Here is a 218,588-nt window from a genome sequence, read left to right as displayed (position 1 = left end):
AAGAATAATTTAAATAATTAAGAAATATTAGTTGTATTTTTAAGTCCTATTTGATTATAATGCGATTTCTGTTTTCTTTATACTGTTAGTAGCGATTGTAAAATCAAATTTAATAATCCCTGATAGAAATTGCGTTATAATAAAATAGAATTTGATAGTGATTCGATGTGATTGATATTTATTACACATTCTTGATTTTAACACGTGGATAGTTTAACAAGATTTTATGAAACATGACAAAATTTCTTATGTTAAGGTATGATGATCATAGAGGTATACCTGGCATGGTAATTATCGATAATGCTTTCAAAGAATCCAAATTTTTCAGGATAAATATTATTTGTATTTTCAGGAAACAGTTTTCTTTATATTATTCAATCACAGAAGGGCAGAATGCGCACATGGAAGTTTTCATGAAAGTCTTGACTCTCGTGGAGCAGGAAGTGTCGAGAAGGTCTTATAAGGGGAGGACGCGACCTTTTGAACACCGATTTTAAAAAAATTTTAATTACGTATAGTACTCGACTAAAAAAGTATTTGAGGAAAGCGGGAGAATGCAATGCTCAGCCGTTTTTGAGAAAAACCAACTTAAAAAACCTATCATTATCATTATCACTATCATTATCATGAACATCTTGTGAATAAAAGTTTTAATAATATTTTTCGCAATTTCATATTAAATTAAAATTATATTTAAATAGTGTAATTATTTAATTTATTTTTTTTCATTAATATCGGGTAGAATATATAAAATTGTAAGGTTTTATGAAATTGAATATAAATTAACGACGTATCGTGAATAAATTAAATTGTCTTTCGTAATGCGAATAAAAAACAAAATTATTGATTAAATTAACCTTATTTTAGAAAAATATTGCAGGTTTCATTAGAAAAAAAATGAAAAATAAATGGGCCGCGTCCTCTCCTTGTCAAAGGCAGTGGTCATGGTAGAGACAGAGAACGTGGACATGGACATGGAAAAGAAGATAGCAAGGAATGGATTGTTGTTATGAAGCTTGGCTACAGATTGCAAAATCAAATGACTCTAGCACATCTATATATTTCTTCTTACTCATCAAGTATGAAATCATTGACAAGTTTCTCGGTCCAGATCTGAAGGATAAAGTTCTGAAAATCATGCCTGTACAGAAGCAGACTCGAGCCGATCAACGCTTGTGTTTCAAGGTAAAACTAAATTAAGGTGTCTTTTTTACTAATGTTTTTTTTACCGATCAAAGTTGACAAAAAGACATAGAATACAAAAATGTAGAAATATTGGTAAGAATATTAAAAATGTACGTTGTATCTGTAGGAATATTACTTCAGAATTTGAAATTCTTATATGCTATGCTGAATTTTAATGATATGATTGCATTTTCTCGAGATAAATTGTGCAATGCGGTTTCTGTAGGCCTTGTTTCAACATTTTAATCTCACTTTCACCTATTGTTTGAATGTTAAAATGTGTGTATCTAATTGTTTTTTATGGATGGGGCACATACTGTAAGCAAATATCCTTATGCCAGGACTGTAAAGAAAATAGATTTAAGATTAAAAGAAGTTATTAATAAAATTTAATGTGTGTTTATTATTTTATTCATAAAGTCTAAGTCTAATATTGATGTACTATTGTACTATTAATTTACCATTTAAGAAAGTGCAGTTCCTAAAATACGTTTCTCGTCGACGAGAATGAAAGTCCCGTATGTTTCATTATATTGTTTCACTGATGATTGTATATATTGAAAAAATACAATGTCTCGACAAGTTTTTATCGGTTCTGTGATCCATGCAGATGAAATGGAAGTGAATTTTAAAGAGAGCGTTGCAATACTCGAGAATGGCAAGGTATTTAATATATTCTATATATTACTTTTACTATTTTTATTAGTATTTTCATCAGGTTTATTAATAATTCATCTAATGTAGATAAAACAATAACAATGTCTTTATTAACATTTGTATTAGTATATATCTATTACAATATCCAGATTATTGATGTTACAGAAAATCCAATAGGTAGATGATTTTCATGCAAACTGAGTTAATAATTTATCACTAGGACAATTTATAATGCTTGGATTTACCGATTGCCATACTCATGCAGTGCAATTTCCAAATCTTAAATTGAGTTACGATAAAACTTTCTTAGATTGACTGGAAACCTATACTTATCCATTGGAGAGGCAGTATAGTGATCAACAATTTACAGAACAAGTGTTTAAAGTAATTGTATGTAAAACAAATCTTTCAGCATAAAATTATCTAACAATAAGAACAATACTTTTATAGTAATTTAAAATAATACCATTAATGATGTATAAAGTAATATTATAAAATAATAATTATGTTTGACCCATACATATAAAATATTCTTATCTTTTCATTATTATTTTATTGTTATTGTAAAAATGAACTATACAAACTGATACAACAGCATATTATTTTGCATCTTTGTATATCGAGGTATCTGCGATTCTCGCGAAGATGGTTTGGTCAATCATCAGGCTTTCATTGGAAAAGTAAACATGAACGCTCCACAGGACGATGGATATTATGAAAGCGGAAAAATCAATTGACGTTACCATAGCCTTTATAGAAGTTGGAAATATAATCACAAAGAAGTGACTTGAAAACGCGAAAATTTTAACTTTCAGAAATTGGAAAATTATCATAAGAATATCATTGGCAAAGAGGTAGCACAAAAATTTAAAAAATTTTACTATTTCTATATTATCCATCTTCAGTAATTATTAACTGTCTATAATTACCGATTATCTACGACTATTAAAGAAATAAAATTTTTGGTACTAATTTTGTAGTTTGAAAAAAAAATTTTATTTCAAAAATTAAAAATATATGAGGATATAATCAGCAAAATTGAAGAACAGAATTAAAATTCGGTGATTATTTTATTGTGTCTGATACCCGATATACTGTAACGTGCATTCTTTTGGTCATTCGTTACAGGAACGAAAGGCACAATCGTGGTAGGATTTTTTAAAGATTTGCGTCCTTCGAGGGAGGAATGGCCTTACGTTTGCGCCTTGAGTATTTGCGAATTTTCCTGTAGTTTTTGCATTTTAGCGAATATTAATGCTTTGAAATCCTAGAAAATGCCTGACGAACGATTATCCCATGTCATGGAAAAGAGAGAGGTGGAGCGAGAGGCGTGTGTTGTCGAAATTTCACTCACGAGCGACTCAAAGTCTGAAGGATCTAAACATAACCGTGAAAACAAACAGTGACATGCGAGGCACGCGTGATAACAGAACCCTGTGCCAATCAGGATTCACCACGCGAAGAAATGGATAGATCACCGACGTGTCTCCTGTTGTTTTGTTTCCTAAAGGTCTTTCGCTCCTCAGTATTCGACGAGCGCGAGTTCAAGAAGGACGCAGAGCCTCTTCCGTGCCTCGATAAGGAATTTTCCTAAGTTGGGGAGACGATCATTTTTCTTGATCATTTGTCTAACAATAAGACCACCGATTTCGCGTTGCACTCTAGTGGATCGCGATTAATGTCCTGCGTATTCGTGTGTCTGTGTGTGTAATTCTGTCATATTTTTTTTTATATTTATATTCGCGTGAAAACTCGCGTTAGTGTTATTATTAATCTCGCATATTTATATAGCTCTTAATCATACACGTTACATGTTATATAGCTCTTAATCCGAATATTTCGCAAATTCTTGCGCTCGACTTTTATATACAGGGTGATTCTAAACAAACATTTGTCTTTAAAATATCGAATTCTTGAGTGAATTCTAAGGCGGTTTTTCCTTTTGCAAAATCTTGCCCGGAGCATAGTTTTTAAACTATAAGGGAAAATAGTTAACTAATTATGGAACGATTTACTCACTCACTTAATCACTCAAGATCGATAAAATTTACTAACGAATTTATAAACGATTAACGCACTCAATTACTAATCACACACTCGATATAAATTAATTACGAAAACGACTTAAAGAAAGAAACGCGTTAACAGTGTACCGCGCACGTTAAGTGCGTGAGTAAATTCGTAAATAACGATAGAGGAAAAGAAAAAACTTCGCTTTCGTCTGACACGGTGTGTCAGAGTGTATGTGTATGTATTAGGAAAACGTGTCATTGTTATCAACGTGTAACAATTATTTATCAGCAATATGAAGAATCTGTACAGGGTAAGAATAAATAATAAGTGAGTGAGTGAGAATGAGGGGGTGAGAGGGAGAGGGAGGGAGGGAGGGAGGGAGAGAGAGAGGGAGAGAGAGGGAGAGAGAGGGAGAGATTGATTGATTGATTGATTGATTGACCTTTATTAGCTTTCTCAGCTATTTGTAGTATACAATTTTAAATACATTAAATAACATTAAATAATATATATTCCTTTAACATTCGCTTAAATGGTTCGATCCTATCACAATGTTTCATTTCGGCTGGTAAATCATTATACAGGGTGAGCCATTTTAATTAACGCACGCAATTATTTCGGAAACAAAGCATTTTAGAAAAAAATGTTTCAGACAAAAGCTTTATGGTTTCGAGGGGGCCATAAGATGATATCATTGGTTTGACCTTGAAGAGTTATTTGAAGGTCACATGAAGGTCACCTTCAATTTCTTAAATGGAACCTACTATTTGTCATTGCATATTCTTGTAGCTTATCTCGAGAGCTTTCCAAAACACTATAATTAAGTACCTTTTTGTTAAGTACTTTTTGAGTTATGAGGCTTGAAATAATTTCTTAATTTTACATAAATCGTAAAATATCTTGTAAAATATTCATTTTTCGATTATCTTACCTTAATACTTTTACGTACAAAATAATGAGAGGAATCAATTGGTGTAAAAAAAACACATAGTTGTTTTTAAGAAAAAATATGGAATTGTTAATTGCAAATTATATATTTTTTCTTCAAAACAACTATGTGTTTTCTTTACACCAATTGATTCCTCTCATTATTTTGTACGTAAAAGTATTAAGGTAAGATAATCGAAAAATGAATATTTTACAAGATATTTTACGGTTTATGTAAAATTACGAAATTATTTCAAGCCTCATAACTCAAAAAGTACTTAACGAAAAGGTACTTAATTATAGTGTTTTGGAAAGCTCTCGAGATAAGATACAAGAATATGCAATGACAAATAGTAGATTCCATTTAAGAAATTGAAGGTGACCTTCATGTGACCTTCATATAACTCTTCAAGGTCAAACCAATGATACCATCTTATGGCCCCCTCGAAACCAGAAAACTTTTGTCTGAAACATTTTTCTCTAAAATGCTTTGTTTCCGATATAATTGCGTGCGTTAATTAAAATGGCTCACCCTGTATATAATAAAATATGGAATTGTTAATTGCAAATTACATATTTTTTCTTCAAAACAACTATGTGTTTTCTTTACACCAGTTGATTCCTCTCATTATTTTGTACGTAAAAGTATTAAGGTAAGATAATCGAAAAATGAATATTTTACAAGATATTTTACGGTTTATGTAAAATTAAGAAATTATTTCAAGCCTCATAACTCAAAAAGTACTTAACGAAAAGGTACTTAATTATAGTGTTTTGGAAAGCTCTCGAGATAAGCTACAAGAGTGTGCAAAAATATATAGGGTGTTCCATTTAAAAAAATTGAAGTGACCTTCACGTGACTTTCAAATGACTCTTCAGTGTCAAACCAATGATACCATCTTATGGCCCCCTCGAAACCATAAAACTTTTGTCTGAAACATTTTTCTCTAAAATGCTTTGTTTCCGAAATAATTGCGTGCGTTAATTAAAATGGCTCACCCTGTATATGATATACAGGGTGATTCAAAATAACCCCTGTGTCCCTGAAATGACATATTCTTGAATCAATTCTAAGACGATTTTTCCTTCGGCAAAATTTCGTCCGAAGCTTAGTTTTTGAATTATTAAAGGAAGTAGTTAACGTATGACGGGTCGAATACAAGAGGCAGGCAAGGGTGGCGCGATTCACCGTCAGACGCGGGAGCTTACGCGGGGCGCCTGCTGCGATCAGCTGATCGCTATACACATACAGACACACATGCGAACACATACATTCTCTCTCTCTCTGTCTGTCTGTCTGTCTGTCTGTCTGTCTCTCTCTCTCTCTCTCTCTCTCTCTCTCTCTCTCTCTCTCTCTCTCTCTCTCTCTCTCTCCCTCTCTCTCTCATTCGCTCACTCACCTGTAAATTTTTTTTTTTTTTTTACGAGAGAGGGGAAAATGCATTTTATGCATACCCACCGGTCGATCCAGTGAGTTATGTGGGACTCGAGTACCAAGTCGAATTACCAACTCGGTACTCCCTACCCACTAAAAACCCCTCTCTTTTCACGAATTTCCTTTAACACACTGTCCCTCTGACTTCCCGAGATCTGTTTTCACATAACGTCAAAAAATAGTTATTATTACCTTGTTCGATGACTTTTGATGTATTGCTGTAATTGCTTGAAGGAGAAATGAATTTTCCGATAGATCGTACGTTCTCAAATTTAACGTAGATATCACGTTGCAAAAGACAAGAAATCCACACTAAATTATTAACTGAAAGTTTTTCTTCTTTCATGAACTGTATTCTTTTATAAACTTTAACGTAATCACATTTATTTACTCACTCGATGAGACGAGAAATTTACTAATGACTCTATCACTAATCACTATTAATCACTGTCGAATAATAACTGTTGGCGATTAAAAATCACTCGATGAAAGAAACACGCGCGGACACGTTACTACACGACACGACGACGCGACAATGCGACGATAATTACTCGGCGACTGCAAGCAGTTTTTTGTCATGGTAGGTTGCGGTAGGTTAAGGTACTACTGGCGCTATCGAACGCGATCATGTGTTCGATTGAAGAATGCGGTAAACATAATAAACATTTAACATATTAATATTATTATTATCATGAATGTATGTGATATCCATACATCGTATGATATCTACTTAAAAATTAATTAGATTAAATAAGTGTTTTTAAAATATTTATTACTTTTACTATTATCATATAAAATATTAATATTAATATTAAATATTTATTTAAGATAATAGTAAAAGTAATAAATATTTTAAAAACACTTATTTAATCTAATTAATTTTTAAATAGATATCATACGATGTATGGATATCACACACATTCATGATAATAATAATATTAATATGTTAAATGTTTATTATGTTTACCGCATTCTTCAATCGAACACATGATCGCGTTCGATAGCGCCAGTAGTACCTTAACCTACCGCAACCTACCATGACAAAAAACTGCTTGCAGTCGCCGAATAATTATCGTCGCATTGTCGCGTCGTCGCGTCGTGTAGTAACGTGTCCGCGCGTGTTTCTTTCATCGAGTGATTTTTAATCGCCAACAGTTATTATTCGACAGTGATTAATAGTGATCAGTGATAGAGTCATTAGTAAATTTCTCGTCTCTTCGAGTGAGTAAATAAATGTGATTACGTTAAAGTTTATAAAAGAATACAGTTCATGAAAGAAGAAAAACTTTCAGTTAATAATTTAGTGTGGATTTCTTGTCTTTTGCAACGTGATATCTACGTTAAATTTGAGAACGTACGATCTATCGGAAAATTCATTTCTCCTTCAAGCAATTACAGCAATACATCAAAAGTCATCGAACAAGGTAATAATAACTATTTTTTGACGTTATGTGAAAACAGATCTCGGGAAGTCAGAGGGACAGTGTGTCAAAGGAAATTCGTGAAAAGAGAGAGGTTTTTAGTGGGTAGGGAGTACCGAGTTGGTAATTCGACTTGGTACTCGAGTCCCACATAACTCACTGGATCGACCGGTGGGTATGCATAAAATGCATTTTCCCCTCTCTCGTAAAAAAAAAAAAAAATTTACAGGTGAGTGAGCGAATGAGAAAGAGAGAGAGAGAGAGAGAGAGAGAGAGAGAGAGGGAGAGAGAGGGAGGGAGGGGGGGAGAGAGAGCGAGCGAGAGAGAGAGAGAGAGAGAGAGAGAGAGAGAGAGAGAGAGAGAGAGAGAGAGAGAGAGAGAGAGAGAGAGAGAGAGAGAGAGAGAGAGAGAGAGAGACAGACAGACAGACAGACAGACAGACAGACAGACAGACAGACAGACAGACAGACAGACAGACAGACAGATAGAGAGAGAATGTATGTGTTCGCATGTGTGTCTGTATGTGTATAGCGATCAGCTGATCGCAGCAGGCGCCCCGCGTAAGCTCCCGCGTCTGACGGTGAATCGCGCCACCCTTGCCTGCCTCTTGTATTCGACCCGTCATACGTTAACTACTTCCTTTAATAATTCAAAAACTAAGCTTCGGACGAAATTTTGCCGAAGGAAAAATCGTCTTAGAATTGATTCAAGAATATGTCATTTCAGGGACACAGGGGTTATTTTGAATCACCCTGTATATATATATAAAATTTTTCTTTTTTTGTGTCGATGACATTCTGTCACTTTTGTATATTCACTTATGATTTTTAAAAAGAGGTTACTCAAACAAACGCGTATCGCTGTTTTAATCAATATTTTAAATCTCAAGACAAATTTCATGTGAGTAATCATTCCATTTTTAAATTGAATACAGTCTCAAGTGATCTTTAATCAAAATGTAACTATTGAACCGTTCGTATCTCAAGACACAAAACTCGAATCTGAGTATCTCACCTGATATGTTCTTGAGACGAGATTTGAGAAACGACTAAAAATATGGGCTTTAAATACATAAATGCAACGAAATTTTTTCATCCCCTTCGTCGGGATAGCTAATCCCTTCAAAAATCTTTCTCAGAATTTATTTATTTGTCATTTATTATAACAAATATCAAAATGTTCTCCATTGTTTTCTAAACAATAATATAAACGATTCTCAAATTTTTGCTTGTATTATAGTTTAGAAAACAATGGACCATTTTAAACATTTGTTGTAATAAATGACAAATAAGTTCTACTCCAAAATGTATCTTTTATGTGAAACTTTTCTGCCATCTAAAACTTCCAAGTATGATTTCTCGAAAAATATTCACTTAAATAAAAAAAAGAACGAGAGAGAATCATGTACAGAGAATCAAAAAACCTTTAAAATGATATACCATTTAACTTCTATTACCATTTAAGATTTTTTCCTCCTCGAAATTGACGTCTTTCGGCATTTTTTCCAAAAAATAATCAATCGTGAAATAAACGGATGAAAAGTTTTAAAGTGAACACTCTGTATAACATAATAATAGTGTTTACATAAATATAAAATAACACTATAATATATGAAATAATGCTATAAATAATATTATTTTTGCAGAAGCGAACTATGCAAACTGGAACAACAGCATGTTATTTTGTATTTCTATATACCGAGGTATTTACGCTTCTCGCGGAGATAGTTTCACAATGTGATCAACGGGCTTTCATCGGGAAAAAAGAACATGGACGTTCTATGGGATGATGGATATTATGGAAACATTGCAAAATCAATTGAGAGTAGCATTGACTTTATAGAAGCTGTCGAACAAATAGGAGTAAGTAAAAAATTGTCAACTTATATCTAGAACCCTGTAATAATATAATAGTTTTCTAGTTATAGAAAATTTTACATTAATATATAATCATGTAAAAAATATATGTTATATTATTCAAAACTTCTTATAGGATCCTTTTGTGATACCGATTATTACACCAAGACGTAAAAAAAATACGTCATGTTATTCAAAACATCTTGTAGGATCCTCTTGTGATATCGATTATTACACCAAGATGTGCATTGAGTTGGGACACGGAATTAATGTTAGATCTGGCAACGAAAAACTGCTAAAGAAAATGATTTACATGTACACATGTATATTACACTTATGTAATATTCATCACACATTAGTATCAGTTTAACTTGTTTTTCATTCTTTGTAGAGTCTCATCGCCGAAACTGAACACGACATAAAAGCAATGAAAGAAAAATTCAGAGAATTGACATACATACTTAGATGTTTACGAAACTGCTGGTCTTCTTACCAACAAGATAAGATTTAATTTTGCTTTGTCAACCTATGAAGTAAGTTATATATAACGGAAATAAGCTGTTGAATAAATTATAATAAAATAATGCTTCTATTTTTGTATGTTATAAACAAACTTATAAATAGTATTTTGTAATGATTAAATAACTTTGAAGATTAAAATTAAATAAATGCATTAATTCTTCGTTTTCCTCTTTATAATTTTATTAATGAGTATAATAAAATAGAAAATTAATAATCATCTTAATTAATATAAGATATTGAATATCCTTTACAAACAAAATTGCATGCTTATTATTATGTTAGCGATCGAGTTTAGCTAATTTTAAGATACATATATTCTTTTAAAAATGTTCTTGCTGTTGACAAAATAAAGAATAGATACGCGCTTTTTTTTGATATCCTCTATCGTTAAATACCGAGTTAATTACCATCTCAATTCCCACCGAACTCGCTTCTCTGTCTCTATCTTTAATCAGTGTCTACATTATTTGCGTATTTTTGTGTGGTGCGATTCCTGTCGTTCAATAATCTTGTAATTGTCACGATTATCTTTCGGAGATGTGTCGTAAAAGGTCGAAAAAAATACATAATCACAATGCATGTATATGTCAGATACTGGATATAATCAACTGCAATATGATTTTTCCAGATCAAATCAGCTGTTTTGCAACGTTATCGTTTTCCATATCGCCAATAATCTCTGCCGCAGTAATCACATGGTACGATAACGAACATATTATAAATATCTCGTTAATAAATTCGTTATTAAAAGATTAAAGGACCTTATAACTGAGTTATTTGTGAAAGAAGTCATATTGTATTTAATATTATATATATGAAGATATCGGGAATTTTTACTTGTATTTAAATTACATATATGTACGTTCTTTTATATAAAATTAAAATTATTTGTATAATTATTTTTTTTCTGTTATTTTAATAGAGTACACAATGATAAGTACATAATGATAATATAAGAATAAATGCCTTATTTATAATTTTCTTTTTGAAAAATTAATTTTACCGTAGTAGTACTAGAAAGATTATAGATACAAAGAGAAACATTTTCAGAAATTTTAAAGCTTTCGCAGATGACAATGTACATGTTTTATTGTATTGTTTCAGTGGTGATTATATATATTTAAAAAATACTGCGCACAATGGTTCGACAAGTTTTTACTGGTTCTATGGTTCATGCAGATGAAAATGGAGAAGTGATATTTAAGGAGAGTGTTACGATACTTGTCGAGGATGGCAAGGTATTTAATATATTCCATTAATTACTTTTACTATTTTTTTACTTTATTAGTAACTTATCTAATATAAATAAAATATAAAACAATGTATATAACAACATCTTTATTAACATCTGTAATACAATATCCAGATTGTTGATGTTACGGAAAATCCAGATCAACAGAAGATAGATGATTTTCACGCAGATGAAGTTAATAATTTATCACCAGGACAATTTATAATTCCTGGATTTATCGATGGCCATATACATGCGGTGCAGTTTCCGAATCTTGGATTGGGTTTAGATAAAACTCTCTTCGACTGGCTGGAAGCCTCTACTTTTCCATTGGAGAGGCAGTATACTGATCAACAATTTGCAGAAAAAGTGTTTGATATAGTTGTGGTATGTAAAACAAATCTTGAAACATAATATTATCTAAAAGGAATACTTATATAGTAATTTAAAATAATACTATAATAGAATAATGTTATAATTAATATATAAAGTATATTGCTATAAAATAATAATTCTATTTGACCTAAAAGATTCTTATCTTTTCATTATTATTTTAATTGGTATTGCAGAGACGATGTATACAAACTGGAACAACAACAGCATGTTATTTTGCAGGTTTGTATACCGACGCATCTGTGATTCTCGCAGAGAAGTGTTCACAGTTTGGTCAACGAGCTTTCGTCGGAAAAGTAAACATAAACGTTCCACGGGATGATGGATATTACGAAAGCACGGAAAAATCAATCGAGACTACTAAGGCCTTTATAAAAGCTGTCGAAGAAATAGGAGTAAATGCAAATTTATATCTTATTTTCTGCACATTATGATGAGATATTAGTTTTCTAGTTATATATACGTATAGATAAAAAATTTTACATTGAAACATAATCATGCAAACAAAAAATATGTCATATTATTCAAATCTTTTTGTAGAATCCCCTTATAAGACCAATTATCACGCCATGTCAGGCATTGAAGTGCGACATGGAATTAATGCAAGAGCTGGCAAAGATTGCTAAAGAAAAAGATTTACATATACAGGTATATTACACTTGTCTAATATTCACCACACATTAGTATCAATTCAACTTGTTTTTCATTCTGTAGAGTCACATTAATGAAACTAAAGATGAGGTAAAAAAAATAAAAGAAGTATTTGGAGGCACCACATGCACTGCAGTTTATGATTCCGCTGGTCTTCTTACCAACAAGGTAAGACTTAACTTTGTTTTGTCAATCTATTAAATCAATCTATTAAATAGGTTGTGAAAGAATCGATATTATACATATTATTCTTATACATAATAGTGTTCCAATTAAATATATGTTTATAATATACATTTAATATTTTTTTTGCAGACAATATTAGCACACGGAATCTACTTTGAGGATAGTGAACTTAACACGCTTGCGAAACGAGGAACAGCTATAATTCACTGTCCGTCTTCGAATATAAATTTGAAAAGCGGTCTTTGCGATGTGCGGAGATTAAAAGCTAATAATATCGATGTTGGCCTTGGAACAGGTACTGCAAATATTTTACCTTGCAAAAATTTCATATTAATAATGACATTTTTTTATATAAAATTCAATGTAACAACTAATCGACATAATGGTCATCATTACGTTAATAATGAATGTATCTCCTCTCAGATGTTTCTGCTGGATCAAGTTACAGCATCTTGGATGAAATGGGATCGGTTTTGCAGGTATCAAATTCTCTATCTCTAACGGGACATGATAATGTACCATTTGATTACAAAGATGCCTTCTTTATGGCAACATTAGGAGGTGCTAAAGGTAAAGTTTGAGTATTGCCATATAGAAACGATAATTATCGTGTAAAATATATCTTTTTATATAACAATATATACTATAATTTTCAATCTAACTAATTGTATATTGACTGTGTTTAGCGCTTTCGATTGAAGACAAAATTGGTAATTTCATGCCAGGCAAAGAATTTGATGCTCTTGTCATAGATTTGAATGCAGAAAACAGTTTGTTGGACAACTTCACAGATTACACGCTCGAGGAAAATCTCCAAAGATTTATATATTCGGGGAATGATCGTAATATAGTATCAGTTTATGTAAAAGGTAGAAAAGTTAAATAAAAAGATTTTATTTTGTAAGATGTTACTTTTGCACTGTTACAATTAAACATCAGTTAAGTAATATAAATAAGCTGTTGAATAAATTATAAAATGATTTTATTGTTGTATTTTATAAACAAATTTATAAATATTCTGTAACAATATTTTGAAGATTAAAATTAAATGAATGCATTCATTCTTCATTTTTCTTTTAATAATTTTATTAATAAGTATCTTAATAATCACCTTAATATATTGAATAACTTTTACGGTTGAAGTTGCATGTCCCTTATTATGTTAGCGATCGAGTACAATTATTCTTAAGATCCTTGTAATATTCTATTAAAAATATACTTACTGTTGTAGGAGATTTTGGTGTAAGGATGTAAAATGGAATAGAATACTTTTTAGAGCAAATGACTGTTATTTATTCGTTGGATTACAAGATTAATACGAACAAAGAGATACGCTCGTCTAACGTACGTCTTCGCGCTCTCGCAACGACACAGAGACTACTCGTATCGCGGACCGAAAAATGCTCGAGCGACCTATCTGTTTATACCTAACTCAAGTGCTCGGGTGGTCTATCTGTTTATTTCTAGGAAATTACTCAAGCACTTGGGCAGCCTTACGGACTCACTCTCCTTCACTCGGCCGTCCTGCTCATACATTTGTCCCGAATGTCTCCGTCATCACTGTCTTCACTTTCCGATGAATTAGTGTTGACCCATAGCTTTATATTGTCGGCCGATGTTGACGTTCGTTGGGGACCTTCTCCATCGCCGACTCTCTGTACCACAAATCGTTGATTACGCAGAACTCGAATGATCTCGTAAGGACCAAGATACTTGTGAGCGACTTTTAATCTCGGACCTTGTTGAGTGCGTTTGATGGCGACCAAATCTCCTTCACGATAACTTGAAGCCTGTCGCCTTTTCTTGTTATAAGTGTGTTTATTCTCACGCTGGATTTTTGCTATATTCTCGCTCGCTTGGGCTCGCAATTCGTCACGCTTGTCTTGGAATGACTCAACCCATTCCTTTTCGAGCCAGTCTCTGATATCTGGAAAATCTTTAAGCCGTGGACGTATTCCCAAAAGAAGTTTGAACGGCGACATGCCAATGCTTCGATGTATAGTTGCGTTTAGACATTGCTGAGCAGCATCCAAATATTTATACTACTCATCAGATTTTGGTGCAGCTAATTTTGTCAATAATGGTATGCGTCCGGTTGAGGCGCTCAACTTGTCCGTTAGCTCTGGGAACTCCCGTCGTTATTAAAGAATGCTCTATATTTTCGTCACGACAATACTCTCTAAATTTATTCGACGTGAACGCTGTACCTCTGTCGGAAATAATCCGTCGTGGATTGCAGAAAATTACAGCTTGTTTTTTAAGGCGTACAATAACTTCAGCTGTGCCTGTAGATGGTAGCATACAGCCATGTGAATTTTGAAAAAGCGTCAATCACAGCAAATATATATTGATATGACTTCTTAGTCGAGGGTAGAAGTCTTAAGTGGTCGATATGCAACGTATCTAAAGGAACAATTCCTTTCTCGATCGGATTTAATAAGCCTTCTTATTTTCCATGTTTTCTCTCCGCCAGAATATATGCAACGCAATTTCGTATAACCTTTTCAACTCGTTGTCGCAAATTCGGGATCCAGTAATCAGTGCGCACAAGGGCTTCAGTCTTTCTAGCTGAAAAATGTCCGCGCTCGTGAGCTCGTCGTATGAGCTGTGTCTGCATTCTCTTCGGTACTACAAGTTGGACATCACCGCCGGATTCTCTATAAACTAGATCACTCGTATTATGTAATCTTTCGTTTTGTTCTGCATTATTAGATCTCGGAGCTTTCTCACGCTGTCGTCCTCCTCTTGAGCCTTTCGCAAACGAGCCGTCAAACCAGCTTCCGACTCATCGATCACAAAGCAGACCGGAAGTGGATTCCGACTGAGTGCGTCGACGTGTATCATTCTTTTTCCTGGCCGATGCTCTATACGATAATTAAACTCTCCCAAAAGTAACGCCCATCGAGCGACACGCACGCAAAGATCTTTCTTATTCATAGTGAGAGCGAACGCGCGACAATCAGTAACAATCGTAAAAGCGATACCTAATAAGTAAACGCGAAATTTCTTCAACGCCTTTATTATCGCTAAGACTTCCAGTTCGTAATTATCATATTTCGACTCCGCAGGAGTAGTTTTACCGCTAGAGTAATAAACGGGATGAAAGTTTTGATCTTCGCTACTTCGTTGCAATAAAATCGCACCGTACCCTAGCGCAGAAGCATCCGTGTGCAACTCCGTCTCCGCTCCACTTCGATACAAATATAACACCGGTTTTTCACTCATTATATTTTTAAGCCGCACGAACGCATTTTTCTCAGCTTCTCCAAAATAAAATTTAGTGTTTGTTCGCAGCAGGTTCGTCAAGGGTCGCGCAATAGTAGAATACCCAGGGATAAATTTACGAAAGTACCCACTTAACCCAAGAAAACTCTGTACCTGCTTGGCATTCGTAAGATTCGGAAATCGCCGAACCGCTTCTGTTTTACGATCTGAAGGACGGACGCAACCGTTGCTAATTACGTGGCCCAAAAACTCGACTGTAGTTTGCATGAAGCAACATTTTTTCCAATTAATTATAAGACCCGCTTCTCTAGCTGTCGCTAAAACTTTTTTAAGATTCTTTATGCCGTTCTCAATGTCGTCAGACGGAACAATTAAGTCATCCGGCATGGGTGACCCTACCGGTAACTACCATCGGTATTCATGGTTTCATATTTAAGATCATAAATAAAATTTGGAAATGTTATACTACTATTTGTCAAACATAATCTTAAGACGCGATCTAAGATATTTAATATGATTAAATATAAGAATAGACACTGTATGAATACCAGCTTATGTTACCGCCGGCATAGCTCTCCGGATCATTAAAGTACTCAAACCTCCTCACCCGGCAAATGCCTTCGTTAAGGTGGAGATACATCGAGGAGGAAAAATTTTTTTTATTTTTTTATTTTATTTTTATTTTCTTTTAATACAGTTTTCAAACAGAAAATATAGTACATATATAAAATATATATTACATAATTATATATAATATATATATATATATATATTGTAATATATATATATAATATATACAACGTAAATTACAATTAATTTGCAATTGCATAAAAAACACATTACAAAATATTAAATTATTAACTAACATAAAAAATATTAACATAAACATACTAACATAAACATATTAAATTATTAATTAGCATAAAAATAATTACATTACAAATATATATATTACAAAATATATGACAAAATATAATACAAATTTAATATAAAATATAATTCGAAATTTAATACAAAATAATTTATTACATGGAATAATTTATTACACGAAAATGTCCAAAATATACGTATAATATAAACTTTACTAAAAATTTTTACATAGTCCAGACGATACTGATCAGCGAAGATTAATTACGCGACATTTATTATTAATAATAGATATGAAATAATAGAATTTAATAAGTTTTATATAACGTAAATAATCGCGATCAAAAGAGTCATTAATAAAATTATTAATCGCTTCTTCGATTGTAAAAGGAGTATTTGCATTACTGGCGCATTTTGTATAGATTATCAAAGGAAATATTCAAAATGAAAAGATAGAATAAACTTCGAAATCGATAATTAAATTACTAAATAAATCGCGATTTAAAATTTGCGAGAAAACGCGACGAATAAATAAATCGACATATTCGGAATATTCGCGCGCGCGATTGCGAGATACGCATAATTTTTATAATATTATAATCGAAACCATCAATAGACATGCGTGCGATATAATTATTATCACACAAATGATGACAGACGAAGATATTTTGGCAAACATTTGTGATCCGTATTGTTTATGAACATAAAATTCACTGTCCGATTTATTTACGATTAATACGCGACTTTATACGAATTTCACGATTGAGAATAAAATACATATCCTATTTCGCGCATAGTTAGCTGAATAAGATGAAATAAGCTCTATAAGCTTTAAAATATAATTAAAAATCGCGTTGTGATCACGTTTAATAGAAAATAACGGAACGAGTGATTTCCAAATTATGTTTAGATTGTCAAGTAAAATGGTAAAGTAACACGGATGAAATATATTTGACTTTAAGTATTAAAATAATAATTATTGCCCGTAAAGATCGCAATAATTTGGATTATGGGGGGAACACGAAATAAAACAATCGAATTATAAATGCAAATAATTAGCATAACGAAAGACTTTATGATGAATAGTTTAATAAATAATCAATTAATCTTAATCAATAAATTAAAATACTTCCATAATTTAATATTCCGCGAGCGAATATTTCATATTACAGAAAATATTTCGGCAACGAAAGAATTATCAATAACACCGTGTTCGACCTTGATAAACAGTATCGCGCTATTGTTAATATGTTACACGGCTTTATTATCATTCGCACAGTGACCTTGAGTAATGACGTGAGAGACGTTTCACATATTATCAAATTCTTTCCTTACATAGTCAACCTTGGCGATATAAACAGTACCGCGGTAATGTTTCTGACTTACGATCATTCGCTCAGTGGCTCTTGAGCAGTGAAGTAGTGATGTGAGACGTATCATATATTATCAAATTCTTTCTCTAAACACAATTACAAGTGCAACGAGGAACTTTTCGTGAATGAGTGTAAGTGCAACGAGGAATTCAAATGAGTGTAACGAGGATTGAAGTGCCACGAGGAAAAAGCGAAGAAAGCAAAAGAAAAAAGAAGATTTTGGAAGTGGATGGATCAATAAGATATGATGTAAGTCATTAATATAAATTATTTATCACATTCATTATTTATTATATTGTTGCGTCCCCGCGTCCCGTCCCGCTGAATGTATTCCTCACCCATTGAATTTTTTCGAAGAAGATCGTTTCCACGCGCGTTGTCAAGATATTGTTATAAACAACGACTGTCAGAGAGTCTGAGCCCAGCTGTCAAGCTGTGCGGACGCGCGTCTATCTGTGATCCGTTTTACGATTATTCTGAATTCTTATATGTTACTCGTGGTTTATTAAAGTTCTTATACCTTAAACCGCGTTATTATTTACTGCGCGAACGTTAGCGTGTGCCGATCGATTGTGTCGTGCGCGTTCGATATATATCGTTCCGCGAACTCAATAATATATAAATTATTTATCAATAGTATATATTGTTGTAACAACGATGGTCAGCTGAGTCGAAGAATAACTATCAAGCTATCCGGACGCGTTTTACATTACGGATCGTTATCGCGAGATTTCCACTGTTATTATTTGTTGTTTGTGTATTCTGTGTTTCTAATTAAAGTTCTTAATTTCCGTTAAGAGTGTCTTATTTTACGCGGTCCGCGAGTATCCCATTGTGTTGAACGCGCTTCGATATCTCGAAGTTGCTGCCGCGGACGTAACAATATATTCAAAATATATACATATTTCTCGTTTCGTTTTATTTCTTTGATTGTGATTCAATAGTGATTTTAAATTGTGTAACATATATAATACATATAAATACTTATAAAAAATATTCCATTTTATTTTAAAATAATTAAAACATTTATAAAATGTTTATTAATTTATATTTTCAAATACTTCTTATATTTTGCAAAATATTTCATATTAATATATTTATTTAAATACTTCATATATTAAAAAATAGAAATTTTTTATTTATCATATTTTTAAAAGTTTATATTTCAGAAATATAAATTATTTTGTAATTACGCAATTTATAACATTAAAATATATCTATTTAAAAGTAAAAATGTAAAAATTAATTGCGCGCAATAATTAGTTTTAAAATCAATTATTTTGAACATTGCTTTATATAATAGATTTTCTCTTATCTTTTATATTTTTATTTATCGTTTATATTTGCGAATTAAAATTTATATAGTATATTACAAAATAAATTATATATTGCCGCACGGTGACGGCATCGACGACGCGAAAGGGTACTTAGCTTCCCAATCAGGCACCTTAAGATTTATCATAAATAGAAAAATTTAAGATAAACCTCAAGGCACCATTCAAGTACTAAGCCCTCCCACCGCGACAAGGTGTACCCCATGGGAGGGTTATATTATATATATTATATTATATAAAATTATATATAATATAACCCTCCCATGGGGTACACCTTGTCGCGATGGGAGGGCTTAGTACTTGGATGGTGCCTTGAGGTTTATCTTAAATTTTTCTATTTATGATAAGGTGCCTGAATGGGAAGTTAAGTACCCTTTCGCGTCGTCGATGCCGTCACCGTGCCGCGGACGACAAGCGCTTCGTTATCGCGTTTTCGCGTTGTAGTATTCTCGCGTCGTAGCGTTTTCGCAGAACTTTTGGACTTTTTCATATAAAATCCCAATTTCGTTTATTGTCACGAGTCTCTACTTCCGATGCCAATTAACTGGGATGTTCGAGTTTGCACACGTTGCTCTGCAACGTACACTCGCGCTTCGTGCTTCGTCAAGTGATTCGGCCCGAATTAGTTAGAACTCGATCGATTGCTCGGAATGGTCGTCAATGGGTCCCTTCTCTTTGTTCGTCTACAGCCACACGCACTTCGTGTGTTAACCCTGTCGAGGAGTCGAGTGGATTCCCCTAGGCACGATTTTCGCTCGGTAAAAGGGTTGCCTCCCCATTTTCTAAATTGCTGAATGTTAGCATTTAAAAAATGTGGGTATCCTCTTCTTTTGCCGTCTACTAGCCTGGTGTAGCATATAGCAACCGCGAGAGGCATAATATGTCCGGGCGGAGCACCTGAAATCGTGCTTAGCGGGTCCAGGTTCGATACGAGATAGGATAATTATGCGCGAAAAAGAGCTGGTGAACTTCATTTTCCTCTATTTCCGTCAATCGTTTCGTCTTCTTTCCGGTTTGGACTTAATCAGTAGGTATACAAGGCGGGTTCTAACTCAGGTCCTCTCAGGGGGGGTGAGGCGCGAGGGGATCTCAGCGGCGCGGGGGAATGACGTCACGCGGGACGGAGGGGATTTCGTAGCCGCGGGGGCTGCGGGGCAGGGCGGGGGACGCTTGTGTTGGATGTTTTATGACAAGTATAAACAATCATAAACCGATGTTTGACTGCTTTGTACCCTTGCCGCGCGTGTGAGAGAGAACGATAATATCGCGTACGAGAGAGAACGATAGCGAGACTTCTAATTAATGCGAGAGCACGCAAAGGATTGGAGCGCAAGGAAAAGGCGTGTAAATAATTGCAATTTTTTTGAAATATAAATTTATTTAAAAATGTGTATGAGTATTACAAATTGTGTGTGTGTGTGTGTGTGTGTGTGTGTGTGTGTACTTAATAGTAAAATTATGTAAAATTTAAGAAATTAATAAAATATAGAAATAAAAAAAAGAAAAAAAAATGAATATAAAATAATGCGGACGGTGCGCCGGGCTGTAAGGGGGAGGCAGCTCCTGAAACAGGAAAAACGCTACATTAATTTTATCTTAATTAAAATAAAAAAAATAATAATTTATTTTAAGATACTTTTGATATATAATAAATTGTAAGTTACTTACAATGTTATCCATGATCCATTTATTTAATTTGTGCAAATAGGGCACATGTTGCAGGCCAATATTTGATTCAAACATTTTCTGCACCCTGTGCATGACATACTCGAATTTTCCAAATGAACATAAGCTATGGTTCTATGTTCTCGAACAGCACTAGTTTCTTCAAACTGATACGGTACACTTAGAAAGCATTCGATACAATATTTCGATCCATTTTCCATGTAGTAATAGGAAATGCAACATATCTTTGTTGCTTCGTTGTATGTCATTATTTCAGGTATGCTTAAATCTCGCTGTTTCTTTTGTAACCGTTCATCAAGAATATCGACACTATTGTCACTATCATAATCACTGTCCTTCGCCAAGGGTTCTATATCAGATTCATCATCTTCCATCTCTCTCCTCTCTCTCTCCTCTCTCTCTATCTCCATCCTCTCCGCCACAGCTGGATCCATCCAATCATCGTAATCATCATCCGTATCGTCGTCGATGATAATTACGTTTTCTTCAGCCATTGCACAAGACCACCGAAACACAGAAGAGCAACGAAAGAAATGACACTCTAGTGCAGCAGACTCCTCTTCATTATATATATTTTTTAACATAAACAATATAAACGCGGGGGAATGACGTCACGCGGGACGGAGGGGATTTCGTAGGCGCGGGGGCTGCGGGGCGGGGCGGGGGACGCTTGGGGATGTGTTGGATGTTTTATGACGAGTATAAACAATCATAAACCGATGTCCAGATGGTAAACAGCGGTATTTGAAGAGGATTGAATATTAGGGCCAGAATTATTTTCCATATTTTTTCTAGGAAGAATTGCAACGTATCAGCGCCGATATTCGGCTGCTTTGTGCCCTTGCCGCGCGTGTGAGAGAGAACGAATTCTTTCTGAGACGTAAATAAATGATTATTATGATACACCACTTATTTATTTTACACAAAGATGAAAAGGTTTAGACGAAATACAGGGAGGATTGAAGCGCATCAAGTCACAGTACATGATTTGAACGCGCATCGACACGTCGCGTCGGTATAGTAAAAGTATAGTCAAAAAGTATAGTGTTCTGTCAGTGTTGTGTGATAATATATATATATATATATAAAAATGGAAGACGAAGATCACGCGTTGTCATCTGACAGTGACTGCATTAGTGACTGCAGTGAGAACTCCACGGAATTCAGAGAGAAAATAGTGTCTGTTGCGGAAATTAATGCTTTAAACGCACGTAGTACAAAATTTTGTATCATATACAGTTATTATTCCACGGGTGGTGCTCTAGCTGTATGTCCTTCGTGTATGATTGCATTGCAAGGCGTGGATAGCCAAATGATGTATGCTATTAGAAAACATAAAATTGAGACACTTAATGCGATGGATGGCCGATTTTGTTCAAGGTGTAGCGAGCCGTTGTATATAAGATTTCCATGCAATATGTGCCCAATTTGCACTCAGTGAAAAAAAAAATGGAAAATATCGAACAGACTGAACGCGACCTGGTGGAGCGATCCAACCAAATTGCCACCTTGGGCGAATATTTTGCATGGCTACAACGATGCAACGAGTACATCGAGTCGCTGGAAGAGCTAAGTCGGATCAAACGACTACGATTATCGATCGGGAATCGACAATCATTGATTGCTCGGATCGCGCGACTCGAAGGTGCAAAGACTCGATTGCAGAGACAGTTTATGCCCAGTGGTGGTAATTACAGTGGCGACAATAACGCGGGTGCCGGATGTAGCGCGCATCAAAATGAACTTGTGTGGCGCGAGATTGATACCGCGTTCGATAACCGTATTCTGACCGGTGCTGTGATTAACGCAAACCATATCGAACCTCGTCAATTTCTCGATGACGCCAAAGACATTGTGATAGAACATGTGCAGGACGTTATAAGAAGACACTACAGTGTAAAAGTGAACACTATATTCAATGGTGAATTTGTGTCGGGTGATAAGCGCGCAAATAAAAGTACCAATACGAGAAACTGTGAACTCTTTCACACATCCGATTTACACGAGTGGTACGAGCGTCGCGTTATCGAACCCACTCTAGCATCGCTGGAAGAATTTCAGGAACGCGATAGCGGGTGGGCATTGTCGCGAATATTGAATTTGACTGTAAATATAAATAAGTATAATCCTATGCGCGCGGGATGTCATATAAAATTGCCGCGGGAGATTGTGATGAAGAGAGCGGTGATTAACGTACAATCAAAAGACAATGCGTGTTTCGCGTGGGCAGTGGTCGCCGCTCTATATCCCGCCGAAAGGAATGCGGAACGGGAATCATCGTACCCGCATTACGCGACAGTGCTGAATCTCCGGGACATTGAGTTTCCAGTGACTGTCAATCAGATTAAAAAATTTGAACTTGTCAACGATATTTCGATCAACGTGTACAGCATCGAAGAGAAGAACGGCATTGTTCCGATACGTCTTTCGCAGCAGAAGCGGGACAAGCATGTGAATCTGCTATACGTGGAAGACGGCAACAATGTCGGACATTTCGCATGGATCAAAAATTTATCCCGGCTCGTGAGCTCGCAACTGAGCAAACACAAGAATCAAAAATATATCTGCGATCGGTGTGTATAATTTAAATAATTATAAGTTATGTAGCAAATTGTATATAAATCTTTAATTTTTAAAAAATTTTTATTTTCTTTTATAGATGCTTGCATTACTTTGGTTCGGACGACAAGTTGCAGTTACATACGGTAGACTGCGGAAAGATGAACGACTGCGCTATCCGGTTACCGAGCGATAAGGACAAGTGGTTATCGTTCAACAATTACAACAGGAAAGAGCAGCTTCCATTCATCGTGTACGCCGACTTGGAATGCGTTCTGGCCAAGATGGAGGAAGAGAAGAATATGTGCCAGCACCATCAAGTATTTAGCATAGCATATTATATACATTGCTCGTACGACGACTCATTATCAGCATATCATTCGCGTCGCAGTACCGATTGTATAGCATGGTTCGTCGAGCAACTTAAAATGTTAGCATTTCGTGTAAAAAATATTTTAACTACTAATGTCCCTATGGTAGATTTAACATTCGAAGAGTGTGAAAAATTTAATAGCGCTACTCAATGTCATATATGCGAAAAACCGTTCGCGCAAGACGATACACGCGTACGCGATCATTGCCATTTGACTGGACGGTACAGAGGTCCCGCGCATTCAAATTGTAATTTAAATTATAAAGAGTCTTTCTGTATTCCGATAGTGTTTCATAATTTATCCGGTTATGATTCGCATTTCATTATCGAGGAAATAGCCACAGCGTTCGAAGGGAGAGTCGAGTTACTTCCAATAACGAAAGAGAAATATATATCGTTTACCAAAAATGTCGATCTTAAGGAAGAAAAACCAAAAAATCAAGTAAAATTACGCTTCATCGATTCATTCAAATTTCTTACGGCAAGTCTCGACAAATTAGCATCTTATCTAGATAAAGATAAACTAGATATTTTAAAATCAGAATTTCAAAACTTATCGAGTGAAAACTTCAAATTATTAACACGAAAAGGTGTGTTTCCATACGAATACATCGATTCCGTTGACAAGTTGCAAGATACATGTTTACCACCGCGCGAATCATTTTACAGTTCCTTAACCGGTGAAACTATATCCGAGAGCGATTATGCGCACGCCGAGACCATCTGGACGCGATTCTCCATTCGAACGCTAGGCGAATATAGCGATTTATATCTTAAAATCGATGTCTTGTTATTAGCCGATATTTTTGAAAACTTTCGCAACAAATGTATCGAAAGTTACGGACTCGACCCTGCGTATTACTATACTCTCCCCGGATACACGTGGGACGCCATGTTGAAGCATACCAAGATTACGTTTGAATTGCTTACCGACATCGACATGGTTATGTTTATCGAACGCGGTATACGTGGTGGTCTGAGTCAGTGTTCCAACAGATACGCGCGTGCTAATAACAAGTACATGGAGTCATACGATCCATCGAAACCATCATCATACTTGATGTACTTTGATGTAAATAATTTGTACGGATGGGCAATGTGTCAACCGTTGCCTTACGCCGATTTTCGATGGGTCGACGACGTGTCGAATTTTGACGTAGCATCGATCGCGCTAGATTCGCCTACAGGCTATATCCTCGAAGTCGATCTCGAGTATCCGCAACATCTTCACGATGCGCACACTGACCTACCGTTTTGCCCGACACGCGACAAACCACCTGGCAAGCGGGAATTCAAACTGCTTGCAACGCTATACGATAAAAAGCGTTACGTGATACACTACCGCAACCTGCAGCAGTGTACGTGTCACGGTCTTCGCGTTACAAAAATACATAGAATTTTACAGTTTTCTCAATCTCCCTGGCTTCGAAATTACATAGAACTCAATACACATTTTAGAACATTGGCTAAAAACGATTTTGAAAAAAATTTATACAAATTAATGAACAATGCGGTGTTTGGCAAAACGATGGAAAATGTGCGCAATCGCGTTGATGTAAAATTACTAACTCACTGGGACGGGCGGTACGGTGCAGAGGCAATGATCGCTAAACCAAATTTCCACAGCAGAAGCGTCTTTTCGGAAAATTTAATAGCTGTGGAATTGCGCAAACTCGAGGTGAAATTCTACAAACCAATCTACGTGGGTATGTGTATACTCGACATATCCAAGACATGTTTGTACGAGTTTCATCATGAGTATATGTCTCCCCTGTATCGCGACAAATGTAAGGTCATGTACACCGATACCGATAGTCTCATATATCACATTGAGTGCGAAGACATGTACAAAAATATGAAGCGCGACGTCAGCAGATTCGACACTAGCGATTATGCTGCAAACAATGCGTACGGTATGCCGCTCGTAAATAAAAAGGTACCGGGTCTAATGAAGGATGAAAATAACGGTGCCATAATGACCGAATTTGCCGGGCTCAGAGCAAAAATGTACGCATTACGAGTCGATGGGAAAAAGGATACGAAGAAAGTTAAAGGCGTCAAGAGCAACGTTGTCGCGAGAACGATAACGTTTGACGATTACACACGGTGTTTGAAAGAAGAAATTAAAATGACGCGCCAGCAGTCGTGTATACGATCGAAATTGCACCAAGTATACACAATCCGCGAGACAAAAATTGCTCTGAGTCCGTACGACGACAAGCGGTATATCGTACCCGAAACCACCGATACGCTACCGTGGGGGCATTATAAGATACCATTGTAAAATGTGTGTGTGTGTGAAAGATATATTAATAAAGATTTTTGTATTTTTATATTTCATATATTTTTGTAATGCATATCTCATACATCTTATATTAAAAAATACATGTACTATCGCAAGGAATATTGATAAGGATTTTTATGTATATTTTCATTTTTCAAATATTATATATGTTATACATATATATTTTTTCCAGAAAATTAAAAATAAACACTGTATGAATTAAATCACATTGTCTTTATGTATCCAAGAATTGTGCGAATTGTCAAATCCCAACCATTTCACGTAAACCTCGTCACCCCTCCTACGCAGTACTTTCTCCACGAGATACACGTCCGGATAATTCGCGCGATGCAACTCGTGCTCGTAGAACGCTCCAGCGATAGGTTTTTTACGATAATCCTCAAGTAGATAGCTTACGGGATTAGTATGCTGCACTTTTACAATTTTAAACACTTCGGTTGTCCAATTTGGCGTGTAACCTTTCTCAAAAATTGTCTTGTACTTGCTAACGCGTACCGAGTCACCTACTTTGAATTTTGCCGGACCCGCGATATTTACACGGTTATACACAGTAGCCAAGAGTCTTTCAGCGACCGCGGGGGTAACGTCGACGGGTCGCATACCGATCGTTCGATGCTTGCGCGCGTTGTAATCCGATACGAGTCGCGGCAACGCGCTGATCCACTTGTAAGATCCGTTCAGCGTAAACATCTTCCACATGTCGTTTTTCAGCGTGCAATTGAATCGCTCAACGATCGATGCCTTCAATACTGAATATGTAGAATAATGATTGATGTCATGTTTCCGCATGAGCCGTTGCACGTCAGCGTTATAAAATTCCTTCCCCATATCAGTCTGTAAGTTTTTCGGACATCTTTTGCTATTTCGAATTATCTCAGCGATAGCGTCAGCTGTCTCGCTTCCGCCTTTACTCTTGAGTGGTGCGGCCCACGCGTGCTTGCTCAACGCATCGATGACTGTGAGTATGTAGTGGTAACCTCTGTTGAAACGAGAGTACGGACGCATCTCGACAATGTCAGCTTGCCACAAGTCATCGTATCCCCGCACTATGACATGTCTTCGGGGAAAATTTTTTCTCGCCGGCGCGTGCAATTCGTTCACCAACTGTTGTTTCTCTAAACTATGTTGTTTCTTCGCTTCCTCGGTTATTCCCGATCGCCGATCCATCGTTGTTTCGATTCGTCGATCAAACGATGTGTGCCCCGAGTATCACCGTGCGTTTTATCATTCGTTACTGTTCGATAACCGTTCCTGCCCCGTTCGATAGCCGTTTCTGACCCGTTCAATAGCCGTTCGTTACCGTTCCTACCCCGTTAGTTGTCGTTCCTGCCCCGTTCGATAGCCGTTTCTGACCCGTTCGATAGCCGTTCGTTAGCCGTTTCTGACCCGTTCGATAGCCGTTTCTGACCCGTTCAATAGCCGTTCGTTACCGTTCCTACCCCGTTAGTTGTCGTTCCTGCCCCGTTCGATAGCCGTTTCTGACCCGTTCGATAGTCGTTCCTTACACGTTTGATAGTCGTTTCTGAGCCGTTCACTGCCGTTCTTGACCCGTTTGTTGCCGTGATTGATCCTGTTGGTAGTCGCTTCTAAGTAGTCCGTAGCCTCGTTCACAGTCGTTTCTGACCCGTTCGCAGCCTCGTTGGCAATCGTTTCTGACTCGTTCGTAGCCGTTCCAGAGTTGTATGCCGCCTCGTATGTAGCCGTTCCTGACGTGTTCATAGCCTTGTTCGCAGCCGTTCCTGAGGTGTTCATAACCTCGTTCGCAACTGTTCTTGAATTGTTCGTAGCCTCGTTCACAGCCGTTTCCTCTTCGATCACTGCCACTCATTGTAGTTCGATAAGCCTTTGTAGATGTTCAATAATTGTACAATAGCCGCTGTTTAGCCGCTCGTAGCTGTTTCTGAATTAGTGTTAATCGCACGCTGAAGCTCATTTATCGCAGTCTGCAAAGCTCGCACGTCCTTCTCGAACGCAGTCAACTTCTCGTCTGATTCTTTCTGCTGATTCTTCAACGTTTTAACGCATTGTTCCACCTACAGTTTGTTGACTGCATCGGTATCAGCCTCAGGTTGCGCTACACGGCGAATCTTGCGCGACCTCGCGTCATAGTACGTAGCGACGCGACACAGAGCGTTTTGACGCAAGTAACTTGTCACCGATTTATCCCAATGATCGCTTGTTCTAATTGCTTCATTTCTCTGTTCGAATAATCCAAATTTGTTGATGGGCATTTTTTTTTCTCGATGCGAGTGACGTCGATCGACTGATCAGTTTCGTTGAGACACCGTTTAATTTATAATAAGGCCGACTTCGCGAAGTTCCTCTATAATCGACAGGATCTCGTTGTCGTGAGCGTTGTGGCCAGCTCGGCGCGAAGCATCGAGCAATCGTAGACGATCCACTAGCTCGTTGGGATCGTCCCAGTGCACGTAATCGATCTTATTGTCGGTTAGCGTCATCGCGCGAGGCATGGATACTCCCGTACCGCATTTTTTCTTTTTCGATTCGATCGACATCAACGGTGCAATTATGTGTTTATACTTGTATCCCCTGTTGCTCTTTAATTGACCTTGCGCATCATATTGGCGTTTATGCGCACTCGTCGCCATTAATATGCTCTTATATTTTTGCATATCCTCCTCAGTGTATATGTCATCATCGGGAATTCTCTTGAAGATCAACTCGTATAATCCAGGTGTACCAATGAATCTCACTTTGTCTATGATTATAGAGTCATCTGCGTCGATGTCGAATCGTTTGTTACCGAGCCACATTTCATTCTCGTTGAAATAGACACCGTACACGTGATCGATCTGATTTTTTTCGTCGCCACTAAGGAAAGCGCTCATGTACTTTTGTGGCAGTGGCCCGAAGTACTCTCGTAACATTTTTTGACCTTCCAACGTTTGTAACATGTTTCGAACAGATGGTGATTCGAGCGGGTTGCCCGTGGTTTCGAAAACATTTTCGATTGCGAGTGATTCGGGTATCGTGGGTTGTACGATTCTCGTTGTCGCGGACGGTGTGAAGGTTATCAGCGGTTCATCCGATTTATGCGATGTCGATAAACGATTCGCCTTCAATCGTTGTCTTTTTTTCGGTGTCGTATGCTCATCCTCCTCCTCCTTCTCCTCTTCTTCCTTGTACCGCTTGATGGGTAACGTTTTAATTATAGCGTTACTCTCCGGCTCGTTTTTCACCGCTATTAAGCTAGAGTTGTCGACGATTTTTTGTAGTGGCTCGATAATAGGTCTAAAATGGGTCTTGACCGCGATATCGTCGTCGATCTTACCGGTCTTCAAAGCGCGATGTTTCTTGCGGATCGATTCGCTCGTTTTCTCAATCTCCCTCGCAATCTTTTCACGCTCGCGAATATTATCGCTTTCAGCCATGTCGACAGAGTGTCGGCAGCGACTAATCGTTTTGCGGTATCGCGAACACGTTAAATCCTTTTCTGTATCGCCCGTTCGTAAATGAGCTGTCCTTATCTATCACTAGAAATCCATACTTTTGTTGCCAACAAGTACGACATAATTCACTGAAATCCCCGTACGACATGTCGGTATTCACGTGATCGTTGTACACGTGTTTCAAGTTGGTACCGTCCTGTTTAAACAAGATCAGCAGGTTCGCGTTGTCGCGTATAAGATGTTTTGGTATTCTCGCGTACGTCTGACAGAGATAGAAGCAGTCGACGTTCGAGTGACGACCCATTGAGAAGTACTCTCTTATCGTATTTTGCTTGTCGCACGCCACGTCATCGAAGACGAAAATCGAGTTTGGACGTGCCTCGCTCGGTGGAATGACGTCACTGTTATTGGAGAACGTAAAATAGCCGATTTCGTCAATCGGCGTCAACAAATTCTCCAGATATCGATATTTCGGCTGTTGCAGCGACTTCGAGTACACGTACACGTTCTCGAAACGTACACCGTGCGGGCTTTCCAGTAGACTTATCAGAACGTTGGTTTTACCACAATTCGAGGGGCCGCAAACGATCGCGCGTATAGTAGTCGGTAGCATCGTACCGTGCCTGCGCATCTCTGCGTTGTCCTCCATTGATCGTAATCTGTCGTCGCAATTCGTCACGCGTATCGTCAAAGGTTGTCGCACGAATCTCATTTTTTCAACACTACCGATTGGATCGAACGCCTGCCTATTTATAGGTGCGCGAAATCACGAGTCGCTCAGTAGAGAAAAAATGTTCGTTCTGCTATCAAGTCCTTCCGACATTCGCGATTTGAGCGTCGAACAACTACAATTTGTGTCAAAAGCTGTTCTGTTGCGAATGTGCGGTGATCACGTCCACTACGTGTGGGACAAACTTCCGGAACGCATAAAAGCGGATCCGGAGGTTCAGACGTATCGTCGCTGTTACGAACACTACAATCAGCCGTGGCAGAAAACACACATCGACGGTCCGGCACCATTGATAAAGAATTGCAGCGAATGTCAACGAAAATAGGTAGAGGCCTATTAAATCACGCGATAAACACACTTCCGATCGAATTCCATATTCCCGGCTATCAGTTTTGCGGGCCAGGCACACGGTTGGAGAAGCGATTAGTCAGAGGCGATCGAGGTATAAATCCATTGGACGCGGCGTGTCGCGAACACGATATAGCATACTCTCGGAGCAACGATCTCACCGAGAGACACGCGGCGGATAAGATACTCGCTGAGAGAGCGCGGAATCGCATCGTTGCGAGAGATTCGACTCTCGGTGAGAGAGCCGCCGCCACAGCTGTCTGGACAGCGATGAAAGCCAAGACGAAGCTCGGTATGGGTCTGAAGACGAAGACGAAGAAAAAAACGGCGAAGAAACGGATACTTCCGGTAGCGAAATGCGGCGGTGTATTGCCGATTCTACCAATGTTGGGTGCGCTCGGATCCCTGATCGGTGGAGCGGCTGGTGTAGCGAAGGTGGTGAACGACGGAAAAGCCGCGCAACGTCAGTTGCAAGAGATGCTACGTCACAATCGCGCTATGGAAGGTCACGGATTATATCTCGCTCCTTACAAATACGGACGAGGAGCCTCAACGAGAAAAAAAAAACGTCAAAGAGACGCTAAAAATGCCGCAGGGCGCAACTACCAACATACAATTGCTACAACTGGCAAAACGTATGCACATTCCATATTTTAGAGGTGTTTTCATGCGCAACTCGTTACCGATCGGTGGTATATATCAAAACGAGAGCGGCATTGTAAATTTGGATAGCGTCGAAGGACCAGGTACTCATTGGGTAGCGTATGCAAAGAGGGGGAATCGCGCTATATATTTCGACAGTTTCGGCAATCTTCGACCACCGAATGAATTGGTGCGATATCTCGGACGAAACGTAACGAAGATACAGTACAATTACACACCTGTTCAAACTTACGATCAGAGCATCTGCGGACAATTGTGCTTGCAGTTTCTTCGAACGGTCGATGCATGTGAATTTAAAGACAGATATTGCGCTATTTAACTCAGTATTCGTTAAACAGTTTCGTCGACATGTCTATGACGTTCACATTGACTGGGAAGAGTAGCGTTCTCACGGCAAACTTCTTTCCCACCATAGATTTGAGCGACGGCGAATACGAGCTCGGTCTAACGGATTTTGAGACTTATCACACGATACCGAATGTGAATTCCTCGAATAATAAATTTTACTTTGGCAAAGACGACGAGGAAATTACGATTCCCGAGGGATCGTATGAGTTGCAAAATATACATGAATTTTTGAAACAAGCAATTTCACGGAAACATCGCGATAAGAAACACATTGACTATGAAGATGATGAATATCCGATAGTGCTCCGCGCTAATTACAATACAATGAGGAGCGAGATCAAATGTGCCTACAGAATAAACTTTACCAAACCCGACAACATTGGATCGCTGCTAGGATTTTCGAATCGTATTCTCGAGCCGCGAAAATGGTACGAATCAAACATGCCGATTAACATTCTCAACGTGAATATTATCCGTATAGAGTGTAACGTGACCGCGGGTGCGTACAACAACGGCATACTCGTTCATACGATACATGAATTTTCACCGAGGGTACCACCGGGATATAAGATATCGGAAACGCCTGCACAGATCATTTACCTGCCGATCATCGCGCGGAGCATTACGGATTTAACGTTACGCGTTGTCGACCAGAACGGACGATTGCTCGATTTTCGAGGAGAAGAGATCACCGTAAGATTGCACGTATGTATGCGACGTATGAGATGCTCGTATTGAACGGATCGAAAGACGTGAGAGATAACGCAATCTTTACGAGACCAGCAACACCACCGACAACAACAACAACAACAACGTCGACGTTCGCTAATATCAAATCATCCAAGAAAAAGAAACTCAGCGCATCGAACGTTGCGTTTTTACAATCTTTGGGATTTGCGGTGCGAAACAGCTGAACGATGACCGACATTCTCAACATCGGTGATGAACCGATCTTTGACAATCGTATCATCAAGATCGAGACTCACACGTACAACCCGTTCGCCAATACAACGTTCGGACACAGTGATGAAATAAGAATACCCATACAACAACAGGATCTGTATACATTGCCGTATGAGAGTTTCCTATACATCGAGGGACAACTAACGAAAACCAAACCAGCTGAAGGAAGTGATGTGGAACTGGCAAATAATTGCGCCGCATTCATGTTCGATGAGATTCGATACGAACTCGATGGCGTTGAGATTGATCGCAATAGAAACGTAGGAATAACTACTACGCTCAAAAACTATGTAACGGTATCATCCGATAGAAACGTGATTATGAAAAACGCTGGCTGGGATCCGTGGACCTATGAGAATGGACATTTCAATTTTTGCGTACCGCTCCACATGTTATTGGGATTTTGCGAGGATTATAAACGAGTGGTGATTAACGCTCGTCACGAATTGATCTTAATACGATCGCGCAACAATAATAATTGTCTGTTTGGAGATTCGACACTGGAACCTGTGATCAACATATTCAAGATACAATGGCGAATGCCACACGTGCTGTTGAGCGAGATCGAAAAACTGTCGATGCTGCGTGCTCTGGAAAGCGGACGATATCTCAGCATGGGTTTTCGCTCGTGGGATCTATACGAGTTTCCGCTATTGCAGCTTACAACCAAGCATTCGTGGGCCATTAAGACCGCGACTCAACTGGAGAAACCACGATACGTTGTCTTCGCTCTGCAGACAAACCGGAAAAATATCATGTCTGAGGATACGAGTCGATTCGACCACTGCAAATTAATCAACGTGAAACTCTATCTGAATTCGGAATGTTATCCGTACGACGATATGAATCTGGATTTCGAAAAAGGCAGATGTGCCATTCTCTACGACACGTACGCGCGCTTCTGCAAGATCTATTACGGATACGAGTATCTCGAGCCGAGTCTCTCCATCTTACAGTTTCAACGTCATGGTCCGTTCGTGATTATCGATTGTTCTCGACAAAACGAATCGGTCAAGAGCGCAACCGTGGATGTGAGATTGGAATTCGAATGTAAGGAGAACGTGCCGGCGAATACCACTGCGTACTGTCTCATCATACACGATCGTGTGATCCAGTACAATCCGTTGACCAACGTTGTACGCAAAATCACCTAAGCGATAACATCGACACAAGAGAGAGAGGGGAGGAGAAGCAGGATATAAATCAAAGTGCTGCGAGATGATTTTAGAGTTTTGTCATTCATCTCGACTAACGTATCGAAGAGAGAGATCTCGTCATGTCCGTACCAACGTTTGTGGATCTGCAAGGATTTATTGTCGGGAGAAATTTTGTCGTGAAGGAAGCTGCGGTTCTGAGAAAGGGATATGTTCTCTCGCATTACTTTTTCGCAAGTCCCGTACCGTGGAACGTGCTTACAAAATCTGAGCGATGTCAAGTCTCATGGGTGATTAGAAATCATCATGGATTACAATGGGAAGACGGAAACGTTCCGTATGGCTTGGCTCAGCGTGTAATTACAACAGCTGTCGTTGGTACGATACACGAAGAAGAAGAAGAAGAATCGTCTGTCGTGTACGTTAAAGGACTTGAAAAGCGAAAATGGCTGACCGATATACTAGACGATGCGGGAAACGGCTATATTATTGAAACCTTGGATGCAGACTATGAAGATATTGATTCTCTAAATAAATTAGATATTACCAATAGTATGCGATGTGGAAAACATGTTAAGAATTGCGCATTACAAAATGTATTCAAAATATTTAACTGGTGGTCGCAACGCCAGAAAGAATTGCAAGAAAATAAAATATGTAAACATTAATATGTTTTATCTCTTATTTCCCCTTCCTAGACCTTTCTATGCGTTTCTAAGAATTTTTTGTCTGAGCGTTATCCCTCCTCCTAAAATTCAAAGCATTGATCCCCCCACCACATTATACTTTTGGAAGATGAGCGTCATGTATACTCGGTTATTTCTTATACGATCAGTGTCGCGTTAACACCGCTCTCGTGGTTCACTTTTCATAACTCCCAGAGAAATGTATTACGTCGAAAGAAACGGAAACAGCGGCATCGGAGGACGTGTGAATAATTACGTACCGAGTCGTGATAAAACTCCATCGTTTGAGAACAAATGTGACAAGTAAGTTTCATTTAACTTCTTTCTATTTTTTATATATTTTTTTTTACAAATTGTATTATTACTATTATTTTAATTTTAATTTTTCTGTAGCATTTCGTTGGAACATCGTGCGGTTCGTATACTAGGTAGACGATACGCATTGACAGCTACGGAATTCAAATTCCTCGAAATTGGTATCAACGTGGGTCCACCGAGTTACGTGGAGATTGCCATAGGAGATCATCGAGGAAAGGTATAATCTAAAAGGATATTATCTCTCGAAACGTGGAAGGGACTCTACGAGCAACGTCGCAATATTCAAAAATTACTTTGGAACAACTCTAAAGATGACTACAATTTCATAAGCGTTGGACCGCTAACAGTGAGAGTTCGTACGATTAACGACGTCAAACTCATAAGTCTCGAATCTTCAAACGTATGCTTGATGATGGTCGAATCGACATTACATCGTATGTTCGATCTCGATCAATGCATAGATGTAACTTTTGATCGATTGGGTAAAATTATCGAAACAGTTGATGTCAAGTTTACGCAATTCTCCAATATCGCGTCTACTGTAATAAATCCAAAAGAAAGATCTAATGTAATACGCGCGAGTGACGCTTTCAACAAGCATCAGCTCGTCGATTGTGAGCTGGCAGCTTTAGTTTTTAGTTCATAGTACGTAAGAAAAAAAAAATATATATATATATATATATATATACATAAAACATAAATAAAGTTTTAAGTCTAAATCATGACGTAATTTCTTCGCACGCATTTCCATCCACCCAATCCTCTTCAAAGGAATACCGCTTATATTGTTTAATTCGAAAAAAAATCTAGAATTACTTATATTGTGGGAGAGGGGGTGTATCACAACAGCACAAAACTATTTTGTTTGCGAAAACATGTCCCGACGCGTTAGTCAGCCTTAAGACCCAATCCTCTTCAAAGGAATACCGCTTATATTGTTTAATTCGAAAAAAAATCTAGAATTACTTATATTGTGGGGAGAGGGGGAGGGTACCGCGAGAGCCATTTTGTTTGCGAAAAACATGTCCCGACACGTTAGTCTCGGCCCGAAGACCCAATCCTCTTCAAATACCGCTGTTTATCAATCGGTTTATGATTGTTTATACTTGTCATAAAACATCCAACACAAGCGTCCCCCGCCCCGCCCCGCAGCCCCCGCGCCTACGAAATCCCCTTCATCCCGCGTGACGTCATTCCCCCGCGCCACCGAAAACCCCCTCCATCCTGCGTGACGTCATTCCCCCGCGCCGCTGAGATCCCCTCGCGCCTCACCCCCCCTGAGAGGACCTGAGTTAGAACCCGCCTTGTATACCTACTTTAATCCTTGCTCGTTGTATCGTTGCATTCCCGACCTGTTGACTCGAAGCTGATTCTCGTAAGTGAAATGGGATTTTCGCTCGTACCGAAACCGGGAGTGCCGTTCAAAGTATATACATATTAAGTATATACATCGCGCGATATCAAATATAAAATTTTTAATCGCATCGAAATAGTGCGGAAATCGTTAAGTATCGCGAGTATAATAGCGAAAATAGCGATATAAAAATATCGCTCGTGAGTACGGGAGTGCCGTTGAAAGTATCGCGCGTCAACAACATGAGAGGAGGAGGAGGCCTGGGAGAGGCATCAGGCACCTGTGAAGCAACTCTATGGTAAATAAATTATCGCTTATATATAATTATTTATTAATTGCGTACGCGCGATTTAAATTAAGTAATTAATAGCGTAATTTGATTTTTTATTTACATGACTTAAACAAGAGAAAAAGAGAGAAATTTTTACATAAAAACTGTAATTTAAAAGTTTCTACGTTCGAATAGCTTTTAATAGAATTATTAAATTATTACTTATTAGTAGAATTTTTTTCAAAATTTATAAAATTGTTTATCTGCTTATTATTTAGGTGCGTCGGATATAAAATTAAATGCATATAATAATAATTTTTTGACCGTGACTACAATTTGAATCTTCTTTGTATGTTACAGACCAACAAACTATTGTCAGAGGAGGAAGTGGCCTGGGGGAGGTATCTTGCATCGGCGAAGCAACCTGATGGTGAATATTTATTATTTGTATGTTAATTGTTATCAATCGTACGCATAATAATTCGTTCTTTTAATTTAAAGGAATTAGAGAGAAAGAATTTTATAAATATAAAAATTTCTATTTAAAAAATAATTTCAAAATATATAAAATCTTCCCATACGTGTTTATATCTGCTTATTATTTTACATAACGGATATGAAATTCCGCACAATAATAATTTTTTGAAATATTGATTGTATTTTGAACTTTGTTATAAATGAATTTTAGATTTGTATGTTACAGACGTAGTTTTAACGACAACGTAGTTTCGATAACAACAACTCCGCTGCTGCACATCAATGCCACGGTGAGTGACAAAAACTTTTATTTAATTTTATGGCAACGGTAGAGATTGTAGATAAATCCGTTGCCTTAAAATGGATGAGCTAGGATAAATTAAAAAACTTTTAATAAATTCGTTCGAAATGTATTGCATCCATCGCGAAAATATATTGCAGTATTTTAATTATAAAGAAAGAAGATCGAGAAAAGATCATTTTTGTATAAATTTTATCTAATTTATTGAAAAGAACATTAAAAATTTTATCAATTACATCTTATGCTAATTTATTCTTATAACGCGTATTTATCTTATTCACTTATCTTATTCTAATATCTTATTCTTATAGCTCATCCATTATAGAATTTGTTGTAGATATTGTTTTTAAACTTAATGTAAAGCCAAATGATTAATTAATGAAATAACTTGTAATATGATAAGTGTTATACACATATTAATTTTATATTATATTATAAATTATGCATTACTATAAAAATTTATTAATTATATATATTATTATAATATCAATCAATTTTTATTGATAATCTGTACAGAAAACTTTTATATTATAAAAATTTTATATATTATACTAGGCTGCTAACAACTAAAGTCAGGATAACCATTTACAATTGGGCAGGATACATATACAGATTAGATTAATATATACATATTGTGTCATTTCATTTTGCTGGCATTTATTAAAATAAATATAAACTGCAACGAGATAAAAATAAATAATATAAGCAGTTATAAAATATTAAAATATAGTATTAAAATAAATATACAAGCAATAATTATATAAATTACAATTGCATCTTTCGAGAATGACAGTGTTACGTTAAATTCTGTGATACCCGGCATAAATTCTGCCTAATTATAAATGGTTGCTTTTGTTTTATATTTTACCATATGAAATATGGCCGTGTTAGCACTCTAATACAATATATAGAAATTTGTAATTTGGCTTTATTTCAGTTTAAAAAATGAAATTGAATTTATTTTTAAAAATGCTTTAAAAATAAAATCTAAATTATTAAAATTATTCTTTTCAGGAATATTAAGAAAATTGTACATATATAATTATTAGTGTTTAAGAAATATCATGAATACATTCTTATGCAAATTACACCAAAAATTACATAATAATAATACACGAAAAATTATCCAAAGTATACGTATAATGCTTATATAATAGTAATTCATTAAATTAACATATTTGATTCTATAGTATATATTTTTGAAATATTCATTAAAAGAGTAACTGTTTGTATTTTAATATCAAAGAGTCATTAATAAATTCGAAATCTATTTATAAATTCTATCGCGCGGAACTGAATATTCATGAAATAAATTATGATTACGAAAATACCGTGCTTTTTCCGCGTTCTTTTCGCGTTTTCAGACGAGATTGCCATTTTAATAAAGGATCTTATTGCCGTCCCTCTCAAATAATATTCTCAAATATTGCTAATTAAAAGTAAAAAAATATCGAATAAGAGTATAAAGAGTTGATGTTAAGTTAGCGATTAAGTATTAGCTTCACAAAATTTAACGATCGCCTTCGATGTTATGAAATTGCGAGTCAATTATTATACGGATTTAATGATTTACTTTCTATTCGATTTCTGTATTTACGAATTTCGTATCCGAAATAAATATTCGTAAAATTAATAAATTACGGAAACATATCATATTTATTTCCGCATTCTTTACCTATTCTTAAACGAAATTGCCATTTTAATAAAGGATCTTACCGCTGTCCCTCTCGTGAAATAATATTCCTGAATATTGCGCTAATTAAATATAAAAAAATATGGAATAAGAGTGTGAAAATTCGATGTGTTAAGTCAACGATTAAATATTAGCTTTATAAAATTAAACGATCACCTTCGATATTATAGAATCGCGAGTTAATTATTATCAATTTAATAATTTGTTTCTTCGGTTATATTTGTGTATTTACGAATTTTGTATCGGAAAATATTCATAAATAAATTAATAAATTACGGTTGCGAAAACACCGTGTATTTTCCGCGTTCTTTTCGCGTTCTTTTACGAGATTATCATTTTAATAAAAGAGTTATCGTTGTTCCTTTCGTTAGATAAACGGTAATGAAAGTTGCGTGGCTCGTACCGCCGAGGAGTCGAAACGATTTTCATCATGGAGAATTATTTTTCATCGGTTCTTGTAAGATCCATTCGCGACGTCTAGTTCGGTGCCCTGTTAAAAATTGGAAATTTTTATTGTAAGAATGGAATTAATCCCAGGTTTTCCTGGCAATTTCCGACAGCAATGATTTCGGTAGTCATTCAACGACGAACGCCATGCGCTTCTTTAAAGTCGAATTAATTTAAGTAATATACAGGGTGACCCATTTTAACTTAGGCAGCCAAATAACTCGAAAAATAAGCAAGATAGAGAAAAATGTTTTAGACAAAAGTTGTATGGTTTCGAGGGGGCCATAAGATGGTATCAGATGGTTTGACCTTGAAGAGTCATTTGAAGGTCACGTGAAGGTCACTTCAATTTTTTTAAATGGAACATCCTATATATTTTTGTACATTCTTGTAGCTCATCTCGAGAGCTTTCCAAAACACTATAATTAAGTACATTTTCGTTAAGTACTTTTTGAGTTATGAGGCTTGAAATCATTTCTTAATTTTATATAAACCATAAAATATCTAGTAAAATATTTATTTTTCGATTATCTTACCTTAATACTTTTATGTACAAAATAATGAGAGGAATCAATTGGTGTAAAGAAAACACATAGTTGTTTCGAAGAAAAAATATGTAATTTGCAATTAACAATTCCATATTTTTTCTTAAAAACAACTATGTGTTTTCTTTACACCAATTGATTCCTCTCATTATTTTGTACATAAAAGTATTAAGGTAAGATAATCGAAAAATGAATATTTTACAAGATATTTTACGGTTTATGTAAAATTAAGAAATTATTTCAAGCATCATAACTCAAAAAGTACTTAACGGAAAGGTACTTAATTATAGTGTTTTGGAAAGCTCTCGAAATAAGCTACAAGAATGTACAAAAATATATAGGGTATTCCATTTAAAAAAATTGAAGTGACCTTCACGTGACCTTCAAATGACTCTTCAAGGTCAAACCAATGATACCATCTTATGGCCCCCTCGAAACCATACAACTTTTGTCTAAAACATTTTTCTCTATCTTGCTTATTTTTCGAGTTATTTGGCTGCCTAAGTTAAAATGGGTCACCCTGTATATTTAGATGTGAGAGAAATGCATCTATTCTTTTCTTCGTTAAATATGTTCTGTCATTATTAAGATTAGAATTATTATTGTCTAATGCCAGAAAGGTTTAATAGTAGATTAAATATGGATATAGCATTGTGTATAAATTTCTATTTTTCAAGTAATTTCATATTATAATTAGTTTTTTATTAACTTTTTGATAAAAATGATTACGAACGAATATATTTCATTAATTATTAATTAATTATCTCATTTGAAAAATTATTTCTACGTACTGGGGATATTAATATTAGTTTTTAGTTTCTTTTAAGAAACTATTTGCAGGTATTGGACATCCATCACCAATTTAGAATATTAGTTTTTAGATATATACCATTTTATATATATGTATAATACATATGTATATATGTATATGTATATGTATATGTATATGTATATGTATATAATACATATGTATATATGTAAAATACATGTGCACAAATTAACGTATCCAAAATATTTTTATAATTTTTATTAATATGATATATTATATATACGCGAAATTATATATGAATGTTACATAAAATGTGCGAATACTTAAAAATCTAGAGACGAATCGAATGGGTACCCCTATATCAGTAAAATATTGATTAAAAGAAAAAAAATTATTAATTTAAACGTTATAAGAATAAGAATAATCTAGAGAATTAATCTAGAATTAATTATATATTTAAAATTATTTCATTTATTTTATTTTGCACACTATTCGAATTGAAATTTTTTAAATCTTGCTGTTATCGGGTTCGATTCGTCTCGCGCGCGCAAACGGTACACCAAATTATGTGTTCGCACATTTAACACAAACTCCAATGATGCATGTATTTTATTATTTATAAATATTATCGTTCGTAATCACATTTCTATAAAAAAAAATCGTTACATCCATTTAATTTTCAATGAAGAAATATATTTCTTAGTAATGGAAGAACATGTTTTCTGACGTGCATATCAATTTCGTGAACTGAACATAATGATGAGGGATAATTGTCGTCGATTTATTACTGAAATCATTGCTATTGGGAACTGTCCGGAAGATCCGGGATTCGTTCCCTCCTACAGTGAAGTTCCCGACGTTCACTTAACTTTTCTTCGCAGATTGATCTTGCGAAATCTGATGTAGAAACAAGATGTTAATATCGTTCTCCATTTTTAAGGTCGCTCCTCTTTTTATCGGATATTACCGGTATGTCACTCGCGTATCTGCATTTGAATATTTTGAATATTATCGATTTATTTATTCGTCGTGTTTTATCGCGAATTTTAAATCGCGATTTATCTTATAAAAATTCGCAAATTTATCGATCGATGAATTGTATATTCGCAAACATTACAGACCTCAAATGTTTGTCGAAACATCTTCGATTTTCTATATTTACGTGACAATAATTATATCGCGCTCGTATCTATTGAGAGCTTCGATTATTATATTATGAAAATTATAGGTATCGCGATCAAATATTCCGCATATTATCGATTTATTTATTCGTCGCGTTTTCTCGTGAATTCGAATCGCGATTTATCTTGTAAAGATTCGTAAATGACAGTGAGTACTATATTCGTAAATATTACAGACATCAAATTGTCTGTCGAAATATCTTTACATTTATGTGATAATAATTATATCGCGCGCGATTATAATGTCTATTAAAGCTTCGATTATTATATTATAAAAATTATACATATCGCAATCGAATATTCCGAATATTATCGATTTATTTAATCGTCGCGTTTTCTCGGGAATTTTAAATCGCCCTTATAATTTAACGTTATCTTATAATTTAATCGTTGACTTATTCATCGAAGCTTTGTCTCTCTTTCCATGTCTTTGAATATTGTCTTTAATAAGTCCGCGCAAAATGCGCCAGTAATGCAAATACTTTCTTCTACAATCGTAGAAATGATCAATAATTTTATTAATGACTTTCGATCACGATTATTTACGTTACATATAATTACGTTACATTAAATTCTATTATTGCATATCTATTATTAATAATAAATGTCGCGTAATTAATCATCGCTAATCAGTCTCGTCTGGACTATGTAAAAATGTTTAGTAAATTTTATATTATACGTATATTTTGGACATTTTCGTGTAATAAATTATTCCATGTAATAAATTATTTTGTATTAAATTTCGAATTATATTTTATATTAAATTTGTATTATATATATATATTTTGTCATATATTTTGTAATATATATATATTTGTAATGTAATTATTTTTATGCTAATTAATAATTTAATATGTTTATGTTAGTATGTTCATGTTAATATTTTTTATGTTAATTAATAATTTAATATTTTGTAATGTGTTTTTTATGCAATTGCAAATTAATTGTAATTTACATATATATTATAATTATGTAATATATATTTTATAAATGTATTATATTTTCTGTTTGAAAACTCTGTATTAAAAGAAAATAAAAATAAAATAAAAAAATAAAAAAAATTTTTCCTCCTTGATGTATCTCCACCTTAACGAAGGCATTTGCCGGGTGAGGAGGTTTGAGTACTTTAATGATCCGGAGAGCTATGCGGCGGTAACACAAGCTGGTATTCGTACAGTGTCTATTCTTATATTTAATCATATTAAATATCTTAGATCGCGTCTTAAGATTATGTTCGACAAATAGTAGTATAACATTTCCAAATTTTATTTATGATCTTAAATATAAAACCATGAATACCGGTGGTAGTTATCGGTAGGGTCACCCATGCCGGACAGGTAGAAGGGGAAGAGTTAGACTAAGAGAGATACACAAAAATACATATATATTATATATAATATTTTTAAATAAATCAGAAGTAAAAGAAATAGCAATTGAGAGAGTAGAAAAAAGAAAATTTTGTGCGATTTGAACACTTTTTAAGAATTCCTAACTATAAATGGCTAGAAGATATTAATCACCACGATAAACATCATAAGAAGGAAGAAACACGACAAGTGCCTATGATCTAGAGAATGCAACAATCCATGACAATCTAAAGATTCGAAAAAGAGGATGCGTTGGATAAAAATGCACAGTAAGAATGAAAAAACAGCTTGCAATTATATACGATCCGTTAATAATAATATTTTTTAATTATGTTACATTTTATAATTTAGTAATATTTTGCTATTATAAAAACTATAGTAAAATATAATAAAATATGTTTCCCTGGCGAAAATAAATATCGGAGCGTAAGTCGAATGTAAAGAAAGAGTAACAGAAGTGTAAACGAAGCTTCTAGGAGGCGTAAATTGAAACAACGAAACGTAAACGAAGTATTAACGCTTCGTTTACGTTTCGTTGTTTCAATTTACGCCTCTTAGAAGCTTCGTTTACACTACTGTTACTCTTTCTTTACATTCGACTTACGCTCCGATATTTATTTTCCGCCAGGGTTGCTATATGAAGAGTTCAACTTTCAAAAACATATCTTATATAAAGAAAAAAGCATTTGAGATATTTTGTAGTGTCTGTATTTTTGGAGTATTTTTGGAGCTTTATATACTGATACCTCAGAAGAATCATTTTGACAAATTCTATATATGCATTACTAATTAAAATCTAATTACTTAAAAAAATTGATGAACATCAAAGCTCAATTTACGGCTAAGTATTGTTAGTAATTGATATTATATAATACAGTACTTAAAATTATTTTAATATATAATTCTCTCTTCCTCTCTCTCTCTCTCCCTTAAAAAATTCATTTTAATCTTTTATCTATATAATAATTAAGACATATATTATACACAGAAAACAAATTATTAATCAAAAATTATTAACTTGATTAAATGCTTTATTTTGTTATCGTTTCTTTAGCCTGACAGTGAAATCGCATGATCGAGTGATTAACAAATGATTTGTGATACAATCGTATAATAAATTAATAATTTAAAATACTTCTCTACATTAGTTTCATATATCGAGTAGATATATATGTCATAATATATAAAATATTTTTGCAACAAATTAATAATAATACCGCGTTCGATCTTTGCAACATATAACGCATTGATATGTAAAAGTGTTATGGTTCTCATCATTCGCGCAATGATACTTGAGCAGAAAAATGACACGAGAAGCTCCGTCGAATTCCTTTTCTAAACGCGATTGATTTGATAAGTACATTGAGAAATAATTTGATATGGTTAATACTTAATTTCATATATGTTAAATAATACGTAAAATTACGTTGCGACGATAGATCTCGAAATGCATATTTCACGATGTATACAATTTAATCGAGAATCGATTAAGTAATACAAATCCAAAATATCAAATAATCATTTCGATTATGTTTAGATTGTCAAGTAAAATGGTAAAGTAACACGGATGAAATATATTTGACTTTAAGTATTAAAATAATAATTATTGCCCGTAAAGATCGCAATAATCGAAATAATTATTTGATATTTTGGATTTGTATCACTTAATCGATTCTTGATTAAATTGTATACATCGTGAAATATGCATTTCGAGATCTATCGTCGCAACGTAATTTTACGTATTATTTAACATATATGAAATTAAGTATTAACCATATCAAATTATTTCTCAATGTACTTATCAAATCAATCGCGTTTAGAAAAGGAATTCGACGGAGCTTCTCGTGTCATTTTTCTGCTCAAGTATCATTGCGCGAATGATGAGAACCATAACACTTTTACATATCAATGCGTTATATGTTGCAAAGATCGAACGCGGTATTATTATTAATTTGTTGCAAAAATATTTTATATATTATGACATATATATCTACTCGATATATGAAACTAATGTAGAGAAGTATTTTAAATTATTAATTTATTATACGATTGATGCATCACAAATCTTTTTGTTAATCACTCGATCATGCGATTTCACTGTCAGGCTAAAGAAACGATAACAAAATAAATGCATTTAGTCAAGTTAATAATTTTTGATTAATAATTTGTTTTCTGTGTATAATATATGTCTTCATTATTATATAAATAAAAGATTAAAATGAATTTTTTTGAGGGAGAGAGAGAGAGAGAGAGAGAGAGAGAGAGAGAGAAAGAGAGAGAGAGAGAGGAAGAGAGAATTATATATTAAAATAATTTTAAGTACTGTATTATATAATATCAATTACTAACAATACTTAGCCGTAAATTGAGCTTTGATGTTCATCAATTTTTTTAAGTAATTAGATTTTAATTAGTAATGCATATATAGAATTTGTCAAAATGATTCTTCTGAGGTATCAGTATATAAAGCTTTAAAAATGCTCCAAAAATACAGACATTGCAAAATATCTCAAATTTGTTCACTTTTTCCTTTATATAAGATATGTTTTCGAAAGTTGAATTCTTCATGTAGCAAACATATTTTATAATATTTTACTATAGTTTTTATAATAGCAAAATATTACTAAATTATAAAATGTGACATAATTAAAAAATATTATTATTAACGGATCGTATATAATTGCAAGCTGTTTTTTCGTTCTTACTGTGCATTTTTATCCAACGCATCCTCTTTTTCGAATCTTTAGATTGTCATGGATTGTTGCATTCTCAAGATCATAGGCACTTGTCGTGTTTTTTCCTTCTTATGATGTTTATCGTGATGATTAATATCTTCTAGCCATTTATAGTTAGGAATTCTTAAAAAGTGTTCAAATCGCACAAAATCTTTTTTCTACTCTCTCAGTTGCTATTTCTTTTACTTCTGATTTATTTAAAAATATTATATATAATATATATGTATTTTTGTATATCTCTCTTAGTCTGACTCTTCCCCTTCATATAAGCTAAAACTATTTTTTCTCGTATAAGATTTCTAAATATCGTGTTAACGAATCGCTGAAATACTGCCGACGAATTGCAAAAACCGAAAGGAACTCGCAAGAATTCGTAATGACCGTCCGGTACAATAAACGCAGTATATTTTTGACTCGACTTGTCCATCCGCACATGGAAAAATCCATTTTTGAGGTCGAGTGTACTAAAGATACGAGCGTCCTGCAATAAATCTAACTGGTCCTCGATCAACGGCAACGGATATCTATCTTTAACAATTTTCTTATTCACCATCCGATAGTCAACGCATAATCTATAAGTCATCTTTTTTTCGAACGAGTACCACTGGACTAGCATAGTCAGAGGTAGATGGCTGAACAATTCCATCCGTAATCTATTGATCAATCTGCATATTAACTATCTCTTTTTCAGATGCGGATAAACGTCTCGCGGATTGATATACGGGTTCTTCATCTTTAAGTACAAGTTTCATCGTTATGTCCGGCTCACGCGTCTTATTCGGCCTGTAATTATTTACGAGATTTTCTATCGCTAAACGTTGATCGGAATTTTTAACGTGCGATACGTCTATGAGATCCGCTCGATGCACCTCGTTGTTAGTTACATCAATCTTTAATACCTCGGGTACGCTATCTTCGCATCCCGCGTTTGCATACGTCGCTTCCGATAACGGACTAATAGTTACTTCTTCGACGCCTTTAAGATTAACATTAGTCATATTTAAAAAGCTCGTTCCTATCAATAGCTTATACCGGAGCATATTATTTGAAACTACATGTACGCAAATCGGATATGAATGCCCGTCTACAATGATTTCTGTTTGAAACCCTCCTAACGTCACATTATTGCTCGAACCCACGCCGTCGAAATATATTTCGCCTAAACTTAATCGAGGAGATAGAAGCTTAACATGTTCATCCGCGCGAATTAAGGTAACATCGTTTGCTGAATCTATCACCGCCTCAATCTCCCAACCGTTAAGCAGAACATTTTTAAAATATTTACAAGGCGAAACCCCCGTCACCGCGCAATTTTCTTTATTCGCGTTCGTCTTCTCGGAGCATTTCGACGCGATATGCCCACGCTCGCCACATTTAAAGCATTTAGCGCCTCGCTCTTTTGTCGGACAGTTTGCACTTACATGATCGCGCTCGCTGCAATTAAAACAACGTACAACTTTAGTCGAATGCTTTTTGTTTCCTCCATCGTTAACAGTCTCTTTTCGCTCGCTTTTATTTTGATTACCATTTCGTTTGTTCGATGTCGATGATCCTGGTGTGTCTGCTCGGTCTCGAAGAGTTACCTTCTCAAATCCTTCTAGCAATCCATCTGTTGTCGTAAATCGTTGTATACGCGCTTGGTTTTGAAGTGCCTCGTCTGGAATGCCTTCAATCACGTACTCAAGTATCTCGCTGTCGTCGATCGGTACTCGGTTGCTCATAATGATTTTCTCATGGAAATATTCGTGGAAAGTCTCGTCTTTCTTCCACATACGTTCTTCAAATTTTTTCCGAATTGCCACCTTGCTCTGTCAACGATGAAACATAGCTCTCAGCTCGTCCAGAAGACGATCAAATGTCATCGCAATGTATTCCGGTTTGGAATGTAGCCACTCGAGTGCTTTCCCTTTAAGCCGCATGCCCACAAGTATTTTCGCAGTATCGTCTTCCAATTTATATGTCGCTTGAGTAGCTTGAGTAGCTTGAGTAGCTTTTCCCAAATCTCATAATCACTAGATTGACTGCTGAAATTACTGAGCAAATCCGCTATTGCCGTAATATTTGCTCGCGGCTGACCGGCCAAAACATTGTTGTTCGCGGCAGCAATGCTATGCGTCGATTGTTGTCGACTTTCGTCTTCTGCAACTGGCTCGGTATATACTCCTCGTCGCATTGCTTCTATTTCAAGACTTGCCAATGCTAACTCACGCTCTAACAACTCTCTCTCTCTTCTATATAAATCGATCTCTCGTTGCTGTGGATTAATCGTTGGCTGCGCATTTGATGTGCCAGCTCCTTGTAAAGAATCCCCGACATCTTCATCATCTTCTCTTCTATCGTCCAACCACGCTTCCGATGGATCAGCTTCCATTATGCGCGAGATTAATTCGGTTTTCGTGTCGAAACTGGACCACGCGCTGATAGCAACTCTTTTAAGGCAGCTACCGTGAGTTTATTCAGATCTCTCATCTCTACACTACTCGAACACCTTCTCGTCCTCTATATTTCTCTCTTCTACACAACACAATGCGATATCCCGCGGACACACTACGGAACCTTCTTGAAGACGATCGAATGCTCGAATATTCTTGCTCGAAATCTCTCTCTTCTCTCTTGCACACTATTCGAAGATCTCTCGTCCTCTGTCTCTCTCTTTCACACAACTCACAACACTGCTCGCGGAAACTTCTCGAAAATGCCCGATTAAATGTTCAAATATTCCATTGACTCGTTATTATCCCGTTATGCACCGTTATTATCCCGTTATTATCCGTTATCATCCCGGACGAGCTCCCAAATTGTAGGAGATTTTGGTGTAAGGATGTAAAATAGAATAGAATACTTTTTAGGGCAAATGACTGTTATTTATTCGTTGGATTACAAGATTAATACGAACAAAGAGATACGCTCATCTAACATACGTCTTCGCGCTCTCGCAACGACACAGAGACTACTCGTATTGCGAACCGAAAAATGCTCGAGCGACCTATCTGTTTATACCTAACTCAAGTGCTCGGGTGGTCTATCTGTTTATTTCTAGGAAAATACTCAAGCACTTGGGCAGCCCTACGGACTCACTCTCCTTCATTGTTAACAAAATAAAGAAAAGATACGCGTCCTTTTTGGAAACATCGGACGTAATGTTTTTGCATAAGAAGCACGATCAAAATCTTCTTCCGTGACTTTACAAGAGATAGAAGTAAGTACATATTTGAGAAATTTTTTGTCCTTTCACATACATTATAATAACAAAATAATATTTAAATAACTATAAGAAATTAGGCTTTGTATATTAAACATAAACTTAAATTTAAACGGGCAGTAAGAGCCAAACGCGGATGGTAGTGCGTAAGTTCAACGAGAATTAAGTTTCCGTTGAAACTTATTTGTGTGCACAGGGCACAAATTTTCTTGGTACGATACCAAGCAAATTTAAAATAATTCTCAATTCGAGACTTTATTTTAATTATTATCCCTCTTTTCCCCTCCCCTGTAATGTTGTAGGCGAGAAAAATATCGGGCCGAAAGTCGCTGAATCGGAAATCGAACCCGAGTCTTTCGCTTGCCGGGCGACTGCTCTTACCACTGAGCTATTCAGACCCTTCAACTCGATACTTCTCGGTCGCCTACAAATATATATTAAATTGATTCGAAAGTTCAACGAGAATATTCACGGCCCGATATTTTTCTCGCCTACAACATTACAGGGGGGGAAAAGAGGGATAATAATTAAAATAAAGTCTCGAATTGAGAATTATTTTAAATTTGCTTGGTATCGTACCAAGAAAATTTGTGCCCTGTGCACACAAATAAGTTTCAACGGAAACTTAATTCTCGTTGAACTTACGCACTACCATCCGCGTTTGGCTCTTACTGCCCGTTTAAATTTAAGTTTATGTTTAATATACAGAGCCTAATTTCTTATAGTTATTTAAATTTCACGCCGGCGGAAGATGGCGTTATTCTTCAATTTAATATATATTTGTAGGCGACCGAGAAGTATCGAGTTGAAGGGTTTGAATAGCTCAGTGGTAAGAGCAGTCGCCCGGCAAGCGAAAGACTCGAGTTCGATTCCCGATTCAGCGACTTTCGGCCCGATATTTTTCTCGCCTACAACATTACAGGGGGGGGGGGAAAGAGGGATAATAATTAAAATAAAGTCTCGAATTGAGAATTATTTTAAATTTGCTTCAAAATAATATTGTTTGTCATATTTCTTTTTATATTTATATTCGCGTGAAAACTCGCGTTAGTATTATTACTAATCTCGCGCAATTATATAGCTCTTAATCATACACAGAGAAAAATGTATACTATATTCAAGTAAATTTTATTTATTTTAAGTATATCATAAGTTTGTATATCCGCAAATATGTCATAAGTTTACCACAAGCATTAAATTTAATTGAATATATTCTGAATTTTAGTAAGTGCAGTATTTTAATCAAGAATATTAAATTAAAACAAAAATTTGGTTTGCTTACTACATAGAGTTGGCGTAAAGTAAGTTTGATTTTGCTTTGATACAACTTTACAATGTTCTTGAAGAGAAAATAAATTCTTTTTTTGAGTACATGATAATGAAATTTTCAAACACTTGTGATGAGCATATTTTAAAATTATTATCAAGAATATATTTTTTGTTAAAGAAAACTATTACTTAAAAAAAAGAAAAATAAACTGAGTAATCGCTTTTCTTGGCAGTAGAATGATATTTTTCTCTGTGTTATACACGTTACATGTTATATAGCTCTTAATCCAAATATTTCGCGACTTCTTCCGCTCGATTTATATATATTATATCGAGTAGACAATTATCGACATCATTGTATCACGATCTTTTATTGTGTGGCATCTTTTTAAGTCCCGCTACAAATGTCACATAGATTCGCGATTTATCGAATGTTGTCACGTAGATCGAGAGAGAAATTATCTATGAAAAATTAGATCGAAAACGTTATGGAAGGTGTCTTTTATTAAACCGAAAGTGTCTTATGATTTTGTCTCGTTTTCTCTCGTTCGAACGAGCGCGTAAAGTTCGAGTCGTTTTGATCCAATAATATACAATTGCACTAATCACACCGATTGCACATTATTGTTCTTATTATTTATACAGTGGGTGAGTCTGCTAAAAAGTTATTTTTTTCTCGAAAACAGTTGGAGATAGAAAAAGGTATCTATTTTCAAAATTGTAAGAAACACAAATATAGGGGCACATATTATTGTGTCTTTGAAGGATCTTTAGTGTCCTTGGTTTCTATATTATTATAATTTTCATTTCCAATGTTTCCAAACAAATGAATAGATATAGATAGCCCTGCATAATTCTTGTAAGATTACCCAGATTCAAATTTTGATTTTTAATTTTGTATATATCTTGACAACGATTGACTTTTCGAAGGCTTTGATATAACAATTATTAAGTTCACTATCGATGGAGTGATTCAAAAATACATCTTCTTTAAAAAAGAGAAATTTTATATACATGTATGTTCTTTTATGTAGAAGTAAAATTATTTGCACAATTATCTATTTTTTTATTATTATAAAGTATATAATGATGAATGATAATATAAGAAAAAATCCGTTATTTATAGTTTTTTTATTGAAAAATTAATTTTATTATATAGTCGTATTAGAAAGATTATATAGAGATAAAGAGAAATATTTTCAAGCTTCTGCTAATAATAACATATTTCATTATATTGTTTCAGTAGTGATTGTATAAATTAAAAAAATACTGCTCAATGTTGCGACAAGTTTTTGCCGGTTCTATGATTTATCTAGAAAATGAGGAGAGAAATGATTTTTAAGGAGTGGGTTGCAATACTTGTCGAGGATAGCAAGGTATTTAATATATTCCATATATTACTTTTACTATTTTTATTAGTTAGTTTTATTAATAGTTATAAGAAATTTATTAATAGTATTTTAATAATTTTAGTCTTACTAGTAATTTATCTAATGTAGATAAAATAAAACAATAATTATATTTTTATTAACATCTGTATTGTACAATAATAAAAATAATAGTATTTTAATAATTTTAGTTTTACTAGTAATTCATCTAATGTAGATAAAATAAAATAATAATTATATTTTTATTAACATCTGTATTGTACAATCATAAAAATATATAAAAATATAATAATGAAAATATCAAGATTAATGATATTAAGGAAAATCCAAAGACAGATCAACAAAAGATAGATGATTTTCACGCACACGTCATTAGTGATTTATTACTAGGAGAATTTATAATACCTGGATTTATAGATTGCCATACACACGCAATGCAAATTCCGAATCTTGGATTGAGCTACGATAAAACTCTCTTAGGTTGGCTGGAAACTTATATTTTTCTATTCGAGAGGCAGTATACTGATGAAGAACTTGCAGAAAAAGTGTTTGAAATACTTGTAGTATATAAAACAAATCTTAAAATATAATATTATCTAAGAGCAATACTTATATAGTAATTTAAAATAATACTAAAATAAAAAATTAAAATTAAAATTAAACAATACTAAATAATATATAAATAATAGTGTATAAAAATAATATAAATTAATATTGTAATATGTAAAATAATGCTATAAATAATATATAAAGTATATTATTATAAAATAATAATTATATTTTACTTATATTATTACGTATTCATTTAGAATCTCGATTCAGTAGTGATACTCAGAGGAAGTTTGTCTTGAGTTGCAGCTTGAGCTGTGTTCATTTCTGTATTGCATTTCAATAATTGTTACTTCAGAAAAAATTATACATATTAATAGTCTTTGGATTTCGTATCAGCTAAGATTTGAGTCGGGAAAAATTGCGTATCATTCAAGTGTGATTCGAAGGTGACTTGAGGAAAAGTTGATAGAATTAATAGGATAATTTACACAGATTAATCAATTGGTACATAGAAGTACGTTTATATTGCAATTTAATAATATGTAGATGTACTTAATAATAAAAAAGGTAATATTTAATACTTTTATATGCAAAATAATGAGAGGAATCAATTGGTGTAAAAAAAAAACAGTTGTTTTCAAGAAAAAATATGTAATTGTTAATTGCAAATTACATTTTTTTTTTTAAAAACAACTATGTTTCTTCTTTACACCAATTGATTCCTCTCATTGTTTTGTATAAAAGTATTAAGGTAAGATAATCGAAAAATGAATATTTTACTAGATATTTTATGGTTTATGTAAAATTAAGAAATTATTTCAAGTCTCATAACTCGAAAAGTACTCAATGAAGAAATACTTTATTATAGTGTTTTGGAAAGCTCTCGAGATAAGCTATAAGAATACATAATAAAAAATAGGGGGTTCCATTAAAAAAATTAAAGGTAACCTTCATGTAACATTTTTGCTTATTACTTAATAATTATTGCGAATTTTGCAAAATGGTAGAGGACTTTTCTTCTTAGTTTGACCCAATATATCATCACTTTTCGTTTGGTCCCTCACGAATCGGACACCCTGTATATGTAAATTTTCTTTTTTTGTGTCGATGTATATTCACTTATGATATTTAAAAAAAGGTTACTCAACAAGCGCGTATCGCTGCTTTAATCAATATTTTAAATCTCAAGACGAATTTCATGTGAGTAATCATTCCATTTTTCAATTGAATACAGTCTCAAGTGATCTTTAATCAAAATATAACTATTGAACCGTTCGTATCTCAAGACACAAAACTCCAATCTGAGTATCTCATCTGATACGTTCTTGAGACGAGTTTTGAGAAACGACTATAAATACGGGCCTTAAATACATAAATGCAACGAAATTTTTTCATCCTCTTCGTCGGAATAGCTAACCCCTTCAAAAATCTTTTTTCAGAATTTATTTATTTGTCATTTATTATAACAAATATCAAAATGTTCTCCATTGTTTTCTAAACAATAATATAAACGATTCTCAAATTTTTGCTTGTATTATAGTTTAGAAAACAATGGACCATTTTAAATATTTGTTGTAATAAATGACAAATAAGTTCTACTTCAAAATGTATCTTTTATGTGAAACTTTTCTGCCATCTAAAACTTCCAAGTACGATTTCTCGAAAAATATTCACTTAAATAAAAAAAGAAAGAGAGTTATACAGAGAATCAAAAGACCTTTAAAATGATATACCATTTGACTTCTATTGCCGTTTAAGATTTTTCCCACTCGAAAACAAAATTGACGTCTTTCGGCATTTTTTCCAAAAAATAGTCAATCGTGAAATAAACGGATTAAAAGTTTTAAAATGAACACCTTCTATAACATAATAATAGTGTTTACATAATATAAAATAACACTATAATATATGAAATAATGCTAAAAATAATATTTTAATTACAGAAGCGAACTATACAAACTGCATGTTATTTCGCATCTCTATATACCGAAGTATCTACGCTTCTCGCGGAGATAGTTTCACAATGTGATCAACGGGCTTTCATCGGGGAAAAAAAACATTCTATGGGACGATGGATATTATGGAAGCATGGCAAAATCAATTGAGAGTACCATTGACTTTATAGAAGCTGTCGAATAAATAGGAATAAGTAAAAGATTATCAACTTATATCTAGAACCCTGTAATAATATAATAGTTTTCTAGTTATAGAAAATTTTACATTAATATATAATCATGTAAAAAATATATGTTATATTATTCAAAACTTCTTATAGGATCCTTTTGTGATACCGATTATTACACCAAGACGTAAAAAAAATACGTCATGTTATTCAAAACATCTTGTAGGATCCTCTTGTGATATCGATTATTACACCAAGATGTGCATTGAGTTGGGACACGAAATTAATGTAAGAGCTGGCAACGACTGCTAAAGAAAATGATTTACATATATACAGGTATATTACACTTATGTAATATTCATCACACATTAGTATCAATTTAACTTGTTTTTCATTCTTTGTACAGTCTCATCGCCGAAACTAAACACGATATAAAAGCAATGAAAGAAAAATTCAGAGAACTGACATACATACTTAGATGTTTACGAAACCGCTGGTTTTCTTACCAACAAGATAAGATTTAATTTTGCTTTGTCAACCTATGAAGTAAGTTATATATAACGGAAATAAGCTGTTGAATGAATTATAATAAAATAATGCTTCTATTTTTTGTATGTTATAAACAAACTTATAAATAATATTTTGTAATGATTAAATAATTTTGAAGATTAAAATTAAATAAATGTATTAATTCTTCGTTTTTCTCTTTATAATTTTATTAATGAGTATAATAAAATATAAAATTAATAATCATCTTAATTAATATAAGATATTGAATATCTTTCACAAAATTGCATGCTTATTATTATGTTAGCGATCGAGTTTAGCTATTTTTAAGATACATATATTCTTTTAAAAATGTTCTTGCTGTTGACAAAATAAAGAATAGATACGCGCTTTTTTTTTGATATCCTCTATCATTAAATACCGAGGTAATTATCACCTCAATTCCCATCGAACTCACTTCTCTGTCTCTATCTTTAAGTAGTGTCTACATTATTTGCGTATTTTTATGTGTGATGCGATTCCTGGCGTTCAATAATCTTATAATTGTCACGATTATTTTTCGGATGGAGATCGCGGATCGCGCGAAGATGTGTCGTACGCCGCTGTAGGTGTCGTGTTACACCGTAAAAGGTCGAAAAAGATACATAATCACAATACGTGTATCAGATACTGGATATAATCAAGTGCAATATGGTTTTTCCAGATCAAATAAGCTGTTTTGCAACGTTATCGTTTTCCATATCACCAATAATCTCTGCCGCAGTAATCACATGCTACGATAACGAACATATTATAAATATCTCGTTAATAAATTCGTTATTAAAAGATTAAAGCACCTTATAACTGAGTTGTTTGTGAAAGAAGTCATATTGTATTTAATATTATATATATATATATATATATATATATATATATATATATATGAAGATATTGGGAATTTTTACTTGTATCTAAATTACACATATATATGTACGTCCTTTTATATAGAATTAAAATTATTTGCACAATTATCTTTTTTCTGTTATTTTGATAGAGTACACAATGATAAGTACATAATGATAATATAAGAAGAAATGCGTTATTTATGATTTTCTTATTGAAAAATTAATTTTACCGTAGTCGTACTAGAAAGATTATAGATACAAAGAGAAACATTTTCAGAAATTTTAAAGCTTTCGCAGATGACAATGTACATGTTATATTGTATTGTTTCAGTGGTGATTGTATATATTTAAAAAATACTGCGCACAATGGTTCGACAAGTTTTTACTGGTTCTATGATTCATGCAGATGAAAATGGAGAAGTGATTTTTAAGGAGAGTGTTACGATACTTGTCGAGGATGGCAAGGTATTTAATATATTCCATAAATTACTTTTACTAATTTTTTATTTTATTAGTAACTTATCTAATATAAATAAAATATAAAACAATGTATATAACAACATTTTTATTAACATCTGTAATACAATATCCAGATTGTTGATGTTACGGAAAATCCAGATCAACAGAAGATAGATGATTTTCACGCAGATGAAGTTAATAATTTATCACCAGGACAATTTATAATTCCTGGATTTATCGATGGCCATATACACGCGGTGCAGTTTCCGAATCTTGGATTGGGCTACGATAAAACTCTCTTAGATTGGCTGGAAACCTATACTTTTCCATTGGAGAGGCAGTATACTGATCAAGAACTTGCAGAAAAAGTATTTGAAATAGTTGTGGTATGTAAAACAAATCTTAAAACATAATATTATCTAGGAGCAATACTTACATAATAATTTAAAATAATACTATAAATAATATATAATAATATAAATATAATAATATATAATAATATATAAATAATAGTGTATAAAAATAATATAAAATAATATTGTAATATGTAAAATAATGCTATAAATAATATATATAAAGTATATTATTATAAAATAATAATTATATTTTACTTAAAATATCCTTATCTTTTCATTATTATGTTAATTGTTATTGCAGAAACAAACTATACAAACTGGAACAACAACAGCATGTTATTTTGCATCTCTGTATACCGAGGCATCTGCAATTCTCGGGCAAAAATGTTCACAGTTTGGTCAACGGGCTTTCATCGGAAAAGTAAACATGAATGACCCACGGGAAGATGGATATTACGAAACTACGGAAAAATCAATCGAGACTACTAAGGCCTTTATAGAAGCTATCGACAAAATAGGAGTAAATGCAAATTTATATTTCATTTCTTGCATATTGTGATAAGATAACAGTTTTCTAGTTATATATAAATAGAAAATCTTAAATTAATAATATAATCACATAAATTGAAAATATATATGTTATATTACTCAAACCTTTTTGTAGAATCCCCTTGTGAGACCGATTATTACACCAAGATTTGCATTGAGCTGTGACCTGGAATTAATGCAACAGTTGGCAGAGATTGCTAAAGAAAAAGATTTACACATACAGGTATCATAATGTATCCGCATAATATTCATCATGCTAGTGTCAATTTTACATGTTTTTCATTTTCTGTAGAGTCACGTTTCTGAAAATGAAGACGAGATAAAAGCCGTGAAAGAAAAATTCGGATTGGCGACATACACAGATGTTTACGAAACCGCTGGTCTTCTTACCAACAAGGTAAGACTTAACTTTGTTTTGTCAATCTATTAAATAGGTTGGGAAAGAATCGATATTACACATATTATTCTCATACATAATGGGGATGTTTCAATTAAATGTATGTTTATAATATATATTTAATATTATTTTTACAGACAATATTAGCACACGGAATCTACCTAGAAGATAGTGAACTTAACACACTTGCAAAAACAGGAACAGCTATAATTCACTGTCCAACTTCGAATTTAAATCTGAAAAGCGGTCTTTGCGATGTGCGGAGATTAAAAGCTAATAATATCGATGTTGGCCTTGGAACAGGTACTGCAAATATTTTACCTTGCAAAAATTTTATATTAATAATGACATTTTTTTATATAAAATTCAATGTAACAACTAATCGACATAATGTTCATTATTACGTTAATAATGAATGTATCTCCTCTCAGATGTTTCCGGTGGATCAAGTTACAACATCTTGGATGAAATAAGATCGGTTTTACATGTATCAAATGCTGTATCTTTTTCCTTAACGGGAGATTATGTGCCACTTGATTACAAAGATGTCTTCACTATAGCAACATTAGGAGGTGCTAAAGGTAAAGTTCGAGTATTGTACATTAGAAACGATAATTAACATGCAAAATATGTCTTTTTATATAATAATATGTACTATAATTTTCAATCTAACTAAGTGTATATTGACTGTGTTTAGCGCTTTCGATTGAGGACAAAGTCGGTAATTTCATGCCAGGCAAAGAATTTGATGCTCTCATCATAGATTCGAACGCAGAAAACAGTTTATTGGACAACTTCACAGATTACACACTCGAGGAAAATCTCCAAAGATTTATATATTCAGGCAATGATCGTAATGTAGTATCAGTTTATGTAAAAGGCAGAAAAGTTAAATAAAAAAGATTTTATTTTATAAGATGTTACTTTTGCACTGTTATAATTGTTAAATGTAAATTCAGTAATGTAAATAAGCTGTTGAATAAATTATAAAATTCTTCTATTTTTGTATTTTATAAACAAATTTAAAAATATTCTATAATAATATTTTGAAGATTAAAATTAAATGAATGCAATTCTTCGTTTTTCTTTTAATAATTTTATGTTTGTCTATAATTATCGACTGTTAACAATTGAAAAAAGAAATCTTACTGATTTTAGTACTAATTTTGTAGTTTGAAAATAAATTTAATTTTAAAAATTCAAAAAACTATTAAGAGGATATAATCAGGAAAATTGAAAAGCAAAATTAAAATTTGGTGATTATTTTATTGTGTCTAATACTCGATATATTGTATGTACGTGCGTTTTCTTGGCCATTCGTTACAAGAACGAAAGACCTAATCGTGGTAAGATTTTTTAAGGTCTGCGTCGTCCCTTTGCGGGGGAGGAATGGCCCTATATTTGCGCCTCGAGTATTTGCGAATTTTCGTGCAGTTTTCGTATTTTAGCGAATATTTTAATGCTTTCCGAGGAAATGCCTGACAAACAGTTGTCCCATGTCATGGAAAAGAGCGAGTCGGAGCGAGAGACGTCTGTTGTCGAAATTTTATTTACGAGCTGTTGAAAATCCGAAGGATCTAAACACGACGTGAAAACAAATAATGACACGCGAAGGACGCGTAACACTATTTGGACATGTAACAGAACTCTGTGCCAATCAAGATTCGCCACGTGAGAAAGGGATAAATCGACGTATCTCCCGTCGTCCTGTCTCCTACAGGCCTTTCGCTCCTCACTATTCGGCGAGCGCGTGTCCAGGAAGGACGAAGAACCTCTTCTGTGCCTCGGTAAAGGATTTTTCTAGGTTGGTGAGACGATTATTTTTTTCATAAGGCTTCCGATTTTACATCGTATTCTGGTGGATCGCGATTAATATTCTGCGTATTTGTGTGTCTATGTAATTGTTCTGTCATATTTCTTTTTATATTTTTACATTTATTATATTTCGCGTGAAAACCTGCGTTAGTATTATTGCTAATCTCGCGCATTTATATAGTTCCTAATCATACACGATCCAACGAATATTTCGCGAATTTTTGCGCTCGATTTTCGTATCCGAGTAGATGATTATCAACATAGCTATATCACGATCTTTTAATGAAATTCGAGTTGTTTTGATCCAATAGTATACAATTGCGCCAATATAATTACATCAATCACACACGCATTATTATTTTCGCTATTTATATATTATTTATAGGTGAGTCTTATACAAAGATCACATATTTTTCTCCAAAACAGTTGGAGATAGAGAAAGGATAAAATATTTATTTTCAAAATTGTAAGACAAATAACGGCATATTATACCTAGTGAGCTTGAAGGATTTTAAATATTCTTGGTTCCTATATTATTATAATTTTCATTTCTAATGCTTTCAAACAAATGAATAGATAGAGGTAGCCTTGCATTATCCCTGCGAGATCATTCCGATTCAAATTTTGATTTTTAATTGCACATATCTTAAGAATGATTGTCTTTTTGAAAAAAGATCTGATATAAAAGTTATTAAACTCACTATCGATGTAGTAATTCAAATTTATATGTATATATATATATATATATATATATATATATATATATGTGTGTGTGTGTGTGTGTGGGTGTTCCTTTATATAAAAGTAAAATCATTTGCACAATTATCTATTTTTTATTATTATTATGATAGAGTACATAATGATGAATGGTAATATAGGAAAAAATGTGCTATTTATAGTTTCCTTATTGAGAAATTAATTTTATGGTAGTCGTACTAGAAAGATTATAGATTCATAGAGATGAAAAAAAATATTTTAAAAATATTTTAAATTTGCTTTTACAAATGACCATGTACATGTTTCATTATATTATTTCAGTGGTGATTGTATATAATTAAAAAAATACTGCACAATGGTTCGATAAGCTTTTACTGGTTCTCTGATTCATGCAGATGAAAATGGAGAACTGATTTTTAAGAAGAAGATTGCCATATTTGTCGAGGATGGCAAAGTATTTAACATATTCCATATATTACTTTTACTATTTTTATGTTTTATTAATAACTTATCTAATATAGATAAAATTTAAAACAATAACAATATCTTCATTAACATCTGTATTATATAATAGATCCAGATCATTGATGTTACGAAAAATCCAAATCAACAGAAGATAGATGACTTTCACGCACACGTCATTAGTGATTTATTACCAGGACAATTTATAATACCTGGATTTATTGATTGCCATATCAATCCAGTATAGTTTCCAAATTTTGGATTGGATTACAATAAAAATCTTTTAGAACGGCTGGAGACCTATACTTTTCCATTGGAGAGGAAGTATAGTGATGAGCAATTTGCAGAAAAAGTATTTGATGAAGTTGTGATATGTAAAACAAATCTTGAAGCGTAATATTATGTAAGAGCAATACTTATATAATAATATAAAATAATACTATAAATAATATATGAAATAATAATGGTTAGATAAATAATACTGTAAAATAATATAAAATAATACTGTAATATGTAAAATAATTCTGTAAATAATATATAAAGTATATTATTATATGATAATAATTGTGTTTGATCTAAAATATTCTTATCTTTCTACTATTATTTTGTTATTGCAGGAACAAACTGTTATATATACACCGGTACAATAACAGCATGTTATGTTGCATTTCTGTATACGTATCTGCGATTCTTGCAAAGAAGTGTTCACAATTTGGTCAACCGGCTTTCGTCGGAAAAGTAAACATGAACGCTCCATGGCACGATGGACATTACGAAAGCATGGAAAAATCAATTAAAACTACTAAGGCCTTTATAGAAACTATTGAAAAAATAAGAGTAAGTGCAAATTTATATCTTACTTCCTGTACATTGTGATAAGATAACAGTTTTCTAGTTATATCTATATATATATATATATATATATATATATATATATATAATGTCGCCATAATGAAGACATCTTTGTAATCAAGTGGTAGATAATCTTTTCTGGTTAGCGAGAGAGAGAAATTGATACATGTAAAGCCAATCTAATTTCATCTAAGAAACTGTAATTTGATCCACCTGAAACATCTGAGAGAAGACACATTTATTATTAACGTAATAATGAACATTATGTCGATTAGTTATTACAATTTTGAATTTTATCTAAAAATATGTCATTATTAATATTAAATTTTTGCAAGGTAAAATATTTGCTGTTTCAAGACCAACATCGATATTATTTTCCTTTAGTCTCCACATATCGCAAAAAAAAATGTATATATATATATATATTTCATTATTACGTTAATAATAAATGTGTCTTTTTTCAGATGTTTCAGGTGGATCAAATTACAGCTTCTTAGATGAAATTAGATTGGCTTTACATGTATCAATTTCTCTCTCTCTAATGAGAAAATATTATCTACCACTTGATTACAAAGATGTCTTCATTATGGCAACATTAGGAGGTGCTAAAGGTAAAGTTCGAGTATTGTATATTAGAAATGATAATTATCGTGTGAAATATGTCTTTTTATATAATAATATGTACTATAATTTTTAATTTAATTAGTGTATATTGACTATAATAATATGTACTATAATTTTCAATCTAATTGGTGTATATTGTACTTTTAGCGCTTTCGATTAAGAACAAAGTCGGTAACCTGTTGCCAGGCAAAGAATTTGATGCATCATAGATTTAAACGCAAATAGGCGCTTCGTATGTAACAACAGAAAACACACACTCGAGGAAAAACTCCGAGAATTTATACATTCCTGCACTTTTCATAATATAATATCAGTTTATAAAGGGTCGAAAAGTTAAGTAAATTGAGAAAGCTTTTATTTTATAAGATGTTATTTTATTGCACTGTTATAATTGTTAAATATCCGTAATGGAAATGAGCTGTTGAATGAATTATAAAATGTTTCTATTTTTATACATTATAAACAAATTTATAAATAATATTTTGTAATGGTATTTTGAAGGTTGAAATTAAATGAATGCATTAATTTTTCGTTTTTCCTTTTTATAATTCTATTAATAAATATCTTAATAATCGCCTTAATGTGATATATTGAATATCTTATATGAATGAAATTGCATGTTTATTATTACGTTAGCGATCGAGTTCAATTATTCTTAAGATCCATGTAATATTCTTTTACAAGTGTACTTAGTGTTAACAAAAATAAAGAAAAGATACGCGCCCTTTTTTGATCATCAGACATGACGTTTGCATAAGAAGCACGATCAGAATCTTCTTCCGTGATTTCACGTGCAAGACAGGTTGAATAAAGTAATGTAATTTAATTAATATGTGAAAAATGTTTCGTCCTTTCACGTATTAGAATAACAACTTTTTCTTTGGCATGCATATAAATTTGATTTCTTTGTATATTGATTGATAATGTTTTTACCATTGATAAATTAGGGCGAAATTATATTTAATTATCAATTGAAAGACTGAAAAAAATTTACATACTAATTGTAGACTATTTATATTAATTTATAAATATTAATAGTTTATTAAATTTTACCATAGTAATTGTGCAGAAATATAATTCTATTTATATCATCCAAGACAAAAACAAATTATAAAATATTTAGCTATGGGACGCTAGACTATTCAATTCCATTACTTTAATAACTCGTAAATTATTATTATCGTTATTATTATCGTTATTATTATTATTATTATTACTATTAGTAGTAATAGTAGTAGGATATCAGCGAAACATAATAGTGTAGGTTGATATATTTTATATTTGTTGTAAATGATTAAAAATTTTGTTCAATCTTTTATTGTTATGTCTTCTTTTCGAAGAAGAAAAAATAAGAGATAAATTGAGAAAGAAAATCTCCAGAAATATGATAAACAACAAATATCAGCAATATACTTTATAAATTTTTCTATTTAATAAAGAAATATATATAAATTTGTGTAATCAAATTGTAATTATCATAATAATAATGATTAACAATCTGCATACATATGTACAATGTGATGCATTAGCTGCGATAATCTCGCACTATTTAAATTTGTTATATCATGTTTAAATTTGATGTCAAGTGGAAAATAATTGTATAGATATGTTTAGATTCTACGCATGTATCATTAAAGTAATAATAAAAACTGATGGAAAATTTTAGACTAAAATAATATTTAATCTTTACAATCTTTAAATAGATAAAATTGATTGTACTATAAAATTGTAAAAATCATAAAATTTTAATAAAAAAATCCAAAAACAAAATACGGTCATATTATGAGTCATATTATGCGAAAATATATAATTATTTATGAAAATTAATTAGAATATTATATAATTAAATCTTGAGATTTAAAACTCATGAAACAAGTAAAGTGAGATCTAAAATATTCTTGAATATACTCTACAAGTGAATATAAAAGAAGAATCTTTATGAACATTATTATAGATAAATTTATCAATAATCGCATTTTTACAAGTTTTAAAATTAAAACATGAAAAATCGTGGCAGCACGTTCATTTAGTCTTATTTTATGTTTTATACACTATAAAATACAGTTCTTTTTAATTACATAATTGAAATAATTTTAAAATATTAAAAAATCTATTAAACATAGATTTATTTTTACATCTATATATTTAATAATTTAAAATAATCCATGTCAAAATACATTTTTTAGCTTGCTATAACTAAGACAATAATAAAATAAGGGAATAACACTTATTCTTATGATTTATAACAATAATAAAATCTATGGAAGAAAAAAGAAATTATAATGTATGATAATAATGAGTCATGTGTTTCGAATAATAGTAAACTATATTTATCAATAATTTATCTTTATTAACAAGTAGTTTAGAAATAATTGATAAATCTTGTTGTAAATCTCCAGACGTAGAGATTTCGGCTTTACTTTCTGTATAATTCGATGTTAAATTTTGATACATTACTACGATCATATTAATGTAACAAAAATTTAATATGCAATGAATAGTCACAATATAAATTAACAAAATAATAATATAATAAATTGAACATTACTTTTTCACTATTGTTTTTACGGAGATTCATTGAGCGGGGAAAACCGACTAAATATATACTTTATAATAATTTATAATATATTATTTATAATAATAATTTTATATCAATAAAGTATTATTACACAAAAATATTAAAATGTTATTTTATTGTATTTTTTATTAATAGATTTAAAAATCACAGCAGGAGTAGCATCCTTTAAGGGTGTTTACGACAACTAATCTGATCGGATTGAGCAGTGGTACTCAACAATAAACTTCCTAAATTTCTCTAGACTAATCCGGATCAATGATCATGTCTCTGGAGTAATCGAATAAGATTAATAGTTATCGAAAGAAATTAAGGAATTCGAGTTTTCTATATTTCTATATTTATTTTTTGCGTATATATTGTAAGTATAATACTTCAGAAAGAAATGTAGATCTTTTAAGTGAATAATTATAAAAGAAGCTATATATCATCGATAATATAAATTGCTGGAAAAATTATTACATGCGACAATAATTAAATATGTAATAAATGATTCAATTTTTTAGGTTGAAAATTGTTAATATTCATATTTGATTTTTCAAGTCTCATTAATATATTTTACTCTTGTAGGCAAGCTAGCACAGCCACTCGTCCGAGTCGATTTTTCTAAGTCAAACGTTGAGCAACAAATTCGATATTACATATTTAGAGAGCAACAAATTAGAGGAACATTTTAAGACCGAAATAATAGCAGCAGTTAATCGCATTAATATACGTTACTCTTGTAGGCAAGCTAGCACAGTCACTCGTTCGGGTCGGTTTTTCTAAGTCAAACGTTGAACAACAAATTTGATATTACATATTTTGAGAGCAACAAATTAGGGGAACATTTTAAGACCGAAATAATAGCAACAGTTAATCGCATTAATATACTTTACTCTTGTAGGCAAACTAGCACAGCCACTCGTCCGAGTCGACTTTTCTAAGACAAACATGGAGCAATAAAATCAGATTCATTAAAAATGACGAGCAACGAAATCATTGAAACGTCATCCATCGAGATATTTGATTAATTCTCAATTTCATAATACTTTTTTAATATGGGATAACTTTAGAAGTGGTTTTCGGAGTTTAAAAGTGATGCAAAAAATCGGGAATAGAGCAACTAATTAACAACAAATTAGAACTAAAGAAATATATCGGTTTCTTTTGTTTTTAAATCATTTTTGTGGCTGTGCTAACTTTAATCTCAAGTTTAAGCACAGCCACTATTTTCTCCGAATCGGCTGAAGCAATAAAATCGGGAATAGAGCAACAAATTAGCAACAAAAGAGCATTAAATTTATATATAAGTTTTATTTGATTGTGCTAAAGTGGCTGTGTGCCAGCTTAATATACGTCAAAATAATTAATGCGTAATGCTCGTAATACGCATTAAATAGCATTGTAAAATTCGTGACTAATGCACTAAATAAAATATATTACGGGGCATTTATAAAAGCACGACATAAATAAATGCTTAAGCGTTACGTACAGTGATTAAGTAAAAACCATCAAACTCGATTAAAGCGCCCGAGTTCGTCAAATGTAACAAAAATTTCGCCCCTTCAATATGGGATATTATTAGTCATAAATCAATATTATTATTATCTATGGGATATTATTATTCATAATAATACGCACGACAAACGGGAAAAAAAAAGTTTCTCTAATCACATTATTATACAGGGTGTTTCATTTTAATCCGACCAGTCGAATATCTCGAAAACCAAGCCCGGGAGAGAAAAATATTTCAGACAAAAGTTGTTTGGTTTCGAGGGGGCCATAAGATGGTGACAATGATTTGACCTTGAACAGTCATTTGAAGGTTACATAAAGATCACCTTAAATTTCTTAAATGGAATACCCTATATATTTTTGCACATTCTTGTAGCTGACATCGAGAGCTTTCCAAAACACTATAATTAAGTACCTTTTCTTTAAGTACTTTTTGAGTTATGAGGCTTGAAATAATTTCTTAATTCTACATAAACCGTAAAATATCTAGTAAAATATTCATTTTTCGATTATCTTACTTTAATACTTTTACGTACAAAATAATGAGAGGAATCAATTGGTGTAAAGAAAACACATAGTTGTTTTGAAGAAAAAATATGTAATTTGCAATTAACAATTCCATATTTTTTCTTAAAAACAACTATGTGTTTTTTTTTACACCAATTGATTCCTCTCATTATTTTGTACATAAAAGTATTAAGGTAAGATAATCGAAAAGTGAATATTTTACAAGATATTTTACGGTTTATGTAAAATTAAGAAATTATTTCAACCCTCATAACTCAAAAAGTACTTAACGAAAAGGTACTTAATTATAGTGTTTTGGAAAGCTCTCGAGATAAGCTACAAGAGTGTGCGAAAATATATAGGGTGTTTTATTTAAAAAAATTGAAGTGACCTTCACGTGACCTTCAAATGACTCTCCAAGGTCAAACCAATGATACCATCTTATGGCCCCCTCGAAACCAAACAACTTTTGTCTGAAATATTTTTCTCTCCCGGTCTTGGTTTTCGAGATATTCGACTGGTCGGATTAAAATGAAACACCCTGTATGTATGTATATATATATATATATATATATATATATATATATATATATATATACAGGGCGATCCTGAAAAACGTTATGTCTTTAAAATGACGTATTTCTGACACCATTCTAAGACAATTTTTCCTTTACCAAAATTTGATTTGAAGCGTAGTTTTTGAATTATGAGCAAAAATAGTTAGTAAATCACGCGTCGGGTACAGAAGGCAGGCAGGAGCGGCGCGGCGTGCCGCGAGCGCGGGCGCAGCTGACCGCCCGACGGGTGATTATCACCGCATGAGTCGCTAACTATTTTATCTTATAACATAAAATTATGCTTTAAATAAAATTTTGGTAAAGAAGAAAATGTTTTAGAATTACGTCAGAAATACGTGTTCCTTAAAATAACGTTATTTTAATAATGAAAAGTTGTTCCGGATCGCCGGCCGTCCGACGTTGCAATCAGCTGATTGCTACACGCGATGTGTGTATGGCGGAGTGTGTGCGTAAGAGAGAGAGAGAGAGAGAGAGAGAGAGAGAGAGAGAGAGAGAGAGAGAGAGAGAAAGAGAGAGAGAGAGAGAGGGAGGGTAGGAGGGACAGACATTCATACACACGCACGCACTTTTTTTCTCGCTCTCTTTCTCTCTTTTACGCAACACTCTCTCATTCAGTCTCTCACTCACACTCTCTCGGTCACTCACTCACTCACTCACCTTGTAGCAGCGTAGCGAATCTTCATGCTATGTATTGTTGTTATCTGCTGCACGGTTATGATTGCTAGAGATGCGCGACACATCGAAATTTTTTCGATTATTAGTCTCACACTCGATTGACACAATACAGATTACACGATAACGAGTTTACTGTTTATTCACTCACTATTGATTTATCGATACCAAAAATTACTTTCAAAGAAACGCGAATGCAAACAGCACATGACTCGACGCGAAGCGACGGACCGCGGAGACTGCGCGACCACAAGAGTTATGTTGCCAGAAACGCGACACGCGACATCTAACAAACGACTTGCGCGTGGCGCGTGATTGACGCGAGATAAGACGAACGATCGGCTAAAACCTTCGCATTGCGAATGCGGTAGAAAACATGAAACGTATAATGACATACTTAAAAAATTAATTATTTATTATAAATAATAACTATTTCTAATTATAATAAATAATTATTATTTTAAAAAGCATGTGTTGTACGTTATTACGTTTTCGAAATTATTGCATTCACGATGCGAAGATTTAAGTCAATCGCAAGAATAATGTAAGTAAAATTACATTTGGAAAAATTAATTTTTATTCTGCTCACAATGAAATGTTCCAACGTGAAAATGTATTGGTCGCTCTGAAAAGAGCGGATTGACTAAAAAAAATTTTAAAGCAGATGCTCAAAATGCCCGCCATCCATCCTAATGCAAGCTCTCATGCGTTTTAATAAGTTTCTTTCGACGTTTTCCATTATTTCTTCGTCAATATTCCAAATAGCGAATCGTAATATTGTTTCCAGATCTTCAATATCTTCGGGAAGCGTTTTATAAATTACTTCCTTGCAGTATCCCCATAAGAAAAAATCTAGAGGATTGAGATCCGGAGATCTTGCGAGCCAACGTATCGGGCCGTACCGACCCATCCAGCGTCTGGGAAAATTCTCGTTTAAGTAATTCGTAACGATCCTGGCGTTGTGTGGTCCAGCACCGTCTTGTTGGAAGATATTATCGTTTCTTTCAAATAATGGCACATCTTCTAAGAAATGTGGTAGATTTTCTGTTAATAAATCGACGTAGGTTCTTCCAGTTAAAATATCTGGAAGAATAACTGGACCAAGTATTTCAGTGCCCATTATTCCAGCCCACACATTAATCTTCCAACGAGTTTGAAAATTTCGAAATCGCGTGACTCTGGGATTTTCTTCGCTCCAAAAGTGCATATTATGCACATTAAAAATTCCTTCTTGTGTGAATAGCGATTCATCGCTGAATATCACACGAGAGGAATATCTGGGATCTCGATCGACGTTTTGCGAAAATTTTCTGCGATATGTATACATATATGAACTCATATATGTATACATATATGAGTTCAGATATACAGGGTGATCCAGAACAAACGTTGGTCTTTAAAAAAATAAATTGTCGAGTCTATTCTAAGACGATTTTCCCTTTACCAAAATTGTCTACGAGGCTTAGTTTTTAAATTATTAAATAAAATAGTTTGCCAATTACGGAACGAGTACAAGAGGTAGACAGGGACGGCGCAACTCACCGTCCGATACAGGCGATCATGTGGGGCGCTCGACGCGATCAGCTGATTGCTGCACACGATGAGTGTAACAATCAGTGTGTGTGTTTGTGTGTGTGTGTGTGTGCGTGCGCGCGCGCGCGCGTGTGTGTGGGTGTGGTGTATTTATGCACGCGTATCCACACATGCACCGTACTCTCTCTCTTTCTCTCTCTCTCTCTCTCCCTCTTTCTTTCTCACTCACTCACTCACTTATTCTTACCTTAATAATGAGATTCTTCATACTGCTGATAAATAGCAGTGCCCAGTGTGTTGCACGATAATAATCGTCGTCGACGAGACGTCGTTTCTTCAACATGCAGTCTGACATCGTCAAATAAGCGAAGTTTTTTCTTTCATCACTTTCGACACTTACAAATTTACTCGCGCATTTAATCACTCACGATTGATAAAAGGAGGAATTTACCAACGGTTACGGTACGAATTTAATAAACGGTTAACGTTAATTATTAATTACACACTCGATTAAAGAAACGCGTTAACAGAACGCGATACTCGATGCAAAGCGCGCGATGCGACGACCGACGACAAGCAGGTCAGGTTAGTACTAGCGCCTCTAGCGCTGCCAAACATAAACGTGTAGCATTACGCGCTACCGTAACCGTTGGTAAATTCCTTCTTTTATCAATCGTGAGTGATTAAGTGCGCGAGTAAATTTGTAAGTGTCGAAAGTGATGAAAGAAAAAACTTCGCTTATTTGACGATGTGTCAGACTGCGTGTTGAAGAAACGACGTCTCGTCGACGACGATTATTATCGTGCAACACACTGGGCACTGCTATTTATCAGCAGTATGAAGAATCTCATTATTAAGGTAAGAATAAGTGAGTGAGTGAGTGAGTGAGAGAGAAAGAGGGAGAGAGAGAGAGAGAGAGAGAGAAAGAGAGAGAGAGAGAGTACGGTGCATGTGTGGATACGCGTGCATAAATACACCACACACACACACACACACTGATTGTTACACTCATCGTGTGCAGCAATCAGCTGATCGCGTCGAGCGCCCCACATGATCGCCTGTATCGGACGGTGAGTTGCGCCGTCCCTGTCTACCTCTTGTACTCTCGTTCCGTAATTCGCAAACTATTTTATTTAATAATTTAAAAACTAAGCCTCGTAGACAATTTTGGTAAAGGGAAAATCGTCTTAGAATAGACTCGACAATTTATTTTTTTAAAGACAAACGTTTGTTCTGGATCACCCTGTATATATGTATATAAAGTTTATAAAAAGTATTAGAAGAGTAAAAAAAAGATAAGTATTAAAAAAGAAAAGTATTAAAAGAGTAAAAGTATTAAAAGTATAAAAAGTATTAAAAGAGAGATAGTAAAAGAGGGATATTAGTATAAATGTTTTATTTATTTAAAGTCAAAGAAGAATAAGCATAAAAAGCGAGAAAAAAGAGAAAGAGATAGAGAGAAGATAAAGGAAAGATAGAATAGAGAGAGAATATAAAGAAAGAGAGAGAGAGAGAAAGAGAGAGCAAAAAGAAGGAATATAATATTAGGTAACTATATATTTATTACACAATTTATTTATATGACTACATTATTTACATATCTTATATATTTTGTTAAATATAATTAATAAGGATTTTTAAATATTTCTTTTATTTGTTATTTATATTTTTTTTATTTGAAGTATTTGTTTGAGTTTTTATCATCGATAATCATAATATATAATTAATGTAAATGTTTTATTTAAGGATGTTTTGTACCTATTTTCAAAATATTGAGAATTTAATGAAAATTATACAGAATGTCCTTACATATGTTTCGAATCTTCAGTACAATTTTTAAATCGATTCACTAAAGCGTTCACAAGTTATAAGGATTTTTATTTGCACCGAATTAACATGTGTTCTTATGGGAAACGTATAACCACGTCGATTCAAATGACAAAAACACATGGAAATAATATTCAGAATTTGTTTAAAATTTGCAAAAGTGTAGTTTAGATACAGAGGAAATATTTGGTCAAATAATATTATACAAGTACTAACTGGTTAAAAAGATATTAAATATAATTCAATGAAATTAGCCATATATCTGACAAAAGGCGAAATTCTCTGCCAAAAGTTAATCATTTCGATTAACAAAATTCGGAATATTTCAGTAAAAACGCAATAAATATTAAAAAATACATCTCTGCACTGTAGCTAAGATCAAACTGTAATATTCCACGCAATTTCTCATACTCAAAATACACCAAAAGTGGATATATTCGTCAATATTGATTTTCAGCTACTATTTGCTGGGATTGTACATATAAAGCATCCTTAAAGTTATAAAATCGACGAAAAAACAGAGTGAGAGAGAGAGAGAGAAAGAAGCTTTAGTAAAATGAAAGAAGAGCAAAATTAAGTAAAAAAGAAGCAGAGAAAAAGATAAAAAGATATAGAAAGATAGAAAGAAAGAGAAAAGGAGGAATATAATATAAAAAGGTAATAATACTGTTCCATATTATTAAATAAAGTAAAATAAATAAAATAATATAAATAAAATAAAATAAAATATTATTAGTTGAAATAAGATTGCAAATTGTAGGTAAAGGAGCTATGTGCATTACATGCATTAAACAATTTGAGGTAGAAGTGTAATAAATTATATAGGGATAGTATAAGTTTAAATACAATGAGATATTTTACGACATTTCACGATATTTACGGGCGTAGAGTAAGCTCCCAAATATCGCAAAATATCGCAATATGAATAATCCTATACCAAAAGAAACAGAATATTAATCTACGCCCATAAAAATCGCAAAATATCGTATAATAAAGCAATGTATTTAAACTTATACTATTCTTATATAATTAATATTACACTGTGCACCCAAAATATCGCAATATATCGCAATTTGAATATACCTAAACCAATAGATAAAGAATAATAATCTACGCCCGTAAATATCGCATAATATCGTAAAATTTCCCATTATATTTAAACTTATACTATCCCTATATAATTAATATTACACTGAGCCCCCAAATATCGCAAAATATCGCATTGCATTTAAACTTATATACTATCCCTAGATAAATATTATTACACTGTGCCCCTAAATATCGCAAAATATCGAAATATGAATAATCCTAAACTAACCAATAATATTACACTGTGTTCGAAAACCATAAAAAGTATTCCGGTTCGAAAATTCGCATAAAAAAATCAGCATTTTTATAATACGAGATTCAAAATTAACGGGCGTCGAGAAACTTCTCGAGATCTCTATTTATAAGAAAAAACTCGACCGTTCCCGTTATCTCGCGTTTTTTCATCGCTCACGAGACGCTGGCCATAAACATTTACAATAACATTAGCAACCGTCGACAAAATCAGGGAGACGTACGGGCATGCGCGCCCATACGTCACGATCAGCTGATTGCCAATCAGCTGATAGAAAAAGGGTGCGCGCATGACAATTAAAGAATTGTCTACGTCAGATCTCATCGGCGGCCAATTGTACGTGGCGCCCTGAGGTCACCGCTAAAGTACAAAATTTATTGGGCCACGTCGCAACGGGCCTAAAATTCCGCTTGCCTTATAACGGGCACCGCACGTGAGCAAGTCGAAGTCTCGCACTTTTCGCCAAACCGCTTTTGTTAAACCGCTTCGCTTTAGAAAAACCGCTGATTAACCGCTTATAACGACCGCTTATTCATCTGGACAACCGCTTTATCTTCGTTTTGATAATACGCTAATTGAACTGTTTTATACGAACGCCTACGAATTCGGAAAACGCTCTTGTTTCGCTACACCGCTCGCGATACCGCTCGCGAAAACCGCGCTCACTGTGTTGCACCGCTGTTTCGCTAATCGAAATCACTGCACTAAACACTTGTCTTTTAATTTTGACTTTAATAAACGTCAGTCTTTTTTGTGTGAACGAGGCGCATTTTTCTTCGCTAAAAGACCTTTCGTTCCTATCGTCGCACTGTCGGATTCCGCTCGCGAACATTTTTGGTCCTTCGAGCCGGAGTTATCATCCTCATCCGCAATTTCGTGGGTGACATCCACAGTGCCGTGCAGTGTCGTGTAGTGCAGTTTCCTGTAAAGACAAGAAATCAGTTACAATGAGTGCCGATCTGAAGGCTTTGTTGGAGGCTCAAACCGACATCCACGGACGAATATCTCGCTCCGTGGGCAATCTCCGCAAGATGGGGGTCACCAACATCACCCTCGGCGCCATCCAAGCTCGTCTCACCATCCTCGATAACCTGTGGGGAAAAATCGAGGCTCAGCACGAGCTCATTCAAGTGGCTCTGAAAGAAAGGTACCATGAGAGTGAGTACGCCAAATCTGATTTTATTGATGTCGCGGAGAATACATACGTGACGCAACGCAGCACGTTAACCGGCTATGCCGAAAAACTAAGGAGCGAAGCGCCCACCGCATCCAAAAGCGAACCGAGTCCGGAGCAGACTCCAAGAACCTCGTTGCCGCGCATCAAACTCTATACGTTCTCGGGCGCGTACGAGGATTGGCCCGCGTTCCGCGACTTGTTCCTGTCGATAATCGGCAACAACTCGTCTATATCCGCAGTGGAAAAGCTCCACTATCTCCGCTCCTGCCTCCAAGGACCTGCGGAAAAGTTGATTCGTCCGTTATCAGTCACGGGAGATAATTACGAGCGAGCTTGGACACTTCTAAGCAAACACTATGAAAATAAGCGAGAACTTATCCGCTCCAACTTCGCCGCGTTCACCGCCGTGCCGAGGATGAAGTCCGAGACCGCCGAGGAGTTGAACCGTATCTACAACGCCGTCACCATCGCTGTCAACGTGCAGGAAAGCATCGACAGGCCCATCGCCTCTCACGGGATGGACCTATTCAACCATTTAGTTGTCGAGCTATTCGATCCGCGCACTCGACTCGAATAGGAATCCTCCACGTGCGATTCCTTCGATCCGCCGGACCATGACGCCCTGCTAAACTTTATCGCTAAAAGGACATTCACCTTGAATGCCGCCAAGCCAAGGTCCGCCGCGAAGGCCGAAGATGCCGCACGGTCAGCGAAGTCGCACTTCGCAAGGCACACGTCCGACGCCTCTAAGTGCGTCGTGTGCAAGGGAGAGCACTCACTCATGCAGTGCTCACAATTCAAGGCGAAGTCCGCGAGCGACAGGAAGTCCTTCGTAGAAGCCAACCGATTGTGCTTCAACTGCCTCGGCACTTATTTTATGGCGCAATGTCAGTCGATCAAGACGTGCGCCTTGTGCCAATCTCGGCACCACACTCTGCTGCATGATGCGTACCAGTCATCAACGTCCGCCGAGGTCAGTTCACTCTCCGCCGCGCTTCCAAAATCAGACCGCAAGGCGATCCTCCTCGCCACCGCACGTGTGACCATCGCCGATCACAAGGGGAGACCTCAAGCTGTCCGCGTCTTGGTCGACCAGGGATCCGAAGTCTCTCTCGTCTCGGAAGCTCTGGCACAACGGCTAAGTTTGCCGCGAACTCACTCCTCGTTGACGATCATGGGGATCGGAGAAGCATCAACGGGAACCACTCGCGGCAAAATTCCACTGAGCCTCTCCTCTGAGACAACCGGAACTATTCTCTCCGTCGTCGCGCACATTCTGCCGCGCCTCTCCTCGTATTCCGGGCCGACGGTGCAAAACATGTCCACCTGGCCTCATATCCGTGGACTCCCGCTGGCAGATCCACGGCCTTTCGACCAGGATCCAATCTATCTTCTGCTCGGCGCCGACGTCTACTCAGCCATCCTTCAGGATGGACTCCGCAAGGGCCGTGCGGACGAGCCAATCGCCCAGAAAACGGCTCTGGGCTGGATCCTGTCAGGAGGCAGCAGGACCACGCTCCGCTACCTCAACAGCTCCGACAACCGCAAGCTGAACGAGCCAGTTCAGCGACCCCGTGAGCAGGAGAAGGAACCCTCCACTCTTGCCGCTCTCTCAAAGAAAGAAGAGGAACTGCGCAGCCCGTGCACGGCGGGCGGGTTCCCTCTCACAAAGCGGGCCGCCAACGATGACAGCATCCTGGCTGGAGTCCCGCAGGAGAAGCGATCAACAAAATGGTCAAACCGCACTCCATTGATTGACTGCCAAGGGCAAGGTCGCCCCGGCGAAGCCAAGACCGCTGCCGCGATTCGAACTGTGCACGGCCGCGTTCGCAACGAATCTCATTGTTCTAATCCGCACTTTTCTAGGTCTATCCGCAGTGCTCAACGACCGAATCAGCCATCCGCTGCGATGGACAAGACCAGCCTGGTTCCTGCAGGACGAAGCATTCTGGCCACACGACAGCCGCGACGTGCCCGACGGAGAGCTACCCGAGCATCGAGCCGTCGGATCGCTCAACGCTGTCGGCCAACCGATCGCCGAGCCCAAGACGCTCCTCCGCATCTCTTGACCGCACCGGCTCTTGCGTGCCACTGCAGGATGTCACCGACTGCGATACAAATCCACAGTAGCCCGCTTCCTGGGGCTCACAATACGACGCAGCCGTCACCTCCGGACACGCGAGAACGCCGAAACTTCCGACTTTCTTTATCCCGCGTTGCTATATTGTAACAAATTGTATATATAACATCTATCCGTCATATCCTTTCCGCGTTTCTTTTCACATGTATTGCGCCGCTTTATTATAAACTTTCACTTGTCGCGTGATTTTACTATCATTTTCATTGATACCACGCATTTCCAATCAATGTAAAAATTAATCGCCGAACTCTTGTTACACCGCACACGATTAATTTCGATAATCATTTACTCTGCAATCACTCGCAAGATTATTTACGACAATCTTGGTTACGCGCACAATCAACGCACTGTTAGCACTTCACCACACTCACGCGATCATGTTCGTTCACCGTCGCGAAACACTCGCGAAATTACTCACAAAATCACTCTGTACATTTCACATAATTCACCGCTGTATATATTTCATCACATTCACGCGTTACTTATTCTCGCGAAAGACTCGAATGAAATGAGCAACACGTGTCTTTGTACTACGTCACTATCACATTCCATTCATTGATCGCGATTAACAGCTCATCGATGGAACCGTTCGCGACACCTGTCCGTACACGAACACATTCACAAATTTCGTCATGTACTGACGAGGCGGGCGGGATGTTCGAAAACCATAAAAAGTATTCCGGTTCGAAAATTCGCATAGAAAAATCAGCATTTTTATAATACGAGATTCAAAATTAACGGGCGTCGAGAAACTTCTCGAGATCTCTATTTATAAGAAAAAACTCGACCGTTCCCGTTATCTCGCGTTTTTTCATCGCTCACAAGACGCTGGCCATAAACATTTACAATGACATTAGCAACCGTCGACAAAATCAGGGAGACGTACGGGCATGCGCGCCCATACGTCACGATCAGCTGATTGCCAATCAGCTGATAGAAAAAGGCTGTGCGCATGACAATTGAAGAATTGTCTACGTCAGACCTCATCGGCGGCCAATTGTAGGCCCTGAGGTCACCGCTAAAGTACAAAATTTATTGGGCTACGTCGCAACGAGCCCAAAATTCCGCTCGCCTTATAACGAGCACCGCACGCGAGCAAGTCGAAGTCTCGCACTTTTCGCCAAACCGCTTTTGTTAAACCGCTTCGCTTTAGAAAAACCGCTGATTAACCGCTTATAACGACCGCTTATTCATCTGGACAACCGCTTTATCTTCGTTTTGATAATACGATAATTGAACTGTTTTATACGACCGCCTAGGAATTCGGAAAACGCTCTTGTTTCGCTACACCGCTCGCGATACCGCTCGCGAAAACCGCGCTCACTGTGTTGCACCGCTGTTTCGCTAATCGAAATCACTGCACTAAACACTTGTCTTTTAATTTTGACTTTAATAAACGTCAGTCTCTTTTGTGTGAACGAGGCGCATTTTTCATCGCTGAAAGACCTTCCGTTCCTATCGTCGCACTGTCGGATTCCACTCGCGAACACACTGTGCTCCTAAATATCGCAAAATATCGAAATATGAATAATCCTAAACTAACCAATACATACAGAATATTACTCTACGCCCGTAAATATCGCAAAATAACGCAAAATATCGCATTGTATTTAAACTTATACTATCCCTATATAATTAATATTACACTTTCCCCCAAATATCGCAAAATATCGCAATATGAATAATCCTAAACCAAAAGAAACAGAATATTTATCTACGCCCATAAAAATCGCAAAATATCGTATAATAAAGCAATGTATTTAAACTTATATTATCCCTAGATAATTAATATTACACTGTGCAACCAAATATTGCAAAATATCGCATTGTATTTAAACTTATACTATTCTTATATAATTAATATTACACTGTTCACCCAAAATATCGCAATATATCGCAATTTGTATATACCTAAACCAATAGATAAAGAATAATAATCTACGCCCGTAAATATCGCATAATATCGTAAAATTTCCCATTGTATTTAAACTTATATTATCCCTATATAATTAATATTACACTGAGCCCCCAAATATCGCAAAATATCGCATTGTATTTAAATTTATACTATGTCTATATAATTAATATTACTGTCACTGTGCCATCAAATATCGCAAAATATCGCATTGTATTTAAACTTATACTATCACTAGATAATTAATGTTAAACTGTGTCCCCAAATATCGCAAAATATCGCATTGTATTTATAGTTATGCTACGCCTCGAAAATTAATATTACACTGTGCCCCCAAATATCGGAAAATATCGAAATTTATAAACTTAAACCAATAGATACAGAATACTAATCTACACCCGTATTGACGGCATTGACGCGTATCCTGTGGAGTGAGCATTCACACATTTTTCAGCCTAACGAATAATCGCTAGAAAACAATATTCGCAGACTAGAAAAATATGTGAGGCGGAAGTGGCTGGATCGGGAATCGAACCCGAGTCTTTCGCTTTTCGGGCAACTGCTCTAGACCACTGAGCTATCCAGATCTCACACCTAATGCTGCTTTTTAACACAGTGATATGCAACTCCAGAGCGATGTTGGTATCTCACTCGATGAATGCAATGCCGATTGCCACGGACGATCCCTGAAAGGTCGCTCGTTGACCAAATAAGTGCCGGTGGAGGTATTCGCGTGCATGCTGGCTTCCGACTGGCCTTCCGTATGAACGGCACCGACGAGCACAACGCCGTAGAGTGACCACATCCCCCAAGATCCCTCTAGTATATACTAAAATCCCCACTGTACCAAATAGCAGTGGCGGATGGACCCTAAGATAGGGCCGGGGCAGACTTCCAGAAAACCTAACTGCTTTAACGTATACAAAAAAAAGTACAATAAGATTCGAACCAGAGACACGCAGCATACTAACCTTATATAATAATATAATAGAGTCTATAAATATATAAATACAAGAAAAAAATTGAATTTTAATTCGCATGAAATCTCTCGAAATACAGTTTCGAAATTTCAAGATTCTCTATTATTTGAACATTTAAAACTTATGTCGATGCTATGAAAAGTTAAAAATACGAATAAATAAAGAGCTATATGAAACAATTTACAATTCATCTAGAATTAATCTCAATATTAAGTTTAAACCTGCAATATATGTATTATACCTCAATCATGTCTTATAACAAATACAATTAGAATTACCTTTAACCGGAAACTCTACTATAAATATAAGAAAATGGATGTCTTCATTTGGTAATTATATTTGTAGCTACTGACGAGGTCAAAATAACATCTTTATTTTTACCAGAGAGAAGACTGAGGCCGGTATTCATAGTTCGATCTTATATTTAAGATTGTCTTGAGTCTGGTCCGAGGTTGACTTAAGACCTCATTCAACCAATCAAATGGCTACGTAGCATTTCAAGCTCGAACTTAAGACAATCTCAAATATAAGATCGGACTATGAATACCGGCCTGAGAGATGTCATGGCCTGCTTTTAGGTGATCCCTGAAAGCGATACTCCTTCTATGGACATTGAAAACGTGGACATGAACTACAAAGTCAATGTCCATGAATGTCCATGAATGTTTTCAGAGGGTAATATATAATGTGCACAATTTCTGGTTTTGTTCCGTGCTATGTGCACAAAATGCCGGTAGCACACCAGTGCTGTATAACAAGATACTTATGTATGTAAATTGATAGTAAATAAATTATTCAATCGCGAAAGATACTGTAATATTCAAAGATGAAATAAATATTTTTCTATATTCATTGTCATATTTATATCTTCTTATTTACAAAACACAAAATGCCTGCTGCGGTATAAAAACATTTTTAACCGTATTTCTTTAAATCTTCTTAATTAGCAGTAAACTGATCTTTGAAATTTATCAATCATTTTTTTAATTACTTAAAAATTTAATTATTAATACATGTATAGAATTTGTCAAATTAATCACTGATTCTTCTGAAGTTTTTATAATTAAGACTCGAAAAATATAGATGCTGCAAAATATTTTAAGTCTTCCTTTTTATAAAATATAAAGAATTCATGTTCTATTTTAATATAGCGAACATTATTTTTATATATTTTAATTATAATTTTCATACCAACATAATATTTTCATGCTTAATATAATATTTTTATGCATAATACACTACTCAAAAGAATCTAGGGAACACTTTTCATACCCTAAAAATTGGGCTATTTTCAAACCGCTGAAACTCGTCGGAAAATCATCGTAGAAAAAAAATTAAAAAAGCATTTTGAAGCATGAAGTTTCAACTTTAACGCGCTATCGGTGGTTTTTTAAAAATCTTTTATCTTCCTTATTCTGCGCTTTAAAAAGTAACACACTGTTTAGTTCCTTAAAATTATGTATTTTTAACACGCTACAACTTGATGAAAGAAATTTTTCTCGACAAATTCAACTCAAGCTCTATAAATTACAACATTTTCTCTGTAAAATGCTTTTTAAAAAATCTTTCTACGATTTTTGTTGACCGAGTAATGCGATTTTGAAAATAAACCAGTATTTTCTAAATATGATATCGATATTCGGTGAAAAATCATCGTAGATGAAAAATAAAAAAAGCATTTTGAAGCTTCAACTTTAACGCGCTATCGTTAGATATTTTAAATTTTTTATCTTCTTTTTTCTGCGCTTTAGAAAAAAACATTGTGTTTTTCCTTAAAATTACGTTTTTTTAACACTGTGCAGTTCGATAAAAAAATTTTTCTCAAAAAATTCAACTCAAGATCCATAAACTACAACATTTTACCTACAAAACGCTTTTTCAAAAACTTTCCTACGATTTTTTTTGACCGAGCTACATAACTTCGAAACCAATATGTAAAATGATGTATACCGCCGGCATTAGCGTTATCCAATGTGCACCACGTGGAGGTTGCCGATCGGATTTTGCACATCATGTGTAGTGTGTGTGTGTGTGTGTGTGTTACATAGCAGAGATAAGGACCCCGCAGTTCGTCACTCCTGCAGTATTCAATGACTCCAAACCCTCTCTGCTCTCTGAGTTTGGCGCCAAATTCCGCAAGAACTAATACGAAGATGCATAAACATGCAAGAGCGTCTGCAAGCGGTAATTGATCAGAGAGGAGGTAACACACGCTATTAAACACATATGTACTCACGCGCGCGCGTGCTGGCGCACACACACACACACACACACACACACACACACACACACACACACACACACAGAGAGAGAGAGAGAGAGAGAGAGAGAGAGAGAGAGAGAGAGAGAGAGAGAGAGAGAGAGAGAGAGAGAGAGAGAGAGAGAGAGAGAGAGAGAGAGAGAGAGAGAGAGAGCAGAGAGGGTTTGGAGTCATTAAATACTGCAGGAGTGACGAACTGCGGGGTCCTTATCTCTGCTATGTAACACACACACATACACACACACACTACACATGATGTGCAAAATCCGATCGGCAACCTCCACGTGGTGCACATTGGATAACGCTAATGCCGGCGGTATACATCATTTTACATATTGGTTTCGAAGTTATGTAGCTCGGTCAAAAAAAAACGTAGGAAAGTTTTTAAAAAAGCGTTTTGTAGGTAAAATGTTGTAGTTTATGGATCTTGAGTTGAATTTTTTGAGAAAAATTTTTTTATCGAACTGCAAAGTGTTAAAGAAACGTAATTTTAAGGAAAAACACAATGTTCTTTTCTAAAGCGCAGAAAAAAGAAGATAAAAAATTTAAAAAATCTAACGATAGCGCGTTAAAGTTGAAGTTTCAAGCTTCAAAATGCTTTTTTTATTTTTCATCTACGATGATTTTTCACCGAATATCGATATCATATCTAAAAAATACTGGTTTATTTTCAAAATCGCATTACTCGGTCAACAAAAATCGTAGAAAGATTTTTAGAAAAGCATTTTACAGAGAAAATGTTGTAATTTATAGAGCTTGAGTTGAATTTCTCGAGAAAAATTTCTTTCATCAAGTTGCAGCGTGTTAAAAATACATAATTTTAAGGAACTAAACAGTGTGTTCCTTTTTAAAGCGCAGAATAAGGAAGATAAAAAATTTTTGAAAAACCACCGATAGCACGTTAAAGTTGAAATTTCATGCTTCAAAATGCTTTTTTAATTTTTTTTTCTACGATGATTTTTCGACGAGTTTCAGCGGTTTGAAAATAGTCCAATTTTTAGAGTATGAAAAGTGTTCCCTAGATTCTTTTGAGTAGTGTATTTTTATGCTAAATACATATTACAAAATATATGACAAAATATAATACAAATTTAATATAAAATATAATTCGAAATTTAATACAAAATAATTTATTACATGGAATAATTTATTACACGAAAATGTGCAAAATATAAAATTTACTAAAAATTTTTACATAGTCCAGACGAGACTGATCGGCGAAGATTAATTACGCGACATTTATTATTAAAAATACATATGCAATAATAGAATTTAATAAGTTTTATATAACGTAAATAATCGTGATCAAAAGAGTCATTAATAAAATTATTGATCGTTTCTTCGATTGTAAAAGAAAGTATTTGCATTACTGGCGCATTTTGTATAGATTATCAAAGGAAATATTCAAAATGAAAAGATAGAATAAACTTCGAAGTCAACAATTAAATTACTAAATAAATCGCGATTTAAAATTCGCGAGAAAACGCGACGAATAAATAAATCGACAATAATCGGAATATTCGCGATTGCGAGATACGCATAATTTTTATAATATGATAATCGAAACCATCAATAGACACGCGTGCGATTTAATTATTATCATACAAATGATGACAGACGAAGATATTGTAGCAAACATTTGTGATCCGTATTGTTTATGAACATAATTCACTGTCCGATTTATTTGCGATTAATACGCGACTTTATACGAATTTCATTGATTGAGAATAAAATACATATCCTATTTCGCGCATGATTAGCTGAATAAGATGAAATAAGCGCTATTAGTTTTAAAATATAATTAAAAATCGCATTGTGGCCACGTTCAATAGAAAATAACGGAACGAATGATTTTCAAAGTCCCTCTAATAATTGATGTAATTGTAGAGTTTAATAAAATTTAAATAATGTAAAGAATCGCGTTTAAAACAGTCATTAATAAAGTTATTGATTGCCTTTTAAATTATAGAAAAAAATATTTGCACTATCAACATTTTGCACGAACTATTAAAAACAATATTCAAAGACGTGGAAAGATAAACAAAGCTTCAATGTATTAGTCAACGATAAAATTATAAGATAAATCGCGATTTAAAATTCCCGCGAAAACGCGACGAATAAATAAATCAATAATATTCGGAATATCCGATTATGATATGTATACCTTTTATAATATAATAATCGAAGCTCCTCAATAGACATTATAATCGCGCGCGATGTAATTATCACATAAATGCGAAGATATTTTGACAGACAATTTGATGACTGTAATATTTACGAATACAGTACTCACTGTCCGAGTCAACTGCGAATCTTTATAAGATAAATCGCGACTCGAATTCACGAGAAAACGCGACGAATAAATAAGTCGATATATGCGGAATATTTGATCGCGATACGTATAATTTTTATAATATAATAATCGAAGCTCTCAATAGACACGTGCGCGATATAATTATTATCACATAAATATAAAAAATCGAAAATATTTCGACAAACACTTGAGGTCTGTAATGTTTGTGAATATGCAATTCACCGACCGATTAACGGTAATTATGCATAAAAAGGGCCCACCTTCGCACAAATGTGTCATTGACATATGTTGTCAAGGTCATATCTCTAATTAATATTCTGAAAGTTTCAGCCGGCAGTCGTTGTTTATTAAAAAGTTATTAACAAACGAATTTCACAATTTTAATGCTTTTTATCTCCGAAAATATTGATTTGAGAAAAAAAATTTTAAGCAAAAAATATAGCAGCTGAGAAACTTTACAAAAAAGGTTATATGCATTGTTTTCATAAACCTACTATTTTAGCTGTTATATGAAAAAATAATAATTTTAAATACATTTAATACAATTTAAATTTATATAGAATTTAATACAATTTAATACAATTAAAAAATATCACAAATATATGTGTACACACACACACACACACACGCGGGGAGTGCAAAGGGGGCCTTCGGCCCCCCTCCCGCAACCGCCCCGCCGGTAGGCAAGGTGGACCTCGCTTTACAACTTACAGTATATATCCATTGTGATTGAACTCTTCGCAATGCGTCTCTACCGGCGGGGTGGTTGCGGGAGGGGGGGCCGAAGGCCTCCCTTGCACCCCCCGCGTGTGTGTGTGTACACATACATTTGTGATATTTTTTAATTGTATTAAATTGTATTAAATTCTATATAAATTTAAATTGTTTACCTTTTTTTTATTTACCTTTAATTTACCTTTTTTCTTCGACTTGCGAGTTCGACCACTATTTTTAAGTTTCATATTCGTGTTCAGGAGGTAAAAATACGTAGAAATTGGGTATTCTTACCCATTATTTCATATAGGTAGGTTTTCCGAAGGTTTTCGGAAGGTTTACCTTATTTTTGTATTTATTATTTTTATCCTTTTTCAGCCTATATCTCCAAAACTATTTGAGTCCGACCCTTATTTATATATACGAAATTACTCGGGAAAATCTTCCCTATAACATATTTAAAAATAAAGCAAATCGGTGAACAAATAAAGCAGAATCTTTATGTCAATATTTCTCACATTTATTTGTTAATAACTTTTGAATAAAGAACGACCGCCGGCTAAAACCTTCAGAATGTTAATCAGGGATAACATCTTCACAACATACGTCAATAACACATTTGTGCGAAGGTGGGCCCTTTTTATGCATAATTACCCGATTTACTTGCGAATTTTTATAAGATAAATCGCGATTTAAAATTTGCGATAAAACGCGACGAATAAATAAATCGATAATATTCAGAACATTCAATCGCAGATACGCGAATGACATACCGGTAATCCGATAAAAAGAGGAGCGATCTTAAAAATGGAAAACGATTAACATCTTATTTCTACATCAGATTTCGCAAGATCAATCTGCGAAGAAAAGTTAAGTGATCCATTGAACGACGGGAACTACACTGTAAGAGGGAACGAATCCTGGATCTTCCGGACTATTCCCGATAGCAATGATTTCAGTAATAAATCAACGACAATTATCCCTCGTCATTATCTTCAATTCACGAAATTGATATACACGTCAGAAAACATGTTCTTCCATTATTAAGAAATATATTTGTTACGTCCAGTCCCTTAAAAGATCGGGCCGTCTGGAAGGACGCAACCTACTTACCCGGTGACACACTTTTCGGGCGTGTGTATAGATTGGGTCGAGCGCACTGTCAGGGGCCTGGCACAGGTCAGTGACCAGAATGGTCCCTTTAACTCTGTGAGTGTCCTAGGCCGTTACGCTCGTCGGTCCCTTTTCGGTAAGAGAATCGAATCTCTTTTACTCGGGACGGGACCCTGTGCGATTTCGGACTTCAAGGAATGAGAACGGGTAGCAAAATTAAATGAAGATTTTATTATAAATTATCATTTATTCAATAATTAGTCGTTTGAGCGATATGAAATATGTTTACATAAAGATCTTTTCTAAAAATACAAAATATAGTTGAAAATTTTATATGTGTGTTGTTTGTATGTGTGAGGGAATTTCCGCGGGTGTTACATTGGTTCGGAGGACGTCAGCCAGGAATAAAAGTGGTAAATCTAATCTTAAGTATTAACCCTGGCTGGAGATTATTACAATTTTGTTACTTTTAATTTAAAATTTGCTATCTAAACAGGTATCGAGTTTATTACTGTCTATACTAGTGGTCGAACGATTTACTGGACCGCCGATAGCCTGAGCCAGCCCTTCTCTTAACCGTTTGTTCCGGCGATTCCGCCAACGCCTATTGTTTGACCGCGAATTATGAGGCGACACTAGTAAAATTTAAGATACGCGATTTAAATACGGTAATTATTGATGAAGATAGATGATCGATCAGGTATATTAGGTCTCTATCAAGGAACGATCTTCAAGGTTTATTTATCGTTCAATCCTTTCATTTGAAATATATCCGATCACAATTTGAAGAAGTAATTATATATATATATATATATATATATATATTTATATCGAGAAGAAAATTAAAGAGAACTAATGGGATAGATTGCTGTAAAGAATCTTTGGAGAGTGGGGAAGTATTCGTGAATTCCAATTCTGAAATCTGCAACGAATAGATAGGAGGAATATTCGTGAATTCCAATTCTGAAATCCGCAACGAATAGATAGGAGGAGTATTCGTGAATCCCAATTCTGAAATCCGCAACGAATAGATAGGAGGAATATTCGTGTGTTGTTTGTATGTGTGAGGGAATTTCCGCGGGTGTTATATTGGTTCGGAGGACGTCAGCCAGGAATAAAAGTGGTAAATCTAATCTTAAGTATTAACCCTGGCTGGAGATTATTACAATTTTGTTTCTTTTAATTTAAAATTTGCTATCTAAACAGGTATATTATAGGTGGGAATGAAAAAAAGGGGGGGGGGCACAAAAGGTCAAGGATTTTCAAATTGGATAGTGGACGGAGGGAATTTCTTCCACAGGGCTTGTATAGGAACTTCTAATGAAAGGTGGGAGCCAGGGAGATGCCAAGCAATTATAGCATCGGGAGGGGCAGTGGTAAGGTAGTGAAGGAACTCCTCGTGATCAACAGGACCGGGGCCCACACGGAAAGTTCCTTCGGGAATGGGGAAGTCGATGAGGGGAAACTGTGATAGGAAATAACTTAGAGGGTGAGGAGGGAGAGGTTCGGGAGTTTCAGGGGCGTCGGGATGTTCCGACGGGGAATCGGGAGGGAAGTCGAAATCGGGGGAATCTTGTTCAAGGTCGGGAAGATCTCTCGCGAAATCTTCCAGAGTCTCGCTGAACTCAGAAAACTCCGAGGAGGTGGAAGGGGAAGGAGGGTCTGAGTCGAGGGTGATGACAGGTATGGGAGGGGTACGCTCCCGGACAGGAGGTGAGGGGGAACGAGGGGGTTCGGGAGAAGGCAAAGGAGAGGGTTCGAATACAAGGGTTGATGAAGTAGCTGGGGAAGGAGAAAATTCTGGTGGGGTCGGGGTAGGAGATCTGGGGGGTGAACCAGACGACGGCGCGGGGCCTGGAACAGGTGTACCGGGGGAGGTCGAGGAATGCCCTGGGGATGAGATTGGAGAATAATTCGGAATACGGGGTGAGGAAGAGGGTTAGGTGTGTGTGTGTTAGTGTCGAGTTTATTACTGCTAACGGGCGCGTCAATATTATCTAAGGTATCGCCATTAATAGGTTTAGGTAAAGATTGAGCCTGTATCCGTCTGTTCAGCCGATTCCGCCACCGCAACGCTGCCCGCCATTTACCGGTGGGAGGCACTAATAATAATTTTGACGCTGAATATCTTACTGATTTGATGTGAGATTAGCTATTATAAAATATATCACTGTTGTCATTGGGAAAAGATGGATAAGCTTTAGGCAAAATGATAATTCGTTCCGAAAGATTTTACTCTTAAGTTTAAATTGGTCATACAAATAAAGAGATAGTTAAGTAATAAACAGAAGGAAATGAATCGAAAATGGTTTCAAATAAAGGTTTGAAATTTAGGAGAAATTCGGATTAGGATTGTTCGCGAATCGCCTTGCGGAGATTCCTGGCGAACGAGGAATTGTTCGCGAATCGGCTTGCGGAGATTCCCGGCGAACGAGGAATTGTTCACGAATCGGCTTGCGGAGATTCCCGGCGAACGAGGGATTGTTCGCGAATCGCCTTTCGGAGATTCCCGGCGAACGAGGGATTGTTCGCGAATCGCCTTGCGGAGATTCCCGGCGAACAGGGAATTGTTCGCGAATCGCCTTGCGGAGATTCCCGGCGAACGAGGGATTGTTCGCGAATCGCCTTGCGGAGATTCCCGGCGAACGAGAGATTGTTCGCGAATCGCCTTTCGGAGATTCCCGGCGAACGAGGGATTGTTCGCGAATCGCCTTGCGGAGATTCCAGGCGAACGAGGGATTATGATGGGTGGATTAGAAAGGCGAGTGGGACAAGGAAAAGTAAAAATGATTATTGACTAAAATAAAAAAAAAACTTATTTCTTAAAGCTGGATGTAGAATATTTCTTTCGTTTACCTATTGGTCTAGGATCATTCCCAACGACAATCATTTACAAAGTTAACACGAGAGGGGGAAGACAATAAAATTAAATTAGACTTACTAATTATAGCGAGCGTTGAAATATGTAAACAAAATTCAGCTCGGCCGGGCTTGGAGCCGCAAGTGTCCAATTGCTGGCAGCTGGTGAGGAAGGGCTCGGTTAATCCGCAGTGTACCTCACTCACTTCACTTAATTTATTGTGAGATTCAGCCGCACGTGAACAGTTTGTTTAGAGATCGCACTTTTAGAATATATATATATATATATATATATATATATATATATATATATATATATATATTCTTTGTTTTATTGTATGTGAACTGGAAAAAAAAGTATAACCGGCGAGAGAATCTTTCTAGTAAGACCGTGAGTAAAGACTCTGAACTTGCACGGAAGAGCTGGCGTGATAATTTTTAAAGAATGAACTGTGTACTATGAACTGTGAACTGAAGTGAGTCCGCGTCTTCGGCTCGCGAGTTTTAAGGATTTTACTCCTCCTCCCTTCTGGATGGTGGGGAATCTTTTTAGGCGAATGAAATGATTTCTATTACTCCCTTCCTAAGGTCAAGGAGCTTGATTTTTTAAAAGGAGAGGGGTCTCTTAAGATTTTAATTGGTTAAGCCCTTTGGCTCGAGACTTAGCTCCATCCAGTAGAGAGTGGGAGTGAGCTGATTATCTTATCTCTTGATGATTTGGCGATTCGGAGAACGCTTGAGGGTGGCCTGTCGAACGAGCGCACGTGCACTATCAATTTCGAAAGGTTTTGTCTTACGTTTATTATTTGTCAATCTTCCGAGGACCAGATCTTTATTTTGAAAATTCTTTGGATAGAGAGGCTTGGAACATAAAGCCGTATCAATAGATACGGGACAGTTAGAATTTCTCATAACAACTTTTCATCATATAACTCGTAAATTTATTTAGAGTTTCGTTGACGCTATCTCGACTGGCCATTCTCAGTATTAGATTTGTTAAAGTTTAATGACGATACCCGCGGGTGAGGTTGCGTTGTTCTAAGTGCTATCTTTATTTCTAAGAAGAATCGCTTTGCATTCCGAATGCAAGTCGATTCTTGATTTCCTTCTTCCACGAAATCGTTTCGAGGAAAGAAAAGAATCGTGGAGTCCACCGGACGTAACACCCCCCGCCTTAGACAAATGTTGGGGGTACACGACATTTGCAAATAATAAGAATATTAGATTCTTTTCTTTTTGAGAAACGGAAAAAGGAAATTTATACGCATTATTATTATATATTTAAAGTAATATGTAAGAGTATAGTATAAGTGTGTTATAAATTTTAAAGAAGGAGGAAAGAAAAGGCGACCTCCATAACCCCTTCCTTTTATTCTTTCGTCCTTCTTGTACATGATTTCTTCTTACATATGTTTTTTTTTTTTTTTTTGATTAAAATATAATATGATTAAAGATTATACAAAGGCAACTTAACATAAGAAGAATATAAGGATAGTTTAATAAAAATTATTGATAATTGATATTTTAACGCAGTTATATAGTTGCGTAAAAGAGAAGACTGGAGCGGAGAAAGGATAGTAAGGACAAGAGAGAGATGTGGACATTTTGTCTTTGTCAGAGTCGATACCAGATGTGCGTATGAGAGAGAAAGACAAGGCTCCTTCTTTGTCTTTTGATCTTACTCTTCTCTCCTTAAGGGAAAGACTGGTATTCCCCACCCTCGATTCAGGTCAGTCTCGTCAGTCTTCCAAAATGTTTCAATACAGTTTACACATTCGTTTGCAGGTCTGATTCTCATCATGGTTTGATTGCATTGCGTGCAATTTCTTAGAGGTTCAGTAAGGTCTGTATGAATTAGCATGTGTGGCAACACCATTAAGTATTTACGTCGGTGGCTTTTTGGCACTGTAAGGTAGCAGTGGGTGCAAATTTTTTGATGATTTGTGAGGTGTTGGAAAATATAGTTTCTTGATTGCCTGACACACCTGAGTTCTAATAGGTAATCTGGTGTTCCGGAATGATCTTGTGGTTTTGTTCCTCTGGTAGATCTATGAAATTCTTCTCCATGCGTGTCGGGGTTCCAGGAAAGCCATTGTCTTTCTGCCATTTTGTGCTGTGGTTGATGGTTAATTATTCAAGAATTAACTGTAAATACTTGGAATGCGAACTTATATATATATACAGGGCGATCCTGAAAAACGTTATGTCTTTAAAATGACGTATTCCTGACACCATTCTAAGACAATTTTTCCTTTACCAAAATTTGATTTGAAGCGTAGTTTTTGAATTATGAGCAAAAATAGTTAGTAAATCATGCGTCGGGTACAGAAGGCAGGCAGGAGCGGCGCGGCGTGCCGCGAGCGCGGGCGCAGCTGACCGCCCGACGGGTGATTATCACCGCATGAGTCGCTAACTATTTTATCTTATAACATAAAATTATGCTTTAAATAAAATTTTGGTAAAGAAGAAAATGTCTTAGAATTACGTCAGAAATACGTGTTCCTTAAAATAACGTTATTTTAATAATGAAAAGTTGTTCCGGATCGCCGGCCGTCCGACGTTGCAATCAGCTGATTGCTACACGCGATGTGTGTATGGCGGAGTGTGTGCGTAAGAGAGAGAGAGAGAGAGAGAAAGAGAGAGAGAGGGAGGGTAGGAGGGACAGACATTCATACACACGCACGCACTTTTTTTCTCGCTCTCTTTCTCTCTTTTACGCAACACTCATACACTCTCTTATTCAGTCTCTCACTCACACTCTCTCGGTCACTCACTCACTCACTCACCTGCTTACTCACTTGCTCACTCACCTTGTAGCAGCGTAGCGAATCTTCATGCTATGTATTGTTATCTGCTGCACGGTTATGATTGCTAGAGATGCGCGACACATCGAAATTTTTTCGATTATTAGTCTCACACTCGATTGACACAATACAGATTACACGATAACGAGTTTACTGTTTATTCACTCACTATTGATTTATCGATACCAAAAATTACTTTCAAAGAAACGCGAATGCAAACAGCACATGACTCGACGCGAAGCGACGGACCGCGGAGACTGCGCGACCACAAGAATTATGTTGCCAGAAACGCGACATCTAACAAACGACTTGCGCGTGGCGCGTGATTGACGCGAGATAAGACGAATGTAATTAAAATTACATTATACTTGCGATTGACTTAAATCTTCGCATCGTGAATGCAATAATTTCGAAAACGTAATAACGTACAACACATGCTTTTTAAAATAATAATTATTTATTATAATTAGAAATAGTTATTATTTATAATAAATAATTAATTTTTTAAGTATGTTATTATACGTTTCATGTTTTCTACCGCATTCGCAATGCGAAGGTTTTAGCCGATCGTTCGTCTTATCTCGCGTCAATCACGCGCCACGCGCAAGTCGTTTGTTAGATGTCGCGTGTCGCGTTTCTCATCAACGCAACATAACTCTTGTGGTCGCGCAGTCTCCGCGGTCCGTCGCTTCGCGTCGAGTCATGTGCTGTTTGCATTCGCGTTTCTTTGAAAGTAATTTTTGGTATCGATAAATCAATAGTGAGTGAATAAACAGTAAACTCGTTATCGTGTAATCTGTATTGTGTCAATCGAGTGTGAGACTAATAATCGAAAAAATTTCGATGTGTCGCGCATCTCTAGCAATCATAATCGTGCAGCAGATAACAACAATACATAGCATGAAGATTCGCTACGCTGCTACAAGGTGAGTGAGCAAGTGAGTAAGCAGGTGAGTGAGTGAGTGAGTGACCGAGAGAGTGTGAGTGAGAGACTGAATGAGAGAGTGTATGAGTGTTGCGTAAAAGAGAGAAAGAGAGCGAGAAAAAAAGTGCGTGCGTGTGTATGAATGTCTGTCCCTCCTACCCTCCCTCTCTCTCTCTCTTTCTCTCTCTCTCTCTCTCTCTCTCACGCACACACTCCGCCATACACACATCGCGTGTAGCAATCAGCTGATTGCAACGTCGGACGGCCGGCGATCCGGAACAACTTTTCATTATTATAATAACGTTATTTTAAGGAACACGTATTTCTGACGTAATTCTAAGACATTTTCTTCTTTACCAAAATTTTATTTAAAGCATAATTTTATGTTATAAGATAAAATAGTTAGCGACTCATGCGGTGATAATCACCCGTCGGGCGGTCAGCTGCGCCCGCGCTCGCGGCACGCCGCGCCGCTCCTGCCTGCCTTCTGTACCCGACGCGTGATTTACTAACTATTTTTGCTCATAATTCAAAAACTACGCTTCAAATCAAATTTTGGTAAAGGAAAAATTGTCTTAGAATGGTGTCAGGAATACGTCATTTTAAAGACATAACGTTTTTCAGGATCGCCCTGTATATATATATATATATATATATATATATATATATATATATATATATATATATCTTATATTCTTGGTTTTTTATTATATATTTCTAGTATTATTTTTCTTCTCTTATTATTATTATTATTATTATTATTATTATTTTCTTTTTTTTTTGTTGAGGAAAAGTAGTGAATAATATAGAGACAAACAAGGGCATGTGGTTATGGTTACAGAGTCAGGATTTGATGGTGAGAGTGCGAGGGGGAAAAAGGGGAAAAAGGTTTCTCTTTTCACTGTTATGTTTCTTCCCATCGGGCGAAGACAGGCGCTCCCCATCCTTCGCTAAGATATGCTTTATCGGTGTTCAAGTATTTTTCGATGCATCCTTTGCACTCTTCAGCTGGTCTAATTTTTATTATTATCTTATAGCATTGTGTGCATCTGGTTTGATTTTCTACTGATGTTCTATGTACTAAATTATGTGGTGCCACTACAGCGTATTCTTGCTGATAGTCTTCCGGAACTTTAAAGAAACAAACTGCAGATTTTATAGCAGTCTGAAATACGTTGATAAATTTCGCCCTCGAGTGAAACAATACATCGAAGTTCAAATAGGTAGCTGTAGGTTTCAGGGTGATCGCTTGGTTTTACGCCGTCAATCAGTTCATCGTCTTCTTCCTGATTTTCAACGGATAAGTAATGGTGTCCCGGCATTTCTACGCTGTAAGCGATTATCAAGTGTTCAAGGGTGACTCTCGTTGTATATATATATAAAAGAAATTAGAATAAATAGCTTTTGCGCTATATAGTTGTTATCCTATGTGTTTATATATTTTGCATATATTCATTATATATATATTTTTATTATTATTATTTTTTTTATTATTATTTTTGTTATTTTTTTTCTTTTTATTTTATTATTATTGTTATTGTGGCTTTTTTTTTTACACTGCGGGGGAAACATGCTCCATAATGTTTTTGCTGTGACGAGCTATTCCTAATTTAATTAGTGCTTCTTTAAAATCGTATGACGCATCGAAATTTACAGATTGTAGTCGAAGATTAACTAAAGCAGCTCCTTTCCAAAGAGGTTGTACTATGTTTATCCATCCTTTATTACCCTCAGCGACTATGCGAGCTAGATTTTTATTAACCTCTGGCCAGGTGGGAGTGGGGGGTTCTGATCCTGTGTGAGCTAAAGCACAAGCGATGGCACGCCACGGTAATTTTCTGAACTCATCGTCAAGTTCGTACAGTTCATTATGAGACAGACATATTTTCCGGCCAATGTCCTTTAGAAAGATTTCGGCTGCTCCTATTAGTCTGCTGACTCTGGTTATTATACCTCTATGCCAGTGCTTGTTGTGCATTACGCTGACGGCTTGATCTTCATGTATATTTGTCATGAGTTTCTTATTAGCGGCCATTTTTATTTGTAATTTATTTTGCAGTTTTTCGTAGGCTTTTTCATCATTTCGGAGTTGTACCCAGAAGAGTAACGGTGATTCCACGCATACAACTCTTACTTCTTGATGCCCTGAGCGCAAATGTGTGGTGTCGATGGATTCGATTTCCATTTTCTATAAAGAGCGATAATGTCGATGGTATTATCGAAAAGATATTTCCTCCAGTGTTTTTATCAAAAGATGGAAACCGTGCGATTATTTTAATTGTTATCATTATTATTACTATTATTGTCATTACTACTATTGACATTTTATCAGGGAATATAATATATATATATATATATATATATATATGTGTGTGTATAAATTTAGGGCAGTACAAAGTACAAATGATAAAGAAATAGTGTATAGGTACAATGAGGGAAGGGGGGGAAGGAAGAAAAGGAGAAGAGTAAATTTGCTGATTTAGTACTTAATGTGAGTGTATTGTATAATTTTTCTTACATAGATTAATTCGTTCAATGTATGCGTATTTTAACGCTGAATGGATTGTTATGATGCTAATATCCTACGGTGTTAGTATATATATATATATATTACCTTATAAATTAATGTAAAAGGTGTGTGCTATGGTATTAGAAGTATATGTATGTATATACTAATGAATATATATATACATATATATATATATATGTAACTGAGTAGTTTTAATATACGTAATAATAACATGAGTATATAAAATATCTAGAATAAGTATATTAGTATGTAAAATATAATATATATATAGTAAAAAAGTATATGTCAATATATATATATATATATATATAGTGGAGATATACTAATGATATAAATGTAGTTGGGTTTTCTAAAACCCCTTTTTTTTGTTATTATATATCTATTTTTTTTTTTATTGCGGGGAATACATCTCTTGTTATTTTAGTACTTAATTCTACGTGTCCTAGCTTAATTAACATATCTCTAAAGTTGTAGTTTCCTCCGTTATGTTCGCCCTGTATCGTCAGCTTGACGAGGGCCGCTCCCCTTCCTAAAGGAAGTATAATGTTGATCCAGCCGGTATGACCTTCGGCTAGGAGCCGGCAAAGTTCTTGGGTTTTCTCTGGCCATATTGTCGAATTATCGGGTGATCCTGTGTAGGCGAGCCCACACGCAAAGGCTTGCCAAGGCAGGTCTCGAAATCTATCTTCCAGGTAGGTTTCGTGCATTGGTCGCCAGGTTGACCAACCGTGGTCGCCTAGACATACTCTGACCATCCCCGACGCCTGGCTGATTTTCTCTATCCATCCTCGCCGCCAGCCGTTACCCTCTTTGACTACGACGTCCATTTCCAATTTTATGTCTTCCGGGAAGCATATCAGGAACTTGCTCCGTCTTGACATACGGAGGGCAAGTTCCTCTTCCAACTCCTGAAGGTCCTGGTCACCGTTTTTCAACCGGACCCAAAATAATAAGGGAGACACGACCCGGAGAATAAAAACCTCCAGCCGAGATCGTGTAAGGCTTCCCGTGTCAATGGCTGCTGGTTCCATTTTTCTATAAAAGAGGTTAATTTGTCTTATCATTTGCGACTTTTCCGCCGATTATCTATTTGAGTTTTACGGAAGATAACGTTGACAGAAGGCTGTAGAGAGGGGATAGAGGTTTGTAGCGGAATGCTTAAACCTTCATTCCCTGAGTTGTAGAGTATAGGTAGTGTTCTCTTTATCAGAAAGAGATGGATAGATACGGTCTGAGGATCCTTCAGTGTCAGCGGGGTGTTTATTCTTTTGTGGATTCTCGAGTGGAGCGGATGGTTTGTTTGTTGACGGTGGTTGCTTTAGTTTTAAGTGTAATAAGAGCTGAGTGAGAGAATCCCAGATGGCTCCAAGCAAGTATATGGACCAACCATATACTGTATGCAAAGCGTAGCCATGAACTAGAGTATCTAATATCAATTTAAAAATTCTAACGGATAGATATATTCCCATTATTCCAGCGCTGATGTTTCCGAAAATTAAAAATCTATTCCAAAATTTTTCCCAGGTAGAGACGGCGATTTTTTCTATTGCGTCTTTGTCTAAAAGATTGGTAATTGAACCTCCCTGTAAGGATGTAGGTCTTCCCATTATTCCCCTGGCGATGGTGTTAAGTACCGCGGGCCTCTCGGCAGGGAACATAATATGGTCTTTTAGATCTTCCAGATCGTTTTCGCTATATATGCCACTAGTGGCTAGCGAACCAGGGCTAACGTACTTCCAAGTAGGCTTGGTTAGAGGTTTCATAATGGCAGGGGGTACTGTATCTACTGGTTTAGGCATAAGTTTATACCATGAATCTCCCAGCAGGTACATTGCAGGTGCAAATGCGTTGCATGCCGTTTGTATCCCCTGACGCAGTATTACATGTGTCTGCGGTGTCAAAAAGAATGTTCGATTTCCCCTTAATACAGGAAGTTGATTGTAACAATATTCCGTTTGAGCAAGTCTCACCTCGACAGGTACGCATTTTACTATGTGGATTACCTCACCGGCTAACAGTGCCATATATCCTGGTCCTTTCATTAAATAATATGCAAATATATCAGGCGATTGAGTTGCTATGGCTAAGGCGTTTTGCAATAATTGTTGCTCCAGATTACATTGTTGTAAAAGTATATTTCTATATAATTCACTTATTTGTGTACGTATATGTCTTTCTACATACACGAATTTGGAATTCATGTATGTAAAAATGTCAAGATTTGATACTTTTGATTGCTTCTTAAAGATTTCAATGCCAGGTGATGCTTCGAAAATTATTAATTTTGGATGTTCAGTACGAATTAGAGTATATCCACAAGTAATATATTTCCCACGGCTGGTTAATGCGAATATAGTGTTTTGTGCTGTTAACGAATAAGCTACTTGTGATTGCTGATTCATGCTGTCAATTATCTTGTCAGCATATCCTTCATATAATACGCCATAGCTAGAAAATTTGCAAGTATCAGCAGGTACGGGATCCCAGAAGGTATCTCCTCCTTCTATATCTAAACAACTTGTAGCGCTGAGTTCACACGCTACTCCAGATCTGAGGTGTACTTTATTAGTATTTATTTTTACGTCGGCTATGTAATCTTGGAGAGTAATTTTAATACTGCCCAGTACAATGACGTCCGCCCATGTTCCATATGGGTCGGAATAAGCGCTTCCGGAGCACGATCCTTCCGAGTCGACGTGACCAGCTAATATTATAGGACGTGTCAGGGTTTGATTTGATTTTAACCCAGTTATATATGTTCCTGCCAATTCATAAGTTCCATAAGTGTGCATACGGCGGCATGCTTCACGAGTGGTTTCTTGTATGAACGAATATTTGCCGTTAAAGACATCCATGGTGTGAGAAAACATCCCGCATTTCTTAATTAATCGGTCGTTTTCAATTTTACATTGTATTACTTTCACAGAGTCAAATTCGTTAATTTGAAGTAGTTGAATATAAATTCGGCTTGAATTGACGCTTTGCTGGGGAATATCACATTCTTCGATGTTTAGTAATGATAAGGTGGTGAGATTAGCAGACGCTGAACCACAATCGTAGCCTATTATTCCATGGGTGAATTGTAAGTTCACGAGTAAGAATGTTAACGTAGCTATTCCCCTGGGATCCATCTGCAAATTTTTCTTATATATATATATATATATATATATATATATATATGACATAATTAACCTATCTATTTATCATTCATTTACGTCGATTAATTATTATATTTATTATTTAGTTACTACCTAACAAAAGGATATTACATGTATACGTATATGAGGTTTTATTATTACTATTATTATTAATATTATTATTATCACTATTGTTTATCCTCTTGATGGTTTGATGATTTATTAATAGGTTTAATATAAGAAATTCGCAACCGATTTGGATGTACTATTCGGCTGTTCTTTTTTATTTTTATCCTTACATTATTTTTATTTAAATTTCTAAAACTTCATGAGGACCTGTGTAATGATCGCCGAATTTTCCCGGTTTCGGGCCCTTTAGTAAAAATACCTGATTTCCAGGTTTAAAGGTTTGAGGATTGATTTTTCTGTCATAATATTTCTTTGATCTATGCTTGGCGCTGATTACATTTTCTCTTGCATTCCCTTGAATGTTGTGTAGCTGTGTTACAAGGTTTATCAGGTATTCATCGTAATTCGCTAATCTATCTTCGGGTGCTGGAAGTTCACTTGAAGGAACTCTTGCTATTTTTCCAAATACTAACTCGTATGGAGTGTGTTTCATAGCTTCGTGGACGTTTGTGTTATAATTAAACATTGCAAGTCCTATCCATCGGTCCCATTGCTTTTTTTCATTAGCATATTGTTTAAGATATTCTCCTAGTGCGTGATGTGACCTTTCCAAAGATCCGTTTGATTGCGGATGAAAGGCGGTAGTACGGAATTTACGAATTTTAAATAATTTAGCTATTTTCTTCATTAAGTCGCTAATAAAATTTCTGCCTTGATCTGTTAATATAGCCTTGGGGGATCCAAGTACGCAAATAAAACGGTCTACGAATGCTTCTGCAATTGTTTCAGATGTCTGGTTTGGCAATGGTATTCCCATGCAAAATTTTGTTAATTGATCTTGCAATGTTAATATATATTCGTTGCCTCTCTCGGTCTTTGGTAAAGGACCAACGATATCCATTGCTACTTTATCGAAGGCAGATCCTGGAGTGTCAGTGATTATCATGGGCTGTTTAGTTTTTACTCGGACTAATTTCTTTAACTGACATTGTAAACATTGTTGTATATATTTTTGGACGTCTGATTTTAAATTTTCCCAATAATAATTATGTTTTATTCTATGGTATGTTTTAGTAACGCCACGATGTCCTCCTGCTGGTGGACAGTGCGTCTCGCCGATTATAACAGGGCGTAAATCTTTAGGAGGATATTTAATTAATCCATTACATATTATTATTTTAGTAGGTGTGTCGAGAAGTATTAATCGAAGCTGTATCTTAATATTATCCCACGGGACATTGTTAACATAATCAGTCTTTGCTATGCTGAGTGTTTCTAATTTCAATGTTTCAAGTAGATTTCGTAAATCGTTTAATACTGTAACGATTTGGTTGAGAGTTACTGTAGGACCTTCTCGTTGTCCTTCGCTGACAGGCAGTGCCACGTGGTAATAGTTCTTATATTTTATGGCGTTAGCTTTACCCAAGGCAAGAGAATTTAGATGTGGTAATTCATTTCGCTCAAATAATATTTTAGATCCAGAATCCAGAGGATTTCCCTCAGTATCAACAAAATATGCAATGTTGTCTTTTCGTAAAAATAGTAATTCACGTGTGAGTCGAGAATATTACTCTTTAAGAATTTATTTCCGATTATAAAGGGTTTTATTTTCCTGGATTTTAGATTCTTATTAATGTCATCTTCTTCCGTATCTTCTTCTTCCGTATCTTCTTCTTCCTTCCTTACTTCTTTTGTGCTTAATTCATTTATTGTTTTATAATTTTTATCAGGTGGATCATTTCGTTCATTAATTTTTTCGGTATCAATTTTGAATTTAGCTGTCTGACTTCTTGTTAATATTCTGTTCTGTCTAGGAGGATCATGTATCAATGCTTTCTCTGTTAGCTGGGCCTCGACTGGTTCATTTAATTCTTCTAAAGTAAATGGAAGTAAGTCAGGATTATCTTCCGTTATTATTTCTTCATTATCCTCGTTATCGGAGAGATGTAAATGAAAATAGTCGCTTTCTTCTTCTTCTTCGTCTTCTTCAAGTTCTTCTAACATTTCAGATATTACTTGAGCATCTTCGGGGTTGTCAGGGTTTAAGAGTTCTTTATTTCTTATAATTTTGCAATCAAATTCTTCAATATTTGCTGGATTCCTGGATAGTGCATCTGCATTTACATTAGTTTTTCCTGCCTTGTATACTACTTCATAATCGTATTCGGCCAATTTTAATCTCCATCTTAATATCCGCATATTTGCATCTTGAGCGTTTTTAAACCACATTAGTGGTTTATGATCTGTAACTAAGGTGAATTTTCTTCCGTACAAGTATGGTCGGAAATGCTTAACGCAATATACTATTGCAAGTGCTTCTTTTTCGTAGGTATCGTACTTTAATTCATTGTCCGTCAGAGTTCGTGAGGCATAGGCTATCGGCCTATCTTTATTTACTTGTCCCTGTGATAGGATTCCTCCTACAGCTATGCCAGAAGCGTCGGTGGTTAAAATAAATGGTTTAGAGAAATCCGGGTATTGTAATACTGGTTCTTCGCACAATTTTTGTTTTAAAGTTTCAAATGACTCCTCTTGAGTGGCCGTCCACTCAAATCGTACATCATTCTTTAATAATAATGTTAATGGTTTCGCTAATTTAGAAAAGTTCGGTATAAATCTTCTATAATATCCGGCAAGTCCCAAAAATTGTTTAATATTTCTTGGCGTTTTCGGTCTTGGAAAGTGTTGTACTGCTTCTAATTTTTTCGGATCCGGTTTTACTCCATCTCTGCCGATTACATGTCCCAGATATGTTACTTCAGATTTTAGAAACTCACATTTATCCGGTTGTAATTTCAGGTTAGCCTCACGAAAACGTTCAATTAATGCATTGTATTTCCTTTCATGTTCTTCCAATGAAGATGCGTAAATGACGATATCATCCATATAAACAAATAATTCTTCACCTTGTAATCCGGTCAACACTAAATCCATTAGGCGTTGAAAGGTCGCTGGAGCGTTTTTAAGACCGAAAGGCATTCGCTCGAATTCATAATGTCCAAAAGGCGTTGTAAATGCGGTTTTATGACTATCTACAGAATCCATTTTTATTTGGTGAAAACCGGATGCTAAGTCGCATACTGAAAAATAACGAGCTCCTCCTAATTGATCCAATATATCGACGATATTCGGAAGAGGATATGCATCTCCTATAGTTTTTTCATTTAAAGCGCGAAAGTCTAAGACCATTCTCCACCTTTTATTACCCTTTGAATCTTCCTTTTTTGGCACAATCCATATAGGCGTATTGTAAGGTGATTGTGAGTGTTTCACAATGCCTCCTTCTAGTAATTCTTCTATCTGTCTATTTATTTCTTCTTTGTGTATTTGTGGGAAACGATACTGTCGGGTATTTATTGGATGGTCATCTGTGGTCGGAATTTGGTGTAGTAATACGTTCGTCGCAGTCAATTTTTCTCCGGGAATGTGAAATCGATCTTGACTATTCGTTATTAATTTTATTACGTTGTCTCTCTCTGTTCCATTTAGATGTTCTAATCGTAGAGATTCTATTATTTTAACGAGTCGATCCTTCATTTTTATTTCAGTGACCACCAAACACTTGGAATTTGCAGTATTAATTTGTTGATTTTCGTCATGTTTTGATTTATGTTTTCGCATAAATTTATCTATGATCTCTTGAGATTTGTTTAACAAAGACGTGGAAATTCTTGAAGACGGTCTGTATTCTTTGAGACCTTTAATTTTTAATTTTTTATTTTTCCGAGTCATCGTTGGAACTTTATTGAGGAGATTTTTTAGAGAAATTTCAAATTCATTATCATTATTTTTTGAAAATAATTCGAATTCCGGAAATTCGATATCAAAGGGGGATAAGGAATTGCTCCCCTTTTTAAAATAAGAAGGTGTCGAATTGTGTAATGAGGTTTGGTAACTTCCCTCCTCACAATTGACGGGGCTAGGATTTTCTGTCGAGGTTTGGAAATTTCCCTCCGAAATCCTAGAGTTAATTTCCCCTGGAGAGGTCTGGTTAATTTGCCTCTTCTAGGATTTTTGAATTTATTTCCCTGATTTTTTCTTCATGATTATTTTTATTTTTAATTTCTTTCTTGTTTTCCCTTTTGTTTAATATCTCTTCTTCATTTTCATTCAATATTCCATCAATAGTAGGATTATGTTGATGGTTTTCATGTTCAAAGTCCGCTCCATTTTTGCAACTTGCAGTTTCCTCTTCTTTCTTCCTTTTTATTTTTATTTTATTTTTATTCTTATTCTTGATTTCATTTTCTTCTTGATTTATTATTTCTTTATTAGTTTTGTTTTGAGATTCCTTGATGCTAACTTCATTTGTATTTTTATTTTTATCTTCGATTTCCATCTCACCCTTGTAATTGAGCTCTTCAGTCTTTTTGTTAAATTCCTTATGTTTAATTTCTTCCTCCATACGGACTGATTTTTCTAAGTCGTTTCTGTTTTCCAGTGTAGATTCATGGTCGTCAAGCACTTCATTCAACGGTTTTAAGCGCAAGTTCGGAACTTGTACTTCCGTTTCTTCGTCTAGGGTACTTATGATGTTTAAATACGCTTTTCCGGATGTATTTTCGACAATGGTGTCCCCTAGATAAATTTCGTGAGTTAATTTTAATCTGGGTATATATCCTACTTTTATTTCTGGATTTTTTATCCTCACATAAAATAATGACTCAGATCGTGGAGCCACTACGATCATCTCCGGCGTAAAGAAAGGTATGTTAATTCCGGATGCAACCAGGCATTCTTCCGCATAATCTATTTTCGAAAAAGTTTGTTTAAAAAATTCATTGCCTAATATTCCAGATTGCGGAATTGGGAAATCGTTAGATACAATATGAAAGATGACTGGTAGTTCAAAAAGAGTTAATACGATTTCACCGAGGGTGTAAACAGGATAATCATTTATACCATTTAATTTTAATATATTTTTGTAATTAATATTAAGTCCCTCAGGCGCGAAATTTTCTTTGATAACATTAGGTCCAGATCCTGTATCTAACATAAGAGTTATGGAAGTCGGCATATCTTTAACGTTAACCCGGACAGTAGGCACTAGGCTTTGTTTGTTGAGATTTACTGTCACAGGCTGTACATTTATGTTATTACTTCCTACTTGGCCACTTGAGATTGTGAAGGGTGTGAGGTCTGCCCGGCCCCCTGCTGCACACCCGACGTCGAGGGGCCCTTGTAGTTTCCCTGACTATTTTCCTTGCGACGGTTGTTACTCGCGATACGTAATTGACAATCATCGAGTAGATGACCTCGGTCTTTGCAATATCGACAGAATAAATCGTTCTTAGGCGCCGCTTGTTGATTAATTTTAGAACGACATTCTTTAGAGGTGTGTCCGAATTTGTCGCAAGTTTGGCAAGTAATTCTCGGTTTATTTTCGAGGTTTCTCTCTTCATTTTGTTTTTTCCAGCAATTATTGGCGGAATGCCCTGGCTTATCGCACCACTGGCAAATTACAGAGACTTTATTGGGTTGACTATTAGTATTTTGTCGACAGGTTTTTGCATTATGTCCTGGTTTTGAACATAACTGACAGGTGACGGCTTTTTCCTGTATTACATTTATCGTTCGTCGAGCTTGAGGATCGCGAAACCGACATTTGTCAGCACCGTGCCCTCGCTTCTTACAAATCTGACATATTAATATTTCGGTGCCTAGATCGGATTTATGGTGATTTTGTAGTGAAAATTGAGAGAGTTTTCGACAATTATTTGCTACATGCCCTTCTTTGAAACAGATCTGGCATGTTTCCCGCAATCGATTAGTAGGTAATATTTTTGTTCTGTTTGAGTCATTGCTCTGTCCCTGTCGTAAATCTGTCATTACCCGCAGTTCTCTTTCTATCCTTAAGGCATCGGCGACCGTTTCTTGTACATCTAAATCCCTCGCTATTCTTTGTTCGATTTCGGGCTTAAGCCCCCTTATAAAGCATTTACTCATATCTTTTTCCAGCGATGTCTTAGTAGCTTGGTCTGGCAATGTATTTCCGGGTCCTCTATACGCTTCTAATATCTGTTTTCCTAAGATCTTGACGCGGTTAGCGTAAGTAACTACATCCTCGTCATTTTTCTGATAAACACATCCTAGTTCTCCTTGGAGTTGATAGACGGTTTTTACCGGCCCATAAATTCGTTTTAAATAAGCAGTTAGTTGCGATACTTTATCAAAATCTTGGTCTTGAATCGTTCTGCGTGCTTCACCTACTATTCGTGTTCTTAAAATTTTAGTAAACTGCGGTTCGGCTTCCTTAGGAAGCATTGATCTTGCTTCTTCGCAGCCTTCAATAAAATAGTTAAGCGGAATGTTGCTGCCATCGAAGAAGGGGACAGCGTCAACCGCATATTTCAGTGTGGCGAAAGGATTTTGTTGCGCCATGATTTTAGGGTTTTCAGGATAATTTTCAAAGTTATTACTATCAACTATTTTACTTATACTAGCGTTTGCGGCGGTAGATTCGGAATCGTTGGAAGACGGCTCAGGCGAATCGGCAATTAAGGTATTTTCAGTTAAATTGGAAGAATTTTCCTCAATAAATTGGACTTGTTTAGATGTCGCTTTAGGGGTAGATGTGTGTAAAGGAGTAGAAATAGCTCGAGTGTTTTTTGGTTTACTATATCGCTCTATTGCAGTTTTATAAAGATCCTCTATTTCGTCTTTATTGACTTTACTTCGAGTCCCGTCACTCATTCCGGTTTCCAAGATCGCACATTTCAATCCCGGACGAGCCCCCAAAAATTAGTCAGTATGTTACGTCCAGACCCTTAAAAGGTCGGGCCGTCTGGAAAGACGCAACCTACTTACCCGGTGACACACTTTTCGGGCGTGTGTATAGATCGGGTCGAGCGCACTGTCAGGGGCCTGGCACAGGTCAGTGACCAGAATGGTCCCTTTAACTCTGTGAGTGTCCCAGGCCGTTACGCTCGTCGGTCCCTTTTCGGTAAGAGAATCGAATCTCTTTTACTCGGGACGGGACCCTGTGCGATTTCGGACTTCAAGGAATGAGAACGGGTAGCAAAATTAAATGAAGATTTTATTATAAATTATCATTTATTCAATAATTAGTCGTTTGAGCGATATGAAATGTTTACATAAAGATCTTTTCTAAAAATACAAAATATAGTTGAAAATTTTATATGTGTGTTGTTTGTATGTGTGAGGGAATTTCCGCGGGTGTTACATTGGTTCGGAGGACGTCAGCCAGGAATAAAAGTGGTAAATCTAATCTTAAGTATTAACCCTGGCTGGAGATTATTACAATTTTGTTACTTTTAATTTAAAATTTGCTATCTAAACAGGTATCGAGTTTATTACTGTCTATACTAGTGGTCGAACGATTTACTGGACCGCCGATAGCCTGAGCCAGCCCTTCTCTTAACCGTTTGTTCCGGCGATTCCGCCAACGCCTATTGTTTGACCGCGAATTATGAGGCGACACTAGTAAAATTTAAGATACGCGATTTAAATACGGTAATTATTGATGAAGATAGATGATCGATCAGGTATATTAGGTCTCTATCAAGGAACGATCTTCAAGGTTTATTTATCGTTCAATCCTTTCATTTGAAATATATCCGATCACAATTTGAAGAAGTAATTATATATATATATATATATATATATATATATATATTTATATCGAGAAGAAAATTAAAGAGAACTAATGGGATAGATTGCTGTAAAGAATCTTTGGAGAGTGGGGAAGTATTCGTGAATTCCAATTCTGAAATCTGCAACGAATAGATAGGAGGAATATTCGTGAATTCCAATTCTGAAATCCGCAACGAATAGATAGGAGGAGTATTCGTGAATCCCAATTCTGAAATCCGCAACGAATAGATAGGAGGAATATTCGTGAATTCCAATTCTGAAATCCGCAACGAATAGATAGGAAGAATATTCGTGAATTCCAATTCTGAAATCCGCAACGAATAGATAGGAGGAATATTCGTGAATTCCAATTCTGAAATCCGCAACGAATAGATAGGAGGAATATTCGTGAATTCCAATTCTGAAATCCGCAACGAATAGATAGGAAGAATATTCGTGAATTCCAATTCTGAAATCCGCAACGAATAGATAGGAGGAATATTCGTGAATTCCAATTCTGAAATCTGCAACGAATAGATAGGAGTTATATGGAAAGGGAATTGAATTGTTAAGGATAAATTACTATTGATGGTTATTATGAAATTCTAACTGATCGAGAGTATTATTGATTAAATTTTTATTATTTTAAGGATCTATAGTTCAAATTCTTTAATTACTTAAAGATCGTTTTTGATATCGCCAGTCGAATGGGAAAGAGAAATAGGAACTGAGAGAGAAATTTAAACTTACTACTTATTGTGAACGTTGCAAGGTGTTGAAAAAGAAATTTAATTCGACCGGAGCTGAAAGCGCAGGTGGGTGGCTGTTGGTTGAAGATGAGTAGAATGCTCAGTTGATCCAAAGTTCACCTCACTCACTTCACTTACTTATTGACAATGATTGAATTTAAACAGATACTCTGTGCTGCACGAAAGAGGTGTCGTAATTTCTTTAAAATGAACTGTGTTCTATGAACTGTGAACTGAAGTGTGTCCGCGTCTTCGGCTCGCAAGTTTTAAGGATTTTACTCCTCCTCCCTTCTGGATGGTGGGGAATCTTTTTAGGCGAATCAAATGATTTCTATTACTCCCTTCCTAAGGTCAAGGAGCTTGATTTTTTAAAAGGAGAGGGGTCTCTTGAGATTTTAATTGGTTAAGCCCTTTGGCTCGAGACTTAGCTCCATCCAGTAGAGAGTGGGAGTGAGCTGATTATCTTATCGCTTGATGATTTGGCGATTCGGAGAACGCTTGAGGGTGGCCTGTCGAACGAGCGCACGTGCACTATCAATTTCGAAAGGTTTTGTCTTACGTTTATTATTTGTCACTCTTCCGAGGACCAGATCTTTATTTTGAAAATTCTTTGGATAGAGAGGCTTGGAACATAAAGCCGTACCCATAGATACGGGACAGTTAGAATTTCTCATAACAACTTTTCATCATATAACTCGTAAATTTATTTAGAGTTTCGTTGACGCTATCTCGACTGGCCATTCTCAGTATTAGATTTGTTAAAGTTTAATGACGATACCCGCGGGTGAGGTTGCGTTCTTCTAAGTGCTATCTTTATTTCTAAGAAGAATCGCTTTGCATTCCGAATGCAAGTCGATCCTTGATTTCCTTCTTCCACGAAATCGTTTCGAGGAAAGAAAAGAATCGTGGAGTCCACTGGACGTAACACTGTAAACATAATCTGACAACAGATTGTCGGCAGAAATCGAGCAGGATCTGCGCACGCAATCTGATGGCAAATTGACAGCAGAAACCGAACAAGATTTGGGCTTACTTATATTAATGTTGTATAAATGCAATAAAATTGATTATTACAGGTGCTAAATAAGAGTATTATCGGTGAGTTATCGATTAATTACAATTTTTTCTGATATGACATAATGTATAATAATATATGTTATATCGTAATTATTCTCACATAACGAAGGACTAGTTCAATTTAATTAAATTAATAATAAAGTAAATAATAAAAGTAAATGTAATTTGTAAAACTGGAGATGTAATTTATTTAGAATTAAATTCTTGCTTTATGTTTCAAATAGGCAGTAAATGAATAATTTACCATTTATCCTATTGATTCCAATCAGTTTAATATTCTGAATCTCATCTGCTTGTATCAGATGTCAGAAATTAAAGTGGTAGAAATAGTTACTATATTTTTGATCTTTTATTAATAATCGCGACTTTATATATATTTTTGACAGAGATTTGATTGCGAGAAAGTATATCACATAGCGGTAAACGAAGGAACTATCGAATCATGCAAACCCTGTTCTGCTTCTGCCGTCAATCTGCTATCAGATATTGTGTGCGCAAATCCTGCTCGGTTTCTACAGGCAATCTGACATCAAATTTCGCCGCACAGATCCTGTTCCATTTCTGCCATCAATCTGCCGTCAGTTACATTAGCAGGCTCTACTCGGGTTCTGCTGACAATTTGATATCAAATTTCATTGCGCAGATCCTGCTCGATTTTTGTTACCAATCTGCTGTCAAAATTGCGCCGCACAGATCCTGTTCAGTTTCTGCCATCAATGTGCCGTCAATTATATCAACAAGTTCTGCTCAGTTTCTGTTGATAATCTGTTGTCCAGTTATGTGAACAGATTTTGTTATATTTCTGTTGACATTCTGCCGACATCACATGATATATCAGAACCTGCATCAATTCTGTAATCTTTCTGTCGACAAAAATTTGTAACAGATTACCTGACAAGATCTGCTTTAGCAGACTTGGCTATTGGGGAAATTGTCGACAAAAGGAAATAATGTGTTGTAATTCTGTAGATATTATATGATCACTCCACACGCAAACCTTTCGCTTGAAAAAATTCTATTCTTTTGCAAAAGTGCTCAGAGAATTTTCTTCCTAGATTTTCAGAACTTTCCTATAAATCATCTTCTTCTATTTTTTCTTTGTTTTATCTAAAAAACTTCAAATTTTGTTGTATTTCTAATGATTTTATAATCGAATATATGTATGATGTCAATTAAAAAAGAGAAAGAAAGAAAGAAAGATGGGAGATTGTGCCAAATAAGCTTGTGCGTTTAGCTTTTTAGAATTTTTTAAAATTTTCTATGATATCTCATTAGATACTAAATCGAATATTTATTCACCGATATATCAGTATGTAACGTGCGAATAAATTAATTTCTTAATTGTTATAAGGAGAAATTATTTCTCAATATCACGTTCATTAATCTTCTTTTCTTTTTATTGAAAATTCTCTTAAAATTTGTCAAAATTTGATGAATATAAGTATATATCCATAAAGGAAATAATTGATATTAGATACGAGGTATTTTTTATGGGCATTAAGGATATCCACGAATGTGTAAGAAACAGCTATTAGAGATGCTATAGATATCCAAATGTCCGCAATTCGAGGTTTCATAAATATACAGGGTGTCCCAGGTATCTTCCGTCCAAAAAAAAAGGCAGATTCTCTGGCCAATTTAAAAACGATTTTTCCTCAGCGAAAATGTCGTGGCACTAATAGTTTTCGAGTTTTAAACGATTGAAAATAAAGGGTTTTTCGCAAACTAAGGCTTATGGGAATAAAATATTAATAAAGACAAATTCTTTAGTTAATTTTAGGTAGAGTTTACTTTAATAGAATTTTAATTTAAGGCTTAGTTAGAAAGATACATGATGACAAAAATTGGGAATATGCAAAAAATAATGATCTCCCTCGACATTTTCGCTGAGGAAAAATCGTTTTTAAATTGGCCAGAGAATCTGCCTTTTTTTTTGGACGGAAGATACCTGGGACACCCTGTATACTACAGGATATGTAAACCAATATTCAGTGGATATCTATACAACAATCAGTGAATATTTACATATATACATCTATTACATGTATATTGATATTTATTAGATTTTTGCTGGATATTTATTCAATGTTCTATGATACATATATAAGTAACAGAATTTGCAACCGTCCGCGTTTAATTTTTGGAGTTCTGGAGCTCCTCGTAAAAGATAGAGGAGATACGACTAATACCCATACAGCACAGACCATTGTTGTTACATTGCAGCAATATTGCAGAAATATAACAACAATATAACAAGAATGGTCTGTGCTGTATGGGTAGTGCTGCGTCCGTGGAACGATATATCGAACGCGCGCGAACTCGCGCACTCATAAATAACAACGAGACTTTAAAGGAACAAAGAAAATTTAATGAATCACAACGATATAAACAAGAACATAGATTATTTGCAAAATAAGCCACGCATAGACGCGCGTCTGCACAGCTTGACAGCTGACTCTAGACTCCCAGCTGATCGTCGTTGTTTATCAACAACGTCTTAATGATGCGCTCGAAGACGATCTTGTATCGTCGACGTATTTCCCGCTAGAAGAATACAACGGGTGGCGAATACATTCACAGGAAGGGACGCGGGGATGCAACAATAGCCTTCGAGCTAACGCACTCTTTGATTGATGAGCCTGACTCGCGAATCCTGGACCTAGGCGCGAAGCTCGTGGATGTATGACTATCCAGTGGATATCTTTTTGGTAGCTGCTTGATGGATATAAATTCACACGCAAAAAAACGGGCCACTAAATTTTAACATCTTTCAATAATGAAATCAGTAAATAATCATCGTATTGAGATGAAACAAAGCTCAAATTAAAGCTTGAATATTGCTCTTAAAAACTAAAAAAACCAAAGTTTAAGTTACAAAAAATGTTTTACAAAATGACGAATGCTGACAATAGACTTTGAGAAATGATAGACTTTGAGAAAACAAATTTTTTTGTTAAACTGTTGCATTGCTCAAGAGAAATGGCTCCCTGGTACAAAAATGTATGAGTTATTAAGCTTATTTCAAATATATATATTTGTTAGGAAATAAATGGTATATATTTGAAAAATTTTCTAGGACCTTTTTTGATAAAGTTATGCCGTTTGGAAGAATGTTTCTGCAATCTTGCAGAAAAATGTTGTTGCAATGTTATTGCAACTCTTACGGTGCTGTATGGCGATGAAATCCTCAAGTACAAGTAAGTATTTAAATTAATAAAACTTAACCTCCATATTTTAAAAACATTTTTTACATTAGATTACATTACTATCTACATTATTTGCGTATTTTTGTGTGGTACAGTTCTCCATATTTGGCGCCCAATAATCTTGTAATTATTGCGATTATCCCCCGGTAGAGATGGCGAAAGATATGTCATGTGGCCCCGATATAGTCGAAAAAAATAATCACAATACTTGTATGTCTGATATTGGACATAATTAAATGCAATGTGTTTTTCCAAATCAAATCAGCTGTTTTGCAACGTTACTGTTTTTTTACATCGCCAATAATCTCTGTCACAATAGTTACACGCTGTGATAACACATATATAATATCTCATTAAATAATTTTGTTATTAAAAGACTGAAGCGCTTTATAACTGAGTAGTTTGTGAAAAAGCTGAGTGATATTGTATTTGATATTATATTTGAAGGTATATAATGAGAATTTTTATTTACTTACGTTTATATAGAAGTAAAGTTATTTACACAATTATCCATTTTTTTATTATTATGATAGAGTACGTAATAATGAGTACATGATGTTAATGTAAGAAAGAAATGCGTTATTTATATATATTATGCGTTATTTATTTCTTATTGAGAAATTAATTTGATAATAGGCATACTACACAGATTATAGATACATAGAGATAAAGAGAAACATTTTAAAAATATTTTAAAGCTTTTAAAAAAGACAATGTATATGTTTCATTGTATTGTTTTAGTGATAATTGTATATATTAAAATAATACTGCACAATGATTCGACAAGTTCTTTCCGATCCTATGATTCATGCAGATGAAAGTGGAGAAGTGATTTTTAAGGAGAGTGTTACAATACATGTTGAGGATGGTAGGGTATTTAACATATTCCATATATTTATTATTTTTATTAGTAATTCATCTAATATAGATGAAATATATAAAACAATAACAATATTTTATTCATATCTGTATTATACAATATACAGATTATTGATGTTATGGAAAATTCAACAACAGATCGACAAAAGATAGATGATTTTCATGCAGAAGTTAATAATTTATCAGAACAATTTATAATACCTGAATTTTTATCGATTGTCATACTCATGCAGTGCAGTTTCCGAATCTTGGATTGGATTACAAAAACATCTTTTAGACTGGCTGGAGACCTATACTTGTCCATTGGAGAGGCAGTATACTGATAAAAAATTTGTAGAACAAGTGTTTGAGGTAGCTGTGATATGTAAAAGAAATCTTAAAACATAATATTATTTAAGAACAATATTTATATAATAATATAATAAAATAATGCTATAAATAATATATAAAACAATACAATAAAAAAATAATGCTATGTAAATAATACAAAATAATACTATAATATGTATAATAATACTATAAATAATATATATAGCATATTATTATAAAATAATAATTGTATTTGACCTAAAATATTCTTATCTTTTAATTATTTTAATTGTTATTTCACAGAAACGAACTATACAAACTGGTACAACAATAGCATGTTATTTTGCATCTTTGTATACCGAGGTATCTGCGATTCTCGCGGAAATAGTTTCAAAGTTAGGTCAACGGGCTTTCATCGGAAAAGTAAACTGAACGTTTCACGGGATGATGGATATTATGAAAGCGGAAAAATCAATTGAGACTACTATGGCCTTTATAAAAGCTGTCGAACAAATAGGAGTAAATGAAAATTTATATTTTATTTCCTGCATATTATGATAGGAAAATAGTTTCCTAATTAAGGATATATAATTTCACATATGACTCTATCTTCATATATATAATATAATATATAATATAATTTCACATAAGACTCTATCTTCACTAACATGTAATGTACATATGTAATGACGTGAAAAGATATGCACGATAATATATCAAATACAAATAAAATATCAGATTGTAATTAAAATTATATTCATATAAAGATGACAACTCTTGATTTAAATTATATATATAATATTGCTGGATACCATCTTACATTCTATTATAAAAATAACAAAATATATAATAATTGCTTAAAATCAGTAGGAACTAAAACAGTATTAAAATATTTATTCCCAGCAGATTTGTTCAATTCAAATCCTACACAAAAAATTCTTTATATTATATCAAACATTTCAAATATTTTTTAAGATTAAAACGAATATCTCAATGTTACAGTAAATATTTTAAGAACATAAAAAATATTAATTTAAAATTATTCTTAATAGACAAATGTAAAAATATATTATTCTGCCACAATTTGTTTCTTAAAATTATAATAAGATTTATATTTTTTAGATTAAAAATTTTTGATAAAAAAGACAAAAATAATTTAAAAAAATATACGATAGCAAATCTAAAAATTATGAAATTATTATTTATTATTATTTAAATACAAAATATATAGCTTAACAATAAATAATATTATTATTTACAATAATAATTTTATATCAATAAAGTATTATTGCACAAAAATATTAAAATGTTATTTTATTGTATTTTATTGTATTTTTTATTAAAAGATTTAAAAATCGCAGCATGAATAGCATCCTCTTAGGGTGTTTACGACAACTAATCGGATCTCTGATCGGATTGAGCAGTGGTACTCAACGATAGATTTTCTAAATTTCCCTAGACTAATCCGGATCAATGATCGTGTTTCTGAAATAATCGAATAAGATTAACAGTTATTGAAAGAAATTGAGAAATTCGAGTTGATTTGTAGACTTGTAGAGTGGGAAAAAATTGTGAAAAACATTACGAGACAATATAGAAAAGATACTTTATTATTTCTTTAATTTACATTTTTATATTTATCAAATATATATTGATAAATGTATTTTACTGGATAGATTTGTTTTCTGTAAAATAGAAAACAAATAAGTCTTAACTTCACTTTATAATAATTTTTATATCATGTAAATAAGCAATATTAATTTACAAAAAATAATCCTGAAAATAAAAAAATTAGATGTAACAATAACAATAAAATTTTACCATAAATTTCTTATTCATCTTGTAATTATTAATTTTTAAAAACTTAACTAAATATATAATATGTGAGATTTTTATTCGTTAAAATATTACTTTGACTTTTCTTTTTTTCTTTTTTGATTGAAAATCGATCGATTTTAAGGAAACATATCAAAAAATGGATAGAAAATCTGAAAATGTCACAAAAAATCACCTTATTGCCGACTTTACCATCCCACTCTAGCTTTTAATCCGTATAAGATTAAATTATCCTTCGCTGAGAAAGAATCTGTCACCGTTTACCGCCATAATTCTTTTTGTTCGACCGTTTATCATTTCCTCTTGACAGACAAGTATATTGTATAAAATAATTAATGTGTAACGCTCGTAATACGCATTAAAAAGCATTGTGAACCTTGCGACTAATGCAAATAAATAAAATATTACGGGGCATTTATAAAAGCACGACATAAATACACTACCGTTCAAAAGTATTTGGCCACCTAGGTAAATTGTGTTTAAATGACTATAAATAAATAAAAATCATTCATTTATATTAATCTATATATTATATATATATTATCTATATATCTATCTATATACAGGGTGTTAGAAAAGTCTGGAAACGGTCAAATATCTCGAAAACGAAACGTTTCTGAGAAAAATGTTTCCAACCAAAGTTGTAGAATTTCAAAAGATCTATTTACTGGCGCTATGAGTTTAACCTTGGGTGGCGTCGCCAAGGTCAGAGCAAGGTCACCTAGAATTTTTTAAATGGGACCTCCTATTTTTTATTACTTATTCTTGTAGCTTATCTCGAGAGCTTTCCAAAACACTATAATAAAGTATTTCTTCATTGAGTACTTTTTGAGTTATGAGGCTTGAAATAATTTCTTAATTTTATATAAACCATAAAATATCTAGTAAAATATTCATTTTTCGATTATCTTACCTTAATACTTTTATGTACAAAATAATGAGAGGAATCAATTGGTGTAAAGAAAAAACATAGTTGTTTTTAAGAAAAAATATGTAATTTGCAATTAACAATTCCATATTTTTTCTTTAAAACAACTGTATGTTTTCTATTATCTATATATCTATCTATATCTTCTCTATCTATATATTATTTTTGCAAAATATGCGTCAAAAGATGTGTTTTCTGTTCAAATGGCAGCAGATAACTGACGCAAATCTATATCCGTTACATTCTAAAATATCAAATAAACAAAAAAATTCCATGAAACACGCGCCTTTGTAGTAAAAAGTATTCATTCTAGGAAAAGAGCTATAAATACCTTATTTGGCTTTGTAGCTATCTGTTAGTAAACTTGAAGTGATATTTATAATATAGCTATTGAGAACGACTTTCCGTTAGCGCATAAACAATCGATGAAGGGTAATAGACACAATTTCGTTTTCGAGTTTTCTCTTAAATTAAGGGTGGCCAAATACTTTTGAGCGGTAGTGTAAATGCTTAAGTGTTATGTACAGTGATTAAGTAAAAACCGCGAAACTCGATTAGCGCGCCCGAGTTCGTGAAATGTAACAAAAATTTCGCTTCTTCAATATGGGATATTATTATTTATAAATCAATGAGTGTCGCATTTATTAAGTATGACAAACGGAAAAAAAAATTTTTCTAATCACATTATCATATGTATACAGGGTGACCCATTTTAACTTAGGCAGCCAAATAACTCGAAAAATAAGCAAGATAGAGAAAAATGTTTTAGACAAAAGTTGTATGGTTTCGAGGGGGCCATAAGATGGTATCATTGGTTTGACCTTGAAGAGTCATTTGAAGGTCACGTGAAGGTCACTTCAATTTTTTTAAATGGAATACCCTATATATTTTTGTACATTCTTGTAGCTTATTTCGAGAGCTTTCCAAAACACTATAATTAAGTACCTTTCCGTTAAGTACTTTTTGAGTTATGATGCTTGAAATAATTTCTTAATTTTACATAAACCGTAAAATATCTTGTAAAATATTCATTTTTCGATTATCTTACCTTAATACTTTTATGTACAAAATAATGAGAGGAATCAATTGGTGTAAAGAAAACACATAGTTGTTTTTAAGAAAAAATATGGAATTGTTAATTGCAAATTACATATTTTTTCTTCGAAACAACTATGTGTTTTCTTTACACCAATTGATTCCTCTCATTATTTTGTACATAAAACTATTAAGGTAAGGTAATCGAAAAATGAATATTTTACAAGATATTTTACGGTTTATGTAAAATTAAGAAATTATTTCAAGCCTCATAACTCAAAAAGTACTTAACGAAAATGTACTTAATTATAGTGTTTTGGAAAGCTCTCGAGATGAGCTACAAGAATGTACAAAAATATATAGGATGTTCCATTTAAAAAAATTGAAGTGACCTTCACGTGACCTTCAAATGACTCTTCAAGGTCAAACCAATGATACCATCTTATGGCCCCCTCGAAACCATACAACTTTTGTCTAAAACATTTTTCTCTATCTTGCTTATTTTTCGAGTTATTTGGCTGCCTAAGTTAAAATGGGTCACCCTGTATATGTATGCTGAAAGAATATCACTAAATTATAAATAAAATGTAAGATTCGTCGAATTTCTTGAAATGCGTGTCATATAAAAATTATATTTATTATAAAAATAAGTTGTTTTTAATAAAAATGAAATGCGTTTTAATTTCATGGAAAAATCTATATGTATAATATTTTTATAAATGTAAGATCGATTTTATAGCAAATACTATTTCAAATTACGTACCCTCAAATTGAATAATTTCTAAATACTTGGCTAGTTATAATTATTAATTTCATATTTAGTTTTGATTTTTTACTTTTTATAGGATGCTATTTAGGTGTTTGATTTCTTGCGTGGAAATCCCGGGTGGTTCCACGGGCGACGCAAGTCGAGACATAAGCCTCTAGATTTCTTTTCTGTTGTAGCCATAAGCTCCTTTGAGGGTGTATGAAATAAACTCTTTTCTTCTTAATAATTTCTGACTTTATTGTAATAATTACTATGGTACTTGCTCTAACAAATTATGCGCGGCGGCGGTATGATTAGCAAGACCCTATCCACCGGCTCCGAGAAGCTTATATATCGCGAATTTCCCGAATCTCGAATGTTCCGAGAATTTACGAGATCTCAAGATCATCTCGTTTCTATAGCCACGTTTCATAACAATCGACTCGAAGCCAGAGATAATAACTTTCAATAACATATAAGATATAAGAATAGTAAATAGCTCGTTTTAGAGACGTATAATGATGTGGAAATATATGAAATGAAGCAAATTGAAAATAATACGAAACACTGCCCGCCTTGGAAGACTGCGTCTTACAATATTAACATATAATAATTGAATGAATATAAACAATATGACAAATAATATAAATAAATAATAAATAATAAAATGTACATGTAATGACACTGATTACAAGTCAGAGTAATACACAATACAAATAAATTTAAATTGAGTCAAATAATCATTTTCGTCAATAAATATCAACTAATTTAGCTTACAGTCAAATTCAGCTTACAATCAAATAAATTAATATCAACTAATATCAATTAATATCAACTAAATATCAACTAATTTAGCTTACAGTCAAATAAAAAAATAACATAAGAGAAAATTTATCTTTTTGCCTATACTTCGCAAAGTGCGTCAATTTAATATCGTGATTTTAATCATGCTAATCTTTTAATGGCAATATCGATAATTTTAACAGAGGTCTAACAATCGATCCTTTGGTTGGTGACCACTGTTGCTGACCGGGCGATGCCATCCGCTCCAGGATGAATCTCGCTTATGCGACCAAGCATTCACTGTAAAGGTGAAAGGCCATATTGTTTGATCAGCACCATCCGTCCAATCTCGATTGGACGGATAGTGCTGATCAAACAATAGGGTGAAATAAGTGAAATATTTGGGACATATCGTCTCTGAGCAAGGAATTTCCACGGATCCTGAAAAAATCTCCGCTGTAAAGGATTGGCCGATTCCTCAGAATAGGAAGCAGCTTCGTAGTTTTCTTGGGTTTTGTTCCTATTACAGGAAGTTTATTAAAGGTTTCTCGTTAATGGCTAAACCTTTGTTTTCCCTTACGGAGCATCAGGTAAAATTCGAATGGTCTTCTTCTTGCCAAAAAGCATTTCAAGAATTGAAGCAGAAATTGATTTCTTCACCGATCTTATCCTTTCCCAAGGAGCAAGGATAATTTATCTTAGATACGGATGCTTCCAATCACGGTGTAGGGGCGGTCCTGTCACAAGTCCAAGACGGCGCAGAAAAGGTTATTGCTTACTATAGTCGAGTGTTAAATAAAGCTGAAAGGAATTATTGTATTACACGACGAGAATTGTTGGCTATTGTGGCCTCTTTAAAATCTTTCCACCATTATTTGTATGGGAGAAAATTCAAGATTCGGACAGATCATATTTCTCTTAAATGGTTGATGTCTTTCAGAGATTTGGAAGGGCAACTAGCTCGGTGGTTAGAAAGATTACAGCAATACGAGTTTGAGATAGTCCATCGTAAGGGTCATCTTCACCAGAATGCTGATGGATTGTCAAGGCGCCCTTGTTCTGTATTCGGTTGTTCGTATTGCGCGAAGGTGGAATTGAAGGAAAGTTCTTTTGCTCGAATAATTTTGGGAGACGAGGATCTTGAGGAGTGGCGGAGAAGGCAAGAAGGGGATCCTACCATTGTTTTGTTTTTGCGAGGAAAAGAACTTAGGGTACGCCCCAATTGACAGGAGGTAAAACATGACGTTTCTGCGAAAATTTATTGGACTTATTGGGATGCGTTAATTTTAAGGGAGGAAGTCTTATTCAAGAAATGGGAGTCTCCGAATTTCAAATCTGAGATTTTTCAGATAGTCGTTCCCAGGAATTTCATCAAACAGATTATGGAGGAGGCTCATGATTCCGTTTCTGGAGGCCATTTTGGAGTGAACAAAACATTGGGGAAAATCCGAAGACGGTTTTATTGGGCTACTTGTAAGAATGATGTGGAAGATTGGTGTCGTTCCTGCAGAGTCTGCGTGGCGAAGAAAGGTCCATCGGGTAAGGGGAGATCTCCTTTGCAAGTTTACGATTCGGGTTCTCCTTTCGAGAGAGTTCAGATGGATATACTGGGCCCTCTTCCGATGACTACAACAGGAAATCGCTATTTATTACTGGTCATCGATTGTTTCACTAAATGGGTTGAAGCCTTCCCTTTGAAAAATATTAAAGCTACTACAATAGCGGATGTTTTTGTGAAGCAGTTTATTTCCCGCCACGGAGAAGTCCACACAGATCAAGGGACAAATTTCGAATCGAATATTTTTCAGGGAATAATGCACCTTTTGGGAATTAAGAAAACTAGGACGACTGCTTTACATCCACAGTCAGATGGTCAGATCGAGCGTCATCATCAAACAATTTTGAATTATTTGGCTAAATTTGTTGCGGAGGATCAGAAGGACTGGGATAATTGGGTTCCCATGTATTTATTAGCTTATCGTTCTTCCAAACATGAGGCGACGGGGGCTTCTCCTGCGGAACTTTGTTTCGCACGCGATTTACGGTTGCCTTTGGATTTATTACGGGGAAGCCCTCCAGAGAGAGGGGAGGAACGTAGGGGAGGCTACGTTCAAAGACTGAAGAAGAGATTAAATAACGTACATAGTGAAGCTAGGCAGCATTTGAATCTTCAATCTCTTCGTTCCAAAATTCGTTATGATCAAAGGGCTAGGAAAATTAATTTTAATATTGGTCAAAAGGTTTGGTTCTATAATCCTCGTAGGGTAAGGGGAAAATCTCCTAAATTGCAAAGTAATTGGGAGGGACCTTATGAAATAGTTAGAAAGCTTAGTGATGTTGTCTTCGGAATAAGGAAGTCGAATAGACCCAGATGTAAGGTGATTCATTCCGATAGGTTGGCCCCTTTTCACGAACGAAGTTTTGGGAGGAGTTTTCGGGAGCCCGCTATTTAATAAGAATTAATTTTAGAAAAGCTAAGTTTTCTGCTCCTTTTTTTAAAATTCTTTCAGAAGCTCGACAAAGAAGGTGAAATAAAAATGATAGTTGAAGAAACTGAAGTTTGAGCGGAACCGAAAGGGATCTAAGCTGCCTCACCCACGGTTTTTGACCCGTGGTTTTCCCGTGGGTCTTCGGGCGAATGCCGAGGCAGGGGCCTGAGGAGTTCTCTTGGGAGAACGGAGGGTCCACGGGAAGGTCACCCCCCTCTTGCCTGAAGATTTTTCTCTAACGAGAAAATCAGTGAAGTCGTTGGAATCTGCGAAGTCGTTTGATCCCAAGAAGATGTGTGGTTCGGTAACCTGCAACAGCAGTTCGGGGAGAACATGGAGACACGTCGGGGGCTGAAATACGACGAGATTCCTTTGAAGATTTACCACAACGTGATTGTCGAGACGACAATCTTTCGAGAGGGGAGCAAGTGTTACGTCCCCGGTTCGGGTCGCGGTCGAGTCCGTCGTGGAAAGAGAAGAAGTCCGTCGTCAAGAGGTTGTTGACAGCGGCGGCTGTCATTTGAGTCTGGAGCCAGCTGTCAGGCTGTGTGGACGCGTTTCTCTTACGAGTCGATCGGTGTTATTAATATTGTGTATTTACGTTCTGAGTTACCGTTTGTGTTGTAATTGTGCAGTGCATTAAAGTTCATTAGTTTCTTTAAGTGCTTGTTTATTTAGCGCGTCCCGCGAGCGGCCGATCTCTTTACCGCGCGACTTCGATATTTATCGAAGTCCCCGCCCCGGGCGTAACATTTGTTCCTTTGCTGATTGCCCTTTTTTGCCGCTGCTGCAATTGGTTTAAATACTCGCGGCTCCAGCGGCTCCAGCGACTCCAAAAATGTTGACGGAGTTGCTCGACTCTCTGCCAGCGTATCAATCTATTTTGCTTAATATCGGTGAGATTGGGACAAGGAAAATCATTCAATGCGCAACCAATCAAAAAATGCCCTGGCGTAAGATAAGCTAAATCATTTGGATCAGAACTCAGCGGTGTCAACAGATGCGAATTGAGCACAGCCTCTATTTCGCACAATACTGTTTGCAATTCTTCGAAAGTCAGGTGCGAACCGCCTACAATACGCTGCAAGTGATATTTTGCGGACTTCACCGCCGATTCCCACAACCCGCCGAAATGCGGGACGCCAGGCGGAATAAAGTGCCACGCTATCCGCGACCCACAGCAAAATTGTTTTATTTTTTCTTGACTCTCGGCCAACCTATAACTCTCATAAAATTTTGATAATTGACGCGATGCACCCTTAAAATTGATGCCGTTATCAGAAAATATGGCGACCGGACATCCCCGACGCGAAATAAAACGCTTGAGAGCTAAAAGGGCTTCAGTCGTCAAGTCGCTAATTACTTCAAGGCGAATTGCCTTCGTAGCTAAACATACGAATACACCTACATAAGCCTTGCTATTTCGAGCATTTCGTCGCTTTCCTTCTTTTATGACAAGAGGTCCAGCGTAATCGACTCCGCAGTTAGAAAAAAGTCGAGAAGGTGTTACTCGAGATGCCGGTAATACCCCCATTTTTGCCTCTGACATAACCGGTTTACATTTAAAACAGACGAGGCATTGTCTAATAATCTTTCGCGTGGTTGATCGAAACGAAAGCGGCCAAAAGTTTTGTCGCACCGCGGCCATAGTGTCTTGCACTCCCGCATGCAAACTGCGCGCGTGTTCCCATTCTATTATGAGCTGAGTAAGCCGATGGTTTTTTGGGAGCAAAATAGGATGACGAGCATTGTATGATAACTGCGAATTCTCAAGCCTCCCTCCGACGCGAATCAAACCTCGATCATCTAAAAAAGGGGACAAAGATATTAAAGCGCTAGCGGATGTAAGAGGATTTTTTCTCCACAGCTGCTCGACTTCACTCGAAAAAATATTCTCCTGTACCATTTTGCAAAGATTATTCAGTGCGGCTGAAATTTCCTCATGCGAAACGCGAGTGTCCAGCCTCTCACCTGATTGTCGGCGTGGTATGAGAAATCGTCTGCAATAGGTAACGATTCGGCATAGCTTCACTTCCTGGAGTACGAGGAAATCCACTGTAACGTTATTGTGGAATCGTTTTTTCTTTACACCAATTGATTCCTCTCATTATTTTGTAAATAAAAGTATTAAGGTAAGATAATCGAAAAATGGATATTTTACAAGATATTTTACGGTTTATGTAAAATTAAGAAATTATTTCAAGCCTCATAACTCGAAAAGTACTCAATGAAGAAATACTTTATTATAGTGGTTTGGAAAGCTCTCGAGATAAGCTATAAGAATACATAATAAAAAATAGGGGGTTCCATTTAAAAAATTAAACCTTCATGTGACATTTTTGCTTATTACTTAATAATTATTGCGAATTTTGCAAAATGGTAGAGGACTTTTCTTCTTAGTTTGACCCAATCTATCATCACTTTTCGTTCCTCTAGATTTAAAACCAGAAATTGAGCAACGAATCGCGAGAAACTTAGATGTACACACGACGATTGCCGACGCCTTGAGAATAGAAAGAGAAACTCCGCGCAATGACAGATTTACGACAAGGAAGCGACGGTAGTTCAAGTAAACGAGAAACTTGTCAGATCTGTTACAAAGAAGGACACGTAGATAGTAATTGCAGAAAATTATTACGAGCATCTCAACCAATCAATAATTTAACGAATCAAAGAACCGAAATTTTGATTTGTCAAATTTGCAAGAAATGCGGACACGGAGCTGATAAATGTTGGTTTTGCGATCCACAATCATGTCAGTCAGTAACCATGATACAAGAAAGAACGATCATCTGTCAACTATGTTGAAAATCCGGCCACGACGCAAAGTCATGCCGAAATGATATTAACAACAAAATCAATAAAAAAATAATTTGTCAATGGTGTGAAAAACCCGGCCACTCGGCTAACAACTGCTAGAAAAAACGAAACGAACAACGTTATACGGAAAATGACACTCAAGCCACGTGTCAAATTTGTAATAATTTAGGACATACCGCTAAAGATTGTCGATCGAAAATTAATCAAACCGAATCGAGAAAGGCGTTATTCTGCCGTTTCTGTAAAGAACAAGGCCATCTTTTTGAAGATTGTCAAATACGTCTTGCTAATAATAATCGAAAGAAAGAAAGTAATCAAGGAAACTTCAACAGCCTTTCAACATCAAACATAACGGAGACCCAAGTAAACTTTATACCGTGTTTCGAAAAATCAGGTAGACTGCCGAATAATAAATGCACGGCCTGTGACAGTGAATCTTGACAAACAAGGTCGCGTGCCTATTGTTCGAGTCACTATAGATAATATATCTACGCCCATAACTTTTATATTAGACACAGGATCCGGTCCAAATTTAATTAAAGAAAATTTTATACATGAAAAAATAAATATTAATTGCACAAATATATTAAAATTAATCGGTATAAATAATTATACAACGTACACACTCGGAGAAATTACGTTAAATCTTTTTGAAATTCCTGCATCTTTCCATATAGTACCTTGTGACTTTCCTATTTCACAATCTGGAATATTAGGGAATGATTTCTTCAAACAAACTCTGTCGAAAATAGATTATGCTCAAAGGAATTTAATTAATATTGTCTCTGGAAATAATATACCTTTTTCCTCGGCAGAAACCATAGTAGTACCTCCACGATCAGAATCATCGTTCTATGTGAAAATAGAAAATCCCGAATTAAAGGTAGGATATATACCAAAAATAAAGATAGCACATGGAATTTACTTAGGAGACACCATCATCGAGAACACATATGGAAAGGCATATTTAAATGTCATAAGCACTTTAGATGAAGAAACTGAAGTACAAGTTCCGACCCTGCGTTTAAAACCATTGAACGAAGTGTTCGACGATTATAAATCAAAATTGGAAGACTTAAACGACTTAGAAAAACCAACCCATACAGAGGAAGAAATTAAACATGAAGCAATTAACAAAATGCTTAATGAGCTCAATAACTACAAAAGTGAGGTGAAAATCGAAGACGAATACAAAAACGAAGACTATCAAGGTAATGTTAGTATCGAAGAAACTCGAAATAAGAATAAGGGAGAAATACTAAAGGAAAATCAAATAAAAATTAAAATTAAGAATAAAAATAAAAATAAAATCAAAATTAATAAAAAGGAAGATAAGGAAATCGGCTTATGAAGATGGAGCGAAACCTAAAGATGAAGATAAAAATAAAATCCTCCCCCTCAGAGGGGGAAGTTACCATATCTCTTCAGAATGGAAAAATTCTAGGATTTCGGAGGGAAATTTCCAAACCTCATTAGAAAATTCTAGCTCCGTCGATTGCGAAGGGGGAAATTACCAAATCCCACTACGCAATTCGACACAACCTTATTCTACAAAAGGTAGCAACCTTTCATCCTCCCTAGATATCAAACTTCTGAAGATTAGATTATTCACAAAAAACAATGATAATGAATCAGACACTTCTCATATTACAATAAAAAATTTTCTTAAAGAAAGTGAAAGATATAATTCAAATATTAAAATTCTTCAACGCAAAAATAAACCATCCTCAAAAATATTTACATTCTTATTAAACAAATCTCAAGAAATCATAAATAACTTTATGCAACAACGTAAATCTAAGCATAATGAAAAACAACAAGATAATATCAGAAATGTATTATCCAAAAATCTCCAAAAAGTGGAATACAACGAAACAAGAAATTTTTAAATTTAGACAATCCAGAAGATATAGAGACAAATTTTGAAATATTGGAGAGATCTAATAGCAAGGAAGAGAAAAACAGAAAACTAAGTAAATCTCTTGGATTACAAATCACAGAACAGGTTTTTTAATACACAATTTTTCTAAACAAGATAGATTACAGATAAAGAATCAAACAATGAAATTGAAGGATGACATGGAACTTGAAGAAAGAAACGATCCACCGGACAAGAATTATCACACAAGAAAAAAAAAGATAAAGAAGAAGCAATGGAAATGAAAGAGGAGAGGACAGGAGAGCACAATATTTAGAAAAGGGGAGAACTTATTAATATTATACTAGAAGATAAATAATATTATAGACTTCAGTGAACTATTATTTTCATGTAAAAAATAATATAACGTATTTTATTGTTACTCATGAAAAATCTATAGATTCTAATTCTGAAAAACTATTTGTACTAAACAAATTCTCAAATCTAAAATCCTTTGTATTAGATAAATTCAAAAAACTAGTATGCTGATCTTATAAAACTCTAGATCTTAAAATAATAATGTAAAAATTAAATAATGATTACTTAAATGAATTCCACATATTAGTTCAAACAATTAAACAAATAATAATTATTTGAAGTAAATTTCAGGTAAATTTAAGAAATAGACGACTAATCCTAATAATAACAATCTTAACAATTAAATTTTATTAAACATATAGAATTATAGGATAAACTCGATAATCATCATCATTGTGTAAGATAACAGAGAAAATGAACAAAAATATATTATGCAATATCATTATCAAATTAAGTAATATATACTAAAAATACGTATATGTATATACACGTATGTACATTATATATTTAGACATACTTACACATGTATACATATACTAGATATATAGAAATATTACAAACATTATAGCATTTAATATTAATCCACTACATAAAAATCTTATTAGCTTATATAACTAAAACAAAACTATCTTTTCTGATATTTTGACTTATAAAATAGAGCAATTTATTACTTGATCAACGAAAGGAAAAGAAAGCGGACCAAAAAAAAATATATATATAGAACTACACCAGCATTTATCATTTCTCAGCAGCCGAAGCTATCGTTGCGATATACATTCAGCTATAACTAACCAGCTCTAGACAAATGATATTCTACGATTGGATTCTGCATACAAAAACGATTGGAATTCTAACAAAAGGCTAAACGAAAGCATTATCTGCAACTAATTAAAAAATCGAACTGAAAATGTTTTCAGCAGGCAGCAACTGTACTTAACCAGAGGATACTAATAACTAGACAGATGAAAGAAATCTTTCTTTTCAGAGTGAAAACTCTGAGATCGTTGACGTTGATCAGGTAAATATTTATAAGACTTTACATTTCTTCTTTTGATTTTTTTATATATATGAGCGCAAATGCATACATGAGAAAAGATAGTTTTGTATTAAAACTTTTTAGCAAACATGTGAAATAGAGTTATCTTTATTGTAAGAAAGGTTCTTGTATTACTAGAAAAGTTAGAATAATAAGCAACATAAAATCAGACAACGTACTATTAAATAATATCATTAACAAAATAAGTAAGATAAAAGTAATAAAAGATCAAAAATTTTTAATGACAATTAACACAAATTTTATAAGTGGTCCAAATGATAAATCAATAATAATCAAAAAGAAGGCTATTTTAGACCAAGCAAAGCGCAAGTGGTAATGCGGGACAAAAATTTTTTCAATAATTCTTTATAAATTCAATAATTCATACAAACGTTTCGGTCCCTTTCGGACCCTCTTATGTGTGACACAATAATATTTATATCAGATATAAAAGAGATACAAAAATAAATAAATGAAAATTACTGTACAGGTCGAAGGATAAAATTGTAAAAATGAACACAGTCAAACAAAAGAAATACCATTAAGAATTTAATAAAAATTAAAATAAAAGCAGAATAAAACGCAAAAACCGCGGCGCAATACAATATCCATTGTTTCCAAAAACGCAACGATGTTACCTAACAATCCTCACCGTCCCATGCAACTTACAACCGTCCGCCTTTAAAAAACATTGATGTAATTATTTCCACGAAATCGTTGGCCACCAAACTCACGCTCAAACACACCTCATCGAAATCCATCCAACCTGACGTTTTTTCCAAAAGTCCCATGGCAAACCAATGGTTAGGTTAGGTTAAATATCTGTAAAGGGGGGAGGGAATGATAATTTTATTAAAAAACACAATCAAGAAATTGAAACTGAGAATGGAATTAAGCCATGAAAATATTGTAATTTCGAGTAAATTAATTTATAGAAAACTAACAAAGGAAAACGGAAAAAGAATTACCTTGCAGAAAGGTTGAAAAATAAATCAGAAATTACGTTATAAAGAATTGATTTTTAAATGCGTCATGATAGACTCCAAGCTAACAACAGACTGTAAGGAGACACAGAAATATAACAAAAACGGGGAGAGCCACAGGAGCGTAACCTTAAAGGGAGTTAAACCTTATCGAAAGGGGTGCTTCGACTCACACTTCCTTAAAATGGGATAGTAGGCATTACTAAGGAGCTCTGTATCCTCCTGTCTATTTAACCCTTTCACTTGCTGTTGTATATGAACCATCTCCGAAACCATCCTCCTCTTAAACATCGGCTCTCTATCCAAGACTCGTACGTTCTCCCAATCGAATTCATATCCCTCTAATCGATGCTCAGAAATTGCAGTCAACGACGAAGAAGGTCTATTTATGTTATGGCGATGCTCCTTGATTCTCGTCATGAGTTGCCTGCTGGTTTGCCCCACATATGACGCATCACATTCCTTGCAATTAATTTTGTAAACTACGTTACTGCAATTGTAAGTAGGTATAGGATCCTTGTGTTTTTTAATAATTTTATTTAATTTATTTGGGATCACGTACGCCATTGATTTATTTGCCCATCTTGTTCAAGGAGAAAACTTATCCGTAATATTTTTTTATATAAGGCATTGTAAAAAAAGAAGAAGACGGACAAGAACCCGTTAGTGATGGATTCTTTGACTCATTGGAATGTATGAGAAATTTTAATCTGTAACGGGGATATTCGAGAAGATGAAATCCAACGGGTAATCATTGTTAAGAAGTAATTCAATGATTCTTCTAAGATTTTTTTGTAAAAATTTTGGATGGGACAGCCTAAAAATCCTGTCCAACAACCCAAAAACAATACCTCTTTTATGGCTCATGGTATGCTGTGACAAGAAATTCATAAATTTGCCCGAAAAAATCGGCTTTGTGTACCAATCAAACTCCAAGATTGCCTCATTCACCTCAATTGAAACATCAAGAAAATTGATGTGATTGTTTCTGCTAGTTTCAATAGTGAACTGCAACCTATGGTGGAAAGAGTTAAAAATGTCTAATATATTTGTATGGAAAGATGGAGGAGCTGCAAGCAAAATATCATCCACATATCTAAAATAGAAGGGAATCGAGATCGGTATTCTAGAGATGGCTCTCTCCTCAATATTTTGGAGCACTATGTCTGCCAAAACAGGGGATAGTGGGGAACCCATTGGTGTGCCAAAAGTCTGCCTGTAAATCTTCCCATTAAATTTAAAAAACTTCGAATTGAGCACAAGACGTACGCCAGCAATGAATTCCGTATAAGGAATGTCAGTAGTTTGGCTAATGAAATGCCATCTCTTCCCAATGCCCCCAATGGTTAGTTCCAAAGGAACGTTGGTAAACAGCGAGATCACATCTAAAGAAAAAATATTAAAGAAAAAACATAAAAGTAATAGATAAGTATAAACATAAAAATATATATATTTAAAAAAAGGGTAATTAATAATAATTAATAATAATGATTAAAAAAAGGAAAAGAGAATGAGAGATAATTTTATATTAAATAATAGTGATATAATTATATTAAATGATAGTATGATTAAAGGTATAGTATTATGAAAAATTTTTTAAACAAAAATGTAAAAGGCGGACGAAAGAATGAAGGAAAAGAATTTGGTAGTCGCTTTCTCTTTCCTCCTTCTTAATAAATAAATTAGTACACATAAGCACATACAATTCTAACGCAGAATCGCGAAAAGAAGAAACTCATTTCTCTCTGCAAATGTCGGGTCCCCCTTTTTCTTGTGTCCTCAACATTTGTCTAAGGCCGGGGGTGTTACGTCTTACCGACTTCGCGAATCCTTCCTTCCGCGATGACTGCTTAATTCGCCTGTCATGGTTGTAGCGTAAAGAGAATGTTTGACGCGTAATTCGGTCGCTCCCTAGTACACACTATCAGGACTGACGAGACACTGATTGTGAGAATCTTTCTTTCGAAAGATTGTAACAGCGCGCACGATAGGAAAAATTAGACAGTTAGGCTGTCGCAACTAATCAGTGAACATTGACCGCCAGATGTCTATGAGTAAAGACACTTAGGAAATAGTACCGATCATCTCAACAAATAATTCTCGTCACGTACCTATGATATTTCGAAATTTATCAAGAATAATCAACCACTTGATTCCTAAAATACAAATAATATTAAGAAATAAATCTTATAGATTATAAATTGGGAAACTATTAATTAACCAGTAAACACTTAAAAAGAGTAAATCTTAAGATATCGAATTGAGAAATTAGTCTAATCAATATTCTTAAAAAATTGGTTAGTCAATAATCGGGAAATCGATCCAAATTAAGAAATCTGAAGAGATAATTGCATCAACCGAAAAGATGGGTACGTGTGGAAAAACTGTCCGAATCGAGTATAAAAAGGGGAAGCTCACAGCAAGAATCATCAGTAATCCGAGATCAGTAATCAGAAAGATCAGTCATCAGTCAGTTGGCATCATCGGCCAGTTTAATCGGTCTTCGACAGTCCATCCTCAGTTTGCGTGATGCGGACACACACTTTCGGTCATCGAACAAACGCCACAAGCATCCCGTCACCCTCGATGCTAAAGACCAGGAGTGCATTGAGAGTCGCAACTCAATCACAACTAAAGTTTTATTGCAAAATCGTAAGTTAATTTGATCTTCTCTATTTCTTTTCCCTCTCTTTACTTATAATTTTTATATTTCAAAAATCTGACATTGACACTCTCAATGAAATCCTCCTTCTTCCCCTCCATCTTCTACACACATTCACAATTAACTTTGATTTGTTATTCAAAGCGAACAAAAATTATTGTAACTTCCAGTCGAGCATAAAAATAAAAATAGAGTCACCCCATATTCTGTTCGATTGATGACCTCCGCATTTATGTAACACCCGCGAAAGCACACATACATCCACACTCACACACTCTCATCACATCAGATAATGCGCTATTGATTATAAAAATTTTTAATTATATCATTCTTTTCTCTTATGTCTAAATTTACTCAATTATTTTTATACAAATAAATGTAAAAATTTGTAACTAAATTTCTCTATTAATTAATTACCCCGCTCTCATTCCTAGTTGCTAAGAATCGCACTTGGTTCCGCTCCGAGTAAAAGGGATTAAATTCCCTTACCGAAAAGGGAACCACCGAGCGAACGTTCGAAACAGAGCAATAGCGACTCAAAGAGAGTCGTTTACCTGTATTCGGGCCTTATTTGACCTTAAAGTTCGTTCGACCCAAGTCACTTACCTCCTATTGCAACTTTGGGAAAATACAGGGTGTCATGAAAGTGAGCATGACTTTAAAAAATTAAGGTAGATTGGCTCAAAATTAGAAGAAAAGTCTTGTACAGTTATGCGATATTCGCAATAATTAACGAGAAATAAATTAAAGAAAATCGGCCAATGCGCGTGGCTAGAAGTGCGTGGCGGTGAAGGCGGTCTCACTGTAACATAATGGTGGCGCGCGGCGAAACGGTGATTGAGGAGGGGAGGAGCGATGAGTATGTAGGCGCGCGGCGAAGGCTCTTCCAAATATATATATATATATATATATATATATATATATATATACAGGGTGTCCCAGAACACCCGTTCCTAGACACCCCTTTTAAAATGAAAATAAATGGCTTTTATCAAAAATTGCGAACAATTTTTAAGTAAATCAGGTACGCTCTATCAAATGGTGATATTTTCAACTTTTGATTCCGACTGGAAATACGCCATCCGGATCGGAAGTTGAATTTTTTTAGGGGAATATGGTACTTTTCATTACAGATTCGAATTGTACGTGAAAAAATAAGAAACTTTTGTATCAAACGTTTTTTCTAAAAGTGCCTCTGTCAATCTTAAAATTGACCTTTTAAGGTCAATTTTACCTACGCCGTAGGGGTCGTGTGGCACCGTACGGTCGAAAAAGGTACATAATCACAATACATGTATTAAATATTGGATATAATCCAATGCAATATGGTTTTTCTAAATCAAATCAGTTGTCCAGATCAAACATTTTCTATATCCAATAATTTCTGCTACAATAGTCACATGCTGTGATAATATACATATAAATATCTCATTAAATAATTTTATTATTAAAAGACTGAAGTACTTCAAAGCTGAATAGTTTGTGAAAGAAGCTGAGTGATATTTTATTTGAAGGTAATAAGAATTTTTACTTACATCCAAAATATATTACGTATATACATGTATGTTCTTTTATGCAGAAGTAAAATTATTTGCACAATTATCTATTTTTTTATTATTACAGAGTATATAATAAATGGTAATATAAGAAAAAATCCGTTATTTATAGTTTTCTTATTGAAAAATTAATTTTATTGTAGTCATATTAGAAAAGATTATTTAGAAATAAAGAGAAATATTTTAAAGCTTCTGCTAATAATAACATATTTATTATATTGTTCCAGTGGTGTATATATTCAAACAATACTACACAATGTTGTGACAAAAGTTTACCGGTTCTATGATTCATACAAATGAAAATATGGCAAGGTATTTAAAATATTTCATATATTACTTTTACTATTTTTATTAGTTAGTTTTATTAATACTATTTTAATTAGTTTTATTAGTAATTCATCTAATGTAGATAAAATAAAACTATAATTATATGTATTTTTATTAACATCTGTATTATACAATATCCAGATTATTGATGTTATAGAAACTCCAAATATGCCAGAAAATCAACAAAAAATAAAGGATTTTCGTACAGAGCTTTATAGTAATTTATCAATAGGACAATTTATAATACCTGGATTTTTCGATTGCCATACACACGCAGTGCAGTTTCCGAATTTCGGATTGGATTATGCTAAAACATCCTCAGATTGGTTGGAAACCTATACTTTTCTATTAGAAAAGAAGTATAAAGATAAAGACGTTGCAAGAAAAGTGTTTGACGCAGTTATGGTATGTAAAAAAGAATCTCGAAGTATAATATTATCTAAGAACAATATCGATATATAGTAATATAAAATAATAGTATAAGTAATATATAGGATGTTCATTTTAAAACTTTTCATAAATACATTTTGGAGTAGAACTTATTTGTCATTTACATTTGTTTTTTATTACAACAAATGTTTAAAATGATCCATTGTTTTTTAAACTATAATATAAGAAAGAATTTGAGAATTGTTTATAATATTATTTAGGAAACAATGGAGAACATTTTGACATTTGTTATAATAAACGACAAGTAAATAAATTCTGCTCCAAATCGCATCTTTGTATGTAAAACTTTTTTGACACCTAAAACTTCCAAGTGCGGTTTCTCGAAAAGTATTTCTGCAAATAAAAAAAGAAGGAAAATTGTATAATAGAGAATCAAAAGACCTTTAAATTGATATATCATTTGACTTCTTTTGTCATTTAAGATTTTTGAAGGGGTAGCTATCCCGAGGAAGGGGATAAAAAAATTGTATGTTGTATTTAATGTTTCCCTCGAAAACAAAATTGACATTTTTTGACACTTTTCGCAAAAAATAGTCAATCATGAAATAAATAAATAAATGGATGGAAAATTTTAAAATGAACACCTTGTATAAAATAATAATAGTGTATACGTAATATAAAATGGCACTATAACATATAAAATAATGCTATAAATAATATGTAAAATATATTAGTGTAAAATAAATGTTGTTTTAATTGCAAAGACAAACTATTCACGCAGGAACCACGACGGCATGCTATAATGAATACATGTCAGAGAAAGCATCTCAGCTGCTCATCGATAAAATACTAAAGTATGAACAAAGAGCCTTCATCGGTAGAATAAATAGGAACGTTTCTCGACTCGGTAGACATTATGAAACCATAGCACAATCAGTTAAGAGAATATTTTACATCCTCAAATAACATGGGAAAAATACTTCTCGTGGAGAAGGGAGGGGAGGTCAGACGTGTCTATACGCCTATTTGGTCCAACGAATTGCTAGAAAACAATATTCGTGGACTAGAAATATATGTGAGGTGGCTAGATCGGGAATCGAACCCGAGTCTTTCGCTTTCCGGGCAACTTGCTCTGACCAATTGAGCTATCCGGACCTCACACCTAATGCTACTTTTAACACAGTGATATACGACTCCCGAGCGATATTGGTATCTCGTTCGATGAATGCAATGCCGATTGCCACGGAGGATCCCTGAAAGGTCGCTCGCTGTGACTTTCATCGGAAAAGTAAACATAAACGTTCCACGGACGATGGGTATTATGAAAACACGACAAAATCAACTTCGAGTACTAAAACATTTATACAAAGCTTAAAAGGAAAATTATGAATTTATATGAGGGACCCTGTAATAATATAAGTTTCTAGTTATATATAAAAAATTTTACATTAATCATATAATCACAAAAAAATATGTCACATTATTCAAAACATCTTGTAGGATCCTCTTATGAGACCGATTGTTTCAAGATGTGCATTGAGTTGCGACATGGAATTAATGCAATCTGGCAACGATTGCTAAAGAAAATAATTTACATATACATACATTACACTTATGTAATATTCATCACATTAGTATCAATTCAACTTATTTTTCATTCTTTGTCTCATCGTTGAAACTGAACGATATAAAAGCAATGAAAGAAAAATTTGGAGAAATAACATATACACAGATGTTTACGAAACCACTGGTCTTCTTATCAACAAGGGAAGATTTAATTTTGCTTTGTCGGTCTATTAAGTAAGTTATAAAAGAATCGATACTATATATATTATTTTCAGATACAATAGAGATGTTCCGATTAAATGTATGTTTATAATACATATTTAATCTTTTTTTACAGACAATATTAGCACACGGAATCTATCTTGAGGGTAGTGTACTTAACACGCTTGCGAATCGAGGAACATCTATAATTCATTGTCCATCTTCGAATATAAATCTGAAAAGCGGTCTTTGCGATGTCCGCAGATTAAAGGCTAATAATATCAATGTCGGCCTTAGAACAGGTACTGCTAATATTTTATCTTGCAAAAATTTTATATTAATAATGACATTTTTTTATATAAAATTCAATGAATAACTGGTCGACATGTTCATTATTACGTTAATAATAAATGTATCTTCTTTCAGATATTTCAGGCGGATGAAGTTACAGTTATCTTGAAAAAAATAAGATCGATTTTACATGTATCAAATTCTCTATCTCTACGAGACAAGATTATGTACTACTTGATTACAAAGATGCCTTCTATATGGTAACATTGCTAAAAAAATAAAGTTTGAATATTACATATAAGAAACGATAATTATCGTGTAAAATATGTCATTTTATATAATAATATATACTATAATTTTTAATTTAACTAAGTGTATATTGACTGTGTTTAGCGTTTTCGATTGAGGATAAAATCGGTAACCTAATGCCAGACAAAGAATTTGATGCTCTTATCATAGATTTGGACGCAGAAAACAGCTTGTTGGATAATTTCAGAGAATACACACTCGAGGGAAAAACTCCAAAGATTTATATATTCTAGTACTTCTCATAATATATTATCAGTTTATATAAAAGGTAGAAAAATTAAGTAAAAAACATTTTATTTTATAACATATTACTTTTGCACTGTTACAATTAAACATTAATTCAATAATGTAAATAAGCTGTTGAATAAATTATAAAATGCTTTTATTTTTGTATTTTTATAAACAAATTTGTAAATACTCTATAATAATATTTTGAAGATTAAAATGAAAAATGAATGCATTAATTCTTCGTTTTTCTTTTAATAATTTTATTAATAAGTATCTTAATAATCACCTTAATATATTGAATATCTTTTACGGTTGAAGTTGTTCCTTATTATGTTAGCTACCGAGTTTAATTATTCTTAAGATCCTTGTAATATTCTTTTAAAAATATACTTATTGTTAACAAAATAAAGAAAGGATACGCGTCCTTTTTAGAAACATCGGACGTAACGTTTGCATAAGAAGCACGATCAGAATCTTCTTCCGTGACTTTACAAGAGAAAGAAGTAAGTACATATTTGAGAAATTTTTCGTCTTTTTACATATATTATAATAATAAAATAATACTTTTCGCTCAGCCAGATGAGATGTTGAAAAATCGGCATTCTTATATATAAGAAATTTTATCACTTTTCAAAACGTCTTATCAAATTTCATGTGTCGAAGTGCCACGTGTTCACGCTTTATGATTAAAAATTAAGAATAATGTAAATATCAAAAAATAATAATTGTATTTTTAAGTTATATTTGATTATAATTTCGATTTCTTTATACTATTAGTAGCGATTGTAAAATCAAATTTAATAATCTCTAACAGAAATCATGTTGTAATCATAGAATTTGCAATTCATTAGAAAATAGAATTCGAGAATATCATTGATATTTATTACACATTCTTGATTTTAATCATGTGGATAGTTTGACAAAATCTTTTAAAACACGACAGAATTTCTTATGTTAAAGTATGGTGGTCCTAGAGATATATCTGGCATGTGCCAATTATCGATAATATGCTGCATCATGTTGCATCCCGAAAATACACCATCCGTAATCATCGCGATTAATCTGCGAGCGAGCGCGATTTAAATCCCGGGGCGAACAGCCGACGACCGCTTCATAACAACACGCAAAAACGCGACACAGAGCGCGGCAAAAACCGGCCACAGGCATTCAGATAGTAAATACGGCAAATTCGAACGCGTAAATGAGATTATCGAATGTTTAATGCAACCACACGCACGCACGCACGCACGCACGCACGCACGCACGCACGCACGCACGCACGCACGCACGCACGCACGCACGCACGCACGCACGCACGCACGCACGCACGCACGCACGCACGCACGCACGCACGCACGCACGCACGCACGCACGCACGCACGCACGCACGCACGCACGCACGCACGCACGCACGCACGCACGCACGCACGCACGCACGCACGCACGCACGCACGCACGCACGCACGCACGCACGCACGCACGCACGCACGCACGCACGCACGCACGCACGCACGCACGCACGCACGCACGCACGCACGCACGCACGCACGCACGCACGCACGCACGCACGCACGCACGCACGCACGCACGCACGCACGCACGCACGCACGCACGCACGCACGCACGCACGCACGCACGCACGCACGCACGCACGCACGCACGCACGCACGCACGCACGCACGCACGCACGCACGCACGCACGCACGCACGCACGCACGCACGCACGCACGCACGCACGCACGCACGCACGCACGCACGCACGCACGCACGCACGCACGCACGCACGCACGCACGCACGCACGCACGCACGCACGCACGCACGCACGCACGCACGCACGCACGCACGCACGCACGCACGCACGCACGCACGCACGCACGCACGCACGCACGCACGCACGCACGCACGCACGCACGCACGCACGCACGCACGCACGCACGCACGCACGCACGCACGCACGCACGCACGCACGCACGCACGCACGCACGCACGCACGCACGCACGCACGCACGCACGCACGCACGCACGCACGCACGCACGCACGCACGCACGCACGCACGCACGCACGCACGCACGCACGCACGCACGCACGCACGCACGCACGCACGCACGCACGCACGCACGCACGCACGCACGCACGCACGCACGCACGCACGCACGCACGCACGCACGCACGCACGCACGCACGCACGCACGCACGCACGCACGCACGCACGCACGCACGCACGCACGCACGCACGCACGCACGCACGCACGCACGCACGCACGCACGCACGCACGCACGCACGCACGCACGCACGCACGCACGCACGCACGCACGCACGCACGCACGCACGCACGCACGCACGCACGCACGCACGCACGCACGCACGCACGCACGCACGCACGCACGCACGCACGCACGCACGCACGCACGCACGCACGCACGCACGCACGCACGCACGCACGCACGCACGCACGCACGCACGCACGCACGCACGCACGCACGCACGCACGCACGCACGCACGCACGCACGCACGCACGCACGCACGCACGCACGCACGCACGCACGCACGCACGCACGCACGCACGCACGCACGCACGCACGCACGCACGCACGCACGCACGCACGCACGCACGCACGCACGCACGCACGCACGCACGCACGCACGCACGCACGCACGCACGCACGCACGCACGCACGCACGCACGCACGCACGCACGCACGCACGCACGCACGCACGCACGCACGCACGCACGCACGCACGCACGCACGCACGCACGCACGCACGCACGCACGCACGCACGCACGCACGCACGCACGCACGCACGCACGCACGCACGCACGCACGCACGCACGCACGCACGCACGCACGCACGCACGCACGCACGCACGCACGCACGCACGCACGCACGCACGCACGCACGCACGCACGCACGCACGCACGCACGCACGCACGCACGCACGCACGCACGCACGCACGCACGCACGCACGCACGCACGCACGCACGCACGCACGCACGCACGCACGCACGCACGCACGCACGCACGCACGCACGCACGCACGCACGCACGCACGCACGCACGCACGCACGCACGCACGCACGCACGCACGCACGCACGCACGCACGCACGCACGCACGCACGCACGCACGCACGCACGCACGCACGCACGCACGCACGCACGCACGCACGCACGCACGCACGCACGCACGCACGCACGCACGCACGCACGCACGCACGCACGCACGCACGCACGCACGCACGCACGCACGCACGCACGCACGCACGCACGCACGCACGCACGCACGCACGCACGCACGCACGCACGCACGCACGCACGCACGCACGCACGCACGCACGCACGCACGCACGCACGCACGCACGCACGCACGCACGCACGCACGCACGCACGCACGCACGCACGCACGCACGCACGCACGCACGCACGCACGCACGCACGCACGCACGCACGCACGCACGCACGCACGCACGCACGCACGCACGCACGCACGCACGCACGCACGCACGCACGCACGCACGCACGCACGCACGCACGCACGCACGCACGCACGCACGCACGCACGCACGCACGCACGCACGCACGCACGCACGCACGCACGCACGCACGCACGCACGCACGCACGCACGCACGCACGCACGCACGCACGCACGCACGCACGCACGCACGCACGCACGCACGCACGCACGCACGCACGCACGCACGCACGCACGCACGCACGCACGCACGCACGCACGCACGCACGCACGCACGCACGCACGCACGCACGCACGCACGCACGCACGCACGCACGCACGCACGCACGCACGCACGCACGCACGCACGCACGCACGCACGCACGCACGCACGCACGCACGCACGCACGCACGCACGCACGCACGCACGCACGCACGCACGCACGCACGCACGCACGCACGCACGCACGCACGCACGCACGCACGCACGCACGCACGCACGCACGCACGCACGCACGCACGCACGCACGCACGCACGCACGCACGCACGCACGCACGCACGCACGCACGCACGCACGCACGCACGCACGCACGCACGCACGCACGCACGCACGCACGCACGCACGCACGCACGCACGCACGCACGCACGCACGCACGCACGCACGCACGCACGCACGCACGCACGCACGCACGCACGCACGCACGCACGCACGCACGCACGCACGCACGCACGCACGCACGCACGCACGCACGCACGCACGCACGCACGCACGCACGCACGCACGCACGCACGCACGCACGCACGCACGCACGCACGCACGCACGCACGCACGCACGCACGCACGCACGCACGCACGCACGCACGCACGCACGCACGCACGCACGCACGCACGCACGCACGCACGCACGCACGCACGCACGCACGCACGCACGCACGCACGCACGCACGCACGCACGCACGCACGCACGCACGCACGCACGCACGCACGCACGCACGCACGCACGCACGCACGCACGCACGCACGCACGCACGCACGCACGCACGCACGCACGCACGCACGCACGCACGCACGCACGCACGCACGCACGCACGCACGCACGCACGCACGCACGCACGCACGCACGCACGCACGCACGCACGCACGCACGCACGCACGCACGCACGCACGCACGCACGCACGCACGCACGCACGCACGCACGCACGCACGCACGCACGCACGCACGCACGCACGCACGCACGCACGCACGCACGCACGCACGCACGCACGCACGCACGCACGCACGCACGCACGCACGCACGCACGCACGCACGCACGCACGCACGCACGCACGCACGCACGCACGCACGCACGCACGCACGCACGCACGCACGCACGCACGCACGCACGCACGCACGCACGCACGCACGCACGCACGCACGCACGCACGCACGCACGCACGCACGCACGCACGCACGCACGCACGCACGCACGCACGCACGCACGCACGCACGCACGCACGCACGCACGCACGCACGCACGCACGCACGCACGCACGCACGCACGCACGCACGCACGCACGCACGCACGCACGCACGCACGCACGCACGCACGCACGCACGCACGCACGCACGCACGCACGCACGCACGCACGCACGCACGCACGCACGCACGCACGCACGCACGCACGCACGCACGCACGCACGCACGCACGCACGCACGCACGCACGCACGCACGCACGCACGCACGCACGCACGCACGCACGCACGCACGCACGCACGCACGCACGCACGCACGCACGCACGCACGCACGCACGCACGCACGCACGCACGCACGCACGCACGCACGCACGCACGCACGCACGCACGCACGCACGCACGCACGCACGCACGCACGCACGCACGCACGCACGCACGCACGCACGCACGCACGCACGCACGCACGCACGCACGCACGCACGCACGCACGCACGCACGCACGCACGCACTTGTACATACAATAGAAACAATAAACTAATTTGCGATATAATTGGGGCTTATTTAATCAGCGAACCCGACCGACTCCGATAGCTGTCCGAGTGCAGTCCGACCGGGGAAAAAGAGAAGTACGAACGTTACAGAGATATTGAAAATAAGAATATTAAAAATGTTACATAGTATCTAGAATATCATTTGAAGATTTTTATGTGCTATATTGAATTTTAATGGTATAATCACATAATTTCTCAAGATCCCGGACTTTGTGTCAACACTTTAATCGCATTTTCAACAGTTGTTTGAAAGTTAAAATGTATCTAATTATTTTCTGTCGGATGAGCCACTGTGTAAGCGCATATTTTTGCCAAGACTCCACAGAAAATGGATTATAGATTACAAAAAAGAAGCTATTAGTAAAATTTAATGTGTGCTTATTATTTTGTTCATAAAGTCTAAATAATTTTGATGTATTATTGTATTATTGATTTATTATGTAAGAAAGTGCATTTCCTAAAATATGTCTTTCGTCGACAAAAGTGAAAGTCTCGTATGTTTCATTATATTGTTTCATTATATTGTTTCAGTGGTGATATATTAAAAAAATACTGCACAATGTCTCGGCAAGTTTTTACCGGTTCTCATTCATGCAGATGAAAATGGAGAAGTGATCTTTAAGGAGATTATTGCAATACTTGTCGAGGATGTGGCAAGGTATTTAACATATTTCATTTATCACTTTTACTATCTTTTTATTAGTAACTCATTTAATATATAGATAAAATATAAAATAATAATAATCTTTATCATCTGTGTTATACAATATTCAGATTATTAATGTTACGAAAAATCCAGATCAACAGAAGGTAGATGATTTTCACACAAAAGAAGTTAATAATTTATCATCAGGACAATTTATAATACCTGGATTTACCGATTGCCATACTCATGCAGTGCAGTTTCCGAATCTTGAATTGAATTACGATAAGACTTTCTTAGATTGCTGGAAACCTATATTTATCCATAGGAGAGGCGGTATATTGATCAACAATTTGTAGAACAAGTGTTTGAAGTAGTTGTAGTATGTAAAACAAATCTTGAACCATAATACATATTATCTAAGAACAATACTTTTACAGTAATTTAAAATACTACTATAAATAATGTATAAAGTAATATTATAAAATAATAGTTATGTTTGACCTAAAAAATATATTCTTATTTTTTCATTATTATTTTTATATTAATTGTTATTGCAGAAACGAATTATATACACTGGTACAACAATTACAGCATATTATTTTGCATCTCTATACACCGAGGCATCTACGATTCTTGCGAAGATGGTTTCATAGTTTTTGTCAATGAGCTTTCATCGGAAAAGTTAACATGAACGCTCTACGGGACGATAGATATTACGAAAACGGAAAAATCAATGGAGACCTTTATAGAAGCTGGAAATATAATCACAAAAAAGTGATACGACTTGAAAACGCGAAAATTTAAATTCTCGAAAATTGGAAAATTACCATGAGAATATCATTGGCAAAGAGATAGCACAAATTTAAAAAATTTTACTATTTATATATTTTTGACTATCAGTAATTATTGACTGTCTATAATTATCGACTTTTAACAATTGAAAAAAGAAAACTTACTGATTTCAGTACTAATTTTGTAGTTTGAAAAAAAATTTAATTTTAAAAATTCAGAAAAATATGAAGAAAATATAATCAGCAAAATTGAAAAGCAGAATTAAAATTTGGTGATTATTTTATTGTATCCAATACCCGATATACTGTAACGTGCGGTTTTTTGGCCATTCGTTACAAGAACGAAAGGTCCAATCGTAGTAGGATTTTTCGAGGTCTGCATCCTCCCGTTGCGGAGGAGAGAGGGCCCTACGTTTGCGTCTTGCATATTTTCGAATTTTCGTATTTAAGCGAATATTGATGCCTCGAAATCTGACAAGCTACTCGACGAACAGATGTCTCATGCTATGGAAATGAGGGAGAGGCGTGCCGAAATTTCACTTACGAGCGGCTGAATGTCCGAGAAATTTCACTTACGAGCGGCTGAATGTCCGAAGGACCAAACACGACTGTGCAAACAAATAGCGGCATACGAGGGATACATGATAACAGAGCCCTTTGCTAGGATTTTCCACGCGAAAAAAAGGATAGATCACCGATGTTATCTCTTCTCGTCTTATTACATATCTTGCTTCCTTGGGCGGTTTTCTTTAGTAGCTACACTATTCGGCGAGCGCCATTTCAGAAAGGAATCAGAGGTCCTTCGGTACCTCGATAAGAAATTTTCTTAAATTGATGAGACGATCATTTTTCTTGTAAGCACCGATTTTGCGTCGCACTCTAGTTCATTTCGCGATTAATGTCCTGTGTATTCGTGTGTCTCTGTAATTGTTCTGTCACATTTCTTTTTATATTTATATTCACGTTAAAACCCGAGTTAGTATTATTGCTAATCTCGTGCATTTATACAGTTCTTAATCATACATGATCCGACGAATATATCGCGAGTTCTTGCGCTCGATTTTTGTATGTACCGAATAGACGATTGTCATCATCGCTATATCACGATCTTTTAATAAAATTCGAGTCACTTTGATCCGATAGTATACAATTGTGCTAATTACACCGATCACGCATTACTATTCTCACTATTTATACATTATTTATAGGTGAGTCTGATAAAAAGATCATTTTTCTCAAACAATTGGAGATAAAAAAAAGGATAGAATATCTATTTTCAAAATTGTAAAACAAATAAGGGGATATTATAGTGATTTTGAATGATCTTGAATATTCTTACTATAACTATAGTATATTACTATAATTTTCATGTTTAATATTTCCAAACAAATGAATAGATAGAGGTAGTCCTGCATTATTCTTGCGAGATCTCCTAAATTCAAATTTTGATTTTTAATTTTATAAATATTTTAACAACGGTTGACTTTTCGAAACAGGCTCTGATATAAAAGTTATTAAACTCACTATCGATAGAGTGATTCAAAAGAATATCTAATTTGAAAAAAAAAAATTATAGTTAGTAATATGCAAACCAAGAACATTCAAGGTCCCTTAAGATCACCACTATACAGGGTGTATCTGAAATGATGCATTAAACTTTAGGAGTATATTCTAGAGGTCAAAATAAGACTTTTTTTTTCCTATGAACATGGGTCCGCAAATGAACCCCCCTCCGAGCGAGAGGCCCCTAAAGTTTGGGGAAAAAATTGAAAATTGGCTGTATTTCAGAAAAATTATTATTTGACCTTGGTTTTGACGTTACCTATCATCCTCTCTTGAGAGATAAATAAATTTGCGTTGCGGATGTTTGGTCAATTTCACACATTTTCGAAGCGTGCCGTCTAAAATTACATTAACATTGAATGATTCGGTGTCTCATTATTTTGACGATCCCTGTAATGAAATCAGTCAAAATTTTGTCAAAGAAAAATTATATTAAAATAAAAAGTACAAATTGAAATAATTTAAATAAATAATATAAACTAATATAAACTAAAAATAGAATTAAATTAAATTTAAATTAAAAGGTTAAGAGGTTAAAATCTTATGTTAAAGTCAACAATAAATTGGAATAATTTAAATAAATATAAACTAAATGTAGAATCAGATAAAATTAAAAATTAAGAAGTTAAGAAGTTAAAATTACGAAATTTAAACTTACTTCCAGGCATCGAAAATACTGACGAGCCGTTGGAGGCGAATAGAGACAGATCAACATCTCTAAAGACAAAGATCGACTAGTCTTCACCGGATAACTGTGACTTATTTATAAACGTTAAAGCGAGTCAAATAATATATAAATGTACACATACGCACCGTATGATAGAAGACTATGTTAAATTTTTGGTAAATTATTAACAATATTTAAATAAATGTCTGGTAAACGTTCCGTATCCGTTTGCAAATTTAGACCATTTTTTTGTATTTTAATAAATAACATTTCAGAAATCAATCTTTTATTCAAAAAAGGTTCCCGACCCAAAATCTGCACCTCCTCCCAATTAAAAACATGGTCGAAATTAATCCTCTGATTAATGATAACAGATTGAGTATTAGTATTACGTCTAATATGACAACGATGTTCGTTGATTCTGGTGTGTAATTGTCTGCTAGTTTGTTCAACATAAGATGCATCGCAATCAATGCAATTTAATTTGTATATGACATTTATGGAATTAAAGGTAGGAAGAGGGTCCTTATGAACCCTGATGAAACTTCTCATTTTATTGATACTGTAGTACGAGAGTCGAACATTCAAATCTTTAACGATATGTTTGAAACGCTCGGAAATTGAAAGAACATAAGGTATAGTGAAATATGTAATAGAATTATTTGTATTTGTGATTTGAGAATTATTGACTAAGGAATCTGATTTAAAAAGGTGTTTTTTAAGTCCAACCAAGTATGGGAAATAAATTTAAAGGATATCCATTGTTCGAAAGAATGTTTATAGCCATTTTAATGTTTTTATAATGAAAAACAGGGTGGGACAAATGGAAAACCTTGTCTATTAAACCAATTATTGTGCCTCTTTTTTGGCAAAGAGGATGCTGAGGTAAAAAGTGCAGATATTTACCAGAGAAGGTATCTTTATGATACCAGTCAAAAATTATAAAGTTATTGTCTGATATTAAAGTTACATCTAAAAAATTGATTTTATTGTCTTCGGCAATTTCCATTGTGAATTGTAAACGAGGATCGAAAGAATTAAAAGTGTCAAGAGCATGATTAAAAAAGGAAGGAGGAATAACTAAAATATATATTACTTTATATATTATTTTCATATAAAATAGAAATGTTCCAATTAAATGTATGTTTATAGCATATATTTATAATATTTTTTTACAGATAATATTAGCACATGGAATTTATCTTGAAGACAGCTATAATTCACAGGCCAATAATATCAACATTAACACGTCAGACGTGTATACCTGTATACGCCCATTTGCTCCAACGAATAATTGCTAGAAAACAATATTCGTGAACTAGAAATATATGAGAGGTGGCTAGATCGGGAATCGAACCCGAGTCTTTCGCTTTCCAGGCAACTGCTCTAGCCAACTGAGCTATCCGGACCTTACACCTAATGCTGCTTTTAACACAGTGATATGCGACTCCCGAGCGATGTTGGTATCTCGTTCGATGGATGCAATACCGATTGCCACGGAAGATCCCTGAAAGGTCGCTTGCTGTGGCTTTCATCGAAAGTAAACATGAATGTTCCACGGGACAATGGATATTATGAAAGCACAAAATCAATTTCCAGTACTAAAACCCTTATACAAAGCTTAAAAGGAAATCATGAATTTATATAAGGGATATATAATATAATAATATAATAATATAATAATATAATAATATATAATAATTTTCTATAGTTATATATAGAAAATTTTACATTAATATATAATCACGTAAAAAAAATATGTCATATTATTATTGAATTATTATCATGCAAATGTTTTATCTTGCAAAAATTTTATATTAATAATGACATTTTTTTATATAAAATTCAATGTAATAACTGGTCGACATAATGTTCATTATTATTACGTTAATAATAAATGTGTCTTCTCTCAGATGTTTCTGGTGGATCAAGATACAGCATCTTGGATGAAATGAGATCGGTTTTGCATGTATCAAATTCTCTATCCCTAACAGGACATGATAATATACCATTTAATTACAAAGATGTCTTCTTTATGGTAACATTAGGAAGTGCTAAAGATAAAGTTCGAGTATTATATATTAGAAATGATAGTTATCGTGTAAAATATGTCTTTTTATATAATAATATGTACTATAATTTTCAATCTAATTGGTGTATATTGACTGTACTTTTACGCTTTCGATCGAGGACAAAGTCGGTAACCTGTTACCAGGCAAAGAATTTGATGCTCTCATCATAGATTTAAACGCAAAGAGGCACTTCGTATGTAACTACAGAGAACACACACTCGAGGAAAAACTCCGAGAATTTATACATTCCGGCACTTTTCATAATATAATATCAGTTTATATAAAAGGTAGAAAAGTTAAGTAAATTGAGAAAGATTTTATTTTTTTATAAGATGTTACTTTGTTGCACTGTTATAATTGTTAAATATCATTCCGCAATGTAAAGAAGCTGTTGAATGAATTATAAAATGCTTCTATTTTTGTACATTATAAACAAATTTATAAATAATAATTGTAATGATATTTTGAGGGTTAAAATTAAAGGAATGCATTAATTCTTTGTTTTTCTTTTAATAATTTTATTAATAAGTATCTTAATAATCGCCTTAATGTGATATATTGAATATCTTATATGAATGAAATTGCATGTTTATTATTACGTTAGCGATCGAGTTCAATTATTCTTAAGATCCATATAATATTCTTTTATAAGTGTACTTACTGTTAACAAAGATAAAGAAAAGATACGCGCCCTTTTTTGATCATCAGGCATGACGTTTGCATAAGAAGCACGATCAGAATCTTCTTCCGTGATTTCACATGCAAGACAGGTTGAATAAAGTAATGTAATTAATATATATGTGAAAATTTTTCGTCCTTCACGTATTAGAATAACCACTTTTTTTTTGGCAAGCATATAAATTTGATTTCCTTGTATATTGATCGATAATGTTTTTACCATTGATAAATTAGGGAGAAATTATATTTAATTGTCAATTGGATGCCTGAAAAAAATTTACATATTAATTGTATACTATTTATATTAATTTATAAATATTAATAGTTTATTAAATTTGTTTATATAGTAATTGTGCAGAAATATAATTCTATTTATATCGTCCAAGACAAAACAAATTATAGAATATTTAGCTATGGGACGCTAGACTATTCAATTACATTACTTCAATAACTCGTAAATTATTATTATCGTTATTATTATTACTATTAGTAGTAATAGTAGCACATCAGCGAAACATAACACCGTAGATTGATACATTATATATTTGTTGTAAATGATTAAAAATTTTGTTCAATCTTCTATTGTTATCCCTTCTTTTCAAAGAAGAAAAAATAAGAGATAAATTGAGAAAGAAATTCTCCAGAAATATGACAAGCAACAAATATCAGCAATAAATTACAGGCAATATACTTTTTAAAGTATATATATATATGTATATATATATATATATATATATATATATATATATACACACACATATACAGGGTGTCCCATTTTAAAAGTTCCACCCTCATAACTTTTCAGGATCAACGTTTGAAGGAAAACGACTCGGATAAAAGTTGTAGGGAACAAAGGGGGCTATTTAATAGTGACCTTGGATTCGACATTAAAGGTCATTTTCAAGGTCATTTGAAGGTCAACTTCCGTTTTTTAAATGGGAACCCTTATTTTTTATTACTTATTCTTGTAGCTTATCTCGAGAGCTTTCCAAAACACTATAATAAAATATTTCTTCATTCAATATTTTTCGAGTTATGAGGCTTGAAATAATTTCTTAATTTTACATAAACCGTAAAATATCTTGTAAAATATTCATTTTTCGATTACCTTACCTTAATAGTTTTATGTACAAAATAATGAGAGGAATCAATTGGTGTAAAGAAAACACATAGTTGTTTCGAAGAAAAAATATGTAATTTGCAATTAACAATTCCATATTTTTTCTTAAAAACAACTATGTGTTTTCTTTACACCAATTGATTCCTCTCATTATTTTGTACATAAAAGTATTAAGGTAAGATAATCGAAAAATGAGTATTTTACAAGATATTTTACGGTTTATGTAAAATTAAGAAATTATTTCAAGCCTCATAACTCAAAAAGTACTTAACGAAAAGATACTTAATTATAGTGTTTTGAAAAGCTCTCGAGATAAGCTACAAGAATGTGCAAAAATATATAGGGTGTTCCATTTAAAAAAATTGAAGTGACCTTCACGTGACCTTCAAATGATTACACAAGGTCAAATCAATGACACCATCTTATGTCCCCCTCATAGTCAAAAAACTTTTATTTTAAACATTTTTTTCCATCTTGCTTACTATACGAGATATTTACGTCCGAAGATTAAAATGGCCTATCCTGTATATACAGGATGTCTTATTTTAATTGTGCACCCCGATTAAAATACAGAAAGTAGTCGGATGAAAAACTATTTTAGGCAATAGTTTATTTTGAAAAGTTTTAAGGTTCGGAGGAAGAATTTTGTTTTGTCTTGCAAAGTACATGCGTGAACACAGTAGGTTTTGCCATTTCCCTCCTTTACGGTGAGACTCAGGCCTATTTCAGATTTAAAGCTAAAATTCGATTTAGATTACGTTTATATAACCGTTGTAAGACGTAAAATTATGTCCTATTCGTTAATTCTTTTTGTTGATAACTTAATAAACAACTAGCGCGGGCTAAAACCTTTATAACATTACTCAGAGTATTGAAATTGACAACATATGTGAAAATTATTGAAATCGGAAGTGGCTCTCTCTATATATGCATAATTATCATATTGTAATATAGAGATGCATCTGCTGCGATAAAATCTCGCATTATTTAATTTAATTTTAAAATTATTATAATGAAATAAAGGTCCGTTAGATAAAATCAATAAAAAATTAGTTAAAAGGCTACAAGGACCAACGCAATGGTGGAAATATGCAAAAAATAATAAAACGGTTATTACAATAAAATAACCATATGAAAATGTTTATTTAATTTGAACATGACAAACGCCGCGTTTCAATCCAATTCGGATCCTTTTCAATGTCGATTAACAAAGAGAATAATAAACATTAAGATAAAATTAAAATTAACGGTCATAGGAGAAATGTAAATAAGTTTCGGAACAACGCAAAGTCAAAAAATCGGAAGCAAATATATGTACAATAACGGAAAATTTAAACCGTCAATCACAAAAAAGGAAAGAACGCATCGCATTAACGTATCGCCACAGAAAACCCGAAAGCTCGTACCGCATACCACCAGTATACCGTTAAAAACGAGATGATCCTCTCCAAAAAAACCGGAAGGAAAACCCACATACAGGTCCATGACCATTTCCAAAAGAAAAAACAGTCAAAGATGCATAAATCGATGACCAGTTGGAAACTTGATGGTCCAAATATGTGCGAGTAAAAGCTTAAAAATCTGACACTCTAAAAAAGAAAAACAAGACAGAGCAATAATTTAACAAACAATCCGGAAACTACTTAAGAGAAACCTTCATATAAAGCAAGAGTAAAGTTAATATAATGAAATCACATACCGGTCTCTAAATTTGAAAGTGATCTCAAATCAAAAAATCGAACACAAAGGGAGAGCAAGTTAAGCACAACTTAACGTTCCAATCAACAGAGCCGAACTGAGGCACATGGGGATCACATATAGCACAGAACGCGAAACATCAAAAAGAGGGGGGGGAAGGGGGAGAGAGAGAGAAGGGAAAGGAAGGAGAGGAACAAAACGTCACAGAAGGAAAGAAGACAGAACGAAGGAAAAATTTCAAATAATTACTGCGAACATTTTTTTATAATGGGCAAATACATCTTATCCAAGAATTCGGTATCGCTCTGAATGTTAAGGCCATGGTTCTGACCAGAGATATGTAACATCTCAGCAATTAGCCTCTTTTTATATCTAGGTTCCTCCTCCAAAATGGAAACATTCTTCTCTGATATCAATAAATCTTCTGGTTCTCTCTCAGTTGTGTCTCTTCATAGATTGAACGGACATGAGTTTGATTGGGAGAATGTTTCCATTTTGGAGGAGGAACCTAGATATAAAAAGAAGCTAATTGCTGAGATGTTACATATCTCTGGTCAGAACCATGGCCTTAACATTCAGAGCGATACCGAATTCTTAGATAAGATGTATTTGCCCATTATAAAAAAATGTTCGCAGTAATTATTTGAAATTTTTCCTTCGTTCTGTCTTCTTTCCTTCTGTGACGTTTTGTTCCTCTCCTTCCTTTCCCTTCTCTCTCTCTCCCCCTTCCCCCCCCTCTTTTTGATGTTTCGCGTTCTGTGCTATATGTGATCCCCATGTGCCTCAGTTCGGCTCTGTTGATTGGAACGTTAAGTTGTGCTTAACTTGCTCTCCCTTTGTGTTCGATTTTTTGATTTGAGATCACTTTCAAATTTAGAGACCGGTATGTGATTTCATTATATTAACTTTACTCTTGCTTTATATGAAGGTTTCTCTTAAGTAGTTTCCGGATTGTTTGTTAAATTATTGCTCTGTCTTGTTTTTCTTTTTTAGAGTGTCAGATTTTTAAGCTTTTACTCGCACATATTTGGACCATCAAGTTTCCAACTGGTCATCGATTTATGCATCTTTGACTGTTTTTTCTTTTGGAAATGGTCATGGACCTGTATGTGGGTTTTCCTTCCGGTTTTTTTGGAGAGGATCATCTCGTTTTTAACGGTATACTGGTGGTATGCGGTACGAGCTTTCGGGTTTTCTGTGGCGATACGTTAATGCGATGCGTTCTTTCCTTTTTTGTGATTGACGGTTTAAATTTTCCGTTATTGTACATATATTTGCTTCCGATTTTTTGACTTTGCGTTGTTCCGAAACTTATTTACATTTCTCCTATGACCGTTAATTTTATCTTAATGTTTATTATTCTCTTTGTTAGTCGACATTGAAAAGGATCCGAATTGGATTGAAACGCGGCGTTTGTCATGTTCAAATTAAATAAACATTTTCATATGGTTATTTTATTGTAATAACCGTTTTATTATTTTTTGCATATTTCCACCATTGCGTTGGTCCTTGTAGCCTTTTAACTAATTTTTTATTAATTTAATTTTATTTTATATCATGTTTAAATGAGAAATCAAGTGGAAAATAATTGTATAGAGATATTTATCTCCGTATTTAAGTAAAAAAAGTAAAGATAAAAACTGATAAAATATTTTAAAATAAAATAGTATTTAATTTTCACAATCTACAAATGGATAAAATTGATTGCATATGGTTAGGTTTTATAACACTGTAAAAACCACAAAATTTGGACAGAAAATTTCAAGAATAAAATACTTGTAATATTATGAGTTCCAGGTATTCCATTATGAGTTCCCCTCCAAAATATTCAATTCATGAAAATGTATTAGAATATTATATGGGTAAATATTGAAATACAAAAATACACTTGAAACAAACGAATGTAAAAGAAATATCTTTATGAATATTAATATAAATAAACATTGAGTAATCGCATTATTACAAATTTTAATATTAAAATATGAAAAATCGTGACAGCACTTTTATTTAATTTTGTTTCATATGTGTTTTACGCTATAAAATATTAATAAAATTTATTAAACATAAATAGACTATATTTTTAAACATATATTTTTAATAATTTAAAATAATCCAAGTCAAAATACATTTTTAGCATGTTTTAACTGGAGACAATAGAAAAAAAAGAGAATATGCTTATAATTTAATAATAAAGTCTATGCAAGAAAACGATGAAATTATAATCTACGATAACAACACCGAAAAAATTGTATTCTCAACTTAAGAATGTGCCACTTATTTTTAGAAATAGCGCCAAGAGGATTTCTTTTTTTTAGTATATATTCTAAAGATAAGTGGCATATACTTGGGTTTTTTTTTTTCGGTGAAGGAGTGATATATTTCGAATAATAGTAAACTATCTTCATCAATAACTTGGAAATGATTAATAAAATTTATTATGACTCGTCGAGCCTTTAGACGTATTAAAATTTTGGCTTTACTAAATTTTAATCCTTTACTACGATCGTATTAAATTGTAACATCAAAAGCTCAATATATAATGAAACAACAAACGCAATATAAATTAATAAGATAACAATGTAATAACTTTAACTTTACTTTTTCACTATTATTTTCACGAAGGTTCATTGAGCGAATTTGGAAATCGACTAAATATGAATTAAATATAAAAAATTTAATAAAAATATACTTAAATTCATACCGCTAAAAAAATTTCTTTTTCCAAAATTTGGTGCTAAATGTTGTACGCTGTAATCTCTTACACGTAGATTTAAGATTCACGATATCCTCCACGCTAATGTTCTTATTTTCCAAAATTGTAGCAATTATTTCATCTGGCAAATGTGTTATCATAGTCATCGTAAAAAATTCAACGATTCACAAAACAGCTCGCAACCGATATTATTTATTTTCTTGCACCACTAATTTCGTTTATATACTTATACAGGGTGTCATGAAAGTGAGCATGACTTTAAAAAATTAAGGTCGATTGGCTCAAAATTAGAAGAAAAGTCTTGTACAGTTATGCAATATTCGCAATAATTAACGAGATATAAATTAAAGAAAAACGGCCAATGCGCGTGGCTAGTAGTGCGTGGCGGTAAAGGCGGTCTCACTGTAACATAATGGCGGCGCGCGGCGAAACGGTGATTGAGGAGGGGAGGAGCGATGAGTGTGTAGGCGCGCAGCGAAGGCTCTTCCCCTTTCCAATCACTGCTTCGCCGCGCGCCGCCATTATGTTACAATGAGACCGCCTTCACCGCCACGCACTTCTAGCCACGCGCATTGGCCGATTTTCTTTAATTTATTTCTCGTTAATTATTGCAAATATTGCATAAATGTACAAGACTTTTCTTCTAATTTTGAGCCAATCTACCTTAATTTTTTAAAATCATGCTCACTTTCATGACACCTTGCATATATAACTAATCACGAATATGAGCGCACAAATTTTACTCCTATTTGTAACACTGCGTCTATCACATGTACTTCGTTCGACGTTGCACGTGGTTCAGACTAAAGATGCACTTTCTTTAGAAATCCCACACGGAACAAAAACCTCTAATGGATGTCTACTAGACGTCTACCATGGAGATTCGAAACCTCCATTAGATGTCCATGAAACGTCCCGTAAACATCTACTAGACATCCACAGTTCCGCATTTCATACCTCCATTCGACATCCATTAGACGTATTCATAGATGTCATATGTACGTTATATGAAGTAATTATAGATATTAAATGAAGCGTTCATGGATGTCATATGTTCGTTATATGGAGTAATTATAGATGTTTTGTGGAGCTCTTATGGATGTCAGATATACGTTATATGGAGTAATTATAGATATTTTGTTGAGCTTTCATGGATGTCATATGTACGTTATATGGAGTAACAAATAGATAATGAACGGATCATTTTCGTTTATTGGCCGGACACTTACTGGTCCGACTTATAAAATCGATTTAATATCTGAAGTTCCTCTATTGAAACTGTATCAGAAATTAGATCGAAGTAATACTTTTAATTTTATCTGTCGCCTTTTGCAAGCTTTATATAATTCTCATGACTAAAACTCAAGTACGAGAAAAACAGCGCACCATAGCGGTAAACGAACGAACTAGCGCGATTACTGATTTTACAGTGAAATTTTACTTCCATTGACTATAATTATGTAGGAAATACGCGGGATATTATAGAAAAGTATCTTGGTTTATTAGAGCTTCTATTACAGAGGTATGATTCCTCGCAGATCTCGACCACGACTGCCTCTTTTCGGTTCGCAATTCCTACCCCGTCTTTTGGGTCTCATACGTGGTCTTTTGGGTCTCATACGTACCAATCAGTTCACGACACGCTCGGCTATATCCAAAAGAACGATCAACCGTCGCGAACATTCGAGATCAAAACACGGAAACGAGGCATTACAATAATAAGGTCAGAGCGCAAACACAATTCGAAAATAACGATTTAACGCTATCGTGGCAAGTCCTTCCCTACAATCGGCCGTCCTGAGCCAATGTCTGTCCTCAGACATCTGCGATGTCCTCGTCTGTCATGGATTCATCGGCGTCATCTATCCAACGTTTAATATATTCGGCTGCAGTGGATGTCTCATAAGGCCCTTCATGTTCGCCGATCCGTTCAACAATATAGCGATTATTTCTTAATACTCTTTTGATTCGATACGGACCAAGATACTTAGGCGCGAATTTTAATCCAGGTCCAGCTTGTGTCCTTTTAATGGCAACGAGATCGCCAACAGTATAAGATGAGGCTGGTTTCCTTCGTCTATTAAATCTTCGGCGATTTTCTTGCTGAATTTGGCGGATATTCTCCTTAGCTCGGTTTCGTAGTTCATCCCGATCTTCTTGGAAAATACTGATTAATTCCCTCTCTATCAACTCACGAATAGAGGCATCGTTTTTCATTTTAATGTCTGCCCCAAAAAGTAAATTAAAGGACGTCGTCCCGATACTTCTGTGTGGCGTAGCATTCAAATATTTCTGCGCTGTGTCCAAGTACCTATGCCATTCTTCTGGTCGAGGAATAGATAATTTTATCAATAACGAGATCACCGTTCGATTAACTCTTTCAACTTGTCCGTTGCCTCTAGGAATACCCGTGGTAGTAAGAATATGCTGGATTCCCTCTATCTTACAATATTTGTGAAATTCGCTGGATGTGAATGCTGAACCGCGGTCTGATATTATTCTCCTGGGATTTCCAAAAATGCACGATTGTTTTCTTAAACACGTCAGCACCTCCGCAGCGCTAGTAGTTCTAACCACGTAAAACCAGACAAATTTCGTAAATGCATCTACAATGGCTAATATATATCGATATCTCTTATGCGTTGAAGGAAGCGGTCCTAAGTGATCCAGATGGAACGTATCCAAGGGAGTCTCGCCTTTTCCAATGGGATGCAACAGCCCCTCCTTTTTACCATGCTTCTTTTCGGCCAGGATACATGGCACACAGTTACGAACCACTTTCTCGACTCTCGCTTTTAAATCTTGTAACCAATAGTCTCGTCTAATTATTTGCTCCGTCTTAGTCGTCGACAAATGTCCCTCGTCGTGTATCCGCTTGATGATCTGCGAATGCATCGATCGCGGCACCACCATTCGTTCTTCGCCGTCAATTAATTTGAATAAAAGCCCTGCTCTTGTCACAAATCCATCGGCCTTTCCAGCCTCGGCCAACCTAATTATTTCTCGCAAAAAGGCGTCCTCCTGTTGAGCTCTTCGAATTCGCGACGTTATGCTATCTTCGCACTCATTCAACATACATACGGGTAACGGATTCTTACTCAATGCGTCCACATGCATTATTGCTCTCCCTGAACAATGTTCAATCGCATAATCAAATTCTTCCAATTGCAAGGCCCATCTTGCCACTCGCACGCACAAATCTTTTTTATTCATGGTTAAGCTAAACGCTCTACAATCTGTCACAATTTTAAAAGATATTCCTATCAGATAAATGCGAAATTTCTTTAAGGATTTAATAATTGCAAGCACCTCGAGTTCATAACTACTATATTTCTCCTCCGTTGGAGTCGTACGACCGCTCGCGTAATAAACAGGATGCAATGAATTGTCAGTGTCACGCTGTAATAAAATTGCGCCATAACCGTGCTTCGAAGCATCGGTATGAAGTTCGGTACTCGCACCTATTTTATACAATTTTAGAACGGGTCTGCTCGCCAAGGCCGCCTTCAATTCACCGAACGCATTCCTTTCTGCTTCTTCAAATTGAAATACAACATTTTTTTTCAATAAGTTCGTTAGAGGCGCGATCGAAGAATAATTACGAATAAACTTCCGGAAATAACCTGACAAGCCTAAGAAACTTTGAATCTGCTTAACGTTCTTTGGTTCGGGAAATTTCATAACCGCCTCCGTCTTGGCTTCGGACGCTACCCGACTCTACCATATGTCCCAGAAATTCCACTTTGGTCTTTAAAAATTGACATTTATTCCAATTGATTACCAACCCAAACTGACTTGCCGTACTAAATACCCGATTGAGTTTTCGTATAGCGCCCTCATAGTCTTCCGACGGTACGATCAAATCGTCCATATACATTAATACTGTCACATCATTAATAAGGTCTCTAAAAACAGCGCTAACAAATCTTTGAAAGACCGCCGACGAATTACACAAGCCAAACGGCATTCTCAAAAACTCGTACTGTCCATCAGGGACAATGAATGCTGTGAATCTCCGATTGCCCTCGTCCATTCCGACGTGGAAAAATCCGTTTTCAAGATCTAAAGTAGTAAATATTTTCGCGTTCTGCAGACGATTTAACTGATCCTCAATTAAAGGTAACGGGTAACGATCCTTTACAATTTTCTGATTTAAACGTCGGTAGTCCACGCACAGTCGATACGCGCCATTCTTTTTTCGAACTAAAACCACGGGACTCGCGTATTCTGACAGCGACGGTCGTATTATACCCTCGCGCATCCATTCGTCTATCTGCCGTTTCAGCACCTGTTTTTCTTGCTCGGAAAGTCTTCGCGCTCTTTGATATACGGGTTCGTCATCTTTAAGAATTAGCTTCATTTTAATATTTACATCGCGTACTTTATTCGGCTTATAATCCCGGATCATGCGCTCTAACGTATCTCGGTGGCCATCGTTAAGGTGTATCATATCCAATTCGCCCGCCTCACATACATAATTAATTTGAAATATTTCTGGCAATTCGGGATCTCTTGGTTTCGAAATCGATAATTCTCCATTTCTCATTACAACTTCCACCGATCTTAGAAAATCAGCACCGATAATTAAATCGTGACGCATAAGCACATTGGAAACTACTCGAATTTTAATACGATAAACGTTGTCATCAATACAAATATTCGCGTCGAACTCACCCAAGGTTTCGTTGTCAACTGAACCTATGCCACGAAAATAAATTTTATTTCGCCTCAATGTCGGAGCATCCAACGCATTATAACAATCCGCACGCATCAGACACAAATCGCTACCAGTATCGATCATCGCTGTCACACTATGATTATTAATGTTTACTTCTTTATAATATTTCTCATCGCAGTGTTCGCTTACCGCATAACTATCCCTTACGGCATTTCCCCTTTTGTCACACCTCGCCGCGATATGACCGCGTCCACCGCAACCAAAACACTTTACGCTCTCCTTAGTCGGACAGTCTGCACTCAGATGATCCTGCCCTCCACAATTATAGCATCGCCGCCGACGACTCCGCTCTCCACCATCGCTCCTCCGATATCTCGCCTCATCTCCATCACCTTTCCGATGCCTGATCTCTCCGAAAGACTTGATGACGGCGTCGCTATCTTGTTGCTTCTTCGACTGCGGGGTTATTTTTTCGAATGCCTTTAACAGGGATGCTGTTGTGGTAAAGCCCTGAATTCGAGCCTGATCCTGCAAATTAGGATCCATTATACCATCAATGATATAATCGATAATATCCTCCTCTTCGATCGGCACTCGGTTAGCCAAAATGATTTTGTCGTGCATATATGCACTAAACGCCTCGCTCCTCTTCCAAATTCGTCTTTCAAAATCCCTTTTACGCGCAAGTTTATTCGGACGATGATTAAACATAGCTCCCATCGTTCGTAGAAGATCATCAATTGACATTTCAATGTGTTCGGGATTAGAGCGAAACCATTCGGCCGCTTTATCCTTAAGTCTCGCGCCTATCAATATCCTCGTCACATCGTCTTGTAATTTATACGTCGTTGCGAGGTGCCGCACTTGCCTCTTCCATACTTCCCAGGAATCGCTCACGCCGTTGAAATATCCCAGTAATTCGGCAATAGCCGTTATACTTGCTCGTGCCGTCGCTTCCGCTCGACCCGTCGCCGCTCCGTCGATGTCCGCCCTCCGCTCGGCCGCTCCAAATCCTTCTCCTTCTCCCTCTCCCAGGAATTGCAACTCCCGTCGGGCCATCGCGAGCTCCCGCTCCAGGAGATCCTTTTCTCGCTTCACGATCTCCATCTCTCGTCGTGACACCTCTGCCTCATGTCTATTCACCACGGGCACAACCAAATCTCGCTCCTCACTACGCGGCGGATCATTTCGTTCGCGATTGGACTCGCGAAGCCACTCGCCCGCAGGATCTGCCTCCATCAGTCGACCTATTAAATCGTTCTTTGTTCTGGTTGTATTTAACCCGAAACTCTTAAGCTTCTCCTTGAGCTCCTGCACCGTGCACTCAGACGGGTTTTTTCTAGGACTCATCTTGCTCTTCCGTCGATTCACAGGGCTCACGTCTAACTTTTTTACACTCGACGTAACCGCGCTCAGCGTCACCGCGCACTCCACCAACGTCCGCTTCAACAATCCCGGACCGAGCCCCCAAAATCTCTGTAGGAAATACGCGGGATATTATAGAAAAGTATCTTGGTTTATTAGAGCTTCTATTACAGAGGTATGATTCCTCGCAGATCTCGACCACGACTGCCTCTTTTCGGTTCGCAATTCCTGCCCCGTCTTTTGGGTCTCATACGTGGTCCAATCAGTTCACGACACGCTCGGCTATATCCAAAAGAACGATCAACCGTCGCGAACATTCGAGATCAAAACACGGAAACGAGGCATTACAATAATAAGGTCAGAGCGCAAACACAATTTGAAAATAACGATTTAACGCTATCGTGGCAAGTCCTTCCCTACAATTATTAGTGAGATATAAGATAAAGTAACAAAAAATAATATTTACCAATACTAGGAAAAATAATTAATAAAAATTATTTATGTTAAGAGAAATGTGTACACATCTATCATACATCCATAACCGACGTCTAATGGACATCCATGATGAATTTACAAACGACATCTACCGTGGAGATAATATGGATTTCTATTAGAGATTCATTGAACATCCACCGTGGAGATAGAGGTCATACGGAGGTATGGAGGTTATATGGACCTCCAATGGATGTCATGTTCCGTGTGGGATGATTCACAGCATTTGGTTTACCAATCAGAACAAAAGGGACACCTCCGTCCTGATTGGTCAAAAAAGTCAGTCACCATAGAAGCAGGTACGTATGACAAATTTTTTGGAAACAATTTCTAAACAATCTTTTTTACTTCTTGAAATGTATAGTTTTATCGTCTTATTCCAATGTTATTTTAGTGAAATTTTGTGCCTATTTGATCGTCATTTATACATATATGCGCTGCTATATTTTTCTTATTAGTATTATGATCTTATAATTTCTTGCTTCTTAATTTTATTATTCTTATATTTCCTTATAATTATTTATTTAAGGAAAATTTAAAAAACTAATAAATGTATCATATGATCACAAAATATGCGAGGGATTGCAAGGAATCATCGAGGTAAACAAATGTAAGTATTGGCAGGTTCTTAGCACAGTAAATTATACGATAAAAATTTTCAATTTTAATTTACGAATATATTCAACATTGAAACCTATTTTCGATCTTCTTATTTCCGATCTTCATCGTTTTTCTCTTCTATACAGATAAGAGAAAACAGTTTTGTCCTTTTTACATACAAATACTTTGTTTATTTATAAATTTTAAAAGATTTTATTTTTTTGTTCTATTCTTATTTATATTCTATTATTTTATTAATTATAATAAAATAATAAACTTTATAACGTAAGATTTAGACATTAGAATCTTTTCCTCATTGTTCTAACAAACGAATAACTGACGCCAAATTTTTGTAATATCGGCGATAAATATACGCCACTATAATGCTCCCCTCTTCGTACTATTGCGAATATAATCATTATTAACTATAATATTATTACTATTTATATTAGATAATTTAATAATAATATATCTGTATTTCTTATTTCTTCAAATAATTCTCTCATTTAAATATTTCATTATCAAATTTAAAATAAATTTCGAAAACTTAATGGCATAATTCTATATTTTAATTATTATTTATTATTATTTATATTACATATTTAATTGGCATTTTAACTTTGAAGGAACCCCGCGCAAAACATGGAAAATGGGTCCCGGTGGATTTAGTTGAAACTTTGGAAACTTGTTTGCGTGATGCTAATGGAAAGTTCTCATTGCCCCAACTTGGTTCATTGAGCCATATGAGCTCTAGGGATCGTCGAAAGTACAAAATAGGGGACTGCCGTCATCAATTAGTACCACGTGTTAATTCCTTATTATGTATAACTTTAATACATATTTATATTAAAAATTGTATATTTTAAGACAATAAACTATAGTGATTAGAAAATATTTTGAGAATTGCAATGATAATTGTTTGGTTAAGCTTCTGCCAGTGTTTTAATATTATAAGTATCTTCGAATCGAAAAAAGTATTGCTCAATCTTTACATTATCGAATCATTTTGGTGGACATATAAATATAGCATCTAAAACACAGTGATATATTTTATATCGTAAAGATGAAAGATAATAAAAGGTGTATAATTTACAAAGCCGCTATTAATAATCATACCTTGTCGCACATAATATAGTTTATAATGTTTAGTGAGAATTATAAAATTATAATTGTCCGATACTATTTAAAAATTCTCTACATCTATAGATGTGACATAGTATCTTATATATTATATAATTCATTATTTATTCGTTAAAAGAAGTCAAGGCTATATCTAAGGAATTATATGCAAGTTTAATAATATATTTTTATTTATAATTAGAAAACTTATCTAATATATAATATATCAATAATAAACTTATCTATGAAATCCTAGATTTTCAGAGCTTTCCTATAACCTTCCTGTAATTTTTCTACGTCTTTTAAACTGTCTTTTAAAAACTTTTATCTTAAAAACTTCGAATTTTATTGTACTTCTAATGATTTTATAATCAAATGATGTCAAATTAAGAAGAAAAAAAGAAAAAAGATGTAAGATTGCCAAATCCACATGTTTAGCTTTCTGGAATATTTTTCGTCTTTCTATAATATTTTATTAGATAATATTCTACATATTTATTCGCCGATGCAGAAGATAATTATCGTAATGGTGTGGGCATATTATTGTATATGGAAAATTAATTTCTTATTTCTTATAAAGAGATGCAAAAGTTATTTCAAAATATCATTTTCATTAATATTCTTTTATTAATATTTATATAATCTTTTCATAAATATTTCATAAATCTTTCATTAATATTTATATAATTTTTTCAATAATCTTTTCATTAATATCATTTCTTTTCCTTTTATTAAAATTTGTCAATTTGATGAATAGAAGTACATAATATCTCCAGATCGTATTCAATTTTTGTTATAAAATCGCAGATTCTGTCTCCTTCTTCACCATCAAAGGATTTTTAAATTCTTCTGATTAAAACCTTCTGATATCAAAAATCGAAATAATTGATTTAAAGAACATCAATTTATTCCTCTTCTTTTATTTTTGTCCAAACGAGTCCGTAGTAAATTTTATGGGAAAATTTCTCAAAGCAAGTATTAATCACAATACAGTTATGAGATAACAGCTTATATCAACCATGTTTTTCCAACGGAAGACACTGTACTTCGAAATTATTCATCTATCCATTTTGCGATTAATTTATGAATTATATGCGAAAATTTCTTTTCAGCGTCTACCAAAATTGCATATAATGAGTCGATTATTGCGAGAAATATGGCTTGTCACAAAACGTTTAAGTTCATTAAGTATCATTCAAGGACGAGTCGATTATGCGTGCGCTCGGTGGGGGTATGCAATTTCTTGCAGTAAAATTTCAACTTGAAAACCGACCGTAATTATAATTAGATAGCCGTAATCGTGACTAAATAACTAAAAAAAATATTTCTTTATTCATTTGTGTTTATATATAAATAGAAAGAAGAGTAAAATAGACGGATCTATGCATATTATTTCGATATTTTTATTAATTACGCAACATTTACTGCATCCAGACTCCAATGGCCTTTCTTTTTTCTTTTTATGATTAGTTATTATTCACGAACTTCGTTTCCTTTTCTTTTTCTATTTCGATATTTCGACTTTCATGTACAAAACTGATTAATTTCTATTTTAATTGTGAGAATGTGGAAACGTTAATCATAATTTTATGTAATATATGAACTCATATAAATTGATAAACATAAATATATAAGTATATAAGCATATAAGTATATAAAAGTTAAATGTGAGAGATTCAGACTGTAAAATTTTAGATTTTACTTATATTGTACAGCCAGTGATCACAGTAATGCATATTTCATGCAAATTTTGCTCTTAAATTCTTCGTAAGTTAAATGATAATTAAAAATGATGTGATAAATATTGAGATTGTGTCTAAAATATTTCGATTATGATTTTTTTTTATATTTATATTATAGATTTAATTTATACGAATTTATTTTTACGTTGTTTAAACTTAGATATTCAATACTTACATATAACATTATTTATATTTTACTTATTTATGTATTATTTATAGTTTATATCGCATTTAATATAAGTTTTTTTATATAACTATAAGAAATTAGGCTCTGTGTATTAAAACATAAACTTAAATTTAAACAGGCCATAAGAGCTAAACGCGGATGATAGTGCGTAAGTTCAACGAGAAAATAAGTTTTTCGTTGAAACTTATTTGTGTGCACAGGGCACAAATTTTCTTGGTACGATACCAAGCAAATTTAAATAATTCTCAATTCGAGAATTTATTTAATTATTATCCCTCTTTCCCCCCTGTAATGTTGTAGGCAAGCGAAAGACTCGGGTTCGATTCCCGATTCAGCGACTTTCGGCCCGATATTTTTCTCGCCTACAACATTACAGGGGGGAAAGAGGGATAATAATTAAATAAATTCTCGAATTGAGAATTATTTAAATTTGCTTGGTATCGTACCAAGAAAATTTGTGCCCTGTGCACACAAATAAGTTTCAACGAAAAACTTATTTTCTCGTTGAACTTACGCACTATCATCCGCGTTTAGCTCTTATGGCCTGTTTAAATTTAAGTTTATTTTTTTATATAATATGGAAGTAAGAAAGAAAAAAGTTTATAACGTGCCATTAGAGGCCGGTGTGAAGTTAGTACCTCATATTCAAAAATCGAAAGATTTATTAAGAGTTCTATTTGCACCCCAAATAGTTCTATAGTTCCTGATAGGTTTTAGAAATAGTTACGGTGATTTACCTAAAGAAATTGCATTTTGGAAATATGAAGTGCCAACTTCCCGGTGGCACCACAACATGCGAAAAGTCCCATTTAAACTATGCAATTCTATACTTCTCGAAGAGTTCTACAATTCCTGATAGGCTTTAATAATAGTTCTGACCGCTAAATATTTTTAAATAATTTTTTAATATTGAAATCGGCACCTAATCTTTCGTTAAAAATGTTCAGAACTTTTACGCCCTTCACTCTACGGCTTCAAGCTTTAATACTTATCGAAAGAATTCTTCGGGGTGCAAACGGAACTGTAATCACAACGCCGAAATTCGGAAAAAGAATTTCAACCCCCAGGACTTAGAAATTTTAAGAGCGAGTAACTAAAAGTGGCCAGAACTATGTATTTCGCCCTTCACTCTACGGCTTCGAGCCGTAATACTTATCGAGAGAACTCTTCGGGCTGCAAACGGAATTGTTATCAGAACGCCGAAATTCGGAAAAAATTCCAACCTCCCAGAACTTTGAAATTTTAGGAGCGAGTAGCTAAAAGTGGCTAGATCTTTTTCGCCCTTTACTCTATGGCTTCGAGTCTTAATACTTATCGAGAGAACTCTTCGGGGTGCAAACGGAACTATTATTAGAACGCCGAAATAAAAAAAATTTCAATCCCTCCGAACTTGGAAATTTTCATGTGCCATAAAACTAACTGTTACCAATTCTGCTGATATTTAGTAAGCAACGAATAATTACAATAAAAAATTAAGAAATTTCCTCATTTTTAGTTTTAAGGCACATGAAAATTTCCAAGTCTAGAGGGATTGAAATTTTTTTTATTTCGGCGTTCTAATAACAGTTCCGTTTGCACCCCGAAGAGTTCTCTCGATAAGTATTAAGGCTCGAAGCCATAGAGTGAAGGGCGAAAAAGATCTAGCCACTTTTAGTTACTCGCTCCTAAAATTTCAAAGTCCAGGAGAGTTGGAATTTTTTTCCGAATTTCGGCGTTCTGATTACAGTTCCGTTTGCACCCCGAAGAGCTCTCGATAAGTATTAAGGCTCGAAGCCGTAGAGTGAAGGGCGAAACAGTTCTGGCCACTTTTAGTTACAGGTTCTTAATATTTCTAAGTGCTGGGGGTTGAAATTCTTTTTCTGAATTTCGGCGTTCTAATTACAGTTCCGTTTGCACCCCGACGAGTTCTCTCGATAAATATTAAGGCTCGGAGCCATAGAGTGAAGGGCGAAAAAGTTCTGGCCACTTTTAGTTACTCGCTCTTAAAATTTCAGTCCTGCGGAGTTGGAATTTTTTTCCGAATTTCGGCGTTCTGATTACAGTTCCGTTTGCACCCCGAAGAGTTCCCTCGATAAGTATTAAGGCTCGAAGCCGTAGAGTGAAGGGCGTAAAAGTTCTGACCATTTTTAACGAAAGATTACGTGCCGATTTCAATATTAAAAAATTATTTAAAAATATTTAGCGGTCAGAACTATGGCTAAAACCTATCAGGAACTATAGAACTCTTCGAGAACTATAGAATTGCATAGTTTAAATGGGACTTTTCGCATGTTGCGGTGCCACCGGGAAGTTGGCACCTCATATTTCCAAAATGCAATTTCTTTAGGTAAATCGCCGGAACTATTTCTAAAACCTATCAGAAACTATAGAACTAATTGGGGTGCAAATAGAACTCTTAATAAATCTTTCGATTTTTGAATATGAGGTGCTAACTTCACACCGGCCCATTAGAGCGTTTCAATTATATCATTTATCGTACGATAAGTATTGGCTCCATTATATGTTAGTCATGTTTGATAGTTTCATGGTTGTCACATTGTGGTTATTATGATAATGTCGTGAATAAGCGTTTCAATTATATATCATTTATCGTACGATAAGTATTGGCTCAATTATATGTTAGTCACGTTTGATAATTGCATGGTCATTATGGACGTCATTGTGGTTATTATGATAATAATAATTGTTATTGAGCATTATTATTATTATTATTAGGCAATATTCTTACCATTAAATGTTGTTATTATTTGATATTAATATCCATAATTGTGTCGCTATTAATTGCATTATATCTGTGTCTACAGTAAAAGTGCTTGTAATTAAAAAATTCTTTAGATATTTGAAATTATAAGTTATTAAAAAATAGTATAATGATATAATATACATATATATTAAGTAATTTTGTTATACAAATTTCTCTTTTAATCTTCATCTTTCTCAAAAGATTATTTATTCAAAATTTTGTAAGAATTATTGCTTAAATCATTAATGTATATAAATGCAACGTGTTCGTATTTAATACAATTGTATATCTCATTTTATATATATATATATATATATATATATATACATATGTATATCTTATAATTCTTTTTCATTTTATATGTTAAATTATGTAATAATTATATTGATCAATTCTTATATGCTTTTCATATTATTTTGAATTAAACAATTACTAATAAAAAAATATCTCTCTCTATATATTCTTTTCAAGAATTTAAAATTATTTTTAAAACGAACAATAAGGTATCATAAAAGATATTTTAAAATTTAATTGCACAAACATAAAAAATCCATTATTTGCAGATAGTCTATTGTAAAAGTTGCAATTACTAGAAAATTAGTTCGTTGCAAAAGAATTTAATAACATATGCAATTTTATATAATTATTTTACTGTTTTATAAATACAGAACTGAATATTGGTACGTCATTGTACAGCAAAATTTAACGTGCAATTTTTCATTGCAATTTAACTTGAAATTTGCGTTACAAATTTGTCGAAGAAGGATTAAAGGTGAGTATCAAATATATAAATTATATACATTGAATTCTATTAGATGATTTTAACTTAAATGTGTACTTTTTTAAACAAAATAATCATTTATTTTCAATAAACTAATTCTAATATAAATAATTCTCCTGAAAAAGATTATAGAAAATAAGAACAAAGGTACTCCGAATCATAAAAATAACGAATCACAAAATATCACGATACCTATCAATAAACTATCTATTAAAATATCTTATTCTTTATATGTATCTCTTTTTTACATATACAGGGTGACCCATTTTAACTTAGGCAGCCAAATAACTCGAAAAATAAGCAAGATAGAGAAAAATGTTTTAGACAAAAGTTGTATGGTTTCGAGGGGGCCATAAGATGGTATCATTGGTTTGACCTTGAAGAGTCATTTGAAGGTCACGTGAAGGTCACTTCAATTTTTTTAAATGGAACATCCTATATATTTTTGTACATTCTTGTAGCTCATCTCGAGAGCTTTCCAAAACACTATAATTAAGTACATTTTCGTTAAGTACTTTTTGAGTTATGAGGCTTGAAATAATTTCTTAATTTTACATAAACCGTAAAATATCTTGTAAAATATTCATTTTTCGATTATCTTACCTTAATACTTTTATGTACAAAATAATGAGAGGAATCAATTGGTGTAAAGAAAACACATAGTTGTTTCGAAGAAAAAATATGTAATTTGCAATTAACAATTCCATATTTTTTCTTAAAAACAACTATGTGTTTTCTTTACACCAATTGATTCCTCTCATTATTTTGTACATAAAAGTATTAAGGTAAGATAATCGAAAAATGAATATTTTACAAGATATTTTACGGTTTATGTAAAATTAAGAAATTATTTCAAGCATCATAACTCAAAAAGTACTTAACGGAAAGGTACTTAATTATAGTGTTTTGGAAAGCTCTCGAAATAAGCTACAAGAATGTGCAAAAATATATAGGGTGTTCCATTTAAAAAAATTGAAGTGACCTTCACGTGACCTTCAAATGATTACACAAGGTCAAATCAATGACACCATCTTATGTCCCCCTCGAAACCATACAACTTTTGTCTAAAACATTTTTCTCTATCTTGCTTATTTTTCGAGTTATTTGGCTGCCTAAGTTAAAATGGGTCACCCTGTATATATATATATATATATGTATATATATATATATATATATATTGTGACCGTTTATTTTTTATGTTGGGCTGATGATAATTGTGGCCGGTGATATTGGCCCACGGCACACCTTCGGCGCGATTTCTCTTCAAAACTTCAACTCTAAATTTGCATGGGCGCCAGGTGCGGGAATACGCACCGCTCTAATAAAGTCTTTCGATAAATTATATAATTCACGGCACTCGAAAGAAGACAAAAGAATTCGGAAGCTATCGCGACGGACACTCGGCTAGCCCCGTATCGAGAATGGTAGAGGGGCGGTCCGTTTAATTTCTTATTTAATTAGGGAGGATCGAGAATGCAAGGTCGCTGAAAATAACACAAGTTATTAAGATGACAAAATTAGTAGTATATTTCACATGGATAGTTAAAAGCATTAATATTTGATAGCAGATCGACGCGGGCGGTTGAAGAAGGAAAATTATACAATCGATTTTAGTTATTTTATCACCGGCAGCAACGGGCCGGTGTGCGGGCACAAGCACCGCGGTATCACGTGCCAAGCGTTGACAAAAAGCGCTGAAAGAGTCTTTGGAATTCCGCGCTATGCGAGGCTTGTCGGAGTCTCGACAGCTAGGAATTTAAACAAATTTGTAATAATGATTACCGCGCTACTCGCCCTGTTAATTTTATTTACTCTGCGTGGAAGGAAAGAGCGGATTATAAGATCAGAATAAATAGCCGGATACAGAATGAGTGAATTCTTTACACATTGATTTCGATTAACAATTACCAGTATGTTACATGTTAACGAAAAGAATTTAGATACGACTCGATTAATTAATAAAAGACACGCTAAATCAAACGCGAACAATTACTCACTAGAATATAATACACGGAATGCGAGACTCGGACGTATACGAGTCGACGCCGCAACGCAGTTGCCAGCTATCGAATATCGAGATCGCCTTGTGTGTATGAGCTCGGTTATCGTATTTTTAACGGACAAAAATTTACGGCCAACAATAATAATTGTACAAATAAACATTTACAGTGACTGTCGGCGCGCACTGGGAGAGAGGGCACTTAATCTTACGAAAGCTCGAACAAAGTCTTTCGGCCGGCCGTCGTACTCTAAGACGCAAATATCGAGAACGCAGAAAAGAATTTCACAATGAATTTAATGACGGCATCTATACGGCACCGACATTGTTCGAGCTAATTCTACCTGAATTAGTTAACAAAGACGGCCAGATGGGGTCGACGCTTGTCTCACCGGCGACTCCTTGTGGTTCTCCGTGCTCTCGGCATCCACTTTACGGATCGATACTTTTGGGCCGTCGCTCTCTTCGCCGGTCCGCCGAACAGTGGCGACCGGAAGGCCCGTCGGAATCACGCCGGCGAATTAATGCGTAACTAGGCCACCTGTGGCGCTTCCGCAACCCTCAGGATCGTCGTGTGGCCCATTTAATCCTGCGGCCTTCAGGGTCGTACATGTGCCTGTCGCACCCCGTTTTCTCTTCGATTTTTCATAATTCCTCTCGTTGAGGCCCGTCAGGAGGGATATTTTCGGCCACTCGCCGTTATTTATAATGTTCTTCTTTAGCGCTGTTCCGGCCGAGGTGGCTCCGACTCGGGGTCCCAGTGTTAATTTATCCGCTGGTTGGCCTTCCCCGCAATTGTTCTCCGTACCTGCTGGGCATATGAATGTTCACAGGGGCGGCAGCGACAGTCTTACTGGACTTTACCATTGACGAAATTAGATAATAATAATACTTAGCTTGGCGTGTTCCTTTTACTCGGCGCCTTCGCCCGCCCGTTTCCTTGTGTCCTGTACTTCTTCCTCAAGTTTGAGCCACCGGATGAGATCCCGTCAGCGTCTCCCATCGTGCCCGCTCTTAAGCCTAATCTTAACGCTAACAAATAAATTTCTACGCACGGGAGGCGAGTATAATCTCGCCTCCAATAGCCGCTCTCTCCCTAAATTAGGGGAGAACGAGGGCCCAAATTCATTCTCGGTCGGATCTCGCGATCCTTGTGACGGACCGCCAAGTGTCACGTCACAATATATATATATATACTTATGCATATGTACATATATACATATGTGTGTGTGTGTGTGTGTGTATACATATACATATACATATATATATATATATATATATATATATTTTTTTTTTAATATATACAGAGTGTATCAGAATTCGCGGTTACGGAATGCATAACGTAATAGTTCGTGACAAAAGAAACAACTTTTTCCTTTGGCAAAATTGCGCCTGAATATTGATTTTTTAATGAGACCATCGTTAAGTTAACGAATAAGCGCTTTAGATTACGCATAAATCATGAGCGACGCGCGCACAGTTTGCGCAGCGTTTCAGCATATATGCTACTCTATTAATTTGCTAAAGGTTTTACAAGAACTATGTATAATAACTAAATATAACTATTTTCGAAACAATTTATTTAATGAAAGAACCTCTTTTTGCATTTGATATCCAAAGCAATGACTAAAAGTAAAATAAGTAGATTTGATAACATGTGAATAATTTTGATCCAAAATTTACTACACCCTGTATATTTTTGTCAATATTAGTGAAATAAAAACAAGTGAAGATTTATTTCAATGCACAATTGAATTGGACTGATGATATTTATAGATAAATTAATCAAGAAAAAACGGATCAAATTTTTAAAATGTTATTTAAAATAATTTTTAAAAAACAATAACAAGAGAGAAAGAGAAAAAATTAAAATTTTTAATAAAATTAGAAACTATTATTTTCAGATATTATTTTAGATATTTAAATAATATATGTAAATTAAAAAACACGAATTATTAATTATTATTATATGAGATATCGAAGTTTTAAAATTTGCAAACATACCCAAAATATTTGCGAGCTTATTTTACATCTCGTTATTGTAAATAAATTGAATAATATTTCTCAAATTCTTATGCTCAAAATCTTTCAAATTAAAACACTTTTTCGTTAATATTTTGTTACTATTAGTTTCGTTCTTATATTGAAAAGGAAATAATTAAAAGCTATTTCCCAGATAACACACGTTCGTTTTATATACGTTTCTTAAACGTATCCAACGTTTTTTAACCGTAAAGCATTAATAAGAAACATTTTAAAACCATAGTTAAGGAAATATACTTTTCACGTTTCTATAGACAGAATAAAAATTTATTTTTAATTATATATACATAATTATATATACTTATATTATATACTGTGACCGTTAATTCTTTAAGGGCTAATGATTTTACGTGGCCGGTGTTTTTGGCCCACGGCACACCTTCGGCGCGATCTCCTTACATAACAAAAAAAACGTTTCTTTCCAAAATCAAATATATAGGCGCCAGGTGCGGTAATCCGCACCGCTCTATAAAATTTACCGTATCGGCAGTACACAAAGAATGCAAAATTCTCAGAAAAATCGCGACGGACGCTCGACTAGCCCCGTCTCGAAATTGGCAGAGGGGGGGAGTCCGTGTTAACAGTTCACAAGGAAGGATCGAGAATACAAGGTGGCTGCAAATAAAACATAATATTATAATAACAAGAATTAATGTATTTAACATATGAATAAATTTTAATGACAGACAGATTCGTGTAGATGCAAAGCGGTTTTATAATATTGATTATCCGATTATTAGCCGGCAGCGACGGGCCGGCATTCGAGCGCGATCACCGCGGTATCATATGTCACGCGGCAGAAAAAAAAGCATACAAGAAAGTCCCGGAATTCCGCGCTAAACGAGACTTGTTAGAGTTTCGGCAGCTACGAATCCCCAAATAACTTTTAATAATGAGCACCGCGGTGTCGACTCCTTTAATGACATCCGTCTTTCGCGAATAGAAATAATCAATTATAATAATGGATCTACCCGCCGCACACGCAGTTAACAGAAGCGATTATAGATGCGAACCGATTATACAGATCTGCTGCTTTAACGAAAAAAATTTAGCGACTAGTAACGTATCTAACAGGAACGGTTGAATCGAGACACGAAAAACTATCAATAACAATAAAGTATCAAATGACTTGAGCCTCGGAAATATGCGAGCCGATGCCGCGACGTATTTGTCGGTTATTGGATATCGCAATCGCCTTTGTGTGTGTGCTCGTCGTATCGAAAGTTTAACAGGCAAAGATTTTCACAAAATCACAATAAACGCAACAAGAAAGACAATTAATTTGACTGTCGGCGCATACTCGGGAGAGAGGGCACTTAATTTTACGAAAGCTCGAACAAAGTCTTTCGGCCGGCCGTCGTACTCTAAGACGCAAATATCGAGAACGCAGAAAAGGAATTTCACAATAAATTTAATGACGGCAGCTATACGGCACCGACATTGTTCGAGCTAATTCTACCTGATAATCTAAACGATAAACGGCCTGATGGGGTCGACGCTCGTCTCACCGATGACTCCGTGAGGTCCTCGGCGCTCTCGGCATCAGCATGAGAAATCGATGGATTTGGGCCGTCGTACTCCTCGCCGGTCCGCCGAACAGTGGCGAGCGGAAGGCCCGTCGGAATCACGCCAGCAAATTAATGCGTAACTAGGCCACCTGTGGCGCTTCCGCAACCCTCAGGATCGTCGTGTGGCCCATTTAATCCTGCGGCCTTCAGGGCTGTACATGTGCTTGTCGCACCCCGTTTCCTCTTTTATTTTCCATAAGTCCTCTCGTCGAGGCCCGTCAGGAGGGATACTTTCGGCCGCCACTCGCCGTTATTTAGAACGTTCTTCTTTAGCGCTGTTCCGGCCGAGATGACTCCGACTCGGGGTCTCAGTGTCAGTTTTCGTCCGCTGGTTGGCCTTCCCCTCAATTGTTCCCCGTACCTGCTGGGCATGTGAATGTTTACAGGGGCGGCAGCGGTAGTCTTAAGTGGACTTTACTATTGACGCAATTAAATAATAATACTTAGCTTGGCGTGTTCCTTTTAGTCGGCGCCTCTGCTCGCCCGTTTCCTTGTATCCTGTACTTCTTCCTCAATTTTGAGCCACCGGATGAGATCCCGTCAGCGTTTCCCATCGTGCCCGCTCTTAAGCCTAATCTTAATGCTAACAAATAAATTTGTACGCACGGGAGGCGAGTATAATCTCGCCTCCAATAGCCGCTCTCTCCCTAAATTAGGGGAGAACGAGGGCCCAAATTCATTCTCGGTCGGATCTCGCGATCCTTGTGACGGACCGCCAAGCGTCACGTCACAATACATAAATTATATATACATAATTATATATTATATATATATTTTAATTATATATACATTATTACTTAGCTTTAATAAAAATATATGACAGTATACTTGAAGATGTTCTTTTTATTTTCATCTTTATTATTTTTTTAAATTTTAATATTATATCTATGCAAATTGTTATTTTACGCTACATACAAAAGAATTTATATATATATATATATATATATATATATATATATATATATATATATATATATATATATATATATATATGAAGGAGAGTGAATCCGTAGGGCTGCCCAAGTGCTTGAGTATTTTCCTAGAAATAAACAGATAGACCACCCGAGCACTTGAGTTAGGTATAAACAGATAGGTCGCCCGAGCATTTTTCGGTCCGCGATACGAGTAGTCTCTGTGTCGTTGCGAGAGCGCGAAGACGTACGTTAGACGAGCGTATCTCTTTGTTCGTATTAATCCTGTAATCCAACGAATAAATAACAATCATTTGCCCTAAAAAGTATTCTATTCCATTTTACATCCTTACACCAAAATATCCTACATATATATATATATATATATATATATATATATAATATTAAAAAAATAACGCAAATTATATATGTAATCGAATTAAGCAATGTCAAATATACGAACAATATGTTATCTGTTATATTCGACAAATTTGAGTCTTAGTACTTCTTCATTATCGAGTCATCTCCTAAGAGCATCTATTATTATAAATATGTCCAACAATATACATAAATTTATTAATACTTGAATTTAATATTAATAGATTTAATAATATAATTGATATTTCTTAATTTTATTATTATCTTGTATTTCTTTTCGTTATCATTAATTTTTGATTTATAAAATTCGCAGATGAAACCTGCATTTGCTTTCATGATAATGATGGCTATCGCAATGATATCGACTGTTTCATGTCAGCAAGGAACTTCAGAAGGAAATGGCGGTGTTCTCAGTATTATATGGAATTTTGTAAGCTCTTTGCTAGAGAGTCTTGGTGGAGCACTGGGTCTGGGAAATTAGGATAACTTCCTCCAAAGTTTTCGTCTAAATATGTTAGACATAATGAAAAAAGTAAACTTCAATAAATAAATGTTAAAAAGCATGTCATATAAATTCTTTTCCTTCAGTTAAATAAAATTGTCGACAAAAGAAAATAATGTGTTGTAATTCTGTAGATATTATATGATCACTCCATATACAAATCTTTCGCGTGAAAAAATTCTATTTTTTTGCAAAGTGCTTATAGAATTTTCTTCCTAGATTTTCAGAACTTTCCTATAAATCATCTTCTTCTATTTTTTCTTTGTTTTATCTTAAAAACTTCAAATTTTTTTGTATTTCTAATGATTTCATAATCGAATATGTGTGATGTCAATTAAAAAAAAGCAAGAAAGAAAGAAAGATGGGAGACTGTGCCAAATAATCCGTTTAGCTTTTTAGAATTTTTTAAAATTTTCTATGGTATTTCATTAGATACTAAATCGAATATTTATTTGCCGATATATCAATATGTAGCGTGCGAATAAATTAATTTCTTAATTGTTATAAAGAGAAATTATATTTCTCAATATCACGTTCATTAATCTTCTTTTCTTCTTATTGAAAATTCTCTTAAAATTTGTCAGAATTTGATGAATATAAATATATATCCATAAAGAAAATAATTGATATTAGATACTAGGTATTTTTTATGGGCATTAAGGATATCCACGAATGTGTAAGAAACAGCTATTAGAGATGCTATAGATATCCAAATGTCCGCAATTCAAGGTTTCATAAATATCTACAGGATATGTGTAAACCAATATTCAGTTCATATCTATACAACAATCAGTGGATATTTACATAGATACATCTATTACATATATATTGATATTTATTAGATTTTTGCTGGATATTTATTCAATGTTCTATGATACATATATAAATAACGGAATTTGCAACCGTCTGCGTTTAATTTTTGGAGCTCTGAAGCTCCTCGCAAAAGAGAGAAGAGATACGTCTAATATCCAAACAGCACAGACCATTGTTGTTACATTGCATCAATATTGCAGTAACATTACAATATTGCCGCAATATAACAACAATGTAACAACAATGGTCTGTGCTGTATAGGTAGTGTTGTGTCCGCGGAACGATATATCGAACGCGCGCGAACTCGCGCACTCGTAAATAACGAGACTTTAAAGAAATTTTAATGAATCACCACGATATAAACAAGAACATAGATTATTCGCAAAATAGGCCACGCATAGACGCGCGTCTGCACAGCTTGACAACTGACTCTAGACTCCCAGCTGATCGTTGTTGTCAACAACGCCTTAATGACGCGCTCGGAGACGATCTTGTATCGTCGACGTATTTCCCGCTGAAAGAATACAACGGATGGCAAATACATCCGCAGGGAAGGGACGCGGGGACGCAACAATAGCTACGAGCTAACGCACTCTTTGATCGATGAGCCTGACTCGCGAATCCTGGACCGTGCACGGTCTTATATACTGCCAGATGGATACCACTCTAGGCGCAAAGCTCGTGGATGTATGACTATCCAGTGGATATCTTTGGTAGCTACTTGGTGGATATAAACTCACACGCAAAAAAACGGGCCACTAAATTTTAACATCTTTCAATAATGAAATCAATAAATGATCATCGTATTGAGATGAAACAAAGCTCAAATTAAAGCTTGAATATTGCTCTTAAAAACTAAAAGAACCAAAGTTTCAATTACAAAAAATGTTTTACGAAATAACGAATGCTGACTTTGAAAAATAATAGACTTTGAAAAATGATAGACTTTGAGAAAAGAAATTTTATTGTTAAACTGTTGCATTGCTCAGGAGAAATGGCTCCCTGGTACAAAAATGTATGAGTTATTAAGCTTATTTATTTCCTAATAAATATATATATTGTTAGGAAATAAATGATATATATTTTAAAAATTTTCTAGGATCTTTTTTGATAAAGTTATGCCGTTTTGAAGAATGTTTCTGCAATGATGCAATCTTATCAATTATAAAAAGATTTATATTTTTTAAATTAAAAATTTTTGATAAAAAAGACAAAAATAATTTTAAAAAATATATACGATAGCAAATCTAAATTATGAAATTATTATTTATTATTATTTAAATGCAAAATATATAGCTTAACAATAAATAATATTATTATTTACTGTGAAGCATGGATCATCGTATGCAAACGTTGAACGTTAATTTGAGTCTGCCGGGCATGGCGTTGTAGTCAGACGTTTTCTTTGTTTCTTATTCTTTTCTTTTGTTATCTGTTCGGTGTGCTGCTGCACTTGTGTTGTATATCGCGAAGCGAGCGCGTGTATTATTTTCTTATTCATTACGCAAACTGTTGTGTTCTTTTATTGTGCATTTGGAGTGGCATCCAAATTATATTTACTTGCATAACCAGTTCACATTTACAATAATAATTTTATATCAATAAAGTATTATTGCAAAAAGATATTAAAATGTTATTTTATTGTATTTTTTGTTAATAGATTTAAAAATCAGTGGGAATAGCAGAAAAATAATGGACCAATCCAAAGGCTAACTCGTGTCCAGTTTTTGATTCCAGTCTTTGATTTTTCTAGTCATGTTAAAATGAGGGCGGCTACCCGTTGGAGTTCAGCCGCCGCTCCCGCATCCTCTTAGCGTGTTTACGACAACTAATGGGATCTCTGATCGGACTGAGCAGTGGTACTCAACGATAAACTTCCTAAATTTCCCTAGACTAATCCGGATCAATGATCGTGTCTCTGGAGTAAGTGTCTCGAATAAGATTAACAGTGATCGAAAGAAATTATGAAACTCGAGTTGATTTGCAGACTTGTAGAGTCGGAAAAAATTATGAAAAACATCACAAGACAATGTAGAAGATACTTTATTATTCTTTTAATTTATATTTCTATATTTATCAAATATATATTGATAAATGTATTTTACTGGATAGATTTGTTTTCTGTAAAATAGAAAACAAATAAGTCTTAACTTCACTTTATAATAATTTTTATATCATGTAAATAAGCAATATTAATTTACAAAAAATAATCTTGAAAATAAAAAAATTAGATGTAACAATAACAATTAAATTTTACAATGAATTTCTTATTCTCATCTTGTAATTATTAATTTGTATAAGCTTAACACTAAATATATAATATGTGAGATATTTATTCATTAAAATATTACTTTGACTTTTCTTTTCTTCTTTTTTGACTGAAAATCGATCGATTTTAAGGAAACACATCAAAGAATGAATAGAAAATCTGAAAATGTCACAAAAAATCGCCTTATTGCCGACTTTACCATCTCACTCTAGCTTTTAATCCGTCTAAGATTAAATTATCCTTCGCTGAGAAAGAATCTGTCACCGTTTACCGCCATAATTCTTTTTGCTCGACCGTTTATCATTTCCTCTCGACAGACGAGAATATTGTACAAAATAATTAATGCGTAACGCTCGTAATACGCATTAAATAGCATTGTGAACCTCGCGACTAATGCACTAAATAAAATATTACGGGACATTTATAAAAGCACGACATGAATAAATGCTTAAGCGTTATGTACAGTGATTAAGTAAAAACCGCGAAACTCGATTAGCGCGCCCGAGTTCGTGAAATGTAACAAAAATTTCGCTTCTTCAATATGGGATATTATTATTTATAAATCAATGAGTGTCGCATTTATTAAGTATGACAAACGGAAAAAAAAGTTTCTCTAATCACGTTATCATATGTATATATGTATGCTGAAAGAATATCACTAAATTATAAATAATAAGCATATAAACAAACTTTAATCAACAATTATCTTTCTGTATATGACAAGAGCGAGTGTAATATTACATCATATTATTATAACGTCTAATTATGATTGATAATTTTGTATTACGAGTAGTAACAGATTACGTAATCAGTCGCAGGAAATATGATGAAATCTTCTCTCATCGCGAGTGCCACATCCGATTATTGCTTAAATAAAATGTAAGATTCGTCGAATTTCTTGAAATGCGTGTCATATAAAAATTATATTCATTATAAAAATAAGTTGTTCTTAATAAAAATGAAATGCGTTTTAATTTCTTGGAAAAATCTATGTATAATATTTTTATAAATGTAAGATTGATTTTATGGCAAATACTATTTCAAATTACAAACCCTCACAAATTGAATAGTTTCTAAGTACTTGGCTAGTTATAATTATTAATTTCATATTTAATTTTGATTTTTTACTTTTTATAGGATGCTATTTAGGAGAAAATTACTTTTAGTTTGTATTATTTTCCAAGTATTAAGAGTAAACAATTTTTTAAGCTTTTTTGTTTTACTTATTTGCACATTTTTTATGTACATGGGATATTTTATATCTTCACAATTTTTTACCTTTTTTTAATAGGATAGTATTTTATAAAAGTTTTAAAAGAGACTACAAGAATATACAATGCAAAAAAATAAGAGATTTAGTTTAAAAAATTCATGACGATTTTGTCCTTATCTTGGCAGCCACTCAAGATCAAACTGATCAGGCTAGATAGATTTTTTAAACCTTACAATCATTTTTAAACCTTCCTTATGTATTAAACATTTTTTTATAACATTTATGTTTTTCGAGATACTTCCCGATCTTTTTGTGACAGCTTGTACAGAATACTCTGTATAGAAGACACGCATATGCCTAAATTTAATACATAATATGAGATTCATAAAAAGTTTATGTTCTTGTTTAAATATTTCAGACAAAAGTTGTATGGCTTAAAGGGGGCCATAAGATGATGTCATGGGGTTGACCTTGAAAAGTCGTTTAAAGGTCACGTGAAGGTCACCTTTAATTCTTTAAATGGAACCCCCTATTTTTTATTATTTATTCTTGCAGCTCATCTCAAGAGCTTTCCAAAACACTATAATTAAGTTAGTTTTCATTAAGTACTTTTCGAGTTATGAGGCTTGAAATAATTTCTTAATTTTACATAAACCATAAAATATTTTGTAAAATATTCATTTTTCGATATTTCACCTCAAAAATTTTTTAAATAACATAATGTGAGGACTCGATTAATGTAAAGAAAACACAATTGTTTTTAAGAAAAAATATGTAATTTGGAATTAACAATTATATACGCAATTCATTGCGTCCACACAGATTCTTTGCAAGTCGAAATGAAGTTCACTCTGCATTTAACCTTAACTCTCGCTAACAATAAGAGTAAATTTTGTTTTGTTGTCTTGCAAAGTACATGTGTACACAGTGGGTTCTGCCATCTCCCTCCTTTACGGTGAGACTCCACTTCAGGAATATATAAAACTGACTCAAACTTATTTCTGATTTAAAGTTAAAGTTTAGTTTGGATAACGTTATATAACCGATCGTTGTACGACGTAAAATTATGTTCTATTCGTTAATTTTTTTTGTTGATAACTTAATAAACAACTAGCGCGGGCTAAAACCTTTATAACATTACTCAGAGTATTGAAATTGACAACATATGTGAAAATTATCGAAATCGGAAGTGGCTCTCTCTATATATGCATAATTATCATATTGTAATATAGACATACATCTGCTGCGATAAAATCTCGCATTATTTAATTTTATTTTATTTTATATCATGTTTAAATGAGAAATCAAGTGGAAAATAATTGTATAGAGATATTGAGATCTCTATGTATGCCATTGAAGTAAAAATAAAAACTGATAAAATATATTAAAATAAATTAGTATTTAATTTTTACAATCTACATATGGATAAAATTGATTGTATATGGTTAGGTTTTATAACATTGTAAAAACCATAAAGTTTGAACAGAAAATTTCAAAAATAAAATACTTGTAATATTATGAGTTCCAGATATTCCATTATGAGTTCCCCTCCAAAATATTCAATTTATAAAAATTAATTAGAATACACAGTAAAAATTGTGCATTCATATGTTAAAATTTTCTTGTATTACCACGTTTTGATTAGTACTTCAATGTAAAATTATTATACATACAATCTATATGTTATTATTTTTATAATGTTTTCATGTTACATTTATGTCACCTTCATAACTTAATACTTTGTATATGTCTCTTAGAAATGGAATATTATTTTGAGTATTTTTAACATAATCATTTTAAACAATCAATATGTCTCAAAGTCAGTTTAACATTCTAAGAAAAGTTAAAATTAATCTTCAAATAATATTGAACTTTGACATACAAAAATAATCAAATTTACTAAAATCAAATATTTCTATTACAAATAATTTAGGTTAAAATAATTACTATTATATGCTAATGTCCTCAACATTTCTTATGAGTTATTGTAACTATTTTTTCGTGTAATTTTTAATAAATTTGTATGTTATTTTTACATTACACTTAAAGTCACAATAACAAAAGTAAATGTAAAGTATTGTGTTACTTATTTAACATTTTTAGTGTATTAATAAGTAACATACGACGAATGAATTATTTTAACTTAAAATGGAAATGGAAAATTTAAAATGGACTTTCTGGGACATGTGGAAAATGTTATAATTAACATTTTATCTCTTACTGTGGATTACATAAGTAAATATTGAAATATAGAAAAATACACGAAACAAAAGAATGTAAAAGAAATAATTTATATTAATATAGAATATGTTATAATTATGTATATTAATATAGATAAACATTGAGTAATCGCAATATTACAAATTTTAATATTAAAATATTAAAAATCGAGACAGCATTTTTATTTAATTTCGTTTCATATGTGTTTTATGCTATAAAATAGATTCTTTTTAATTACATAATAATATAATTTTAAAATATTAAAAAAATTTACTTAACATAAGTAGACTATATTTTTAAAGATATATTTTTAATAATTTAAAATAATCTAAGTCAAAATACATTTTTAGCGTGTTTTAACTAAAGACAATAATAAAAAAGGAGAATATGCTTAAAATTTAATAATAAAGTCTATGCAAGAAAACGATGAAATTATAATCTACGATAACAAGGAGTCATATATTTTGAATAATAGTAAACTATCTTTATCAATAAAGCAACTTGGAAATAATAAAACTTATTGTGACTCGTCGAGCCTCTAGACGTATTAAAATTTTGGCTTTACTAAATATTGATCCTTTACTACGATCGTATTAAATTGTAACATCAGAAGCTCAATATACAATGAAGCAACAAACGCAATATAAATTAATAAGATAACAATGTAATAACTTTAACTTTACTTTTTCACTATTATTTTCACGAAGGTTCATTGAGTGAATTTGGAAGTCGACCAAATATGAAATAAATATAAAATATTTAATAAAAATATACTTAAATTCATACCGCTGAAAAAATTCCTTTTCCCAAAATTTGGTGCTAAATGTATGCTGTAATCTCTTACACGTAGATTTAAGATTCACAATATCCTCCACGCTAATGTTCTTATGTTCCAAAATTGTAGCAATTATTTCATCTGGCAAATATGTTATCGTAGTCATCGTAAAAAATTTAAAGATTCACAAAACAGCTTGCAACCCATATTACTTATTTTCGCATCATTAATTTCGTTTATATAATTATATATATATAACTAATCACGAATATGAGCGCACAAATTTTACTTCTACTTGTAACACTGCGTCTATCACATGTACTTCGTTCGACGTTGCACGTGGTTCGGACTAAAGATGAACTTTCTTTAGAAATGATTCACAGCATTTGATTTACCAATCAAAACAAAAGGGACACCTCCGTCCTGATTGGTCAAAAAAGTCAGTCACCATAGAAGCAGGTACGTATGACAAATTTTTTGGAAGAAATTTCTCAACAATCTTCTTTCACTTCTTGAGATGTATAGTTTTATGGTCTTATTCCAATGTTATTTTAATGGAATTTTGTGCCTTTTTGATCGTCATTTATACATACATGCGCTGCTATATTTTTCTTATTAGTATTATGATCTTATAATTTCTTGCTTCTTAATTTTATTATTCTTATATTTCCTTATAATTATTTATTTAAGGAAAATTTAAAAAAATTGATAAATGTATCATATGATCGCAAAATATGCGAGGGATTGCAAGGAATCATCGAAGTAAACAAATATAAGTATTGGCAGGTTCTTAGCACAGTAAATTATACGATAAAAATTTTCAATTTTAATTTACGAATATATTCAACATTGAAACCTATTTTCGATCTTCTTATTTCCGATCTTCATCGTTTTTCTCTTCTATACAGATAAGAGAAAATAGTTTTGTCCTTTTTACATACAAATACTTTGTTTATTTATAAATTTTAAAGATTTTTTTTTATTCTATTTTTATTTATATTCTATTATTTTATTAATTATAATAAAATAATAAACTTTATAACGTAAGATTTAGACATTAGAAACTTTTCCTCATTGTTCTAACAAATGAATAACTGACCACAAAAATTTTTGTAATATCAGCAATAAATATACGCCACTATAATGCTCTCCTCTTCGTACTATTGCGAATATAATCATTATTAATTATAAAATTATTACTATTTATATTAGATAATTTAATAATAATATATCTGTATTTCTTATTTCTTAAAATAATTCTCTCATTTAAATATTACTTTATCAAATTTAAAATAAATTTCGAAAACTTAATAGCATAATTCTATATTTTAATTATTATTTATTATTATTTATATTACATATTTAATTGGCATTTTAACTTTGAAAGAACCCCGCGCAAAACATGGAAAATGGGTCCCGGTGGATTTAGTTGAAACTTTGGAAACTTGTTTGCGTGATGCTAATGGAAAGTTCTCATTACCCCAACTTGGTTCATTGAGCCATATGAGCTCTAGGGACCGTCGAAAGTACAAAATAGGGGACTGCCGTCATCAATGAGTACCACGTGTTAATTCCTTATTATGTATAACTTTAATACATATTTATATTAAAAATTGTATATTTTAAGACAATAAACTATAGTGATTAGAAAATATTTTGAGAATTGCAATGATAATTGTTTGGTTAAGCTTCTGCCAGTCTTTTAATATTATAAGTATCTTCGAATCGAAAAAAGTATTGCTCAATCTTTACATTATCGAATTTTGGTGGACATATAAATATAGCATCTAAAACACAGTGATATATTTTATATCGTAAAGATGAAAGATAATAAAAGGTGTATAATTTACAAAGTCGCTATTAATAATCATACCTTGTCGCACATAATATACTTTATAATGTTTAGTGAGAATTATAAAATTATAATTGTCCGATACTATTTAAAAATTCTCTACATCTATAGATGTGACATAGTATCTTACAACAAATACAACTAGTATCTCACAACAAGTTAATATTAAAATAACCTCAATATGCAATATAAAGTTGATAAAAAAAAATGGAATGTGAAAATTTAGATATATTGACAAGAATATTAAAAATGCAAATATTTTATATGCCTTTGTTGCCATCGGAAACAGTAACGGACATCAATTTGTCAGTAAAATGTTCCAAGGAAGTAGTCACTGCCATTCGCAATGCTATTATTCTTGCTAAGCTCTCCGTCATCCCGATTCATCGCGGATACTGTGGCAACAAGATCGGCAATCCGCATACCATGTCATGCAAAATAATTGGTAAGTGCGGTTCCAATAATATTCTTTCATTAATATTTATATAATCTTTTCATAAATATTTCATAAATCTTTCATTAATATTTATATAATAATATTATATTTATAAATATTTTATAAATCTTTCATTAATATTCATATAATCATTTCAATAATCTTTTCATTAATATTATTTCTATTCCTTTTATTAAAATTTGTCCATTTGATGAATAGAAGTACATAATATCTCCAGATCGTATTCAATTTTTGTTATAAAATCATAGATTCCGTCTCTCTCCTTACCATCGAAGGATATATAAACTTTCTGATATCAAAAATCGAAATAATTGATTTAAAGAACGTCAATTTATTCCTCTTCTTTTACTTTTGTCCAAACGAGCTTGTAGTAAATTTTATGGGAAAATTTCTCAAAGCAAGTATTAATCACAATACAGTTATAAGATAACAGCTTATATCAAGCACGTTCTTCCAACGGAAGACACTGTACTTCGAAATTATTCATCTATCCATTTTGCGATTAATTTATGTATTATATGCGAAAATTTCTTTTCAGCGTCTACCAAAATTGCATATAATGAGTCGATTATTGCGGGAAATACCGCTTATCGCAAAACGTTTATGTTCGCGAGCGAATCCGACAGTGCGTTGATAGGACCGGAAGGTCGTAAAGCGAAAAAAGTGCGCCTCGTTCACACAAAAGACTGACGTTTATTGGAGTCAAAATTAAAAGACAAGTGTTTAGTGCAGTGATTTCGATTAGCGAAACAGCGGTGCAACAAAGTGAGCGCGGTTTCGCGAGCGGTATCGCGAGCGGTGTAGAGACACAAGAGCGAGAAAAATGCGTTGTCCAAAGTCGTAAGCGGTCGTGTAATGCGGTTGATCAGCGGTTTGATACAAAGATTGCGGAAAGTCCAAGAGAATAAGCGGTCGTTATAAGCGGTTTTTACTATGCGGAGCGGTTTTAACTGAGCGGTTTGACAAAAAGTGCGAGACTTCGGCTTGCTCGCGTGCGGTGCCCGTTATAAGGCGAGCGGAATTTTGGGCCCGTTGCGACGTGGCCCAATAAATTTATTTGTTTAGCGGTGACCTCATGGCGCCGCGCGTAATTGGCCGCCGATGAGGTCTGACGTCGGCTTTTTCGCGGTTGCCATGCGCGCAGTCTTTTTAGAACAGCTGATTGGCAATCAGCTGATCGTGACGTATGGGCGCGCATGCCCGTACGTTACGCTGATTTTGTCGACGGTTGATATTATTATTGTCAATGTTTATGACACGCGTTTCTTATGACCAAAAAAAGTTAGAGATAACTCGAACGATCGAGTTTTTCTGGTGAATAGAGATCTCGAGAAGTTTCTCGACGCCCGTTAATTTTGAATTCTCGAGTTGTAGAACATTTTGAAATATTCTAAGAAATTTAATTCGGGATGAATTTTATGATTTTCGAACATGCCGCCCGCCTCGTCAGTACGTGACGAAATTTTCGAGTGTGTTCGGGCTCGGGCAGGTGTCGCGAACGGTCCGATTGATGGTTATTGATAGCGATCATGAATGGAATGCGTGACGTAGTACAAAGACACGTGTTGCTCAGTTCATTCGAGACTTTCGCGAGAATAAGTAACGCGTGAATGTGATGAAATATCTACAGTGGTGTAAATGTACCGAGAATGTGTGAATTTGTGAACGTCGAGAATCGCAACGTAAAGTGCTGTAACAAGTGATTCTAGAAATTAATCGCGTGCGGTGTATCGAGAATTCGACGATCAATTTTTGCATCACTTGAAGATGCGCGGTGAGTAGTGTTGCGGATAACGCGGCCACAGACACGATAAACGAAACGCGGAATGAATGTGACGGACAGATGCTATATATATAATATATACAATGTGTATGAATGAACAGTAGCGCGAGACAAAGAACTTTAAAAGTTGCGGCGGTCTCGCGTGTCCGGAGGTGACGGCTGCGTCGTATTGTACGCCCCAGGAGGCTGACCAGTGGGACGTTGTGTCGCCATCGGTGACACCCGGCAGTGGCTCGCAGAAACCGATGCAGCGGAGAAGAGCGGAGGGTCGTCTCGGGCTCGGTGAACGGTTGGCCGACGGCGTTGAGCGATCCAACGGCTCGATGCTCGGGAAGCTCTCCGTCGGGCACGTCGCGGCTGTTGCGTGGCCAGAAGGCTTCGTCCCGGAGGAGCCAGGCTGGGGTCATCCACCGCAGCGGATGGCTGACCTGGTCGCTGAATACTGCGGATGGACCTAGAAAAGTGCGGATGTGAGTTCACAGATTTGATGTGAGGGTGGACGCGCACAGTTATAGTCGCGGCAACGATTTTGGCTTCGCCGGGGCGACCTTGCCCTTGGCAGCCAATTAGTGTGGTGCGGTTTGACCCTTTTGTTGATCGCTTCTCCTGCGGGACTCCAGCCAGGATGCTGTCGTCGGTGGCGGCCCTCTTTTTGCAAGGGATCCCGCCCGCCGTGCACGGACTGCGAAGTGAGAGCGGTGTGAGAGCGTCAGGAGCGGACGGTTCCTTCCCCGGCTCTCGGGGTCGCTGAACTGGCTCGTTCAGCTCGAGGTTGGCGGAGCTGTTGCGATAGCGGAGAGTGGTCCTGCTGCCTCCTGACAGGATCCAGCCCAGAGTCGTTTTCTGGGCGATTGGCTCGTCCGCACAGCCCTTGCGGAGTCCATCCTGAAGGATGGCTGAGTGGACGTCGGCGCCGAGCAGGAGATCGATCGGATCCTGGTCGAAAGGTCTTGGATCAGCCAGAGAGAGTCCGCGGATATGCGGCCAGGTGGACAGGTTTCGCATCGTCGGCCCGGAATATGAGGAGAGGCGCGGCAGAACGTGCGCGACGACGGAGAGAGTAGCTCCGGTCGTCTCAGAAGAGAGGCTCACGGAAATCCTTCCGCGGGTGGCTCTTGATGGCGCTCCTCCGATCCCAGCGATTGCAATCGAGGAGCGGGCTCGCGGCAAGTGGAGGCGTTGTGCCAGGGCTTCCGAGACGAGAGAGACTTCGGATCCCTGATCGACCAAGACGCGGACAGCTTGAGGCTTCCCCCTGGAGTCGGCGATGGCCACGCGTGCGGTGGCGAGGAGGGTCGCCTTGCGATCTGATTTTGGCAGCACAGCGGAGAGTGAACTGACCTCATTAGAAGACGTTGCGTGATACGCATCATGCAGCAGAGTGTGGTGCCGAGATTGGCACAAGACGCACGTCTTAACTGACTGGCATTGCGCCATGAAATGAGTGCCGAGGCAGTTGAAGCACAGTCGGTTGGCTTCTATGAAGGACTTCCTATCGCTCGCGGACTTCGCCTTGAATTGTGAGCACTGCATGAGTGAGTGCTCTCCCTTGCACACGACGCACTTGGAGGCGTTGGAAGTGTGCTGTGTGAAGTGCGACTTCGCTGACCGTGCGGCATCTTCGGACCTTGCGGCGGACCTTGGCTTGGCGGCATTCAAGGTAAGTATCCTTTTGGATATGAAGTCTGTCAAGGTGTCGTGGCTCGGCGGATCGATGGAGTCACACGTTGAGGACTCCCACTCGAGCCGAGTTTGTGGATCGAAGAGCTCGACAATTAGATAGTTAAAGAGGTCCATCCCATGGGAGGCAATGGGCCTGTCGATGCTCTCCTGCGCGTTGACGGCGGTGGTGACGGCGTTGAAGATTCGGCTCAGCTCGTCGGCGGTCTCAGCCTTCATCCTCGGCACGGCGGTGAACGCGGCGAAGTTGGAGCGGATAAGTTCTCGCTTATTTTCGAAGTGTCGGCTTAAGATTGACCATGCTCGCTCATAGTTGCTCCCGGTAACAGGTAACGGACGAATTAAACTTTCCGCAGGTCCTTGGAGGCAGGAGCGGAGATAGTGGAGCTTTTCCACTGCGGATATGGACGAGTTATCGCCGATTATTGACAGAAACAAGTCGCGGAACGCGGGCCACTCCTCGTACGCGCCCGAGAACGTCTGGAGTTTGATGCGCGGCAACGAGATTCTTGAAGCTTGCTCTGGACCTGGCTCGCTTTTGGACGCGGTAGGCGCTTCGCCCTTGAGTTTTTCGGCATAACTGGCTAGCGTGCTGCGTTGCGTCACGTATGTATTCTCCGCGACATCAATAAAATCAGATTTGGCGTACTCACTCTCATGGTACCTTTCTTTCAGAGCCGCCCGAATGAGCTCGTGCTGAGCCTCGATTTTTCCCCACAGGTTATCGAGGATGGTGAGACGAGCTTGGATGGCGTCGAGGGTGATATTGTTGACCCCCATTTTGCGGAGATTGTCCACGGAGCGAGACATTCGTCCGTGGATGTCGGTTTGAGCCTCCAACAAAGCCTTCAGATCGGCACTCATTGTAACTGATTTCTTGTCTTTACAGAAAACTCACTGCACAAAACTGATCGGCACTGTGGATGTCACCCACGAAACTGCGGATGAGGATGATAAAAATCCGGCTCGAAGGACCAGAAATGTTCGCGAGCGAATCCGACAGTGCGTTGATAGGACCGGAAGGTCGTAAAGCGAAAAAAGTGCGCCTCGTTCACACAAAAGACTGACGTTTATTGGAGTCAAAATTAAAAGACAAGTGTTTAGTGCAGTGATTTCGATTAGCGAAACAGCGGTGTAACAAAGTGAGCGCGGTTTCGCGAGCGGTATCGCGAGCGGTGTAGAGACACAAGAGCGAGAAAAATGCGTTGTCCAAAGTCGTAAGCGGTCGTGTAATGCGGTTGATCAGCGGTTTGATACAAAGATTGCGGAAAGTCCAAGAGAATAAGCGGTCGTTATAAGCGGTTTTTACTATGCGGAGCGGTTTTAACTGAGCGGTTTGACAAAAAGTGCGAGACTTCGGCTTGCTCGCGTGCGGTGCCCGTTATAAGGCGAGCGGAATTTTGGGCCCGTTGCGACGTGGCCCAATAAATTTAATTGTTTAGCGGTGACCTCATGGCGCCGCGCGTAATTGGCCGCCGATGAGGTCTGACGTCGGCTTTTTCGCGGTTGCCATGCGCGCAGTCTTTTTAGAACAGCTGATTGGCAATCAGCTGATCGTGACGTATGGGCGCGCATGCCCGTACGTTACGCTGATTTTGTCGACGGTTGATATTATTATTGTCAATGTTTATGACACGCGTTTCTTATGACCAAAAAAAGTTAGAGATAACTCGAACGATCGAGTTTTTCTGGTGAATAGAGATCTCGAGAAGTTTCTCGACGCCCGTTAATTTTGAATTCTCGAGTTGTAGAACATTTTGAAATATTCTAAGAAATTTAATTCGGGATGAATTTTATGATTTTCGAACAGTTTAAGTTCATTAAGTGTCATTCAAGGACAAGCCGATTATGCATGCGCTCGGTGGGGGTATGCAATTTCTTGCAGTAAAATTTCAATTTGAAAACCGACCGTAATTATAATTAGATAGCCATAATCGTGACTAAATAACTAAAAAAATATTTCTTTATTCATTTGTGTTTATATATAAATAGAAAGAAGAGTAAAATATGCGGATCTATGCATATTATTTCGATATTTTTATTAATTACGCAACATTTACTGCATCCAGACTCCAATAGCCTTTCTTTTTTCTTTTTATGATTTATTAGTTATTATTCACGAACTTCGTTTTCTTTTCTTTTTCTATTTCAATATTTTGACTTTCGTGTACAAAACTGATTAATTACTATATTAATTGTGGGAATATGGAAACGTTAATCATAATTTTATGTAATATATGAACTCATATAAATTGATAAACATAAATATATAAATATATAAGCATATAAGTATATAAAAGTTAAATGTGAGAGATTCAGACTGTAAAATTTTAGACTTATGTTGTAAAGCCAGTGATTACAATAATGCATATTTTATGCAAATTTTGCTCTTAAATTCTTCGTAAGTTAAATGATAATTAAAAACGATGTGATAAATATTGAGATTGTTTCTAAAATATTTTGATTATGATTTTTTTTATATTTATATTATAGTTCTTTAATTTATACGAATTTATTTTTACATTGTTTAAACTTTGATATTCGGTAGTTACATATAACATTATTTATATTTTACTTATTTATGTATTATTTATAGTTTACATCGCATTTAATATAAGTTTTTTTATATAATATGGAAGTAAGAAAGAAAAAAGTTTATAACGTGCCATTAGAGCGTTTCAATTATATCATTTATCGTACGATAAGTATTGGCTCCATTATATATTAGTCATGTTTGATAGTTTCGTAGTTGCCACATTGTGGTTATTATGATAATGTCGCGAATAAGCGTTTCAATTATATCATTTATCGTACGATAAGTATTGGCTCCATTATATGTTAGTCACGTTTGATAATTTCATGGTCATTGTGGACGTCATTGTGGTTATTATGATAATAATGATTGTTATTGAGCATTATTATTATTATTATTAGGCAATATTCTTACCATTAAATGTTGTTATTATTTGATATTAATATCCATAATTATGTCGCTATTAATTGCATTATATCTGTGTCTACAGTAACAGTGCTTGTAATTAAAAAATTCTTTAGATATTTGAAATTATAAGTTATTAAAAAATAGTATAATGATAATATACATATATAATAAGTAATTTTGTTATACAAATTTCTCTTTTAATCTTTATCTTTATCAAAAGATTATTTATTCAAAATTTTGTAAGAATTATTGCTTAAATCATTAATGTATATAAATACAACGTGTTCGTATTTGATACAATTGTATATCTCACTTTATATATATATATATATATATATATATATATATATATATATACATAGATATATCTTATAATTCTTTTCCATTTTATATCTTAAATTATGTAATAATTATATTGATCAATTCTTATATGCTTTTGATATTATTTTGAATTAAACAATTATTAATAAAAAAATATCTCTCTAGATAGATAGATAGATAATCTTTATTGGTTAGCCAAAAGGCCTAAAGCCAAGGGACTTGGTTTACATAAATTCCTTAACCTCACACACTCTCGCTCTCTCTCACACCTTCCCTATTCTCTTCGCCCTCTACTCTCCTTTCCTCCTAACTGCTTCCATCCATTCCACTGCGCCCTTCCTTCCTTCCTCGCTTAATATATCCTTTATTCTAATATTCATACTATCTACATGACTCCTTATGTGCTCAATTGTTCCTTCCTCTTCCTCGCAGATCCGGCATCTTTTTTCAGTTTCACCTTTCCAGTACCTGTTCCTCTCTTCCTCGTTCCCGCACCTCCACCTTGCTATTAGCTTCTGACTTCCTTTCCTCCCTTCTTTCCTCAGATATTCCGGCAGTCCCAGTGTTACGATCTCCTTATACCGTATATTGTATTTCGAATTCCTTATCTTACCCTCCACCCATTGCCCTAACCTCTCTCTTTCTCTCTCCATTATTATCTCACATACGTCCCTATCTCCCACTCTTAATTGCCTAATTCCCTCAGAGCTAAATCCGTTCTGCCTATAAAAACCTTCCCTTTCATCCTCCCCTCCCTCTCTCATTCCCCTTTTCTCCCTTTCCTTTATGCATTCTATTATTAGCTTCCTATCTCCTTCTTTCAACGCCTTCTCCTCAAATTTAACTGCTCTTCTTCCCGCTATCGTTTCTATACTCTCTACGTTCGTTTCTTTATAAATTATATAATCCGGCGTACAGGAGTCGAGGTTCAAGGACCATTTGACATACTTCTTTTGTATCCCTTCCAACTCCCTTCCTCCTCTCCATCCCCATACTTCTGCCCCGTACATAACTATTCCTAAAACTAAATACCTAAACAATAACATCCTTCTCCTAAAATCATCTCTAAACCTGCGCTCTCCTATCCCCCACACCTGACCAATCACCCTATTCGCTTTCTTTTTTAGCTCCTTAATTTGGCCATCGTTCTCCCCATTCCTCTTTATTATATAACCTAGATATTTAATTTCTGTTACCTCTTCGATCTTCTCTCCCTCCCATTTCCACTCCTTCTCTCTCCTCCTACCTCCTCCCTTCTTAAAACATACCATTTTGGATTTTTCGATGTTCAGTTGTAACTTTTTCCTCTTCAAAAATCTCTCCATTCTTTTTAACATCTCTTTCATTCCTTCTTCACTTTTTGCCAGGATAACTAAATCATCTGCATAAGCCAGTGTCCATATCCTTTCCTCCCCCACCAAGACCCCTCCTACCTGTCCTTTCCTCATCTCTTCCTCCGCCTCCGCTATCAGAATCGAGAACAGAAGCGGACTAAGCGGACATCCTTGTCTCACACCTTTCTCCGTCCAGAACCATTCCGATCTCTTCCCTTGCGACCTTACTGCACATTTCGTACTTTCATATATCTCCTTTACCCTTTCTGTCAATCCTCTTCTTACTCCCCTTTTCTCCATCGCCTCCCATAACCTTTTCCTGTCCACTCTGTCAAACGCCGCCTTTAGATCCATAAAGAAGCCATACATTTTTCCTCCTTTTTTTCTCACCTCTCTTCTAATTACGTGTTGCAGTATATATATGTTATCCATCGTGCCTCTCTTCTTTCTGAACCCTGCCTGTGTTTCCGGTAATATTCCTTTCTCCTCCATCTCTTGCCTTAATCTTTCCGTCAGTATTGCTGCATATACTTTATAAGCTGTGCACAGCAGCGTAACTCCTCTGTAATTTCTGACGTCACCAGCCTCCCCCTTCTTGTAAATGGGCGCTATTAACCCCTCTCTCCATTCCTCGGGGAATCCTTTTCCATTCCATACCAATTTACACAACTCCTTTAACTTTCCTCTGATCTCGCCTTCACTGTATATCCAGGCCTCACTTCCTATTCCATCTGCTCCTGCCGCTTTCTTCCTTTTCAACTTTTTATCTGTCTTTCTATTTCTTCATCCCTCAGTTCTTCCTCCTGATCCCCATCCAAACTCCTTTTCTCTGCAACTTCCCTATTATCCTTTTCTCTACCTTCCATTAAATGCTGAAAGTAATTTTTCCATTCCCCCATTTCTATATTCTCCGGACTCAATATTACTCTTTTCCTTTCTTTATTTATAATTCTCCATATCTGTGCTTCTGTTCTACAATTTCTGACCTCCTCTTCTAACTTTTCCTTTCTCCCTTCTTCTTTTCTCCTACATAACTCTCTAAACTCCCTTCTCAGTGATTGATATCTTCCTTTTTCTTCCTTCCCCTCTCTCCATCTACTATATGCCTTTTTTACCTGTTTCTTCCTCCTCTTGCATTCTGCATCCCACCAATCCTTCTCTCCAATCTTCTTTCTTCTTAACCTTATTCTTTTTATTACTATACATTTCTCTATACCTATCTTTACGCTATTCCACAACTCCTCTACATTTTCCCCTTCTATCGTAATCTCTCTCTCCTTTTTCTTATACTCTTCAATGCTCTCCTCATTCCATTGTACAATATCCTTTATGACCTCTTGAGCTCTCCCGGTTTCCCTCCTAAATTCTCCTCTCACCTCTAACTCCAGTGGCTGATGATCTGATTCTACCCTCTTCCCTACCGTTAGCTTTTCTATTCTATCCCACGCTCCCTGATTTGCAATGACATAATCTATTACTGAATCCCCTCTGCCGCCTGTATATGTGAATTCTCCCCTCTCGTCCCCTCTTAAATTCCCGTTTCCCACTTCCCACCCCCTATCCTCTATTAAACGCAACAACTCTTTTCCCTCCCTGTTAACTTCCTTGTCCCTAGAATTTCTCCATCTTTCTTTTTCCTCGCTCTCCTCAAATCATTTCCCTTCCTTCCCTATTCTGGCGTTGAAGTCTCCTCCTATGCATAACATTTCTTCTTCTAGTTCCCTAACCTTTCCCTCCAGCTCCTTTCTCTTCTCCTTCATCTTGCCATCGTTATACAACGTTATTATTCTCCATGTTCTCCCCTCTATCCTTAACCTCCTCTCCTGTATTCCGTTTACATCGATTACTTCCTCTCCTCTTACCTCATCTAACCCCTTCCTTATTCCTGTAATTATCCCCCCTTTTGCCCTACCTTTCTTTTTTTATTTTATCGCGTACTGACATTTCCAGCTAAAACGCTCCGATAGACTTCTCTTTATTACTTCCCAACCTCTTTCCTCTATCCACGATTCGCTCAATCCTATTACATCAAAACTCTCTATAAAATTCCAGAATTCTCTGTCCTTCCTCCTCAAGCCTGCCACATTCCAAAAGACTATCTTCACCCTACCTCTTACCCCCCTACTCAACCTCTTCTCCTCCTCTCTCTTTTCCTTCCTCTTATTCTCCTCGTCCTCCAACCTCTCATTCCTCTCTTCCTCTTGGCTGCCTCTTAAAAATTCTTTTCTTTTATCTCGCTTCCTTCTTCACTCTCCATACGTATAACTTTCCTTGTATTTCTATTTTCCTGTATCCTACCTTCACCCTTTTTCCCTCCTTTTTTTCTTCTCTCGCTCTTTCTCTTAATTTCCTCTGCACTTCCCGCTCTTCCATTGTCAGATCATGATCAATATATACTCTCCTACTTCCTAGCTTTTTCTTTACCTTCATTATCTCTTCCTTCTCTTCCCAGCTATTCATCTCCACAATTATCATCTCTCTTCCCTCCTTCCCCACCGCTTGTATTCTCTTCACTCCTTCTCTTACTCCGAACTCCTTCTCCAGGAATTCTCTCGTCATATCAAAAATATTCTTCTTTCCTTTTTCTAAACCTTTTATTATTAAATTGTTTCTTCTTTCCTTCCTTTCTCTGTCTTTCATCGCCTTCTTTATCTTCCTTACCTCCTCCTTTGTTTCCATTACACTACTTGGAACTTGACCTTCTTTCTTTCTTCTTTACCTTTTCAATTATTTTTCCTACCAACTCTTCTGTTCTCTCTTCTTCTTCCTCCTCTTTATTACTTCCTCTTTGTTCTATCTTCGACAATCTCTCTTCTAATCCGTCCATTCTCTCTTCTAATCCGTCCATTCTCTCTCCAATCCTTTTCTCTTTCATCTTCCATCCATTTTCCAAATTATTCCACTTTTCTTTCATTTCTCTTTCCTCTTTTCTCATATCTGCCATCTCCTCTTTTATCTCTCTCAAGATTGCCAACAGCGCTCCGTCCTCTTCTCTCTTCCCCGCATCCACTCTTCCGTCTTTTTCCTCCCTTCAATCCCCTGGTGGTGTTCTCTCCATCATGTTGCTCCTCTTGAAAATTTCTGTGTCTCTCTTTCTTTTTCCTCCCTTTTCTTTTTTATTTTACTCAACTCATTCTCACTATCTTCTTCCCTCCTGACATAATCCAATATACTTGCCGAATTTGACCTCTCTCTTGCTCTTAATTCTTCACCTGTTCTTCTCCCCCTTCCTCTTGGGGTGCAGAGCATCTCCTTTCCGGTCTTCTCCATGTCGTTCTCTTTCTGCATATTCCCTTTAATCTTTCCTATCTCGTGTTTTCCTTTTCTACCTTCTTCCTCCAACCTTTTCTATCGCCTATGTCACTATCTGCCTTACCCGCTCTCCTACTTCTTTTCTTGTTACTTTCTCTAACGTTCACCTGTTGACGCCACCTATCCACAAAGTTACGCTATTCTCTAATCTATCCTCCTTTTTCTTACCTAACCTCACTCTTTTGACAATCCACTCTACTTATCTTTTCCCCCAACTAATAAACTTTCTTCCCTCCTTTAATATCCCAGCCCTTTCTAATATCGTTCCTCTCGCCTACCTACTACCTCCTCTCTTACTGAACTTTCTAACTTCGGTTGTTTTACGCCTTATCACTCCACTCCATACACACACGTGCTCTCCTCACACATTCCACTAACCAAGTCAAATATCTCTCTATATATATTCTTTTTCAAGAATTTAAAATTATTTTTAAAACGCTCAATAAGGTATCAAGTAAAAGATATTTTAAAATTTAATTGCACAAATATAAAAAATGCATTATTTGCAAATAGTCTATTGTAGAAGTTGCAATTACTTGAAAATTAGTTTGTTGCAAAAGAATTTAATAATATATGCAATTTTATATAATTACTTGTTTTTCTGTTTTATAAATATGGAAATGAATATTGGTACGTCATTGTATAGCAAAATTTAATGTGCAATTTTTCATTGCAATTTCCTTTGAAATTTGCGTTCCAAATTTCTCAAAGAAGGATTAAAAGTAAGTATCAAATATATAAATTATATACAAATATATAATTATAAATTATATAGTTGAATTCTATTAGATGGTTTTAACTTAAATGTCCACTTTTCTAAACAAAATAATCATTTATTTTCAATAAACTAATTCTAATATAAATAATTATCTTTAAAAAGAATATAGAAAATAAGAACAAAGATACTCCGAATCATAAAAATATCGAATCATAAAATGTCTATCACGATACCTATAACGATATCAATAAACTATCTGTTAAAATATCTTATTCTTTATATGTATCTCTTTTTTACATATATATATATATATATATATATATATATATGTATATATATATATATATATATGTATATATATATATATATACTTACATACATGTATATATTTTAATATACAGAGAGAGTGTATCAGAATTCACGGTTATGGAATGCATAACGTATAATAGTTTGTGACAAAGGAAACAACTTTTTCCTTTGGCAAAATTACGCCTGAATATTGATTATTTAATGAGAGCAACGTTAAGCTAACGAATAAGCGCTTTAGATTACACATAAATCATGAGCGACGCGTGCACAGTTTGCGCAGCGTTTCAGCATATATGCTACTTTATTAATTTGCTAAAGGTTTTACAAGAACTATGTATGATAACTAAATATAGCTATTTTCGAAACAATTTACTTAATGAAAGAACCTTTCTTGCATTTGATGTCTGAAGCAATGACTAAGAGTAAAATAAATAGATTAGATAACATGTGAATAATTTTGATCCAAAATTTGCTACACCCTATATATTTTTGTCAATGTTAGTGAAATAAAAACAAGTGAAGATTTATTTCAATGCACAATTGAATTGAACTCATGATATTAAATAGATAAATTAATCAAGAAAAAACGGATCAAATTTTTAGAATTATATTTAAAATTTTTAAGAAAGAATAACAAGAGAAAAAGAGAAAAAATTAAAATTTTTAATAAAATTAGAAACTATTATTTTCAGATATTATTTTAGATATTTAAATAATATATCTAAATTAAAAAACACGAATTATTAATTATTATTATATGAGTTATCGAAGTTCTAAAATTTGCAAACATACCCAAAATATTTGGGAGCTTATTTTACATCTCGTTATTGTAAATAAATAGAATAATATTTCTCAAATTTTTATGCTCAAAATCTTTCAAATTAAAATACTTTTTCATTAATATTTTGTTACTATTAATTTCGTTCTTATATTGAAAAGGAAATAATTATAAGCTATTTCCCAGATCACACGTTCATTTTATATACGTTTCTTAAACGTATCCAATGTTTTTTAACCGTAAAGCATTAATAAAAAACATTTTAAAACCATAGTTAAGAAAATATAGTTTTCACGTTTCTATAGACAGAATAAAAATTAATTTTTAATTATACATACATAATTATATATACTTATGTTATATACATAAGTATATAACTTATGTTATATACATAAATTATATGTACATAATTATATATAATTATATGTTATATATATATTTTAATTATATATACATAATTACTTAGCTTTAATAAAAATATATGACAGTATACTTGAAGATATTCTTTTTATTTTCATCTTTATTATTTTTTAAAATTTTAATACTATATCTATTCAAATTGTTATTTTACGCTACATACAAAAAAAACTTATATATATGTATATAATATAAAAAAATATTGCAAATTATCGATTTAAGCAACATTAAATATACGAACAATATGTTATTTGTCTTATATTCTACAAACTTGAGTCTTCTTCATTATCGAGTCACCTTTTAAGAGCACTCTATTATTAAATAAATAATGTCCAAAAATAAACATAAAAATCAATAATACTTAAATTTAATATTAATAGATTTAATAATATAATTGTAGGATATTTTTTAATTTTTGTATTATTATCTTGTATTTCTTCGTTATTATTAATTTTTGATTTATAACATTCGCAGATGAATCTTATATTTGCTTTCATGATAATGATGATTATCGGATGATATCGACTGTTACAAGTGAGGACGCTAGTTCATCAAGAGTAAATAACGATCCTTTACTCGATTCAGTCAGAAACCTGATCAGTGGGATCGTATCATATGTAAAGGATACCATAGAAGCAGTAGCATATGGTATCTTACCCTTCGATACATGTTGAACATAATAAAATAAGTGAATTTCAGTAAATAAATATTAAACAGCATGTCATATAAATTTTTTTGGTCAGTTGAATAAAGCTGATTGTCAACAAAAGAAAATAATGTGTGGTAATTCTGTAGATATTATATCACTCCACATAGAAACCTTTCGCTTGAAAAAATTCCATTCTTTTTTTTTTAACAAAAGTGATTAGAGAATTATCTTCCAAGATTTTCAGAGTTTTCCTATAATCTTCCTTTAATTTTTCTTTGTTTTATCTTAAAAACTGAAAATTTTATTGTATTTCTAATGATTTCATAACCAAATGATGTCAAACTAAAAAAAGCAAGAACTAATTTAGCTTATAGTCAAATAAAAAAATAACATAAGAGAAAATTTATCTTTTTGCCTATACTTCGCAAAGTGCGTCAATTTAATATCGTAATTTAAATCATGCTAATCTTTTAATGGCAATATCGATAATTTTGACAGAGGTCTAACAATCGATCCTTTGGTTGTGACCACTGTTGCTGACCGGGCGATGCCATCCGCTCCAGGATGAATCTCGTTTATGCGACCAAGCATCCACTGTAAAGGTGGAAAGTCCTGTTGTTTGATCAGCACCATCCGTCCAATCTCGATTTGTTTGCCTTTGCTGATTGCCCATTTTTGCCATTGCTGCAATTGGTTTAAATACTTTCGGCTCCAGCGACTCCAAAAATGTTGACGGAGTTGCTCGACTCTCTGCCAGCGCATCAATCTATCTTGCTTAATATCGGTGAGGTCGGGACAAGGAAAATCATTCAATGCGCAACCAATCAAAAAATGCCCTGGCGTAAGATAAGCTAAATCATTCGGATCAGAACTCAGCGGTGTCAACGGACGCGAATTGAGCACAGCCTCTATTTCGTACAATACTGTTTGCAATTCTTCGAAAGTCAGGTGCGAACCGCCTACAATACGCTGCAAGTGATATTTTGCGGACTTCACCGCCGATTCCCACAACCCGCCGAAATGCGGGACGCCAGGCGGAATAAAGTGCCACGCTATCCGCGACCCACAGCAAAATTGTTTTATTTTTTCTTGACTCTCGGCCAACCTATAACTCTCATAAAATTCTGATAATTGACGCGATGCACCCTTAAAATTGATGCCGTTATCAGAAAATATGGCGACCGGACATCCCGGACGCGAAATAGAACGCTTGAGAGCGGCTAAAAGGGCTTCAGTCGTTAAATCGCTAATTACTTCAAGGCGAATTGCCTTCGTAGCTAAACATACGAATACACTTACATAAGCCTTGCTATTTCGAGCATTTCGTCGCTTTCCTTCTTTTATGACAAGAGGTCCAGCGTAATCGACTCCGCAGTTAGAAAAAGGTCGAGAAGGTGTTACTCGAGATGCCGGTAATACCCCCTCTTTGCCTCTGACATAACCGGTTTGAATTTAAAACAGACGAGGCATTGTCTAATAATCTTTCGCGTGGTTGATCGAAGCGAAAGCGGCCTAAAGTTTTGTCGCACCGCGGCCATAATGTCTTGCACTCCCGCATGCAAACTGCGCGCGTGTTCCCATTCTATTATGAGCTGAGTAAGCCGATGGTTTCTTGGGAGCAAAATAGGATGACGAGCATTGTATGATAACTGCGAATTCTCAAGCCTCCCTCCGACGCGAATCAAACCTCGATCATCTAAAACAGGTGACAAAGATATTAAAGCGCTAGCGGATATAAGGGGATTTTTTCATCTCAGCTGCTCGACTTCACTCGAAAAAATATTCTCCTGTACCAATTTGCAAAGATTATTCAGTGCGGCTGAAATTTTCTCATGCGAAACGCGAGTGTCCAGCCTCTCACCCGATTGTCGACGTGATATGAGAAATCGTCTGCAATAGGCAACGATTCGGCATAGCTTCACTTCCTGGAGCACGAGGAAATCCACTGTAACGTTATTGTGGAATCGAACCATAAAAAATGTCGCACGTTACCTATCTCGATAGACGTCCGCTCCTTATCCCATAATTGAGCCAATAATAGCGCGGCACAGAGTTCAAGTCGAGGAATCGAAATAGCTCGGAGAGGAGTGACTCTCGTTTTTGAACACAATAAATCGACGTGAAATTCATTGTCGTCGACTTGTCTCCGAATATATAAACAAGCACCGTATGCTCGCTGACTGGCGTTACAAAAACCATGTATTTGAAAAGTATGCTTACTCCGACCCCCAATGTATCGCGGGATGCTCAAACTATTTAATTCGCTTAGCTGTTTTCTAAACGCGGGCCATTTTTCGTGCATATCTAACGGAATGGACTCGTCTCAATGCAGCTTTAACTGCCAAACTTCTTGCAACATTTTCGGAATGACAATAACCGGTCCGAATAATCCCAAAGGATCGAATAACTGTGAAATTTCCGACAGCGTTATGCACTTTGTTATTTCGTGTGAGCCGGTAATTCGATTGCAATTCGAAACGTATATATAGACGGATTCCAAAGTATTCCGAGAATACGCGATACCGGATCTTTGTCAATTTGAACTTCGGCGTTATGCTTATTTTGAACGTCGCTTATCAATACTTTATTATTCGAAGACCATTTACTAAGTTGAAAACCTCCGCGTTTCAAAATCTCAACGACCTCGTTCTTTACTGCCAATGCTTCCTGGATTGTGTCAGCGCCGGTCACCCAAATAGCACAGTACATCTTATGGACATTCATTTTACGTCCATTTTACGATCATATATCCATGGACATAAAACAGTTGTCCATTGTACGTCCATATAAGTACGTACACTGTCTAATAATAAATGTACATCCAGTGGACATCCATTTGAAATCCACTTTATATAATTAATTTATGGATATATACTATACGTCCAATGGATGTTCGTACATGGACTTGTTTTGGATTATTCATTTTTGTTCCAAAAAGGATGAAAATTTACAAATTCTTTATCGTAATTCATCTGTAATATTATAATAAATAATAAGTATTACATGATAATAAGTATTACATAAAATTCATTGTTTGCATTTGTGATCAAAAAATTAACACTAACAATTATTGTGTGTAATGCACGATTCATATTTAGTTCACGAGTTGCATAGCCAATGATAAAAAAGAAAATAATATTACAAATGGCAGAGCCAATAATATCGATCGTCGTCACAGCGCGCGACACGCGCGACACGTTGATCGATGCTCGATTACCGCTATTTCCTGAAAGTGAACGTTTGGATTCCAATCAGCCGTTTTAACGGCTACAAAATAGAGAGGATACGACTGTACGGATACAAGAATTAAAACTGTAAGTATATGTATAATTGTGTAGTACATGTGTTTTACACGTATTTGTAAAAATTATTTGGGCAATTTTATAACCTAAAAATTTGGTATTTTATTGATACATGTATTTCTTGTTATCAAACAAGAATAGAATACAATTAAGTGTACAGTACTATTTATTCATTTACTTATCGTGATTATAATTTATTTTAAAACAAAGATGTAATTCTGCTTCGATAATATTGATTCTGTTTGAAATAAGTCATCATTGATGGAGAAATATTCACAATGTGCTGTTAGGGTAGATAATTTTATTGACATTTTTTGTTATAGTAATTATGACAAGCTAACAAAATGAATTATATATCTTATATATGTATGCATATTTTAGATTTCTGTGCTGAATCAAAATCATATACATATTCTCATCAGTAAAATATCATACTCTAACAACATATATAATATATTAATGTTATAATTTCCTACTCAACAAATGTAACTGTTATAAACAAGACACATTACATTGCAGTTACATATTATTGAATACGAAATTATAACATTATAATGTTATATGTTACTGTTATATTGTATTTTTATTGAGGATATGTAATTTTGATACAATATATGTAAAAATCTGAAAAATGCTTGATATATATCTAGTATATTATTGATTTTGTTAGCTTATAATTATTACTATTAACAAAAATGTCAATAAAAATGTTTAAAAATATAAATTAATTTCAAAAATGTGGCAGTGTTTAGCTTATGTGAATACATCTCAGCCAACGATGATTTTTGAATAGATTCAATATCAAAGCAGAACTATTTCATAATATATTTATAATATTTTTAAAAGAGATTATAATTACGATAAGCAAATAAATAAATACTGTACACTTAGGAATCTATTCTATATTTTAATGATATGTTGTGTGTATCATTGCGCAGCTATTATATGATACACAAAATCTGTGCAGTAATGCATAACAACATTGTTAAAAGTTACAGAATAGGCTCCTTAAACTCTATTCTTGCTTGATAAAAAATATGTATTGTCATATAAATAAAATATTAATTTAATTTATTGTTAGCACATAGACTTAAAGTATGAAAGTTTAAAATACAAATGCATCATGAACACATTCTTATTTTCTATATTCTTTAGAATAAGTACTTTTAAATATAAATTAAGACATTTTTTATTTTATAGAGTTTTAATTCTGGAGCGCAAGACCACCAGGTTTTGGGAGATTGCACTAGAGACTGTTATACAGAAAATAAAAAGTAAGTATGCCTAAAATTTCTACTAAATATTACAGGCGCGCAAAAGCCTGTACAGATATTTCAATAAATTTAATTAAATCTGATGATTTTGCTCAATTTTTAAATAAAAATAATGATATTAATAAAGAATTTATTACAACACCATGCATTGATGGTCACATTGAATTGGATAATGATTTCACTATTGAGATTGATAACATAGATAATAATATAGATAACAATATAGGTAATATAGATAACAATATAGCAGATAATATAGATAACAATATAGATAACAATATAGATGATAAAGAAAATTTTGACTCAGATAATGATGAATCTGATAACAACAATGATTCGAATAATGAAAATACTTTGAATAACGATGAATTAATTAGTAATAAAAATTTCAATAATACAGCTAATGAATCTTCGTTAGCATCTCAATTAGCTACTTGGGCTCTGAAAAATAAAATTACTCATATTGCTCTGAACGAATTATTAGGTATTTTAAAGTCAAAACATAATGATTTGCCTTCGGATGCTCGCGTATTAATGAAAACTCCTAGAAAAATAGCTTTAAAAATTGTTGAACCAGGACATTATTTTCATTTCGGTTTAAATAATTGCGTTCAGAAACTTTTTTCATTTATAACTTTAAAAAATTTACAACAAGTAGAAGTTTATATAAATATTGATGGCTTACCTCTTTTTGAAAGTTCAAATCAACAGTTGTGGCCAATATTATGCAGTTTAGTTGAAAATCGTTGTAAAGTAGGTATTGTAGGCATATATCACGGAGAAACAAAACCAAATGATGCAAATGTATTTCTAAAAGATTTTATCAATGAAGCTATCGATTTATCAACGCATGGTATAACAATAAATGAATCTAACTATCCTTTTAAAATTAAAGGTTTCATATGTGATACGCCTGCTAAGGCGTTTATTAAATTTACTAAAGGTCATACTGGTTATTATTCGTGTACAAAATGTCATATTGAGGGGGATTATATTAATGGTAGAGTTTGTTTTTCGAGTTTAAGAAAATTTCGTGATAGAACCGATTTTGAATTTAGATCAAAAACTCAAGAAGAACATCATGTAAATTTAAAAATTTCAGATCTTGAATTAATTAAAGATTTAAATATGATTAATGATTTTCCTGTAGAGCCAATGCATTTAATTGATCTGGGCGTTACAAGAACTTTAGTACATTTGTGGTGTTTTGGTAAACCACCAACAAAATTTTCTCATACACAAATTTCTGATTTATTAATAAATCAAGTTAAAAATATTCCATTGGAATTCAATCGTAAACCGAGATCGTTACAAGAAAGTAGAAGGTGGAAGGCAACAGAATTCAGGCAATTTTTACTATACACAGGGCCTGTAGTTTTAAAATCTGTTCTCAGTCATGACATTTATCTCAATTTCATGTGTTTGAATGTTGCTGTAACTATTTTATCATCTCCTCATATTAAACATTTAGATTATGCTAATTCTCTTTTTAATTATTTTGTAAAATCTTTTATCATTTTGTATGGTAAAGACAATTGTACAATTAATATACATAATTTGTTACATGTATATGAGGATGTAAAAAAATTTGGTGTTTTACAAAATTACAGTGCCTACCCCTTCGAAAATCATATGCAAAAAATAAAAGGATATATTCGTAAAAAAGATAAACCGTTACAACAAATAATAAATCGTATACATGAAGAAAACTTCGTGAAATTAAACAAAGAAAATAAATTGAATATCGAACCCGAATTATTAAATAAACATAATAATGGCCCTTTAGATCGAAATTTATATAGAAGTCAGTGGGAAAAAATAGTGTTTCCTAATTTTACTTTGAAAATAAAAGAACCAGATAATTGTTGTAGATTAAGCAATGGTGACATCATTTTAATTAAAAATATTGCTAGTATAGACAGTGAAAATGCAGTAATAATAGGAAATAAATATGAATCAATAACAGATTTTTATAATGAACTATGTAAATCTTCTGATTTAGGTATACATTTAGTGGAAAATATTAGTAAGAATCTCCAAAGGTGGAATATTAATGAAATATTGCATAAATGTGTCAGATTACAATTTAAAGATAAATTTGTTGTTTTTCCTTTACTTCACTCTTTATGATCGGATTATGATTTTATTTTTACATATTAAAAAATTTTAATTTAATATTATTTAAGTAATGTCGATTGAATTTTATATTTTATATTTAAGTAATGTTAATTCTATTTATAGTATTTTGTAATTAAAATTGACAAATTATTAATAAAAATATTAATATTAAATTATGAATATAAAATAATAAAAATATATTAATTATTCTTTTGTGAAATAAATTTTATTGATGGTATGATTCTACATTTATAATATTCGGAATTATTGTGATCTGGAATTATTGGGTCCATCCAGAAGTACGACCGCTCACTTCAAGGTCGTACTTCTGGATGCATCCAGTTATGTACAAATTGTTGAGAATGTGTAGAAAAATATGGCAAAAACGTGGACAATCGTCATTTTCACGGACGAAGATACCGTAGAAGCGGTTCCATCTAGTTGGTTAATTAACAATAAGTGTTATTGGCCATCGCTTCCATTTGATAAAATAACTGCAGCAATTAGAAATCACGAAGAACCAAAAACTTGTTGGCCCTCATATCCTGTTCGGATTCTAAGACATGGAACTTTCGGTAAATATATACTACTTATTATATTTTAATAAAAAAATTATTTATTGTATCTTGTTACGTTATATGTCACTTGTTATTTTGTTTCAGACAATTATTCAATAGCAAAAGAGAAATGTCGTAAAGCAGAATATTCTTCTGATATAAATTCTGATGTCAGCGGTAGATTAGCCGTGTCTAAAAGGAAAATCACAATAAAAACGTATGGCTCCTCATTTGAAGAGAGTAATTTATCGTCGTCAGACGATAATAACAATGACAACCAATTCGCCACTAAATTACCGACTCCTCCACGTATGAAACCAACAAACGGTTTGTATACATTTATCTATCTGATATATTAAAGAAATTTTATAAAAATTTTATAAATAAAATAAAACAGTAGCAATCAATTTATGAATTCAAAAATTTACATTTAAAGTTTGATCCTCAATTGTTTTTTTCTTCAGAAGACAATACTTTTATAAAAACCAAGCCGAAAAAAAAGAGCAATGATGAAGCTACTAATATTAGCACATTGTCAAATACTGAGAAATTTCGAAAGGGCACTTCAAAATCAAATGGTTTTCAAATTATTTTTATAATATATTTTCATAATAATTAACTGTGTCTAAAATATAAAATTATAATGTGTAGATTTTGATAATAACGAAGATTTGAATAGCAATGACCGGCCATTTATGAATGAATGCAAATGTTGTCCATTACATTTACAATACAATTGCGGTATGTATAGAGGATATCACTTAATTTGTACCCACTATTTACACAGTGATATTCCTCATGGAAAATCTTGTCAAAAAGTTCTGAACCATTTTTTTCTATAACATAATAAAGGAATAATTATTGAGTAAAATATAACCAAACAGCGCTGAGGTTTAGTTTAATGCGCGTCAATGAACCGCGGGTCTAATAGTGTGCGGCTCACTAACACACGCCAGGCTAAAGCTCGGCGCTATTTAACTATACTTTACTCAATAATTATTTCTTTATTGTTTTATAGAAAAAAAGGTTCAGAACTTTTTGACAAGGTTTTCCATGAGGAATATTACTATGTAAATAGTGGGCGCGAATTAAGTGACACCCGCCTGTATATTTAATCTACAGTTTATATATATTTTTTGTTAAACTTATTATCGAATTTACGTACTACGCGCGCGCATATGTTCAATAATTTATTAATAAATTCCATTTTTCTAGAGAAATATTTCAAAGAGATTATTCGTCAACAAAATATACTAAAAGCAAATATGTGGCAATACACAGATGCACTCCAGGAATTAACTACATCTATTAATAATCTCGCTGCAAATAATAATGTGAATCAAGTACAAGAAGAAATCTCCTTTTTGCAAATGTTTGATTTTCCTGCACGAACTGAAGAAGATTTAGCTCGTGTTGAGGAATATCTAAATTTAGAAAAAAATTTTAACGTTGCGGTAATTTTTTATAATATCTATTATTTTCAAATACATGCTATATTTTTTTACATTATATTACAATATTATTAGTCAAAAGTTTTAATTAATATATTATTCTTATTTTGAATTTTGCAGATGAATGAACTTTCAAAGATTGGTGGATATTCCATATATAATTTTATACAAAGAGCTTTACAGTTGGTAATAACAAATGATCTTGCAGCTACTTACAGCTGGTTAGGAAGGCGGGCAAAGAAAACATTTAATAAACTAAAAATAGCCGATTTAATAATTGGTAAATAGTTTATTAGATTATCTTTAACTTAACTTATTTAAAATCACTGTTTTAGATTGAAGATTATTGTTGAATCAATTGTAACTGACTTTTTTGTTAGTTATTTTCATTGTTGGTATTATAACTAAATATATTGTGTATTATTTGATATATACACTATAGCAGCGGTTCTTAACCTGGGGTTCGCGAACCTCTAGCGGTCCGCGATGTCCTCACAGGGGATCCGCAAAAGCTCGAAGAAATAGCGGAAAAAATACAAAGATTACGAACTTATGTGTAATCCTCGTTGGAAAAGTAATGCAAAAACAATTACATGAAGTATATGAACCGTTTATCTCAGGCGTATATGTGCGTTTGGTCGAGCGGCACTTGGTTGCGCGCACACGGACGCATGACATAAGCCGTCCTTGATTGTGTGAGTCTGTGAGTCGCGTGTCATTTTTTTCTTGCATTACTCTTTCTGTATATGAGTAAATTTTAGCAGTAAAGACTAAAAGAAATACATGTAATAAAAATATTTTAATTCGGACAATTACAAAATAGAAAATAGATAACATTTTTAAATGTCCTAATAATTTTAATTATTGCGTTTAGACAAATAATTGGTTTATGCTGTTTTTCAACTTTAAATTAAGGTAAATGCGGATTCTTCCAGATTTTTTTTTCTAAAATGAAAATTTCTGAAAATTTATTTTCAAGAAACTTAATTTTACATTACTTAATACTTGGGAGGCTGCATGAAAATAATGTGATAAGAAGGGGTCCGCATCGTAAAAAAGGTTAAGAACCGCTGTACTATAATATATATATACAGGGCGATCCTGAAAAACGATCCGTCTATAAAATGACGTATTCCTGACACCATTCTAAGACAATTTTTCCTTTACCAAAATTTGATTTGAAGCGTAGTTTTTGAATTATGAGCAAAAATAGTTAGTAAATCACGCGTCGGGTACAGAAGGCAGGCAGGAGCGGCGCGGCGTGCCGCGAGCGCGGGCGCAGCTGACCGCCCGACGGGTGATTACCACCGCATGAGTCGCTAACTATTTTATCTTATAACAAAATTATGCTTTAAATAAAATTTTAGTAAAGAAGAAAATGTCTTAGAATTACGTCAGAAATACGTGTTCCTTAAAATAACGTTATTTTAATAATGAAAAGTTGTTCCGGATCGCCGGCCGTCCGACGTTGCAATCAGCTGATTGCTACACGCGATGTGTGTATGGCGGAGTGTGTGCGTAAGAGAGAGAGAGAGAGAGAAAGAGAGAGAGAAAGAGAGAGAGAGAGAGAGAGAGGGAGGGTAGGAGGGACAGACATTCATACACACGCACGCACTTTTTTTCTCGCTCTCTTTCTCTCTTTTACGCAACACTCATACACTCTCTCATTCAGTCTCTCACTCACACTCTCTCGGTCACTCACTCACTCACTCACCTGCTTACTCACTTGCTCACTCACCTTGTAGCAGCGTAGCGAATCTTCATGCTATGTATTGTTGTATCTGCTGCACGGTTATGATTGCTAGAGATGCGCGACACATCGAAATTTTTTCGATTATTAGTCTCACACTCGATTGACACAATACAGATTACGCGATAACGAGTTTACTGTTTATTCACTCACTATTGATTTATCGATACCAAAAATTACTTTCAAAGAAACGCGAATGCAAACAGCACATGACTCGACGCGAAGCGACGGACCGCGGAGACTGCGCGACCACAAGAGTTATGTTGCCAGAAACGCGACACGCGACATCTAACAAACGACTTGCGCGTGGCGCGTGATTGACGCGAGATAAGACGAACGATCGGCTAAAACCTTCGCATTGCGAATGCGGTAGAAAACATGAAACGTATAATGACATACTTAAAAAATTAATTATTTATTATAAATAATAACTATTAATAATTTCTAATTATAATAAATAATTATTATTTTAAAAAGCATGTGTTATACGTTATTACGTTTTCGAAATTATTGCATTCACGATGCGAAGATTTAAGTCAATCGCAAGAATAATGTAGTTAAAATTACATTTGGAAAAATTTATTTTTATTCTGCTCACAATGAAATGTTCCAACGTGAAAATGTATTGTCGCTCTGAAAAGAGCGGATTGACTAAAAAAAATTTTAAAGCAGATGCTCAAAATGCCCGCCATCCATCCTAATGCAAGCTCTCATGCGTTTTAATAAGTTTCTTTCGACGTTTTCCATTATTTCTTCGTCAATATTCCAAATAGCGAATCGTAATCTTGTCTCCAGATCTTCAATATCTTCGGGAAGCGTTTTATAAATTACTTCCTTGCAGTATCCCCATAAGAAAAAATCTAGAGGATTGAGATCCGGAGATCTTGCGGGCCAACGTATCGGGCCGTACCGACCCATCCAGCGTCCGGGAAAATTCTCGTTTAAGTAATTCGTAACGATCCTGGCGTTGTGTGGCCCAGCACCGTCTTGTTGGAAGATAATATCGTTTCTTTCAAATAATGGCACATCTTCTAAGAAATGTGGTAGATTTTCTGTTAATAAATCGACGTAGATTCTTCCAGTTAAAATATCTGGAAGAATAACTGGACCAAGTATTTCAGTGCCCATTATTCCAGCCCATACATTAATCTTCCAACGAGTTTGAAAATTTCGAAATCGCGTGACTCTGGGATTTTCTTCGCTCCAAAAGTGCATATTATGCACATTAAAAATTCCTTCTTGTGTGAATAGCGATTCATCACTGAATATCACACGAGAGGAATATCTGGGATCTCGATCGACGTTTCGCAGAAAATTTTCGCAAATCGTTCGTCTTGATAATCGCAGGCTTATTGATTGCATCATCGATCGTGCGTCTAATTTATACGATCTTCGCTGGGGGTCTATGCCCCTCCTCGCCTCCCGCGACCAATCGCGAATGTAGCGGACGCTAATTAGAAAATCTACCACATTTCTTAGAAGATGTGCCATTATTTGAAAGAAACGATATTATCTTCCAACAAGACGGTGCTGGGCCACACAACGCCAGGATCGTTACGAATTACTTAAACGAGAATTTTCCCGGACGCTGGATGGGTCGGTACGGCCCGATACGTTGGCCCGCAAGATCTCCGGATCTCAATCCTCTAGATTTTTTCTTATGGGGATACTGCAAGGAAGTAATTTATAAAACGCTTCCCGAAGATATTGAAGATCTGGAGACAAGATTACGATTCTCTATTTGGAATATTGACGAAGAAATAATGGAAAACGTCGAAAGAAACTTATTAAAACGCATGAGAGCTTGCATTAGGATGGATGGCGGGCATTTTGAGCATCTGCTTTAAAATTTTTTTTAGTCAATCCGCTCTTTTCAGAGCGACCAATACATTTTCACGTTGGAACATTTCATTGTGAGCAGAATAAAAATAAATTTTTCCAAATGTAATTTTAATTACATTATTCTTGCGATTGACTTAAATCTTCGCATCGTGAATGCAATAATTTCGAAAACGTAATAACGTACAACACATGCTTTTTAAAATAATAATTATTTATTATAATTAGAAATAGTTATTATTTATAATAAATAATTAATTTTTTAAGTATGTCATTATACGTTTCATGTTTTCTACCGCATTCGCAATGCGAAGGTTTTAGCCGATCGTTCGTCTTATCTCGCGTCAATCACGCGCCACGCGCAAGTCGTTTGTTAGATGTCGCGTGTCGCGTTTCTGGCAACATAACTCTTGTGGTCGCGCAGTCTCCGCGGTCCGTCGCTTCGCGTCGAGTCATGTGCTGTTTGCATTCGCGTTTCTTTGAAAGTAATTTTTGGTATCGATAAATCAATAGTGAGTGAATAAACAGTAAACTCGTTATCGCGTAATCTGTATTGTGTCAATCGAGTGTGAGACTAATAATCGAAAAAATTTCGATGTGTCGCGCATCTCTAGCAATCATAACCGTGCAGCAGATACAACAATACATAGCATGAAGATTCGCTACGCTGCTACAAGGTGAGTGAGCAAGTGAGTAAGCAGGTGAGTGAGTGAGTGAGTGACCGAGAGAGTGTGAGTGAGAGACTGAATGAGAGAGTGTATGAGTGTTGCGTAAAAGAGAGAAAGAGAGCGAGAAAAAAAGTGCGTGCGTGTGTATGAATGTCTGTCCCTCCTACCCTCCCTCTCTCTCTCTCTCTCTCTCTTTCTCTCTCTCTCTCTCTCTCTCTCTCTCTCTCTTACGCACACACTCCGCCATACACACATCGCGTGTAGCAATCAGCTGATTGCAACGTCGGACGGCCGGCGATCCGGAACAACTTTTCATTATTAAAATAACGTTATTTTAAGGAACACGTATTTCTGACGTAATTCTAAGACATTTTCTTCTTTACTAAAATTTTATTTAAAGCATAATTTTGTTATAAGATAAAATAGTTAGCGACTCATGCGGTGGTAATCACCCGTCGGGCGGTCAGCTGCGCCCGCGCTCGCGGCACGCCGCGCCGCTCCTGCCTGCCTTCTGTACCCGACGCGTGATTTACTAACTATTTTTGCTCATATTTCAAAAACTACGCTTCAAATCAAATTTTGGTAAAGGAAAAATTGTCTTAGAATGGTGTCAGGAATACGTCATTTTATAGACGGATCGTTTTTCAGGATCGCCCTGTATATATATATATATATATATATATATATATATATATATATATATATATATCAAATTATACTTTGTATATTTAATTATATTTAGTTATAATATTTATAATTATATATGTAGTTATAACACTATTAAATTCCATTAGAGAGTTAATAATATATACAGAGTATATCATTTTTTTAATATACACAGCAAAATATCTCTTAAACAATATATTTTAGAGAAAAATATTTCAGACAAAAGTTGTAGGATTTCGAAGGAGAAAGAAGTTGTTAAGAAGGCGTTAATAATCTATTTACATAAAAAAACAAGATAATTTTATTAAAAAAAAGACTTTCAAATAACTTAGAAACTCACCCTTTAGGAAAAAATTAATAGCACTAACTTTCTTCTTCGAAATTTTACAACTTTTGTCTGAAATATTTTTATACATTGTTCAAGAGATATTTGCTGTGTAAGTTAAAATGGAACATCTTGCATATCAAATTATACTTTGTATATTTAGATATATTTTGAACTTAGTGCAGAATTTTCTGCGCTTTTATAATTATTAAATATTTTTAATTTAAATTATTATATAAGTCCGTAGTGAACCGCGTGATTTCGATGATTCATTACTGAACAATTTCATCGACTCACTTCCTTTTTTTGACTTGCTGCTCATCAATGTCAAATAACCAAAACGAAATTTCATCAGTTGGTAAGAAATTAAAGAGTTTCTATGTATTTTCATTAAAAGAAAAAGATTTTGTTTAATCTTTAAACACTGTTAGAAATATCACGTTTCTTACTAATAACTTATTTAAAAATTAAATTTGCATTAATTATAATAATATCAAGGAATAAAAATCATACTATGAGAGACTAGACTGATCAAAACGTCAAGATAATTATCAAATAAAATAAAAAAATAAATATTAAAAAATATATAATGAATAAAAATAAATAAAAATATATAACAAATAAAACAAATAATTTAGATAAATATATTATCTATGTACAATTTTCTAATTGTTAATTTGTTTTTAACATATTACAGGTTCTACTAAAAAGAGTATTCCAAACTCCACCAATAAAGATTGCGAAGAAGCGATTCAAAAATGGTTAAGAAGAGCAAAGGAACGCAGCAATAATAAGAATAAAAACCAAGGAGAAAATAACAACAATTAATTTTTTAATTTAATTATTATTGTAATATTATTATTCTTTTCAATTTTTATATATTGCTGTTCTTTCCAATTTAATATTTTTTTCTTTTAGTTTATATACTTTATAGTTTACACACACACATACACGTATATATATTAGTTTATGCATTTAGTTTATAAATTTGTTTAGTTTATGAGTTTTAGTTTATAGATATTTTGATAATAAAATATTGTGATATGCAATATGTAAAACAATGTGATATATGATACTTGTAAAGTTGAAAGTATATATAAGTACCATTGTGATAAAATGTTGATATGCAAAATATATATGAATTAATACATGTGATAGTGTAAAACATATAAAGTGTAATAATGTTTATTGGCGGATATTGATTCGTTTTTTGAGGTAAAAGGGGAGAATAAATTATTGCATATAATAAAATGTAATAATAATTTTCACCTTTTTATCTCAGGAAACAGAGATCAGTGTTTGCCAGTGTACATACAGAATAACAATATAAATCAAAAATAAATATTCTTCCAGTTTTCTATACAATTATTATTAATTATTACCAATTATTTAATTATTTATGAATTATACATGCGTAATAATTGTCCGAAGTATGTCCAATTAAGATTCGAATTTCGTCCATAAAAGATCCAAAATTCATCCATTTGGTCCATAATTCGTTCATTTAAAATCCAAAATTTGTTCATTAGATCCATAGTTCGTCCATTTCAGGTCCATAGTTTGTCCATAGTTTGTACAGTAAAGACGTCTTATGGATGTCCATTGGAGTTGCAAACGGACATACAATGGACGTCCTATAGACATCTACTGTATTCGATATGGACATCCAATGGATGTACACTATGTCCAGCATGTACGTTCGTCGTACGTACATAGGAAGTACTTGTGCTTATTGGGCAGCAGAACGTCAATATAAAAATCGCGCATTATATATATATATATATATATATATATATATATATACAGGGTGAGTCAAAAGTATGTTTTAAAAATTTGTGAGCGTGTTCCTGGGTGAAAAGGAAGAACAAATGTTCATATGAACATATGGTCGCAAATGCTTTGTTGTCGAGATAATGGACATAAATCAGCAGTATCAAATAATGCTTTATTTGAACGTTTTCAATTTTGTTATTGTTTGTTTTTTTGTTTTTTTTTTTATTGGGAGTGTGGTTTGGTTTGGTTGGGTGGGGGGGTAGGGGGTGGCGCATTCGTAACAATAACAAAATTGTAAACGTTCAAATAAAGCATTATTTGATACTGCTGATTTATGTCCATTATCTCGACAACAAAGCATTTGCGACCATATGTTCATATGAACATTTGTTCTTCCTTTTCACCCAGGAACACGCTCACAAATTTTTAAAACATACTTTTGACTCACCCTGTATATACATATACAGGGCGATCCTGAAAAACGATCCGTCTATAAAATGACGTATTCCTGACACCATTCTAAGACAATTTTTCCTTTACCAAAATTTGATTTGAAGCGTAGTTTTTGAATTATGAGCAAAAATAGTTAGTAAATCACGCGTCGGGTACAGAAGGCAGGCAGGAGCGGCGCGGCGTGCCGCGAGCGCGGGCGCAGCTGACCGCCCGACGGGTGATTACCACCGCATGAGTCGCTAACTATTTTATCTTATAACATAAAATTATGCTTTAAATAAAATTTTGGTAAAGAAGAAAATGTCTTAGAATTACGTCAGAAATACGTGTTCCTTAAAATAACGTTATTTTAATAATGAAAAGTTGTTCCGGATCGCCGGCCGTCCAACGTTGCAATCAGCTGATTGCTACACGCGATGTGTGTATGGCGGAGTGTGTGCGTAAGAGAGAGAGAGAGAAAGAGAGAGAAAGAGAGAGAGAGGGAGGGTAGGAGGGACAGATATTCATACACACGCACGCACTTTTTTTCTCGCTCTCTTTCTCTCTTTTACGCAACACTCATACACTCTCTCATTCAGTCTCTCACTCACACTCTCTCGGTCACTCACTCACTCACTCACCTGCTTACTCACTTGCTCACTCACCTTGTAGCAGCGTAGCGAATCTTCATGCTATGTATTGTTGTTATCTGCTGCACGGTTATGATTGCTAGAGATGCGCGACACATCGAAATTTTTTCGATTATTAGTCTCACACTCGATTGACACAATACAGATTACACGATAACGAGTTTACTGTTTATTCACTCACTATTGATTTATCGATACCAAAAATTACTTTCAAAGAAACGCGAATGCAAACAGCACATAACTCGACGCGAAGCGACGGACCGCGGAGACTGCGCGACCACAAGAGTTATGTTGCCAGAAACGCGACACGCGACATCTAACAAACGACTTGCGCGTGGCGCGTGATTGACGCTAGATAAGACGAACGATCGGCTAAAACCTTCGCATTGCGAATGCGGTAGAAAACATGAAACGTATAATGACATACTTAAAAAATTAATTATTTATTATAAATAATAACTATTTCTAATTATAATAAATAATTATTATTTTAAAAAGCATGTGTTGTACGTTATTACGTTTTCGAAATTATTGCATTCACGATGCGAAGATTTAAGTCAATCGCAAGAATAATGTAATTTTAATTACATTCGTCTTATCTCGCGTCAATCACGCGCCATGCGCAAGTCGTTTGTTAGATGTCGCGTGTCGCGTTTCTGGCAACATAACTCTTGTGGTCGCGCAGTCTCCGCGGTCCGTCGCTTCGCGTCGAGTCATGTGCTGTTTGCATTCGCGTTTCTTTGAAAGTAATTTTTGGTATCGATAAATCAATAGTGAGTGAATAAACAGTAAACTCGTTATCGTGTAATCTGTATTGTGTCAATCGAGTGTGAGACTAATAATCGAAAAAATTTCGATGTGTCGCGCATCTCTAGCAATCATAACCGTGCAGCAGATAACAACAATACATAGCATGAAGATTCGCTACGCTGCTACAAGGTGAGTGAGCAAGTGAGTAAGCAGGTAAGTGAGTGAGTGAGTGAGTGAGTGAGTGACCGAGAGAGTGTGAGTGAGAGACTGAATGAGAGAGTGTATGAGTGTTGCGTAAAAGAGAGAAAGAGAGCGAGAAAAAAAGTGCGTGCGTGTGTATGAATATCTGTCTCTCCTACCCTCCCTCTCTCTCTCTTTCTCTCTCTCTCTCTCTCTCTCTCTCTCTCTCTCTCTCTCTCTCTTACGCACACACTCCGCCATACACACATCACGTGTAGCAATCAGCTGATTGCAACGTTGGACGGCCGGTGATCCGGAACAACTTTTCATTATTAAAATAACGTTATTTTAAGGAACACGTATTTCTGATGTAATTCTAAGATATTTTCTTCTTTACCAAAATTTTATTTAAAGCATAATTTTATGTTATAAGATAAAATAGTTAGTAACTCATGCGGTGATAATCACCCGTCGGGCGGTCAGCTGCGCCCGCGCTCGCGGCACGCCGCGCCGCTCCTGCCTGCCTTCTGTACCCGACGCGTGATTTACTAACTATTTTTGCTCATAATTCAAAAACTACGCTTCAAATCAAATTTTGGTAAAGGAAAAATTGTCTTAGAATGGTGTCAGGAATACGTCATTTTAAAGACATAACGTTTTTCAGGATCGCCCTGTATATGTATATATTATATAATTCATTATTTATTCGTTAAAAGAAGTCAAGGAATTATATCTAAGGAATTATATGCAAGTTTAATAATATATTTTTATTTATAATTAGAAAACTTATCTAATATATAATATATCTATAATAAACTTATCTATGATATCGTAGATTTTCAGAGCTATCCTATAACCTTCCTGTAATTTTTCTACGTTTTTTAAACTGTTTTTTAAAAGTTTTTATCTTAAAAACTTCAAATTTTATTGTACTTCTAATGATTTTATAATCAAATGATGCCAAATTAAGAAGAAAAAAAGAAAAAAAAATATGAGATTGCCAAATCCACATGTTTAGCTTTCTGGAATATTTTTCGTCTTTCTATAATATTTTATTAGATAATACTCTACATATTCATTCGCCGATGCAGAAGATAATTATCGTAATGGTGTGGGTATATTATTGTATGTGGAAAGTTAATTTCTTAATTCTTATAAAGAGATGCAAAAGTTAAGTTCAAAATACCATTTTTATTAATATTCCTTTATTAAAAACTTAAATTTAAAGGCCATAAGAGCTAAACGCGGATGATAGTGCGTAAGTTCAACGAGAAAATAAGTTTTTCGTTGAAACTTATTTGTGTGCACAGGGCACAAATTTTCTTGGTACGATACCAAGCAAATTTAAATAATTCTCAATTCGAGAATTTATTTAATTATTATCCCTCTTTCCCCCCTGTAATGTTGTAGGCGAGAAAAATATCGGGCCGAAAGTCGCTGAATCGGGAATCGAACCCGAGTCTTTCGCTTGCCTACAACATTACAGGGGGGAAAGAGGGATAATAATTAAATAAATTCTCGAATTGAGAATTATTTAAATTTGCTTGGTATCGTACCAAGAAAATTTGTGCCCTGTGCACACAAATAAGTTTCAACGAAAAACTTATTTTCTCGTTGAACTTACGCACTATCATCCGCGTTTAGCTCTTATGGCCTTTAAATTTAAGTTTATGTTTTAATACACAGAGCCTAAATTTCTTATAATTCCTTTATTAATATTTATATAATATTTTCATAAATATTTCATAAATCTTTCACTAATATTTGTATAATAATATTATATTTATAAATATTTCATAAATCTTTCATTAATATTTATATAATTTTATCAATAATGTTTTCATTAACATTATTTCTTTTCATTATATTAAAATTTGTCAATTTGATGAATAGAAGTACATAAAATATTCAGATCGTACATTCAATTTTTGTTGTAAAATCGCAGATTCTGTCTCCCTCCTCACTATCGAAGGATTTATAAATCCTTTTGATATCAAAAATCGAAATAATTGATTTAAAGAACGTCAATTTATTCCTCTTCTTTTACTTTTGTCCAAACGAGCTTGTAGTAAATTTTATGGGAAAATTTCTCAAAGCAAGTATTAATCACAATACAGTTATAAGATAACAGCTTATATCAAGCACGTTCTTCCAACGGAAGACACTGTACTTCGAAATTATTCATCTATCCATTTTGCGATTAATTTATGTATTATATGCGAAAATTTCTTTTTAGCGTCTACCAAAATTGCATATAATGAGTCGATTATTGCGGGAAATACCGCTTGTCTCAAAACGTTTAAGTTCATTAGGTGTCATTCAAGGACAAGCCGATTATGCATGCACTCGGTGGATGTATGCAATTTCTTGCAGTAAAATTTCAACTTGAAAACCGACCGTAATTATAATTAGATAAATAACTACTAAATAACTAAAAAACTAAATAACTACTAAATAACTAAAAAAAATATTTCTTTATTCATTTGTATTTATATATAAATAGAAAGAAGAGTAGAATATACGGATCTATGCATATTATTTCGATATTTTTATTAATTACGCAACATTTACTGCGTCCAGACTCAAATGGCCCTTCTTTTTCTTTTTATGATTAGTTATTATTCACAAACATCGTTTTCTTTTCTTTTTCTATTTCGATATTTCGACTTTCATGTACAAAACTGATTAATTTCTATTTTAATTGTAGGAATATGGAAACGTTAATCATAATTTTTATTTTAATTGTGGGAATATGGAAACGTTGATTATAATTTTATGTAATATATGAACTCATATAAATTGATAAACATAAATATATAAGTATATAAGCATATAAGTATATATAAGAATTAAATGTGAAAGATTCAGACTGTAAAATTTTAGACTTATATTGTAAAGCCAGTGATTAAAATAATGCATATTTCATTCAAATTTTGCTCTTAAATTCTTCGTAAATTAAATGATTATAAAACGATGTGATAAATATTGAGGTTGTGTGTAAAATATTTTGATTATGATTTTTATTAATATTTATATTATTGTTTTAATTTATACGAATTTATTTTTACGTTGTTTAAACTTAGATATTCGGTAGTTACATATAACATTATTTATATTTTACTTATTTATGTATTATTTATAGTTTACATCGCATTTAATATAAGTTTTTTTATATAATATGAAAGTAAGAAAGAAAAAATTTATAACGTGCCATTAGAGCGTTTCAATTATATCATTTATCGTACGATAAGTATTGGCTCCATTATATGTTAGTCATGTTTGATAGTTTCATAGTTGCCACATTGTGGTTATTATGATAATGTCGCAAATAAGCGTTTCAATTATATCATTTATCGTACGATAAGTATTGGCTCCATTATATGTTAGTCACGTTTGATAATTTCATGGTCATTGTGGACGTCATTGTGGTTATTATGATAATAATAATTGTTATTGAGCATTATTATTATTATTATTAGGCAATTTTCTTACCATTAAATGTTGTTATTCTTTGATATTAATATCCATAATTGTGTCGCTATTAATTGTATTATATCTGTGTCTACAGTAAAAGTGTTTGTAATTAATCAGAAATTCTTTAGATATTTGGAATTATTCTTATAAGTTATTAAAAAATAGTATAATGATATAACATACATATATATTAAGTAATTTTGTTATACAAATTTCTCTCTTAATCTTCATTTTTCTCAAAACATTATTTATTCAAAATTTTGTAAGAATTATTGCTTAAATCGTTAATGTATATAAATGCAACGTTTTCGTATTTAATACAATTGTATATCTCACTTTATATATATGGGGAATTCTTTTTTAAATCAGCCACCCCCCCTGCCCATTTCAATTTTGGGGAAAATTGTATATCTCTTGAATTTGAAATTCGAATTCGGAATCGTAATCAGCGATCCCAAAAACCCCTACATACAGAATTTAGTAGAAATCGGTCAACAGTAAGAAAAATACTGTCCGCCATCTTGGATCCGCCATCTTGAATTTGAAATCTGACATCGGATTCTTGTTCAGCGACCCCCAAAATACTTTTAATGAGTAATTTGGTCAAAATTATTGACGAATTATAATTTTTTCGATCATTTTTGACTAAAAAATGGCATTTTTTTGCGAGATGCCTCACTTTAGACAGTTTTTTTGAGGTTAGAAAATTTTTTTTTTTAAACACCTAACGGCATCAAAAACTAGACTTCTTGACAAATTTTTTCGTGTGCTAAAAAAATTTTTTTCCCCAAAATTGAAATGGGCAGGGGGGGTGGCTGATTTAAAAAAAAATTCCCCATATATATATATATATATATATATATATATATATTTATATATACAGGGTGACCCATTTTAACTTAGGCAGCCAAATAACTCGAAAAATAAGCAAGATAGAGAAAAATGTTTTAGACAAAAGTTGTATGGTTTCGAGGGGGCCATAAGATGGTATCATTGGTTTGACCTTGAAGAGTCATTTGAAGGTCACGTGAAGGTCACTTCAATTTTTTTAAATGGAACATCCTATATATTTTTGTACATTCTTGTAGCTCATCTCGAGAGCTTTCCAAAACACTATAATTAAGTACATTTTCGTT

General features: G+C 35.0%; 8 protein-coding genes, 5 long non-coding RNA genes and 3 pseudogenes across 19 annotated transcripts; 12 read left to right on the top strand and 4 right to left on the bottom strand.

Moving 5' to 3' along the window:
- The first annotated feature begins 261 nt into the window (after positions 1–261).
- Positions 262–182,033, top strand: LOC145968331 (small ribosomal subunit protein uS5-like; annotated as a pseudogene).
- On the top strand, positions 10,779–13,464 carry LOC145959449 (guanine deaminase-like). Its single transcript, XM_083078300.1, has 9 exons — positions 10,779–10,874; positions 11,121–11,254; positions 11,383–11,634; positions 11,817–12,035; positions 12,181–12,288; positions 12,355–12,459; positions 12,607–12,772; positions 12,901–13,047; positions 13,164–13,464. The coding sequence occupies exons 2-9, from the start codon at positions 11,156–11,158 to the stop codon at positions 13,361–13,363; spliced, it is 1,296 nt and encodes a 431-aa protein (XP_082934426.1). The 5' UTR covers positions 10,779–10,874; positions 11,121–11,155; the 3' UTR covers positions 13,364–13,464.
- On the top strand, positions 21,638–23,556 carry LOC145959451 (uncharacterized). Its single transcript, XM_083078302.1, has one exon. The coding sequence runs from the start codon at positions 22,373–22,375 to the stop codon at positions 23,543–23,545; it is 1,173 nt and encodes a 390-aa protein (XP_082934428.1). The 5' UTR covers positions 21,638–22,372; the 3' UTR covers positions 23,546–23,556.
- LOC145959445 (uncharacterized) lies at positions 23,682–26,188 on the top strand. Its single transcript, XM_083078296.1, has one exon. The coding sequence runs from the start codon at positions 23,683–23,685 to the stop codon at positions 26,176–26,178; it is 2,496 nt and encodes an 831-aa protein (XP_082934422.1). The 5' UTR covers position 23,682; the 3' UTR covers positions 26,179–26,188.
- Positions 53,792–55,032, top strand: LOC145959457 (uncharacterized). 2 transcript variants are annotated; one of them, XR_014435041.1, is made up of 4 exons: positions 53,792–54,019; positions 54,314–54,519; positions 54,646–54,828; positions 54,899–55,032. It is a non-coding gene; the product is annotated as an uncharacterized LOC145959457 (long non-coding RNA). The 2 variants fall into 2 exon arrangements; XR_014435040.1 differs by having other exon boundaries at positions 54,314–54,551.
- Positions 55,913–58,592, top strand: LOC145959448 (guanine deaminase-like). Its single transcript, XM_083078299.1, has 9 exons — positions 55,913–55,968; positions 56,215–56,348; positions 56,477–56,728; positions 57,000–57,218; positions 57,363–57,470; positions 57,540–57,644; positions 57,782–57,947; positions 58,076–58,225; positions 58,342–58,592. Exons 2-9 carry the CDS (start codon positions 56,250–56,252, stop codon positions 58,539–58,541), a joined length of 1,299 nt encoding a protein of 432 aa, XP_082934425.1. The 5' UTR covers positions 55,913–55,968; positions 56,215–56,249; the 3' UTR covers positions 58,542–58,592.
- On the top strand, positions 59,020–61,117 carry LOC145959459 (uncharacterized). The gene is made up of 3 exons (XR_014435043.1): positions 59,020–59,448; positions 60,498–60,630; positions 60,751–61,117. It is a non-coding gene; the product is annotated as an uncharacterized LOC145959459 (long non-coding RNA).
- LOC145959458 (uncharacterized) lies at positions 61,262–62,606 on the top strand. The gene is made up of 3 exons (XR_014435042.1): positions 61,262–61,475; positions 61,955–62,101; positions 62,262–62,606. It is a non-coding gene; the product is annotated as an uncharacterized LOC145959458 (long non-coding RNA).
- On the bottom strand, positions 73,166–74,139 carry LOC145959454 (uncharacterized). Its single transcript, XR_014435037.1, has 3 exons — positions 73,851–74,139; positions 73,635–73,781; positions 73,166–73,567 (listed from the first exon to the last, which is right to left on the bottom strand). It is a non-coding gene; the product is annotated as an uncharacterized LOC145959454 (long non-coding RNA).
- LOC145959446 (uncharacterized) lies at positions 95,128–97,240 on the bottom strand. Its single transcript, XM_083078297.1, has one exon. It carries the CDS (start codon positions 97,229–97,231, stop codon positions 95,543–95,545), a length of 1,689 nt encoding a protein of 562 aa, XP_082934423.1. The 5' UTR covers positions 97,232–97,240; the 3' UTR covers positions 95,128–95,542.
- LOC145959447 (uncharacterized) lies at positions 102,239–104,375 on the bottom strand. The gene has a single exon (XM_083078298.1). It carries the CDS (start codon positions 104,333–104,335, stop codon positions 102,746–102,748), a length of 1,590 nt encoding a protein of 529 aa, XP_082934424.1. The 5' UTR covers positions 104,336–104,375; the 3' UTR covers positions 102,239–102,745.
- Positions 111,042–145,389, top strand: LOC145959450 (guanine deaminase-like; annotated as a pseudogene).
- LOC145959453 (uncharacterized) lies at positions 139,906–140,808 on the top strand (annotated as a pseudogene).
- Positions 164,897–172,518, top strand: LOC145959455 (uncharacterized). The gene is made up of 2 exons (XR_014435038.1): positions 164,897–164,992; positions 172,214–172,518. It is a non-coding gene; the product is annotated as an uncharacterized LOC145959455 (long non-coding RNA).
- Positions 182,034–196,705: 14,672 nt separating the features above from the next.
- Positions 196,706–198,952, bottom strand: LOC145967604 (uncharacterized). Its single transcript, XM_083092958.1, has 2 exons — positions 198,760–198,952; positions 196,706–197,520 (listed from the first exon to the last, which is right to left on the bottom strand). Exons 1-2 carry the CDS (start codon positions 198,950–198,952, stop codon positions 196,706–196,708), a joined length of 1,008 nt encoding a protein of 335 aa, XP_082949084.1.
- A 471-nt stretch (positions 198,953–199,423) lies between these two features.
- On the top strand, positions 199,424–211,558 carry LOC145959452 (uncharacterized). 6 transcript variants are annotated; one of them, XM_083078304.1, is made up of 9 exons: positions 199,424–199,557; positions 200,746–200,819; positions 203,308–203,512; positions 203,600–203,821; positions 203,959–204,072; positions 204,146–204,235; positions 204,710–204,948; positions 205,066–205,225; positions 210,891–211,558. In XM_083078304.1, exons 3-9 carry the CDS (start codon positions 203,314–203,316, stop codon positions 211,019–211,021), a joined length of 1,155 nt encoding a protein of 384 aa, XP_082934430.1. In that variant the 5' UTR covers positions 199,424–199,557; positions 200,746–200,819; positions 203,308–203,313; the 3' UTR covers positions 211,022–211,558. The 6 variants fall into 6 exon arrangements, with proteins under 6 accessions (XP_082934430.1, XP_082934431.1, XP_082934434.1 ...); XM_083078306.1 differs by lacking the exons at positions 199,424–199,557; positions 200,746–200,819 and adding an exon at positions 210,434–210,551 and having other exon boundaries at positions 203,080–203,512; positions 210,891–211,031; XM_083078305.1 differs by lacking the exons at positions 199,424–199,557; positions 200,746–200,819 and having other exon boundaries at positions 203,074–203,512; positions 203,962–204,072.
- The last annotated feature ends 7,030 nt before the right edge of the window (positions 211,559–218,588 follow it).

This window comes from Camponotus vicinus, unplaced genomic scaffold (genome assembly GCF_025532165.1).
Source record: "Camponotus vicinus isolate PSW18456_S1 unplaced genomic scaffold, iyCamVici1.0 SCAF_1, whole genome shotgun sequence".
NCBI classification, from domain to species: domain Eukaryota; kingdom Metazoa; phylum Arthropoda; class Insecta; order Hymenoptera; family Formicidae; genus Camponotus; species Camponotus vicinus.
This window is presented reverse-complemented; position numbering and strand designations above follow the sequence as displayed.

Bases quoted from the DNA above. Each gene is read 5' to 3' on its own strand.
- LOC145959449 (XM_083078300.1), top strand. From the start codon at position 11,156: ATGGTTCGACAAGTTTTTACTGGTTCTATGGTTCATGCAGATGAAAAT. The intron at 11,255-11,382 runs GTATTTAATATA...TACAATATCCAG, and splicing joins TACTTGTCGAGGATGGCAAG to ATTGTTGATGTTACGGAAAA. The intron at 11,635-11,816 runs GTATGTAAAACA...TTGGTATTGCAG, and splicing joins AAGTGTTTGATATAGTTGTG to AGACGATGTATACAAACTGG.
- LOC145959452 (XM_083078304.1), top strand. From the start codon at position 203,314: ATGGCAAAAACGTGGACAATCGTCATTTTCACGGACGAAGATACCGTA. The intron at 203,822-203,958 runs GTTTGTATACAT...TTTTTTCTTCAG, and splicing joins ACGTATGAAACCAACAAACG to AAGACAATACTTTTATAAAA. The intron at 205,226-210,890 runs GTAAATAGTTTA...AACATATTACAG, and splicing joins AATAGCCGATTTAATAATTG to GTTCTACTAAAAAGAGTATT.
- LOC145959445 (XM_083078296.1), top strand. From the start codon at position 23,683: ATGAACGACTGCGCTATCCGGTTACCGAGCGATAAGGACAAGTGGTTA.
- LOC145959448 (XM_083078299.1), top strand. From the start codon at position 56,250: ATGGTTCGACAAGTTTTTACTGGTTCTATGATTCATGCAGATGAAAAT. The intron at 56,729-56,999 runs GTATGTAAAACA...TTGTTATTGCAG, and splicing joins AAGTATTTGAAATAGTTGTG to AAACAAACTATACAAACTGG. The intron at 57,645-57,781 runs GTAAGACTTAAC...TTATTTTTACAG, and splicing joins CTGGTCTTCTTACCAACAAG to ACAATATTAGCACACGGAAT.
- LOC145959446 (XM_083078297.1), bottom strand. From the start codon at position 97,231: ATGGATGTCTTTAACGGCAAATATTCGTTCATACAAGAAACCACTCGT.
- LOC145959451 (XM_083078302.1), top strand. From the start codon at position 22,373: ATGCAATATGTGCCCAATTTGCACTCAGTGAAAAAAAAAATGGAAAAT.
- LOC145959447 (XM_083078298.1), bottom strand. From the start codon at position 104,335: ATGAGTGACGGGACTCGAAGTAAAGTCAATAAAGACGAAATAGAGGAT.
- LOC145967604 (XM_083092958.1), bottom strand. From the start codon at position 198,952: ATGTACTGTGCTATTTGGGTGACCGGCGCTGACACAATCCAGGAAGCA. The intron at 197,521-198,759 runs GTATTCTCGGAA...TCGTATGTTTAG, and splicing joins TGACAAAGATCCGGTATCGC to CTACGAAGGCAATTCGCCTT.